Source organism: Hetaerina americana, unplaced genomic scaffold (assembly GCF_022747635.1).
Source record: "Hetaerina americana unplaced genomic scaffold, ioHetAmer1.1.p SCAF_6, whole genome shotgun sequence".
Lineage (NCBI taxonomy): Eukaryota > Metazoa > Arthropoda > Insecta > Odonata > Calopterygidae > Hetaerina > Hetaerina americana.
This window is the reverse complement of record NW_027287205.1, coordinates 25,534,260-25,822,617: the sequence shown is the minus strand read 5'-3', so window position 1 is coordinate 25,822,617 and position 288,358 is coordinate 25,534,260. Positions and strand designations below refer to the sequence as shown.

Sequence of the window (288,358 nt, the reverse complement as noted above, 5' to 3'; positions counted from 1 at the left end):
CTCAATAGTATATTAGAACCATAGTGATGTGTATTTTTATCGCATTGTTGTTCAGTAGTCTAATGTTTAAGGTAGATTTTTTGAAGACGCGAACTAAACACCCCTGCATTTGCTATCCGCGGCTAAAGCATAACTTCACCCCACACTAAATTGAAACCTTCTTTAATTTCATAAATTTTCCATAATTTTCCACCACATAAAAAAAAATATATATATACATATATATATACATATATATATACATATATATACATATATATATATATATATATATATATATATATATATGTGGTGTGTTAGTGTTCGCTGTACGCGTCCCTTCGCTGCATAAGTATTTATAGCTCGTAGGTTATTCTATTATGATTGGGCAGTGAATCATAACTAGCCGAATAGTGCAGCTTATGTTAAACAAATTGATGAAGCATAAAATTTCATTACTTGACATTACCTAACAAAAATACAAGACCTGAAATTTGTTCTGAAATTTTCTGAGGCCGGAAACTTTTCAAACCACCCTCGTAATATTCCATCTGCTAATTTATATTTTATACAGAGGTTCATATGGAATTTCAATATCATTTATTGAATTATATTTTGTTACTTTCCATTAAAAGATACGCGATCTTTCAATTATTTACAAAGTGACATGTTAATAAAGACAATGGCCCCCAATTTGTGTTGACTGAGGTCACAACGGCGGAAATAAAAAAGTCATCGAATGAACGTCCCGACATACTCATTAATTCAAATAAGAGTAAGCTGTCAAAGAAACTTGTGAGTCTATTTATAACGAAACGAACAAATGAGGGAACCAGTTTTATTGCGAGTCAATTAATTTAGGAACTCAATTAATTCTGTTAATGTTTGTCCACCTGCGGTTGACAGAACCGGGTTCATCCAATGATTTTGCAAGAGAAGTCCATCGGTTCAATCACTACAGACTGAAAAGGTAATTCTCCCTCACGCAAATCAATGAATTGTAGCAAAGAATAAATTAAAAGGTGTATCGTTACCTTACCTTATCCGATAGGATATGTTTCCTTTTCAATTTTTGCAAATTTTTCCTAGTAGTTATGTAAATGATAAAAGTATTGGTTTCATCTGCACCACAAATCAAGCCAAAGTTGGGTATAAATTATTTGATATTAGGATTGTGAAGGTTTGCAAATATTCAAAAGCATACTGTAATTCAGTAAATGATATAAAATATTTAAAAGCTTCTCCTCGTGGTGACTAGGTAGGTATCTTAAATCCCCCATTCCAAACCTGCACTAATTATTAGGTATTCCCTACAGTTTTCGCGTCGATAGGCACTCAACCTTAGGTTAGAGAAAAACAAATTATATAAAAATTTTATGCTATAAGATAATGAAGAAAGTATGGTTGGATGGGTAGAATAACAGAATTATTGAGGAGAAAATAATCCGAAAGAATATAATATTTTTTGAGAGACTAGCAACAGTTTCGAAGTTTTGGATGAGATATAGGCGCATATTTTAACAACTTTTAAGCAAAATTCATTCGTTTTTGTTTTCTCGTGATTTAATTTATTTCGCATTACAAACTTCTGATATTTTCAATATCGCCACCGGTATCTAGAAAGGATTTTGCGCTGCGTAAATATGACCTTAGGAAATGTTTCGCGACATAAATATTTTTACTTAGAATATTCATGAATAATGAATGCATCAGTTGAGAAAGTTTTGAATATTAATTTATTGAAATATTATATCAGTTTTAGACATGTGTGGATATCAAATATACACGTCGATCTGTGTTAAAAGTTGCATATATACATATATTTTTGCCTCTTTTATTTATATATGTAGTGGCGCTTGCCATAAAAATATTCGTTCATATTTTTATGGCACACATAATCAGTTGTGGAGGAGCATGGATTAAAGTAAACGATTGGAAAGGAATGCCAGCGATGAAGTTCTAGGTATTTTATGGGAAAAGAGACGAATTTGGGGAGCAATTCGAAGAAGGCAGGACTAGTGGGAGGAGGAGATAATGAGAGGAAACGGGATGATGAAGACTAATGGATGGGAGAATGTTGAGAAATCGAGGCAGCGGTAGGACAAGAAAAAGCACTATTGAATGGAATTAAAGAAAATATATGGTATATAGACCTAAGTATTGAGCTACTTTTATCATTAGTATGGAGTTTTAATATATTTTATGCCATGTTTGGATTTACGAGTGCAATTATGTGAAGTGTCAATGTCAATTAAACTTCTATTCTTATACAGTACTGCTTATAATGAAAATTCACAAAGCATGGTGATATTTTTTTCATTTCCACGATGCTATTATTTTGTTTTAAATTAAACACTCATTACTTGCTGGAGCAATGAATCAATTTTTGATTGCTAAAAACAATACTAATTAAAAAGTAATTAAGTTGTTTAAACCCTTAACCATGTATTAGCATGATTAAAATAAGACTTAATTGGTTCTCGAGTTATCCCTTTATTCTGAATCTAATTATTCGTCAAAATATACGAACATCGAGTTCGTTAAAACTACTCACCCTAAAGTATGTTTTCTTTGTGTATGCTTAGGCTTAAATTATTGAAAGAGGAAATGCTAATTTCGACGGAATAGATTTCAATTTACTCTGAATTCAAATATATGATTTGGAGGGCATAAATTGTATCTTCCATGATAGATTTGTCCCTGCCACATTGGAATAAGGCATTTAGTTCTATCAATCATTTAAAGACCTAAAAAAGCTGGAGACTGCGACATTGAACCCAGACGTGACGCGTATTTTCAATGTCATAGCCCTGAGGATTTAATAAGTTCATTATATTTGGGCACACCATCCGTGGTATTTTATATTTTTTAAAGTAAACGACCTCTTTCCAATTATTAGGGGTGATTTTCAATTAAAAATGCAATACTCATCACATTGGTTCATTAAACACGAGTGAAAATGTAAATTTCATCGCAATATCACAGATTTGTAAATAGTTATATTTTATGTAGTTATTTATTGAACAAGTTTTGAATTCTCTCTTGAAATTTGACTGGCGTGGTTTAGGAGTAAAATATTAGCATTTTTGAATGTATACCATAGTTTTTGGTATGGCTTTTTTCATCGCAACTTTTGCTAGACTTTTGACAAAACATTTCATCTTCATTTTTCCGCAAGCAACTGAGCCATACCACATTCTGTTATTAACCTCCTTCAAAGAAAACGGCACACTGTGAAAAGGATCGCTTTCTCCTCGTCGTCGCCATGCGATGTGAAATATCCAACCTCTTTTTATTCTCCGCTGGGAGGAAAGCGGACTCCCATAGCGCGCGCGGTTTTACTTATGTATGAAATGGCTCCGGACGCGGAGATCTTCCGAGATCATCCTCAGAGGGGCGTGAGGAGGCGTGGCATATGGACGCCTGATGGGTCTCTTACCGTGATGCACGGACGAGGTGCGCGCTGCGTGTATTCACGGGGCGCTCTCGTCGAATTGAGATTTCACCGAGAGTATTTTTTTCAATGGTATGAGGAAGGAGGGAAGGACGGAGTGCTTGTCCACATTCACCTTTTCCTTTTCGGAACATTATGTTCCCACGGACGATGTCATTGCAACCAAGAGCAGGAGTAATGAATTGTTGATTTTAATCTGTCTCTACCTGTCACATACGTGGGTGCTGTGGACACTAATGCGAAATAGAGAGGGTGGCAATTTAAAATAAAATAAAGCAGTAGAGTTAATATTAAAAATTACATAATTCCAATTGCCACTTGAATGAAGCTAAAATGAAGATAGAACCTTACGCATATCATACCATAACGGCCATATATCATCATCTACCATTTTCTACCATAGATCGGTGGTGTAATACCAATTTTACGCGCCCAGACCGTATGTAACCATCGCATTTTTTTTACCTTGAGCAAATTAATGAAAATAATTTCCAAGTTCAATTAGTCAGTTTAGAGTCACATTTAGGAAGGTAGAAGGTTTTAAGAGCTAAAAATCGAGTCATTGTAATATTTAGTATTGAGTTAAAGGATATTTTTTGCCATTTAATTCCGAAATTAAATTACTTATTAGATGGCCTGCCACCGCGGTCGCTAATTTTTAATCAATTGATATTTGAAATTTTGTCTAAGAATTTTTTTCTGGCACTCAAATAGTAAAACAAGCATAGTTTTTCTTTTAATGATAATGAATTTTAATATTGCTCTTTTTATCTTTAATACGCACTAACGAAATGAAATTATTCAAGTACACGAAATAAATTCCTATGTTCCTAGTTCAATTTTCTCCATGTGTAATTCTCGGAAAATATCTTTTGTGCGGTCCGATTGATAGGCAAAGTTTTGTGCTTCACTGAATTATGAACACTTTGGGAAGAAAAAGTTACGTTAAATTCATCACTTCATTGAGAAAAGAAAGATTTTCAAGTTTCAATCACATCATCTAATTGCTGAGGTAGAAAATGATGTCAATCGTGTTGAAGTATGTGCTGTGTGAATAATTGGATAAACCCAGGGGAAATTAATGCTTCGTAACCGAAGATAATGACTTGCTGAAGGCAATACTCGAAGTCAAAAATGTTTTTTGAACCTTTCGCAGCTCAACGAATGAACGCCGTTAGAGCGAAGGCACAGAGCATTAATAATTCGAAATTAAGTTTTTTTATGTACCATCTTACTGATATTAAAATTCGGAATTATTACAAAAGCCATTTATCATGTGCGTTTCCTACCCTCCCTTCTGCAGATGTTTTGAAGTGCCGTACCCAACGCAAATTGCGAGAAGATTAACCCCAGAGTAATGGGGCTCATTGAGCTACGTTCTTCCCTTAATCCGACCCTTATATTTTCAGGTACCAAATGATTTACGTTCCTTATCTTCTCACACATTGGGCATTAATCAAACCGGGTGATGAGGGTCAATTACGTACTAGATCTCGTTATTTGAGCCACTATTAATTCACAGCTTACGACGATGCTCGGTGAAATTTATTCATCTAAGCCTTTGCGTAAACAACTTATTTTTTACCCAAAGTGTCGGGTAGTCAAATTTTATCTTAAGATACCGCCGAAAATGTGATATAAATCTAAAATACTTTATCCTCACTATAATTTTGCAGACGAAGGTCGTTCAGAAAGAAATGCTGAATTTTTATAGAAAGGAAGACAACTTATTTTTCCGATTCCTCAATATTTATTATTACTTCATGTATTTAGTCAAGTTTAAACAGTATCGCCACTAATATTTAAACATTTGTCGTATCTTGTGACCCCGAGATTTTTATTACCTAACAGGTGTTACTTCCAGAACGAATTTCGTATTAATAAAAATATTTATCAAACTAATAACGCACAGCCTGATTTGCACGTCTTAATGGGAGAAAGATTTGTTTTACGAAAGTTTTTAATCTCATAAATGATATTTTCTCTGTTCCAAAATGATTGAAATGCAATACGCATAAGCCAATCCCATCGCATGTTTGTCAATTTTTAATGAGACTCGTCCAGAAAGTAATAATCATTTCTGTTTCGGTCTGCTCCAAGATAATGAAAAAATTGCAATTTCCTTTAGCGATCAGTTGCGTGCGACACATTTAAATGCTTATGTATTTTCTTCAGGTACAAAATACAGAATTTTACATGCGAAGTGGTGTACGCATCGAACAAAATGGAGGAGATTTTTGTGAGTAGGAATGGGGATTTTTTAGGAGGGGAAGAGGATGGTGTCGTGGATACAGAGACTTTTTCGTTACCTTGCGAGAGTTCCTATCGTAAAAATGGGGAGTTACGGACTGTTAACACAAAGACGGGAGACATAATGTTTAACAAATGCTATTCCATCCCTCTATCCTTATTTCATTGCTCCACTTCGTCCATAGATAAAGCTCACGCCGAGAAAAATGAGAGTTTTCCCCATGCTGGAATGCGTTTAATTCAATGCGCCACAAATTAGAGCCCGCCGCATTGCTCACTTATGCTATCCCCCGTTTAAAACTGCTGCTGTGATCACCGCGGAAACGGGAAGAGCGGAAGCCTGAACAAAACGCTATCACGGAGCAGGATCATCGGAAAACCCGACGCCACTTGCGCGCGTCGTATGCGAGTGGCCCCGCTGCCGTATCCTGGAGAGTGGAGGCAATAAACGAAGCACCCAACATGTTTCACGAGCGCTACAACGATCATTTTCACGGGATCTGCGTGCGGTGGAACGGCACCCTGGGTTTCGGATGCGGGAAGGGTAGTGGGGTGCGTCGTTCTATCCCCCTCATACCTCGCCTCTCCCCCTTCTCTCTCTCTCTCTCCTCCTCATCCATGGAAACTGTTGTGCCCCGCCGTCGGGAACCCCCGAGGAAAAAAAATCCATTCCAACGCCAAAATACCAATCTCCTCCGTTCTCCTTGCGCGTTACACCCCTTACTCATCTCCCCAACCCCCCCCCCCGCACCCTCCCACCCACGCACATATCCAACCCTCCCCTACGCGACCCATCCCATCCACTTCTATCCCGGAAAATCCAACTATGCCCCCTCCGACTTGAGTTTCGTTTAGGGGGAGAGGGGTTTCGGTGGGTGACCGGGGTTTTTGGAGGAAGGGGAGGTATGAAGGGATGTTTGGTGGAGCCGTTGTGTGGGGGAGTGAGTGGCGGGTGGTGCTTCTCATCGACACCTAACTCTCAACCAAACCATTCTTCCTACCGACCTCCCACCCTTCCCCCTCTACATCCCCCATTTTTTCATTTGGTCCCGCGCTCTCGCTCGCCACGCTCTCTTACGCCCAACACCCGAAGATCCCCCTCCACCCAATTCCCCTCAGGTCTTTTTCCTCCCCCTCCCTCCCTCTCCTAACCCCCCTTTTCCGAATCCATCTCACCCGAACACACTCTCCTCGCCATAAATCAGAACCCCGTCGGGCGTCGATGGGAACCCACCCACCCCGTCCTCCTCCTACCGACGCTACAGTTCTGGTAGAACCCTGGCCCACTTCGTCCCCCTTCACCCACCCTCCTTCACTTAAACCCCTGCCCTCCTCACCCCCAAAAACCGTCCGTCTGACGCGGGCATGAATAATGCAAGAAGTAGGTGGAGTAGGAGGATCCTTCTCCCATCTTTTCCGTCCCGACACTACCCCCCGCGACACGTATGTGTGTGTGTGTGTGTTTATACCATCTCGTACATGATCGTACCCCACCCCTATGTCCCACCAGCACGGGCGAGACCGCGGGACACGGGGTGCCCTCACCCTTACCCGACTCGACACATATTTTATCGATACATGCCATGCATGCATGAATACATGTACTTCGCCCTCACACGTTGGGGTGTGGGTTGGTGGTGAAGGGCGGGTGAGGAGGTGGGGGCGTGGAGGTGGGTCTCCCATTCATGCAAGGCTGGGGACACGAGCCGCTATCGACCCCTCCACCCACGATCCGTGTCCCGCGTAATGCAAGCTGGAGGTTGTAGGTACGACGCGCGGGCGGGGGGAGGAGTCAGTCTGCGGTGGTGTCGCCGGGGGATGGCGGCGGCTGACCCAGGAGGATCTTCTCCCGGATTACTCACGGGACGGACGGGGCACCCGGGAAATAATGCCGCGTAAGCCCTCGGCCTCTCCCCGGGAAGATATTAGGTCCGGAGGCCCGCGCGATGACGGGGGGACCGGCTGTACTTTTAGCGTTGATACAGTCAATGCCGTTTGCATATGTGGATCGTTCGATATCCGTCGGGGATTTGTATTTTTACTTTTCCCAGCTCAACCCGTCCTCCACCCCCTTTCCCCAGGTTCTCTTGTCGAACGCGCTAATTTGCCCCGCGATCGGTTTGCTGATATTTAGCCCGAAGTACTCATGTCCCATGCCAGGCAATCCTGCAACATGAACAATAGGGTGAGTGCCATTGAGCGCGCGGCCAAAACGGTGATCCGAAATACCCGGATTAATTCTGGCGGTTAGGGAAGTTTCTGGGTCCAGATGGGCGTTTCTTAACACTCCATACCATCAGAAAACTTATGAATATGCCAGTTCAGGAAAAAAGAGTTCTTTTAGCGTTATTTTTTTCTTTTTAATCTGTCAATCCTGCAGGGAGGAAGTATGGTGAAAATTTGTAGAGAATATGCCGTTGTCAATGATAGACTACCGGTTACGGTAGGTTTTAAACGGACGCTGAAACTAACCACGGCTATCTTTTCTGAGTCTCGCCTAACACGACCCTTGAACACTGTAGCATTCTGCGTTACAAAATTCGCTTGAATGCATGAATACATGTAGCGCGCTCTTACATTCATTCATTAAACCATTCTTCAACCCCGCCTCCCCTTATTTAGTCCAACATGATTTATCTTTTTCCTCTCCTCCTACTTCTCTTTCCCAAAATTCTCCGATCTTTTACAATCCATGATATTCCACTTACTCTTAGTTGAAACATTTTCAATCTATCGGCTATATTATGAAGAGTTTAGGATTTTGAGTTTAGGATTAGTAGTTTGAAAAAAAATATTGTTTCTATTGAAAATTTCTTGAAAATGTAATGAAAAAATGGATGGAATATTAAACAATATTTCCATGAATCGCTAAAAAGTAAGAAGGTTTAAAGTCTCACTCAGTCTCACTTGAAGAAGTGAGTCTCTCTTGAAGAAGGCCTCTGAGAGGGCCGAAAGCTCGAACAATTTACCGGGTGAGTGTCCTTTTAAATGTTGCTATTCTATTTGTGTTATATTGTGGGAGCCCATTATTGTGCCGCTCGTGTGAGTTTTTCCGTATAATCGTTATATACATATATATATATATATATATATATATATATATATATATATATATATATATATATATATATATATATATGTATATATATACCTAAAGATATCGATAATATAGAAACACTCATACGAGCAGTATAATATTTGGACGGCACAGTAGAACACAAATAATATAGTAACACTTAAAAGAACAGTCACATTTTAAATTTGAGTCTTACTTGAAGAAGGCCGGGGATCGAGATGGTGCGGGGGCTAGCGTACTGGCTTCCCACCCAGAGGGCCCGGGTTCAAATCCCGGCAGTGTTGAATATTTTTCAGAGGTATCTCGATCCCTACTTGAGGTGCTTTGTGGAGGGCACTTTGAGTGAGTACGCCGTCCGTCGGATGGGACGTTAAGCTGCGGACCCCTTGGCGTCTTTCGTTAAGAGTAGGCTAATGCCGACGCCGGGTTTCTCTCCACCCTTCATCCTTTCCTATCCATCCCCTATGGCGATGGATGGAAATGACCTTGGCTGTCGGTCGCCTCCCCTCAAAACTACTACTACTTGAAGAAGGCCGAAAGCTTAAACAATTTCCAATGTGAGTGTCCTTTCAAGTGTTACTATTTTATTTGTGTTCTATTGTGCCGTCCAAATATTATATATATATATATATATATATATATATATATATATATATATATATATATGTATATATATATACATATATATATATATATGTATATATATATATATATATATATATATATGTATATATATGCCTTAAAACTTGAAATATTACAGGACAGAAATAAATTCCGCGAAAAAATAATTTTGGCATTCAAGTGTGAATCCGAAAATATTTATTAGGAGTTTCTATGAAACTTTTCGTAGCCGCTTTATTCGATCGCAAATGGCACGAGAGTTTGGCTGAGCCGAACCTAAGGATAACATCCCAATCCTAAAAAAATAGAGTTTTTGCCCGGCGCATCCTTGGATTTTATCTAGAATGATTTGAAGTAAACTTCCACATGACAGGTCGGACTACTTCTATACATTTTGCTACCAACACACAACCTTTAATGGGGGAACGTTGAAAATAAAGAGAAGTAGTCTTCACTCGAAAATGATTCTAGGGTGAGAAAACTGGGTGAAAGAGAATCAGAAAAGAATTCAATTTGATGATTAAATTCCAGCTACTTCAGCTGTGTGAAACACTGATATTTTATTGAAATTAATGGCAGGTAATATTTCAGGATAGTCTCAATGGAACACCGTTCCCGGGCTCGCAAATAAATCAACAAATATAAATATTTAAATTTCGGCGGAGTAAGAAATAATTTCATTTTTGCATAGCTTATTTTTTAATTTCGCCACTTCACCAAGAACATTTTATAAAAATATTTCATTCAATTTCACCGTGTAACACCCGAGTGAAGAATACTGTGCTCCGTAATGTGCGTTTGAAATAAAATTATGGTAAAGAAATTAGTCGTAATATCATTTCTTATGTTTCAAGTTCTTTTCACATCATTTAGCGTTTTTGTGGCTCGAAATATTGTGAATGACTCTTGATGAAATTCAAGCCAAAGAAATATCAATAATTCCGCTGAGTCATAATATTTGAGCTCACCGTTCCGACATGTGGCTTCCCAATTCGAAACACTGCAAGTGAAATTACATTTAGGTTTTTCTTCCTCTTAATGGGTTTTGGCTTTATTGGAAAGTGTGCCATTAAGTTTCATTCCTTTTATCATTTTTTATAGGTCGTGTTCTTATACCATTTCACTGACTCTCATAAAAAAGTTTCACGCAATATGCCAACGCTTACTATCCATGAGACTAAATCTATGACATTACGTATATTAAGAAGTACTCTGCGCAGAGTGTTCTTGCCATAACTTAGCCCTTACTATCTCAATTCAGAAGACGGGATGCAAGAACGTTTTTGGCATATAAACGGGGGACATGAGGACTGTGCGCGCCACGTTAGAGAATATTTTTGGCTATAACAATTTGAATTAAAAATAAATGCTATCTCTACACTTGAAACTGATTTTGAATACGTAATGTTTTCCGAGGATAAAATTATCTAATGCAGGGTATATTTTATCCTCTTAAAATTTTTTCGATTATTTTAAAATAAAAAAAATTCAGTCTTTGTGGAAGGAAAAGAGGTTATGAAAATATGGCCCATTCGTATATAAAAAATTCCCCTATCTTCAAGGTTTTCTAGAAACGCTAGAGTTCTCAGATGGAATCGATGTGGATTAGGTGGTTTTCTCGTAAATGTACGTTTTCTTAAGACCGCAAAAATGTCCACGTGAGTTAAAGGAAATCTCATGTTGGTTTCCCGGAACTCGTTGCACTAGATTAAAGTCATGAAGGTCAGCTATGAATTGAGTATTGACCTTGCAATGCCATATACTGCTAATGTAAACTTTTGAAACTAATGATGTATTTCATAATCATCTGCCAATAAGCTATTTACCTATATAATTAAATGGAACGGTAACTACGGCCGTATGAATATTATGGGAACAATCAACCCCAGCCCTACTCTATGTAGTGAGAAAAGGATATATTGAGGGAAATTAGAGAGGAATTTTCCTCTTTCATTTCGATTACCATATTCTTTGCCCACTATTAAGAGTACGGCTGGGGTTGATTCCTTCCATAATTTTTACGTACAGTTTTTTTTAGTTCATTAGCTTAAATTGTTACCATTCAGTGAATTCGCCCTCGTACTTAAAATATCGATCAACTAGTTCAAACCTTTCGGACCAATTCATTCCAATTTTTACTGATAGTACCTCACATTTTCTGAGGAGATATTTTAATGTAAAATTAATTCTTTTCTCTTGCTCAGCTATCGAGAGAATACATCAGCCATTCAATAAAAGAATTACGAAAGTTATAAGGTGCTCCCATCAAATTAATTATTATCTGTGTGTGTATAACAACATCAAGAGGGAAACGATAAAGAGGAACTTTAATAAGTCCTGCGGCATCGTTATTAGTCAAGGGTTTCCCAAGTGGAATCTAATTGGGGGAACGTCGCAAAATGTCTGCCAAGGAGGAGAGAAACCTTTCTTTGTAATAAGAGTGGAAATCTTAATGCCAACTATAATCGTGGCGAAGAAAGCAAAGGAAATTTAACACCTTTAAGGCTCCTGAAAAGGAAACAATCTGCAAGATTATGAACACATTTCTAACATAGTCATCAGTGTGGAAAGGAAGAAACCGCCCGTTCGGTTGAAAAACTTGGGAAAATATGCATCCGAGATTAGTAAAAATGACATATTTTGAGTGATGTGGAGTAAATGAATTTTATTTAATGGAATATTTATCGCAATAGACATGGAGAACTGGTCGTGATCGATCGAAATCTATTCCGTGTCGTTCACTCATAGATTATTTATTGCTTAGTTTCGAAATTCTTAATTCACGTGTAGATATACATAGGTATTGAGTTCACGCGAGAAGTGATTCTGGCGAAGAGATAAATGACAGTCGATGCCAGACGGTCGGATAGTTTTATATCAATCAAGTTCTAGCATATGGAGGAAACTCGAATGCTGAATAGGGGATAATCAATCAATTTTCGCATCCCTGGCTTTTACCGGCGGTTCAAAAATAAATTCAATGAACATGAATGAGCTTCAATGTGTTTTGGTGTGCATTTTATGACCTCCTTACGGATCAACAAATAGACCACACATACTCCAAAATAGTCTCAAGCCCTTGTATGGGAGTTTCCCGATTACGAGTGTGTTGCAAGATTATTTTAGCCAGGATATTATTCTTTTTCAGAGAAATTAAAGAAAGAAAAGAGTTTTGGAGGGCAAGGGTGCTCAAACGTTGATCAAGCCGTATTACTTGAAATTCTGTCCGAAATTTTCTTTCCGCCTTTATCAGATTTTAATGCAACCCAATTATCGTGCACAGAAGGCTATACTTTTGCGCCTGACAGATTCCGCCTATCTAATCGTTGTACCGTGAGAGTTCCTAAGAACTTTCGCTGATAATGTATTTAGGCGCAGTATAACTAGCTTTAAAATGCAATGTTAAGATAAATAATCCCGTTATTTTTGTAGTTTATTTGTGAAAAAGGAATGATTGTTAATTTTCCGTGGTATTCTGTCTAAAATATGCATCTGGAAAGTTTTGTTTAATTCTTTATGGTTATTTGTACGTGTTATGTAGAAATATTTACTTAAACTAAAATTCTCTTTTGTTGGTATTATTCCACATTTTTGATGAAAATTTGTTTGTAGGGGAAATTCTTTTCCCAGAAGAATAAGTATAGTTATTATTCAACAGAATGTGAGGTAAAAATTTAAACACACAATAATATTTTGACATTTATTATGGTTTAGCCCATATACACAGCCCGCCCTGTTTACTTATACTCACCACTCCTCTTCACTCACCACTCCTCTTCTCTCACCACTCCTCTTCACTCACCACTCCTCTTCTCTCACCACTTCTAATTCTTCATCCATCTTCCTCCCCAGCAGTTTACACTACAAATCCTTCTGAAAATCTGCAATCTCAAAAGTCTCCAAAGTCTTTGGTAATCCTAATCGGTGGAACTTGGGGTTGCTGGAATTAACATGCTTCTCTCGCGCGCCCTCCTGTGGTGAAATTGTGTACTTTTCGTCCACAGGAAGAGACCAGAAGATTTTCGCCAATTTTCTTTCGTTGGTGCACTCAGGAAACAGTAATAGATAACTTATATTTATTTATTCCAGTTGGATCGGATTAAACTCTCTCTAATCCACTTTTACCTTGAATTAGGGTTCAGCGGCTACATAAGGAGTATCAGGCATAAAAAATATATTTGAGACACTCATTTTATAGAAAATTACGTTTTCTATTAATTCAATCATTTATATATATATATATATATATATATATATATATATATATATATATATATAAAACCGCAGATGTAGATTATCAGAATATAGAGACACAAAGAAAGGACACTCACAATTTGTTATTTGACGTTTCGACAGCTCGGCTGTCATCTTCAGATTCTGAAGACGATAGCCGAGCTGTCGAAACGTCAAATAACAAATTGTGAGTGTCCTTTCTTTGTGTCTCTATATTCTGATAATCTACTATATATATATATATATATATATATATATATATATATATATATATAAAATGTATATATATATATACATATATATATATGTATTGCAGCATATATATATACATATATATATATGCTGCAATTTCCTAAGTGATAATATTCGAACTATTTTCATTATTCTTTCTTTACACAAAGAATAAGTGTCAACACAGATAGTATAAACAATTGTAGATAGGTTTCTCATCTTCGTGATCCCTTGGGAAGATTGACGGATGGGGATTGGCCGTGCGGCGATTATGACGTCCCACAGGTTGCGAGACGCACGTCTAAAGCAATGATCGCTTGAGAGCACGGTTGTCGCACTTGAGACACGAGAGAAATAAAAAAACCCCAATCCCTTCATCGCAGTTCGGGTCGCCCTGAAAGAAACGGAACGAAGAGAGAAGGGAATAGAGTGGTTCCTTCTTAAAAGATGCCCCGAGAGAACGAAAAAGGCTCTCACTCGCTATTGTCGACGTCTTTATTTCGCGAGACGCTGTGCTGCGGGGATAAAGTCCCACACACGCGTAGTGCAACCAAAATCCGTCGGGAAATCTCCGAAATTGCGATTCTCTTGTGGACTTTTAAGGCATTCTCGCGGGGTAATCTTCCTACCTTCCTCCTTTCCCCTCACCATCTCACAGCCGGCGGGAGCCGCGTGAAATCCTTGGGAAAAGCCTTTGGAAGCAAGAAAGGACGCGGAAGAATGGAGGAGTTGCTTTAATGAGAGGGCCGTGGGGGTGGGGGTAAGGGGGGAAAGGAAGGAAGAGGGAGTTAGAGAAAGGGAGGTGTTAATGCGGGGATGGTGAGGAGGGTCCATTGTGTCCTCCTACTGCGAGGATGGGAGGATGAGAAAGAAGATGAGAGATGAAGAAAGAAGAGAGGGAGGAAAGTCTTCTTTCTTTCCGTTCGGAATGAAAGACGAGAGCGACAGTGGGGGGGGCGTAGATGGAAGGTGGATGAGTTGATAGAAGGGGCGCGGGAAAGAGAAAATTGGATTGCATTGCGCTTAAACCTCGGATTTAGCAAAAAACCCTCCATTTGAGACAGACAATGACCACGACGGTTTCGTTCTTCGTCATTTTTGTTTGTTTGCCGTGGAGACATATAATCCCCTTATGTTGCGACAAATTATTTGACGTATTTTCAGAGATTTATGAGAAAAAATATTAATCTGCTGCATTGGTAGAACACTGGGAGGCTTAATTAAAGGACATAATACTCATTTTTTGCTCCAAGAGAAAAAATAAGTTTGTATGGCGTAAAAATATTTTTAGCTCAAATTTAAATTAATATTTTTGCAAAAAAATGACATCAATTTAGAATGATTAAACTAGTACATTCTAAGATAAATTATATGAAAAAATGGAGCCTTTTCAAATGGTATCTTTGGAGATTAGTTTTCGTTCGGAAGATTTGCTTACACTTATATTCTGCAAATATTTTAAAAATGAGGGAAAAGGATTACCTGTGGATATATCGCTTAAGGTCGGAAAAGGGGATAAGTACGCGTGTTCCTATAGCAGCATTGGAGTCACCGATTAAAAATAATAGAGAATATGATCAAGATGTATTTTTTGGCCTAATGGATATCGAGAAGGCGTTTAACAGAGTAAATTGAGCACAATTAATGTACGTACTGTATATCAGTAGACTTGAGTGGACTGGTGTAGTAGGACATTTATCTTAAATCTGTTTAAACCTTAGACTGCATAATTTCTGGTAGGAAGTGAAGAACCAGAATGGGAGGAAGATGTGGGGTTTCTATTACCATCCGTGATTTTCGACGCGGAGTAAATTGTAATGTAGGCATGGAAAAGGCTGGAGGTGGGAGGGAAACTCGTCAAACCAGTTAAATTTACTGATGATGTAGTAAGTTAGTCCCGGGATTACATAGTCATTACTGATTGTACTACAAGAATCCTGCAATAAGTATGGAAGGAAAATTGAGGTTAACGAGGTTCTCAAGAAATAGGAAGGATAAGTGAATTTGCTGGATTAATAAGCTGATAGACGTAAACTAGATCAGGTAGAACAGTTCACATATTAAGGAAGTTTCGTCAGAGGAAATGGGAAAAGTATAATGATATTAAAATGTATATCACAATTGGTAAAGAAGCCTTTAGAGAGAGGAATGAGTTGAAGATTGAGACCTGAAGCACAGTAGATATAAAGGAATGATCAGTAAAACTTTGGTGTGTGGTAATCTATAGTTCCAAAACTTTGTCGTTGAGACAAGAGGAAAAGTATTTATTGGAGGCTTTAGAAATTTGGGTGTGGAGAAGAATAGAAATAATAAAATGAATAGAAAGGAGAACAAAGGAAGAAGTTCTAGATATGGTAGGGGAAGAGAGAGTTGTTGGGAGAATTTCCAAGGAGGCAAGAAAAGTTAGTGAAGGTAATATTGCGCATGGGGAGAATGTTAAGTAAGCAATGTAGGGGAGGGGAAAAGATTAGGTTTGCTGGATAGGGTTGCGGTAGTACGCATGAGTTGAATAATAGTTGATTACGACCTATGGTTTGAGAACCATGTCGGACAGGAAATTAAACAGTGCTTAGTTACAGGGTTAAAAAATCTACCTTTGATGGTGAACTACTGTTATTTAAATTGATTATCACGTTTCATTTTAAATTTAATTAAACTTAATTCATAATTACCCTACATTGGTATCCCAGCAAATCAAAATATTCCGTCGAAAAACGTACTATGAGAGACTGCTATATATCATTTATTAGACCCAAAATCAGTGGAAGCTGTGTTTTTATATATAATAAAGTCACATTTTGTAATAGTTTCTAAGGCAACCTACAGGTAATTTAATCCGAACTTGAAATCATTTGAACTCATTTTTTTAGCTTTTTACAAACCATGCAAGTTTACCATTTTGCAATCGCATTGCTTCGATAGAAATCGCTGAAAATGACCTCAATACTGTTGTGTAAAAACGATCGATTTATCGAAAGAAACTAAACTGATTTTAAAAAATCTATTTTAAATAGCTCAAAGTTTTCTACAATTATAGGTAGCCATTCAATTATCTTGTCCATGATATTTAACTTGTTTAATACCGTTCTACTTAGTCAAGTTCATTTCTAACATGTGTTAAGGGATAGGAATTTCAAGCTAGGGTAGTACATATCTTCGGCGAACTTTACAGAATGAGTCGACGGTGTTCGAGAATATATGCTCATTTATCTAATTGCGAATAAATTTCATCACAATCAATTATCCCATCCAGGTGAAAATATTTGCATTTTTATTCTTCGAGGGCACGCTGGAAATACAGTATACTTTCTCTGTCGCAGAATCGTAATCCCTTTTACACTTCGTGAACCATGATTCACGTTAACGAGAAACTGTATGGAAGAATGTTTTCCTTCTGCCCATGGTTACTCTCGCTATTACTTCCTTCTCTTTCTCCCTTACCACAGACCCACGCCCTCTGCCTTACATTTTGACGTCCTCTGATGCATATAATACTCGTCGTTTTGAAATCATCTCCTTGGAAACGGCATTACTTGAAGAGGTCATAATCGGTTTGCGTGAAAAGTAATCTGGTGAGTTCTATTTTGTTAGAGGGACGCCAAGAATTTTTACAAATCGACGCCCCCACTACGCTCGTTGATACTGTGAGAGAGCTTGGACTGCGGTATGCATTAATGCCTATTTTTATGGGTCCGTTTGGGGGAAAGGAGCCGCACCTTTCTTTCACATGTGTGCGTAAACGACCTTCCAGATGCCGACCTAATGTACTTATAACGATCGTCGCGAATCAGTCGAGCACGCTCTCACTACCTTTTGCCCTCCACAAAATTTGATGCGGATGGCACTCAAAGAGATGACTTTTGGTTAAATGACCGACACACTAGCCAGTCCAGTCATTCACTTATCAGCCAGATGTAACTCATAGATTACTTTTTTAACAGTTTGCCTATTTAGAAAGTGTGTTAGCAGAAAGTGGGTAAAGTACTAAAGATATTGAAATAAGACTATAATTACGTGCAGAAGCTTTTACAAACCCAGTGGAGTTGCTGACAGGCATGTTGAGGAACATATGAAGTACAGACCATTGAGAAATGTATTGTGACGCGTAGTTTTGCATGGCTCGGCAACTTAGTCCTTGAGGTAGGAGGATGAGCGTAGATTTAAGGGCTTTTGAGATGAGATGACAGGCACCTAAAGTAAAATATGAAGTACAGACTCATGCAAAATTTATTATAGTGCGTAGTTTTGCATAGTTTCGAAACTTGGTTGTTGAGGCAGGAGTATAAGCGTGGATTTTAGTCCATTTGAGATGTTGCTGTAGAGAAGTGAACTAGTGGTTGTAGGGACAAATTTGAAGATGACAAGAAAACTGGATACATGAGATGTTGACTGGTTATAGGATGTTAAAAGCTGTAATTCTGGAAAAGCGAGATGGAGTAAGGAAAATAATAAATATTTTAGATGGAATTAAGGCAGGTAGAACATATATAGGGAATAAGATAATGCCAATATGTGGTTTGGTGGTGGAGAATATTTTCGATCATGTCAGTTAGCCCAGAAGCATGTCAATCAAAATCTAACCCAGTAGACTACTGCTAATAATTATAAATAAGATAAAAATGCGAATTGACAGAACTGGATCAAACGGGTCTTTGAGGAGTTGTCGGAAGTTCAAATATTTTTGTTGAAATAAAAGATTTAAGGAGCCATTATTTCACAATTAACTACTTGAAATGGTGAGATTCGTTTTAAGCAGTCATTAGTATCATTGTCATTTCATTATAATTGAGATTCATTGATCAATCCTCTTCCTTATGACGAAGACGTATCCTAAAGAGCCATGCTGCACATGGCACCTCACAACAATGTCTTTTTGAGAAAAATCACAATTTGATGGAGGATTGTAAAAAGAATCACTCAAACGAGTACTCAATAAATATTTCACCACCTCAGAAGTGGAAAATAAAAATACCTCTTCAAAGAAGTGCGGGAGATACCGGTGCAGTAAACTTTTACGGAGTCATCCATCAATATGTATTAAAATGTAGAAAATTAAAAGTCCCAGAATTCCAGTCAAGGCGAATGATTTATGTACATTGAATTTTCTGAATTTTAAAAATTCACTTATCAAGGGGTGCATTTTTGAAATCATTACAGTATGTCAGTTAAGGTATTACAGCATGCTTGAAGATGGCTGTCCAAGAATTCTAATATAAATTAAATGTAAGCTACAGACGAACGGTAATGCAATTGCAAGTGATATAGTTAGCAAGTGTCCAGAATATTTTGCTTAATTTATTTCAAATACGTGCAATGTTTATGGTCATAGGAAAAGACAACTAATTGCGACAAATGCACGAAATTAAAGGTGCTCTACTTAGAAAGGGTATCTCTACGTATTTGAGATCAATCAAAATTAATCAACATCACTATTTGTAGAAAGTAAACGAAAATCACATTATTTAGTAATTAATATGCATTGTATTTCATCATAAAATATTTTCATGCATTGAATTTGGAGATCGATTTACGATCAGGTTAGTCTGTAGAATAAAATTCACAACGTAATTGAATCATGCAAAGCATTTATCGCGCATTACTGCATTGAATTTCGAAGTCATTGACCTTACTCCTCATTTTTCTTCTCCATGTGTGTAGCCAAGTAGGTAATTTTCAGAATAAAATAATTACGGCCTACCCTGTTAAGTTTATTTGTAGGTCTGTTTCCCTACACAGTTGTGTTTTTATTTCATGTTCTTACTTACCAGTATTTTTCACCAGTCTTAATTATACAAACCTTCAATTTCCTGTGACTTAAAATTATTGAAAAACGTCTTTTATTTTGCTTTAATTTCACACAGAAGCTGAATACTCTTCTTGATGTATTTCACATTTTTCTGTTATTAATAATCTTTCCTCTGTTGTCCGGAGACTATTTTTATTTGAATGAAAGTATTTCTAAGATATTTATTTTATTTGTACGCCAAACAATGAAGAAGAAGTAAATGAGTTTGCCGTATATTTTTGCTGTGAAGAAATTAAATTAACCAACAATTTTCAGAAAACTAATTTGCTTACCAAAATGAGTATTCGGACGAATAAATTTAAATGGGAGTCCGGAGAAATTGCGTTATTAAAATTATTTTTACCAAACTACATTGAAACCTGCGGTTAGCTAGGAACGAATGGGATTTGGAAAGAAAAAAATCATTCCTCTAACAACTTTGAAATGAAATCAATCTCGAGGAAATTTTGAGTTCATTGTTCTGTTTGTTTAATTTCAAAGCTTAGTGTTTCTGATGAATGTTGCACCTTCGTATACCAATAATATATATAATCATTCTAATGATTCTGGTGACATCGAACGGGATTCAAATATTTTCTGATGAATATTCCAGCAAAAATATACGTATATATATTTATTTACGTGCGATTTAATAGCAGGTGCTTTCAAGTTCTAAGGTTTCATAACTTTTTTCTGACCAACTACTTGCACCAAAAAGTCAAAACTTTTGTAACTTCTCAACACAATATCCCTTAAGATGTCCATTTTTCTCGACATCAACGCAATGATTCCATGGCCTCCGAGAGCGCCTTTAATGAGACCAATTTTCCCAGTGGAAAAACCGGCTGGTTCGTAGTTCAATACCACACGACGTTTAGCCGTCTTTGAACTGTTGCATCCAAAAACGCTCAATTTTCATTTCCAAACCTCCATCACTCCATGTTTCATTCAATTGAATATGGGTTTCGATTGGTTTTGAACTACGCAAGTGGATAAAAGGATGATTACATGCTTTTTCTTCTACACTAAGCAACGTTATTTTAAGTAGTAAAAACATTTCTCACTCTAGCGGCAGCTTTTCAGACATCGCAAGGTGTAGCCATATATTTCTTGTATTTTTAAGGTAAGACCGTATATTTGAAGATAAAACACATCTTTCTATCTACTCTCAGTCTCGAGGAATAAATAAGTCGCGTTAGATCTTTGAACGTACCTTGTTTGTTTATTTATTCAATCACCTGCCAATAAATTGGCTTGACTGTAGTTTTGGACACCTTTAGGAGCCCCCAAGCAGCATGTGTTTTCCGTTGTTGTACGTTCTTTTCCCAGTATTTTAGTACTTGAAACATGAATCCGCCACCCTGATGTTTAATGCCATTTGTATGTCTTGATTCTTCTTTATTTGTTCAATTTTTACCGTTTTGGATCTAACTTGGACCTTGATGATCAGTGTCATTTATGGGTATATCTTAATCTCTTTTCTTTGTCTAATTTCTATTTAAAAAAACGTCAGTGTTACTATTTGAATAGATGTATGCATTTTCTATTTTAGATCGGTATTTGAAAGAATGTTCGTCCCCAAGGCTGTTTAATGGATCATCCGTTATCTCCGATTCGGGAGTCACTCCCATTCCGTTTTGAATTTGACTAATGGCGCCAAAGAAGATTATGGAGAAGCGAGGAGAAGCAGTTCACTTCAATACACAGCCGATGTCTATCTGCTATACACTTGGAGATATAATGGTTTCCCACGTGCGAAGAATATCGGGACTCTGGAGCAAAGACCTTATTCAAACTCCGAATTCGGAGGAAGATGGCGCCGGTTTGCGGCTTTATGGCGCGGGTAACTCTGGCTGGCTTGGTAGGCCCTGGCTCTTCGGCAACGTTCCAGCAAAAAGCTTCCTCCTCTCCGTTACCTCCCCTCCTTCATCAATCAAATAGAAATTTCGCACCATTGGTTTTGTCAAGTTCAGGTAGTATTCTCAACCTTACGTCTTTTGCTCGTCCCCAAACGCACACTCTCTATCTTACCCCTCTCTCTCACTCTCTCTCTGTGGCCGGAAAGAATAAAAACAGGGTCGGATCTCGGAATTGCCCTCTCGGTTGCCAAATTTCCTCGAGAAAATGGAGGAGACGGGATGGGGTATGGGACAAAGGGCGATTGAAATTTTGGCGAGGGTCACAGGACGTTAGGTCTTCGTAGGGGACGCCCACGAGTGTGATCGCACAACGGAGTTCTTTCGTACTCCGAAGTGCTTAATACTCTCACGCTTCATGTCCGAAACCATAAGCCTATTCCTAGACTTGTTGCTTCGGGAGTTGGCGGCGTGCTCACAGCATGAGAGAAAGACTTGTCAAGGGTAGGTACTCGGTAAAAATTGAAGCAAATGTTCTCGCCCTCACTTCCTCTCTTCCCCTTGTGGGAGTGGAAGTGGAGTGAGCAGAGTGTTCGGCTACCATTCTGGTGACCATGGTTCCAAACCCGTTTATTTTAGGTACCAAAGTATTACTTAATCCGCGCGATACTTAACGCGATCGAGCGTGATTGACTGTGTGTATTGGTACGCGCGATGATCCCTATGTATCACCAGCGTTGATAGTGCACCAGAAATGTTTGTGTGCGTCATTTTTTATTGGTGCATGCATTTCATACGACAGAATCTTAGATTAGGTATGAAAATCTCCGCAGATCGCGCCGTAAGGCCCTATACACAGATATCAGAAAAGCACACTTGGTATTTTAAATATTTACGACTTTTGGAGTCGCCTTTTCCTGTCAAGGACATTTATTAAAAGTGGTTAACTCGTCGTGAAATGTTCCCCCTAATGTCGTAAATGTTACCCCTATCAATATGGGATATTTGCCGTGGAGGAATGAAATTTTCCCAGTAGATCAAACACAAAAATGTACTGCTTCCCGGTGGATCAGTCTCAGGTCACTAGGCAAAGTAAAATATTACCGTCAACTTCAAGTTACTCAGCTGAAATGTCTTATATAAACTCCAACTAACAGGCGGTTCATGGAGCAATCTCAAATCGTGGTGTTGAGTGCCTCACGTCCGACCCTACTTTCTCGTCCTGAGGCAGATTAGGTCACGTCAGTCTAAAGTCATCCTTTCTCAGAGCGGCATCGAATCGTCAAACTCAAAACGCTTACTCCCCGAGGCGGAACGTGAACCCGTGACATTTGTCGAGGTCATATCATCAGGGAAGGAAACCACCTTTTTACTTGAGGCCGGGACAGCAAGACCCGAACAACGGAGGAGGGAACAGAGGCGAAATCCAATTCAAGTGCCCTCCCTCTGTTCATTCATTGCGGCCCATTATTGATTTCGCACGAAAAGGTGTTATTCAATTGTCGGGGTCGAAGGGGGGGAGAAGGGAGTGGGGGAAGAGTAGAGAACGTAGGCGGGAGTGCGAAAATGAGGGTAAAACGGCAACTCATTCAAATTTCATCATTTTCATTTCTGCGAGCGCCCCTAAGGCAATCTCTTCCGAGGCTCCGCCCGCCGTGGGATTTAAATTCATTATCCGGGGAATGACAGGACGAAAGTAGTGCCGAGACTTAAATTAAATCGGTGGTTCCTCACTCAAGAGACGCGGAAAATATGGTTTCCTTGTTGGTTCTCTGGGACGACGTGTGACCACTTTGGATTCCCAATTTGGATGATCATATTGGCGTTATGAATCGTTGTGGGAGAGGGGAAACCGCCGAAGCATCTTAGTTCCTAATGGAAGGTGGCAGAGCTATTATTAGTAGCAGTCAACCAACTTAAGGAAGGTTTTTGATGGACCCTGGGAATTCTCACAACTCTACTCCTGAACCCTATATACCATGATACAACATATCCTTAAAATCCATTTTAAAATAACTCATACTTTAAGTCTGTATGCTTTCTACTTCCTTAATCCCATCCAAAATCCCCATTCTTTTCCTCCCTCTACCTCGTGATTCTAACATTCTCCCAACTATTACCATTCACAGCACCCCATTTCCCCTGCTTCCTATTTTTCCCAACAGCCTTCTCTCTCCCTTTACCATGCCTAGAACTTCGTTCGTATTTTACTTGTGTGCACGATGGCAGAATAAGCGGATAACAAATACATCGGCAAGGAACTCCGATGGACATTCAGAATGTTTCCGGTACTTACTATCGTCATAAGTCCTCGGTGGTAATTATTTTCATTCATTATTTAGACCCAGTTTATTTTTACTTTCTTTTCAATGCAAACGAAAATTCATTTTGATAATTCATGTCGAAAAACATCAGGAAAGTGTATTTTCTTGTTCCCTCTTACATATTGTTTTTCCGTCTCCGATCGCCTCTGCCTGGCCGTGTATCCCTGGGATCCCGATAAGCCTCTTAAGACTTATCATCAGAATTTCTCGGAGAAAACCACTATGATATTAATGGAAATATTAATATCAAATCGTAGGCTTAAAGTCATTTATTTCATTTAACGAGTTAATTGCTTGTTCCTGGAGGATAGTTTGAAATTCTTGTTGTTTCTACGAGAAATATTGCCTCAAAGGGGAAAAGTGGACAATTTCATGAACTGAAGCAGAAATTGTGTCTCGTTCTCATGAGAAATATCCAATGATCTCCTGAATGTTCATGACAATAATACAATCTTGATCTTGCATTCAAATCGGTAGACTGTTCATAGTTCTACCTCGCATCTTCCTCTCCATAACCTATTGCGTGAGGAAGACGTTTTTACTGCATTATTACGCTAGAAATATGATCACATAAAACGATTCTTTCCAAGATTTCGATTTTAATAACGTCATATTTCATTTGGGAGTAAACAATGCTTAAATCATTGAAAACTTCAATCCATTAAGTGGTAGAACAGAAAATTTCAAGCGAGCCATGATAATTAAAATAAACACGTCCTCTTGAATGAACTTTAATTAATTAGAATCCCAGCGGATCTGTTCTATTTGAAAAATAACCTCAATCAATTTTATGCATACTAAATTTTGCTTAATTAGAATAAAGGTGTTATATTTTGGTTAAAGAGTCTTGCGAATCTCACGGAGGTAATTCGATTCATGAATAGAACGGTGAAATCCGGATTGAAGGTAAAGATAACGTTGACATATAGAAATAACAATGGATACAAGTGTATTACGGAGAAAACACTTACAGTACGTGTGTTCTGCAATAATTTCATCACTCGCCTTCCATATTAAATAAGGGGAACACATAGATACATATCAGTAGTGTGTGGTTTAAGCTCGACGTAGAATTCTTCACGTGTCTTCACGATGTTTCCCGTTTACAACTGACCAACGTATTACTTCCCCATAAGTAGCGTATTGTTCAAAAGTGCCTTGCACAGACTTGAAGTAAAATCTATCTTTGTTTTCAACAAACCAGTGTTTATTTTATAATTAACCATTTAAAGTTAAAAGCGTTGGGGAGAATCGAAAAAGTTCCATAATTGAGATTGGCTTAAATATGCTAGTAAATATTATGACAATGAATGTACTACATATTGTTTCTCCTTATTAAATATATAATTATGTCAACATCATCAGTATTTCAATCCAAAGAATGTTTTGCTGCAACCATTCATCTTAATTTTAAATGTCGGTCATAGTGAGCTATGCGCTTCAAATTCGTGAAATGTAACTATTTGTGGAAATGTTTTCTCCTTCCACGTATTATACATTCAGAAAAGTATCTTAAAACAATAGTCATAAAAATACCAGCCGAGTAATCGCAAACGAAATCCAAATAATCGCTAGTAAGTATATTTACCGATGTTATTCTCTAGCTGTATTGCTATGCCCAAGAACGTATCCCACTTAGCCTTTACTCCCAATGCCTAATTTGTTAAATTTAAATCCTGACAACTTTGAGTTACTGACGCAAATTTCCATTCCATTCGGAGAAATATTGACTTTTAAATCTCATTGAAACGGATCACAACTTTCCTGAAACAACAGAAGTTTTTTCATGTAATTATACACGGTATGTGAATTTCACATATCCAGCGTAGGTACCTTTCTCTAGAAGATTGCAGAATGCGATTTCCTGGGATGATAGAAACCCCAGTAATTCGCACTGGCAAAAGTTTTGGCTTTGAATACCCGGCCATACACATACACCCGCGTCATAAATCACATCAAGATTAAGGTAATGAAACATGGGACACACGTAAAAAGGACGCCGTCACAGGGATGTAAACCTTTGAGCAGTCTTCTCTCCTTCCTCAGTGGAAGAAGAATCATTAACAAATTCGATTTGACTCCCACTGATTAAGGCGGGGGCACCGCTGAAGCGTTCGAATCCCTGTGCGAGTGCCCTTTTTGCGAGTTTTCTGGGTTTAAATATTTTTACTCCGATGCTATAGACTGCATATCACTCCTCAGCGTTTCTCCTAGCGTACGTGCGCACACGCACCCATGTGTATGTAAAATATCTATTATATTAGTCGTTTTCGACTCCTTAGCCGAACGAAGAAGAATCAAGATCCTAATTCCATTAACACAAAGTTTAAACGCATATTTTTATATTTTGGCTGTCATATTGTCATATCGCTTTCGTTTCTTTTCATATGTACCATATATATGTTGGGGTGCATGTGTCTGTATTCATATGTGCGAATAGGCTAAAAAGAAAAGGCTCGTTGAAACTTCAATATGGATCGTGGTTATGTACGGAGCGGAAACATGGCCATTGAAGTAAAATTATAGGTGCAGATGGAAGCATTTGAAATGTGGGTGTAGGAAAGGATAGAAAGGGGGAATTGGCCTAAATAAACAACGAAGCGCTGGGCATAGTTACGGAAGAGACACATTCAAGAGCTGGAAAGATGAATTCAGAGCATTTTGATTGGGAGTGTGATGTTGAAGATTGTAATAGACTGAAGAATTTTGGGCAATCGTAGTAGAGGAGGAACGAAATGAAGAGAGAAAGGTAGTATGCGGAATGGAGGAGGGGCTTATTACAGTATCCGATGTCGGGTTGTGCCTTTTTGTTGATAGAGGTATGTAAACGTTTTGTTGCATAACTTAATAGGCGGTTTCCATCTAAAACCTACCTTAATCGGTAGAATACCTATTATAACGATTTTATATATGTATATACGAGGGTCATCCGGAAAGTAGTACCCGTTCGTGCCGCATGAAGTGCTGACGACGCGAGTAGCCGCTGGACGAGGTCAGATAGCTTCAGTGGCTTGTCTGCCTTCTCTGAGCCAAGTTGCGTGACGCTAGCATTGCCTGTGTTGTTTCTGTGATTGTTTACAATGTTTAAAAAAATTGAGAACGCCGCCAGTTGTGAAGTGAGGGCAGTGATTAAATTCCTCAATGCAAGAAACGTTCGCCCATGTGATATTCATCGCCAATTAAAGGAGGTGTATGGAGACAATGTAATGGACGAGTCGTCTGTTCGGCGGTGGTGTCGCAACTTCAACATGGGGAGGGGGAACACACACGACGATGAGCGTTCGGGGAGACCGTCTGTCATTACAGACCAACTGGTGAGCTCAGTTGACGAATTCGTGAGGAACGATCGGCGCGTCACAATTGATGACATCTGTGAGCATTTTCCCAATGTTTCTCGAACAATTGTTCATGAAATTGTTAAACACCATCTGCATTATGCAAAAATTTGTGCAAGATGGGTCCCTCGCGTATCTCAATGAGCTGGCGGCGAAGGACTATGCAGCAGGAATACAGAAACTTGTCACACGTTATGACAAATGCCTTAATTTGCTTGGAGATTATGTTGAGAAGTAGTTTAAAGTATCCTCTTTCAAATAAATTTTTTTATGTTTGTTAATATTTACTTTTGTGTCTTTATTTCACGAACGGGTACTACTTTCCGGATGACCCTCGTATATATATACATTATATATATGTAATTATATATATAATCGTATATTATTATGCATAATATTATATATAATCATATATATACATATATATATATATATAAAAATATATATATGGTTGGTGTATAAATGTTGGGGAGAGATTTAAGGGGTGTATAAGGCAATTTGGGCGATGGCCAAACTTCAATGACGGCTTACCACTGGCTGTGGTCGCACTCCCCCGAGTGATTGGCCATCGACCAATCCGCGTCGAGAGAAAGAAAGTCGAGGTAAGAAACTAGTGGGGGAGGAGGGAGAAGGTGCGTTGATGAGGAACGGGTGGTGTGTGTGAGTGAGTGGAGGGGGAAGGGTATGTTGGGAAGGGGGGAGGGGTTTTTCTTGTGGGAGGGATTCTAATTTGTGGAAACAGCCGCGCTCGGTTCGTTGCGATCGAGACCGCTTCGATCACGCGACGGCCGAGGGAAGGCCCGTCCAATCGGGAGCGAGCACGCAGCGGGCAGCGATGCCAGTCGGGAGAAAATGAGAAAGGGATTAATGGCCGGTGGATAACTTTACTCCCGGATGGAGCAAAGTCTAGCGGCGAAATCCCTCGGAGTGGCGAGGGAAAGGGAGGGATGGAGAGAGAAAGAGTGGAGGGAAAAAGGCAATTACGTCGACGGACCATGCGACGTCATCGACATACTGGAAGAGCAGAGGAAAGCTCAGGTAGGGGCACCAGGAGATTCAGCAGTTGTGATGGTTATTAAGGTTGGAGGCGATGGACAGCTTAGGTCGATTGCCCCATTACGAATAGGTTTCGTAATTTGCTAGAAGTAGGGTATTCAGGGAATGGGCGGAAACCCTGAGTAGGTATTGGCCCTTTCTTAACTATAGACGCTAAGGGGTGCACACAATTTAACGTCCCTTCCTAAGTATGGCGTACTCCACTTGAAGTGCTCTCCACATATCACCCAAAAAGGGGTACTGAATCCTCTAAAAAAGACTGCCACCGCTGGGATTTGAACCTTGGAACTCCGGGTGGGAAGCCAGTACACCATTCATTCCCCATCAGGTGACTCGAGAGCGTTTTTCCTTGAAGTGGAAAAAAAACACAGGACCGAAAGAGTTAAACCTTGTTTTATATAACCTCTATACCTTTAGACGGATCTCTTCTAATTAAACTAAAATTGAAATCGTCCTCATTCAGGCCAAAAAAACACGTTGATTAGAGATGTGAGTCAAGTGTGGTGAGAAGCTGCTCGAAGCGTGGAAAAATGCCAGGAAAAGTCACAAGGTGTAATGCAATTAATCCTGGAACTGGAGTCCCATGTAAGCTTGAAGACTCAGCGCTAGATTAAACCTATCACAGACTCATCAATCGTGTGGTTTCACGTGCGACATCCAGGAAACGGCCGTCAATCGATCGAGGCCTGCTAAACGACGTCGGATCGGGCAAAGTTGACAAAATTGGGGCGATAGATTAACGGAGTCGTGTATCCGCTTCGCCCAATTCATTAACCATAGTCGAGGATTCTTTTTTTCCCTCAGACAAAATCCTTTTCCTACAGTAGAAAGGAAATAGTTATTATTAGTAGTCTACAGGATATTCATCCTGTGACTACAAACTACTTTATCCCTAAGCCTTAATATGGCACAAAATATCCTTAAACGTAATCTTAATAACTCAATAGTTCATTATTTAGCACTGGATTCTTTCTATCACATTTTTTGCCTCTGCCTCGATTTCCCTGCATTCTTACCTCAAAACTTGGTCGTTAAAGCAAGAGTATAACCGTATAGTGGAAGCTTTTGAGATGTAGTTGTGGAGATGGCTGAAGAAAATAAAATAAAGTGAAAGGAAAACGAACGATGAAGTTCTGGGCGTGGTGAGGGAAGAGAGATGATTGATGAGAGACATTTGATGTAGAAACAAGTGGATGCAGACGATAGGTACTGAGGTATAATATGATGTCAAAGACGATAATTGAGGAGAGAATGCTGGGAAATCGAGGTAGAAGAATATCAATTTTGACAGAAGAATATCAATTATGAATAAAATCAACTGATGTAGAAAGTATGTAAAATTATTGTAAAGTGTAGAGTTGGGTTTAAAGACGTGTTGCGTCGTGCTTGCACATAGTGTCAAGTTCCATGGTCCACCAAAAACTTACCCTTATCCTTGAGACTATTCTTAATAATTTATGAATGTTGCATGCAGGTACATAAATTATATATAAAGGGTGAAGCAGAATGGAATCCCTGATTAGAGAGGTGAATTGTAAAAAACCCAACCCAAATAATTAAAAATTATTATTATATCTGAAAACAACATTTAATATCATTTTATTTTCATTATTCTTTGGAAATTATCTCATCCAGGTGACGACCTTGGGGAGCGATACACACGTTGAGTCATTCAAAAAAGGTTTTCAAAAACTCTTCTCAGCATATCCTTCGGTTTGCTAGTGATTACATCTGTAAATGCCTCCTTAAGACCTTCCAAGGTCCTCGGTCGAACTTTGTGAACCTCAGCTTTGAGATATCATAAAGGAAAAAATAACGTGTGCTCAAATCTGGGGAGCGAAGGGACCATGAAACATCCCCTCGCCAGGAGATCAGGTGGCTGCGAATTTTTTCTTGCAGGATCTGGCGTGAACGAAGAACAGTATGAGCCGTGGCGCCATCCTGTTACAGCCAAAAGATTTCTGTGTCATATTCCTCTTCATACTCTTAAATTTTGGGGAGTAAAAATGTCTCCAGTATCTCACAATAGCGCACAGAGTTCACAGTAAACGTTTAACCTCGAGATTCAAAAAAGTAAGGCCTAATAATGCCTATGGAGGACACAGTGCACCAAACTGTCACTTTGGGGCTACGAATTTCTCCGCATTTTACAGACTTTCCGTCAGATAAATATCTAAATGACAGCGGCATGGTGGAGTGGTAGTTTCTTCCATCAAATTCTATTCACAATTAATGAATAGAAATGGTGCCATTTCAATAACTTCTTTGATGTTCCTTTTCTTCCAGAATTGAAATAAATTTACCATAAAGCGCAAGACTAAGTGCTGTTTTTATTCTATGCCTCGTAGCAGTCACTATATCAATGAATTATTAAGGATTGCAACACCAAAAATGACACTGTGAAGTATTTAATGAATTACTAGTTGTACAGCGTTAATTTATCTGATTTTCTAATTATCCAGGTTTTTCATTATTATAGCAACCATTCGTAAAATATTACAAACATAATCACTTTTTCAATGAGCAACATTTATTATTATCCAGCAAATACTGTCACACATGACAAAATAAAAATGACATCAACCCTTTCCCTCTTCGCATGTTTGTGTTTTGCTATAAATACTTCTGATATGGCATTCAGCCATACCATTTCGGCAATTAAAGCTGTTTATCTTAAATAACATCTATACTGGCTGGGCTAAAGTTTGTTCCAGTGTCCATGGCTACTTGTTTAGATTTACGTTCAAACAAACTGCTAGACGTAATGTTTCATGGACGGAATCTTCTATCTAACACATTTTCTACCCGAACATTCGATGGAAGTCTTTTACGTCTCCAAACATGCTAAAAGCCAAATTCCAAAGAAACTGCGGGAGATGCCGCAACAGTAACTTTTAACGGAGTCATCCGCTAATGTGCATTTCAATGCAACAATTTCAGAGCGTAAAAATCATTCGCCTTGACTGGGACTCGAACCCAGATCCCTCAATATCCATATTGAGGGATCTGGGTTCGAGTCCCAGTCAAGGCGAATGATTTTTACGCTCTGAAATTGTTGCATTGAAATGCTAAAAGCCATAATTATATCAATTAAAACACCAAAGCTTTCATTCTAAAGGCCATATGGTCTTGAAATTTCGACCATTGTGTACATATAATAAGGTGTGTCAAGTACGTCATGATTCATCAAAAAGGGGTTTTTTCAAGATATGACACGCGAACGCTCGAAAGCTTTTATGCGCATCAAAAACACAATAAACTATCCTCTTTCAACCCAAATAAAGACAGTGTAGTGAAAAAGGCGACGAAGGGCTGGTTAAACCATTTTGAGTGGTATCAGGGCACGTGGAATATCTAAAATATATCTCCATGTTGGTGAAATTTAGAATACAATTAGGTCCCTTTGCATCAACTTGAAAACACATCCAAATGTGTCATTTTAAATTTTATTAAAACCTATTTTGTAGAGAAGTCTACAAGAAAAGGTGTAACCCCGGTCTTGTCTTTTATCTGGTCAGAAGCTTCATTAGAAAAGCCTTCTTATTTTTTACCGCTTCATCATTGGCCATCACATCTATAGCAAGGCTGTCAACTACGAGTTAAATAAATACGAATATCTCAGAAGAAACGTAAATGGAACGTCACTTTATATCGTTGAGAAACTTACCGCATTTCACAAGAGAGTTTTACAAATTGGAATGAGATACAGGAGATACATGTATGAAGAGATCTTGAGTGAAGTTCGCGAGGGTTGTCAGTCGTCCAGTTATAAAAATATTGCTTATTTTCTGAGCAGGACAGGTGAAAATACGCTTCATCCCTAGACCATGGAATAGTTTCGGGTTTCAACAGAGCATCTGAACGTTTCACACAGTCTTCTGAACTCAATTCTTGAACAACCATCATCTTGTAGGGGTGTAAGTGAAGGTCAGAGTGTAAAATTCGCCATCTAATATTATATATCGCCTCTCCTGTAACTTCTGCCCTGCCTTCTACGTGGGCGAATGCACGACCGCACTTTCCCTCCGCATGAATAACCACCGATATTCCACCAAATCTCCCACCTTTCTTAATTATCCCATCCCTACTCACACCGCTTCCCACAACCAATCTTTTGACGACTGCTTCTCTGTTTCGGTGATTGAAATCCTTCCCAAATCTGCGAGTATAATAGAGGTGAGAACCCGCGAGATGGCGCATATCTGGGTGGCCCAATCATTCAAACCGCCCGGGCTGAACCAAGCCCACTGAATGCATCAATTGGCTGCTTACATATCCCCCCCACCCCCTTGTTCATTTCCTATTGGTCCCTTTACCTCTCCTTCCCACACCTCTCCCCCGCACATCCCCATCCGCTCTTCCCCGAGAACGCCATTCTGAAGACGACAGCCGTGCTGTCGAAACGTCAAATAACAAATTGTGAGTGTCCTTTCTTTGTGTCTCTATATTCTAAAAATCTACATCTGTGTTTATATATATATATATATATATATATATATATATATATATATATATATATATATATATATTTATATATATGTATATATATATGTATATATATATATATATTCTGATATATATCTATATATATATATATATATATATATATATATGCATACGTATAAATACTTGTATAAATACCAGCGTAAAAAATGTTTTTAAAAAAGAGAGTTACTTTTCGTATACCAACGAAGGCGGCTGGAACCGCCGAAATTTGAGTAATTTTTTAATATTTTTTCGTTGAATTAATACATACACGTGCATATTTGTTCACACACATGAACGCGTGCTTCTACATTACTGCCCTCCTTACCTGCCCCTGGGCCGCCCCACCATTCACCCTCCAGAGTTCGGTAAACCTCTCCTCTCCTCCCGTCCATCTGCTGCGAAAAGGCTTTGGTGATCACTCCCAACCCCGTTGCGATGGCCGTCCTTTCGTGCTTGCACTGCCATTTTCCGTTTTCAAGTCCCGCCAAATTAGTTTCTCCCTCGAATCACTCCCCCCTTTCCCTTGCCCTTAAACGACCTCCATTTCATGTCCGCCGCCCCTTCACGGAGCGCCGGCCGTACACTCAAGTCTTCCTTTTTTTTATTTCTTTCTTTTCTCGCTTTCGTCGCGGAGCGGAACACTGGTCGACCGTCATAATACACCGTTTTCACACCGCATGGCTCGGTGAAGGGTAGTCACAAAACACTATACCGAGCCTCCTATTCTGATCTATATGGCCATTTGATGTATGTGCGATTACTTCCAATTGTCTGTAGGCAATCACCAACGCGCCGAGACTTGGAAGGGAAAGGGAAAATCCCAAATGCCTGGCAGGCACTTGGAATGTGATGATTTTACATCGTTCTGGCAGGCTGGAGTGCCTGCCAGACAATGAGTGTCAACATAACGAATGTTTTTAGCCTCTCCCCGAGCCTACTGACTTTTGAAAGTGATAGTTCATACGCGTACAGTCAAACCTGTGCAAAACAGAACCTGCTTAATACTCAAATATGCCAAAACTGAGGGTATTGGTATCTTAAATTATGTATTGAATATTTTAATCTCAGAAAGACTATATTTTGTTTTCTGATAGACCGACTCCATTGAAAGCTTTCGGAACTCTTTTAACGTACCATTGTGTCTATGAATAATTTCAATCTTAATTGGATAGAGGTGGAAATACGTGACATTTTGGACGAATTTTTCCGTGCTAACGGTAACACCAAATGTGATCGGAAATATCTTTCAACTACATCTTTTCCGAAATTATTAATTGTCATGTTTTTAAGTGCATATTATATAACTGAAACAAATTAATTTCGTGTTTTTAACTATGATAATAGCGTCCATCCAATACTATGCTTCAACCCGTCCAAGCAAGGAAAGCCTGCTCATCCCAAAATGATCACATGGCATCCTAAGTTATCGCCTTTGGCTGGCTTTAGTTTATAAAGCACTGCAATCATTTTCACTGGTGCTGCACTCCTCGCCGCAATATCCGGCTTCAAATGACCCCGCGCAAATAAAATTAACCTATAATAGTTCAAATTAAATTTTATGATACCACAACATTCTTTTTATTGATACAATCGATTTCGTGTTATGTCGTTACCAATTTCTGCCATATGGTACCGACGATAAAATTAGGAGCCAGGTTATGTTTTCTTGGAAATGGGTGTTCTGTGAACCTCGGAGAGAAACTAATTACAGGGCAAGAGAGGTTTATCGGGGTCTTAAGGACAAGCGGGTCCCCAGGAGCTTCCGAAAAATACTCCATTTTAAACTCCACTGCTATTTTGAAAAATCATCTTTTGGAACCGCATTTAATTTTAATGTTCTAAATATGATACACGAGTTACATACCCAAGGTGACGTCTACATTTTTTTTATTTTCAAATTTTATCTGAAGAGAAATACATTTTAAATGTACATTGTTTCCATAGTCAAAGAAAAGTTATGATGCACTGGGATTAAGCTCCCGTAAGGGTGTAATTCTTATTAGAAAACTTCAGTTTACGTCATCCATCGTAAAATTTGTTTGTAGCAGCTCTCCAGTACAATCTTTTATCTACCGATTATCTTCATATCCTAATTGTTTTTTCCTAACATATTTTATTACCTACTTCTCCCGATCCACACTTTAGGTTTACTTTTCAGTTCTTCCTTTCTGCCATTACGCTCAGGGAGTACAATTCTGAAATAAAAACATAAAAGGTCCAAGGTCTAAGATTGCCTAATTTTGTACTCATGACTGGGGGTAAATTGAAATATGTGGTTGCACGTAAAATATATGGACTTTCTTCATAGACAAAAGACATACGTGGCTCTACCATGCAATGCGCAAGATAAATATAGCTTCCGCAACAGTGAGAGCCGTTTTCATTTCCCAAAAAAATTACCTTTTTGAGTCCAACAGCAGTGTATAATCATCCTTTTTCTAAGATTGAGTTCTTAAAAACACATTTAAATTAATTTTCAATTGAACTAGAGACATAGGGTGATGGATGGTGTAATGGACATGTATAAAATGTGTGCTTGTGGTTGCGACGGTTTAAAGAAGCCATGGAAAGAAGTTGTGTGACTAGCCTCGACTACGGACCAGCTGGTTTTTACAGTGGGCAAACAACTCTTGCATAAGCTCTGTCGGCGGCCTTTTAATCATGGCGCTAACGTTATGAAAAAATGTGCGACTACCTTTATATTATACGGCAGAAATTTAAAATTTCTGGTGCATGCATTTTTGTTGGAAAAATGGGATATCTAATGACTTAAACCGCATTATGTATTATGAAATAACTATATGCTCAAAAGAAGTTGAGTAATCATTCATATAACCTCATAACTAAATCCATTGTATGCTTAATTGCATATGTTCTCCCTGGTGAATAGAAATTTAAAAAGCTAACGCAGTAAGTTTTTTTTTGGAGTCGATAGTAGGTGCAAAATCGATTTTATCTTTATTTTTGCCCAAGTTTATGTAATTTAAAGCTAACTTACGCTTATTATATTTAAACCGTGCGTGCCAATTATATTTAAACCGTATCATAGTTGTGCCTTGTGAAATAAATATATCATCCAAAACCCACCCACATGTAAGACGTCGTTTGTAGGTCCTGCCATTTAAACCCTTGAGCAATACGTTTTTTTACGCAGTTGGTCAGTTAATTTTTTAGCTTTACTATATATCTGCATTGGTGCAGTTATATTTTTCACTGATAAACCCCATATATTGCATAAAAAGTTTTTTCATCCCTTGAAATATTCCCTGTCGTCTTTGAACTAGGTTTCTTTACTGCCTTTGACTTTGCTTGAGTGTTCTTTCGAGTGTCTTACGAAATTTTCAAACGTATTCTTTCAGAAATAAAAATCCGATCCGAAACCAAGAATTAAAAAACAAGTTCAAGAATATGGTCAAAGTAAATTGAAACCACCATATAGGCCCTCGTAGTTATCGACTGTCTACCTCATATGCGCTTAACTACAAATGGTTCTACGTCACTGATTACAAGTCTCGACTACTCATTCTTTTACGACAGATGCGGACATAAAGGACGACGGCATACTTAGTGTTTATCGGCGAAGGATCAGCTGTGATGAAAGTAATAAAGGGGATGGCTCGTTTTGCGGTAAACTGAGGTAGCATAAAGATTTATCGCTGTAACGCGTCGGCGTGATGTTCATTTCGAGACTCTTTACGGCATCCCTAGGAACATTGCGTCATTTTTTCATTTCTCTTATGTATGTAATAAAATCATTCATTCGGTCGGATATGCGGTTGAGCGTCCGGCTACTGACCGAAGGGTTACGGGTTTAATATCTTCGGCCATTCGTCCGGACATCTCAATCTTATAGAGATCTCAACTAAAGAAGTAGGAAAGCTAAGATAAATATTAAAGTAGGAGTGATAGAACAAAAGCGCTTTGGTGGAATTTTAGGTGAAAAGGGACATAGCAAGGTAGATTAGGTGAAGAACTACGAGAACTATACGAACTAAGAACTCGTACGTTAGCAAAAGGAGTGTTTGCTAGAAATAGAGACCTGATTAACGTTACGCTAACTAAATATAGGAAGAAAAGATTAGTAAAGATTTTAATATGAGGTGAAGTGTTTCATGCATGTGAAACCTGGCCTTTAAGGCGAAAGGATTACCGTATATTGGAGATTTGAGAGCTGTAGGAGATAATCGAGAAAGTAAATTGAAGGGAGAGGAAGGCCAAAGACGAATCTTTAAACATGGCGGGCGAAGAGAGGAGCTGGCTTCCGGAAGAGGCAGAAAAAGTGGATGGAGAATTGAAAGATAGTGGGATGTTGAAGGTGGTGATGGAAAGGAGAACGTTAGGAAAATGGGATAGAGGAAGGAAGAGAGTGAGCTTTTTAGATAGCATGAAGCCGGGGAAAATGCGCGAAGGGATACTGGAAGAAATAAGGCAGGGCAAACAAGAGGTATTTCCCACGTTACGTAGAAAATAGTTGATAGTAACCGTCCAAAATCTATTTTTTAAATGTATATTCAATGACTTGAAAGAAAATAAGTTATCTAAAAATATAAAATAGTATTATCTGGTTAATGGAACTTAATAGAATAATAAAGGCTATCCAAGGGGAGGAACTGGTTCCCCAACCTTAATATCTCAGTGTTAGTTTAAAGCGGAGCTCCATAGTACTCCCCCGTAATAACCAGCCTTCGCCTGAACAATTAGGCTTCTTGGGGCAACTACTTTTGAACCGAATGGCCTTATGTGTTGGCTAATTTTATTCATAGAAGTGTATTTTTAAGAGCTACGTTTTGATTTAATTTACTTTTGGCATGATTTTCCTTAAACTTTGGTCCAAATTTAATTTTTCGATTTAGTTTAAAACTTGTTAACATAATGGTTTATTTGTATAGAATTAATATTTTGATAATGGTTTATTGCTGAGAAATACATGCTATCGTTTTATAAGAAATCCGTATCAGCATTTACTCAGGAACATTCAAAATTACCGAGGGTATATTTTAAACTGTCTCATATTTGTTTCCTAGGAAATATTTTTGCCATCTAAGACCCGCCCACAGGCATAAGCGGATTTTTAGAGGTATTTACTATTAGATGTTTTCAGTTAGTACATTCTTTGCAGAAGTTTGCGAGTTTTTAAGGTAAATATTTCAGCTTTGGTGCAACAGTAATTTTTCATTAATAAATTCTAAATCCAGGATAAATTGACTATTTTTATTGCTGAGAAATAATGTCCCGTCGTCTTGAACTAGAGTTTGTGGGAGTTTTTAATAAATCGCAATGAAATGTGCTCAGATTACGATACCAATAACTTAGAAATCATGCACAGAATTAATTTAGATTTTAGTTATATAGAACGTTCACTGGATATGAGTTTAACTGTTGATATGTCGGTTATTAAGTGACCGCTGCTTACTCTGGTTTCATTTGTGGACGTAGCAGCTCAGGTTTATCTTTTATGACTGCCTGGAAATGAATCTGCCGCAGTGTTTGACTAATCCTCTTTCCCTCTTCCTCCTCTCTCGAAGGCTTCCCTCTGCGACGACTATTCCATCCCTGTGGACTTTGTGAACAAACGACCCCTCAGCATCGCCGTGGGATTGACCAACTGGACTACGCCAAGTCCCAGTGGGGAGCGGGTGAGTTGAATGGAGAGCGGATCATTTGACTGAGCCAATAAGGGGCGCTCCACTGTGGGATGACATTCATTTTGGGGGATTCATATTTCATATCAGTCGCTCCCGGGCATTCCTTTGAAATGGCTCCGGGAGACGGCCTTATTTCTACATATCATAAGCCGTGGAAGACTAGAATTCTCCATGCCCATAATGCACTACAGCATGTCCCAAGTACACGTTGTGAACATGAGTTAAAGAGATTAAATTTTTACCTTGTGGTCTGCTATATGGAAGGAACGTTATTTTCAAGCGTGCATTTCATTCGGATTGAATGAGATGCCGGCGGCAAAATCTCCCTTCAAGAATGCCCAAAGTTCACTTTTAAGCAAAGAACCCATTCAATTACGTTGTGTTGAATGAAACCATTGACCTGAAAGGATTTTCCTGTCCTTACCTACCCGAAGGATAACTAAATTGCAAGGGATTGGAAGCATTTGCGTCACCCATCAATTTTATTCCAATCGTTAAGATGAAAACGCAATTAAAATTCTGGCGCCCTACCTTAGTTCTCAGAGTTGGTTCATAATAAAATTCCGCCTTGCTCTCAGGGTTCATGGTTTTACTCGGCGCCTTTAATTAAAAATAACTGAGTAAAAACTGTTCCCCATAATTTGAAATGTTCTGGGTGAAAATAACAAAAATAGTGATTTGGATGAATTTGTATTTTTTTGAAGACAATTTTGCTAATAATTTCATGGCGAAAAAAATGGCAAGCCAATACTTTATGCACTGACGATGGGACGTTTCGATAGTCTCAATATAATTCCATTTATGAATGTCGTGACCCTCAAGTTTTATTTCGGCACATTGTATTTAGTTGTGTAGAAATATAGTTTGTAAAATCAACACCTGATAATCACTATAAAATAGGCAAAAATAAAGAAATAGCCAAAAATGTCTTGTTGATAAATTTTCAATCGAGATGGTGAATCTAGTTTGTGCATTGAATTCATTTTAAATTCAATAATACATTCTTAATATTATATAAACATGTCATTTAATTTTTGAATATTTCCTTCGCGGCATATTTGCTTCGATAAACAACCAATCTCTAGTTTATCTCTCATAAGTAATAAATCGACATCTCCGTCAGGATTTCTTTCATCATTGAATCAATACGTAAATAGTGATGAGAGGGAAAGCATAAAATAAAAGTTTATAGCGGATTCTGGTGATCGAGGGAATTGGGTTTAGAAACAAGATTTTTATCTTTTTCAAGTAAACATAGAGGTGAGAGAAACTTAGAACTTTCTGAAATATCACGCGGTTTCATGTAATACACTTTGGTGTGGGATAGCGTTGTCTTTTTTACAGAGCAGGGCGTACGTCTGTGCCTTTTATGAAATGTTAAAAACAACTCCTCTGGCTTTATCCCTGCATATTCAAATTCACTAAGTGCATCTCTGTGGTGCAGAGGGAGAGTTATTTTGGTTAGCGTGCACACGGTCTATGTATAATCCCGTATGCTGATTTAATTCCGACAGTTCTTTGCCATAGAGGGTATTAGAGTTTTGAGTTGTTGCCCCAGGGCGCGCAGTAAATCCTGTGAAACTAGACACCACTTTTACCGTCAGCTCACCTAGCATATCTAATTAATTATTTATCCCAAAGTTATTTAAAAAACACATAATTTACGGTGAATCCATAACCCATTTTTTTTTTGAACTTATTAAATTTATAGCCAACGTGACAGCTCACAGTCACATGTCGAAATTTTAAAAAAATTGCCAATGAAAACATTTTATCTGAACTTAAAATAAAAATATTAAAAAAATTAATTATTCTAAGTTCAGAAATGAAATAATGATTATCCACTATTTTTGCAATATTTATCCGAGGTTAAACTTTATTAACGCGAAATATTTTCATTCTCTGAAACTAGTTTGGGAATTCTCAGATGGCAAGTTTTTCCCCCAGGGCTTCATATGTATTATTAATTTTAAGGAGTGCATAATATGCTATTCTGTATTCAAGGGTAAATTAAGTTTTGGGAAAAGATTTTCACGATTTCGAATGTTGAAAAGATTTCGTTGCTCTGCGAAACTGTAAAAAAGAAGGCGTTTTTATTAACCTCCGAGAAATATTAGAATATCCATCGTGAATAGCTGTTGTGCGTAATCGAGAACATCTCACCTCCAAAATGGATTAGCAGAGATAGAAGTACTGGAACACAAAGGCGGATAAGTGATAAACCTTTCGCCATTAATAAATTGCGAAGAGCAGAATTGTGGCACTGCTTAAGTAGACTTCATTAAAATTTTCCCCACGCATAAAATGCTTCTAATCTACCAACCACGGTATGCTTGTAAATCCTCGTGCCCTGGTCTCTACAGAAATACCGCTCTCATAAACCATTATATGCATATGTCACACAGTTTTATTTATAATTTTTGGGCTTCCAAAGTTTTCCTTAATTGCAGAAATTAGTATAATATTTCTGTATAAGTACCTACTAATTCAATCTGCCTATATGTTATATTTTTCAAATCTCTATATTCTCTGCCTATATACTTTTTTTGTTTTAAATCTTTTCTTATTTAGTCAAATCATCAGAAGACGACAAATTTCTTTTTATCATTATTTTATGGGATACTTTGCAAAAGGTCAATTCTACATTTTTTCCGCAATGACTGTTTTTGGCTTCTTTTCCGTTTTTATTTAAATATCTAAGTGATAGATAATTGTACAGCAAACAATAAATGTGCATATAACAGTAATACATTTTGTGTGTGTGTATATGTGTGTATACGAGTATATTTTTAACTTATGTGAACGTCTCACGGACCTGGATAATAATGTATATGAAGTTAGCACTAGCGAACAAAAACAAAAATATCTTATGTATATATAATATATATATATATATATTTTATGCATATAAGTATATATATATATATATATATATACATGCATTTATAAATACACGCATACGCATATGCATATATATACACACACAATCGTATATAACAGTGTCTTTATTATTCTGTTCATGTTAAAAATTATTATATATAGAAATAATATATTATATGTATTTGTATATATGAGTAAATGGAGGGAAAAATAGTGAGAGAATGTGGGGTATACATATTTTAAGATCTTTTCAATTTGGCTACACTTTTCATTGTATTTTACCTATAATTCCATGTATTTTGGTTATGCTATGATAATGAATAGTAAGAGAGAAAAACATTGATACTCAAAAATATTTTACGTTAATGTATATTTCTCATTTTCTAGTTAAGGAGAAGCCATTCTCTTTTCTTAGTCTCGACAATACATGACTCGCTAGATAAAGAAGCATCAGAGACCAAATAAAAATTTTTCTATAATGGAAAAAGTTCCAATCAAGGACGACAAGCACATAAATGACCCTGTTGTTTTTTTATGATATTGTTGATGCTTGGTGTTTTTATTACAATCCTAATTCAAAGGAACTGTAGGAAAGTCCGCAACAGTATATAAAGTGTAGTAATTCCACGATGCGCAAAAGTATGCGAGAAATGTCTAATTTGAAATTATCATTTGCAACAAACCGGGATTTGAACACGGATTCCTCGATTTCCGAACTATTTATCCAAAACTTGTTTTCAAGTGCTGTCTCCTAAATTTTTTCTGATAAAATTTTTACGCCAGAAAAGTTGACATATCTGTTACTCCTCGATATGACCTCATTGTAAATGCGCACATTTTTCACAAAATCGGCACAACGATTACGTGGCGGCAAATAACGCTTCTGTTGTGGATTCTTATGCCCATAGAAAAAACTGATTTGGTTCGTGGTCATGACTTCTTGGGCTCATTGTCACGCGAAGTTTGGCCTTCTTTGAACTGTTGCAACCAATAACATATTTTTCTCATCCAAAACACCATCACCAAAATTGGCGAAGCATTTCGATGGGTTTTGAAACACACAAGTGGGAAAAACAGATAAGCCACTCGTTGTTTTTGTGCACTAAACGACTCCATTTTAACTATTGAAAACGCTTCTCACTCTATCGGAAGCTATACGAACCCTTTGCACAGTACGGTGCAGCCATACATGTCTTGTAACCACAAAGTGAGTCCGCATATTTTACGCTCAACCACATCTTGAAATTCACTCTCAGTTTCAGAAAAAAAATTGGGATACCTCATCACACGAAGTAACTTCATACGGAAGAACCCACTTTTATTATGAACTGCTTATATCTTTTGAATGGACAAAATTAACTAGTTACCTTCCATCCGCAAGAAATAATTGCAGTCGTGTGCACAGCCGCGAGGTCCACGGGTTTTCGAATTCATAATTCAAAACCATACTGTTTTGTATCGTTTGTAGCCAGGCTCCCGGTTATAATCTTTTCTCATCACAGTGGCCAGGACCATTTTTAAAACTTCCCTCTCTGTTTAATTCCATACACTCTTTAAATTCAACTGCTTATGATCATGTTAAAGAGGTAGTGCTTAACGTAAGGTAGATTCAGAAAAATTCAACTCAGAATTTAATCCTAATAGCACGACCGGTGTCGTCCGTTCATCATCAGGTACACAACATTCATTTTATGAGGATCATGGTATGAAAGGGGAGGATGTAATAATTTTTGTCTCCGCTCCACCGTTTTGCAGATTGAGGTTCTCGAGACATACTGTGATCCCCGGGATTCCAAGGCTTACCTCCGGCCAGGGGACGAGCCTAGCGGTGCCAAACTCTATACGAGCCCGGACCGGGATTATTCGCAGCCCTACCCTGTGGGACCACCGCTGCCGCTCCTACCGCACGAAGAGGCCGCGGTCGGTGGCCAGGCATCTCAGGGCTGCTCCCAAGTAGACGACCTCGCCGGTGAGTTGCTGCCTACGTTTCATTAGAACTCTTGGTGCCCGTGGACGAACGTTAGACTATTATTCGTGATAGCCGCGCTTCATTCACCATCCGTACCCAGTTAACCGTAACAATGGCAATATTATCAATGATTAGATTGAACAATGATAAATATTTATTCACAGCATGACTTCGATCCTTATTTCTATCAAACTGGAATCTTGATTTTTGTGACTTTTAACCCAAAGCAAAACGTATTTAAGAAAAATAGAGTTGAAATCTTCCCCGAAATTCAGTATATTGTTATTTTGTAAAGGTAAATATATTTTTATATATAACATTCGTAATTATTATCAATGATTTGAATCATCACATTATTTTGCGTCTTCGTCTTGCTAAATCATAAATCATATTTTCTTCTGTTCAATTATGGAACAACTCAATTATATTGTACGTATTATAATCGATTTTACGGAATTATATAAGCTTAAATGGGACTTTTCGCGTATTACCTTCGAGTGATATTATTATTATTATAATTTACATGTGCAGATAGACAGTGTCAGGTGGTACGAAAGTCCAAAGTAATCACAAAAGATAATAAATGAAATCAGTCAGTAAAAAAGGTACACTGAAAGGAAACTTCCAAACACAAATCTCTAACACAAAACGAGAAAATCTACATCTCATTAACATCAATCAATCAGCAAAAAAAAAGATTAAAATAAAAAATTAAACTGTTACATATAATTTTACACCACACGTCTATCAAATTATTACATAAATTGCTTACACCTTGTCTTAAATAAATAAATGAGCTCCAATAGAAGTAAGTAGAGTAAAATAGATCTTGCGTTTAAAACCCCCAAGCATTTTTCTTTCATTTAATATAATAGCTACAATGGCGACTAAAGTGAAATAACAACAAATGTATCCGGAAGCATTTGGCTAGGTGGAAACCAGTAGGTGGGCCATTGTTTGAGAAAATTAACTGTGTGCCTCCATATTTGTATGAAATTCCTTATACCTACACATTGCAATTTTTATGGTCGAAGTAGAGTCGTGAAAAATGTAGCTAAACTATATCTATAATGAAGTCGTCTTAAGTGAAGGAGCCTTCAGTCTTAAAACATGTATTTATATATGTACATATATTTATTTATATTGATATGTATAACTTTAGTATAAAAATAATTAAATTAGTATTAGGCCTCCCTTGTATTAAATAAGAGAGGCCAGCGTTCGCCTCTAATATACCATAATTCGTGGCTTAGCCGACAGCTAGTCGTCGCATATCGAACTTTAAACCTCTCCATCTATTTAATATCTCTCAACCCCACTCCCGTTTGGTTCATTTTTCCAGGCGTGAGCTTTGTAGTCTATCAGTGAGAAGCACATGGCTGTATGTGAAATCCATATTTGAGAAGTCGACTTTGAAAAGATATCTCAAACTTTTGACGCTATTTTTAGAATTTTAATTGGCGCTCGAAAGTGTATTTTTTTAAACTCAATTTCTCCATGAATGGAGATTAGAGACAAAGAAAAGTTGAAGTGTTCTCCATAATTAAGCAGTATGTACTTCGTTATTGTTGCGGTAGCTGTGCACCCTGAAGATCTTGGTTCAACCCGTGTCGGCGCCGACCGCATTTAGGTAGTTCCTATCCTTGGTCGGCCGTCGTGATGCGAGTACATAGATATGCAAGTCGTGTGAAATTGTCCGTCTGTCAAATGGAAGGAATTTTTAACGCATATCGTTCTTAGTACGCTAATGCCAGCCCAGGTATTTACCCCATTTTTATCCTGATACCCTATTTCCTAACCATGTAATAATAGTTCGTTTTCTTAGAAACTCGCCTCAGCTGTCGCACACCTCTACAAATGCTAGAGGGAACCAAATTAATAAGTAAAAGTAGGAACCAAATTAATCGCTGAAAACCTCTCAACCTTTAGAATCTAAAAGCATTCCCTAAGCATGAAAAATCACTTTCTCTGGACTGCGGCATTTCAATGTCCAGTGAATCACGCGCTCAGGACCATAGAAGGAGATAAATGAACGAAGTGGAGTTTAAAACGTGAGTATGGAGAGTGATAAATGAACTTAGTGGAGTATACCAAATGAGACTAAGAACCATTTTCTCGAAACTGCATGTCGAGTTACATGCCCTTGTACGATCTTGCATGGAAAATCACATTTCTTACGTAACATTAGTCCACATTAAGCAAGATACGATTCACAAAATTTTACATTAGACTTCCAGAGTACTTGCAAATATATGTACATGTAGCCCTAATGAATGGGTCCCAATTTTGACGGCCGTGGATATTTTCAGACTGCGGACTAAGCGAGGTGATATTTCATTTGGCGTTTACGGTTCCCTTTTATAGCTGTCACGGGTGGTTTTTACGTTTATTCGCCTTCGCCATGCAGGGAATCCCTAACGCGAGGGAATCGAAACCACGACCCCCCGTTTGACCCCGGCACATCTCATTCAACACGCCCGCCAGCCCTTGCTGACGGGCGGCAGGGATGAAAAATGAAGGAGGTCGGGTCGGGGAGCAAGGCTTGCGTTAAGAATGAGACGCATTCAAGACCGATATCGGAAAGGCGTGAATCCGAGAAATTAGGGGTGGAGAGGGAACGATTCCACTCCGGGGAGGGCGTCGGATGTAAGACCCGCCGGACTCAAGAGAGAACCAATCCGAAGACTGATGGTCCTTGATGACGCCGCCGCCGAAAGAAGAGAAAGAGTGGGATGGGAGAAGAAAGACGAAGAAGTGAGAAAAAAAATGAGAGAAAAAAATTGAAACTCCACCCTTGCGGAAAAGGGACGTGAAGTATTGCGATGGATAGCGAAAAACGAGATGGAATGCAGGGAGGCGAGATCTTTCTCGCTTTGTGTTTGCTATGTCCTCGCGGCGGTGGGGAACATATAGATCTCTCTCCGATAAAAAACGGTATATGTACAGGGAAGAGGGGGGGAGTTATAGGGTGTGCGTAGGGGAGAGAGAGGAGTGTTGGATAAGAGAGGGAGGTGTCTGGTGGGGAGGAGGGGTCGGATGAGGAATGCTCCCACATGCGGCTAAGCATTTACTGCACAGTAGGTGTGAGGTGCTGAAGTAGAGAAGGGGTCGGATAGCGGCTCGCCGCCTTCCATTCTCCCCTCAACAATCACCGCGCAACCCAACGATGGTTGCCATGACGACGCCGCCTCCCTCCCCTATCACCCTCCGTCCAAAACCCCTCTCCTAACTCTCTCTCGCAAGATCATGTGGCGAGAGGGTAGGACGACGGGAAATGGTTCCCAGAATGGCCACTTGGGGCGCCACTCTCTAACGGACCTCCTCTCTTGTCCCTCGCCCCACCATCTTCTTTCTCTTTCTCTATCTGTCTCTCTCTCTCTCTCTCCCTAAGCAGGTGTTCTCTTCTCGAATGGGGAGAGTGAGTGAGAGAGAGAGTTATTACGAAGTGGTCCAAAATCGATCGCCCAGAGAGTCCCGTCAAAGGAAGGGATGCTTAGGAGAGCATGTGCTCGGATGTGCGGAAAACAACCGACTTGAGAGGCGGGGGAGGAAAGGGAGGCAATCCCAGCGCTTCTCTTTATTTCAGCTTTGCCGTTTGTAGCTCGTCGGGGGAGTAATATATTCCCCGAGATGAACGAAATGACGACGTCCTGCGGCACTGAGAGGGATGAAATCGGGCCTGAAACAGTATCTCATGCCCCCCCTCTCCAACGCCACCTTTGTAGTTACGGCCATAGGCCCCTGGCAGTTGTCATGGATCTTTGTAGATGTATAAATAAATATAAATATACTATGCATATTTGTATACAATGTTCAAAGAGACTACCAAAATGACGTTATACGCATATGTATGTGTGTGTATATATATACATATATACACACGCACACGCATATATATATATATATATACATACACATACACGCGAGCGCGCACAAATGAGCCCTCTGGCGAAAAAGGTGGTTGTGCCACCGAAATATTCAAAAAGCAAAATCGTGAGTCTTTTTTGTGTTTTTAACGTTTAATACCATTGTTACGCTGTGACCATACTTATATTCCCCTTCGTGAACATTTTCCTTGGGCGTTATATATTTATATGTTGTTATTACAAGTAGCGTACTGTCTTCGGTTAGGTTTTTGATATGCCCTGGCAGTACACGCTATTATAATCGTATACCCTAAATGAAGCTTAAAGGAAATATTCAATTGACACAGACGAAACCCCCACATTTTTTGTGATCGCCAAACAAGACAACCTGACACCCCACACTGCAATAAACCCTTCATCAATTTCGCCTACTTACTTCCTTCCTTCATTTTATATGTGTACATATACTTTTCGTATCCCTACCTCACTTACCTAACGTCCTACCCGTCCTCCGTCAGTCAAAATGCTCTGCATCCATCTTTCCTACCTTCTTTTGATTTCTCTCACTTTCCCTCCCCCTATGCATAGTGTGGAGTACCTTTTCGCTTGTTTTCTTTGTCTATTTTACCTATTTTATCCTTCCCCAACTCTACATTTCAAAAACATCTTAACTGCGTCTATTATTTTGCTTCAACAATCAAGTTTCTAAGCCATGCAAGACGACGCTCCCAACCATAATATTTATACTATAATATTATTAATATTATATATGGTACTTATTTATATGTGCACAAAGATCCGTGTCGTTAACTGTCAAAGGTTCTATGACCGTAACTAAAGGTGGCGTTGAAGAGGGGAACGTGAGATACTATTTCAGGCTCGGCTTCATGATTTTTCAGGCCCGGGTGTGTGATTTTTATCCCGGTACAGGGAACTGTCTCATGCGATGCGAAAGAAATGAAAATATACGATCTTGTTTGCCGTACGCGGGCAATTTCATCAACGTCACCAGGATCATTAATGATTATTTCTTTACGTCATTAATCCTGGAAATCGTTTGACGTAGATCTATAATTAATATTCGTATCCGCTAACCTCTTAATGTCAACATGTTCCTTTCCTTTGGCGTATATTGACAGGCGTCAAAGCGAGTTAGTAAGTATGAAGAGAACTTAGAGAGTGGAAATTTGGTTTGATTATCATATTTAAAGAAATATTTTTGGCGTTCAAACTTTCCCAGTTTAGGTTTCCCTGATACTCAAGTTTGGTGTTCAGGACAAGCAAAATTTAAGGCTCCACCTGTTTATGTAGTTATTACTTAAATGAATATATACATACACGTCCGGAAATTAAGCTGAAATTTCGCTGAAAAGTGCTTAAAAATTGCCTTCAATTTGAAATGTTATTAAGCTTTGATTATTACATTGAAATTTCTAAGAAATTATTTACAAAAAATTTAAAATTTTAAAGAGGCCCTCAAAGAAAATAACCTCTCGTTAATTTTTCTTGTTGTTGCTGCGATAGGTTCGCAGCCCTCATCATCTTCTGTTAATAAATTATCACTTTTAATTGTTTCATTGATAGTTGTCTAAGTAGGTTTTTGACGAATTCAGAAGAACAAGATTTGCCATTTCAAATAAAATTGCTCCCTCACCCATTATATTGAGTGACTTTTTGGCATAAAATAATGACGGAAAAATTATTTTTGAAAAATTATGAAAATATATATCAAGTAAGATAATATGCTGAGACCGTAGTTTCATTTAATATTGTATTGGTAGCTCAAACTATTAGAGTCAACACTAATTTGACTGCCTTATATTTCCTAAAGAAATCGGTCAAATTTTAGAAATAACCAAAATCAAATATCAGAAGATTTGTCTCTTTATTAATTTCTCTTTTTCCGCTTTTCCTCCCCACTCTTTCCTGAATTTTTATGAAGCCGCTATTCTGTGTACTTTTTATGCATGGTACACGTGTGTTTTCAGGGCCAACATTGGCCCATTACTGACGTGATATGATCCCTATCTTTTGCTCAGTTTGTGCTTTTTGTACGGAATGTGCCGTGATGTGCTCTTCTCTCCTTGAATTAAGTGAATGCTTAATGCAAAATTGCGCTAATGTACCTGTCTCGTATGTTTTTACAAAGTAGCCGAGCAACATTTTTCAGACACACATTATACTAACTTTACAGGCCAAGGCAATGGTACCTCTTAACTCGATTAAGAATATCCTTTTTTTAATTTTAAAAACTTAAATGACACGATTCTGTTTTTTTAAAACTACCCTGCCAATAGCGTTGTTGTACTTTTCTTGCCCACTCATTTGTGGCACCCAGTTACCTCCAGCTCCTTTAATATTTTATGAAATTTGACTACTGTGGGTATTATAAATTATGTGGCATTTTTCTTTAATTTTATTTTCTCTTTCGTAAATATAAGTTACGATTCTTGCATATCTCATTTCAATTTGTAAAACTCTCTAATTAAACGTGGTGAATTTCTCAAAGATGTAAAGTAACATACTATTTAAGTTTCTTCTAAGATATTTTTTTAACTAAGCGCTGACGGCCTACCTATAGATGTTATGGCCAATGATGAAACGGTAAAAAATGAAAAGGATTTTCTAATGAAGCTTTTGACCAGATAAAAGCGGTGTTACACCTCTACTCGTGGACTACACTACAAGATAGGTTTTAATAAAATTTAAAATGACACATTTGGATGTGTTTTCAAGTTAATGTAAGGGCACAGATGCTCAGGAACGTAATTGTATTCTAAATTTCACCAACATGGAGATATATTTTAGATATTCAACGTCGCCAGATACCACTTGTAATTATTTAACCAGCCACTCGTCGAGTTTTTCTCTACGTTGTCTTTAGAAGGCTTAAAAGTGGGAAGTTGATTGTGTTTTTGATACGCATAAAAGCTTTAGGGCGTGCGTGTGTCATTTCTTGAAAAAACTCTTTTTGATGAATCATGACGTGCTTGACACACCTTATTATATGTACACAATGGTCGAAATTTCAAGACCATATGGCCTTCAGAATGAAAGCTTTGATGTTTTAATTAATATAATTATGGCTTTTAGCATGTTTGGAGACGTAAAAGACTCCCATCGAATGTTCGGGTAAAAAATGTATTAGATAGAAGATTCCGTTCCTGAAACATTACATCTTGCAGTTTGTTTGAATGTAAGTCTAAACAAGTTGCCATGGATACTGGAACAAACTTCAGCCCAGCCAGTATAGATGTTATTTAAAATAAATGGCTCTAATTGCCAAAATTGTATGGCTGAATGCTATATCAGAAGTATTTATAGCAAAACACAAAAATGCGAAGAGGGAAAGGGTTGATGTCATTTTTATATTGTTATGCGTGACAGGATTTGCTGGATTATAATAAATATTGTTCATTGAAAAAGTATTTTTATGTATATAATATTTTACGAATGGTTGCTGAAGTTATGAAAAACATGGATGGTTATATAGTTGTATAAATTAACGCCGTACAACTAATAATTCATTAAAATACTTCACATTCGCATATTTTGGTGTTACGATCCTTAATAATTCATTGATATAGTGACTGCTACGAGGCATTAAATAAAAGCAGCACCTAGTCCTGGGCTTAATAGTAAATTTATTTCAATTCTAGCAGAAAAGAAGAATCATTGAAATGGTGCCATTTCTATTCATTAATCGTGAATAGAATTTGATGGAAGAAACTACCACTCTGCTATATCGCTGTCACTTAGATATTCATCTAATGGTAAATCTGTGTACTCCGGAAAAATTCCTTAATTCAAAAGGTTACGTGACTTTGTCACGACAACTTTTATGGATTGTATTTTTTTGATCTCTCGGCCAAAATCAAGCAAAGCGCAATGTTCGCTAATATTTAATCTGCAAATTTTTATTTAGCTTCTTTCCCGGCGATTCCACTTTTTTAAATTTTGCGAATGGAAGGAAAAGCGTCAAGATTAGCAATTCCGAACGTGTAGGCGGCCCGCGGAAGGGTCTCATTAATATCCAACGAGCGGAAGGTCCGTGCGAAAGACGATCTGCGTCTAACCTCTGTGCAAATGGGAATCGATCGATGTATTTTTTTCCCGCTTCCACCCCGAAAATGTTTAAACCCCACCGACAAAGGGAGCGGCGGGTCACTTGGACCCTCCCTGTCCATTTTGCTGAGTTGCGAATTGTTGCCGAGAACAGGGTTCGTATGCTCCGATTCGAGGGCCCCCTAATAGGGGCGATGTGCTGGGTTTCTGGACCCATAGGGTGTGCCGAGCGCCCCTCCTAATGGGGTTCCGGTGCGTCCAAATTCGGTGAGATCCCTCAAAATAGACACGCGCCATTTTCTCCCCCCCTCACCTCGTACTCAAAGCTTAATGCTACTGTATTCAGCCTTTCCCTAATCTCCAGGGCCTATTCAGTCCGCTTGAATGCAGGTAACCGCATAATTTTTTTCAATTTACGACGTGCATTGTTCACCGTGCGGACATTTGTCGAGGAAATCATGACGCAGACTTGCGGAGCTCGAGTACGAACTGATGTCTCCAGTGTATTGCCGCTAAACTATTCGCCAGGACTTGCTTTAGCCTCGCTGTCATTCAGCTTAATTATCAATAGGCAGAAAAATATTTCTGTCTTGGGCATCAGAGCCAACAATGAGAGACCCGAAATTCGCGCAAAAGAATACTCTTAGCTATTCTCAGTGTAGGAAAGTCGCTTAAATTATGTCTTTACTATCCATTTTAAGCTTATAATGTTGCTGAAGTAAAAGTATGCATAATGTAATAGATGCATTGTTTAAATTGATGCATGATTCATCCGGCTAATATGAGTTAAGTCTAATTGATATATCTCAACGTTATGCAATAATAAATAGCCCGTACTGCAGTACTTTAGGTCAGATGGTAGGTAGAAGGCTAAAATATATGCAATGGAATCTTTCCCCCCTTGCATATCTCCGTGCTATCGACGGGAATCTTCCAAAAAAACTATTTGTTTTAAGTTTTCAGGAGAAAGCTTGCACCAAGCATTAAAGATAACACCAAAGGTGAAATATTAAGAAATGATTTAATATAAGGGAACTGGTAGTGAATTTTTTTAAGAACAAAGTAAACGTATATAAAATGACCCTAGCTTTCACCAACAATGTATGTTAATAATTTCTAATGCTTAAATATAATTGATAATTTCTTTTTGTAACTTTCGAAGTGAGGGCTTCATGCCAACCAAAAGCAATGGGCTTGGTTTTTTACTGCCACGCGAGCTCTTTGTCTCAATTTACCCTCTGCAGTTTGAAAAAAAATCTAACTTTCTCTTATCCCTTCTTATACCGCTATAAATTGACGCATTGTGTGCTTTAATACGTTCTCTCCTAAAACAAAATTCTTTTCGGGCCTTCTTTTGCTTTCGGCAGTAATATCTTCCCATAAAATGTATGTGGGAGCAGTCTTCTGGGATAAGAGGCGGTAACAATGCTATAATACTGCTTTCTTGGGCTACCGCAAGCATCCGGCCTTAAAACTTATTCTCTGCTTTTCGCCACTCAGCCACTCTTAATATAAAGGACTCACTTTTTTTTAAGTTTCATCTCTATTTATGTCTAATATGTTTTTGATATTTAAAAATTATAGGTGGAGAATTGACGTATCGATTTATTTATTTTCCATGCGTAATTCATTCCTTCTGAGTTTAAGGGAGATCGTGATGATATGATGGCTAATGTGCTGGCTTCCGACCCCGAGGGTTCGAGCTCAAATCCCGGTGGTGGGAAAATGTTTGCTAGTGGAATCCCGATCCCAACTTCGGGTGCCATTCAGAGAGTACTTCAAGTGAAGTACGCCGTTCGTCGAACGAGATATTAAATCACGTGACTCCTTGGCGTCTTTTTTTGAGAGCGGGCAAATGATGGATTCCGGGTTTCCCTCCACCCTTCCCCATCTCGTGAACGAGGGACACGAAGTGACCATGGTGTGAGGGAAACATACCAATCGTCAAGTGAGCGCTGTGCTGTCAAAAAAATGTTAGCTGTACTAAAAACGGTTTTTATTGGCCGTTTTCTTTACAAAACCAGCCCTTTTAAAGTGTTTCTATACAAAAAAGGCCAAAGTTATCATTAGAAAATTGATAATAAAATAAAATACATAAACAATAAATAGGAATTTTGGGAACAATAATATGTTAATTTTCGGGGATAATTATTGATTACACATTTTTATCAATATAATTGTATTTGCCGTTTTCTTCTCAGCAAATAAATTGGTTTTTACCTAAATATCCTCGGTGTTCTTATGATTCAAAATTTTTGCTCGCCTCATATTGGTTGTTATGAACCTGAAGTCCTGGTGAATGAGGCAAGCAGTTGATATAAGATCCTTTTGAGATGTGGGCGTAACGAAGGATGGAGAAAAAGGTTGGATAGAGAGAAAGACGAACGACAAATCCTTAAATACAGTAAGTGAAGATAGCCTAGGGAAATCCGAAAATGGAGAAAATATTGAAAGGTGGGATTTTGTTAAGGCGGTGATTGAGGGAAGGACGCTGGGTAAGCGGGGTAGAGGAAGGAAGAATAATAATGTAGGACAACTTAGAGGATGTCCACGCGATACAAAGAATTTAGTAAATAGTGACCGTCCAAAACCTTTAATCTGTACATACAATTCCTTGTAAAAGAAGAAGTTATCCGAAAACCGTTACACAGTATTTTCTGGTTAATGGAACTTCGTAGGAAACCAAATTCTATACGAGGGAAGGGATGCTATAAGAACGTCTCCCCAAGCTGTATTTATCACGGCTTAGTCCAAGGTTGAGCTCCTGAGAAACCAACCTTCGACAGGAAAATTATGGTTTCTAGAGTCAAATACCCTTGGTCCGAGTAAACTTGTGCATTGGCAAATTTTATTTATATATTTTCAAGTGTTCATATTGCTCGCGGTGAGCAAAACAATGAGCAATATTTTTTAACTTTAATTTGCTTTTGACATGCATTTTGATAAATGTGCCCTTGGTTTAATTTTCAAATTTATCAACTTGTTATAAAAACGTTGTCTTCGTAGCGAGTAACTAGTATAAGTAGTTTTTAATCGTGGGGAATGCATTTTGTGATGATTTGAAGAATTTCTTGTCAGCATTTTCATGATTTGCTTAACTATTTCCATGATTTTAATGTTTAATCACATTCAAAATTGTACACTGATGATTTTCCATAATATAACTGCAATTTTGAGAATATACTATATATTGTATTCATTTAGATGGTGTTCGTAGGGCATTCATAGAATATGGGTTATATATATATATATATATATATATATATATATATATATATATATATTCTGAAGACGACAGCCGAGCTGTCGAAACGTCAAATAACATATTGTGAGTGTCCTTTCTTTGTATCTCTATATTCTAAAAATCTACATCTGTGTTTTTATATATTTGTGCGTCGCCGAAGATCGTTCCATTTCGAAGATATATATATATATATATATATATATATATATATATATATATATATATATATATATATATATATATATATATATATATATATATATTTGTATTTATGTATATTGTGTTGGGTTGACTATTGGGTGTTAACGTCTAACGTCACAAGATCACGAACCATATAAAAATCCTGGCTCTAACTTGAATTTAACCTGAATCTTGAGTTGTAAGTGATTTCCTATACACATGTTACTTCTCTCCTCCACTCACGCAGCGTCTTTGGCGGCGGCTTGGGCGAGGAAATTTGCGGCGCCTGCGAGCACCTCGACGCCATACGAATCCCTCGGGGGTTCTGCGTCCTCTTCGCCGGGCGAGCGGAGCGAGGGGGAGCCGGGAGAGGGGGACGAGAGGGTCGGTGGCGAGGGCAGGGGGTCGTCGGGAGGGGAGGCAGGAAGGAGCCGGGTCGCCCCAAGGGTCCCCAGGGTCCTCCCCCCGGTAGGACTCTCGCCAACGCGAGGCGCGTGCCCGCCGGCGCAAGGTCCACGCCACCCCTCGCCCTACTACTACGCCGATCTCTTCAAGGAGAGGCAGGAGAGGACCGAAGAGCAGGTGAGGTTGCGCCGGAGGGAGACCTCCCAACCTCCCGGCGCCTCCGTAGACAAACACCGGGCTAACGAAATGAAAGAGAAAATCTTGACCGATAAGAGACCGAATTCAAAAACATGTCTGAATATTTTTCTCTCAGTTATACCCACTGCTTCCATTAGTGTACTTTACATGAAGGGCTATTGCATGCAATTTTTTTCTTAACTTCATTTAAGTTTAAAATCATCCATCGTTTAACTTAACTCTATTGCACAGTTTTATGTCTTTTTTGGGCATGCTTTGGTATACATATTTATTTTGTTCCTTTACTTGGTAATGTGATCGGGAAAGAAATACTTAGCTCTTCCACATACATTTTAGTCTGCACGACCTAGGTTTCGACTTACAAAGTCATCATCAGGTGAAGTACAGAGGAAGCATAGCATTGTACATATACCAGACAGAGAAGAGGAGGGTGCTGGTAAAGTGGGAGGAGTGGAAAGAGAAGTGAAACTGATGTGTGTGTGTATTGGGGGAGGGGGAAAGGGCGGTTGGGTATGGCATCAGGGGGGAAGAGGGGCTGTGGAACAGAGGGAGGTCCAGGAGGGGGGAGCGGGAGGAATGCATCAGGTCATTAACCAACATACCCTTATAATGAGTGTTCTTGGAAATTTCCAAACGTTCCAAGGCATCTAATCTTAAACCCTTCTTCTCCAAATGTAAAATCTCAGGAACAAAGTCACTTTTGTGGTTATTGTCCAGCAGGTGCTAGGCAAAATGGGAAGAAGAATTTCTGTTTCTGAAAGAGGCGTAATGTTCTTTCACACATTCACGGAATTTCCTCCGGGTTTCTCCTATGCAAATAGCAGAGTACTCACAACGCAATTTATACACTCCATTCTTTTCCATGTTGGAAAGTTTGTCCTTGCTGTTAGATATAAGGTTCCTTAAGTTGCCTTTATCATAGAAGGCTGGTTTTATTCTGTTCTCTGGAAAGATTCTGGTCACTTTACGATATTAATTCCCCAGAAAGAAAATACTTTTCCATTTCGATGTGTCTTTCTTGGGGATGATTTGAAAATGGATGTGACCGCAATTTTTTCTAATTTTTTCTCATACAATTTTTCAACTAGTTGGGAGCATAAACCGTTATTTTCAGCTGTTTTTTTATAATTTGGAGTTCCTTTTGGGTACTTTGTGGGGACAGGGGAATACTGGTCAAACAGTGAACGCTTGAGTTGAACACAGCTAATTTTTGTGTCTTAATGTCTTAACGTCAATGTGAATGATCTGTACAAGTAACCTTTCGGAAAATGGAGAGTACAGTTGCCGATTATTTTTGAGATAGTAATGTCTAAAAAATTAATAGACTCGTTAAGTTCTTTCTCCGTTGAGAACCTAATGTTTTTGTCTAAGGAATTTAGAAACATCAAGAAGCTGTCGAGTTGTCTTTGTGAACTATCCTCTCGTCTCCCCCACTATGCCTTGACTTCCTTATTTGTTTTCATCACCGTCCACTTAACTTTTTCCATCATCGTGTATTGTATAGCTATTTGTGAATTTTGTGTCTTATACAAATAGCAAATATGTATACGACTCCTTCTCTCTCCGAAAATTCGGAATATGTGTGTTTCATTTGTGTTTGTTTTTGTGTCTTCGTTCGGTATAGATCTCTTATATATATATAAAATTTTGACGGTACAACAGAACACAAAAATAAAATAGATAACACGTAAAAGGTCTGACCTGAAGAAGGCCTTAGAGAAGGCCGAAAGCTCAAACTGTCTAAAATGTTAGTGTCCTTTTACGTATCATCTAATTTATTTTTGTGTTCTATTGTGCCGTCCAAATGTTATATTTATTTTTATTTATGTGCTCTGTAAGCCACCGCTAGGGTGTGTGGCAGGGGGTGAATACACATCAGATTAATTTTTACCTGAAGATGATAATACCGCGGTCAGGCAATGTTATCATGATCCCCTATTTTTCGTGGAAAAATGGCATTTTAAATCTATCTGTTCTATACTTAATCTCTCTAATTTTACTAACATTATTTCTCCTGCCATAGTACGATGGGGGTAATAAGACATTTTCAACATCACTGCTAAAGAGACTACCTTCCAATTTAATTCAAGAGGTTCAATCTGTAATTTAACCTTCGCTTCGTGAGCGAGTGCCCAGCTGCTCTAATATTTTGGATACGCTACTAAGTTTATCGTAACAACGTTTTACAAATTTAGCTCCTCTACGCTGCACGCGATCCAATTCGGTAATTAATCCAACTTCGTGAGGATCCCATATACTAGCAGCATATTCTAAATGAGGCCTAACCAACGACAGATAACATTTCTCTTAGAACTTTTCATCACATTTACCAAGTACTCTTCTAATAAATCCTAATTTTTTGTTAGCTTGTCCACGTATGTGTTTTACCCAGCAGAGATCGTGAGTGAGGGTAACGCCTAGGTATTAAATTGAGTCTACACATTCCATTTCGGTGTTCCCAATGCAGTAGGCGTTCGAATGGGAAATGCTCTTTTTCCCAAAATGTATGACTGCGCATTTTTTAAAGTTTAATTCTAATTGCCAAGTGTCGCACCAGCGTTATATAGCATTAAGGTCATCTGATAAACCTGCTGTGTCCTCTGGATTACGGATATCACGGTAAACCACTGCATCATCGGCAAATAAACGTATCTTACTAGTGACTATGGAGTAAATGTCGTTAACGTAAAGTAGGAATAATAGAGGTCCGATAACACATGAAGTAACCATGACACATAACCCATGAAGATCCTGGGGAACTCATGAAGTAACTTCCACTGCATTTGAGCTAACCTTATCTATGACTGCTCTTTGAACACGACCATTCAAAAGGTCTTTCATCCAACCCCGGATATTTTAATATATTTAATAGGCCTCTAGCTGCATGGGTAGTTTACTATGAGGTTCTTTGTCGAAAGCTTTTTTAAAATCTAGAAAAACTTTATCCACTGGAATATTGATATCTCTCGAAATAAGGATATCATGAACAAGAAGCGCAAGTTGTGTCTCACAAGGTCTGCCCTTTCGAAAACCGTGCTGATTTTTCATTAATAACTCGTGATTAGCGAGGTGTCTCACCTTCGAACTAGCAACTGTGTGTTCCATGAAATTGCATGAAATGGATGAACTCTTTACTTAATTTAGTTTTAATGTCTTTAACCTATATAATACCTCTCACCTATTGGGTGTATTATTCATTGCGGTTATCTTGTTATAAGTGTGTTACTTGAAAACCAAAGGACGTCATGCATTCAGGGAAATGGTGACTTGGATTAAGGGATGCGTTTCGGAAAGCATGATAATACTCGGGAAAAGACCGGATCTTTCACTTCAAACTCGGTAGACAGCAATAAAATAATTTACTTTTGCACTCATTCGCGTGGAAGACTCCATACTTCGTTTTGATGGATATCCTCGGTAAGTTGGTACCCTAGTCCATCAGTGACTGGATTTCAATGAAACATTAAACTTTGCACAGACATCGTCTAACCATTATTGAAGTTTATCATTGCTTGTGTAAGGAAAACACTCCAATCATCGGTAAATTATTGATAAAACTATTTATTTTCCTCCTGCCTGATCATTAAGTCGTCAACAAAAACAATGGAAGGAAAGTTGCAAGTATTATTAAGATAACGTGGAGTTTACACACACTATAAGTGGTGAGCAGACGATGAAACCCATCAGTATCAAATGTTCAGTTTATTACATTGTGTTTCAAAAAACGCAGTGTGCAAATAGATAATTTGTTAAAAATGCAGCGAAAATTGGTTTTATTGTTTTGCACGTAATATTTCTTTATCAGTTCGGAAAGAGTTGGATTCCATAATACCTAGGGGAACCATTGAACTATCACAGGGCGCCTCCGATCATTATGATTCACATTTCAAAGGCGTGATTTGATAAATTAATAGCGCTTTCAAGCCATTTCACTGAGCCCGTAAAAGTCATAAATAAAGGAAATCAGAGATAATAATTTTGTGGTTACCCATTTCCTTCCAAATTGCCGCGAATCGGATTAAATTTATTTCACCACATGCGCAGTGAAATTAACGTTGGAGAACCGACCACTTCTACTGCTGTCTCCTCTGCTGACCTATTGGTTAGTGATATCTCCTCTCCAAGACGTGAAACACCCATGTATATAGGATCATATTTTAAGCCATCTGACCATTTCATTTCGCGCATAACCCCTACTACGTCTTTAGCAAGTCCCACCGTCCGCAACCCAGGATGAATTCGATGACAATGCAACAATAAATATCCCCCTTACTAAGCGGACCAAAAAATTAAATTTTGCGGACTGGGGTTTGGCAAACTTGTCTCATTTTGATTATCAATGCAAGGTACCTATTTTACCATTACCCTCCTGTTGTCACGTTGACAATTAAACTTAACAATTCCTTTGCTGATGTCTGTCTGGAAGAATGAAATTTGAAAACGCGAGTTAATTTACGTATTTCGTACAGATGTGATGCGAATACACAGTTTTTAAGCTCTCCGAGGTCCTTATTAATTTTTAAACATACTCTAAAATGTTTTATACCAGTTTTAATTTGCCAACTTTGGAAACTATTTGATTTCGAATCTTTTTTCACAGAAATTAATAAATTGAAATGAAGAGGTTCAGTTACTGTTATATCAACACTATTACAACTCTTGCATATCATTTTTCCTTGAGAATAGCATACATTTCAGCACCAATAAGCTTGCATTATTATAATAAAAGCCCTCCGCTACTGTTAAAGTATGTATAAAAATCCTGTGTTTTCACTGTCAATTTCAATGGAAACTAACATGGTAAGAACCTATTTTAACATCGTCATTTGAAAGAGTGCACTCAGGGCTAAAATATTATGATATTATGAACATTATGATAAATCATTTATCAACCATAGAAACAATAAGTGTCAGTAAAGCATTCTTGGGCCTTTATTATTTGTACTATATATCAATGGTTTGCGTAGATATATTGGGAATAACTACATAGTTCTGTATGCAGATAATACAACTCTGGCAATGAGCCATAAGGACCTTAACTTGTTGCAAGCTAAGCTTGATAGCTCATGATTGCTCTTGGAAAAATGGTTTAACATTAATAAACTGTTTGTAAATGTAATAAAAACGAATTTTGTTCACTTTAAAAAAAGAAGGGAAGTGCCTTAGTTATATTTCTGCTTGAAAGGCCAACCAATAGAAAGGGTACACAGCACCAAGTTTTTAGGTTTGCCTGTTGATGAGTCCTTAAACTGGGGTATCCATACCAATGGCTTATGTTCCACTGTGGAAAAAAGTGGAGTTATTCTATGTTAGGATCTTAGCAATATTGTAAATTTAAATATACTAAAAATGGTTTACAATGGCAACTTTCAGTCACATATGAGCCATGGAATTATTTTCTGGGGAGCATCAACTGGCTTCGAGAGTTTTTATAATGAAAAAAATATGTAATAGATATTTAGCAAAAATATCCCACTTGCAAACCTTATTTAAAAGAATTGTAAATTCTAAATTTACCTTATCTGTATATTTTTATTTATGTATGTATATCAAGGATAATATGAAACCACAAATCACCAATGCTCAAGTACATGGGCATAATACATGACAGAGTATTGATGTACATTTTACCTACCACTCTTCTGCTATGTATTGTGAGAGTCCCTTTCATATGGCCATCAAAATTTTCAACTATCTGCCACCAGGTGTAAAATTGGCCCCTTCTTGGGGTACATTTAAGAAATGTCTCAAGCATTTTCTGATAGATAAATGCTTTTATAGTATGGAAGAGTTTATGGAGTCTTTGGAACACTGATACAGCTGATTGTTCTCTGACTTGTCCTATATTTTACTTTGTAAAGTCCTGGGTCCAAAACATATTATTTTATTGTATAATACAGGAAATTTTATCAAAATGATATTTTCTCCACATCTGGATGCAATATCCTTAATAGAAACAAGGTTTGCCAAATGAAGAAGTTCCAGGCATACTGAGCGAGGGGAAAAGATTTTTGGGTAGAATTTGAAGAAGCCCGGAATCATGGATGCAAGTCATATTTGATGGAAATAGGCTGTTGAAAACAGTGGTAGAGGGTAAAATATGGGGTAAACGATTAGTAGTAGTTTTTAGGGGAGGCGACCAACAGCTGAGGTAATTTGCATCATTGAGGATGGACAGGAATAGATGAAGAGTGGAGAGAAATCTGGTGCCGGCATTAGCCTGCTCTTAATGAAAGGCATTAAGGGGTCCGGAGTTTAATGTCCCATCCAATAGATGGTGCACTCACTCCAAGTGCCCTCCACAAAGCATCTCAAGTAGGGATCAAGATACCACTGAAAAATATCTGCCGCCACCAGGATTGGAACCCGGGTCCTCAGGGTGGGAAGCCAGTGCGTTAGCCACCACATCATCTTGTTTTCCTCAAAATTAAAGTAGTGATTTGCAGGTAGATAGACTAGAAAATACATTTTATGGAGTCTTGTAAGATTACTCTTCAATGTGTTTGACACCCTATACTGGCATTACTCATTCCGGTTGAATGACCTGAGCAGTCACCCAGCTGGAAAATTAAAAGACAGGAGCTGCAGGTCACTTAGCAATTATGTATCCTGGTACATCTATTCATTTCTATGCCAGTTGCTGAACATGTTGGGTCACACCAGTCGTAAAACATAATTAGTAACTGATTTTAATGCATAAAGATTGCACATGCAAACACTATTAGTTTAGCTAATTATTTATGCAAAAAATAGGAAAATATTAATGTTATGAATACATCTATAAAAACTGAGGCCTACATTTAGATAATCTTTAGTTACAATAATTGCTGAACACATCAAAATATCCATGTGATATACGAGGGTCATCCGGAAAGTAGTACCCGTTCGTGCCGCATGAAGTGCTGACGACGCGAGTAGCCGCTGGACGAGGTCAGATAGCTTCAGTGGCTTGTCTGCCTTCTCTGAGCCAAGTTGCGTGACGCTAGCATTGCCTGTGTTGTTTCTGTGATTGTTTACAATGTTTAAAAAAATTGAGAACGCCGCCAGTTGTGAAGTGAGGGCAGTGATTAAATTCCTCAATGCAAGAAACGTTCGCCCATGTGATATTCATCGCCAATTAAAGGAGGTGTATGGAGACAATGTAATGGACGAGTCGTCTGTTCGGCGGTGGTGTCGCAACTTCAACATGGGGAGGGGGAACACACACGACGATGAGCGTTCGGGGAGACCGTCTGTCATTACAGACCAACTGGTGAGCTCAGTTGACGAATTCGTGAGGAACGATCGGCGCGTCACAATTGATGACATCTGTGAGCATTTTCCCAATGTTTCTCGAACAATTGTTCATGAAATTGTTAAACACCATCTGCATTATGCAAAAATTTGTGCAAGATGGGTCCCTCGCGTATCTCAATGAGCTGGCGGCGAAGGACTATGCAGCAGGAATACAGAAACTTGTCACACGTTATGACAAATGCCTTAATTTGCTTGGAGATTATGTTGAGAAGTAGTTTAAAGTATCCTCTTTCAAATAAAATTTTTTATGTTTGTTAATATTTACTTTTGTGTCTTTATTTCACGAACGGGTACTACTTTCCGGATGACCCTCGTATATGTGATGAGAATCTATTTAAAAAGAAAAAGGTTGTGAGGTTTTTGAGAAAGAACAAGTCTAAATTAAATGATGAATAGGAGATCATAAACTAGAGCAATTGGAGCAGTTAATCTATCTTGGAAGTGTTTTGGACCAAGAAGGTAAAAATGATAGGAATATAAGAAGAAATTCTTGGAGTAAAGAAGATTTCACAAAGAGGATGGAATTGATGGCAAGAACATTGAGTAGGGATGTTAAGAAAAGGCTTGTTTAAATTTTGATGTGGAGTGTTGTTGTTTACTGCACAGAAACGTGGTTTGTTTAGGCTAGACAATAGGCATAGATTGGAAGTTTTTGAAATATGGGTGTGTAGAAGAATGGAAAAGGTGAAATGAACAGAAGAGAAAGCAAGCAAGAAAGTACTAAGCATGGCGTAAAGGGAGGAGAGAGTGTTGCTCTGAGAAATTCAAAGGAGGTAGAAAAGGTGGATGCAGAGCATTTGATTGGCAATAGAATGTTGAAGATGGTTAAAAAGGAAAGATGTTAGGCAAGTGAAGAAGCATGAGGAAAATGATATGAATGTTGGGCAGAATGTAGTGAGATAGAATATATGTGGAATTGAAGAAGAGTTAATTGTGGCATGTGGTGTCAGATGGAGACTAGTTGGGTGAGGCTTGGAAGTGTAGCTCATGTCCAACCAAAACCTACCTTAAATGGTAGACTACCTCATTATAATAATACTTCTTCCTTTCAGAGATTATTTCAGGGTATGATCGCCTGTATTTTGACTCAATATCTCAAACTATTCTTATCTACACTCACTTACCTGCTCCGAAATTGCTAACCTCATCTCTAATTTACCACACACTGTGATAATAAACTCTGACATTTATTCCCTCCAATGTAATGCACTGTTGACTGTTGCTCATGGAATTATCACAGTCTTTCTAGCCCACCACGTATGGTCCTAATTCATTTAATTCTTCCCCATATCTTATTTTATGTTTCCCTTATTTTCCTGTCCCCATCATCCACTTAGCATTCCTTGTACCTGTACCAACAGTTCAGAAGTCTTCTTCTGTATATTTGCTGCTATTGTCCATTTGTTTGTGTAAAGATTAAATGTGATCACAACTGTGAGGGAAATGTATCTCTCTGGCCCAGTGCATGACAACTGCACATAGGTATTCAGCCCCATAATTGTCAAGATGCATTGTCAATTTTCATCAAATATGATTTTATTGGAAAAATAAGTGACTTCTTATTGCCTTTCTCAAATTTTGTTCAATTTCCACTGCTTAGTGGCTACCCTACAGAAGGACATCCAAATTTGTAAGCCCATCCTCAAATGCTAAGACTGAAGTTCATGGGCTGGACTAGGGCTGGGTTCAGACTGGGGTCATGGGCTGGAGCATACAAATTGGATGCTTAATCCTGAAAAAAATTGCAGGCCTACATGGGAGTCCCCATATCCATTCCTGAATAATAGGCATGGAAATAATAGGCATATCTTATATACTTCTACAGTACCCTTCAGTAGTAGTAGTAATTTAATGTTTAGGTGCCTCATTGACTTAGGCTATTTGCACCTCAGGTATCTGAAGATGTCACATTAGTGACAAAACCGGTGATACCACAATTAAGCTTGGTAAAATTTACAAAGTTTTTCTTATTCCTCAGTTGATGTTTCATCAATGATGGTAGCTAAATATTGTCATCATACGAGTATTTAATCAGCCATTCACTCCATCATAACCTAGTACCACATGGATATCAGTCAAAGCTACTCAGGAAAAATGCTAATTGCAGAACTCAATATGAGGTGAACCTTCGTCTATTAAGTTAAATTGGTCATGTTCCATTAAGCTGGTTTTGTCTTTTTCTATTTTACCTCATGAGTTTCATCTTTTGCCTTTTGTTCCAAAGCAATTAGAGTTATCTGTTGCTCAACAAGTCATTGTTCATTCTCCATGATTACTACTACCCACTATGGTGTACATACAATCGATTGCGCTTCTCGTAGGAATTTCAACCCAGCCCTTCCCGAGAGGAGGCGGAGGAAGGAGAACGAGAGGGCAGAGAGGAACGGAAGGGAGAAAAGGAGGGGCACCAGCATCATCACCACCAGCACCACCACCACCATCATCACCACCACCACAAGCACTCACGACATCACCACCACCACCACAGGCAGCACCGGCACCATCACCACCGACCAAAGCACCACCGCCGGAAGGCAAAGGAGGGTGAGGGCTGTCAGAGGAGGTTCACCTGTGGCCCAGAGTGCACCAGTCACCACCGTGGGCAGTGCTCACACCATCATTCAACTGGTGCTGACCCTGATCTCGGGGAAGCAGGCTTCGAGTGAGTCCAATCTTGAAAATTAGAAGAAAGTTTGCTTTCGTCTATCTAACCTATTGATACCTAACCCCAGCCTATCATGGTAATGCTTTTTGTTGCTATGACCCACAAAATATTCAAACTCTATCAAAAGAATGTTGTTGATTTACTGGCAAAGAAAATGGTTGCCATGGGAACAGCTGGTTTTTGACTCATTTTCCACATGCTCCAAATACAATTTGTTGATTTAGTAAATGGCTAGATATAGGTAATATAATAGGTTTACCTGTATCATTGCAACCAGGACATTGAATATATCTCAATTTTCATGATCAGGTGGCAATGTTAGCAGCAATTTATGTTATAACTAATGGTAGAGACGCTTTATCCAGTATTGGGAAATATTGTTGATGATTTTGGTAAAAATCCTTCATACCTAAGCTGGGCATTATGTGTGTCACTTCAAAACACATACAGATCTCTCAGGTAAGTAGGCTCACAGGTATTTAGCACTTTCTCCACCAAGTATGCAGTGTTCGGCAATCTTCTATTTTCCATTTCGATGATGCATTCGAAGGATCTTGCCTCTAACCCTCTCCCTGCTTCGTCCCTTCGCAGGGGTGCAAGGGAAGCGTCGTCGGAGGAAGAGGGCGTCGCGGATGAAGGGTCGAGGGACGCTGAGGACGCGCCTCGCGACTTCCTGAGTGGCTCCCGAGCGGCGGGTGGCGGCGGGGCCGCTGCCTTGGGACCCTCCTCGCCGGGCGCTGAGGTGGCCCACGGCGTCTGCACGTGCCTGCGGGGCAGTGTGGCCCCGGAGGTCCCGGGCGGCCAGGGGGGCCCTGAGGGAGGAGGGGGGGCCGTGGGCGGGGGTCCGGCGCCCCCCGCCTTCCTGGCCGCCTGCATCCTGCGCCACTGGGACCTCGTGTTCGCGACGCCGGCGGAGGCGGCGGCCCGCCACTCTGCAGCGGCCCCGGGCGGGCCCAGAGGCGTGGCTAAAGGCCTGAGGGCCTCGTGCTCCTGCCGGCCCGGAGGTGGGAGCTGCATCGGGAGGGGGGGCGCGGGGGAGGAGGAGGAGGAAGCGGAGGAGGCAGAGGAGGAGGGAGGGGAGCCAGGCGGAGGGGAAGGCGGCGGTGGAGGAGGAGGGGCGGTGCCCGAGGAGGATGGGTGGGTAGCCGCGGCTGCTCGCCAGGGGACACCCTCGTCTTTGGGGGAGGAGTTGGAAGAGGGGGCGGAAGGGGAGGAAGAGGAGGACGGGGAGGAGATGAGCGGACGGCAGAGGCACCTCTATGAGACGGCCTTCGACTGCAAGGTGAGTCAACTATTGAAAAATACTCTTTTTAACCTTTTCCATGCTAACTTAATGCAAAACTAGCTTCACGCAATTTCCTAACGGGAGTATACACGGCCCTCAGCAGTATTTTTGTTATTTTCTTGGTATAACGTTTAAGATAGGTTTTGGATGGACACAAACTGAGCAGTGATACATTCCTTTACCTCTCCTAACGAAACAAAACCCGAGACTTTTTCAACTCTTCTTCAATTCCGCATACTTTCTACACCCAATCATTCCGTCCAACACATCTTTCCCATTTCTACCCCTTCCTCGCTTTCTTAACGTCCTCCCTCCATCATAATCTTCAACCCGCTTTCGCCATTCAAAACTGTCTGTATCCGCATTTCATGCCTCCTGTTTTCTCCAACAATATACTTTCCTCCAAAGTATAAAGAATATTTCTTGGTTGGTTTTTGTTTCCATCCTTCCCAACGCCATCCTCTCAAAAGTCTTCCATCTACGCCTACCTTCTTGTTTCAACAACCAATTTTCCGTGTTGAAAAAAACCACGCTTCCTACTATGGTTTTCACTAAATCTTTTATGTCCTTACTCAACGTCCCTACCATCCACTTCATTGTCTATGCGAAAGCTTCTTTGCCTAACGCAAGTCTTCTTCTGAAGCACATTTACTTGGATCATCTTTGTCAAGAGCACTTCCAAGATATGTAGGTAAATTACTCGACCTGCCCCAGTTTTTGCCCGCTAGTTTTAATTTTTATTTGACATGGGTCGCGCTATCAGGAGTAAATATAATTGCTCCCACCAGCACAGCTCTAGGGGCAATCGGAACACTCAAGCCCTTCCACCTCGTCAAGGTTTAAATCCACAGGCAGGGTTTTCAGTGCTGTTTTATTGAAAAAATGTCTAAATTTTTTTTATCAATCAATACCAATATTGTCAAGAATTCAACGCGTTATATAATTAAATTTTAATCCATTATTTATGGCATTTGTAGCAATATTTTAAAAACTATTTATCTTAGGATGCCAAGTTGTCAAACGTTCAATGGATAATATACATATAATATACTTCTCTCTCTTCGCGAATCACTTGGGACCTCGCAGAATTGACTTTTAGCTTTTCTTTTCGTCCTATATTGCAAATTACAAAATTTTTAAATTTTCATTGAGGCTATTTGATGTGCAATCACGTTTTAATTTTATCACAAAATATAAGCAGTATTATGACAATACATAAATCGTCAAACATGCTACATAACATGAAATACTCGCTGACTGATTTGTGCCATTTTCCTTGCTAATTATGAGCTAGAGATACCACTCTGGGAGTATTTAATGGAGAATTATATGCGTTGTTTACCTATGGGTGTTTAGATCATAGGGTAAATGGTGGTTCCGGAAGGAAACCAATCTAATCACGGCGGTTGTAAATGGGCATGCAAATTTGTTTCATACGATTTTCACTGTAGTTATATCCTATTGACTGGGGCTTATGATAATTGAAATTTCGATTTTTTTAAAATGTATTTCCCTATCTCTATCTTTACGCCACAAAAGTGCAGATTGTAACTCTTACGAACAAATTATAAAAATTCGGTAAACGGCCCCTTAAACTTCGCAATCAAAGGGTAGCGGGAAAGGTGCAATGGATAGTTAAATAAAACATCAATCAGATGGAATTATATAAGTTTCCTCTGGCAAGATGGGCAGGCACCTCTGACAGCCATACACCCTGAAGGACATTTCAATTTTAATAATATTAAATTTATATGATTTTGCTTCAATTTTTCCACCCTTTTCTTGACTCTGCTGATATTATCTCGGGAACTGGAGACGATAGAAACGTGGGGACAAATTTACAAATGATGGAACTTTGTAATAGATTGGAAATAAATTAGCAATTTTTTATTTCACAAATTAATTTCATATGCTCGACCTGGGTTTCGTTACGCCGTGAAATCTTTAAGCCATACCAATGACATCTCAAAATCTTTCAGGCGACTTGAAGATGTCACAACGTGCCCCAACCCGGGTCGTAAATCTAAAAAAAATATGGGTAACACAAAGGTGTTAATTTGATTTCAATTAAGAAAAGGAAACACCGGACGCCATTAAGTTTTTATTTCATCATCTACATACTTATGCTGTTTCAAAATTTAAATATCTTTGATACTATGAGTTAATTGGTGGAACCGATACTTACGTAACATTTATGGAAAACATAAAACACCTCCCATTAAGGATTCGTCATGATTAGTCATGAGGACGCTAGCCAAGAATAGAATTAACCAGAGATAATTCGTAGTTATTTCACCGTATGAAATATAAATCCTGAAAATGCGGTGATTAATTTTGCCCTGAACAGTGCCGCCCTAAATATGCGCCTCTATTCAAATAATCATTTAGGTATTTAAAATTAGGTATTCAAAATGTTAGCTAACCAATGCAAAAAAATAATTGAAAGAATTTTTGATTGCCCGACCCTGACTAACAATTTCAAATACTCACTGCTGGCCCCTTGAAATTTTCTGTCATGACATAGATATTCCTACACTAAAAGTGAGAGAAAGGTCCTATTTCAAATAGAATTGTCTACAATACTATTATGACATATTTCATCAAGTTAATTTGCGTATCCAATTAGAAATTGAATGCAAAATGTCTCATCCTTATTTCAAAATGTGTACTTCAATTAATCTTGCACAGAGAGTGTTCAGTAAATTGAAATAAATGCCGAATGCTGAAAATTTACCTGCCACAGGTCCGCCGTTCCCAAGATGATCTCGACGAGGTCGACCGGGTCTCCAACCATCCCGTCCTGCGGATGCTGCCAGCGACATTGTCGCGGGCAACGTCTACTTCGAGCCCAAAGTCGATCAGGTCATCGGTGCCTGCGAGGGAGGTCTCGACCCCGCCTCCATCCTCCTCACGGGAGAAGAGGAGGTCGGGGAAAGGGGTCCTGGATGTGGGAGAGTCACCCGTAAGGAGGCCGTCACCCGCCCCATCGACCACCGCTCTCGACCCCACCAATTTCCCCCATGGGCCGGATGACCCTAAGCTTAAGGACAGGCACCCTGTCTTCCAGACACCTCCGTCCGCGAAGGGTCCTCTGGGAGTGGGCGGCGCACCCTCACCTCCACCCCTGAGGGGATACGCTCCCTCACCACCGTCCACGGCTCCCCTGCCTGCCAAATTCCACAACACTCGGGAGCTGCTGCAGATGAACAGCGCTCCGGACCTGCCGGCCAAGGGCATGCTCCAGGGCGCCTCACCCGAACGGTCCAGGGACCCCAGACTACCAATTAAAGCCTGCTCGTCTTCCCGGCGAGGTCCGGACGGGCCCATTCTTGAGTTCAAGGGAAGGCCAGGAGCGGAGGATGAGAGCGGGAGGTATGAGGCAGACGTCATTGCTGCCGGAGAAGGGACTGTGATCAATGTGGGACGCGGCCACAAGCACCGTGAAGTGGTGGTCCGGTCTTCGGGGGCACGCCCAAAGTACTCTAGCACTGAGAGCATGGCTACGAGCAGCAGCGCCATGTCCAGCCTTGAGTCCCTTCGCAGCAGCACTAGCGAGGGGAACCGGAGTACCAGTAGCTCTGGAAGCCGACGGAGTAGTTCTCTCAGCTCGCACAGCTCCGATTCGGGGTCCGCGCGCCTACTGGACCTCCACCGCCTCCACCTACACCACTATCACCACCACCACTTGTACCACCACCATCAGCTGGCATCCCAGTCGGCGGGCCTCCAGTCTGGGCAGCTCCACATCCTCTCCCCCATATCAGACAAGTCCCAGGAGCCTGCATCCGAGACCTCTGATAACAACCGCAACAACAATTCCTCCCAGGGTGCCTCTCCAGAGGAGAGGCTGTGCTCTGAGGGCGTCGTAGCTGTCGACAACATTCCTGCCAACACCGTCACGTCCACCACTTCTGAAGCTTCCGTCCAACAGGCGACGGTGGCAGCGTCATCAGCCAAGGCAAACACTACCCCTCCCGACCCCGTCCACCTTAGGCAGTCGCCAACGAGGCAGGAGCCACCGACATCGTCCTCAGTGCAGACTCTCCTGGCACCCACACCGTGGGAATCTGCACCCAAGCTGAAGCGACGGGTCCTCGTGCTGCAGAACAAAAACCTGCTTAACCGTGCACTAGTTCAGGCTGCAGCAGCGGCTGCAGCGGCTGCCACCTCTTCCTCTGGGGAGGCAGAGGTCCAGGGATCAGACAGTGGGATATCTGTTGAGTCCTCCTCACGAGGAGGTCAGTCAATAGGTCAGAGTGGTGGGAGCGAGAGTACTGTCCCCACAACAGGACAGCTGGACCTCAGAGGGCTCCCCTTTGATATGCCAAAACTGAGGAGGAGGTTGACAGCAGATGCTTCTGGTAGTAGTTCCACCTCTGTGGCAAGCAGTTCGCGGCCTGAGGACTTACGGGCTCTGCCCTTTGACATGCCCAAGCTGAGGCGCAGGCTAAGGTTGCAACAATCAGGGGATGATGGACCTGAGCCTGATGCCTCTAGTGGGGTGTCACAGGCATCTTCCAGCCAGAGTGTCCTGGAGCTGGATGCACATCCCCGGAATGCTGTTGGTCAGTATTAATATGTTTATCTTGAAGGTTCTAGAAGATCCTGTTAAGTTCCTCTGACAGTATTATTATTTGTAGTGGTGTACCTTATATACCCAACACCACTATAATTTTTGTAATGCATTCATCATCATTTCTTATAATAGATCATTGAGGTGGTTTCATATTGCCTTCCTCATTAGTATTTTAAATATGATCCCACCAAAAGGCTATCTCATGGAGTCAGGTCCCATCTGGCTGGGGTACTGAAAGTAAAAGGGTTTCATAATACACAATTATTGAAAACACGTAAACTGTCAAATCTAATGACTTTCATTCCACTTAATTCAAAATATAAAGTAATTATAAGCTAAGTGCAAGCACCGGCCATAATCATATGATTTTTCATAGTTTTGAAAATAACTGATCTGGGAGTCTCCCCTCCCAGAATGACTAGGGTGAGAAAAAGCTATGTGTAATCCATTAAGAATAAGAAAACTTATCTCTATTTGAGAAGCCTGTACTCATAGTCATGGTATTTGGGTTTTTAGGGTTCTGCCACAAATAAAGGGATCGTATGATTTATATTCATTTCACAAAACTCCGCAGAAATCATTTCAAAAACTTCCATGCCCAAAATGAGATTACACTGGACCAACAGCGTTTGGTGAAATAACCGTAATAATATAAGTTGTCATTAAAGTATGCCTCAAATGACCTTAATATAGCAGTAATGAACAAAGTTGCTTTATGAACTTGTGATAGTGTACATAATGTGTGATTTTTGTATTGAGTATCTCATTCTCTCACAAAATCATTTAAATGGTAATGCAACTGATTCACATAAAATTACCATGAATGTAAAAAACGTTATTTTATTATCCAAAGAGGAAATCATGATTTTGATTTGGAATTCTATTTCGATCAAACAATTTTATTCTAAATGCAAGCGGATTTCAATACATAATTGTCAGCTGCAGGTGCAAATCTTACAAGTCTGGATAGTGTGTTTTTGTCCTCCTATTTGGCTAGTAAAAATGCTCTAATGTAGTCATTTATCCAAGAAATATTTGTTAATTGCATCCTAAAATGAGTGCACTTTACAGCAATTATATTCATGAAATTTAAAAAAGCACAAAGAAAGAATCAAAGACTTTGCGTTTCCACAGGAAAGAATTAATTACTGTGGACTAGTTTCTCTACAGTGTAGCATCATCTGGACTTTGGCTGTTTCTTCATGATTTAAAAATGGATTTCCACAAAATATCAGCCTCAAATATCTCTCAATTCAAGAAATTTAGTTTATTAGATTACTAGTTTCTTTGAATATTGTCTAATCAGTTGCACTTGTATCTTTGAATTTGAAGGGTATATGATAGGTTGATATTTTGTTGCAATCCATTAATTGAGTCCAAAATTTCCTTGATGTAGTTCATTGATTGCCAAAATCTGGTATTATTTAATAGTTTCAATCTGAACTATGCGAAAGTATATGTTCATGAAAAGAGGAACACAGTGTACTCTTCCACTGAAATTGTACATAGTTATGACTGGTTTTGACACATAGACATACCCTATTAGCTCTGGTTTTCAATTACCTGAAGTTGATGCCTTTGTATTGATTCTAATTGTACCTTAATAAAACTGTAGTGGAGGAATACATAAGTGTTCCTCATTTCATGATTTGGAATTCTCATTATGAGAAAATTTGACTTATTTTCTCTGCTGCTCCTTAACTTTAGTGATAAATTTTTTTAATGCTGAAAATCTCTCATATTCTGTGAATTCACAAAAATAACCCTTTGGTACTTGACTGTATCCCATTTTTTCCTTTGTAATTATAGGACAAACTCTGTTGCTTGGGCCACCTGTCATACAACAGCCTCAAATAGTTCGGCCAAAGCTGACTTTGGATCTCTGTGATCCTAACCCTTGGGGGTCCTCTTTGGGACCACCCTCCTCATCCGCCCACCTTTCGAGGAAGAAGAGACCAGGCCTCAGCCTGGAGCTTGGATGCTCAGCTTTATCTGCAAGTGGTGAGCCCGTGGATGTGACAATTCCTCTGGAGAGGCAGGGGTGAGTTATTTGTGATTTGCTCAATGCAAATAAAGGTAGCATGTCATAGTTATTAATTGTAAAACTATTATATTGGGAGATAGTGAGGACAGTTGATTTTTTCAGAGAAAATAACATGGGTGTGTAGGTCGTCCAAAAAGTAGCCTTCGTTGTGCCATAATAAATACACTGGAATAGATTCAGAAAATTTATTATTATCATCTCAAAACTAGTCATCTCTACTATTTTATATACGTATATTCACCAAACAGATTTAAACATTTCTCATTTCTCTAAAATAATTTTCAAAGTCCTACAGCTTAGAATTCTGCCGCCTATGATCACAGCCGCAAGATGATGGTATCTTGAAATTCCTCATCAAGACGAGGGCAAAACATGTATGAGTACCTTGTGGTAGCCTAACTTTTCCATTGTGTTCCCATGCAACAGAGTCATAGAAATCTGTGGAAAACTTTCTAAAGATTTAAAATATCATAAAAATCCAGTTTTCACAAACTTTTCGTCAATTTTCAGGTGTGGTTCATTATTCACCATAGATGGGCAACCACTTCTGTCATCATCATGGATATTTATGTTCATTCTTAAATGAAAGACAACACTGATGCACAACTCTTGTCACTCAACACATTTTGTCCATACAGAGCACAAATCTCCTGATGAATGTCAGCAGCATTGACGTTTTTTATCCGTAAAAAACTTTATCACTGAACGAACTTCACATTTTGCAGGATTTTCAATTATATTTTTGATTTTGACTTGCTATCATAAACAAACAACTAGTGGTGTGATCTTCCAAAACTGCAGCTTGAGGCATGCTGACATATACAGTGTGTGACAATACTGAGACCATTTGGCTCCCTTCACTAATTCTCATGCTTAACGAAAATGGAGGTTACTTTCTGGACAGCCCTCGTATCATCCAACTATGTCATTCTGTCTCCTTCCAAATTATTCTAGCTTTTTACCACACCTGTCTACCTGATTGCTCTTGTAATTGAGTTATATTATTAATTCTGTAGGTGCTATAGGTAATCTTAATTGTTTAACTATTGTTATTTTATTTAGAAGAATTCATGCTTCAGTAATTACATATGTAGCTTGCATTCTTCATGAACATTATGAAAAGCTACCTTAAAGTCCCATGAATAAGTCATAATGACTGATACCAATGTTTTCTAATGGCCTCTGCTGGCTTTAATTTGATGTGTGTAAGTGTTTTGCTACTCATTTATTTATTTAGTATGATATATGTTGTTTTATATAAAAAAATTGAAAAACATAAAAGTTAAAGTTTCAAATCAGGAGATTCCAGACCTTAAACTGAAGCATAATTGTTGAACTGAGTAGTTTAGCATGTGCCATATAGGTTGGTGCTGGCTAATAATAGATTCCTTAAAGATTTGATTGAAATATATGAACACCAGCCTGATGTGGATTACGCAGATCCATTCAGTTCAATTTTAGGCCATGTTAACTGATGCCAGGGGAGGAAACATCCTGATGGTTTTGGTATATGCTTCTCATACTGCCAGTCAATAGTTTGATCTCAGTCCAATTTATATTTTTTTAAATATTTATTTCTTGTATTTTAATACTGTTTTCCTTCAGTGCATGATTTAAACAATATGATATTATCCATCTTCTCCTTCTCCATCAGCCACCCTATGTTACCTGAGTTTTTTCGATTTTGTCGAGGTTATTAATTTTGAATGTGAATGAAGATATGTGATGTTCTCTGGATTTTAAGAAGGCAGTTTCCAGGTATTCCTGTTAAGCAGGGTTTTAATTCAAGAGCACCATATGTTAGCTTTATACATTTTTGCTTTGCTTTTAGCTAACAGAAATTTTATTTAGATTCACTTGAAATATATTTGTCTCAACTTTCAACTATTTATGAATTAGGTTGAAATAACTGGAATTTGATCATATGGTTAACCCAATTATGAATCTAGCTCTATGAAAATAGTGTTCCATGCATACAAATTGCAAGTTAGAAAATTCAAATACAAATTATTATATACCATACTTCTATTTTCATTTCTAAAGAATTTCCTTAACTTTAATGGCTGTGGAAAATACCTTGAAAATGAGTTGTCATAATATTTTGCTAATTATGTTTATTTTTGTTTGTGGTGTACCACAGGTGGTATCATGGAGCCATTACAAGGGTGGAAGCTGAGAGCATACTTAGGCTAAGAAAAGAGGGTAGCTATCTCGTTCGGAACAGTGAGTCTACTCGCCAGGACTATTCTTTGTCTCTCAAGTAAGTTATTGCAAAAACCTTTAGTTTTAAGTAACACATAAGCATTCAGGCAAGCCATATCTATAAATTTTGGAACTATGGTACACTTAACATATACAAAAATATGGTACACTTCTTACCATATTTCACAACAAATAATATAAGGGCATAACATGGACTTTTTTCCAAAATAATGTCTTTAACAACACCCCTTGATTTACGATAATATGTGAAGGTGAAGCCTTCTGCAGGTTAATATTATTGCCAGCCCTCACTACTCTAGACTAATTTTGACCCCAGATAGTCAACATGTACTACTTAGACTGGCTCCAAAATGTCATTATTTATATAAATCATGCTGTTTATTGAATAATAATAATTTGTGACAGCAGTGATGTAAAAGGTTAGGTGAATTCATAGACCGTAAATATTCATATTTCCTAAATATCCTTCTGAAATGGTGGTGCATCTTACATGCCATTAAATATGGTAGATATTTGATGTTTTGGAAGCTGGTAATAGAATCTAGCAGATATTAGTAGATGGTGAATCATTTGCCTCTATTTTCCCTGACTAGCTCATAGTTAATAAATGAAAACTCACCCACAGTGTATTTCACTATCATCCCATGGACAGTTTGCAAATTTAGAACTTAACAATGAGGGTGGGAGATTTTTGACACTTCAAAGGGGATATGATCTTACCAAGGTATCATAATATTGTATGAACAGGTTTCATAATGAGGAATTTATAAGCTAATATTCACCCTAAGAGCAAAATCCTTGAAAAGTTTTGATTGAAATATACATATGAACACCAGCCAGATGTGGATGGTCCAGGACTTCATTATTGCTAGTATTGCCAGTTTGTGTGAGTGTGTACACATAGGCATGTTCAAACATGAAAACCAGCCAAATGGTGAGCCCATATTCATTGACATGGAAATATATATTAGGAAGAGGGATAGGAATACATAAAATTAGAACACAGCAATGGTGAGGAAGTTGGAATCGAGCAGATCACATGCTCAAAAAAGACTGTCCAAGACTTGAACCACAGATCTTTCAACTCGGTAGGCTGATGCTCTTAATTACTTAAGCTATCTAGGAAACATAAATTAAACTGGAATCTGCAGGGGGTTTATGCAACCAAGTGCCCTGATTTTCCAGCTAGGAGATGGCATTCGGTAGCTGTTTCACTCACCGAAGGAGAAATAGATGAGGGCATAAGAGGAAAGGATAGTAGAGAAAGTAATCATACAATGTTATAAAGGATAGAAACAGTTAATTTCAAGGCATACAAGTACATATGAGAGAGGTAGCAGAAGTACCTAACCCAACAAAGAAAACACAAACATTTTAGAAAAAAATGTATTTATTTTTCAACATAATCTCCTTTCAGCTGTATACACTTTTCCCCATGATGTTCAGTAAGTTTGATACCCTTTTTATAATAAGAACTGTCTTGCTCCTCAAAATAGCCTTTAACTGCCGTCATCACTTCTTCACAGTTGGAAAATATTTGACCACCGAGGCATTTTTTCAAGTTTGCAACAAACAGAAAATAATCTGAGGGGGCTAAATCTGATGAATAGGGTAGGGCATGAGGTAGCAATTCAAACTTTAATTCATGAATTTTGACCTTGTAATAATGGATTTGTGAGCTGGTGCACTTTCTTGATGAAACAACACTTTCTTCTTAGACAAATGCGGCCGCTTTTGTTTGATTTCTTTGCTCAAACATTGCAATAAGTTTGCATAATACTTGCCATTGATAGTTTTTCCTTTTTCAAGATAGTCAATGAAAATTATCCTGCAGGCATCCCGAAAAACCGACTCCATGACCTTGCCTGCAGATGAAACGGTATTCGCCTTCTTTGGAGGCAGTTCTCCCTTTTGAATCCATTGTTTTGGTTGTCCTTTTGCCTTGGGTGTGAAGTAATGGACCCATGTTTCATCTATGGTTATGAAACAGTGCAAAAATTGTGCTTTGTTGCTGTGAAACTTTGCTAAACACTCAATTGAAACAAATTGAAACATCTTCACGACACTGACTTTGCTCAAGTGTGAGCAAACGTGGCACCCATCTTGCACACAGCTTTCTTACGTCCAAATTTTCAGTTAAAATGCAATGTACTGCACTTTTTGAAATACCAACTATGTCTGCCAGCTCCCACACTTTGTCAATGATCATCCAATATCACTTTTTCTGGAGTCATCACCTCATTTGGTTGACCAATACAATGCTCGTCTTGACAGCTCGTGCGGCGTCATTTAAACTCTGCTACCCAATATTTTACCATTGTAAACAAAGAAGCAGACTCACCCAGAGTAGAATTCAGTTCAGCTTTCACATTGGTAGGGCTAAGGCTTTAGAAATAAAAGTATTGTATCACATAACGATGACCAATTTTCTCCATTTTCACAAATTCACTGAAAACGTTCACTATTGATGGCTGCCAAACAAATGCTAAACAACGTAGCGTCTTTAAACTTGAAAAATATGCTTTATAGATTGCATACTTTCTAATATAGTGATATTTTTTGAACAACTACTGCCATCTCTAGGTCAGGCCGGGTACTTTGGGACCACCCTTGTATGTGCATATCTAAACATGCAAATGCATGCCCACATGCACACACACGCACATATTTTTAAACCATAAACACAGTAATCAACCCAAAGGTCGGTTTGGTAGGTGATGGTAGAGTTCACCCAGTACTAAGCCCTATACGGCGTGTGAAATTCGCACATCAGGGTAGGGGGGCCAGTTCCTTTCCCTGTGCCGGTTATGGTTTCCCAGGAAGATCTGGTACCCGAAAAATCACATAGCTTGGGTGGAGCTGCAGGTGCCCAGAGTGTCTTGCCTGGGAAGTGAACCTGGGACCCTCTGGTCTACCCCCTGGACTACCGCGACCCTGAGGATAATAATGCTATAAATAAGAAGACGTCTGCTACCAACCTTCAGAGTGTTCTCACAATGGTGGTTATTTTATTTTCCCACTGAAATTTCCATCTGGCATATGGAAGTAAACAATACTTAGACCTCATATATTAAGTAAATCACTTGGGTAGGAATTACCAAAAAACGGCATCCTCATTTTTGGTAGAAACAGCCCTTAACTTTGACTTGCAAAAAATTCCCTTCCCAACATTATGTTTCTTTCTGCATCCTAATTCGATATACTAATAATATGCCCAAACAAGAGCTTTGAAGAGTCAAATTTAGCATGGTTTTTTATCAGTACACATGGCTAAAATACTTTTTAAAAAGTATCCTGAAAAAATTAAGTTTGCCTTAATGGTAGGCATGCTGCAACACTCTTAATAGTTCAAATTGTTTCAAATGAAGGTACTCAATGCTTACTTAGTCTTGCCAAGTAATTTTTGTGTAGGTACTGAAAAATATTTTCAAGAGCAGATAAACAAGGTAGATAAGGAGGAATTTGATGAAAAAACAAAAGGCATTTAAGATCATTTCAAGGAGCAATGGAAGGACCAGACTCATCTCTCATTCAGACAGATCTCATGCCTCTTTTTTCTAGTCCATATTTATTTTTAGTGTAGATATTGACTGCAATGTGAATAATGGATCCTTCCTTTTCTTTCTCTCACTCTCCCCACCTCAACTCACTTCTTGAACGGGAATGATTCACTGTTGCGATGACCTCCAAAGGAGTGCACGAGGATTCATGCACATGAGAATCCAGCAGGACAAAGAGAGCGGGAGATTTGTGCTCGGACAGTTCAGTCAACCCTTCTGCAGCATCCCAGATATGATACAGTTCTACTCAGCCAACAGGCTTCCCATCAAGGGAGCTGAGCACATGTGCCTACTCCATCCAGTCATTGAGCAGCTGCTCTAATGACATTTTAAAATGCTCCCACCCCAATCTTGTCCTCTTCCTCCCACTCCCATTCCTCAAAGACACAATCAATGTCTTTTCTTATGCCAACCTAAAAAAATTATGTATGCACCAAGCTGTGTGCTGAATATTATTCCATTATGAAAAGAGAACTACTTTTCTGTTTTTAAGCCAAAGAAAAGCTGTGAAATATTGTAAATATATATATATAAATGTATACATATATATTAATGTATGCGCAAAAATAGTATTCATGCCTCCTTTCGGAGGCTGGTGGTATTGATTGGCCAAAGACTCATTTGTAGCATTGAATATAAATTCAAGGCTTAAATAAAGTGCATGTGAATAACTTTGAACTTTAATAACTCTGAGTGCATATTTTCTACTAGGTAGAAGAAAACTGTCAATGTCGTGATAAAGTAAGTTTAAATATAACTGAACCCCTTGACTGATGAAAAAAATTGCAAAATAAATTTCTAGGTATATTCATATTTATTATCTGACACTATGACTTTTGCATTCCTGATTGGATAGTCTTTCAGACAAAACTTAAGTTTGACAAGTCATTACATTAATCTAACCTAATTTCTTTCCCAGGCCAATTTACATTGGGAAAGATACCTCACTCTTATACCCTTGCACTGAATCAAATGCCAGGGTTAATGGCACATTTATATGAACCTTTATACATGGATAAAGTGAATACATGAAGCTTTTATCATTGACTAAGTCCTGGTCAAGGTATTTGCATACAATTGGATTGGCTTCTCATAATTATAAAGCCTCCCAGTATAACTATTGTCACACCATCCGTTTCCAAGATTACTTTGTTTATTTTCTTAAATATTTAATAAGAAAATTAAGATTCCTTTTTAAATTCATCTTTATGAGAAAGAGCCAATGTTTTGAGAGCATCAGTGGGTTAAGAGAGCTCTTTACACAAGTCATTTTAATCTTCTGTAACAATTCATAAACAGTTTACCTCTACATATTCAGTACACATGAAGGGTTATTAAAGTTTCAGAGTGCACAAAGACTTTATAATCAGATTGTCTGATGTGATGTGTACATTATATAAAAGCCTTCCATGTTCCACATAAATTTACATGGAAGTAACTATTCATCAATTTTTATGGACTAGAGTATTTATTTAGATTTCTTTTTTTAACCAAAAGCCAAAGTGGTTGGCATGAACAGGAAAATTTGGATTTAATACAAAGGATTGAGCATAACCTGATTACCTCACTTTTTTCCACATTTTCACATACCTACTATAACATATTTTATCACAATTACTTGTTGGAATCTTTTGTTAAAATGCATGTTAAAGCTCTTCTCTTCGGTGAACTTATGACTTATAGGGAAAAAGGAAAGATCAATTCTGTTCATTGATGCATACATTTTATTACAATTGTTATTATGCTTAGGAAATTGTTTGACTTTCATCTTGTGTTTTTAGCATGCTCCATCCTTTTTCTGTGTCTGTAATGACAATGAACACATAGCCATGAATGTAAGGCGACAAGAAGATAAATGTTGACTATTTGAAGAATTAAGAGTGGTCGAATTGTTCGACTGTATAACTCCTAAGTGAACAGAAGTTTTTGTTATTCGAGTGAAAGGAAAGTTAAATGGAATTTATTTTTTCTATATTCATATTTGATTTTTTTGGCGCTCATTAACCTTTATTTTCTCAAGAAACCTCATTAGTTCATCATTGGAAGCTTCATCATCATGATGAACAACCCTTTGTAGCCTAAAAGAGGCCAAGGTGCTTGGGTTAGAGTTGACAAATATTTTCAGTGAATGGACCATCTATTCAACCTTGCTGACTGTCTATGGATCCAATAGGTCTTAAACAAAATAATGGCACATTGATCCTTTTAACAGTTCCACAGTGTTGGAATGGCTAGGGATTTCTGCTGAACTGACTGAATATTTGAAAACATTAACCAGATGGATCTTTCATTTGGTGCATGTTTTTGCTGCAGAAAAACCAAACATTGAGACCACCTCAAAGGCCACACCTCTGATTCATCATGACACCACTGAATGGTCTTCCATATATTACAGCTTTTAAGTTGGCCCCAGCACATAAAGTGGAATCAGCTTCTGATGAATATATTCCAAATAAAACATACACATTCTCAAGGTGCATGTTATATCCCTACTTTCACGAAGCACAACTTATCATTTATTCAACATTTATAAATTGTTCAAATGATAATTTATAAGTATGAGCATCTGCTAAATTACAAATGTACTTTTTGGAGGCATAAATCATGTTTATTGATGACCCTAGTAATGATTTCATTTTATGCCAAGCAGTTGACCCTGGATATGTTTAGATATATTCTTTTCATTGAGTGACCTATACAGTGTACATACTAGTACATGGCATTATTTAGAAAGAAAACATATTTCTACCGAGTTTCCATGACATGCAACTGAGTGGCATGATATGGAAATCAGTTATGGCTCATAAAATTAGGTTTTTATTACTTGGTGATTTATTACTACACCTTTGTTACCAGGCATAGTCATTTGATTGGTTCAAAGTTGTATAAAAATTTGGATTAGGCTCTTTTACATTTTTGTGGGGTGATTACAATATCTGCTATCCAATTTTTTGATGCGGAAGAGTCTGAAATATTTGTTCATAATTAATTTTGAACGTTTCTGTTAGAGTAACTTGGAATTTCACTAACTTAGAATGATGAGCTGTATTTTTGTTCGTCTAGCTTTACATTTCTTATTACTATTTAATTCCTACCTTTCCCTTAGAATCATAGAAGTTGTATAAATTGTCTATTCATGTCTTCCAATTTAAACTAATGAGGTTTTAGCAGTTTGAATCATCATATGTTTATTGTTTCTCTTGAGGTTAGTTGACTGTGTACTTTGCATGGGTATACTATATTTCTCTTTAAAATATGTTAGATTAAATTGATAGATTGAGATTGTTTAGCATCACAGTTTTGGTTAACTTTTCATCAAAAGATACATTTTTAAATCCAAAAGTAATGCAACATTTTGGTATACTAAGGGTACTGCCTATTAGCCACCAATAGGGAGAGGAGTACCCACTTCATGTTCATATGGATATTATTGTTAAGCCATGACTGCAATGCATAACAACTAATGAGAAGAATAAGTTCATGAGAATCAAAATAAAATTATGCATAATTCTTTGGGATCTAGGATTTGTGGTTGATTGATTCAAGACTTTACTTTCCCAAATACCTATAGGTATGTTAAGTATAATTGAAGGCACTGTGAGATGGTTGGAAAGAATAAATATTCCTCTTTTTTGGAAGTAGGTAGGTACCTAGTAAAAATGCTTCTTTATTCTTTAATAATTGAAAACGCTAATTTCATAACAACTATTATAAATAAATTATTTAAAGGCTTTCTAAATATTGCTGTTGGGTGCCAATATTTTAATTTAACACAAATTGTAGTTGTTACATGGAGCATTATGATAGTAAATCCTATACCCTAAATTTTAACAGCTTAGATATTTTTAATGGAGGAAAGAAATATTCAAATAAGTAACACCATATACGTACCTATCTCAAACATAAATAACAACAGTGATATTTCAGCCGAATCACAGTGCTTAAAATTTTTGTAAGTTTTGAAGGTATTGGGCAAAAATCATTATTTGCATGCTCTAGCAACATTCTTTTTATTTTTGCATAAGTTAGTAATCTTCAAAGTAATTTTTAGTAACCGTGATCCTTTGATCTCTGTACAATAGAAATCCCTGTTGATTCAGGTAATTTAGTATTGAAAATTTCTCTTATTGCAAAACTTAAACTTTAGTCAATCAACTTCTTTGGCAAGTTGTAAGTTCAATGTACATTTTTCTGTCTTCACATACCTACATCTATCATTCTAAACTTGGGTGATATCACAAGCAAGCATGGTATTGTTTGAGTGAAAAGTTGTTCGTTTTTCAAGGAAAGTGATAGGTTTCAGTTGAACTACCAAATCTCTGTATTTTATATGTTGAATGGTGCTTGTAAATATAATTTTGATAAATTTTCTTGAGTATTTATAATGTTGATTATTACATTGTTTCATCTGAATACAACTTTGCAATTGGTATCTTTTAATTTATCATTGTCTCTGTGCCAAATTTTAAACATTAAATACAAAGCAATATTTATGAAAATGTCTTATTTCAGTGGCTACCTTACCCCAAAGACTAAGGTTTAACCTAAGTTGCCAATTTAAAATGAAAATGTATGTATACACATTTATGTACCTGTGTGTGTTTAATGTTGCTACTTCACATAGTAAATGATTGAAATGATATTTCATGCGAATTGAAAGAAAATTCCTGAAGTACAAATTAGAAGTTCCTGGACTTCTCAGGGCCCATGTGAAGTTTGGTATTCAAAGGAGTGTAATTGTAGTTAGTTATACAATTGTGGATGGTACAAATAAAAGGATGAATGATGATTCCTGAGAACTCTAAGGAGAAAATATTTGCATACTGAGTATTACCTTGGAGTGAGAATTATAGGTTAGTCAACATCAATGTTCTATTCAGCATGAGAAGTGATGCTGCTCAGAATGGCGTTTGAATAGCCCCCAAATGAAATGTATAGAAGTAAAATTATGGAGGATATGCAGAAAAATTATTTGTCCATCACATTAACTTTTAAATATTGATTTCCCTGAATATTTTTATATTCATTATGGGACACAATTATTGGGCCAAATACATAATAATTGCATTGGGGGTTTGTTCCTTATAGTGTACCTCTCCACTTAAAAGTTTTAATTGATGACGGCGATTCACAATTTTCATATGCCGCCACTAATTGCCCAACTGCACATTGCTCGTCATGTTTGTCTCACTTCACCCTTATCCCTGGCTGATTACATTAGCCATTTACGCATATTACTCGTGTAGGTATTAATCCTCCTCCCACATTTTACCCCACTCCTATTATTTGCAAGGACACACGCAGCTCCACCTCCGGCCTGACAAAAGAAACTCTCATTCGCTCAGCCAGTTCCCTAGGGGATGGAGAATGTGGGAGAAAGAGGTTTTATGGTGTAATTCATAGTATTTAGGACGGAAGAATTTGACCAGAAGATTTCGTCGGATCAGTGATAGTTCCTATTTCAAAAAAGGGAAAGGCAGCCATATGTGAGGACTATGCAGCTCTAGTAGATCTGAGGACTATTAATAATATGATGACTTAAGGGATAATCAGGAGTGGAGGGATGCGTGATGCCATGCATGTAGCAGTATTTTCCGGTCCTGGTCTATTTCGTAGATTTCAAAAAGGCGTTTGAAAGAGTAAATCAGGCGGAATGAATTGATTTGTCACAGAAAATAGGATTACATTGAAGGAATAGAAGGATCATCCACAATCTCTACATAGTCTTGACTGACTGCTCAGGTGCAAGTATAGTTCCAAGTGGGGTAAAATAAATTAAGGAAGCCATTATGCCCCGTGTGTGGTGCAATGCTCGTGGAGCAGAACGGGCCACATGGTGAGAGCGCGGGACTGCAAGTATCTTACTTCTTGGGAAGCAAAGCACTTTCTTCGGAGGAGGGCACACAAGTGCAAGCCTGAACACCAAAAGCTGTTGGCAGACTCAGCTCACTTCGGTGACTTTTTTCTTATTTCTTTCATTCGAGTGTCCCCCGTACGCCAGTCCATTTACTTTACCCATGAGGCACATACCATTTATCATATCCCAAAAGACTCCCTCGATCGGACACTACATAAGAGGTCGCATGTTTTCAAATATATTACAAAAGATTTTAATTATTCTGAGGTTCATCATCATCAGCATTTCAGTCCTAGGATTCGCACATGCCTCGAACCATAGAGCGCCATATTCCACACGCAAGTCTTGATAAATTGTTTCCTTGTTTCCAGCTTTAGGTTCTTTGAACATAACAGTTGCCTCTTCTCAAGGAACGCCTTCTTTGCTTGGGCTATTCTTCGCTTGATGTCGGTCAAGCTTCTTCCATCCCATGTCATGCTACTGCCCAGGTAAATGAAGGATTCCACTTGCTCTAGTTTCACTCCTCAAATTGTGATATCTGCATTCAGCTTCTATCTTCCGCACACAAGGATTTTAGTTTTCTTCTTGTTGATGTTCATATTATATTCCCCTAGTACTTGATCCATAGCACTTAGAGTTGCTTGCAGGTCCTCTTGCGTTTTTGCCACTACTCCGATGTCATTGGCAAACTGGAGCACGTTGATTTCTTCTCCATTTACCTTGACTCTTTTGATACCCAATTCATGTGTTTCTTTTATTGCCCCTTCCAGGTATACGTTGAATATTGCTGGCAAGAGGTTGCATCCTTGTCTTATTCCTTTGTTTATTTTGGCTTCTATTTTTCTTCCATTTTCCGTTTGCATTGTTTTGACCTGATTCTTGTAGAGGTTATGGATAAGTCTTCTGTCGTTGTAGTTCAATCCAAGCACTTCTAGTATCTTGAACATTTTGTTCCATTCGGCGTTGTCAAAGGCCTTCTCCAATTCCACGATTGCCACATATAATGGTTAACTTACATGTCTCATTTTTTCGGCCAGAACTCTAAAACTGGGAATTGCCTCACTTTTTCGGGAATCTGAATGGGTTTTCTGAGAGTTTTCCTTCTTTCTATTCTTCAGCTAATTATCCGAGTAAGGATTTTTGATGCTTGAGTCACCAGGCTCAATGTTGAAATTTAATTTAAGGAAACCTGAACCAAAGAACTTGATCAACATTCAGGGCTAGATGACGGCAATAAGCATCGGGAGGAATAAATATGGTATATTATCAATTAGAGGAAATAATTGTGGATGTTCCAGGAAGGAAATATATGATACTGTGCGATTGATACGCAATGGTGAGCGAATAGATAGATGGTAGTGAGGTTGGAAACATCAACAATCAAGAAGATAAACAGGGAAATTGTATGAAGAAATGCAATGAATGTAGGATGATTATCCAGAATGAAAAGTAATGAGTACTGGGAGGTGGTGAAAACATTTGAGCAAGGACAAGGAAACGGGTTCTGTTGAGGAAGGGTAAAAACTATCTCAAAAGGGAAATTTGAAGTACAATAAAGTGCAAAGAGATACATAAATAACTGAAAAGAGATACTGACAGGGCAAAAGAAGTGTGGCTGAAGGTGCAATGTAATGATATGGAGAGTTTACAAGGGAAAGATGAAATTAGGGCGCTGTTTAGGGTAGTAAGAGTAGTATCGAGTAGAAGGGGAAATCCATGTGCATTTTAAAATTGCTAATTGTACCGTGAAAGATCTGAGGGAAAAGGAAAGAATATACAGAGGACCTTTTTGATCGAGAAATCAAACAAGGAAGCTTAAATATAAAAAAAGTAATATGCTGTGAATGGGGAGAGATTTTGTCTACACATATTTAAAGGCGAGATAGAGTCATTAAAGGTATTGAAACCAGACCTTGGAGACAGATAACATCCTCGCGGAACCACTAAGGGTTTAGAAAAACTTGGAAGGAAGAGTTTTTTACATTCGGCATTTATGGAACAGGAGTTTGGCGAGAAGAATTTGTCAGATATGTCAGTTCCCATTGTTAATATTGGAAAGGGGATTACTCAAAAAAATCCCAAAGAGGCAGAAAATGTGGATGTCATCATCTTGATTGGTGATGGAATGTTAAGGGTACTTGAAAGTATTTGAGATAGATGGGAGACCGTTAGGCAAGTAGGTAGGAACAGAAAATGGACTCGTATGAAGGGATGGGGGAAGTATGCAGAATTGAGTAATTTTTTATGGCTGTGTTCTACCAAATTTAAATGCGTTAGGAGAGGTAAAAAAATACATATGTTACATCGAAAATCTACCTTAAACGCTAGATTATTTAATAATGGTAATGGAAAAAGGTAGTCTATATCAGCGACAGGATTTAAATCAGAACTTAACATAGTGTTGGTTGACAATTTTTGTTGGAAGCAAAATATGAATATTTAAGGGATCTGAAGTAAGAACTAAGCAATCTATATTGTATTGCTTTCTTAAAAAGGAAAAATATTTGCTCAAGCGCGCAAATGGGAAAGGGGCGGAAAGAAAAGAATACTTAATTCAAGTAAAATTCGTGAAACCATTTTTAAAAATTTTTAAAGCAATATTGCAGTAAAATTACGTCCGGAACCTATTCAGTTTTGAGGTATACATGTACAACTGCGCCTACGCATCCGCGAGAACGAAATAATGTTACGACTCCAGTCATTGGCACAAATCATAGCAGCTGTAGTAGTAGTTTTATGGGAGGCGACCGAGATCATTTGGGCCATCAGGGATGGACAGGAAAGGATGAAGGGCGGAGAGAACCCCGGCGTCGGCATTAGCCTACTCTTGACGAAGGGCCCAATGAGTCCGCAGCTTAACGTCCCCTCCGACGGACGGCGTGCTAACTCAAAGTGCCCTCCACAAAGTACCTCAAGTAGATTTGCGGATACCATTGAAAAATATCTGCCGCGATTCGAACCCGGGCCCTCTGGGTGAGAAGCCAGTATGTTAACTACCGCACCATCCCGATCCCCTCATAACAGCAATAAACGAGTCATTAGTGGATTTTGTTCACCAGGGCAAAGCGTAAATCCATATTAAAAATAAAGTTTTTGGTTAGGGCACACTGGCACCCATTCAACCGTAAATTAGGCTAAAAGACAGAATGTAACCGTACTGATTTTTTCAGTGCAGATTGAGGTGGATAAGAATGGAATGGTTAAGTATGTCTTAGATGGAGAACGATGAGGGCGCGGCATCTGCTGGTGTGCTGGGTAAGGTAATTGAAGAAAGTGCAACGGTTGACTAAAATGCTCAAAGATGTGCGGTATAAGCATCATTCTCAATCGGTAGGGGTAAATAATATTTATTGTGCAGAGAGAAGGAGAGCTCTTCTGATAGGAGTGGTGAGACAATTTGTAACATATTTTCTTCGATAAATTTGTATGAAAATTAATTCCAAATGTTTCGGGTGTCTATAATCACCCCCTAAGTTTTTCTACGGGATGACTGGCTCAAATCATAGGAACTACTGAGTCTTTGATTCGCGATGGGTCTTTCCATTCCAAATCTGGAATCATAAAATTTAGTTCTTCAATCTTTTTACCGGGAACTGCAATATCCTCAATGTAGGAAGAGTGATTTTTATTCCTAGGGAACTTGAATAAATTATTTGGAAACCCGGTTAAATAATATATCTAATACCTAATCCGCCACGATGTTCCGCTTTCAAATCCTGATCCTAAAAACTTAAGAATCGCCAAAATGGCTTGGAGAGCACTTGGCTAGGAGGGTTCTATTCTACATAATACAAGGCTGCGGCTGTATCATATCCGTCAGAGCGAAATTGGAAATTAAATGTTAATAGATCACCGGAGTCGAGGAAAATTATTAGTACTGCAAAATGAGTACATACCGTGTAGCAATGAGAATGGAATTATTCAGATCTTCGAAGCCTTCACATACCTATAATATATTTTGTGCATCGTAGATTTTAAGAATCTGACGTAATCAAATTGGACGATAAGGGGCTAAATTCAAGGGGAACTAGAAATTTCTGAAAAATTGAGTTTTTTTCAATCAGTAGTTAGCGAGGAAAATCTGGAATGAAATGTGCGTCAAAAGACGGTCTTCGCACATTACATTAGCGATAATAAAAGTAACAACATTACGGACCCGCACGCCTACGGGATGGGTTTCGACTTGCGCCCAAGGTACTCAACTTTACAATGAAAGACGCAACGGGAAAATTATTGAATGGCCCAGAAAAGATGGATAAAAGTATATATTAGGCTAGAGTCAAAAAATTTCTATGATGTCGATGAGGATTGCTGGGGTACATGCATGATTACAGATAGAAAGGCATTTAAGGAAATGATATCAAGCAATACTGTAGGGGTAAAGATACTGTACCTATCTCTAGAACCTAGATAAGGGTTTAAGAAAATTTGGATGGAATATTTTTTATGGTCTCATTCGTGCCATCAGTATTAAATCCATCCCATAAAAAGGGAAAGGCATCACTATGCACGATTAAAACCATAAATTTGATTTCACTCACAACTAATGTAGAAAATGAAGCACGACCTTAGAATTGTCTACAAAAGGATGTAGAAAAAGGAATAAGATAACTTAGGACAAGAACAAACAGGTAATGAAAATGGAGAGGTATGCATGATCTATAGCAGTAATGAGGTCACTGATAAAAAGGTATGAAGACTACTACTAGTACGTTTTCGTTTGTTTCGGGAAATAGAAGAGGGCTTTCGAAAGAGTAAATTGGATAGTTTAATGAATGTATTACAAAAGATATGAGGGGACTGGATGGGTTGGCGACTTATTCGAAATCTTTAATGTTTGAAACTGCCTGGAGTGTATGCTGAATTGTGATTATTTGTTTTATATGGGTCCAAATAGACGCTGGCGTCCATTCCTCCTCCTCGTCTTGGCCTTGGGCTCAACATAAGCGGTATCAGGTATACGAAATATGTTGAATACACACTTCATATGTAATTTTACACATTTTCTCTTGATGAGATGAATTATAAGAATAATTTTCGAGATCACATGTCTAAAGAAGAATGAAAAGCTAAAATACTTTTAGCTTTGAAAAATGGAAAATGATCATGTGGTTTCTAATAAGTTAACTGTTTATTGTATAGTCCACCAACAGCAACCGGCTCGCGCCAATTCTACCATAAAACAGATTGTTGTGCTTGAATATGATTACGTTAGGTGTATATTTAAAAAAAAAACGCACGCTTGAAAACTAGTTAAATGTTACACGCATTAAAATCTATAAAAATTATATGATAGAAAAACCGGCCAAAGTACATCTAGCAGATAATTTATTACGAATATCTGATGTGTTAATTTCCTCGGGCGTGACATCCGGCTGAGCAATCTAAAAAGCTAAAAATATATACTTTAATTAGTTCATGACTTTTTAAGCAATGCTTTTATGACAGAGAATTAAGATATTATGAGTCTGCATGTTTTCAATGTTCGGGTAAAATTATTATGGTGTGTATTCACTCCCTGCCACACACCCTAACGGTGGTTTGCAGGGTATATAAATAAATTAAGAAAATAATAAAAACGGTACACTACCTAATAATAAAATATTACGGATTTAAATAAATCAACAGGCAAAATAATTTTGCAATAGTAAACCTATTCAGATTGTATTTCAATAAAAAGATTTAATGCCACCTTTTTCGCTTCTGTATTACGTGCGCACGCCACGCCTACTATCAGAGGACGGGGTCACGCTTCGCGGGGTCTACCAACGAACGCACAGTGGTCCAAAGTCCCCAAAATATGGCCAAAATGATCCAAATGAAATCTCTATATAGGGTGTTTTGGCAATATAATCGGCAAGAGTAAAGGCTCCTGGACATGAAACCGCCGCAGGTAGGTATGAGCTAGCGCACCTGCCGTTCTACTCAAATCGCAAGTGATATCCACGCAGGTAGCAAGTGCGTATAGGTGCAGAAGTGCAACGTTCACTAAAAATCGCTTGCAATTCCTTCCTAAACGGCGGAATTTAATGTTTAAAAATAGAATACCCAGACGGCGGTAAGTAATTTTAGTTTCTTATATTCGAATTTAAACTTTTAACCAATTTTTATATCAAATTAACAGTAGTGAATGTATATATATATATATATATATATATATATATATATATATATATATATATATATATATATATATATATATATATATATATATATATATATATATATATATATATACTCATATATACAGAAACAGATATAAGGAAAAGGGATAGGAACACATATAAAGGACGAACACAATAGAGGTGGGGAAGGCGGAATCGAACGGATCACAAGAGTAAAAATATTTCCTCAACCGGGACTCGAACACCGGATCTTTCCACTTGCCGGGCGGATGCTCTTAACCACTTGAGCTATCGAGGATATGTAATTTACCCTGAGATCCGTGGGTCTTATATGACGCCAAGCGCCCCGATTCTTTCAGCCAAGAGATGGCGTCAGGGGGCAGTTTCACCCACCAAAGGAGAAATAGACAATACACAAGGAAAGGAAAGGACAGTGGGTTAGAATTCATACAACATCATACAGGAAAGGAACAGTGCGTTTCGTGGCACGCATAGCCAGAAGAAATCGCCGTTTGGCGGGATTTCGTGTTTGAATGTGTATTTGGCCAATGTGGCTCATCTCTTTCTTCTGGCTATGCGTGCCACGAAACGCACTGTTCCTTTCCTGTATGATGTTGTATGAATTCTAACCCACTGTCCTTTCCTTTCCTTGTGTATTGTCTATTTCTCCTTTGGTGGGTGAAACTGCCCCCTGACGCCATCTCTTGGCTGAAAGAATCGGGGCGCTTGGCGACATATAAGACCCACGGATCTCAGGGTAAATTACATATCCTCGATAGCTCAAGTGGTTAAGAGCATCCGCCCGGCAAGTGGAAAGATCCGGTGTTCGAGTCCCGGTTGAGGAAATATTTTTACTCTTGTGATCCGTTCGATTCCGCCTTCCCCACCTCTATTGTGTTCGTCCTTTATATGTGTTCCTATCCCTTTTCCTTATATCTGTTTCTGTATATATGAGTATTTATTCGCCGTTTGGCGGGATTTCGTGTTTGAATATATATATATATATATATATATATATATATATATATATATATATATATATATATATATATATATATATATATATATATATATATATATATATATATATATATATATATATATATATATATATATATATATAACACTTTTTTAAAATCTCACGGACGTGAATAATAATCCATAACATTTAGCACTAGTGGACGCAGACAAAAACACAGAAACACACAAAAAAGAGACTCACAAAGTTTCCAATTTTCGTTGGTCGCAGCCACCTTCATCAAGGAAGAGAGGGACAACTCTGCCGGCAGGTCTGTCTCTCTCTTCCATGATTTACACAATAAAGATTTAATATTTCACGACCATGGTTTCGATGCTGCGCATCATCATCAGGTAACATACAGTACATCAGCATGTTTCCAACTTATATAGTCTGGCTCCAAGAGGGGAGTAAGGGAGGCATTCGCTTTAAGGATCAAAGAACACCGTTCATGCTTCACAAAGAGAGACAACAGATCAAAATTTTCGAGAGCATATGGAGGGAGGGAATAGGGGTAGAGAAACGAAAGTCTGGGGGTCTGAAATTTACTCTAATTAAGGCTTCCTATGGCAAAAAAAGGGCATGCATTATTTTGTTGGCAAACCTTTCCCCTGATTTTTCTGTGTCACCCATTACAATACATTCGTTTTTTATTGAATAAAAAATGTTCGGTAATTCTGTCAAAAAATTGCAAAAAAAATACGAATAAATTGGCAATTATTTTTTTTTGCAATTTTCACAAAGGATTCATGTTCAACAACTTAAAATTCAAGAGTGTACAAAATGTCATGAACCTCGTGAAATTATTTTATTATATGACCAACTTTTAGGCGATATTGACCACTGTGCGACGGTGCCGTGAACGACTGTTTTCCCGATCCCAAAGTGTCAGCAGCGACAATATCAGGTTGTGGAGTGCAGCGTTCCTGATCAAGACATCCGCACTTGTATGGGTGGGGATCTAAGATTTGAGTCAGGCTTTCCATAACGTAAGCCATGGAATCCTCTCGACAAAATTAGCTTAAAGTTATCAAGTAATTAACCTGACAGTCGGTTGATGGGTGAGGGTAGGTAGACCTCACTTAGTACCAAGCCCAAATGCGTGTGAAATTCACATATCAGAGTAATTTTCTCTTCCTCTACCGTTTATAATTTCCTAGGTAGATTTGTTACTTGAAAAATCACCTAGCTTGGATGAAGCTGAGGGTGCCCGGAGGCGTTCCCGGGAATCGAACCCGTGCCCTGACATCAGGACTGTCACGTCCAAATGAATATATTTGCCCATTCAAATGAACGGTTTTTGTCAGTTAGCAGGGAGTTATTCGTAAGTAACCACGTAAAAAGCGTCAACGGAAAGGAATATTTATGCCAAACGTAGCTTGGGGAGTGTATTTTTTGATCCTCCCAGTCGACGCATCGTACTTCAAAGATAAGATATAGAACTTTTTGGAGTATCTGGAATAATTGACCCTAAGATCGGAGCCACTGGAATGTGTAGTAATCACGGCAATAGTCCATCATAGGGGAAGTACCAGTTCCCAGGGTAATCTAAGCGTATAAGACACGAGATTTGGGGAAGGTGGCGACACTAAGGGCTATGGTGATAACTGCTGGACAGCCGCAGTGTATACGAGTAATTACAGAGGTGATGGAGTGAGAAGTGTGACGTTCGGTTGGAATATCAGAAGAGGTGAGGGCAGGCAGAGAGGTGGAGAAGGCAAAGGAGGCGATGGCCACGTGGCTTGAGACGTGACGACGGAAGGCAACCCCGTTTTATTCGCGGTCCGTCTTACGAGAGTTGCTGGGGGCGGGCTGGCGATCGCCCCTTCAAGCGCTGGGAGGCAGTAGGGACAGAATCGACCGCTTTCGTGACGCGACATTCGGCAATCGCGCCTTTGAGAGGACTACCAATACCAACGATGGGGGAGGAGCCAGAAGAGTTGTCCAAATGCATCATTTTTTTACCCTAACGCTCCGCATTGTAAATATTACTAAATTGGCACTAGGCCAGAGTTAATTTCGAAGAAAATCTTTTATCGCTCGACCCTAATATATGGGGTATCAAGGTCTACCAAGAAAATTGTTTCTTATTGATTTAAAGCTGAAAGAATGCGCATAAGGGGGCCAATGAGTAGGGTTCCTGTCGACGACGTAGTTCAGATGAAAACATCGCGGCCATCATGGCACCAAAGGAAAGAGACGGAAGACATTCTCGCATCAAACCCCGACGAAGAGCTTTTTTTATTTCTTTATTATTTTTTAAATTTATATATACCCTGCAAGCCACCGCCAGGGTGTGTGGCAGGGGGTGAATGCATACCAGAATAATTTTACCCCAACATGATCCTACCGCGGTCGAACAAAGTTATTATGGTCCCCTATCGTTCTCGGAAAAAATGACATCTTCAATTTATCTGTTCTACAATTAGTCTCTCTAATTTTGTTAGCATGATATCTCCTGCCGTAGTACGATGGGGGTAATAATACATATTCAACATCACTGCTAAAAAGACCTCCTTCCAATGAATGCAAGAGCTTCAATCTAAAATTTAACCTTTGCTCCGTGAGTGATCCCAGCCTAGCTGCTCAATTTTGGATACGCTTCTAAGTTTATAATAACAACGTTTTACAATTTTTATTGAGCGTATGCATATAGAAAAGAGAATTTATGAAACACGCCAACTTGTTTACTTGGAATTCTATAACAATTGCTACTGTTGCCATGCATACAACTATGAGAAACTGTAAACAAATCGCTAAGCATTTTATTTAGAGTATTGATTATCACAGAGCAATTAATTGTGCTGGGAGGAGAGTCAACATGGAGTGGCCGTAGTGCTGAATAGGAAACTAGAGAGAAATGTTGTGAATATAGAGTAGGTAGAAGAATTAAAATGGAATACAAATAGCAAGTGAATGATAGAATTATGTTGGTAGGGATAAAAGCAGACCTGACAATATAACTGTGATCCAGGTGTGTGATATGACAAGTAATCACCAATAGGAAGATATGGATAATTTGGAATGTACCAGAAAAGTATCACCTAATAGTGATATGGATTTGGAACCCAGTGGCAGGTAAAGGGAGAGCTGGGAGGTAGAAATGATTGAGTGATCATGGATAGAAAGTAGTTGAGTTCTACAGGAAAAAGTTTGATGACAACAAACATCTGGCACAAACATTATCAAGGCATAGCATGAGTAAGAGAATGATTAGAAGGGGTAGGAGAGTGTCACATGCTGAACCTATAACGGGAGTTGAAAGGAATGAGTAACCAGAAAAATTTAATAAATATTTAAATGAAGATGAGGGAATTACAAGAGGTCGGGAAAGAGTATCAAGGCAAGCAATTATTAATATCATGATTTTCTACCATTTAAGGTAGACTTTGGATGGACACAAAGATTAACCACCACTCATTACTAAGCTTTGCCTGGCATAAGACAGTCTGACAGCCTGTACTACTATAAACCCTCGTGCAATTCTGCAAACTTGCTTCCTACTTTTATTTCATCCAAGATATATTCCCTTCCTCCCATTTCTTTGTCCTGACATCCCCCATCTATCACAGCCTTCAAAATGCATCTCTGGTCAAAATACTCTAAATCCACTTTTCTTGCCTTCTTCGGATTTCTCATAACAGCCCTCTCTCCTCGCCTAACATCCTACTTCGTTTTCCATCCATTTTACTTTTTTCAAGAAAATGATATTTTAATATAATGATAGAACATTTTTTTTGGAGTACATGATCAGCTAGCTAAGATACCAATAACTCATATTGATATACAAGCTCCAAGAAAATTATGTAAGCCGTAAATATCCTAAGCATTACTTAAACTTTGATTCAAATTAAATGATTCAAAAGTGTCATGCGAATTCAAATTCAAGGATCTCAAAATCAATATGGTGATCGATGGTTTGACTTCAACATTCGCGGGAGCACCCGAAGGTGACGCAGAACCACTCTGCGCAGGACATCCTCGATACAAATGTTCGATTGTAAATGCCACGATATTGGCATCGCAAATATAGATCGATGTATAGAGTATATCGAACCAATCAGAAAATCAAAACAAGTATCCTACAAGCTGAACAAAGGAAAACAATTATTTTGCTTGTTTTCAGATTGATTGCAACATTTACGGACAATTCATTTGGCTAATATTTTCGTAAGCTATTGTTAATAATTATAATTCCTGGGCTGTTAGGTTGGGTAACTTTGGGAATTTTGGTATTTAATGAATGTTTACATGATTAAAGAAGAGATTTTATGTAGAGAGATGTTTTACCAAACGTTTAAATTCCGCTTAACCGTTATAATTCTGAAAAATTAACTCGGATGTGTAAAAGTGCATGAATTACGTTGTAACTCATTGTAGTTTTCTCTCATCCTTGAATTGTGTCAATGTTTTAGGAAGTGTCAACATTTACTAGCAGTATATCAACATTTATTTAGCCATTTTTAGACATATGTAAATATTTTAATGTGTACTTTTTGTTTTTTTTCCAGGTGAGCTCCCTAGCGAAGAAAAATGGTAATTATATATGTTTTTATTATTAGTTGATATCAAAGTTATGAGATTTCCTTTATTAATTCGTTTATGTCTCGCTGCATACTTCTTTTTTATAGGGAGAGAGAAAAGGAACGAACAAGTACTACCCCCCAGACTATGATCCTAAAGTGGGTGGGCTAAATAAGTTTAAAGGCACTCATGCTCTGCGTGAAAGAGCTAGAAAACTACATATGGGAATTCTCATCATCCGTTTTGAATTGCCATACAATATCTGGTGTAATGGCTGTGGAAATCACATTGGAATGGGAGTTAGGTAAGTTACCTCAACTACACAACATTAGGCACCTAACAGGTTTATCAATAAGCTGCGTTAACATCCTTTTGGCAATAAGATCAGCCAGAATTAATATCATTATTTTTAATATGAATAGTATGCAATAGTGTTGATGGTAGGTTCCTTTATCTTTGGTTTGGCCGTTGAATCTGATTCAAGGGGTCATAATCTCTGAAATGGTCTGCTTTCACAAGTCATGTGTAATAAGGAAGATTTTGTACTCTCAAGAAGTATATCCCTAACTCGGCCCAATAATGAATTGCATTAAGTAAATACTTGTAAGGAGCGATGCGATTCCTGGCTGATTGAAAAAGTTGAGCAATGTCCGTCACTTTTGGAGAGCAAAAGTGTTTTTGGTGGACCCTTGCAGTTCTCACTACTGCACTCGTAATCTCTGTTATGACATGGCAAATCATGTCATTAACATGGCAAAACATATCTTTAAACCCACACTACCTTTAGCAATAACCCATTCTTTAGTTCTGTAAAATTTTTACCTCCCTTAATTCCATCCAAAATTAATATTCTTTTCTACCCTTTGCGTATCTTTCCCAGCATTCCCCCCTCGGTATGAAAACAGTCAGAATGCCCTAGCCTCTTGGTATTTGGCGGAAGGTGGGTTATTACAAAACCATTATAAATTATCAAATGCAGTGGAGGATAATTTTTTAAATAAAAGGCCTAACATTGTTTCATGAGGTTATATCGGGGGGGGGGGGGGTGTCGCAAAACCAGTGCCATAAATTGTCTACATATTAGTATTTACCATTTAAAGTATGTTTTGGATAGATACAGACTATATAATGGTACAATGATACATGTCTTTGCCTCTTCTAACAAAACGTCTGTTATCAGACGCTACCATAAACTCTTCTTCAATTCCAGGTACTTCCTTCTTTCCTGCAGTTCGTCCAACATGCTTACCCTATTTCTATCCCTTTCTTGTTTACTTCATGCTCTCCCGTGCATCAATCTTTGACATCTCATTGGCATTATAAATACTCTGCATTTGCTTTTCATGCCTACTTTGGATATCTACTCATATCCAAATGTTTATGAATAATAGCTGTTGAAATGACCATTTAAAGGCAATTGAGGATATTATAATGAACAGAGTTAATGGAAATAATTAACAATCATTAAAATACGAAGACCTAAAATTTCTTCTATGGTATGGTACTTATGTAGTGGGACAGAATGTTTAATTTTTCTATATCCAAAGGAGGCAGGGTTGACGGAAGTGTTGTTTTAGGACTTTTAATGGGTTAACTCATAGCCTTTTTGAGGGAGGAATTAGGCCAGAAGATTTCATCATGTCAGTGTTAGTTCCTATTCCAAAAAATAGAAGGGCAGCTATATGTGAGGAATATAGAACAGCATTTGATTTCATGCACAGCTGAAGTGGTACTTGGGATTATCAACAAGGGGATTGAGAGGAGGGCAAGTGATTACTAAAGGGATGATTAGTTTAGGTTTAGGAAGGAGAGAGGCATTCATGATGCCACAGTAGTAGAGAGGTGACTAATAAAGAGGAGCATGGAATACAATCAGAATGTATTTTCTCGTTTCATAGATTTTCAGAAGGATGTGTGTACATTTGTTTCTTTGCATCTGATGCATTGGAATGAGTCGACTCAATTAAATGTTGTGAATAAAATAGGAAGAGATCAGAGGGATTGTAGTTTTATCCACAGCTTGTACTCTTCAGGTGCAAGTGGTGAATGGAGAATCAAGATAGGCAGTGTAAGGAAGAGGAGTAAGGAATGAAACTTGGAGGAGAATTCATAAAATCAATTAGGTTTGCGTATCATCTAGCTGTATTTTGCACGTCAGCCATGGGTTTGTAAGTGTTGCTGAGTACTTTGGGAAGTCACTTCAATAGGTGTAAGAAGAGAATAAATGATAATAAAATAAAGGTTGTTGTTTTTGAGAAAGAGAAAAGTTAATTTAAATATTAAAATAGGCCATTAACTTGAATAATTGGAAGATCTCACCTAGCTTGGAAGTGTTTTGGAACAATAGTAATAAAAGTAGCTGGGCATAAGATTAAGAATTGCATAAGGCAAAAAGAATTCCATGAACTGTGGGGAGTTAATAACAGGTACGCAGCACATTCATAAAGTAAGGGCCGCTTGCTTACTTTTAAATATTGGCGCCTCAGAACACAGTTTTGTTTCAGAAGTCGTTTGCATGTCATGCATGCAAACAACAATGTCCGCGACAATCGTTGATCCCACCAGCTGTGAAGTGCGTTCTGCCATGATTCTTGTATACAAAAGGATTGTCAGCTGCTGAAATTCGTCGGGAGTGGCTTGGTGGACAATGTTTCAAAACCAAAGAGGAACTCAAGAACGGCATTGTCAATTGGTTCAACTCTCAGGCGGTGAGCTTCTATGCAGAGGGGTTAAAGAAGCTGATACAGTGGTACGAAAAATGCTTAGAAGTGAATGGCGATAATGTAAAGAAGGGAAGTAGGTTTGTAGCTAACTAAAAGTGCCGATAAAATGTGTTTCATATGAATATGTTTTTTCCTGTGACCAAAGAGACCTTACTTCATGAGCATGCCTTGTACACCGAGTAAGAATGTTTAGAAAAGGCTTATAATAACATTAATGTGAGGCATTTTCTTATACATTGTGGAAGCATGGTCGTTGAAGCAAGATGATGGACATCTTCCTTCAACCACCATGCTTAATAAAGGGGCTTTTGAAATGTGGGTTTATAGTAGGATGGACAAGGTGAAATGAACAGAAAGGAAGGCAGATGAGGAGGGAGGACGATTTTGGGGGAGAAGAGAGAATTGTTGGTAGAAATCTAAAGGAGGCAGGAAAAATGGATGCAGGGCATTTTAATTGGATGTATTGTAACCATTGAATAGGCTGTGTGTATCGAAAACCTACCTTAACTAGTTAAATACCAATAATAATAAAATTGTGGAAAATCATAAAATTAGAGCGGGCATAAGGTATAGAACCTGTAATAGTTTCAAGTATTTTCAAGTTCTTTATTGCTTCCACCTGGAAAATATCAATCAGAAAGGTCTTAATCTTGATTCTTAGGAAAGGCTCCATTTGTTGTGCTCATTGCCTATTACAGAAAGTAAAATTATATTATTTATTTTGTTTAACAAATACTTAGTGTTCTACTGCATCCAGTAATTTGTATGATCAACTCAAATCATTATGTCTGATTGGATCCATTTTGCTTTTCCAGGTATAATGCTGAGAAGAAGAAGGTGGGAATGTATTATTCGACACCAATCTACCTATTCAGGATGAAGTGTCACCTTTGTGATAATCACTTTGAAATACAAACAGATCCTGCTGTAAGTTTCTTTTCCTTATTTGAGACACATCAATAGTAAGTATTGTAGTGCTAAAGAATTTACTACCATTTTATTATTATTTGTAGAAATTCACAGTTTCAAACCAAACCTTACCCTTAAAATGTCAAATTTGAGTCATTATCTTTCAACATGAATCCTCATGCATGCAGAATGTTGTTTTATATTTCATTATTATGACCTTGGTGTATGTTTCATTTAGAAGTTCATTTCATGGTAACTTGGTTCCCATTCTGCAAATTAATTGAAAGGCATATCAGAACAATTCACAGGCTAGTGTATTAAATTCATACACAAAGACCCTAGTAAACATTTCCATGCAATAAATTATCTAATGGATAGCTCATTAGACTCTAGGCATGTTGGTGTCTTTGTTTGAGATATGGGCATATGCTAATCTCTTTCTATCCTAAACTTCTATTTGTTGCTCAAATCCTTTCCCCAATCTCTAATTCAACCCTTAAAAAATATATAATATACGTAGTCTGTGCAATAAATGCACAAACTTGTGCAATCTGGAGGCCATGATGCGAGCCCCGCCCACTAGCGGGCTAGTTGCCTGAGACCCAATGAGCCATCTGTACTTGGCAGATTGTCGAGCTGTGTGTATGGTGCCAGTTATGTTAGTTTCTGTTGTCCTTGTTTTTACTGTTTGTTGAAAATGGTAATGGACGAAATCACCATCAAGGTTTTTGGTAAAGTCCTTTAAAAGTGACCAAGAAATTACTGAAATGTTGACAGCTGTTTACGGTGATCAGGCTCTGAAGAAAACATCCATTTTCTAGTGGATTATGCATTTTAAAGATGGCCGACTAGACGCCACAGATCATGCAAAGCCGGGATGACCTTCAACCACCTGTGTTGTCTACAACATTGATCGTGTACTGTCCCTTGTCCTTGCTGATCGTCAAAAAGCTGTCCGAATGATAGCTGATGAACTGACTTTAGGAAAATCAACAGTGGACACTGTTTTCACCGAACGTGATGGATGGATCCTTCACCATGACAATGCACCTACACATTCAGCATTGATTGTCCGCCAGTTTCTGGCAAAAAATTCAATAACTATCCTTTATCATCCTCCTTATTTGCCAGATCTGGCCCCCTGTGACTGTTTTCTATTCCCAAAATGCAAAAATGTGATGAGGGGACTTCACTGGGAAGATGTTGACACAATAAACAAGAAACAACGAGGAAACTATAAAGCCTAACTGTCGAGGACTTCCTAGAGTGCTTTAAACAGTGAGAAAGAAGATAGATTAAGTGCATAGCAATGAATGGAGAATACTTTGATGGGGGAAAAATCGATGTAGACTAAATTTTGCAAAATAAAGTTTTTATGGCCTCAGTTCTCATATTTATTGGACAGAGTAGTACAGTCAGCATGGGCTGTCCACGCATTGTCACGTCCAAAGTGGGTGAAGATATTTGAAATATTGTGAATTGGGTGAATTAACTCTAAAGGTTGCACCTAGTGTAACATCAGCAGCAAAATGGCTAAATTTTTTGTGATAAGCAGATGTACCATTAAAGTAAGTTACCTGCAAATTATGGTGTGTTATAAAACTTACAGATTAAAATTTAACGTCAAAATATTTGATGGTATAAATAATGAACTGCGAAACAAATGAGGAAGTACTAGGCATTGTAGGAAAGTGGAGGGGGTTGTTAAAAGCAATTCAAGTATCAAAAGAAAAATGAATACAGGGCAATTTGAATGGCGATGAAATAATGAAGCCAGGAAAAGAGGGGCAAGTGAGGTAAACAGAATGAATGAATGTGTTAGATGGAATGAAGGGTGGCAGAAAGTATGTAGAATATAAATAGGGTTTATTGTAATGAAGGGTGCCACGTTTTGTTGTATGGGCATGTAGCAGTGGTGCTACATGCCCATCTAAAACCTGCCTTAAACAGTAGAAAATTTAAATGATAATATATGACCTGTCCCCTGGTATTTAGTAGCTCTCATTGTATTATCAATGATGTTTCTACCTTGTTTTTGAAATGATGTTTATTTCTAAATCCTTTACAGAACTTGGACTATGTGATAATGAGTGGGGCAAGAAGGCAGGAAGGGCGGTGGGATCCTGCTGAAAATGAGCAAGTTGTTGCCACTGATAAGGTTGTCGGCCGTAAGCTTGCAACTGATGCAATGTTCTCACTTGAACACACTGAGGCTGACCAGCACAAAGGCAAGGCCAGCGTTCCATTTCTGAGGCAGATACAGTTGCTGAGGGAGACATGTTGGGAGGATGACTATTCTGCTAACTGTGCACTAAGGCAAAAATTTAGAGTAAGTCTATGAATCCAATGAAATTGTATGCTCTTTAAACTTGGTCTAGTATGAATATGGATTGATTACTTAACCTAATTTGGAGAATGAACTCTGTTTAGAATCTGTGATTGGCACTTGTCAGCCATGTTTGACTGATAGGCCTGCCGCCATCGAAGGAGTAAGGATTCAAGTGATACCTTGGGCATAGATATTATATAAAGTTGAGTGGTATTGACCCAATGGAACCTAATAAAAGACAAATTCTGATAGGGGAACACAAGGACTGTCAGAAGTGTTGGCAAGCCAAAAAAAACATTTTAATTTCATGAAAAACTTTTTTTCTTATCCCTAACTCTTAATTGATAGATGAATTATATAAAAAATAGGTTAATTATTGCATTATATTTTCATATGCATTGCAGGTAATCCATTAGTTTTACTGAATTATTCTAATATGCATGTACTTTTCTGTATACCATCACACATCCTTCACAAAAGGGGCTCTTTGATGATATCTTTAAAATTCTGCTGGAATTTTAGTTCAGTAATAAATCAAGGAATTTGAGTTTCTCTGCAAATAATTTTAATTTACCCCAGCACTTGGTGGTAGTCTTTTTCTTGCATCAGTGTGTTGATTAAAAGCATTAATGATAGTGATTTACGTACCGTCTTCTATTCTAAACCATGTTTGAAAAAATAATAATCCTGCTCTTCTAAATGGCAAGTAAAGGAGTATCTAGCCAGAGCTATTGTCCCCACATTTTATTTTTTGTTCTCATGTAAAACTTTTCTAGCTCTGAAATTGTAATAAAATGTTGGCCGCTGAAAACCGAAAAATAAATAGATGAATTCAATAGATAACATTTCAAGTTGGTAAAACTGTAGTAATAATGTTTTCAGAAAACCAATGCTGTAGATAAGGACATTCTGGATAAAAAATATATCATGGTGGGTGTTTATTTGTTGTTTATGAATGATCTGTTTGAGGAGTGTGGGGGCTCATCTCAAAATCTTTTCATGGTGCTCTCAAATTAATCCTTAAGGTCTTTCAGAGCCTATTTAATGAAGTAAGGGGAGCAGTGTTCCCACTTAAATCTGGAAAGTAGTCATATGCCCATGGTATATTTACACTTGGTTAATTTTTCAAAATTTAACTTTCATGTAACTGCCATTTATGGAGTTCTCAACTATCATTTAAAGTGAAGTATGATCTTTTGCTCTCTTGGCAAATCGCCTTGAAAAAGGCTATTCAGGTCTTCCACTGGGTCAGTTCCTCCATCGACAACGCCTATGTCTCGGAAAACAGGTCATTTTCCATCCTCAGGGCTTTCACAGTGTCTATATCATCAGCCCTGAGGATGGAAAATGACTTGTTTTCCGAGACATAGGCATCGTCGATGGAGGAACTGACCCGGTGGAAGACCTGAATAGCCTTTTTCATATCCTTTCAAGTACTGTAAAGTTTTCATTGATCAAATCCCTGTTGGATATTCATCTCTTATGAAGAAAACATTTGCCTTTCATTTAATGTTTTCATATTTTGACATCAGCTAAAAGTACTGGTTCTAACATCCCTTCTATCTTAGATCTTCCTCTTAGTCTGAGAATGATTGCATTCCATCACATGCCATTATGTTCTGAATGATTAATGTCATGTTTAAGTACCTATCTCCTGAATGATGATACCTAACTACGTCAGTGCAAATTACAGGTATTCGCTTAAATAAGTTGGTATCCATTTACAAATTAACTCTGCTAAATTTTCAAACATATCATGCATAATAATCATTCATTGGCAGAGGCAAACCATCCATTAGAAGGCAGTGAGGCTTAGCCTACTTTTTAAAAAATAGTAAAATTCTGCCGAAAGTTAACTCTCAGTTAGTTGATGCCCACAATACACCATTGTATTAGTTATGAGCCCAATTTCACAGGGTGGTTTTATTTCCTAGATGCCAGCCATGGTGCACATAAATAGCATTATGTAAACTGATCCAACTACACGTATTTCCTCTTTTCTGCCCCACCCCTAATTGTGCATCTTTTCTAATTCTGTGTGATGTTCAAGGCATAACTGCATTTGATGACAATTCTTCACAAATGTGTAGTGTTTAAATTGATAAAGCCATATGAATTTAAAACATAGGATTTTAATATGTACATTACAGGTCATCCAGTCAACTAACATGACATTTTTTTTATTGTGTCACATATTGTTTGCATTCATTTCTTCCTTACCTGTAGTATTAGCTTCTTTCCCTGCTTGGTTGCCTGTAACTCCATTTTTCATTAAATGAACTTTAGAAAGTTCAGGTTTCATTAGACTAGTTAAATATGTAACTGATGAATGTTTTTGTCCAAATTAAATAATAATCATCAGTAATAGTAGTAGATTTAGGGGAGGTGACTGACAGCTGAGGTCATTTGCACCATTAGGGATGGATGGGAAAGGAGGAAGGCTGGAGAGAAACCCGGAGGCAGCATTAGCCTACTCTTAACGACAGGGGCCAAGGGGTCCATAGCTTAATGTCCCCTGGTGGCCAGCGGGCTTGCTAAAGGTGCTCTCCACAAAGCACCTCAAGTAGGGATACCACTGAAAAATATCAGCTTTCTTCAGGATTCGAACCTGGGCTCTCTCGGTGTGAAGCCAGTACATTAGCCACCACACCATCCAAATCCCTCATGGCACTAAAACATTAAGAGAACAGCCAACAGGTATGGAGATAGAGGGCGGGGAAGGAAATATATTGAAGGAAGAAAATGAAGTAATAGAAAGATGGTAGGAGTCCTTTTGAGATCTGTACCATACAAGTGAAAAACCTGAACAAAACAGTGTGGAGGAGGAGTACGAGGGTAATCCCAGAAGTACCCGACCCAACAAAGAAAACTCAAGAATTTTGGTAAAAAATGTTTTTATTTTTCAACATAATCTCTTTTTAGCTCTATACACTTTTCCCAGCAATGATCAATAAGTTTGACACCCTTTTTATCCTAAGAAATGTCTTGCTCCTCAAAATAGCCATTAACTGCCGACATCACTTCTTCACAGTTGGAAAATCTTTAACCACCGAGTCATTTTTTTCAAGTTTGCAAACCGAAAATAATCCAAGGGGGCTGAATCTGGCAAATAGGGTGCATGAGGTAGCAATCCAAACTTTAATTCATGAATTTTGGCCATTGCAACAACGGATTTGTGAGCGGGTGTATTGTCTTGATGAACCAACAATTTCTTCTTAGCCAAATGCGGCTGCTTTTGCTTGATTTCTTCGCTCAAACGTTGCAATAATTTTGCATAATACTTGCTGTTGATAGTTTTTCCTTTTTCAAAATAGTCAATGAAAATTATCCCACGTGCATCCCATAAAACTGACACCATGACCTTGCCTGCAGATGAAACGGTTTTTGCCTTCTTTGGAGCCAGTTCTCCCTTTTGAATCTATTGTTTTGATTGTTTTTTTGCCTCGGGTGTGAAGTAATGGGCCTATGTTTCATCCAGGGTTATGAAACTGCACAAAAATTCTGCTTTACTGCTGTGAAACTTTGCAAAACACTCAATTGATACATCTTCAAAACACTGGTTTTGCTTGCAAATGCGGCACCCATCCACCACGCAGCTTTCTCATGTCCAAATTTTCAGTTAATATGCAATGATCCGCACTTTTTGAAATGCCTGCTAGCTTGTGAACTTTCAGTCGATGATCATCCAGTATCACTTTGTGGATTTTCTTCACCGTTTCTGGAGTCGTCACCTCATTTGGTCGAGGGGATCGAGATGGTGCGGGGGCTAACGTACTGGCTTCCCACCCTGAGGGCGCGGGTTCAAATCCCGGCGGTGTTGAATATTTTTCAGAGGTATCTCGATCCCTACTTGAGGTGCTTTGTGGAGGGCACTTTGAGTGAGTACGCCGTCCGTCGGATGGGACGTTAAGCCGCGGACCCCTTGGCGCCTTTCGTAAAGAGTAGGCTAATGCCGACGCCGGGTTTCTCTCCACCCTTCATCCTTTCCTGTCCTTCCCCTATGGCGCAAATGACCTTAGCTGTCGGTCGCCTCCCCTCAAAACTACTACTACTCATTTGGTCGACCCATGCGATGCTCGTCTGGACAGCTCGTATAGCCTCGTTTTAACTCTGCTACTCAATATTTTGCTGTTGTAAACAAAGGAGCAGACTCATCCAGAGTAGAATCCAGTTCAGCTTTTATATTGGTTGGGCCGAGGCCTTTCAAATAAAAGTATTGTATCACATAATGATGACCGATTTTCTCCATTTTCCTTGAAAATGTTCATCATTGATGGCTGCCAAACAAATACTAAATAACGTGGCATCTTCAAACTTGAAACATATGCTTTATAGAGTGCAATTTATAATGCAGTGGTATTTTTCAAGCAACTACTGCCATCTCTAGGTCAGGCCGGGTACTTCTGGTCCTTCCCATGTACAAGATGGACAAAGACTGCATCGGAGAGGAACAGTATGTCCTCTGGGTAGGAAGCCAGCATGTTAGCCGCCACACCATCTTGATCCTTAACAATCATCATTCCATATTTTGATATATTTAAGTATTTTGCATAACAAAGTACAGGGACTCATTAGAAATTTCATAATAGGTTATTGAAGTCAAAGGACAAATTTACATGTATGTAATCATTCTCGTGAGTTCTTGTGTGCCCAGCAGAAAAATCAGAATGAGTAATTACTTTTTTCATAATTTAACAAATTTGATCAGATGTGTTTTGAAATAAGCAATGGTGTGCCCATGAGAGATAGAGGTCTTTATTTTGGCCAAATCGAGTGGAATGGAAGTGGACTGTATCGTGGGGAATTATTGTTGGTTGTGTATTGCAATTAAAAAGTAGAAACTCAATGCCACCATTTTAATTAGCAATTGTTTAAATGACTGTCAATATTGCTGTATGATGTTTAAATCTTGTAATATGTACTACTATTTTAATGTATATTTGACAAGGCCTATATATGTACTAACATATCAACAGGACCAATAAATTTATTATTATTATTATTGTAAGGGTAGGTAGATCCAGGAGTAAGGTACAGTAGGTACATCATGCATGCACCAATAGAAGAAAAATTAACTCAAAGTCTTTCACTTCAGGTAATGATCATGCATAAATTTTGTCCTTGATGTGAATTTCCTTGAATTCATTGTGTATTCTGTTTAACTCAACCTCATGATGCCATGGATAAAGAAGTTAAAAAAAAGACCATTTTATTAGTTCCAAACCAAACAGGGTGCATTGCATTTTGATTAAAAGTAAATATTTATTGTGAAGATTATTACTTGGCATTTTGGTGAAGATATATCAGTTCTCTTTTATACATTTTAACAAATGGCAAATTCTAAAGCTGTGGAAAAATAAGAAAATTTAACATGATAATATGATTGAAGTCGTTGAAGTGGCTCTTTCAATTACTATTAATGTATCACAATCTTTAACTCTCCAACCCATTAACTAACTATTGATTTTATATAACTTTTAAAGATGTTTTTTATTTATGATTTTAATCTTGCAGAAATGATAAAGCATTAATCATTATTTACCATAGAAATTGAGTAGCTTCAGGCGTGATGTGGTGGAAGTCAAACATAATGAATAACTGATCGAAGCACTTTTCCACTTGATGTCAAGCGGAAGTGCTTCGATCATTTTTTCATTACCATAGAAATGACTTGACATACAGACAAATTCAATGAATGTTAGCCGCAAGTATACATGTAATGGCAATTGATGAGCATTTGCCATACTTGGTGATGGGGAATACTTTAACATACTAATCTAAAGATTTCCTCTATATTTATATGCATGCTTATTCTGTCCAAAATATCACTGTGAAATAGCAGTGCTTCATGCGAATATGTATCGACCAAATAAAATGAAAAGATGTCTTCATGAAGAATTTGATAATAACTGATTATCTGTTCATAAATTGTCAGAACAATTGTTTCTTGTGCCTTTTTGAGTGCATAATGTTTAAATGGAGTTCAATCATGAAAGAATATTAGATTCATTTGTCCTCAAATTTTCTGTGAAGGTCACTGGTATCCCTTTAATGTACTTAGCTGGTATACTTAAAAGCCCCACAAAAACCCAGCCATGAGGAGCATTTGTTTTCAGTCACCAAAAGAGGTGAATAATAAAGAGAGAAGGTCAAAGTAACAAGTTTCTCCAAAATTCTACTCAGTAACTTTCTTAATTTATTTCAAGAAAGCATTCGACAGATTAAATTGGGTACATTTAATGAATTTATTAGCAGAAGTAGTGTGGAAAAATAGGAAATTATCCAATGTCTGAACACATTTCAGACTGCAAGTGTTGGATGTGCATTGATAGGCCTGGGCATATGACAGGGTTGTTCATTGTCACCTGTGCCTTAGGAGGTACTTGTATCCAGAAGAAATGCGAGGATAAGCATGAGAAGAACTAGAGGTAAGAAGGTAAATGGTTATGGAAATCAAGTCATATTTGTGGATGGTCAAGTTTCTATTATCCTTTCAGCCAAGCGATTACCAAGTAATTGCTAAGTGCCATAGAGAATCTATGTAATAGGTATGGAATGAGAATCAACCATTTGACAAATAAAGTAATATGGGTGTTATCAAATAGGAATGTTGAACATTATACCTAGAGGGCATAAACTGGAGAATATGGTACAGTCCACCTGAATAAGAAGTGTTTTAGATGAAGATGGGCAAAATAGTGAAGAAAATAAAATAAGAATTGCATTGAGTAAAGTGATTTTTACAAGAAGGCTGAGGGATTCGATAAGAATCATAAAAATAAAAGACTAGGAAAAACTTCTGCATGGAGCTTAGTTTTGTATGATACCAATACTTATTCATTAAGGATAGCCATGGATTCGACATTTTTGAGATGTGGGTGTGGAAAAGAACATAAAAGATAAAATTGACAGAAAATAAAACAAATGAAAAAGCACTAGATAGGAGGAAGAGAATTGGTTTTTGGAAAAATTCCAGCAAGCCAGTGAAAGTGGTGTGGCGTATTATAATGGCTTCTTGGAGACTCTAATTGAAGGGAATATGTTGAGCAAGCAAGTTTTAGGGAGGAAATGATAAGGCATGGTCAACAGAATGGATAGAAGAGAGAAAGCATGTGGTGTTGAGAAATGGTTGATTGTATTGTAGGGTACATAGTGATATGTTAGAACACATTTCATAAGTATTCTAGGAACTAATAAAAACTTATCCTTGGCTAGTAGACTTTTGTTAATAAAAATAAATATGAGGAAAGGAAGTAGTTTGCATTGGGTGTGCCTAAATGTGCATCACCCCCTTAATGTGATAATCCTGTGACTGTGTGTAAAAGTTCTAAGCAGTGATAACCTTTTAAGGGAACACCAGTTTCTAAAGTGTCTAGAGGTTGTGCATTACTGTTACCAGGAAATCCTAATATTGAACATCTAAGTAAATGAATGTCATATTGAAAGAACTGGAAACCTTGGGAATGTGAGCTGAGTGTGAAAGTAGGAATGTAATCATTATGGAGGAATTGATGGTGGTAAAATGTATCAGGATATGAAGTAGGCATTTGTGGAGGAAAGCTAAAGCTGTTTATTGTCAGAATTTTTTAATGAATTGCATTAACTTACAGTGATAATTCAAAGCCTACCTTTGATTGGTAGATTTATACACAATGTAAAAGTACTATCTCATTTTTGCAGAGCTAATCCAAGTATAAAGTGTTTTTAGTTCCCTGAAGTCATATCCCTAAACTTCTTTTGCTAAAAAGAAGCCGATCAAGGTCAGTTGTGAAACTACTGACTAACCATGAAGGGGGTTACAGACATCTTCATCTACTGGGTGTTGTAGATGCAACAAGATGTAGAGGTTTGACCTGTCTTATATCCAATTCAAGGTGTCTCTTGTAGAAAGACTCTTGTAAAATATCCTTGTAGCCACAGCTTTAAAAACCAAGGGATTCAGATGCATCGTCAAAAGAAAAACCTTGACTTTCAACAAGGATATGGGTAATCGCATTGAACGTAGAAACCACCCTCAACAAATATCTTCCATCTCTTTGCAGGAGAAGAAAAAAGAGATGAAGTCTGAAGCTGAAATTGATGAAGCTCTTCTTACCAAGTCATCTCTGGCAATAAAACTGCTCCCTGAATCAGAAGAAGACAAGCAATTGGCATCCCTCTTCACTCTCAAGCCATCTCAGAGTAAAGTATCTCACTAACTAAATGGCATGCTCTACACAATAATAAGCTGTGGGCTATAGAACCCAAAGTCTTGCCTTGCACATCTTCCATCAGAAGATGCCAGTGAGGGAAGTCATCACCTGAGGATAAGGCACTATTCCCTAACTCACACATATCTCTTCACAGAAGAGAAAGTCAAACCCTCATGCGCGGTCTGTGATTTTCTTCAGCCTTTTCGCCACCTGCTGACAATATGTAAAAAATATGAGGCAGTACATATATGTGAATCTCTAAACATTAGGGTAGACCTTAACCATATCCTTGGTGATAACCCTGAATGTCCAGATTAATTTTGTTTTTAAAGGAAGTTGATGCAATCTGGCTCATATAATACCTTTTACTGAAGAGTTAGTTGTAAATTATTAACTAACTTGATAAATCGTCAAAAGTTATAATGATACTTTGTCAAGTACATATTCTGGACTCAGTTCCTTTCGTGTTCTTAATATATCCCAATCAGGTGCAAATAACCTAGTACCTAGAAATTAAGCTACTACTTCTATAGATATTACTGTTATAAAATAGATTTGCAACAAATGGAGGTCTTCCACGTGTCATAACTTTTTAAGATTTACAGATAATAATGTCAAATTGTTTACACTGCTGTGATAATCATATATATCTTATCAATATTGTGCAATGCATCATACAATAGCAATAGACTTATTATTAGTAAAAATAAATGCACACTGGAAACTCATATTATATGTTTGCCAGTGACAGGTAAAACAAGGACATGTCAGAGAAATTGATACAGCTGGGGATAACAAGGGGTGATCAGGGATTTTTTTCTTTATCTACCCCAAAATTGTTTTTAAGTTCTTTAAAATTCTGTATTTATTTGAATATAGTCTCTCCCCATTTCTGAAACCTCATTGTTGTTTTTCGATAGAAAAGAAAAATTTTCTATGCTGTACAGCGTGAGTACATTCTTCAAGCTTGCTATTTTTTTAGGGTTAAGGCTTCCTGAAATATATTAACAACTAAAATTTAATCATTTAATTTCTTAATAAACATCTGACTAGGCCTTGTGAAAAATGTTACGGTCCAAATAATTTGGATCTTGAGTGTATATATGATGACTAAAAAAATCACAATTTTTGCATTGATATGCATATACATACATTTATAAGGAGAAGGGAAACGAAAAAAATAGTAACTATGTGATTCTACTGGAAATTTATTTTGATATGATCTGGGTTTTAACGTTCAGCATCATCTTCAGGAATAAATTTTCTGTGGAATTACAAAGTTACTATTTTTTCATTTTAAATATGAATCGATTCCTTAAAGTTGAGCCTGAAACCATCAATTATATAAAGAGGTTATATTTTACAATTTACAGGTAGTTAAAAGACTTTAACAAACTGCCGTGAGGAACATATTATTCATAGCATGGAATAAAATAATCTTAAAACTTGTAAAGTGTTTTTTTCCAAAAATTTACTAAATTATGTATCCCTGAGATATCCATATAAACAGCTACAAAACATAATATTAATGAGAATTCCTTTAATCTATAAGAACTTAGTCAAATAGGGTAAAATAAAATGTTGAATATTGTCAAAATATGAAAGAAAAATTGCTTTATATATATATTGTTTCTAAAAAAAACATTTCATTCTGAGCTAATATTTATGTATAAGCGTATTTATTAGTTATTTTATTGGAAATTATCCTTTAAACATTGAAATCAGGTCATGACTTCATTATCATCTGTACTTGATATTGGTGTTAATGTCTTCGGTTTTGGAGAATTATTATCTTTTCCTTCCCCCCCTCAGAGTTACTTTTCATGCTAGTATATTAAAGAAAATATTTTTTGAAAATTATATTTTTAAAGTTAAAATTGAAAAAAAAACATTCAATTAGCATAAAGCAGCTGATACACTTTTAACTGGTAGTGCTTCTGAAACTCATGGCATTTTTCTAATTTGTAAATTATTATAGGGTGGCAAAAAAAATTCAAAGTTGTGCTTTTTATGAACCATGCCCACATGGTTGGTGACAATTCTATTCCAAAAGCCTCTTGCAAGTGAATCGCCTTCAAGGGATGCAGAAACAAGCATGGAGACCGATCAATTTGTAAAAATCCATTTGATAGTTTTTTATGATTGGCACAGCATGATGCACCTGCTGCATAAGAGTTAAATTACGTATCTGTTTGGGAGGATATTTTTTTTTGGCTTGGTTTTTTTTGTTTTTTTTTTGCGATTTTTTCCCTTTGAGAACAAAACTACTTTCCCCAGGTAGCACTTGGTTGATGCTGAATTGCTAAGACTGGGAAGTGTTGCCCATTTAATTATTTCAAAAATTTAATAAGTTTGCCCTATTCAATAAGAATTTAAAACTGTTCATTTTATAAGGTAAACATTGATTGGGGTTAGGGACTTGTTATCTATTTAAGTTCTACTTTCGATTTTATGGTACTGTGTCATGTCCCAAGTATACATAACTGAAAAACTATTGCTGAAATCAATAAAACATAAACTTTTTGTCATAAACTGACGCATGATCATTGAGAACGGAGACATTATAGCCTTCAACCTTTAGAAACCAGGGTTTGTCAATGGGCCAATTGAGGAAGAATTAAGAGTCTCTAAGTAGATGATAAGTAAAGTGAAGGAATATAAAGAGTTGTACATTAATAATTCCTTAATCCTTGACAAATGAGCCCTGTTGAAAGTAAAACGTACTAAAAAATGGGATTGAAAGAACCATGGCCCCAACTAAAGCATAGCTGATGTATTATATGTTAAAGTAGAATATTTTGCAGGAGTTAAATGGCCCAGTATGTAGGACTTCTGAAACTTGCACAAGATTCCTTCACCTCTCTAATTTTGAACCATCAAACACTTGCATAAACTTAGGTTTCTTCTTAACAATCAAACCCCTACCTCATCCTCCATACTAATTGCACTTATTCAGTCTGTCTCCAACTCAATCCAAAAAACAGAGTTCATTCCAGAATTTAATGAAGAATTGAGTCAGTACATCAATAAGCAAAAGTTTCTATGATCTGTGTATATACTGCAGATAAGGTGGCAAATGTTAAGTCTTTGACAGCAAGCAAATACCATTGATCTTTTACATAGAAGTAACTTTGATATAATATTTATCTAGTTAGATACCTCTAGTTTTGTTTTATGAAACATATGAAATTTTACATACATGGTAGCTAGTTAAACCTGTCCCCAGGAATACCATCTACCATCCAACAATCATCAGCAATAGAGAAATGTAAAAACTATAGGCAAGTGATTATATTTTGTGTCTCTGTTATTTTTAATCCAGAATATCCATAATTTTATTCACTAAGTATAAAAAATAATAATTGGAAATAACTTTTGCATTAGCAAGTTAAGTTCTGAGACGTGTAACTGTGTGCTTTTTTTAATTATTTTTTCATTTAATGGGCTCGAGCAGTAGAATTTGTACAATAGTCCTTTAACCAAACAACTGAAAGTACCAATCACTTAGCATATATGTGCTTAAAGTGTTGCCCTACCCTGAATATAATGAACTATAATTGTAGCTGTTCGATTTATTTTATTTCAGGTGTGTCCGAAAGACAGTCGCAGACTTGGCAAGAAATTTGTGATCAACCCGTACTCCCCAGCGTGGCGTCTTCTTTGATAAATTATTCGAAGAAATCTCAAGGACCATCGCTCAGTCGTTCTTCTTTAGGAATATCAATCAAAGGGGAAAATAAGAATGAACCATCAGCAAATGGAGTTTCTTCGAAAGAGAATGACGAAGCCAGCCAGAAATCTTGTTCTGAAAACGAACTCGCCGGCGAAAAAAAAATTTCGCTCGTATCATACGATTACGGGTCGAGCTCCGGAGAAGAGAAGGATTGACATAAATTTTGTATTGTTCCGTAGTGTATCTCAAATGTACCTGTTGATTGCATCTATTATATATATTGTAAATAAATTGATATTTTTGTTATGGTGAATTTCACTCAACCTTCAAGACCACCGCCGAATGTGTAATCTTGGCCGTTTGGGTTTTCGTTGAAAAATCGATGAATGTTTTACTTCACTAAAAAAACGGTTAACAAGAAATTTTGTTATTTCGTGTAATTTTCATAACTAATAAGCTACAGCACAATGAACTATTGAAGCAGGACCTCCGCGTACTACGGCTCGAGCATTTTTGAGCATGCGTACTTTAAATTTAAGTTTCGATTTATGTTTCATGTAGCTGCTGCATTGTGCTGCCATCTTGAATGGAACTCCAATTCAGGGGAGATGTTGATTTGGTCGCTGCTAATCTGTGACCGACTTTAATTGACGTAATTATTTATATTTGCTGATCCCTTTAAAATGGATAAGCGTAAATTATCGTGAGTGGCATTTTTATCTCTTTAAAATTTAGTGTTCTGTAAATACTACAATTCTGCAATGTGAACGTATGTTTGACAAAATGGTTTTTTCCAGAATATTTTTGTTTTTAACGGTTGTTGAACTATTCTAGATAGTCAAGAGCTGCAAAAGTTGATGGTTTATGAAATCATCATGTACTAATTTCATAGCTAGAAGCTGAAGTCTTGTTGCATTTGTCTCTTATTGATGCGAGTTCAGTTCTGAATACGTGTTTCATTGCGGTGACAACGAATATTTCTTTATATTTTTTAAATTACCGGCCATGTGTTATTCCACAAATTAACGAAAATTAATGTTCAGCTTTCTTCGGTTTTTCAATATATCATTTAGATCGATAACAAACGTAAGGGCTTATTGAGAAAGTTTCTTTGTTTAAATTTTTAGTTTGTTCAGTGGGTTCATGGGAGATTTTAAAATGAGTTACAGTGATGAATTATTTCATATACATTTCAAATCATGAAATATTATTTTGGACAATCATTACAGGACTTCCGGCGATACCCTATACCAGATATTAGGTCTACCAAAGACAGCAACAGCGGATGATGTTAAGAAAACCTATCGAAAATTAGCATTAAAATATCACCCAGATAAAAATCCTAATAATCCAGATGCAGCTGAAAAGGTATGTATGTAGTGGCATTTTTCAGATTCTGACATATCGCGTGTGGTAATTCATCTACAAGGCCGTCGCCAGTACCTCTTAAATGTCACCAATTTAAAGTCATATTTTTCATACAAAATGTACTCTTTGATTGCGATCGCTGTGTCGTGAAGTATGTGTTAAGCAACGAGGTTGGTCCGTGTGTTATCATTTCCATTTAATGCGCAAAATACCGCATCGTAAAAGAACCTGCCTTCACCGTCTTTTGTGGCCGCCTGCACAAACTCTGACCACAGTGTTCTAGAGTTGCTATCCATTATACAAATGAATTTGAAAATGAGAAATTCCCTCTACTCGGACCGGGGTTATTCCTCCAAATTTGGTGTTTCCAGGATCGAAATTACACGTTTAGGAGGGTTAAATATTATACTATATTCCTAAAAAGCTATCAGGGGCCAATGAGTGGGTACTAGTGACAACCGATGTGGCGTAAAATGAGTATTCGTTGGTTGTCACATTTATACGAGTTGAAATTCCTGAATAGTTTCCATTACCCAATAACGCGTTAAGAAATAAGAGAAATTGTGCATTTATTGCACGTCTTGCGGCGAAAAGTGTCGATTTTGATTTATTGAAAATATGCAAATGGTATAGGTCCTTTTTGAAAATATTTTCTTGTGATTCCTGTTTTTTTAATCTTATATGAAAAATAGCAATGTTAGGTGCTTCACATTTATCTACCCATCTCATGGGAGAAAGATAAGTCTGGAAATGTACAGTTATTCCAGATAAATAGTAGTATCCGACAACATTTGTGCTTTAAACACCTGTTTATTGTTCTTATTTTGACATCTACTTTCCTGTGTACCCCTCCCATTTATGAACCAGAATCGGTCGATCGTATTAATTCTGCTTCATCCTAACTGAGAACTACCTCCGATTCTATAGCATTTTCGTTCTTCTATGTTGTGAATGAAATATTAAAACATGCAATAAAAATAACTCACTCCTTCAACTAACTTGTTCCCCAAAAAACTCTAAGATAGTAACTTTTCATGTTTTCTTGTGCACACGAGTAAATATTTGGGCTTTATTCCTACTAACCAGTACATCTTCATCAAACATTTTACTAGAATACCATTATCCTGGTCTCAAAATGCTGTATTTACGAAACTGGAAAATAAGGTAATACATTACACAAAAGAAATAAAAGATGATGGAAACTATATGTTTAAAGAAATAATATTTGTCAAAAATTCAAGTCCAAAAAATGACCCAGTATTATCTATCATATGATTTATTGCTTCTTGGTATTTAATTGCCACAAATACATCCCCTTTTATCATTAATTCCAATGTTTCTTTTGATTCAAAATGAATAAAAATTATCTGCATCATGAACGAGTCAAGCAAGTTTACTGCAGTTACCAAATTATTTTGATCATTTGAAAAATGTTGGCTCCTTTTCCATTTCTTCGTAAACGGCAAATTGGGAAAGAGGAAATAGAATGATAGTTTAGTTCAAAAGTTCCTCATTTAAACCAAATATAACCAACATCATGAGAAGTAGCTCTTTATGAAGGATTAAGGCAAAAATAAATGTTGGCGAATGGTTCATTAAATCAATGGCTAACTCCTAGTAAGAATGCTTGTGAAGGTTAAGGATTTCAAATAAATGGAAGCTGTAACTGCCACTCAATCGGTTGGAAAATTATTTATGTATTAACATCCACATCTTAAATTCTCAAGTACAGTCATGAGGTAAATTGTTTGAAATATATCCCTTTAGTACCACTGATAGTCTTCACATAATAATTGAAAAACTCATCTATTTGGTAAGTAAACCTCAAATTTCCAACATTAACTTAAAAAGTTTTATTTAAGACCAATAAAACTTAATTTCAAAGTACTTATATTGAATTATTTGCACACCATTTGAAATGTGATATTACAATAAAAATTTTGATGACTGGCAACTTGTGTATTGTTAGGACTTGACAGCCCGTGAAATGGAGTGAGTGATACATAGTTAGTTCTAACAGGAGAATGCCATTGACCTGCTAATTTTTATTCAAATAATAGATTTTTATTTCCTGTGAAAGCTGAAATCTAATATCCCCTTTACTGTTGAATAACCGTGAACACAGTAATCAACCCGAAGGTCGGTTTGGTAGGTGATGGTAGAGTTCACCCAGTACTAAGCCCGATGGCAGGTGAAATTCACACATCAGGGTAGGGGGGGCAGTTCCTTTCCTTGTACCCACTATGGTTTCCCAGGAAGACCTGGTACCTGAAAAATCACATAGTTAGGATGGGGCTGCAGGTGTGCAGAGAGGCTTGCCCGGGAATCAAACCCGGGCCCTCCGGTCAGTAGTCAAACTCTCTACCACTGGACTACCGCGACCCACTACTTGTAGAGCAATGAGAATAAAATTATCACAAGTGTTATTAGTATTTATGTCTAGAATTTTATTACTGAAAGTTATTAAACGGTTATGTAATTCATGAATGATTTAAACACATATGATCAAGTTAGGAGACAATTTAAATGTAACCACGCATTAATGAGTAGCCATCAAAACTTTGCTCCATTTTTAGTAATGATATTGAGTCTTATCTCTTAATTGGAGGAATAGCGTTTTACTGGAGCCTGTATGATATACTTTGGTTGTTTAGATCCCACTTGGAAGTAATACCCGTTATGTTCTATGAAGTCTCTGAGTACAAGCACCAGTATGTATCTTAGCTTGGAAATAATTTTTGTAATGAACTTTTTAGCAATGGAATGATCCTGATCTTGTGACACATTAAGATTTTTCAGAAATCGTTCTACATAGTTGAGTATTGAAATCTTTTAATCTACAACTGACCCATTTGCCTGTGGAGAAGGTGGAAGTGGAGAGAGAATTTATATGGTGCATAATATTATCAGATGCAGCAGATGACATTCAGTATTGATAACTGAATAATTTAGGTCCTGTGCTCTTCTAATTATAATCTATTGATATTGGTCACCATGTCATTTCAAGGTTAGATATAACGTTTGCCCGAAAGTATTATATATTGGCGGGGGAGAATGGGGGAAGATTTGAGATTGAGGGATAGTCAGTTTACACCAATTTAAGTGGTGTTGGTGATAAAAGTTTGGGGAGTCTGTGGAAAAATTAGTTACGTCAGATAGCTGGGATTTGGAATTGCATGTGTTTGAGTATAATGAAATTGTATGTATTAAAAATAAATCATATATCTGTATAGCTCAATGGATAAAAAAATTAATATATCAACAAAGATCAAATCATAAAATCTGAGATACAATTGTTTGGTAGAAGTATTTCGAACAATGTAGCATTTTACATGTCCAGGACAAAGGCCTCAAGCAAGATTATTTGGAAACTTAAAAAAATTTTACGGCAATAATTTAGAATGAACATGTTAATCAAAGGGATATGATAGAGTATTAATGTTCATCACTGGCATAAAATGTTTCACATTTTGATATTCTGATATAACCAAACCCTCCCCATGCCAGATCACACGCCGTTGTAATTTACCTTGAGAGCAACCCTTTAACTGGCAGGGAGTCTCAGAATTTAAAGTAGGACCTTCCCCTATCCCTTGATTTATTCTCTCTGACTGTTTAGTGCAGTGCATATATATCATTTACATTACCATAGGAACAAATTGTTTTGAAAATATTTAAAGCAATAACTTGGCACTTAGTTGTGCAAGAGAGTAGGGAAAGAGGTGGAAGGAGTAGATAGGAGGGCATTCAGGAAAGTTAGGCCTAAGAACCAGAAGATTATCCTTTGGAATAGAGAGACCCTTGCCGAGTGATGAAGAATTCACTTATCACGTCTGTTTTTTTTGTCTATGTAATACTCTCATGATGGTCAGTTCTCCCAGGCCATACGAGGCTGACCAACTACCCTCCAACCCATTTCAGGGATTTGGGATTCCCCTTTGGCAATGGGCGTACAGCAGGGTGCCATGGTATCTGGTTCAATCTCTAGTACAATCTAAGCAAAGTTAGAGCTCTCTCAGCGAAGCAGAGAATCGAAAATGTCAAGATGCTCTATTGAGTATATGTCCATGAAATATGGCCTAAGTTTTCGAGGGAGTAACTGAATGGTAGGAATTATCTATGGTAGAATTTCAATGGGCGTACTAGGTAATTATCAAAGTTTTTAATGTGAAATAATTAGCGAAGCACATGTCAAAGGGAGTAAGGGGAGATTCCCTCTACTAGAAACGTCATATTGAGGGATTAGGAGGGATGATGTCGTACAAACAAAGATTGTTGAAAATGATGGATGAATACCATCTACTACGGCTGCCTCATCAGGAAAACCTGAAATAGCCTAGGATTTTATTTGGTAATGGGTTTATAAAAAGATCCAGGGTATATGAGAAAAGTCACTGGAAAACATTGTGCTACGTTCTTTTATTCTTTCCCCTCTTTGACAGGAAATGGTTAAAAAATTGTCTGGTAATTTATAAAGGCAGGCTTCATCAGTATGTTATCAGAAATGAAAAATTTATTTCTTGTTTTCCAAAGTAATTGCACTAAACAACAGATTATCTGTGTGCAGATTACATATCTGTTTTGTGGATTATCCATGCCATTCTCCTCGTAGTTACTCATAATTTAAACAAAATTACAATCGTGAAGATAATTAAATGCTTTGAAATTTTGATATTTTTTTTAACAAACAAGTTGATAATATCTGGTTTTTCAAAAAAGTTATAAATTTCACAAAATCAAAAGTTGTTAATTGTAGTTAATATTTTAATTTAAACATTTTTGTGCTATCCATACTTCTCCATTATCATTTCTTTCGCATTCTCTAGCCTCAAGAATTCCTTATTCTCCTTTAAGGTGAAGAAAAAACAGTTTTACTATGCAAAAAATAAATCATTTAAACTCCACACTTAGTTATAGATAAATTTAATACACTTCATTAAATATTAAATAAATTTAATAAATATGTAATTGTATAAAATTTGTTGTCTCAGGCGTAACTTTGTGGAATTTGCATAACATATTGAAATGTAATGAAATAATTGACTTTGTAATTTAGCAGTAAACAATGGGTATTCAGAAGATCTAATAAATAAACTTTACCGGAATAAACTTACAAAAATAGCCTTAAGCCACATTTACAACCCCGAACATGTAAAAGATCCCACTGCCAAATGGCGGAGAATACTATATCTTGGGACTATTTCTCAAAAAGTAATTAAAAGTTTACCTAAAGAAAAAATTAAATGTGCCTTTTACAGTCGTTCATGCCTTAAGAACCTGATCTCTCACACTAAAGACAAAGTCCCCGAAAACGAGAGGAGTGGAGTGTATGAGTTAAAGTGCTCGGATTGTAGCACAAAGTATATTGGACAAACAGGACGGAAATTTAAAGAAAGGATTAAAGAACACCAAACATGTGTAAAAAATAAGAACATAACATCCCTCTTTGCAAAACACCTCATCGAAAGTGATCACAAAAGTGACTTTGTGACAAAAATTATTCATTTTGAAGAAAAAGGTCAAAGGCTCGATGCTTTGGAGCAGTTAGAAATTTTGAAATGTGTCCGTTGGAAAGATGATCTTGCCAACGAAATTTTGTATCCCTCCCACTCCCCACTCCTAGACCTACCACTCTTCTAAATCAAAAATGTAATTCTCTTTTCTTCCCAGCTACATTGTAACCTTTTTACCCCTCCGACCTCCCTCTCTGACCAACCCCCCCCTCCTATGATCAGAAGGTATATATAGCCAGCGTGCTTCTATGAGGACCACCTGATGATGACGTTCAACGTCGAAACCTGGGTCGTGTGTTTTTTAAATAAAGTGTGTGGAATTACAAAGTCAATTATTTCATTACATTTCAATATGTAATTGTATACTTAACTTCATTAAATTTTAATCATTATCATATAATAAATTTGAAACCATATCAGCAATCCCTTTGTAAAATTCGTCCTTCACCAGTCATCTGTGTTTTCCTGGCTATTTGATTGGTTTATCTTTCAGAGGAAAATACCTTCTGCTATTCCTTACATCATAGCTCTGTGTTCTTGTGAAGCTATATTTTTTAACAGAAAGTGTACTTTCCATATCTAAAAAAGCATGAATTTAACACAAAGAATGAAAGAGATGTTTCTGTCAAACAAAAAAGCCAAGGTCATAAACTTGTTATAGGCTATCTATTTAAAAATTTAACGAAATAATACATGGAAACAGTGCTAAAATGGTGGTTTCAAGTTGAATTTTTCACAAAAGTAAAGTCAGAAATAAGTGGCAGACCTGTATACCGACATGCCAATAGCACATTTTGGAATATGAGGGTAATTTGATGTATTAGAAGGAAAAAATTTGTAATTATGGAAAATCATGGATTTCATTTGTTTCAAAGAAGGTACCCAGGATTAATGTCTCTAATTATCTTGTTCTCTTTCAAAGGGCAGATTTGTATCAAATATTTGGTACAAATTTGTCCCGGTCCCAAATGTGAACTGAATGATATGAAAATCAATGAGTTTCATATGATCCTGTTCACAAGTTTAAATTTTATCTTTCATTTTCTCAGTTCAAGGAGGTGAACAGAGCCCATAGCATCCTCTCTGACTTGACAAAGCGTAACATTTATGACAATTATGGGTCTCTTGGTTTGTACATAGCAGAGCAGTTTGGAGAAGAGAATGTAAATGCCTATTTCCTTGTTACTTCTGGATGGTGTAAGGTGAGTTACATTTCTTGGATGGGTATTTCAATCTAAACTAATTGGATAAACTCAAATTCTTCAGGCTTCATATTTTTGGAAGTTTTAAATATTCACCTTTAAACACAAGTACATTACTTATTTTTCATAGTTTTTTATTGGTATGTACTTGCAACATTTACCAAATTTATCTTCCAGGATATATTCTTCCCAATATTTCTTAAATTTGATTTTCTAATTATTTTTTGTGTGTTTAAATGGTAATTTGCACTTTAAAGGTAAACTTGTAATAAGAGTGGATCTGATTTATTTTGGGGTGGAGTGGCTTTATTTGCTGATAGGGGGGTGAGCACTCTGCTAAAATTACATATTTTCGTTTTGGCTACTCCAATTCAATTCTATTGCATTTTTTAGCAGAATAGAACTGTCCGATAAACTTTTCATGGTTCACCCCAAGCGGAAATTTCATTAGAATTTAATAATGCTCAAATTCTGTTATTTCATTTTATTCGTCCAATGGATGTATTCTTTCGACAGGAAGTAAATTTGGGAAATTGGAAATGGAAATCAGAAGCAAGAACTTCAATTTGACGTGTCTAATATTTTATCATTGGAGCTATAAAAAATGCCAAGTCATATTGCGAGTTTCCTATAGACTAGATTTGCATCACAGTGCTAAGTCCACTCCAAATAGGTAGAATTAGGCAACTAAACTTTCTACCTTTTGTTGACAGGCGCTTATCATTTTCTGTGGCATTATCACTGGCTGTTATTTCTGCTGCTGTTTCTGTTGCTGCTGCAACTTCTGCTGCGGAAAGTGCAAACCGCGGCCACCTGAAGAATCAGGAGATTACCATACCCTTCATGTGAGTGTTACTTATAAAGAGGACCTTAGCTCAGATATCATTATGAGGTAATAATAAATTATCTAGTGATAGCATGATATAGCACGAGCTAGGGAATGTTAATAGCATTTTCACCTAAAAGGATTTTTTTCCAATGCCATTTCACAAAATTAAATTAATAATGGTAAATATTGAGCTTTTATTGTATTTTGATTGCTCATTGAGATAATAATTCTTGTGGATGACTGCAATGATACATTTAATTCATATTATGCTCAGTTAATTCAAACTGTTGAGTGTTTTAATGACTTAACATTGATATTTCAGTTTTGTAGGGTTTGATAGCAATAGGATAATAGTAAAATGAAGCATTGCTAAATGGTATTTGGTTAGTAGCATAGTATATGTTTTTTACCCTTCAGCATCTGAAATTTAAGAAACTGTTGCTGATGTGTTGCTCTTGTTAAAAAAATATTGAAGTGTGTTCTTCCAATACCTGCTGATTGAGATCATATGAATGCATTGCATATAAATTGGGTATGTATGATGGAAAAATGTCTTGCATAATTTATTTCCCATGATAGATTGCTTGCAAGTTTAAGGCTTATCTAGTTCATTGTATATGCCTGAATATCCTCGTTAATAATTGAAAACTACAATAATTTTTGCTCAACTGGAAAAATATATGCTTTTTATATAGCATTATCCTGACTATTTGCTTACAAGTTCATTTCTAAGATACTTAAATTAGAAAATTTCAACCCAACGAAGTAAATTACCTAACAGTGATACTAAGTAGCCTTAATTTGTTGTGTAGTGAGGGTTACTTATATCTTTCATTATGATAATTTTGGATGGCATTTTGAATTAAGTAGCAGAAATTAAAAATAAATATATTTTAATCAGTGTGTCAGTCTCATAAAGTTTTCACTCTGTGGGGCAAAGTGATGTCGCATCTATGATGATTAGGAAAGGTTTAAGTTTTGGAAAATTAAAGTGCCTTTTTATGCAATAAATTTGACAGTAGTGAACCTATTAATAAGTACTTATTATTTTCATGGTAATGAGCATATATGTGCACATATATGTTTATTTTCTTAGGCTATTTTGCCCTCTTAGCACTTCTAGGTATCCTTGATTATGCTAGAATGTTAAATACTTCTGTTTAGAAAAATAGCACACATCTTCCTAAAGACGAAATAACTAAAGCTGTTTGATTAATTGAATTATATCCCTAAATATTACCACATTAAAAGGGTTGAAAGGCTAGAACCAGTGAAGTAAACATGACGTATAGTGCATCCAAGGCTTGCATTATTCCCATTATTGTTAATATACTCGATTATGTCTTGTGAAAGTCCTTTGGGTTTACTTTGAGAACTCACTGTGATCGTGTGTCCTTGGAAATTATGAGTAGTATTGAAATAAAAGTCTGGCAAAGTTGGCTTATTCAAAAGTGCATGGCAGCCAACACTCCTCAATGCAGCCCATCCAAGTGCACAATATTCTAACCCAAGGATGTAATCTGTGCGTCTCCATTACAAAATAGCCATTCAAACCACTCCCAATGCCTGCCAGGTGTTGAATATCTACCAGATGATTATAAATCTGACATAAACCAGAGTTAATATCAGTCAAAAAAAAAACAGAATCTTGTGAAAGTGGAGAGCATTTTGCACAAAAAAGACTGCCATAAATAATACCAAAAGATGTGATATTGTGTAGATACCAACAATTATCTATGGCAAAAGAAAAATAGCACAATAAGGAGACAATTTCCTAGGTAAAACGTTCTCTTCATTATTCCAGAATCTCCTCAAATGATCATACTACAACTATTTTAATATTTCTTATTGGGCAATGGTTAATATCTCTTGTCGCTAAAGACCATAGTGAAAAAACAAGTAAACCCTGTAAAACATGACATTATTTGCAATTTTGAAGTTTCGCTTGATTTTTCTATAGCCATACTACAGCTATTTCAATATTTCACATTGGGCAATTATTAATATCCAACTTGCTAAAGACTTAAGTGAAAAAACAAGGAAACCACATAAAATATGACATCATTTGCTATTGGTTTGTCTTCAAATCTCTTCAAAAAACCCATAAAATGTTGAATTTAAACTAATGGTTTGGTCAAATCTTCCCCAAAAACAAAAACAAACCCACAATTGTGTTGAAGAGGAAAGATCTAGAATGTTGACCTCGGCAATGCCAATCTCACACCACCAACGCCCTCCTGTACACCCCTCTGGGAGCTATTGAAGGGGTGGTCTTAATGCAAGTGAAATTAATACAGGATGGAAACCTTGGAAAGTTGTCCAGTGAATGAAGTATCCAGTCAAACGGGTCCAACTAAACAACCTGTAGTATACTGATGTACATACTGCGTGATATGAATTATGAAGATAAAAAACTTTGAGTTAAAGAGTTAGTGAGGGTGGTCTTTTCTCTCAAGATGGCATGAATACCAGGTTGAGAAAATTTTGAAGTGAAGGGGTTGCAGTCAGACAATAGATTATATTGTTAAGTTGGGTTATCCTCTGTCTTAAATTACGAACGAATTTTATTGGACGTTACCTAGTGACAACTCACCTGATTTCTTACTTCTTAACGTATTAACTCATTATCACACATGTCAAATTGCATCAATTTGGAGAATGTTAAATGGCAGTTAGGTGTGGCTGAGATTTCCATTCTGTCAATAAGTGTAGAAAATCTTCTTTATCTAGGTTTAAGAGGTGAGGAGGAAGACATTATTCCTCCTATCACACCAACAAAAGAAGTAGAGCTCGCAATGAGAGAGATCTTGGAGAAGTCAGGAGGCGTAGGCATTAGATGAAAGTTGGCAAGGGTCAAGTTAATGTAAAGTTTAAAAATTGTTCCTTCCTCATTGTTCCTTCTGGTTCACATGAAAGTGTTTGGAAATTTTTCATAGAACTATGATGATGCTCGTTGAAAAGCAATTTGTGATGAAGTATCTCACACTGCAATGGATACCTACCTGATGGATGATCTCTCCAGTTTCAAGGAGTATACATCATCCATTGACATCCGAATTGTAAACAAAAATATGAATTGTACCCCACTTGGAGTGTATCCTTTCTTGATTTGTTCACTCAAATTCTTTCATCATTCACAAAATTGATCCAGTATCATGTAAATCATTATATGCTAGGTGCATCCTAAATATTTTAGCTTTTCCTGAGCAAATGAAAAAGAAAACATTCATGGTCTTAAGTCTAAAACTTCCACTGCAGGTGGTTTAAATAGTATCATTGAATATGTTAGTGACAGTTGCATAATGAACAAGGCTTAAAGGAAAGAGGCACATGGAGTACAAGCCTATGAATATAGTATATGTTTACATGCATATAATGAACCTCATTTTGTGGGTGACTCTCTGAGCCGATGTTTGCACATTGTGAAAATGAGAAATGGTACTCATCAAGTATCAGTCTGATTTATTATTTCCCCATGCAAAGGAATGATACTCAAAAGAAGAATGTTCTCTTGGACGAAAAACTAGGTAATCAGAGCAGGCTAGTTAGACTAGTGCAGGCTGGCTAGGCAGAGTTTCATATTATCAAGTCATATTTTATAAAAACTTAAATATTGCGCATGGGTTTCATTACTAATTGAGTCTGTCAGAAAGGATAGTTATATAAATTATTAGACTAATCAGATGGTAGGGGGAATAGGGCCATTTTTTCACGAGTCATTTTATACGCAGAGTTAGAGGGATTGGAAATTTTCGAGATTATTATCGAGAGGCTCGCATTATGTGACACCTATGATTTTTATTTGGTTAAAGACGGTCAGAAAGGAAGCTGTTGGTGCAGAAGTGACAGCTTTGGGGGATTTAGGAACTGCCGCCCATTAGGGCAATTCTTTATAGATGGTTAAGGGAGGCCATGATGAATTTGAAATTTATAGCATAGGATAAATAGGAAGGTCATGATTTCCTCCTCTTTTGCATGGCTCTGTTTTTTTTCCTTGGACTGATATTCAACAAGAATTTTGCTTTTATTTTGGATTTATTAGTGTCTGACGTACGTGCCCTTGACAAGCATAGGGAGGGGTCAGGAACGTAAAATTGCAATGTTGTTGAGGCATGAGGATTGCATCCTTGATGAATTCTATGCATATATGTGGGTTGCATTATAGGGGGTGTCAGCTGTCATGCATGATTAATGAATTTTGCTTAAATTAACTCTTTGAGTGCCAAGTTTATTTCCTTAATTGTGTGCAAAATTTGCCTGACTATTTTATTAAAAAAATGCATAATTTAGGAAATGTTTCGAAAACATTATGAATAATAGTTTTTAAGAGTTAGTAAAGCTTTTCGATTAAGTCCAAAAAAAAGAGAATGAAGCTATAAAATAAGAGTTGTTCACTTTTTATTTACATGTACAGTCAATGAAAAAAGATAAAAATAGAGTGACTCTGGCATTTTTGAGAAAGTAATTGACATCGCTTGCACTACTTTAGCACTTAAAGGGTTAACTGTGCCAAAACAGCATTCCAATACTTCTTTTTTTGCATCTAATGGGTTTTGAGTGCCCCTGTCATTTTTTCCTGAATTTAAATAAAGTAAACAAATGACTATTTATTGTATCAACTCCCATAATTTTATCTACTGGTGTAATTTACACTGTTGTTAAAAATATGTTTTAGTCTAGTCATGTATTTCAGCTTACCTGTTGATGTTGTTTACTGTCTCCAGTCTCATTACTGTGCATGACATAGGATTCTTGAGTGAATCACAAGACTCCCCTCATGTTAGGGAGTACATTTAATTTGTGCCACCCGAACCACCACTTATAGAAGTGTTTTATATTCTTTCAAAAAATAGTAAAGTGTGGATACTTGTTTGATGAAGTCAAGCAAGTGATGAGTAACCCCATAGTCATAAAAATACCACTTTAAGAGAGAGTTTAATCAGCTGTCTGCAAGAGAAAAGAAGTAGTCTGAGAAGAGTAGGATTGCTGCTTGTACTTATTATTCTACCCTATTATAAGTCAGGTATTCTTGAGTCCACACCTTGAGCAGGGTTGTAAGCTGAGGAGAGGGTTTCAGAAACTGGACTAACAGAAAAGAATATAGCTTATGTTAAGTTCGATCCACAAGAAAAATTGTCCATTTTTCGTCAACCAGTCTTGATGTTCAATTCTCTTAATTTTTACTTGCCCTTCAGAAAATACTCAATTTTTAGCTGATTTGCCAACTTGGCAAATGGCTGATGGTCAATCTTCCAGTAACAGAGCTTCTGCGAAGTCTTTTCTGTACTTCATAAGCAGTTTTATCCTAAAACAAGTTGTGGTTATAGGTTTGGAAGAAAGGGTGTCTTTTCGTAAATGTGCTTGGGGGGGAAGAGAAATTTTTGTAGAACCAGCATGAAAAATGCCATATCATGAGCCATGTCAAGAATTGTTATTAGTGTAATTCATAGCTTTGAGTTTCATTCTTATTAATGTGTTATTTGCCCCTCTTTACTGCTGCATTATGAATCCATTCCAACTTACTGAACATTGAGCTGTAATTTTCAAAGATCTCAAGTTGGAATCGGTAACCTATGGCTCTTGGGCCAGAGTTGGCTCGAAATGGATTTATATTCTGGCCTGCAGGGTTTTAATGATGCCACTTGAATTTATTTTCCAATTATGCTTTATTTTACCCGTAAAAGGGTAACAACTGAAGTAAGGACAAATAATGGTTTTCAACCTTAGTTAATTGATGGAACCTAAAAATTTAGAATGATGATGTAGCATCATCGTATAGCAGCCATTTTTTCTGTATTGAATTATTAGGAACATTAATTTTAATTGGTAGTGCAGATTAAAATTGCTATTACAGCGTATTCCTGGGGCGGGTGGTGGGAAAAAATTGAGTTAATTATAATTTTTCTAGCTATTCGGAAAAGAGAGGGAGAGTTAAAATGTGTGAAGTTAAATAAAATAGTAGTTCAGCTGCTGAAAAATTATAATCAATGTAAGAATAACATAAGTTGAAGTTGCTTAAATACCAGCAGTATGTGAATCTTGTGGGGGCTGAGTAAATGTTGCAATTCAGGGGTGAAGATTTTCACTGGATTCAAGAACACACGGTAATGATATAATCTGAAATGCTGAATATTTTGTCTATTAACCATTTTCACCAAGATAGAAAATTAGGTTCTGCAATCCTTAATTCAGATGTTCACCCATACAATGCACTTCAAAATTTGGCAAATTTGAAATTTCAACTTAAGGAAAACAATCATAGCTGTCAACTCCATACAATACCTCTTGCAAATCAATGGGTAAAGATAACACAGTGGGTCTCTCAGGGTTCCTACAAATTTGGATAAAGCCAGGCATATTTTTCAAAGTTGCAAGTCTATTTAAAAGCTCTTTAGATTATCCTTGCAACTTTCAATGGAAATAGAATTATTACACTACTTATAATAAGTTTTGCTTTCACATAATGTAATTTGGAAATTCTCGTGGAATAGTTAAGGTTGAGTTGAGAACTACTGGTAACCTGAATTAGCTTAGGGAAATGATTCTTTGAAAGCTGGGGGAATGCTTCATTAGTCCTCTACCAACTTAAAAGTTGGGGAAATTCATCAAAATGTCAGGAAATGTTCAAACTCTTGAAGTAAAAACACATTAAAAATATGTAATTGATGTAATTTTTCCAAAGCCCTTGAAAGATTAAAATCATTTCATAGAAATAAATAAGAATATAGCCGATCAATTTATAGCATAAGAGTGTTGATGTATTCTACTCATATCATTAAACTGTGGTGTTTTATGTACTAGTAATTGCAGTATTTTGGAGTACCAATTAAAACTTGCTATTGATAATCATACAAATATTGATATGGAAAAATTAATTTTATGAAAAGGGAATTTACAAATCCAGTAGTGCTGCCACAGAAAGTCAGTATTAACTTCAGTAAATTTTTATGGCTGTAGATTTTTATCCCCAGGTTTATTGTTATGTATATGATATACATCTCTGGCTCTCAAATAATTATTGTAGCATATGTTTGATAAGTTAGGCCTTGCAAATAGTTAGTTTGTATTGAATCAATAACTGGTAATTTGATAGAATATATTCAGTAAACCAAATGACTGAGAAGGTTTAGTTAAAGGATTATAAATTTTATGAATTGGAGTTTTTTTTTAAATGTGCATACATTTTCATGTTGTATTATACCTGTGTATTTCCAAAGAAATGCTTTCCATGTATGTGCATGTTCATGTCAAATCAAAAAGTGGGCTTACCCTGCAAATCACCTTTCTTATTTTTTTTCACATCCTAATCTTTCATGAGAAAATAACCCAGAAATAAAATGTGTATATGAATATTCATTAAACATATAGTAAATCATTGCAAGCCTTCTTATTTTTCTGAGTAAGTTATCATTTGCATCTCTTGTCACTCGTGGATGTTAACTTGTTCGATCTCGTGCTTACATGCAGGCTGTAAATCTCTTCATTTGGAGGCTTTATATTCTTGGTTGCTCAACCCATAATTATGAGTGTGACTAGGAAGTTGTAGCTTTAGAGAGGCTATAGCATTATTCACGCATTGTTTTTGGTGCACATCTTTGCTGTTTGCACACTTGTGAGTTTGTCAATTTTAGATTTAGGGCTCTGTTTCATCATTCCGGATGGGTGAGGTTTTGTGCCCTGTGGTATTGGTCCCAAAGGTGAGTTGAGCAGCATGGTTGGACCAGTCCCTAGAGGCGTTCTGGAAGGTGCGTGGGTTGATTTTGTCTAGCATTCGTTCTCTTTCTCTCTACCCTTCTCTATTTAATCTTTTAAATGAATAGTTCATTCAATCTTGGCAGCAGAGGGTGAATAAGGTATGTCGTTGTGTTTATTTCCACTGGCATGTTCCCCTAAACTTCATCACTTCAATATGATTTCCTCCTAAAGGTGTTCTGATATCTCAAAAAAGGTCACATCATTAAAGTTTCCCTAACACATTCTTTACCATAATCGCAGTGTCATTCAGTTTAATTGTTATGAACACTTGATAATAGTTGGTATGACTCCACTCTCTTCGACAGTTTTTAGAGAAATATATCCCTAACATGATTAAAATCAGCATTTTTTCATTTTATGTTATCCATGGCATAAAATTTTTTTAGAAGCATTAATCAAGTGATATTAGTTTTTACCATTCGAAGAATAACTCGCTTTAAGAGACTTTCATCCACACAGCGAGATGATAATTTATCAGATATTAGAGATATCTCTTTCACATTTCATTGTTTTATGTAGTGTTTATGTATGTAAAGTAATATTCAATGATCATTGCTATCATAACGGTTGCTCATTCAATATGGATGCGATATTATTTTTAAATTTGGTTAACGTTAAATATGGAAAACCTGAAATTCTCAACTTTGAATAGTCCTCTTAAAATACTAAAACTGTATAAATTTACAGTAGCGTTCAATATCACATTTGGTGTTATCATGGTAAGAATTTGCAGCATGTTTTCACAGTTGCTTGTATTATATTGTTGGCATTTTTTGTACTGCTTTTAAAAATCATATTTGGTCCATACTCACCTGCAACTACTAAAAAAAAAGGTCAATCTTCCTGTAAATAATGTCACAATTTCAAGCTGGGGTTTTTGTTTGCATGTCATTTTGGGTGTTCCTTTGATTTTTTTGTGATATGGGCATTTAAGGTCACCGATGTGGATAAACTGTCAAAGCAAAGTGAACTTCTCCAGGCATAATAATAACTAACTAGTATGATTACTTCCAATAGTTTCATTAACTGAGTGAATGATAAATGCAACCTAGTTGGAACTAAATCATCTTTTGATACAAGTTGCAACTTTAAAATCACCTGTGAATTGTAAGAGGCAGTGGGAATTGTATCTTCCTGTTGAGGAAATGGATTGTGGCCTGCGCACATTGAATGTGAAGCCTTTCTCTAGTAATAATCTAAATGAGTTCTTAAATTGAAACTCCATGAAAATGTAGCATGTTGAAAATAAAAGTTCTCTACATGCATTTTTGATCAAGGTTTACTCTAGTACTTATTAATTGACTATGGAATCGTCCATAATGGGTACATAATTAATTGTCCTTTTCAGATTGTTTTACCCATTTACTGTTGGTACACCCAGTGATTTGTGCAAAGAATGATAACACCTTTTTGCAGGATAGTAAATGTTCATGTAAAAGCAATAGTGTTGATGTCCTTGGGTAGGTGTTCATTCATTAGTCCTTCATAAATCTGCAGGGCAGAGGAAATTAGCAAAACTTCTCTTGCCTTATTTCAAAAAGTAAAAAATTGACTACTTATTTAGTCTTCTCTCCATTTGTTGGTACACCACTAAAATTGTCTCTATGCAGTGAACTTATGATTTTCTAGTCTGACCAAGAAGAAAATATGCATACATGCATAATTGGAAAGCTCAAATAATCCAAATTGCTGCTTCATTTTCTTGAAATTACATCTATGTATAGAGAAAGTCAACAATTTTATATCTCTTTTCTATGGAGTCCATTACATTATACTGTTTCATATGCTAATAAGACTTTCTCTTTACCATGCAATCGATGCATTGATTGCATTATTCTATTTGTAGCACTACATTTCTGTACATTGGACGGTAACTTAAGCATATTTGAGCACCTTGGCAGGCCTGATAATTGATAATATCTCCTCTGCCAGGCCCTACAATTACAGGCATATTACAATGACAGAAGTCCTATATGGGAGTACTCCTTAACCATTAATAAATCATGTGTCATAATATCTATTGCAGTAGGCTGTAACTGCTGAATTTGCTAACTTATTTTTGCTACCATTCATACCATGCCCAACCCTATCCATTCTCTACCCTATCTTCTTGGTGGATTGACATTTAAGCTGGATGCCCCTCAAGCTTAAGATGAAAATTTGATCCCCACTCATACCGTCAAATTTTAGTCTGTGTTGTCTATGGTGGGCTGCGTAAGGTTCTTTTGATGATGTATGTGAAGATTATATATTTGGCCAAACACCACCATTTTTTTATTTTTTTAAATTAATACATTGATATATACAGCGATAACATTCTTGAATGCTTCTAAATGGGCGCATGACACTTGTACTGCCAAGAAACAGCCAACATATCTTAGCACTCAGGGCTCAATTCTCAGGCATTCTGCTGCCTTCACTCAGCAGACAGGAGTTTCTGTATCTCCAAGTCATGAACACTTATTTTAGCTGCTAAGTGATTAGCAATAGTTTGATGTGTGTCAGTAATGTTTGTGTATACCCCTAATTGTAAAATAGTGGTTTTTATAAATCAAATTCAAATTAGCTCGGGTAACTATCCAAGAGCGTCATAAAGTGTCAAACTTCCTCCCTGCAGTGCAAGTTACATGTTACTCATGACCTAGGTAATACACTTACTAAAATTATCAATTTGTGTTTCTGTTCTAATGAAATAATCACAAGTGTACGTTTAAAAACATCTCATTCAATACATTCAATATAGTTTTACATTCCCATGCTAATAATTCTGTTATTTATAACCACAATAGACATTTTTTGTTACTTTGTACTAGTTTGGTTTCATTGGTTACAATTAATCTTTCCAGGTGTAACTTTGTAGAATTGTTCAATGATTATTAATCCACATAAAAAATGATGCTGCTGCCTGTTACTGCTGTTCTGCAGTGAAACCTGGGTGGCATTAGATGTTTATGTTCCATATGGATTTACGAAGTTTTATTTTGGAATTTACTAATTCCATCAAAATCATATTCCTTTCGAAGTTAGTCTGACTACCCCACAGATATTATGATAATTATCTTTCTGTCATCTCCTTTGATGCAAAGTAGTGTTTTTTAAACTCCCAACTTCATTTATTTGAATATTATTTAAAAATAAAGTAAATAAGTTGAGAGAGAGAGTAAGAGTGGTGAAAAATTAAGATTCAAGGTAATGGGATATGAAATTATATCAACCCTGATGGCCCTTTTGTTGAATATATTATTATGGAATAGAAACCATGTGTATTGTAATGTCATAACACTCGCAATCTCATGCAGAATAGCTACCTACATTTCATGGCACATCGGTAAGTGTCCCAGCATGTTATCTCCTGGCATTCTTGCCAACACACATTTTTCATTGTTAAAATGGTATCAATTTATGTTCACTTTATCTTGAATCTTCTATGTCTTGTTGAGGTATCTCATGCATTTTTGTCAGTTACATACAGGATTTTTTTTTACTGAGAAATTAAAACAAATACTTTTAAAAGTTGAATTTAAATTTGAAGTATACATAAAATTGTCTGAGGCGTCACTTTGTGGAAGCGATTCATATCGGAAAAGAAAGAAATACTTAGTTGTTCCACATATATTTTATTAACACGACCTAGGTTTCGACTTACAAAGTCATCATCAGGTAAAGAACAGAAGACACAGGGCTTTATATAGTGGATAGAGAGCTGGAGAGGGGAGGTGTTTGAGAAGAGGGAGGAGGGGAAAGAGAAAGGGAAATGGTGTGTAAGTTTGGGGGGAGGGGGAGAAGACGGTTGTGTATGGCGTCGGGGTGGGAGATTACGGTTGGGTACTGCTTCAGGGGGGGAGAGGGGCTGTGGAACAGAGGGAGGTCCAGGAGGGGGGAACGGGAGGAATAAGTTAGGTCATTAACTAGAATACCCTTAAGGTGACTATTCTTCGAAATTTCCAACCGTTCCAAGGCATCTAATCTTAAGCCTTTTTTCTCTACATGCAGAATTTTGGGGACAAAATCACTGGAGTGGTTGTTGTGTGCGAAAATTCCCGCAATGGAAAGGAGTGGAGTTTATCAATTGTGTTGTGAGTGCTCTGCCTTCTACATTGGGCAAACCGGGAGAAAATTCAGTGATCGTGTCAAGGAACATTACGCTTGTTTTAAAAACGGAAATATGTCATCCAATTTTGCCCAGCACCTTTTAGGAAACAACCACTCCAGTGATTTTGTCCCCAAAATTCTGCATGTAGAGAAAAAAGGCTTAAGATTAGATGCCTTGGAACGGTTGGAAATTTCGAAGAATAGTCACCTTAAGGGTATTCTAGTTAATGACCTAACTTATTCCTCCCGTTCCCCCCTCCTGGACCTCCCTCTGTTCCACAGCCCCTCTCCCCCCCTGAAGCAGTACCCAACCGTAATCTCCCACCCCGACGCCATACACAACCGTCTTCTCCCCCTCCCCCCAAACTTACACACCATTTCCCTTTCTCTTTCCCCTCCTCCCTCTTCTCAAACACCTCCCCTCTCCAGCTCTCTATCCACTATATAAAGCCCTGTGTCTTCTGTTCTTTACCTGATGATGACTTTGTAAGTCGAAACCTAGGTCGTGTTAATAAAATATATGTGGAACAACTAAGTATTTCTTTCTTTTCCGATTGAAGTATACATATTAAAGAGCTCCAATTTTCATAAGAGCTCAGACAACATTTCATGACTTTTTTTTTTAAGACTTGTGAACATTGTCTTTGCATAATCAATATTCTGTTTTAATTTGGAGCTTGTTATGGTAGATGCCATTGAAATAAGCGGTGATTGATTTCCTCCGAGAACCCAAGATCATGTTATGCTAAACATAATAAAAGAAAATCTATTCCTTTTACTCAACATACCTAAGTCAGGTGAGACATTCGAGGGCTAAGGTAGGTTTTATGCAAATTACTTGTAGCGGGCTGCTCAAAAACTAATAGGTTTGCAGAAATGGGAAAGAGTTACCTATTCTTTTTTTTTCATTTTCTCAAAGGCATTTTTTTCCAAGAACTTAGTCTGGTGTGTGTTTGGCTATGTTGTTATTTCCAGGTATACTTTCATGCAAAAATATAACCCTTTCAGAATTTATGGCAAACTTGATCATCCGCATAGGGACCATTATATGGTTCATGAAGTCTAGAAAAGGATCAATTTTGCTCTAGAATTTTCAGATCCTACAGTAATTGAAAGTATGACTGTATGAAAGATCGTCTGTCACAATTACTCTTATATGGAGCATCAGCTAGTTAATGTTTTCATCCACACAACAAGATCGCGTTTTTTTAGTATCTCTTGATTTAAATTTGTACACTTTCTTAAAAATTGTACATTCCTATTAAATTTTTACATTCTCGCGAACACATTGAGCCAAGGAAGTATAATTTTTGGTGGGAAATATGTTCAACCAAAATTTAAAATCAACTGCTACGTTAAAATTTGGAGTTTTGAAATCTTATTATAACACAGACAATTGCATATATTGCTTCCAAGTCCTCCATAAAATTAATTTTCAATTTTCCAAAAATTGTGTTAGGTATTTTACTGAGCTAGCCATCAATTTAAGCAGCATCCTGGGCACTCATTTTTCTTTAGATATCATTGATATGTCATTAGCATAATAATATAGAGTTGTACATATCAGCCAAAGCATTGACAATGATTCATCAAATATAAGTGAACTTGGATAGTTTATGCATTGAGCCAGAGCTAAGTCAAACAGTTCCTAGAAGTGTAAATGTTTTTCATGTTTTGTTTTTCACTTATGTTGGTGAAGGATCATCCAATTATATTTTGGATCAATCATATGACTTGTGCCACTAGTCTTTACCACTTGCATTTTTTTGCTAATAATTTCTTATTCATATACAGTTTGTAGCTATGAATCCACTTTCATTTGGTATTTCACTCTTTCCCTCTGTAATGGTGTTTTATTTATTAATATATTTTTATACTTTTGGACATTGCAGTATAAAAAAATCCTTTTGGGTAGTTTGCATTTTATGTTTTACAGTGATCAAAGTATTTATTTTTAGTTATGTCAGGCTTTGTTTATAAGTTAGCTCATTTAAAGTTTTACGACATAAGTTAAATCCAGCAAAAGTCTGCCATGGTTTGGAATAAGAAAAGGTGAAGACCTCTCGTAAACCAAGATATAATTTATAACAGCAAATGCATTTCCATTTTAAATGAGTTTGGTCTATGAAATTAGAACTGTCTTTTCATGAAAAATTTTCCTTTTCTGTAAGTATAATTAAAGAGAATGTTGCTTGTTACACCAAATATTCTTGCACTTTTGGGCATGATAATAAAACCATCTCTTATTACATAGATAAGAAAAGAATTATCATTGGGTATTACGTGAATATTTGTGACTCTTGGAAATGTTGCATAATCAGTTATTCTTCATATCCATAATAGAGTTGCTTTAGGTATTCCTATTCATAGTGTCATCATAATCACTTTTGGATAAGTTTGCCATTTTGAATTGTATTCTTTGTAATCCATAAACATGTTACAGTTATAATCTGTAATGTTTTAGTTTTGCTGAAAATTTAATTTTTCATGATTAGAAAGACCAATGATAAATTGTTATTCTTGCGGCCTCTTAAATGGATCAACATTAACAATGTTGAATGAATAATACCGCAGTTAATCATGAAATTTACATCTCCCATTATTTTAAAAAACAATGTTGCCTTTAATATTTATATAGCATTATCAAACTTGCAGAAAACGCTTTCTTAAATATTTGGGCTTAGGATTTTCTTTTAGGGCCCTATAAATATAAATGATTGACATTCATCTTGAGCATCAAGTACCTCTTTACTTAACTCCTTTTTCTTTGCTCTTGTAGAATATCTTGTTCGCTGTAGGGGCACCATTTGCGGTGATCAAATCCATGGTAGACGTTTGCTGCATTTTTCATCACATTGATATATAAAGGATAATCAATTGTAATCGATTTTGAGCATTGCTTTTCTCATTTGATGCCATTGACACCTCTCCTGCTCCACTCCGTGCTCACCTTGCTCCTTCCAAATCCCAGAACTCCTTTGCCAAATAGTCTGTTTGCCTGACAGCAGGTGCTTGTGGCTCCAAAACAATGTTGCATATTTTATTGTTCTGGCATCGATTATTACCATACCTCCTCCTCAATCTTCCCATCATGCTCTCTGGTTGTAGAGGAACGCGAGGCAGGGTGAGCCAGGAGTAATCACTGAACAACCACATGGGACCGAACAGCAAAACAAGGTGCGTAAGATCATTCTAGTCACTACCATTATTTATCCTTTCATGTGGTTGAGCATCATGTCTTTTCTTGTCTTGGTAATTTAACCACCCTGCCTGCTCCTTAGCTGTTAGCCATGTTGTGTGCAATCATTTGCTCCAAATACAATTGGGAAATATACGGGCATGAAATTAATCCACATTCATTTGTACCATTTAGGAGTGAGTTCATGTTACTCCAGTTGTGAGTTCAGTTTATCATGATGTGAGTTCAGTTTATCATGATGACTGTATTCTCTTTTTATAAATCACTTAAAAATGATATTGAATATTTTTAAATTTTGTTCATGCATGGTGAATCTTGAAATTCATAGCTTAATTAGTGCTCTTTTCAGCTACTCATAAGTATTAATAGTTCCATGTTGACTAGAGCTAATGTCTCTTCATAAGTGAAATTTTGTTGTATTTTTAAAATGACATTTCAAGCAGTTCGCTCATATGCCTTTAGATGCGCTCAATACTTTGGCATTTGAGTTGATTATAGTTTTTTCATAATTGGACTGTTGTGATCTATTTGTTATTACAAGTATTCAATATGCAAGACTTATTGAATAATTTTATTATGTATTTTTTCAAGCATATTTTTTGCAGTTAGAGCCCCTACTCTCCTGTATACATTTAGTTATTGCTTCGATTTGTGCAGAACACACATTTTTCAAGCCATAAGTTAAGAATCGTAGGTTAAGGTTCATAATTGAAAATGGCTTCAAAAGGGTAAACGTATCCTTCATTACATAATTGTGCTTTCATACATTAACCCTTTTAGCGCGCATCAGCTAGATTTGCTCTTCACGTCATTCATTGCCTCTAACCTGTATTAAAGAACTTAAATTTTTCAGATAGGTATTTGGGCAGTTTATATTTTACTTGTCCAATTTTATTGTCACTAAACCCATTATATGATGTACATGGTGTCTCCATTGATTAAATTACAGTAACAAATTTACAACATTTTGTGTAAATCATGAAAAAAGTATTGATATTAATTGATAGGTCTTTGAAATAGCCTGTATGCAAATATTGTGGTGATTGTATCAAATTGAAATTGTTATCATTATTGATTATATTCTGTGAATCCCTACTTTCTTCCAACAAAATGCTCGTGGCTATTTTAGCTAAAAGTTACAAAAGAATTTTAATCATGTGGAAAAGGATACTTTAGTGAGCGCAATGCGGTCATGAATACAATAGGCATTTATTCTTACTTCACTCTTATCATCCGTCATCATGGATAACTTTCAAAATTTTTATTTGGGATGCTGAAATGTATTTTGTGGTGCTTATTTTTGAAGTTATAATTACTAGTGAGCATAGATTTATTGTTGCAAAGAATTCATTAGCATCTTTCCCATTGATTATGGTGACAAAGGAGTTCTTCGGCTGGAGGGTAATATTCTTGTATTCGTGAAAGCAATGCTTATTTAAGATTTCACTACAATTCTCTTCAACTCTGGTTCTTAATTTGTTAAAGAATATTTATGCATGTATTATCAATGCATAAATAGTTAAGTGTCAGTCCAGCTCTTGTTTTCAACTACCATATTTGATGCTATATGAGACAAACCTTTTGCTCCAAAATCACTTTAAAAAATCTCCGGTCTTATATGTAAAGGTTAGAACTCCAGGGGCAACATTCAATACTGAATGTTATTTTCTAACCAGATGGTAGGTAATATTGAATTTGACTCCATTATGTTTAGATCATCATTCATAGTTACTTGTATATAATATTTATTATTCAATTGAAGAATGTTGTAGTTGGGATTGTTATTATTAAGATCATTTTTATCATTGATGTGACTGTCATGTTGCTGGCTTCTGCAATGTCGTAGAGGTGTGAGTCCGATATCGAATGATGATATTTTATCAAAAATAAGCAGTGTGGAACTAATAACCTAAATTGGTGGGGTGTCAAGCTTTTGTTCAGATTACTAAAATTTTTTTGCGTGTGCCATGCTAAAATGAGGGTTCATTTAAATGGCATCAAATATAGTAGATGCTAATCAAAAATTATACCAATTTATTGTATTTTCCCTTTCGTTGCTCTTTTGAATAGTGTATGTAGTAGTTGACATTCACCGCTTTCATTATACTAAAGCAATTATGTACAGATTGATTAATAGTGGTTTGTGCAGTATGAATCTCACCATCCCTAAATTTAAACCGATTATGCCTTTGTAGGAGTTATCATAAAAACTTAATTTTTATTTTGTATTATTGACAGTAGACAGAGCATGTCAGAAAATGGAGGACTCTTCGTCCTCTTGATGGTGAGCCAGAAGTTCACAGCACTATACATATAATACAAAATGTTACGAATACAATTATTTGAATTATGGTGTTCATATTTAATTCACTCTAGCCTACGGGTTTGGTTTCGGTGGTAGTTGATCTTCCACAAAGTAATAGTTGAGAATGAGCCTTTAAAATTGTTTTTTTCCAACTCCCTGGCACCTAAATGTGTTACCCATTTTGTATGAGTTAGCTGATATCCTATTATTCACAGTATTGCATTTGGTGATGAAAGACTTTGGTAACACCCTCCTTTCTCAATTCTTATTGCTGTCTCTGATAAGAATGAGCTTATTAGTGTAGTTTTTTGCTGTGATCTATGCATGCATTAAAGTTGATTTTAAACCCGTATTGTCTCCTCATAGTTCTTGCCTAAGCACTCTTTGAGCTACTTATCAGTCTGTAGTAATGTTTTCCCTTAAGTGATGCAGGCATTAAAAAATGGAATACATAACGTAGGTAATATATACCATGTGTGATTTCTTTGAAGAACTGTCTCAATGTAATTAACCATCTAAGAGCCCTGTTTTTGTAACAGGTAAGGTTAAGCATGTTGAAAAAATGCGGTTTACATTTTCTGTTTCTGCTAGGTTCTGATAATTTTTGTTTTTGAGCATGTGATAGGTGGTATAAGTTCGATTTGATAGAAGTAGATTGATGATAGCCATGCATAATTCATTCCATTACCATGGTCAACTTTTGAATTACATAACATACCACTAATATAAAATATTTTCTGCAAATAGCTCAGGGCACATAATTCTGTTCTTCAGATATTCTGGGCATATTTTTGTTTTACTGTCACTGGCCATCTACGGACCATGTGTGTTTACTTTTATTGATTTATGAGCTGAAAATGAAGATATTTTACATAATTTTATGTGAGATTGTTATACACAATTGAGATGATTGCCCATGGCTACTTGGTCTACTTGTCTCACGCGTGTTATTTTTAGACTCTATGGAATATTTAAATAATCTTTTTATTATTATATGGGTTTACTACTAAATTTTCATTATATTTCCACGACATAATCCCAGAAACATACACACTTTCTTCTCAGCTTAGAGCTGAAGAAAATGGTAAGTTTGTGATAATGTTTGGTGGCAGAAATAATGAAACTGAAATACTTCTTCCTCAACTTTCTCTTCTTTCCTCAACATAATGTATTTTATTACTTAAGGATTTGGTACACTTGCTTCCAGTCTCCTAGCACTTTTTTATTTCTGGTACCTGTACTCAGTTTTCATTTTATTTATTTTTATTATACAAATTTACTGGTGCAAGATTGAGTTTTTATTGACCCTTCTTCGAGCTAACTCTTGTACGGTATAATAAAGACAATCCAAGCATCCATGAGATAGGTGAAGGAAAGCCCGCCTAGGCGGGACTTGAACCTGTGACCTCTGGATCGGCAGGCAAGGATGTTATCCTGCCAGGGGTGCAATTTTAAGGCCAAATAATATATTTTTGTGTGTTTCCACATGTTCTTCAAGATAATAACATTGTTGTTAATGTCATATTAATGTTAATGAAATTGAAAATCACCAAAAAAAATGCTTATTGATTATTATGAAGCACCCCCAAGTAGATTTAGTTTTCATTGCAATTCGTCTGCCACAAAATTTTCTTTCAAGCTATGGCAGTTATGCTTGAGTGAAAGTATTTGAGTTCACCCCTGTGTTTATTTTTCATAAAATCTCATGGTAAAATACTGCAAGGTTTTTGCCTGCTAGTATCGCCCACCTAAAGGAACCATATCTTAAATGATTTTGCAATAATACTGAAAATAATTAAAGTAATAATAAACAATAATGATGGCAATGGCTAAATCAAGCACAGAGATGGGGAGTGCATAGTGTATTTGTTAGTTGATTGTGATTATCTCTTCTCTCCATTATTATATGAGTTTAGCTTAATGATTTCCCCTTCTTGATTTTCAGTTCTGCATGAAATATCTTAGTATGGTGGCGGCGTTTCATAAAAGTGGTTAATGTTTAATTTTATCCTCCTATTTAATGTGCTAAAATATGTTTGCAGTGAGTAAAATTAACACTTGTTTAAACTTAAGTTTGGTGCTAATGCATTGGTGTGGGTTCTCCCTCCGATTATCACCTTGCACACCCTTTCAGGAATTTTCAGTGGGTGCTTTTTTTTATTTCCTATACCCATGAAACACCTTCCTTTTCCTCATACATTTCCACCTGATGCTTGCAACCCCTGTCACCTAATTTTTTGGTGGTCACAGGGTATTTTTGTAGGTGTAGATGAAGGCTGGAAATCCACTGGAACAATCCAATGTGAAGTTGATCAGACTCAAGTTATACTTTGATTTTTCTCAGTTTATCACATAATTTTCTCTTATCTATGGCATTGTATTTTCTGCGTTCAGCATTGTTGTATTTCTCAGACTATTGCTGCAAGGAATGCCAATAGTCTCTGTAAGCTATCTGAATTTCCAGTTTCAAACAACCTTCAGTTCCGTTAAGTCCCTGGTTCCGGAGCTGTGCCAGGGGCTGTTGACTGTTACCTTGGATTTCCTCAGTGGTCATTTCTAGGCACTTGCCCAGAGGCCAACCCAGAAAAATCATGCCAAATTATCAAAATTTGGATAACCCCCAAGGCCCTGTGCACATCTCTAACACTATATTATTTACACTTATTTTTTGTTTCAGTGTAGTTATTAAAATAATTTTTATATCATAAGTGTTAAGAATTACAACTTGGAGGGGCTTCTCAAATTAATAAGGCTTATGAAAATTCTTGCAACTTATCCGGAAATTGACCATTAACCCTCTTAGTGCAGCGGGGCGATATATCGGCTCTTGCGTAGGCTATTGTTTAAATCGCTGTAACTAATGGTTTTTGTGCTATCGATAGGGTGAATTCCATACAATTATATTACACATTTTTTAATTTTTTATTGGCAATTTTAAATGCTTTTCAAGTCCAAATTTGACTCAGTGAGATCAGCCTTTTCAACAAAATCAAACTATGCAGAGGCTGACAAAAAAATTTGCAATTCACTGGTTTTTCTTTATTTATTTATAATTTTTTCTACATGTCTTTTTGATTCTTTCTTATATTTGAATATGGTAGTTTTATTGAAAAATGTTTTAAAAAAATGTTAGTATTGTGTCTAAAAATCGAAATATTATTGCTAAACAAATATTCTTCAAATTTATAATGCTGGAATAATTACATTTATTTTTCAGATGATGTAAATGTATAACATCATTATTAACTACAATATTTTATTTTAAAATAAAAAAACTGCATATGGATATCTAAAGGAATAACTTCATAATGTTTTTTTTCCTAAGGTGATACATTTTCTTAAATTACCCTTCGCACTTCTCACTAGTACCCCTGGAATCCCCACCGCACAAAGAGGGTTAACAAGATAATAATTTAAAAAAATGTATTCTCACACAATTTTGCCATCACCTTCATTCACTTTCTGTTTATACTAGTGTTGCCATTCATGGATAAATATTTTCATATATTGTGTGAATTAAAATATTTATTTCAAGTATTTTAATTTTCTGTGGTATTTTAGTGCATATAAACTTATATATCATCACAATCTTTGACTAAATTCCTCATAATTGAATTTTTATAACAGTTTAAAAAGTTCAAGACCACAATTTTGGTATTTTTGTAACATTTGAGAATTGCAAATGAAATTTAGCTGCAATGGATTATTTACTATCTTATATTTAAAGTGTAATCTTAAAAAATAATTTCCTTTGCTGAATTATATCATGGTATGCATCATAATGAATTATATCATCACTAATGTTATATAATTAATTATAGATATATTTTTAATCAGTTCATAATAAGTGTAAAAACATGAAAAATATTTTTTGGATTAAAAACAAATTTGGTTCTGCTAATGCACTTCATGCCTTTTCTTACCATTTTACATCTGTGATCATGTTAAAAGTTTTTTAGATTTTCAGTTTTTCAGCACATATTACAGTTATTTTTTGTAAAAAAAGATACAACTATTTTTGCATAACCTTGTGATAAAGTTAAGCTTTTTTCAAAATTAGATTTAAGATAATATTTTCTACTTTAAGATAATATGTATGTTCATTTTATTTTCCTTAGTTTCTGTGCATTATATTGAGGTGTTTAAATTTTAAGCAAAAATATGTATCTAGCATTTCATAAATAGTTCATTCAGTTTTCAATTTAAACCCATCAGGTTTCCTCGGATGGAACAAAATAAAGTGATTAGAGTACAGAAATCAGAATAAACTTGAACTTTATTCAAGAAAGACAAGAGGAATTTAGACTTGGATGCACCACAATAAGAACAAATCAGCCATAATCCAATGAAAAAGATGAGTTTGAGCTATATTTGAATAAAACTTTGGTATTGTTCAATCATTCCTCATGTCCATGGGAAAAAAATTGGCTGAATTATCAGCTATTTTTATTTTCAAACATCATTGTTAAAATTGAAATAAATGAGTAAGCAAGACTACTTTTTTACATGTTTAACAATTCTCTAGTCCATAGGTAAATATAATTTATTTCATTTACAGTTTGATTATCTCCATTAAAAATTAATTTCTGTACCAATTAATACCATAAATTGATTAATGATGTTGGCATTTAAATATCTCAATGTTTGTCTGTGTGTAGATAATGGCCTCAATTACAAAATCCTTGTGAAATGTGAAGTCTTCAATGAAAATTGTCTTGAGTTAGATTTTCTTGAGTAGTTACTTTTCATATAGAGAGGGAAAATGTGAACTCCATAGCATTCTTAATTTATCTCTTCCTACTCTTAGTTAATGGAATTTCCTTTTGGAAAATAAATTTTTATTTCACTTTTTCATGTACTAAGCTAGTAATTTGAAGTAATATTTAGTGTAGGTTTAGATTCTTATAAATGTCTGATGCGTACTGGTCTTCTGAGTGTTGAAAACATCCCCCTTCTGTTACAGATCCTTTCAACATTTTCCTCTTGTACTGTTTTCCATTGGAATATCATCCACCTCACAGGTTTATTAATAAAAAATAAGTTTCGGATAATTTTTCATTTGTCTTTTGTATTGATGTAATTTTTAAAGATGCAATTACTGCTGAAAATTGTTGTCATACATTGTCAAATGCATGCTTTAACCCTCCTGAGCAGTCGGGAGTCATGGAAAAGTTGCAAAATTTTCAAGAGTTCCCAAAAACAGCTGCACATCTCTTAGGATTAACATTTTGTACTGAAAGGTATATTCACGTCTTGGCTAGTCCTCCCATAATTATACCTGGGGTTGGATCAAGAATTTCCTCTCCTTATGATTTTTCTATGCCTTGGAATCAATTCTCTACTCCAAAAAAGGAGGACATGAGCGATGACGAGGGGCATCTAGGCGAGAGTGCTACTGTGGATGACCCAGCTGTGACAAGCCAGCCAACCTCATCAGGCAACCAGGGGACAAACCCCTTTGCCATGCCTCCACCCCCATCCGAGGCACCTTCTACCAATGAGACAACGTCTCTCAATCCAGCTGACAAAGTCACTTACACTCCAGGTATGACCGTGAGCTTATTGTCTCAGGAATTTAATTCAGCCTAATTCAGCAATTGTTTGTCCAAAAATAAATTCTTCATCCTTAAATAATTCAAATTTATTGATACTATGTAATCCCTAAAACGGAGTGATAGCTAGTTTTTGTAATTTCATTCCAAAGTAAAGCCTACCATAGGACTAAGTGAAATTTCATCTTAATATGTTAAGAGGAAAAATCTGAATTAGGTAATTTTATTATCGGTTCATCTTTCTTAGATATGAAACTAGTGTTTCACATTCCCCTAAGAGCACTAAAAGAAACTCAGATTGTTATTTGAATAGATATTTTCTAATTTGTATTTGACCAATTTCAAGTTAGGAAGTTGTAGCATCAAAACCTGCTATTTCCATATTATCAACAAAATTATACATATTTGCTGTATCATTTGGGAGGGGGAATACACTGCTTTGTACAGCGCATGTTTTCATAAGGTTAAATGTTATGTTCTTCCCACTGAGAACATCATCTGCTTCTAACAAGAAAGATGTGATATAATCCAAATTTGTCCATATATTATCTGGTCTGATTTGAGAAACAATTAAGATAGCCAAATAGTTATCCAATTGTAACAAGATTGTTATCATCTCAGTACTGTGTGGGAAAGAAACCTGACCACCAATGAATAAAAATGGACCACTGAATACTTTTAAATATGGTCACATCATCAAAATACATGAGGACAACAAATAAAATGAACTCAAGAGGTGAGCTCCTCTGATGGCATCCTTATTAGGTAAAATGAAATGTTTGGTCTTTATGAAAGATTCTTAATACACAGCAGACCTGCATTCCATTTCCCATTGATGGAAAAATTATATAGCATAAATACTAGTTGCTGCAAAAACCTTTAAACAAAGATAATTTAATGTGGGAAGAAATAAAAATGCTAAGTAAAAACTCCACAATTTATTTTACTTTTTAGTGTGTGGTTTATTTACCTATTTCTATTGAAAGAAATTTTTAAAGTTGTCAATCCACCATCAAAGATTACATTTTTTATTCATAATTTTGTTTTTCATCGATGGATCTCAATCTAACTAGCCAGAGAAGAAATACTTGATGTATACAGTGTCAGTACAGTAAGTATTGGGACTGGTTCCAAAAATCAAACTTTATTGCAGTTATCATTACAATTACTTAATATTCTTCAAATACATTCCTCCTGCATCGATACACTTAGTTCGGCGCGTCTGCCACTCATCAAAAGCCGGCTGGAAGTCGGTTTCTGGAATACTGCTGAGAGCCTAAGTCGTCGCCGCTTGAACCACCACGATGGATTCGAACCGATATCCTTTGAGCTCCTTTTGAGCTATCCTTTGAGGTAATAACGTTGTCGAGAAAATCTTCATCTTCCTGGACGCGGTCCTAAATTTCTTTTCTTCAAAAAAGTTATTGTTCCTCGCTCAAGACATGTGGCACCAGCTTCGCGCACATTCCTCATCGCAAGATCCTCTGTTACAATCGTGTAGACAGTCCCGACTGAAAGGCCGGTCTCCTCACTGATAAGGGCAATGGTTAAACGCCTGTCAGAGTCCAAAACTTTTTTCACTTTGGCCACCTGAGCATTGGTTTGAGCAGTCGTCGGATATCCGATGTGGTGCTCGTCCTTCACGAGCTCCCGGCCTTCCTTAAACATTTTGTTCCACTCAAAAACTCCTGTGCGGCTTGAGGCATCATCCCCATAAGCCTGTTAAATGAGTTCAAGGGTCTCCAATGTGGATTTCCCGAGTTTAATGCACAACTTCACCGCGTAGCATTGCTCGACGGTGCGCTCCAAGCTGGTGCGACGACACCACAAACAATCACACGTCACAAAAATTCACCTCCTGTCCCAACCCATGTCCATCGGCGACTGAACTTAAGTGCGCCTGAGTGGTGGGGGACCCTTCTACCGAGCCGACCGGTTGGGCCATCATCCACGGCTCCGTTGAGGCTAGAGCAAACCAGTCACGATACTTATTGTAAGGACCCTGATATCTATATGTAGCTTTTCTTAATATTTGTCATATAGCACCTTTTAGACTGTTGATTGATAAGTAAAAATATAAATAAACATCAATTTAGACTGTTGATATAAAATGGAAAAGTGATCACTGTTTTGTTTGTTGAAATATATGTAATGTATGACCTTTGTGATATCACTAAAAATTATCATGTACAATGATAAGGTTAAAGGTCCCCTTGCCTGACCCGGAGATGGCATTCCAAACAGCAAAAATTTATGATTCCTGCCTGGGTGCACGTATCATCAGTTTGTAAAAATAGAAAAATGTGGAGCTATTGGCTGTTGAAGAAATTGTCACAAGAAGAGAATCCTATAGCCAATAAAAAATAATTAAGAAGAACTCCAATACCGGTATTTCGGTCACCAGGTGACCTTTAGTGTGACACCTCTTGTGACAATCAGTTTGTAAGACAAGTTTCAACTTGTTCTCTCTAGTAGTTGGTTTACATGTATTGTTGCAGTAGACGTCATTCATGTTTTCCGTTAAAATGGAAAAACTTGAATTTCGTGCAGTCATAGAATTCTTTGTTTTGGATAGATTAACCCCTGAGGGAATTCATTCGGAGTTGACTGAAGTGTACAGGGACTCTGCTTCTGGGAACTGTTAAAAAGTGGGCAGCTGAATTTAAATGTGGTTGCTCATCCCTCGAAGATGAGCCATGTGAAGGACGGCCAAAAACTGCAAGGCTGTGGGGTTATTGGAAGAAAGTGTGCAAAACATGTTGCAAAAAGAATTTGGGATGTGTAAGGTAGGTCGGTAGTTAGTAGGTAGTTAGTCATCGAGTTGTCACCATGGATGAGGCATGGGTCTACCACTACATGCCAGAAACGAAACAGCAGTTGAAGCAGTGGGTGGAAGAAGTTGGTTCAGCGCCAAACAAAGCAAAGTTGTTCGCATCTGCCAGAAATGTCACGCCCAGTGTGTTTTGGGATGTGAAAGGCATCCTGTTAATTGATTTCCTTGAAAAAGGCAGAAAAATTACCGGCAAATATTACTCCATTCTTCTTGACCTACTGGATGCCAAAATTTGTAAGAAGAGGCGTGGTTTGAAGAAGAAAAGTATTATCTTTCACTAGGACAACCTGCTGTCACCTGCTCTCAAAGGTGCATTGGTGATGGGAAAACTATGGGATTTGGGGTACGATTTGCTCGGCCATCCCCCCTATTCTCCTGATTTAGCACCCTCAGACATCCATCTGTTCCCTAATTTGAAGAAATTTATTTCTGGGAAACTCTTCGCGTTCTATGAAGTTGAGAGAGTTGTACATGGATAGCTTCACAGCCTTCCAGACTCTCACTTCTGGGAAGGAATATTGATGTTGAAGAAATGCTGGATCAAGTGCGTTGAAGTCAAGGAAGGTTACATAGAAAAACAAAATCATTTTTTAACTGAAAATCGCAGTCTTTCATTGTCAGGCTGAGAACTTTTCACCTTATCCTCATAAAAAGATTTGCAAGAGTTACACTAACGGTGTTTTTATGGGAGAAAAGGGCAATTTTCGAAAGACTAGTGGAGTTCAAAGGACAGTAAGAATGTGCAAAAAAAATACTTAAACTCACATCCTACACGGTTCATCAGTTTTACGCCTGCATTCTCTTTTGGTAGAATAATTTTTGTAATGCTGTGGGTAATTACAATTTTGATATACTTGTTTGTGTGTTTTTCAGAGTTCCCTGTTGAAAACAAGGTTGATGCCTAGTAATGTAAAACACATTCATGAAAAAAATTAACATTCAGTAAATATAAGTCCCAGTTGAATAATGTGAAATTCGTGGAAAAATGTGATCACTATAGCAGTCAAAAGCATTGATTTTTTGAAAAAAGCCAAGTAGCATTTCTTCCTATTGAGTTCAAAATCATGTTGCAATTAACAACATGAAATTTCCTTCATGCCTGAAAATGAATATATGGAATCAGTAAAAAATAATTTTTTTCCTACATCCCAAAAGCCTATGGGTTAAATTTAGTTATTGTTTGCACTGAATCATTTCAACCTTCATCTGATATTATTTATTTTATTTTGCCGACCAAAATGGGATATATGCTGTATAAGTATAAAATAATGCAGTCAGCATCTTATGCAAAGTAAATTTGTAGTTATTTTGAAAAGTTGAAGAAATGCACTGAGTTGTGTATAAAAACATTATGACCTACAATTCTAAATGAATTATTTTCATCAAAAAGATATTTGGCCAGTGATTTTAGAATTCCTAAGTAATGTATAATTTGTATTAGGAGCTACACAGAACTATCTTTTGGTAGTTTTGTTGATCTAATTAAGTTGAATGAGATTGAAATTCGTAGCTGATCAAGGAAAACTTGATTAAAAAATTAATTTGAGAAATATTTAGCACTATAAAGAAATTTAAATAAGACCTTTAACAATGTCTCTTCTCCACAATCCTTGTCTGCAAGTACTTTCTTGAAGAATGTGCCCTTACATTGTTCTTGTGACCAAAACTACTGTGGCAAACTTACAAAAGTCCCATCACTATTTTTTATATCAAAGAAACAATATTATTCAACTTTTTGTAAATATTTTTTCTAGTAAACATTACTGTTTATTATCATGGTTTTTAGTTTTGTTTTCCATCTCCACCATTAACATCGTTTGAAGATGCTCATGCATTGAAACCTGTCAAAGGTGGAAGCGAGAGAATATAGAAACCTTTGATGGCCAAAAATATTATTCATGATGTATCATACAAGTTTTATTAAATCAGCCTCTGAAAGATGTGAGCCATGTAGCATCATTAAAGGTAGATTAATTGATTAAAACACTTCAGATATGACTCCATGTTTCCAATTTTTCAAAAAATGGCCATGCCCTTCCAACTCTATATATGGAAATGGAAAACCTCCCAGAAGCATCACTCTGCAAGTCTACATTTGATGGATTTACTATAAAAACATAAAATAGATTTCATGCTCTCTGTCATCGATGCTCTTGCTTTTTACCATTTTTTTCAAATCTTGACATGTTTGCCAATAAGTATTCAGCAGGGAATGGGCTTGGTAACTTTGAATCAGTCTAAGTTGAATTTGAATCTTTGGCTGTTTGAAAAAGTGATCATTTTTTTATTTGCTTAATTTATTGTGAGAAAATGTTGTTATATTGTTATCCTAGTGAGTAATGTATAAGTGGTGCAAGTTTCATTGATTTGACTCTGGTTCAGTATCACTAGCAACCATTTCAAGTAGCAATATGTGCAGTTCAACTACAGCAATGGTGGAGGTACTGCATAACCCTGCATTTAAAATGTGCTTTTGCCTGAACAAATCATCAACTGAAGCCTATGTGGTATTACAGGAGGCTTATGGGCAGTTTCCTTTTTCCCCACAGTACAGCTTAAAGTTGGTTTTAAATGTTCAAAGAGAGGAGACAATTTCGAAGGAAGATAGACGAGGAACTCGAGTCAGTGCTGCCATTTTGAGAGATGGTTCTCGAAAGCTTTCTGATAGCACTCTCAACATTGATTAATGTCGAGAGTGCTATCAGAAATGTTGAAAATTTCTTGAGAGTGCCTCCTACACGCTGGTAAGAGAAAAATTGTATATTAGGGATGTTTTCGTGTGTAGTGGGATCAGTGAAGTTATGATTATCTCGTAAAATTCAATGGGAAATGTGTTCGTAATTCTTCCTGTAGTCCAGAGTTACTTTTTCTTGTTACTCAATGTGAAGAAACACCCCGTGGAAAGCGGTTTTCATCATCAAAAGCAGGTATGGGTGATTTAACTTTCAGAGGCTGCCAATTATATAATACTGGGGGCAAATTAATGAAACTTGCACCACATGGACATAACACATGCAACTAAAGATATAATATGAAATAAAATTTTTGTGCAATTATTTTAATTTGAATACAAAATTTAATGGTCATTCTTCATTGGACAGCTCTCAGGATACATACTAGCCTACCCCTTATGCATTGAACTGTGTGATGTTGTCTTGTAAGGGTAGTCTGCCTCATGTGTCCCCACTGACTGCAGTCCCCCCCTCCTCCACTTTTTGATTCTTTGCCCAGTTCACGCATCCTCTCAGCTATCGCCCTACTGATCAGTCCTCTCTCCTCTCTGCCTACCCTATGGTGCAGGCATGTCGGAGCGGGGGTCACCCAGCCATGTCCCAATGGCCTCGGCTGCCCAGCAGCCCAAGTGGTAGGGTCAAAGTGTGAGAATGTATTCCCGAGGACGACTTGGAAGAGTGCTAGTGCTGCCAATCCCAACGACGAATCAAGTCTGTCAAGTAATCACCGTACCACGTGCCATCGACAATTTTTCGAGGATAGGTTCGTTACAATCTCCTCTTATCAGTGTGCCCTAAAAAAAAAGAAACTATTATATATCTGTCTTACTACTGATTGTAAATGAGTGTAAAGTATTGTTAATTATGAAGAAAACTAAACTAGTGATTTAGAGGTTATTTATTTACCAAATCATTCCTTGGAAAAAGAGATAGCATGTTGTATAGGTTGGGAATTGGTTGGAGTGAGCCGATTTGGAAGCCTGATGCTGATTTGTTTCGTTATGATTAGCAGATTGGTGAGCCGGGTGTCTTGTAAAGAGGAGTGTGATGAATGGATGCAAACATAGGGTTCAACAATTTGTCTGCCACATAGATGTGAAATCAAAGGTGAATGTGTGTTGGCGGAGGCCTGGTCAATTTACTTGATGTGCACACTGGTTATATGAATTGTGTGACACCCTCTATGTACTTAAATTACTGGGGTGAAACAATTTTCCCTCCATGTTGTGCTTTATTGATTAATTTAAGTGAGTATCCATGTACAGGCATTTTGGGTTAAAATTAGGCACAAAATGGTTGATGGATTGCTGTAACCATCATTTTACACCATTGATGTATGTTTGTTTTTTTGCAAGGCACCCTGTGTTTGTGGAATGTGTGTGGAATTTTCCCTTGACAGTGTATAGTATTATATTGTTATTACGAAATGGCATTCTATTTCTAATCAAATACATATATAATTATTCATATATCCCTCTCTATTGAATGTACAAGTTTTTGATGCATGCGAGGGAACAGGTGAGCTATAATGTGGGTACCTCCTTTTCCATATAATCTCTGCCGTCTCAAAAAAATAACGCCCAATTTAAAGTACTATGAAGAAATGCACCATTTACAACTAGATTAATTAATGAGTGACATTCCATCATGACTGCAAATAAAAAAATTTTAAAGGTCTAAATGGGCAAGTTACTTGTTAAAACAGTAGATTTGCTGGTCTGCATAAATTAATACTCATCCGGTAATAAGATATGACCTTGTAAAAATATTCAATTTTGTCATCGCCTCTTAACTGGTGTTCAGACTTTCCACAATATTTAATCATAAAAAAATCAACAGCACATTATCAAATGAATTGAACACCACATGGTTACTATGTAATGAAACTTATAAAAAATATGTTAGACTTATTCATTGTTCATTCATTAATTGCCTTAATGTTCAATTGTCATGTAGAATATGTTGATGATTGCTTTTAATATGGTGAGGACTGCTATCTGCTTACAGGCCCATCAATTTATTGTAAATAAATAAGTATTTGCCTGTATACTTTGTTTTGTTACGGTTAAACATTTTCCTACCAAAGAGCTAATTATAAACTGTTCCAAAATTTGTTATTGAAAGTTACTCAGCAGTTTGCTCACCTGCTGCTTGGGGTGTGAAATATTTTTAAAATAATACTTTTTGAAGTAGCTGCTGGTTCAGAGTTAAATTGTATCAATAAGGTATTTGTTTTACTTAATTTTTGAAACATTTTGTCAGGATTAATTTGTTAAGTGTACTGTGATGATCTTGTATATAACTTGGTCAATTTAACATGAAAGGGATATTCCCAGAATTATTTCTCATGAATGATGAAAATGGTCACAGTTGCCTCTGTTCATTAGTTTTTTTGTGTTAGCGTAGTCATTATTTTTAGTTATTGTTTTTCTATTCCATGTACACGGTTTCATTCAGTTTGTCAGTTCAGAAAAGATAACTCTTTTTGTTCAATGTTCTGCATTTGGATAGAATGCTGAGTGAGGAGATGAGATGATGATTGTTGAGAAGGATCTGTTTATGCATGTATGTATAGTAAATTTTATGAAATGTGAGATTTTAAATCATTAGTAATGATTCTGATCCATTAACGTTTAGATATATGGCCTGCATCATAAATACCAAAAAAGGTTATATGTCCATTCTAATTTATTTTTGGGTTTCTGAAACAACCACGCAACTGTAAAACTTCAATTAGCCACACACTGCTCTGAATTGTTACTTGAGTACATCCAATGGCTTCACATTGTGATGATTTGCTAAATTGGAAAAAAATAATGAACACCAATTAGTTCTGGCATATTGTGAGTCCTGGTTATGTATAATAGAAGCATGTAAGGAGTTAAGGAAATGATGACCTTGGTACTAAATGTGTGTTATCTATTTTTAAATTTTGAGTAAACTTGGTGTAATGACACTCCGTTGAATTTTGGAAGCCATCACTTCCAAGAAAATTAATGAATTATTTTGGTGTAATTTCCTCAAAGACTGTTACACTCAATTTTTCTGCTGCATTGTGGATTTATTTGATTCTCATATTATGTAGCTGGCTGGCTAATCAAGGTTCTGCTATTATTTCACTCAAATGGATAACTGTTATCCTTGTAAATTAAATCAGTTTAAGGACTAGGAGGAGAATTCATAGATGTGTATAAAACTATATAAAATGATCTATTCTTGCCATCTATCTGTCATTAAAAAGTTTGATAGGTTGGCAGATTAGCATGTCTCACATTATATCAAGTTGGATACTCATAAGATAAATCATCTGCCAAATGACCACGCTGCTGTAATTGAAGAGAAAAATTAGTTATTTGAATGTATTGAGGTGACTCCTCAATCACAAGGAAGAGCTAAAATATTTTACTTTGCCTTCATTCTGCTATTGGGGACTGTGTGGTGGAATGATTAGTGTTTATTATTATTAAAACTTGCATGTACAGATAGACAATGTCAGGTGGCACACAAGTCCCAAGTATTGCAATCAAACTTGTCTTGGAAAAATAACAAGACATCTAAAATCCAATCAATATCACAAAAGATAACAAACAAAATCCGTCAGAAAAGAATATACTTAAAGGAAAATTCCAAACACCAATCTCTAGCACAAAGAAAAGTTAATCCCCACCTCGTCAACATCAGTTTCCCAATCAACAAGAAATATATCAAAACAAAGCTGTTACATACAATTTTACCCAACCCATCAATTAAATTATTATATAAATTGTACATCGTGAGAGTATTTACCCTGTAAATAACTGTCCATACTAAAAAAACATGCTCCATTCCTGCTGATAGCAAGTGCTGCATTGGGTTATTCCAGTCTCTCCTAAAAGTGTTGAGCTAAATATGTGTCGTGCAGCAGCCATTAATGAAGAAAAATTTCTTCATATTCATGATGAATTTTCTCTCATATTTAATTTCTTTTTGCCCAAGTCTCTGCTTCATGTAAAAATATTGATCCTTTGTTGAAGTTCATTTTTAAATTTTCTGGAAGCTGAGGATTGTCATTTAAGAATGTTATATTTGTGGAAGGCATCAGTGTTATTAGATTAAAACTATTCTTTTTAACCATTGCATGCAAAGATGCCTAGTCATTGGCCAAATGACCTGGTTGATTATTGTGGAACTTCTCGATCAATTCAATTTAAGTGGCGAACAATCTATTGTTTTCAAATTGCACACATCAAATCTAATTGGCTTAGAGAGCAGATCATTGTTTACAGTAGTGATGAGATGACACTGAAAGTCTTTTCTTGTTGTGCATGTTCACCAAGGAGTTTTGTAAATAGGCTCCCTGCTTTTATAATCCAAAGATATATTCAGTAAATAGAAGTGGAAAATATAGTGAAAGTTGGATCTGTCTTTCCTGTCTATGCCAATATTCCATAAATCATTTCTTCCTCTTCTTACAGAAGAAGTAAAAAAATTGTACATTACATGATTCTTAATTCAAAATAATACATTCAGAAACATTTTAAATTAGAGCAAAATATTATAATAGTGTAATCCTTTACTTAAATGATTATTTTTAAATTTTTGTTTTGTTTTAATTATTTTTTATATTGCATTATTAGTTTAATGTTCAGATGTGATATTTGTTTGAGATTCATGTGACCAACACTTCACAGGTGTGCATATAATGGACAGTCTGACTCTTAACTTCAATCATATAATGTCTCCTAGTCATTTTATTTCATTGCCAGCTGGTGTGAACCAAAGTTATGCCATGAATCAGTTTCAAATTTGGCATTCAGTATTCATTTTTAGTTTAACTGTTTAAAATTTTGCTTGTATAGTGGCAATTCCAACAGTTTAATGTGACAATTATTTTCATATGCCGCACACACATACTTGCATGAATGTACTGCACATTAAATGACATGCATGGGTTTCCAATTCTTAATCAAAAGACTCCTCCCTTTTTTATGAAAGAAGACACTTTGCATTTCCAAAAATAATTTTTTTATTGCAGTTTTGTTACAGCGTAATATCTTCAGGTTGTATCAGTCGTTAGAGCATAGCATCTTCATACCTGATGATGTTACGCTGTAACGGAACCTAGGTTGTTACAAAAAAAATCTATGTGAAAAAGCAGTGTCTTCTTTCATCAGAAAGGATTTCCACCATGTTATGCCTGAAACTGTGTCATTTATTGTGTCACTCCTGCCTTTTGTTACAAATTGAAAAGTTTCAATTCTCAGAAATAGTTTTTACCTCAGGCTAGTACAACCAATGTAGGTTTGATAATGCACTTAAAAAATGTCTTGATCATAATTTGTCAGGTAATTATTGACTTGATAAAGCAATAATTCTAATTAATTTAAAGGAAGCGGGAATGAAATCATTATTTATTCACCACAAACTGTTTCCTTATATAATTGAGCAATTAATTACTTATATCCTTGTGTTGGATATTTTTTAGTATTTCGGAGCAGTAATACTATGTCATATCATTGGCTGTTCTGTAATAGAATCATTACTTGGAAATAATACAAATCTCTCTAATATGTATGTATGTTAATGGTGTCGTGCAACCAGTTCAAAATATATCACATCTACTACAAGAATATTGTCTGTTTTGAGTAGGTAAACTCTTAGATTGTGTTAAATCTTCCCTTATCTCTTTGTCATGTAATGTCGTGTATAAAGTTTTTTGAGTTATTTTTAGGGCGTAAGGTAGTTGTGGAGTTTGTGCTGCTTTCTGACAGCAGTTAAGTTCAAATTCTCTCCCGAGAAACTCTTTTTTGCATAAATCTTTTCATCACTTATTCCAATCACTCTGTATAAATGAAATTGGTACCTTTCAAAATTTAAAATACAGATGATGATAGCACTACTATTTACTCCCCAATGGTTACAACATGCCTTTTGAGGGGCATGGACTACAGCCAGTCTATAATCTGCTTCAGTGCTGACTATAAAACACAGCTTTAGATGGCAGTATGTCTGGACATAAGCTGGTTGCCGAGTGGTTGGTGATCACACCTCAGAAGACATTTAATAATGGTGTTGTAAATTGCAGTGTGTTTCTGTATAGTAGTTCATGAAGTATCATATTGACCAGAAAGGAAGCAAATGATATAAATTTTTAAAGTCCTGAAATTCTGTTATCTATAAATAATGAGTGAATGTGATTTCACTGAGGTGAGATTGAGCACAAGGGTACATTATGTACACACAAGGATATATGAAAAGAATGCATTCACTTCTTTTGGTGTTTGAGAGCTCTATTAGCCCCGCTTGCAGACATGGGTCGTTGCCTGAGTTAGGAAATGCTCCCAAATCCACCTCTGAATTCCAAGAAGCTAAGGCATTCCAGATTAGGTGTTGCATGTGAACAAAAATTTTAATCATACTCAAAAAATTTTTATTATAAATTTGTCTCAGCCTATTCCTAAGAATTTCATTTTTTGGCTGTTGTGTTTTTTCTTTACAAATCAAGTCTCTCTGCACGACTACCTCTCATCACAATAAGATGTGTGCCATGAGGAATCTTAGTTGTTATTAGAAAAAACTAAAATAATTTTGGGTAGCAAAACATTTTGTTGAAGGTGGTGCAATCCTTTCGCTGGGATGCACAAAGCGATCACAGGAAGATGAATAGCTTGTACATCTCTGAGCTGGAGAAAAATGTGGACTTTCCACCTCTCCCCCCTTGAGCTCATTCAATGTTTTTAAGTGCCCTTGTGAATGTTCTGCAGACCGTTATCCCTGCAAACTATCAACCAAATAAGTGTCAGGTGGTCCGTTTTCCTGTCTTCCAAAATATTTATATGCACAGGTAGCTTGGTGGCTCGTATGTTTCAAGGGTGGAAAGGTATCTCACAGGGTCCAAGTGACCCGTTGTGCATCCTCTCAGCTCTTTGAGTCTTTCACAGTCACATTATGTGTTAGTTGAATCTTGGGAAGTAATAGCTGCAATAGGCAAGTGTTGGTATTTGTAAAAATTTACACTTATCACTTGATGTTTGAAATGATGACACGATAAACTAAAACTGTGTTTAGACTTTTTCACGCTACAAGCTTCATTAGTTTTAACCTGGCAGCTTAGGACACATGCTCATTTTGTATTTTCTGGTAATATCATGGCTGCTAAGTAAAAGCCATAATAATTCTTGCTGCCCATAAAGTTTTGAAGGGATAGGCATCAGTGCTATGTATTGTGTATCTACAACTGCAGCTAGTTTTTTTCACGAGTTTATTTCATGTTGTTTATACTCTGCTGATGCTTTAATGGAGAGTTGTGGCTTCTGTGTAATCATTCATAGAACACAACAACTGCTATTCAAAAGTCCTCTGGTGTAATAATGATTTCATGTCACTATTGTAGATGATGTAAATCAAGCTTGGAAAGTTATGATGTTGGGGTCCAGGAGCAAGTAAGCATGTCAGAATTGTGGTTAAGAAATTTGATTACAAGAATGGTAAAATAAGTGTCTTATGCATGATAATATTGAGAAAATGAATAATGAGTAATGTCACACTCAAGATGCTACTCATTATGATTTGGATTATAAACTGGATAACAGATAAGTATTGGAAAACTGAATGAATGTAGTGTTTCCCATATTTTTGTTCACAATACATTCCCTATCGAGATTTCAATGTAAAATGACATTTTTCACAGCTGTGTGAAAATTTTATCGAATAAATAATTATTTTTTCTGCTATCCAAATTTGTCTCTCCCTTTTTCATTTGGGAAGCCATATCCTACATCCTGTTAAGATATTCCATCAGGCAACAGCCTGGTTTGAGGTATACTCAGCACTGTGGTTATTCATATTAAATATATTTTTCATTTATGTGTAATTGAAGCAATAGCTTTCAGTAACCTTATTTTTTGTTGTTTTTATGTCAATACTCTTCCATACCAATTTTAGTTATTTGCATCAATTGTTAGAACTGGCAGTCCAGATAGAATTGCCATGTTAATGTAATGTGCAATTACCATCTTGGCCATGAATCCATGGGCCAAGATGGCTAATATGGAAAGTGATCCATTCATATATGGTATTTTTTTAAGTTATCCCTCCTATTTGAATCATTAAAGATGCATGAATCAGAATTAATGGCTTAAGTTTAAACGGTGGTTTAAATCAGTTGGTATTTAATTTACTCATTCATGATGGCCATCAATAGAATCTTTTTAAAACTGAGTGTGAAAAAATCCTCAAGGTAAACATGGTTGGCCAACAAACTGGAATCTTAGTGAAATAAAATTTTGAAGATTATCAGGAAAAATGTATTGGTGTTACATTCATTCTGACCACTAGAAATTCACAAAGAATGTCAGCACTTTTACCACTTCTTTATTCTCAGTGAGGATATGTATGGTAGTCCAGGGGTTACCTGTTAGATTTCTCCGTCCAAGATCTGGTAAAATTTTGTTTTTGTATGTAGTTTTTTATTATCATTGCTACCCTTATCTTCTGGCATAACAAGTAGGTTGTTTTACCATAGTTTCATTGTTACCTCCCTCTCCCCTGGTGATAGTGATCTGTGGATGTCTCATATAAAGTAGGGTTTGGCCCACTTCTTCCCAGATTTCCCCACATTTGCTGAGTTTACTATTGGTAAGATAAAACAGACTATTCAGAGCACTATAAATTGATGGAAAGGTCTATGTAAGGTGGACAGATTTGTGAAAACGGTACTCCTAACATGTAGAAGCTGGTTGGAATGGCTGTGAAACAGTCATCTGACAGGATGAGCTAATGTGGCGGATATCCTGGAAGACCATCTTCAAATGTACTCCACAGAAACCTTCACTACTGACAGGAGATTGGATTGAAGGAATGGGATATCACTGGAGAACATGGGGAGGAGGTAGAGTACTTAAAGGAAAGGGAGGGCTGATTTCTATCCATATTACAAATTTGTGACAGAAATGAAGAATTACATTATTTATTAATGGTATCCTACCATTTAAGGTATGTTTTGGATGGAGCCAGCCTTTTTTAATGGGTAATCTACCAGTTAAGGTTAGTTATGGTTGGATGCTGCTTATAGTTAAGTTAATCTAGAAACTTACCAATTAAGATCCAACCTCCATAACTATTCCACAAGAGGTAAATCGAATCTAAATACTACTTATTGTAGATTGTCATCAACTTACAACACATTTCACAATATGAACATACGACTGTATAACTATCTGCCTACTCAGTTGAAATCAGATGGTATCCAGAGTTTCAAGAATAGGGTATATACCTGGTTACTTGCTCACCCACTATACTCATTGGATGAATTCTTTTGTGACAATTTTCATCACATTTAAGAAAGTATGTTTATATGTTAAATAATACTTATATGGACGACATTTAATATGGTTGTACCATTTTTAAAATGAATTAAGTATTATTATTATACAGTGATACATTTACATTTGCCTTCTTCAAAAAAACAACCTGACATTTGACACTACAATAAGCCCCTCTTCAATTCCAAATATTTCCTTCCTCCATTCCATCCAATTTCTATATCCTAATCCTTCTTTGCTTGTCTAAGGTTCTCTCCTATATCACAGGATATTCCTGGATCTCCAAGCATTTTCCATGTGTACCTATGCCTTTTGTGGTTTCTAAACTACATTTTAGTTATGATTAGCCCCTATCTCCTGCGGAAACCTATTGCTTTCTCCCTACAGACAGTTCTTGTCCCCAACCTCTAATCCCCTATCGCTATCAACTTTTTATGACAGGATCACCTGCAATTATGTCCTCTATATGATCGTATAATCTGTCACCTTCTTCCTATCTATGACTGCTTGGTGGCAAGCAGACCTGACCAATGGCAAAGTTCATTTGTCAACTTTTATTTCTACTCATAATATTCAATCATTTGCTTGCTCCTTGTTTCTTCCTACCTTTTTGTTCAATATTATTGCCCCCCGTAGCTCTTCCCTACTGCCGTGTAGTACTCATTTACTATTACTCCAGTTCATGGGAAGGCCCAGAAGTACCCAGCCTGACCTAGAGATGGTGGTAGTTGTTTGAAAAATATCACTGTATTAGAAAGGATGCAATCTATAAAGCATATGCTTCCAGTTTGAAGGTGCCACGTTGTTTAGTATTTGTTTGGTAGCAATCAATAGTGAACGTTTTCAGTGAAAATGGAGAAAATTGGTCATCGTTATGTGATACAATACTTTTATTTGAAAGGCCTCAGCCCAACCAATATTTCAAAGCTGAACTGGATTCTACTCTGGGTGAGTCTGCTCCTTGGTTTACAACAGTAAAATATTGGGCAGCAGGGTTAAAAACGAGACCGTACAAGCTATCAAGATTAGCATTGCATTGGTCGATCAAATGAGGTGATGACTCCAGAAATGGTAAAGAAAATCCACAAAGTGATACTGGATGATCATCGACTGAAAGTTCACAAGCTATCAGGCATTTCAAAAAGTGCGGATCATTACATATTAACTGAAAATTTGGGCATGAGAAAGCTGTGTGGTGGATGGGTGCTGTGTTTACTCGAGCAAAACCATTGTCGTAAAGATGTTTCAATTGAGTGTTTAGTAAAGTTTCACAGCAGTAAAGCAGAATTTTTATGCAGTTTCATAACCATGGATGAAATTGGGGCCGTTACTTCACACCTGAGACAAAAGAACAATCAAAACAATGGATTCATAAGGGAGAACCACCTCCAAAGAAGGCGAAGACCATTTCATATACAGGCATGGTCATGGCGTCGGTTTTTGGATGCATCTGGGATAATTTTCATTGGCTATCTTGAAAAGGAAAAAACTATCAATGGCGAGTATTATGCGAACTTATTGCAATGTTTGAGCGAAGAAATCAAGCAAAAGTGGCTGCATTTGGCTAAGAAGAAAGTGTTGTTTCATCAAGACAATGCACCAGCTCACAAATCTGTCATTGCAATGGCCAAAATTCATGAATTAAAGTTTGAATTGCTACCTCATGCATGCTATTTGCCATATTTAGCCCCCTCGGATTATTTTCTGTTCATAAACTTGAAAAAATGGCTTGGCGGTCAAAGGCTTTCCTACCGTGAAGAAGTGATGTCGGCAGTTAATGGCTATTTTGAGGAGCAAGAGAATTCTTATTATGAAAAGAGTATCGATCTTTTTGAACATCACTGTGAAAAGTGTATAGAGCTGAAAGGAGATTATGCTGAAAAATAAATACATTTTTTCAAAATTTGTGTTTTCTTTGTTTGGTCAGGTAGTCCTCGGATTATCCTCATAATCCCTGCCATCCTTCTATCTCACCTCGCACAACCCAAAAATTTCTAAATTTCCTCTCTCCATCTCTCTCATTATATTTCCAATTTCTCTATCCTCAACATCACCTGAACATTCCAAGTCCCTGTTCAAACTAGTTTGGACTGCTGTTGTCTCTTCTGCTTTGCAAAGGATTTCTTGAGATGAAGATCATGGGAGCATTTCCTCTCCTGCTGCCGGGCAGATCATACGGCCGATTGGACCAAATACCAGAATTGCCAGGACTCATCTCAATAGTGCTCATCATAACATTTCTCAGATAAATAATTGAGTTGGTGTCCGATCCCCTCCACAGTAATGTTTTTAATGTGACACTATCACTCAAATGTTCATCCTACTTCCTGACTGAGGAACTGATGCTGCCAGACTACCTTTCATCTGGCGTATACTCTTTGATCCGTCAGGAATAATTGACCCTACCAGGAGTAACTGTCATTGCTCCTACCAGCACAGCTCTAGGCATCATCAGAATGCCCAAGCCCTGCCACCACATCAAGGCTGCAGTCCAATGGGAACAAGATGTTACAAGAATATAAGTTCAATATTTGAGTATAATAGGCTGTTTTAATTTAAATATATGGGTCACTGAAGAAAGTTGAATTATAGATTTTAAAGGGACAAGTATTTCCCTTTTAGCAGAATGATAAGAACAAATTATGTATGATTTAATTTATCAAAAGTTCAAATAAAAAGAGTTACCATGTATCACATGTGTACAAATCAAAATAGTGTTTTGAGCAACTCTTGACTTTTTGTCTAATAATGCACACTAAACCGTTCTTTCGTTAAAAGTTGATTTTTCACTTTCACAAGTCAAAGACTATCTATCATGATGATATTTTTTTTAAGTTTGAATTGGGTATTTGGGAAAATTTTGTGTAACTAATAAGGTTCTGCCATGGTGTGTAATTCCTTACATAGATTTTGGGATAAAACTTAGCATGATGTATTGCAATGTTAATTTGTCAATTCAAGTGGATTTAACATCTTGCAGTCAAACTATAGGTCATGGGTTCTAGTTCTGCTTTGACATGGATACTAAAGTACTACAAAGATAGTATTTTCTGGAATTGAATTAATGGTTTGAAATGATCTCATCTTCCAAAGTTGCTGGAGAGATTTAATGCATCTGATACCACTGTGTGCATTAAATACAGTAGATCCTCTAATCCCTTTTCTTCAGCATACATGTACATGTCAATTTCCTGTTTCTCCCCACTCAAAATATTCACCATATTTACCCTTAATTATGGGGCTCCAGCATCTCTCCCATTTGTCTCCAAAATAGGGCCTTGAGTTCTCCTAAGAAGTGCATCCCCTGTCGAAATTGATCCTTAATGCTTCCTGTGCGAAGGAAGTCCATCACGTGTCATATAAAACTCCTAAAAACAGGTATGTACTTGCATAGTAATAATATATTTGCCTCTGTTTTATAGATAACATGATAGAGGGCAAGTCAGTTTATATATCTACAACTTGCAAAGGTGCAGTAATAAAGTTTATTAATTCTTTGTATTAATAGATTCCTCAATTAATATTAGCAGTAGTCTACCAGCTTAGGGTAGGCTTGGATGAATTCTAGCACTCCAGACTACTTTACTCTAAAGCCTTAACCAACATGACAGAAATACATCCTCAGACTCTATTGTGCATGCTACAATAATTCATTATTTAGGCTCTGAATACTTTCTACTTCCCATAATCCCTTATGAAATGCCTCCCTTTACCTTACTTTCCCAGCATTTTCCCTCTTTTACTGCTATCAGGAAGCCATCACCCTTTTGTATTTCTTACATCCATTGACCCTGCATTTGTTAGCTTTCTCCCAAACACAATCTCTCTTCCCTTACCATGCTTGGCATTTATTTGTTGTACCTCTTCAATGTGGCAATAGAATTTATCAAGCAGAAGGTGTTGATTCTCAACTTAAAATCAGTAGTACTGTTAACACAATACAGTTTTTGAGGCAAAGCATTGAACCATTGAATTTCCATTACATAGGGCCAAGTAATGAGGTTATGTTATAACCAAGGGGCATTTGCAACCCTTATTGTGGCCTCAGGTGAAGTAGCAGTGAACAAAATTATTTTATGTCAAAATTGTTACCGCTTTATAGGAATATAACAGGATAATCATACTATAAATGGTGGGAAAAATTAAAACATTTTTTTAAGAATAGGATGACAATGTGCCAGAAAATACTCATTTGCAATCATTCTGATAGCTTTTTCTGCAAAACATAGAGTGAGGATCCCCAGAATAGAACAACTTAAAATAAATGTAAGTTAAACTCGCCATAATACAGAATATCCCAAGATGAAGAAGCTCTTACCAAAAAGCATATACCACTCCACTTGGAAACCAAGGAATTTATGTGAGCCCTCCAATTTAGTGATATTTTTAAATACAATTGTAGAAATTGTATTCTGGGTGCCTATGGGAATAGCTTGTCATCAATATATTGATGATAAGTTAATTCCACAGGCAAGTTAATATTTTTATAGGTATTAACTGGCACATCATTACAGTATCTAGTCTTATTTTTTAAAACAAATGGTCTGGGACTTAATAACATTCAGGCTTAAAAGGCATAATGACATTAGACTATATTGAATTCCTGGGAGAGAAAATCACCCAAGAACTGTACACTCTTTCTTTCTGCATCTACAACTCTTTAGGAAAACGCATTGGAGAAAAGAGGGGAGGCTGACTACCCCATTTCAGTTAAGTTGTGGACTAAGACGAGAACCAAATATTGCCGAGCTTTGAGGGCTGATTGAAAATAAAATGGCAGTTGTTTAATGTTAAAAACCTTACGTTAAACAGAACTGATTTTCTTCATGGGTTTGTGGAGTTTGCACATTTATCAATGCAGGCTGCCATCAACCTCGTTGAAAAACTACCAAACTTTTTGGGAAAAGATTATGCACTACCATCGATATCCGACTAATGGGAGAGTGAAGTTATTTGGTTTTCATGCTAATACTAGGTATTGAAATATCTATGTGATGGTTTACAATTAGCCATCCAGTAATGAATGGGTTTCAAACAAGCTGCATAAAAAATATGGTAAACAAGATCACGGGCAATGGCTCCGTGCTGTAAACCTGGATATTACACCCTTGTGAAAGTTTCCGTATTTTTTATGTTGGGAGTTAATTTGTTTAAATTTTAATTAGACTATTACGTTAATTATCTCAGTAGATTTAAATTAAACTTATTGAAATGGAAGAACATTTAAATGCCTATAGCCAGAGGAATCCTATTTCCCTGATTCAAAGTCTATTTCATATGGGTTGATAGCTCATGGAACGTAGTGATTTTATTTTTCTTAATGTCCCGCCAAAATATCCTCTACAAGTGGGATCAAAATATCGAACAGTCGATATATCTCATTGAAGTCAACTTCACTGGCTTCAAAAGTAATCCTGTGTTTAGAGGCGCGTTCATGTCACGTTATGAAATTTTTGTATTTTATAGGCATTATTCACTCGTAAAGAGATGAATCCCAAACCGGATAGACTTTCACATCGTAAAAAGGAGGAAAAGAAAGCATATGATGGAAGAAGATACGCTCAAATATCATCGGATTCTGTTAATGCTGCAGCTGATTCTGTAGGAATAAGTAGTTTATCCGAGGAATCATCTAAGCGTTTGGCTGATGATGTTTCCTATAGGCTGCGTGAAATAATTCATGTGAGGTTCTTGAATTACTTAATTGAAAAGTGTTCTGTTTCATGGACGGTTGGTAAGAGTCTTTTCTAATTCATCATTTTCAGAAATGCGGAGTGTACGTCAGACATTCAAATAGAACTAAACTAACAGCTAGCGACTTAAACTGTGTTCTTCAACTTTCGGATGCACCCCGTTGTTATGGATCCAGTGACAGCCTGAAATACATACCCATTAAAGAAGCGCGCGTGTTTGTGCCCGAAGATGAAGAAGTGGATTTAATTACTGTCACACTACAGAGTGAAGTATATCTTCAGAAGGATGAATGTTATATAAAAGGTTTGTAAGCAATTATGTTGATGATAGAAAATGACCGTGAAAATGTTACCCGCATGTGATAGTAATTGACTTTAATGAGTATTTCACCATTCATAATTATTAACTCATATTCGGAAAGTTAAGCACCTGTTTATAGTTGATTTTGGCGTTTCATTGTATAATTCAATTTTCGGGAACATGTACCTTTTCTTTGCAAACATAATGTAAATGTTTACCTTCAGTCTCCAATAACGTATGAATTTTCTGTTATAAACTATTCAATATTCATACCTTTCAGAAAAGGTATCCACTAGTCCACTGATCTATAAAATCATCTATTTCAGCCTTCCATTTTCTAGTTGGCTAGTTTTTCCTCTCTGGGTAACAGGATTTATTACGTTGTGGGTTTGCTCATAAATTTGCCTGTCAAATTAGAATTAGCCATATTTAGAATCTTTAATTACATTGTATTTTGGTAAATTAGTTTACGTGATTAATTATTTTTAATAGTTAATGTTACATATTCGTGCGTGGAAATAGCAAGAATGTACTTGTTTTTCACGCAAGAGGCAAAGTAACTGGTTTGCTTTTATTTGCAATTAATTTACGTTCAGTTGCTCTCAAATGTTTTTTTTAACTAATCCTGATTTTTTCATCTGTTAGGCACTTGGGTCTTCCCAGACAGGGTCTTAAATGAAAGCAGTCCGGCCAAGCCGGATGAAGTAGCCGAAGAGAATCCTAATGAATGCATCCAGATCAGTCCCCACCACCTTGAGTATTACAAACAGATTGGTAAAAGCCTTCTGGGGAAATCTAGGAAGTTGTATCAGGTAATATTTTTCATTTAAACTATAATTTTCTAGATTTGAGAGCTGTTTAGTAATGGCAGAGATAAGAAAAATACTTCCGAAAATTATCATGTATATTTCATCACCATAGAATGTTGAAAATTGTTTTAAAGCAATGACTGGTTCCCTAAAATCTGTTTGAATGAAACCTACTCTTTCGTATGCTTATATATTAATATATTGCAGATTTGGTTTTTATATTGGTGTATATAATAATAATATTGTGTTTTACCACAAATGAGACATCCCCAGGAAATGTACCACAGAATCACCCATGTAGTTCATGGGAATATTCCATCAAGTGTCATTTATTTTTACTGAGGAAGGAAACATCAGTGAAATAATCATAATTCTAAATATGTAAATATCTGGTAATATAGTTATTGTGAAACAGAAAAGTCTCATTGAATCGAATTGACTTCAAGGGCTTAAACCCTGCATCCAAATGAAACCTTATAATATAATGTGTATGAAACTAACAGGATGTATAGTATTACAGATGAGTGGAGATATCACCTTCCATTCAGTTCTTTTTGTATCTGGACTCATGCTATATCCCTCCTCCATTCTCCAACCCCATCTCTCTACTTTTCTGACCAGCAGAGAGAGAGAGAATACACCAATGAAAAGGTCATTTGTTGTAATCTCTGTCACTGGAATGAGTGGGGTAGTGCACTCATATACTCGTACTTCTTTTCCTTGTTCTTAATCTGTTCATCTTTATTTAAAGACAAACAGTTCTTTTATTACCATTGAAGGCATTTTATAGGGCATTTGCTTGAACACAATTGAAACTCCAGATGCATTCCTGCCGTGCTGATTTGTAAAACTTATGTCATTTTATGTTACAAAATGATCTTGATCTCTCGTTTAGCGTCTCATGATAATTGTCTTAAATTATCTTGCCTTAATAAGGATAGTCTTGAAATTATAAAGGCCGTTATCTGCTGTTTTACACCCCTCTCTCTCTATCCATCAAATGTAAGAGAGAGCCTCTTTTTAATGATCAATAAGATATATAGGATGTACCCTGTAGATTTACCCTGGGGATACTCACTCTCTGTTTGCTGAAGATTCACGTTTTGAGTCAGTCATCAAAGAACTCATTCACACTGTAATACAACTTGCTTTGTAACGGTTTGCACAATTTTGTTTTAAAAGTAGTCTGGGGAATAATAGGTTAAATTGATTTTGGAAGTTTATTGGAAATTTGGGAAGTAGAATGGTTCAAACCTTACTTTGAAGAGGTTAGGTTTTGATCATTTAGATGGATATTCTCTCTGCTGTGGGGCATGTAATTATGAAAATTAGTATTTGCCGGGAACAGAGGAGGATTATTTTGCACAAACGGCTGTGTAGGATATAAATACAATGGAGAGGAAGGATTTTTAGATATTCAAATAATAGCCTACCTGGAGATCTAATGATACTCCAAAAATGACTTAAATTGATTTTATAGCAAATTGGGGTGAAGATTAAAAATCACTTGTACAAAGTTTACTTATGTGACCATTGATGCGTTTTTAACACACAAAAATATAACTTTCACTTTGGATGCTGTGTGCACTAAGATACATCGTTTCCATATTGAGTGTACTGAATGGTTAAAGACATATGTGGACCATTTATGGGAAAGCTGATGTAAGTTTTAATTTACAAGGGGAAAACCAGGTCCATGAAAATCAAATTTGCTAATGGTAATAGATGGCTAAGTGTTCATAAGAGAATCACATTTAAATAATGCAAGCAAATGTGGTGCTGATGATTAGTCATCTTCTTGAAAACAAGTAGGCATTTGATGTAGTTGTAATTTTCTTGGCTACCATTGCAAAGGATCAACATTGAATGTTGCATAATGCATATTTTTTTTGCATTAGTACTTTTTACTTTTTCTGTTTTTATAAAGCCTCAATGATTGCAGTTTTACTTCTTTTCTGGTGTAAATTTTGAGCTTTCATATCTTTTGTTTTTTTTCATTTTTGAACACTTTTATCATTTCATTCGATATCTATTTTATCTATGTTTTAGAGTGTTTCATTTTCATTCTTGCAATTGCTAAGGTATCTCATTGCTACCTCTGAAATGCAAATTCATATCTCTATATTGCCAACCAGGTGGACATGATTAAAATGCATGTCTTGATCCACATCCAGTATCTATGTTGGTATTCCAAAAAGTGCTTTATAATGCCTGGTTTATTTCATGTTTTGCATAATGTGTAACAGGTTGATTGATTGATGTTTATTGGTCGTGAAAAGACATATATGAAACATGTCACATTACTTGCAAATATTCCTAACTGACACAATACAGTTACAATTGGAGTTCGAATACAAATGATTATCACTTATAAAAAAGAAAATAGTAAACAGGAGCAGTAACAGCATACATGAGAATAAAATTATTTATCAAAAGAGAGAAACATAAATTCATCCAAAGCATAGAATTGATGTTAATCCTTAGGCTTCCACGGCGTCTATTTGATAAATTCATGCTGCTTCCGGGAATTACCGTCGTTTAGGTGAGTTGATAGACAACTGTTTCGCCCTAAGTCCTGGACATCTTCAGGTCGAAATGATTTGCGTAGCAATATGGCCGCTATATATATAGGAGACGCTGGCTGGCCGGGAGCTCTACGATTGGCTCTCTCGGCGGCCAGTGGGAATCAACCTTTTCCATGTGGGGGCCAGGGTGTAGCCATCCTCACGGTTGAAATTGTTTGGATTCTTCATTATTTCAACTGCTTCTCTTATCAGTCTCGGGAAATCATGCCCTTCTCTTGCCAGCACTCTTGCTTGATCGAACTTGATTGAGTGTCCGTGTTCCGACCATGCATGTTCGGTAATTGCTGAGAGTTGGAACTGTTTTTAATCTGTGGCCCTTTGGTGGTCTTTGGTCCTGCATCTGATGGACTGTCCTGTTTTGGCGATATAGGACTTCCCACACGTGCACTTTTATCTCATGTATGCCTTTGTGCATGAGATCGGGGATGTGGTCCTTCAGCTTAGGTATTATGTCGCTGATATTTCTTGCCGTGGAGAACCTAGTTGTTATATTATGCTTTCCTAGTAGCTTACTTATCTTTTCAGCCGTTCCGGCGACATATGGGATGGTAGCATATGTCGTTGGTTTTTCTTTTTCAGGGTTCTCCTTGCTCTGTTTCTTGGGCAGAATCCTGTCTTGCGTCAACTCCATCTCTTTTTTGGCGGTCCTTTTTAGGACCAATTGTTCAGGGTATCCATTTTTCCCTGGTGCTGAGGTGAGGTATCTCTTTTCTAATGGGAGCGATTCGGCATTTGGGATGTTGTAGTTGTGATAAACTAGTGCATTTACTAGCAAACACTACTGGGTGGGATGGTGGTGTGATTGCGCATCTAAATACTGGTCGGTGTGGGTTTTTTTGCAGTATACTGCATGGCCAAGGCTGCCATTAGGTTTTCTGGTCACTAACACATCTAAAAAGGGCAGGACACCATTCTACTCAATTTCCATGGTGCATGAATGTGCATTTCAGAGGTAGCAATGAGATACCTTATGTGCTGTGTGTATACGATTCAAGATATAGCAAAAAAGTAAATCTAGCAGTGGGGAGATGATTTTTGCAATTCGCTCCAAATAAAAAAAGTCTTATGTTATTGTTACTATTAATTATGTATCCCCATAGCAAAAGCTATGATGGAAATTAAATGAGGTAATTTAATCCACATGAGCAATCAAGTGTAAAAATTTGACATCAAGCCAAAGATTACCATCCAACTTAAGGAAAAATTACAAGAACACTAAAACTGATAATGGTAAAGTTCTACAATAACATTAACAAAAATGATAACATATTACAACTGAAAAAAATTAGGCATAGATTGGAATTTAACAAGCGTCCTCAGAGCTGACATTCAAGAATGCTACCATGGTGGCCGTGGGTAGACCCTCTACAATATTCAAACCAATTATCATCGAAGTTGTTGGCTATCTATGATTAAAAGGGGTTAATTTTGTGTTTGAGGAGTTAAAGGAGCCTATTGACCACATATTAGTGAAATCTGTTGTCCATGGATGTGGTCATGATTCAGCACGATTATTGGGGATGAGCCATTTGGCTCACCATAGATTTCCTAGTTTATGATTTTAAGGCTTATTACAGAAATAAAATTTGATTTACAGCCAAGGTCAAAAGATTTGATTGGAAGTCTTGGTTAAGGTGATATGCATCATCATTATTTTTGGTATGATATTTAATTTCTGGGTTCAGGAAGGGGAGAGGTACTTGTGATGCCGATGCAGTAATGAGGTCACTAAAAGAGATGAAGATCAAAGGAGCAATCATTACATATTTGCCTGTTTTGTAGATTTTGAAAAGGCATTTGATATAGTGGATTGGTAACCTGTACATGTCTCATGTCTCAGGCTGCCCGGGTGTGAGTGGGGGACGGAGAGTCCAAATGGGCAGCGTATGGAAGAGGAGAAAGGTAGGGTTGTTCATTATAGCCTTTGCCATTCAACATATATGTGGAGGAAGTAAATAAAGTGGCATGGGAAGAACTGGAGGCTGGAATGAAAGTTGGTGAGGAATTCATAAAATCAGTCAGGTTTGTCAATGACTAAGCATTGCTGAATGAATGGGAAATTCAGTCCGATAGACATGGGACAAGAATAAATACAAAATAAAACAGGTTATGCCGTTTTCTAGAAAGAGAAGGGCCAATTTAAACGTTAAAATAGGGGGTGGAAACCAGAACATGTAGAGCAGTTTATGTATCTCAGAAGTGCTTTGGACCAAAATGGTCAAAGTATTCGGGACATATGGAGAACAATTTCATTAGGCAAAGAAGCTTCCACAAGGAGGAGGGAATTGATGACAGAGAAATTAAGTGAAGCTGTTAAGAAAAGGCTTGTTAAAACTTTGAAATAGAGCATAGTTATGTACAGCATGGAAACATGGTCATGGGAAAGCAGAATGATAGGCGTAGATTAGAGGCTTTTGAAATATGAGTGTGGATAAGGATGGAGAAGGTTCTGTGGACTTAAAAGAAAACAAATGAGGAGGTGCTGGGTTTGTATGGGAGATGAGAGTATGGCAGGGAGAAATCCTAAGAAGAGAGGAAAAATGGATGGAAAGCCTATTGTTTGGCAGTGGGATGTTGAAGGTTGTAATAGAAAGGATAATGTTAGGCTAACAAGGAAGAGGCAGGAATTGAATAGGGATGTTGGGTGGAGTGAAGGGAGGAAGGAAGTACACGGAGATGAAGAGGGGCTTTTTTTAGCGTGGGATGTTGGGTTCTGTTTTTGTAGTAGAGACAAGATATTTATTTGGTATTGTATCCATCCAAAATCTACCTTAACGAGTAATTTACCTAAATAACAATAATTTATTTTGTGGCAATATCTGCATGGTATTGATAAAATGGATCAGGGACAAGTTTTTCCTTATGTGACTGTGCTTTGCAGCATGCTCGCACCATGCGGGCTTGGTGGTGGGGGTTCTGACTTTCTACATGTGCCAAGTGCCAATCTCCTACAAACATTGGTTCAGGCTAGATTGTGTTTTTAGTGACCCCTGTTCAGTGACTTGGTGATAGCACAAAATGTAGTGAACAACTGAACAGCATAAAACCATCAAATTTTGTTTGGACTATGGAAATCTGGCACAGAGATGATGGACATGGTTTGCCAAGTGTTTGAGAATGAAAGCATGTCACAACCTGCAGTTTTTAAGGGGTACTAGCTCTTCAGTGATGGTTGTGAGTGTGTGGAGGACAAGCCCCCCACTGGATGGCTATTGACATCAAGATCCAACAACAACGTTCATCGCGTGCGTGAAGTGCTGAATTCAGCTAATTCGGTTAAGCGTGTGCAAAATGCAGATTGTATTGACATTGATAAGATTACAGTGCACACCATTATTATTGAAAATTTGGCGAAGTAAAAGATCTGTACTAAACTTGTCCCGAAGGCACCCAGCAAAACCTACTCCAAGGTTACCGACTACATGATGAAAAGCGACATTGCAAGGATTTCTAAACCCCCTCGAAGTCCCGACGTGGCACCAGCAGACTATCCTATTCCCTAAAGAGAAATCCTCCCTCTAATGACACCTACTTAGGACCATAACGGCCATCAAAGAAGCTTGCACATGTACCCTTAAGGACCTTCCAGAATCTGCCTACCAGGGAACCTTTCAGTTCTGGAAAAGTTGCTGGCAAAAGTATGTCCACGCTCAAGCGATGTGCTTTGAAGAATTTTTAGGCATTGTAGCAATACCTGAAATGAATCTATTTCCTGAAACCTTTCCCAAACTTTTTATGCAAACCTTGTACATGATTGTGGTGTAAAATCGATAAAAATGACCTAAAAATTCTTAAGGCCAATAACCTTTTTTTCCGGGCACCATTCCTTTTTTTTTGTGTTTTAACCTGGTGCTTTTCAGATCTGTGCTTCTTTTAAATGATGAGGGGTAAATTTCTTTCATCAACTCCTAGTATATAACTTTTCATCACAGTGGATTATAAAGCTTGTTAATTATAATCTTAAGCCATGATGTAAATGTATGAGTACCATAATGGCTTTTCATGACATTATGGTATTAATACAGATTAACATATAGTTGCATCTACATATATGTAAATATTTATTTACTAAAAAATAAGAGAGACTCTCCACAATAATTTAAGTTTCATGAAATGCTGCTAATATTCAATTTCTTTATAACTACATTTTATTAGAGGAAAAATTGAATGGATTAATGGAAAATTTCCTGGTAAACTTACTAGATATCCATAAAGCCCTAAACAAATGAAAAAATGATGTCCTGGTAATTATTCACCTAAAATGTGAGTTAAACCAGAAGTACACTCATTCGCACACTTTACAGTATTAATTCTATATGAATCCTGCACTAAGGTCCATAGCTCCTTGTTGTAGGAGCTTGTATCCTTAATGGGAAAACAGATTTTGCAAAACTGCCACCTGGAAATCTGTTGTAAGAAATAAGTAATGTGGTCACTTGCATATAAAAGTGTAGTGGTGCTTAGTGTGTGATATTTTCTTAACTATTGAAAAATGAACTCTTATATTTCAGATGGCTGTCAATGATTTGAAGACGAACCGGAAAATTAGCCCAGTGGTACCAATGATTGTGAATTTTACAGCAGCATACATTCACCATCATAAATGCAATGGAATTCGAATATTTAACCTGCTGCAAGCAATTGATGCATTGTTAGAAAATAAGAATGTAGACATGAGAGCATCAGATGCGGTAAGAATTGTTTCATTTTGGCAAAAGTTTTCACTCCAAGTTAAAATAAATTGCCCTAACCTATATTGTCATTGTTCCCTAGTTGTTGTATGCATGTAATATCCAATGAATTAATGTAAAAAAATGTAAAAGGTGATTTATTGATATAGGTACAAAGTTTAAACTTTTTGATGGATGGCTGGCATAAATAATTTATAAAAATGATTGTTAACTAATGCCCTCAATGATCCTGATTTGCACATTTGAAATTATTATTATTTGATTGCATTTGGTGGGAAATAAATTGTGGCCTGTGAAATTTTGGGTAGTAGGACCTAATATTCTGATGTCAGGAAAGAAAAAAAAATTCCAGGAGAAATATTTAAAATTCTTGTTTGGTCAAGTGTTACCTAAGTAAAACTTTATATGCCATAGTAAAGGTGCAATGCCTTGCAGTACTGGTTAGATTTAAGTTACATTAATTGCTGTTCCTTGATTCCTAGACTGTGAACTTAGAAAAAATTACCTTGGTGGAAAATCTTCAGCCTGAATACCTTGAATATTGTTTTTCCATCAAATTCATGCATGAAAAAACTAGTAACATTAAAAGAATTATTAGCATTGATTACCAATATATTTTCCTGTTTTATAAAAATAGTACCATTATAGGGGTGACTTATATATACATGTGTTCAATGAGCATTCAAATGGCATGGATTCAAAGTACATAAGAACTTAGTATATTATTAGCAGAAAGCAGTGAGCATGATATATTTTTAAAACGCCATAAAATCGCATACTTTTTCTCCCAACTTTTCTTTGAAATAGAAGCAATAGAAAACATAATATGCCAGAACAAGCTAATGTTTTCATTAAACTACTTTAAAGTATTATTTTTTGAACTCATTTGTTTGTGACCAAAGATAGCTACCTTAAATCTCCTCAACCTGAGTTGAATTTTTAAAAGTTGAGTCATGATGAAAATGGAGATGCTATAAAAAAATTCTTATGCATTATCCTTGTTATTTGTTGGATCGTTACTTGTGTTTATATTCCCTGGCAAGCATCAGGTTTCCTTGTAGTCACAATATACATACCTAGCAGGTTAGGATTTGAGTAACTATTGGTGACATCACCAAACAAGTAGTCACCATGCATATGTTTTTATCCTTTGGAAAGACGAATGTACTCACTAATCTAGGTCGGGATAGTATATCTGTTCAATAATTTATCTATAACATGAGGTAGGTAGATATAAAACATGAAGGGGCTCAAGCTGTTTCTTATATAGAAATCTGAGTAATACATAAACATTGGATTAATCTGCCTTTGGATGGAAGGACAGTGTTTTTTTAATTACCATATCCCATTCTGTGTTGCTGACCTTCATGCCTCAGGATGGGGCAAGAAGCTGATGCTAAGTGGTTTTAAATATCTGGTAGTTCATCCAGACCATTAATAGGGTATGAACTGTTATACTGGGAAGCATACTGGCATTTACATCTATCAACAAAGTTTACATGTATTGTGCAATACCTCACTTTTGTGTCTCTCTGTACATTTCTTTCATATTTCTTTCTCACTTCTGTTGGTTGTATTGCATGTTATTCCATTAGATTGGTCACAGTATGTACAATAGTTCTTCCTGTATGTCAATTGTTCCATGTTATGAAATTATGTCAAACACCAATGTTTGTGTGAACCTTCAATTTTCATCCATCAGATTTGTATTCGTGCTCCTTTTTTAACCATATTAAGAATCATGCATTGGTAAATGAATGCTTGGGATTAGCAGTATTAAAGTGATATATTTTCTTTTCAGTCCAACACATTGGTGACCTCACTTCTTCTGTTTGCCATAAATCCCTTGCCAATTCATGGGAAGTCTTCCCTTGATGATGAGTACCTGAGAAAAGTTGCCTCAAGGATGATATTCAAGGTGATCATCGTTCTATTTGTCACAGTCATAGTTGACCTAACATTGATTTGCTTCCTGAAAAAGAAAAAAAGTCTTCCAACATACTTATTTAGATTTGTCATATTTAAATCAAAATCATTCTTTCTGTGAGCATACTTATTCCTATTTGACCTAACTGACAATACATATTTATTTATTATTATTCAATCTTGTTATTTTAAAATGGTTTTCAAAATAGTCTGTAAAATCATTAATGTAAAAATAAGAACATTGCAGACTTCCTTGTGGTATACCTAAGTTTGTTTCTGTAGTGGATAAGTAACTGCTGACATAGGTGGATCCCTCTGTACTTTTGACGTCTACTTAATATTTATGCTTCTGAAAATGGATTTACCAGTTCAGTATTAGAGATATTCTTGTGCATAGTATCTAACTTATATTTGTCATATTTAAATTGAAATCATTCTTTCTACTGTTTCTCTTTGACAGAATTGAAAGAATACATAGGTCTATGTACCTTATGGCGTCTATTTAATATATATGATACTGGGATTTACCTGTTTATTTTGCGACATTCTTGTGTATTCATTTTCTTAATCTTCTTCATTATCATAAATGAACATTACCTTATGCTAAATGATTTAGCTTGTAAAACGTCTCTTGCAAATCATTTGTGTTAGAATGTTAGTGATAGTGTATTCTCCATATACTTCTTCTGGTGACTATTGACATAAGGGAGACAAGGATTTTTCAGGAAACTACAAAAAAAAGTAATGGTTGTGGCACTCGTACATAAATCAAGGTGATGCCTTTGAAGTCCCCCAGCATCGACGAGAACAACAGGAGAGGTGGGGACGGAGGAATTGAGGAGATCACAAGCGCAAAAATATTTCCTTGACTGGGACTTGAACACTGGATCTTTCGATGTGTTTCTTTCCTGTGTTAGTCCTTTATATGCGTTTTTATCCCTTTTCCTTATATCTATCTCTATGTGAATAAATATTTGTGCGACATATGGTGGCATTTCATGTTTGAATGTATATTTGGTCAATGTGGCTCGTCTCTTTCTTCTGGCTATGCATGCCACGAAATGCACTGTTCCTCTCCTTCATGATATTGTATGATTAACTACACACCTTTCCTCTTGTGTGTTATTTATTTCTCCTTTGGTGGGTGAAACAGCCCCGTGACGCCATCTCTTGGTCAAAGAATCGGGGCACTTGGCTGCATAAGCCCCTGCAGATCTCATTGTAAATTACATTTCCTCGATAGCTCAAGTGGTTAGAGCATCGGCCCAGCAAGTTGAAAGATCTGGTGTTAAAGTCCCTGTCAAGGAAATATTTTTGCACTTGTGATCTGCTTAATTCCACCTTCTCACCTCTCCGGTGTTCGTCCTTTGTGTATTCCTATCCCTTTTCCTTATATTTATTTCCATGTGAATGACTATATATATATTTATATATATACACTATATATATACATACGTATTCATACACACACATATATACATGTATTTTTTTTAAGGAATCTACTAGTTAAGGTAGGTTTTGGATGGACACAACTATCAAATAAATATCTTGTGACTCCTAACAAAACACAATCCAGTGACCTACTGTACATCAAGTCCCTCTTCATCTCTGTGTAATTTCTTCATCCCATCCAACATCCCCATCCTATTCCTGCCCTTTCTTCGTTTGCCTAACATTCTCCCCTATAATAGTCTTCAACAACGACTGCTGATCAATATTCCCTTCATCCACTTTTCTTGCCTTCTTAGGTCTCCTCCCATCTCTATCACATATCCTTAGACTTAAAATGGCCAATGTTAAATTTTAAAAGACTTATCTCAGCGAAAAATTAGATCCCCTACTGTTATTTTGGATATCTCAGAGCATTTGGTATGATCCAGTTCATTAATATGTTCGTGCCTGATATTTGAATTACTTTCTTAGAATATTTTTGTTAAATGAAATTTATTTTCAGTAGCTTTCCTTTAATGTTTGAACTTTCAATGGAATGTTCATACGATCTATCATCATGATGATCATACTTTTCCTTCTTTCTGTGTGTAATGCTTGACACTAACCCTTAATTCTTTGTCTTACCATAGGTCCTCAAGCACTGGCATCCTCTTGAGGTGGTATTATATGTTGAAATATATTACAATCTTGCTGGAACCTTGATGAATCCACAGAATGCATTACAAAGCCATTTGGGAGCTTTGCATGCAATGATTAACTTTGGCAGTGAGGCCCTTGATAAGTGCTTGTGGCCAAACTTGTCAGAGTATTTCACAATATTAGAAGAAGCAGAGAAGTCGGACCTCATTGGTGATATTAAGGGAGCTATTCTGGTATGATAATGCCATTTCATTGGAAATAATTGTTTTTTCCTCATAGTGTTAAGTACTTACTTTTATGCCATGGCATGGTTATATGCTCGTGGCATTAACCACTTTATAACAGCTCATTGCCTGTCAGTAGATTGAAAATATGATCTCACCTAGTTGATAATGAGGAAAAAGTAAAGACTGGAGATAAATAAGTTTCATAGATGTGTATGAACGTTTTTCCAGTAATTAATTGTTTGCCTACTTTTTTTCTAATGTGCTGTAGTTTCTTTTATATCAGCTGAGGCATTTTGGTTGGGTTAATTCTTATCTGAACTCACCCAAAATCTTAGCAGAACTGTTTAAGTGTAAAGTTCTTTTTTTAATGATATATGCATGTTTTTACATTTCAAGCTTTGACTTATGTTATGCTTACTTAAAAATAGATTTTAAAATACTAATTCTTGTAGCACGAAACAAACTAAGGAAAGTCGTTTCAGGTGTCAAATGACAGAAGTGATCCACAGTGTAAATAATGAACAATGGTTTTCAATGGAAAAGTTTTTACTTTTCTATCTTGGTTTTCATATGCATGTCAAAGATTTACTCTGAATATCCATTCTCTAAAGAATTTGACAAGTATCTACTAGGGAGTGGAGAACAGGAGTACTTTTAGTAGATTTAGAAGATACCAAGTGCCATGAAAAGCTCTCTCCTTAAATTAGTTTTTGATATGATACAAACATTAACCAATATTGGTGATTTTCTTTGATTTGGAGGCTTTTGAATATTTTTTCATTCTTTTAGTGTTATGAATTAAGCCTGTTATGATGTCCAATCTAGGCCTTTCACATCTTACATGGATGTTCCCGAGATCTTTTGCCTCTTGCTCTATATTTATGTTTTTGTGGTCTTTCTTCATCCAATTTTCCTATTAATTCTCTCTATATTTATGTAATCTTATATCATTTCATTCGTGCATTCCACATTTCTTTTTATGCCCATTTGTGTCCAGCAGCCCTAGTGAAGAATTTCCTGTATGATTTTTGCAATCTTTGTTTCATTTGTTTTATAAAAACGCAGTTCTTACTTCCATCTCTATATTATTACATAAGGAAGTGTCTTCATTTTACTAAAATTTTTGTGTCCTTTCTGACCATATTTATAAAAGTTTGCTGTAGTGTACTGTTAATATTTTGTACTTGTAATTGTACCACTTATGACTACTTTTGGCGGTGAACAAATTCCATGTATTCTATTAGGAAATGGAACAATTTAAAATGACATAATGATACTCACTGCATAGAACAAGTGCTGGTGATTAGATAGAGTGAAAGCAAAGGAATTAAAATAAGCATTGCTCATTATTACGATTGTTTTTCAATATGAATGTGAAGAGGCAACTAATGGAAATATTTTTAAAAAATTTCATTGGCTTCCTCTTCAGTACAGAATAGCATGAACATGTTTAGATCAGTGAAAGAGTTGAAATGTTAAGCATCCAAAATTGTACACGAGTTATGGAAGATAAGCATTTTTGTTATCAGCTGATAATTCTGGTTTGATGGATATTGAATTTGAGCGGTTAAGATTTGATCTCATTAAAAACAGGTGCAGTATAGGGTATTTAGTACCTAGTTGACAGTGACAATGCACATGAATTGACGCTGAAAATTCAGCGTAATATACTATATATGTGATAAAAATTGAAATTTAGAGTTATTTACTCTTTACTATGCTTTAATGTATACATTTCTGGTGGATACTGCAATGTTACTGAAATTGAACAATGTGCTGTCCGCAGTATAGTGTACAAAGAAAATACTTTAACATGATTTATTTTGTTGCAACTTGCATGCTTCCTTAAAATGTTGGGTTTACTAATTGGTTGTCAATTTTATACTCTCAGGCTGCTGCAGAGAAGCTGTTCATGAAGAATATGCATAGTGATAATATAAGGGAAGCAACAGTGTTCAAATGTGACTTAGTGCTGCAGACTCAGTTGTATAATTATTTTGGAGATGCCATTTGTGCCCGTCGCAGATGGTGTGGAACGCCAGGGAACATAGTTGATATATTCAAGGAAAACAATTGTGTTTCTAACAGAATTGTGAACCCTGTCATTAGTGAGTTAACTCTGCATCATCCTTTCCATACATTCAGGTGTTTGCCAGTGCTTGCAAAGAACTGTGTAAGATACTCTGTTGATGATTTTTTTGGCTGTGTTGATGAAGAGGCGGGTCATCATGAAGAAGTAGGAAAACGAGCTACAAAACATTTTAGTGCGTGTAAACTTCGGTTTCCTAGAAAGCTCTTTGAATTTCACAGTATTTACTCAAAATTAAGGTGTATCGGAAAAACAAGGAGAAAGAGAGTTCGGCAATGCGTAAACAATATCACCGGAAACATACTCGTGTCGTTGTGATCTTAGCTGTATCTTTTTAATAAAAAAGTTTTTTACGTGCATTTATGTACATTTTTAAATTACTGATACTAACAAACAATTTTATGAAAACAATGACATCAAAATACGCAGGAGGTGGGGTTAATGAGCAACACGGTAAGATTCACTGCTCCCGCGAGGCCATGTGCCGCATGAGTACGTTGATAAATTTTTCTATCCTCCTCATATCTTGCATAATTTCAGTCTTAAACTGCAAACACTAAAATAGAAAATAAAATAATAAGTTCGTGGCAAGTTGAGGTATCGTCAAAAGGAATTGCCTAGCGACAAAAACACTGGGCAGGTACTTACAACGATGTCATCCGTCATCTTCAAACACAATGATCCTTTGCCGTGATTATATTTCATGGTATATCTGATCTGTAAGTTTAAAGGCGATTCAGACAATGCCATACATCAGGGGTAATCGTACAAATTCACCATTTTCTCACCTTCATAGGATCTTTCAAATATAGCATCTCTGCTTCCTTCTCAAATTCCTCCCACGATTTCAAGTAAGTCATTGTCAATACAATAAATTTTTGCCCAAGCGCTGATACCCAAGTATTTTTGTCAATACTTTTTTCGTGGTTGATTTCGAATAACTTATGGTATCACACTGCCAAAGAGCAAATCAAGCATACTGGAGAAGCAGATTCAAGTATACACGTAAACCATTGCGCTTGGATGACTTCAAAGCGAAATACAAACGGCTGAAACGAACACAGCGCCGCTGCATTGCGCTCTCTGACCAGAATATATTATCTATCGATGATTACGATCATAACGTATTGAACTGAAGAACTATGTCGAAGTAAGTTTTATGCCAAGTGCTATTAGGCATTAATCCGTCAAGGATTTGTGGTTTGTTTATCACTAAACGCTGGGGTTGACGTTTTTAATTTCTTTAATGGCAATACATGCTTATTCACTTTTTGACAGGTGTATCATCTGCTAGTGTAATTCATTAGCAAACATCGTATTGTTCGATTATTGAATGACTAAGCTTAATATTTATTGGTAGCTACAATAGTTTTAATGCTAAAATACGTTAATTTTTGTTTACCAACACGTTACGTAATCTACGCCACTTCATCATTCTAACATACTGTTCTTTTCAGTTCAAGTGATCATCCGGGAACGTGTTCATATTTGAATGCTACAAACCACCCTTTTAAATTTTCTGCGTATGAAGGAATACCTGAAAATATATTGATAAATGTCTTCGGATGGCTTGTAAGTAAAGATGTTGAAATACACTCGTATCTGAAGATATCCAGTTTTCATTTAAGTTAGTCTTTTTAAGTAGCCATCACGTACAAGATAAAGTATTTGAATGTTCTAAAGTAGTTTCGATAGGAGGAAAATATAAAAATGTATGGGAAGTCAAAATATTTTTACATAAGAAAAACTACTGATATATGTGGTTGATAATAAATTAGATTGACAGATTTATTCACCATAACAATACATAATTGTATGGACGTTGTTAAAGATTCAATCATTTTTACAGGTGTATTTGATTCACACATACGCACATTCATACACATATGGATGAATTTGAATTACATAATAACAGGCATTAAAGATTCAAAAACAGATTTCCTAGCATTGGCTCTTCAATGTATTATACTATAGATAGATCTATCTACCTGTCACCTTATTCTACCTAACCTTTTTCTTTGGCGAGCTGCTTCTTCATTTGTTACGTGAAATGTACCCTAGGATAGCTCTTTCTATCTATAAATGTATACTTTTCAATGCATCATATCATTGTATACCCCATGCACCAAATTCAGCCAGTGTGGCCCAATACACCATTTTCCCCTAGGTCTCAGTCGTTATTACATTATCTAGTGGCAAAGATATAGCACAGATCTCCAAAAGATGTAACATATGTGACCATTATACGATTATTAACATTGTTATAAGTAGTGTCTGTAGCATTCCTCTTTAACAGTCTTATTAATTTGTATTTTTCTGATTAATCGTCATCCCATGTGTCATGAAATTGGTACTCCTAGGGCAATAAACCCTGATGACTGGTTAACTTAATATTTTATTGGGTAAATATGGCCTAGTATTTCTTCTCCTGTGAACATATTGTTTCTGTCTGTCCATTCCGCATTTCATCATTAAAAAGCCGTGTAAATTTAGGAGATATCAAATGAGAGTTAAGTAGAAGTGTTCGGATTCATTAAATGTTAGGGTAAGTTCCTAGTAAAGTTTAATCCTTTTTTAAAAAGGAAAAAGAGGTAAACCTACTGATTCTGAGTCATATAAATACCACTTGTGATTGTCATGACCATTAATTGATATGAACCCATGTCAAAGGTAAAAATGAGCGAGTTATAATGGTAATTAAATTGTATCGTACATACCCTTCATGCCAATAGTTACCTTTCATTGTAGGTAAAACCAGATGACCCTATCTCGGATAATTTCCACAAGTTTTCCACATTTACTAATTTAATCATATAAGTACAGTATTGACTGTAGTTCTTTGATATTTTACCGAAGTTCAGTTGTCCATCAAAAAAATTATTTGTCTCCCATGAAAATTCATTCAATTCTTTCATAACTCGATACTCAATTCGTGTCCCTTTGGGAGTTCATTAGTTATTTGGGGCATAGATAATTTTGACTGAAGTTGTAAAATAATTAGATAAATGAATTTATCTTCTGCTATCTGGAATGATCAACTTTCACATGCCATGTCAACAGTTTCTTCTGTTCTCTTGTTTTTTGTCAATTCCATTAAATTTTATATTACCATGTAAATAGTTTTGATTGCATTGGTAGGTGATGGTAGTTGGAATTTGTTTTTCACTGAATTAGTGCATTCTACTAGCTGCCATAGATACTAATTGGGGATGGCTTGACAAAATCTATGTATGTTTTGTGTATCACCTATTTTTATCTTGAGTGGCATTACTTCTGGGTTAATTAATGCTTAATGAAACTGGTTTGTCTTGTTGCTAAAATTTGTTTCCTAATTGCTTATTAATCGTAGGGTGTGCATTCAGCTGTGACTGGATGGCCTGAATTTAATCTTGGTTGACTTTGGGCATGAGTCAGTTAAATTTGTGTCATTTATTGGGTATCAAATTTTCTGGGGAAACCACAGGTGGTACAGGGAAAAGAACAAGCCCCTCCTAATAGCTGTTGCATGAATGTCACTGGTCATAGGCTAAGTATGATTTCAGCTCTGCCCTGACCTTTCAAATCACCTTTCAGGTTAATTACCTTAATTTTGGTCCATGGTAATCTTATGCACTAAGTGAAATTTGGAACTATAATTTTGATGCATTTTTTTATTTAAATGTGTCACTTATATCAGGGATTTTATCATAATCTTTCTTATCCCTCCATCTGTAATAGTTGATCATTCTTTTCACTGCAGTTTCAATTTAAAAAGTATTTCAGACTCCCTAACCTGGCATTAGAGTTAAGGAAAAAAAGGTACAGCATAGTTTTTATGGGCTAATTTGTTGCATTTATGAGGGAGGTAATTTGGCCAGACACTTTCATTGAATCAGCATTAATTTGCATCCCAAAAAAGGAAAGGTAACTATATTTGAGAACTATAGAACAATAAGTTTGATTTCACTTAAAGTTAGGGCGGTACTAAGGAGCATGCATAAAATCAGTTAGGCTTGCAGATGATCTAGCTCTAGTTAATCAGTCAGCCAAGGGATTACAATCATTGCTGCACTCTTAAGAAAATCAGCCTGATAGGTCTAGGCTAAGAATCAATACACACAAAACAAAGGTAATTTGGTTTATGAAAAAGAGATAGGCTAAGATAAATATTAAAATGGAAATTTATAAACTAAAGCGGGTGGAACAGTTAACCTATCTCAGAAGTGTTCTAGACCAAAATGGTTTTAAGTAGTAGGGACATGAAGAAGAATTGCTTAAGCAAAGAAGATTTGACCTGGAAGAGGGAATTGAGAATAGAGACACGGAGTAAGGAGCAATGAAAGGAGAATACTATGATGTATTTTCCACAAAACTCAAACATTGTTTTATGGAAAAGAATAGTATTCTTCTTTCATTTGAAACAGAAATGTTCGCATATTCAAGCCTGATACCATTGAGTGTATTGAGTATGGACATTATGAAATGGTTCAGTAAGAAAATCAATAAGTAACTCATATTCTGAGGAGTAAAATTGAAGCTATCCTTTGCTTAAGGAAAGACTCATTAGAACCTTTGTTTGAAGCATAACTTTGTAAGACACAGAAATGTGGTCATTGAAACAAGGCAATAAGCAAAGATAGGAATATTTTGAAATGTGGGTTTTTGAGGATGGAAAAGAGAAAATGAATGGAAAGGAAAACTATGAAGAAGTGCGTGGCATGGTGGAAGAGAAGTTTGTTGGGAGAAGTCCAAAGGATGCAGGAGTAGTTATAAGAGGAGGTGACTGACTGCAGAGATGCACCAGAAGGAATAGGTGGGTAATAAATATTAGTAGGATAATCAGGGAATGGTGGAGAGAAATCCGGCATCAGCATTAGTCTACTCATACTGAAAGATGCCTACAGTTCCCAAGATGCCCAAGGGGTCCACAATTTAATGTCCTATCTGACATACAGTGTACTTACTTCAAATTTTTTTCACATAGCACCCCAATTAGGGATCGGGATACCACTGAAAAAAAACGGCCACCACCACATTCATATGGCTTAGTTGAAATAGGGTTGCCTTAACAGTTTATTTCATTTGTAAATTATTCCATGCTATATAGATAAATTTTTTGCCTGACATTACACTTTATTTTTGAAAAATTAATTTTAAAACATAAACAAGAATTGTCTACTTTGTACCAGGCTGCAGGAAAGGTGGCTGCAAAGTATTTTGGTTGGGATGGAATACTGAAGACTGTGATATATGGGAGAACATTAGGCAGTCAAGGGAGTGGTAGGAAAAGGATAAGCATGTTGGATATAAATAAGGGAGATAGAAGGTATATGGAGTTGAAGAAAAGGTTAATGTGCTGTGAGGTCGTCAGGTGGTATCATGTTGAATGAAGCTGAGAAATGTCACAATGATCAATCATGTTATCATCCAAAACTTACCTGAATTAGTAGTTTACTACTAACCAACTAATGAATTACCTGCCGCCTACACTTTTCATGAATGTAGATCAATAATAATTTGGATAAAATATGAACTCAATAGTTAAATGAAGACTAAAATGGAGTACATTTTGGAAAGATGATGGCCAAGGAAGAATTATATTAGACAATTGAAAGAGAGAAATATATCAGTTGGAGAAACTATGAGGGAATGAAATTATTTTCCAGGAGGACTTAGCATGGAGGACTGTCACTAACCAGTCCCAGGTTATTAGTGATGCTGGTAAGGTGATAATACCAGTTATGTCTGTTATTGATATACTGTGAGGCAGTTTACCAAACTGAAATGTTAAAAATCTCTCACAAGGCAATACTGATTTGTTAGGCAACCAGGGAATGTTCTTTACTGAGGAGGGAGGGTGTTAACGGAATAGGTAGTAGACGTATAGGAGGCAACCACCAGATGAGGTAATTTGCACCCTAAGGGATGGATGGGAAAGGAGGAAGGGTGGATAGCAGCCCGGGATGGGCATTAGCCAACTCGTATTGAAAAGCACCAAGGAGTCAGCAGTATAACATCCTATCTGATGGACAGCACACTCAATCAAAGGGCTTTTCACGCTAAAGAGAAAGACCTGCTGCTGATGTCAGGGAATGCCTTCTATCCTAAAGACCTAACCAATTTTATTACCTATCCATTAAGGAGCAAATGGCCTTGCTTTAAGCTTACTTCCATGACTATTAAATATTACCGACTTGCTGAGCTAGGATGTAGTTAATATTCTTATCTGCTAATCCATGGGTTTCGGATAAGGTTATGATTATTTTGTAATATATATTTTGTTTAATCAAGAAAAATTAAGTTTTAAAACATTAAAACCTAAATTTTACCATTATAAACTCATAACAAAAATATTGCCATAGTTACTTAATCTTAGCATTATATGTGCTATGATGAATCAAGATTATTAATGATGATAAAAATGATTAAACATATGCATTTCAATATTTAAAAAAAATTCAGCCCACTAAAGACTGTAGTCCACCCCAAAACAACATTAATATTTTATATCACTGAACTAAAGCAAATAATATAGCTCTCAGGTGTACATGTATGATAATGAGATCCTTTCATTGCATTCCCCATTTATGTTATACTACTCAATGTCATGTTACTCCCTTGTAAATGTAGGTTCATTTAAAGATTTCAATATTCATTATAACAGTATTTTTTATTTCCATCTTCATATTGAAACTATTACGAGGGTCATCCGGAAGGTAGTACCCGTTCGTGAAATAAAGACACAAAAGTAAATATTAACAAACATAAAAAATTTTATTTGAAAGAGGATACTTTAAACTACTTCTCAACATAATCTCCAAGCAAATTAAGGCATTTGTCATAACGTGTGACAAGTTTCTGTATTCCTGCTGCATAGTCCTTCGCCGCCAGCTCATTGAGATACGCGAGGGACCCATCTTGCACAAATTTTTGCATAATGCAGATGGTGTTTAACAATTTCATGAACAATTGTTCGAGAAACATTGGGAAAATGCTCACAGATGTCATCAATTGTGACGCGCCGATCGTTCCTCACGAATTCGTCAACTGAGCTCACCAGTTGGTCTGTAATGACAGACGGTCTCCCCGAACGCTCATCGTCGTGTGTGTTCCCCCTCCCCATGTTGAAGTTGCGACACCACCGCCGAACAGACGACTCGTCCATTACATTGTCTCCATACACCTCCTTTAATTGGCGATGAATATCACATGGGCGAACGTTTCTTGCATTGAGGAATTTAATCACTGCCCTCACTTCACAACTGGCGGCGTTCTCAATTTTTTTAAACATTGTAAACAATCACAGAAACAACACAGGCAATGCTAGCGTCACGCAACTTGGCTCAGAGAAGGCAGACAAGCCACTGAAGCTATCTGACCTCGTCCAGCGGCTACTCGCGTCGTCAGCACTTCATGCGGCACGAACGGGTACTACTTTCCGGATGACCCTCGAATAATAAGAGCTCATAAAACTGTCTATTTTTATTTTAAAATTCTCCAAAATGCTGTATGGTGGCTAGTTGGATCTGTTATTCAATTCAATTGTTTTGTATGGGACTGTCAAATAAAAATTGATATTGTGAACAGAAAAGAAACAAAGAAGAATCATTGAATTAAAGACTGAAGTTATTGTTTGCATGTTGAAATGTAATGAAATAATTGACTTTGTAATTCCGCACACTTTATTTTTAAAACACGACCCAGGTTTCGACGTTGAACGTCATCATCAGGTGGTCCTCATAGAAGCATGCTGGCTATATATACCTTCTGATCATAGGAGGGGGATGGTCAGAGAGGGAGGTTGGAGGGGTAAAAAGGTTACAATGTAGCTGGGAAGAAAAGAGAATTACATTTTTGATTTAGAAAAGTGGTAGGTCTAGGAGTGGGGAGCGGGAGGGATACAAAATTTCGTTGGCAAGATCATCTTTCCAACGGACACATTTCAAAATTTCTAACTGCTCCAAAGCATCGAGCCTTTGACCTTTTTCTTCAAAATGAATAATTTTTGTCACAAAGTCACTGTTGTGGTCACTTTCGATGAGGTGCTTTGCAAAGAGGGATGTTATGTTCTTATTTTTTACACATGTTTGGTGTTCGTTAATCCTTTCTTTAAATTTCCATCCTGAAATTTGAAATGTGTCCATTGGAAAGATGATCTTTCCAACGAAATTTTGTATCCCTCCCACTCCCCTCTACTAGACCTACCACTCTTCTAAGTCAAAAATGTAATTCTCTTTTATTCCCAGCTACATTATAACCTTTTTACCCCTCCAACCTCCCTCTCTGACCAACCCCCCTCCTATGATGAGAAGGTATATATAGCCAGCGTGCTTCTATGAGGACCTCCTGATGATGACGTTCAACGTCGAAACCTTGGTCGTGTTTTTAAAATAAGGTGTGTTGAATTACAAAGTCAATTATTTCATTACATTTCAATATGTTTTGCGAATTCCATGAAGTTACGCCTGAGACAACAAATTTTATTGTTTGCAATGCAGAATATTATTTTATGAATCATCACTAAACTTAGTATCACTTGAAAAGTGCAGAGTTAAGGTTGATATTCTCTTCTATTCAGCCTTGTTAACAATAGCATAGTCTGCCCATTTATTTTAGAAATCATTAGTTTTATTGTTCCCATTTAACATACCCAGACTCTTACTTTTTCAGTCACCTTTCATAGCAGTAACTGTGATAAAAACCTCCAAATTGGGTCATGAGGTTTGCTAAATTATAGCTTCATTAGACTTTTTTAGCTTCTCAAAAATGAATGTAAATGCAGTTGAAAGCCTTATTTTTTCAAGTAATATTTATTTATGTAAGAAGGGACTTTTTAATAAAGCCTTAGGATTTTAATCCACAGAAGGTAAAATTCATAATTATTTGTATTTTTGTTTTAGAACTATAATGGTTTCAGTTATGTAAGTCGCCTTTACAATGGCATGAGTAACTTTTTGAAGGTCATATATTCATAATTGGAGAGTATTTCCACTTCATACTTTTTGTTATAGAATAACTGTGAGAAATTCCAATAGGTAATGTTGTAGTCTTATTTTAAACTTCAGTTTAAAGTTCGTGTGCAGTCCACATTCAATGGAAACATACCCTTGAGAGTTCTTGGGGGCTATTACTCTTCAGTGACAATGAGTCACCCAGAGTTGCTAATTCCCATGAGTATGCATTCGCAATCCCATACCACTCCCCTGCTATAGCCTTCTTGTTTACACTTGGGTGACTCATTGTTTACAGAGTTCTAGTATGTTGACATATTGTCATTGCAAACATCATCCTGAGTATACCACAGAGAATGAAGAGCTGAGAAAATTGGCTGATTAAATATACACAATTGCAAAAGGTGACTTATATAAATATTATTTAAAATATATACTAAAGAGTCAAAGACAAGTTATTAAAATAGCTTGGTTACAGGGCACCTAGATATCACCAAGACCACGATAATGATGTAATTACGAGTTTTTAAAAGTTTTTGCTGAAAATATTTTCCAAAGAACTTGAATGGCTTGAATATCATGGTTTAACACCAAATTATGAATGCAAAATTTATCATTTTATGTAGTCACAGATAAACCATTATTTCAGCAAAAACCTAAAATAGGACTTAAAGATTCCATTAACCATGTAGTTATTGTCATCAGGACACTCATTGTTCATGTGGAACATTTTTTTCCAAGTATATTGCTATTATTTAGGAGTATATCTTGTAATAGTTGGCATAGGTGCTGGAGAAAGTGTGTGTTTACATTAGCAATGCATTCCTGACACTGGCCAAGTCACCTGAAAAATCGTCAATGCATGAACCTAAATGTAATTTAAATTCTATTTTATTTTTAATTGAATGAAACGCTAAATTTTTTCTCAAAGATTTTTAGTGTATTATCAGTTTGTTTTGTTTACTTCACATTATTTGTATTAATTATTCCATAAGTTTTCAGTAACCAATCATTGTTCAAATATAAATCTCAAGCCTGTTTAAATTGTGCCACTCCTGTTAACGCACACCTATTTTGATAAAGGAGTACAGAAATTTGATGAAATGCTGTTTTAATGCCTTCTATTTGTGTGAACATGTTTTTTTAACTATAATATTTGCCATTTAAGGCTGATACTCACATAATGTTCGGTTTGTTTGCTGTTTTCAGAGCATGCACAAATTGTGTTATCTGCACCTCAATCATAAGTGGGTTAGTGAGTTCAACTTATGATAGAGGTGCTGATGGTACAGTTTGTGCATCTCCAAAAACAACCAACTGTCGTGGTTTTCTTTTCTCCTTTGAATTTCTTCTATTACCCCCATCTCCTCCACTGCCATTCCTAAAACTTCTTTGTTTTTTTCATTTCTGACCTCTTTAACTTTTTTTAGTCCTCAAATCTCAAGTGGGAAGAAATTTAAAAAATATAAAAAGAGATTTGATTTCAGCAATAGAGAGAGAAGGGACTAATAAAAATCATTTCTTGGAATAACCTGTTTGAAGAACTATTGAATATGAAGAGCATACTGAGCTTACTTCACTGTACGTTTTTTTTTAGTAGAATTGTCAATGGAAATTAAACAGAATATCAGTGGTGGGACTGAAATTCAAATGCGGAGCCTTCCAGTCTTTAGCCAAATACTCTGGTCCAGCTGTAGATAATTGGGACAGCATCTGGAAGGCCTCTGGTTAACATCCTGCTTATATTTAAAATTGGAGCTTTTTTCTACCATGTACCCTGCAAGCCCCTGCTAGGGTTTGCGACAGGGTTGATTATACATACACCAGGCATGCAAAATTAAAAATCAACTTGTTCTCAGTTACCTTGTAGGTCCATTCAATTGTTAGCAAAGGATATCACGCTGTCTATAATCATAATTTCACTGTCCAAAGAAGCTTAAAGTGATACTAACTTAGTGCAAATATAGGTCTCGCGTTGACACTTGGGTGCTCATGGAAATGAGCCACCTTGGTGTAATTCTTTTGTAATGTAGAATCTTACTCCACAGATACTACTGTTGATGTTTGCCATGCTGAGGAAGAGAGCTTGGGATTATGGTAGGATTGCTCTGGTACAGAAGAATGAGGAAAGATGGACACAGTTATTTTATGGCCGAACTGATGAACTTGTTGGCCTTGCTGCAGAAAGTGCCTCAGTGTCTTCCACGGAATCAAACAGTGTTTATGTTGATAAAGGGTTTTTTTCGTGGATAATAGCAACTTTTAAAATTAAGTAAGTGTAGCAATTGGAATTATTTTCAGTTTGGTCGGTATTCCCATTTTTCATAAACCAATATGTGTTCTCCGAATTCATTTTTATCTGCTACATTAAACATTCTGGACCATGGGTCCCAATCTAAAGTAGAAGTAATTAGATTTGGAACTGATTTAATTTTTGTAATGACAAGGCTTTTGTGTGAACAAATTGCAAGGACTTGTAAATTGATTTAATGGGCATTGGAAGGTAGAAGTGTTTGTTAATTAATCTTTACCATTATTATAACTATAATGCTTGAATAAATATTTGAAGTATAAGCACTCAGAAAGTAGGGGTAGTTATGAAAAGTTATGTTTCAAACAAATTGTCTTTTCCAGTTTGAAAAAAGTTGAATTTTAAGCACAATGGACTTATTCAAGACCTTATTTAAATTTAAAAAAATACTTTTTGCAGTATAAATTACAGATTCAGTTGTGATGTGGTAGAACTGTTCCATAATAGCAGAGACAAAAACTCTTGCAATTTTCCACTTAAGTGGAAATAGCAAGATTTTTTGTGTCTGTTATTTTTTGTGAAAAGTTGAGCTAGAAGCAACTGCTTATTGAAAAATAGTTGCATGGTTAATATATTATATTCAGATCCTTAAATTGAAAACATCATATATATTTTCCTGTTCCCTTTGTTTTGCATAAGGAATGAGAATATCCTGCATAAATGTGGTGCTGATGCAGTCCAGTATTTATCCTTTCAAAAGCACATAATCGTGTACGTGATGATTGTGATGGTGATTTCTTTGTGCATCATACTCCCAATTAATTTCCAAGGGGACTTGGAAGGTGATGAGACTTCATTTGGGCACACCACACTTCACAATTTGGATCCCAGGTATAACTTAATTTATTCATTTATTCAATGTGTACTAACATGTATCTATCCAACTGGACTTTATGGAAACTCAGTGAAATGGCAAACTTGGCAAATGATTTGAATTTTGGGGATCATAAAGTGAAAACCATTTTGAAATTTTTGAGACAATTTGGAAACTAGATCTAAGAGATAATTAATGATGTGTCTCAGTTAATTTTTTAATGAGTTAATAATCCAAATTATTTGAAAGGAAAAAGAGTGGTAAATGTTTTTATTTAAAAGGAGTTCATAACATTTCGTACATGCTGATTAATTTCATTTTTTCTGTTTGCTTTTCTACATAATTCAACTTGTTAACCTGGTAAAAACTTCTCCATCTGAATGAACTGCACTAATAAGTTTCTTTTGGTCATGTTACTTGTTACCAGAGTTAACATCAGTTAAGTTTCATGGAAACAAAACTAATGGTCTCATCAGTATATTACTTATGAATATCCCTGAATTTTTTGTTACAGGATGAGTGTTCTTTAAAAATTTATTTATTTTACTTTTTGTACAGCTCTCCATATCTGTGGGCCCATGTGACCCTAGCAATTCTTTTCCTGCCTCTGGGTATAATTATCATGAGAAGATTCTCCACATCGATGAAATTTGAAGACAATGACACTAATGTCTCAAGGACTATAATGATAACGAATATTCCAAGAGTCATGTGTGATAAGAATGACTTACAGAGGCACTTTCAGTAAGTTTTATCCACACAAATTTGTGTGTCAGAAATTTTACCCTAAATGCCAATCAAACCTGAATTTTCTACAAATATTGTCATTTCTTTAATGCTTTAAATTTCAGGTAAATTTTAAGGAGTTAAAAAATGTGCAGCATTAGATGGAAGATTTCCCCTTTTATCCAAAATTGAATTGATATTCAAAATTAACAATAAGTTTGTTGATTGTAACTCCTGCCTTTATTGTGCATGCGATATCCCATGACTTGAAGGTCCTAGAAACATTATTTTGAGACTTTTGTGAGTCCGAGCATGAAATCCCTTGATTTAGATGAAACCCAAACAAATGTAGCAGAATCATTATTTAAGCAATATATTACATTGAAAGAATTAAATTTGTGAATCCACAGTATCCTATTTATATATAACTATGATATCAATGTTTAACTTCACTGTCATGTGGAGATGATATTAAGCATCAAAACCCAGGTCGTATCTAAATGAAATAATGTGGAATAAAGTTATATATTTTCATTCTAAAAAGAATCAACTCTGTAAAGTTACACTTAAAACCACCAATTATAGGTAATATTTGTTATTGCAGAGAGGCATATCCAGAAATGGAGGTCCAAGATGTGCAGTTGGCATTTAATATTACCAAAGTTAGTGCCATTGATAAAGAAAGGTATGTGAAATCAATAGAACATAATCCAGAGTATCTAGGTATCGGAAAAACAGAAATTTGAATTTGTAGAAATAAATTTTAGTTGTATTTGGTAGGCTGCTTAAAATCACAATGATATCACAAAAATTGCGGATTTTGTTAAGAGTACTATCAGAAATATTTAAAATTTGATTAGAAAGTGCCACCCACTTATTTGTAAGAAAAAAATCAAAGATGGGGAATGTTTGTTCGAGGTTACATGGGTTACATTGCAAAATTAACTCGCAAAAATCAATGTGAAGTGTGTTCCTCATTGTCTCTAGTTTCCAGATCACCCCATGTTACTTTTTCCTTAATATGAAGAAACACCTCTATGGAAAGCATTTTTCACCATCAGTAGCATTGTAAGAAAACTGAACATGCTCAGCTTGTAACGGTTGCCACTGAGGCAATATTGGTGTCAGATCAATGAAACTTGTACCACATAGACATTACACATTAGGCTAACAATATAAGATAAAGTTGATTTTCTTCACAATTAATAATGCAAATAAAGTATGTTATGATAGTTCTTTGTATAAAAGCTCTTATTTTAGATATTTTCTGTACAAGGAAAAATGCAAGGCATTTTCTGTTGTACTTCAGTTACTTTCATAAGTGTTTTTGGTTCAGTTAAGATTTTTCTTTTATTTCAATATTACTCATGTTAAAGCTTTCATTTTTTATGACTGCTAAAGCTTATGTTGGCATTTTTACAAATTTAAAAAATATTTATTCAGTGAAAATATTTAAAATAAGGAAGTCATTTTGGATATGAATACAAAAGATAGTTTTAGCTATAGTAGTTTTCAGCCTCTGTTTTTTTTTGACTCTCCAGGGAAAAGGCATACCAAGCAAAGCTGTACTGTGAGAACCACCTGAGGAATACAGGAGTGCGATTGGATATGCGACCTTATGCATGTGGAAACATTTGCTTCTGCTGTGATATGTTTGGGTGCCCTAAAGTAAGTTTTGCAAAAATGCATTGCCGTAAATAGTGTGAATGACTTTCGTTCCTTGCACGAAGTTTTGTTCTCATCTCCTTCACCTGTAATGTAAGAATCTAACTTGAGAAGCATAAATTAATTTGTAGTTAAATTCATAACTTTGGGATCAGGAGTGTTCATATTTTGTTGTTGATCTTTTAATTCAAATCCATCATGTTATGACTTAGAATTAGTTCTTAGGTTATTTGATCATTGATGATTATTTGTTTGATATACCTGCAACAGCAGTAAGGAAATAAAACTATATCTAGAGAACTGACCAACTTGAATGCATGTACCATACAGTGGAACCTCGCTTAGGGAGCTCCTATCAAAGCGAGTAATTTGTGTATGGCAAGCAAAAATATTGGTCTCGAAAATGACTTGCTTAACAAGTGATTTTTCACATATTGAGTGACAAGGATAGAGGAATTCCTGAATTAATTGCATGCCTGCTACTGCAGTTTGCCTCTAGCACTCGTTCCACTAACATCATAGCATCGCTTGTGATTACACATGTTTCCAAACTTGTGTTCAAATATATTATTAATTATTTCTTCATGCAAACTTTGATAATATTTTGTACATTGTTTTAAAATTGACCCTGAAGAAAAATTTGCAAGAAGAAAGCCATAAGATAATAAAAATAAAAAATAACTGTAGAAATGAATTGTAAAATAAATAAAAGTTAGGAACAAGGTGTTCGCATGGCTGATCTAGTATGCACATCAAAAATTGGTTAGCATCAACGATTGGCCCTTTCTTCAAGAACACAGACAAGAAGAAGGAGATAGATACTTCAAATAGCATGACAGGAGTATCTACGCAACGGATGCGTATTCTGAACGATGTTGAAAGCGTGCGAGGCGGTTCAAGCGGCAATGATAAAGGCTTTCAACAGTATTCCGGAAACCGACTTCCAGTGGGCTTTTGACGAGTGGCAGACGTGCCGAACTAAGTGTATCGATGGAGGAGTAATGTATTTTGAAGATTATTAAGTAATTGTAATGATAACTGCAAAAAATTTTGATTTTTGGAACCAGGCCCGATACTTATTGTATGGGCCCTCTACATTGTGTAAATGTTTATAATATATCTCATCAAGTGCATGGTAAATTCAATAGAGAGTCTTTTTAATTATCTGGTGAAAGAAAACAATGCTACAGGGTCATGCAAGTTAAAATACTAATAGAAGGCAAATCCAAGACTAACATAGGGTCATTCTGATGAATAGTAATTTGGTGTTAAATCGGAGTACGGAGAAGAGTTAGTTGATAGAGGAGTGAGGAAAGAATGAATAGGGACAACAAATGGTATTACTTAAAATCAGTTGCATGATCCAGTATGGAAATCTCCAGGGTGTTAAGTTCACATAAAATTTCTTGTTGTTCTAAAAGTCCATTTAATGGTCTTGAGTTGCATTTATCTAGAAGGTTTTAAATCTTTGCAATGGCCTTGTGAATGTGTAAAAAGAATGATTTTTTCACCTAAGATTTGGTTTTATGATAATAGGAGGTAAACTTGCAGCATAGAGATATTATTTAGAAAATCTCACTTATTTGCATTTTACATGAAATAGTTCAGTATGTATTTTCATTATTAAAGTTTTATTCCCTTTGATTTAACTTTATAAATTGAAGCAGTTTTAACATTTTATGAGGCAAATTTTCATCAATGGGGAAAACATCCATTGAGACTTTGCCATCATGTCTATTGAAGGATTAAGCCAGGAAAATACCTTACCTTGAGATATACAATCCATTGAGGGGTGGAAGAAGGGGGGTTTTTAAGTTGTTGATGATAAAATATGCTAAAATATAATCATGAAATTAATTAAGTGCTGTAATGTTGAAGGTTGATGCCATTGACTACTACACAGAAGAGGAACAGAAGCTCAGACTTGCCGTTGATGAGGAGAGGAGTTATGCTCTGCAACGCCCCCTGGGCATTGCATTTGTGACTCTCTCGTCTGTGGATGAGGCCAGTAGAATTCGGGAGGACCATAACATACGGTGTCAGTGTGCAGGCAGTCCACCATCCTCCTCAGTGAGCCACCAGTTGGAGCCGCATGAATGGAGGGTGGACTTTGCCCCTCCTCCTTCAGACATTTACTGGTGACTGTCATTAATTTTTTAATGGTCTGACTAGTCATTACATGCCCCAGAGAAATATCGATTTTACATTTTTCAGGGCTGATTTAGTGTATAATTTGATTTCCACTAGAATCCAGGAACTCTCAGTCAACTTTTGATGTGTTCTAATGGCTTGGGAGCAAGCCATGAGGACATCATGTCTATAAAAAGGCACGTATAGTTGTTCATAAGGAGTTTTGATGTGTTCTAATGGCTTGGGAGCAAGCCATGAGGACATGTCTATAAAAAGGCATGCATAGTTGTTCATAAGGAGTTGAAATTTATTTGGAATGCATTATTTTTTGGTTCAATTCACCATTTTTGCAGTAGGATTGATACGGTGGAAAAGATAAATTTTAAAAAAATTAAAGAACAACAGGTAATACTGTGAGTGACATCAGCAGAGTCACCTGCTGATGTACACCAAGATGTGAGAATTTCAATGTAAAAATCATTCTTGGTTACCAAGATTCCAACCTGGATCCATTGGTATCTGGTCAAGTGCTATAGCCTGTTAAACTACCAAGGTGTCCTCTTACACTTACAATTTCTAAGTGCCTAAATGTAAAGTAAAAAATGTGTATGTGAGTTCTGTGAACATATCAATATTCAAAGCCATAATATATGGCTTTGAAAATTTACATCATGCTTTTATTTTGTCATACAAAAAAGTATGCCAAATCCTATACTTTTTTTATGCTCTTAGCTTTAAATTGTAAATGGTATTAAAGTAATGATGTTGTGCTGTATACAGTTATGGTCTTACTCATCAGTTCCCTTGTATTATACCTTGTTTCAACTTTCTTTCTTTTCACCGGCCATTAATTGAGGGAAGCTTAACCATTGGTAATTGTAAAGTGGAAGGAAAACTTTAGAATGCTATGACAGATATTTTATGTAGGTAAAGAAAATGTCCTAAATCTCATGGCAATGCATATTCTTGGGGTATTAAAATTATGAGTTTTCGTGTAATTTTAAGTAAAATTTTCGTTGTTTTCTAATTTGAAAATGTTTTGATCTGCCCAGGGAGAATCTGTCTGTTGAGCCCAAGCTGTGGTATTTGAAGGCCTTTGCAATCAACTTATTCTTGTTTATCATCCTGTTCTTCTTAACAACTCCAGTGATTGTGGTCAACTTGCTGGATCACTTCAACTTCTCAAAGGAAATAGTACAAGTGGTAAGCTATGATTGAAAGATTTGATTGTTTTATTATATAATTTATATTATTCATAGAAATATTCATTTTCACTGTAGCTGGTCTGTATATGATGAAGTATGAGTGATGAATGATTACAAATTATTTAAATATTGATGGCTCCCTATATTTTAGGTTAAAATGTCACTGTACATGTTTTTTAATTTTTTTCTCAAGTCAAGGATTTTTAATATTAATTATCTTGTTGTCTTTCATCACACAAATTTTAATTGCTCCTAAATTTCAATGCAATCATTTCAGAGTATAAATGATTCGACTTGACCGAGATACGAACCCAGATCCCTCAATGTCCGGTCTAGTGCTTTAGCCAGTTAAGCTATCGAGGCGTCCTCTTAAGCTTTAAAATTTACAAACACTCTGAATTATTTCATTGAAATGCGTATTAGCAGATGCCTCCATTAAAAGTTACTGTTGTGGCATCTCCTGCAGTTTCTTTGGAATTTGTTCCAAAGTTTTCAAAGTATTTAGTACAATAAGGAAAGGTTTTAATGCACTCAACATCACATAAATATTTTGTATTACTTGTGTTGTACTATAAGTCCATAGGAAAAAAATGGAAATACAAATATTTTTGGGTAGACATTTTTCTTATTTATCAGCGTAATCATTGCTTGCTACACTTTTTTCTACATTATAAAAACTTTTTTAAGCTGTCCTTAAAGTAGGATTTTGGAAGGTCCTCAAATTAGGCATGTGTTGACAATGACCGCATCATTTGATGTGAATCGTTTTCCTCAGTCATTTTTTCAAGACAGGAAATAAGAAAAGTCCCTGGGGGCCAAAGCTGGTGAATTCAGTAGTTGATATTATACTTTGAACTTTAATTCCATGATTTTTGCAATCAAAACTGTGCAGGTTGGCACCTGTGCACTGTCTTTATGGAAGAGAATTTTTTTTCTTTGCCAACTAAGGGTGGTTTTTATTGATTATTTCTGTCAAGTGGCTCATTAAAAATGCATAATACTCTCCATTTATAGTTTATCATTTTTGCAAGTAATCAATGAAGATGATTCTGCATGCATCCAAAAAAAAAACACCTTGTCGGCCATTTTCACCATCTTTGCCTTCTTTGCAGCCACATTACCTTCAGAAACCCACTGTTTCAACCGCTCTTTTGTCAACATGGCACCTATTTTGCTGAGATTTTTTTCACATCCAATTTTGCATGCAATTGAAAACACTGTACCTTCTGATATGCCCTTGGACTAAAAAATTCGGCAAACTTTGATGCATCAATCACTCAAAACAATATTGTGGAATCTGTAAATCATTTCAGAGGAAGTCATTTCCACTGAATTTATTGAAGGATGTTCATCATTCGTTAATGTTCAGCCATGTTTGTTTACCATATTTTAAACAGTCACAAACAAAGGAACAAATGTGCCATGAACTTCATCCAACTCGGCTTTGATCTCTTTTGGTGCTAAGTGTTTGGAGTAGAAGTGCTTAATCGCCATGTGAAACTCATTTTTTCCATTTTTCTGAATAAGCAAACATTAGTTGCTTAAATTGGCTGTGAAAAGGAAACCACAATTGAAAAGACAATAGAAAAAGGTAGCTGCGGCAACATTGGTTACACTGATTTTATGGATTAGTTCAACCCAGTCTTCATTGTTTCATGCCCATGTTCAGACATTTATTTTCCTTTTTTTACTGAATGCTCCTGGCCACTAGTGCTTCTTTACTAGACTCAGATTTAGAAATATAATTACAAATTCGCCAGGTTAGTTTGCTTAATATTTTGTTGGCAAATAAAATGGCCTTGAATTTTTACTGACCAGTTATTGAACCTTATGATTTTTTTAAAGGTCATTATTTCAGTCTTATCATTTTTGTTTCCTTGTATTTCAAAATAATGATGTGTTACTGTTATTTTATGTTACCATGGCTGCTTAGATCATGTAAAAAAATGCTGAGATATTTGCATCTGTATTAATTATTTTATTTTTTACTTCATCCTTTGTAACATATTCAGTTTCCAAGTCACTTGCGAGAGCATAATAAATATGTACCACTGTTTTTTCATAAGTAAAAAATGTACTTCATCTCAATCATCCATGAGTAATTAGTGTACTGCAATTTCAAGAAGACTTCCTAATTGTAAAAAGTTCAGTCAAATGGAAAACTGGATCCATTAAAATTCAGTGCACAATATGTAGGCTTTTTGCTGCAATTTGTGGCAAACGATTAATTTTATATTAGCTTGTATGTTATGAACATATATTTTCCACTCACAATACTAATGTTTGCACTTTTTTGTGAGAAAATATTTAAAACATTTGTCACATTATCGGGCATAAAGAAAACCACATTCCCCTTTCCAATTACTAGAGAAGATGTTGTCAGTGATGTGGACACAGTTATTGATACTTAATTATCTTCAGTTAAATTCTCTATTTATCCTAAAATGATGTTCGTTTATTCATAATAAAAGGGTTTGGAATTCAGCATAGTTGATAATGCGATTCCTAACTTCACTGCCTAACAACCCTCCATCAACTATTCTAAGCTCCACTTTCCATGCTGCAAAAAGTGTATACGTTCATCCTCTGTATGGTTATCCTAAAGTGTATGCTTCCCACATGCATGAAGTGTATTGAGTGTAGCAGCCTTCACATAGAAAAGAGCTTTTGCATCTCCTGTTCCTAAGTGTTAGCTTTAACAAACTAAGTACGAGGTCTGTTCAAAGAGTATCGTGAATTTTGAATTTTCGCGGGTTGCGTGTATTTGATTTTCGATTTTTTTGTGGCGTTACGTTGGTACTTCCGTCTCTCACTTCTGCCGAAAAGTTCGGTCATTTTGAATGTTCAGTTAATTGTTGACGGCTGTTTTGCTTGGACGTGTTTTGGCTTGTCTTCAATTTTTGCCTGTTCCAAAAAATGGATCAAAGAATGAGTATCAAATTTTGTGGGAAAACAAAATTAAGTGCACAGATGCATTTGGAATGTTGACTGTGGCAAATGGAGAAGCTACCTTGGATCTAAGCAATGTTTATTGGTGGTACAAAATGTTCTCAGAGGGCCGAGAAGATGTGAACGACGAAGAGCGTGCCGAATGCCCGAGCACATCAACAACAGACGGAAACATTAAATGAAGTGGAGAAAATAGTATTGGCCAATCATCGAATCACTATAAGAGAAATTGCTGAGGACCTAAACATATCGATTGGCTTGTTCCATTCGATGTTTACCATGATTTGGGCATGACACAGGTCGCCGCAAAATTTGTACCAAAATTGCTCAATTTTTACCAAAAACAGCAACGTATGAACATTGCTGATAAGGTGTTAGACTCTGTCCACCACTACCCAAATTTGCTCCAGAGGGTCATAACTGGTGACAAATCATGGGTTTATGGTTATGACGTGGAAACTAAAGCTCATTCATCCCAATGGAAGCTGCAGCACGAGCCAAGACCGAAAAAAGCTCGCCAAGTTCGGTCGAATGGGAAAGTTTTGCTTACAGTTTTCTTCGATTGCAGGGACATGGTGCATTATGAGTTCTTGTCACAGGTAGAATGGTAAATAAGAAATATTACCTGCAAGTTTTGCGAAGTTTGCTCGAAGCAAGCCAACACAAACGCCCAGATTTGTGGAAGAACAAAAATTGGCTTTTGCACCATGACAACGCCCCTGCTTACACATCATTACTTGTGCATGAATTTTTGGCCAAAAACAACTCACTAATGATGCCACAACCACGGTATTTCCCAGATCTGGCCCCAAGTGACATTTTCTTATTCCCGAAACTGAAGAGGCCCATGAAAGGACAACGCTATGGAATGATTGATGAGATAAAAACTGCATCGAAGGAGGAGCTGAACAAGATTACAAAAATTATTTTTTGAAGTGCTTCGAGGATTGGAAAAAATGTTGGCAATAGTGTATAATATCTAATGATGGTTACTTTGTAGGGGACAAAATAGATATTCATGAATAAATAAATAATTTTTGAAAAAACACACAAGTCACAATACTTCTTGAACAGACCTCTTGAAACTTGGATATTTTTCTCCTTGAGAGCCACTACTTAAGTATTGTGATCCACAGAACTAGTTATATTATATAAGATCCTCATCATTCTTTCCTTGAAAAAGGTAAGTAGTGAACAGGCACTCCACAATCTGCAATCTCGTAACTTTGCGTAACTAGTTTATTTGCCAAAATTATAAATATTTTTTATTTTAATTTTTTAATTAATAGAATATATTAAATTAAAATTTATTCCAATATTACCCATCAATCACAAAAATTGATACTAAACTTGTAGTCTCTTACAAGCTAAGTGTTACTGTAATGTGATTTAAGTTTCTTTTGCACTTGGCATAAGCTACAGAATGTTGCACATATCTAGTGGAAATGGTTTCTCTGTTGTTTTGAAAAATGGTCTCTCAGACGTTAATCTCATTTTAAGCAAAAAGTTATTTTTTTATATGGTCAAGTCATACCATATAAAGCATGTTGGCAGGCTCCATTGTTTCAAAAGCAATATGAGGTTATAGTGTGTCATAATCTTACTTCTTTTTTATATGAATATTGAGTAAATATTCTACTAATTTCATGCAATACTGCTCTAAGAGGAAAGTACATTATTCAAAGTGACGGTATTAATAATAGAAACTCCAATTTAAGTGATACATTTTCCTGCATATTCCTTTAGCCTTAGAAGAATCATTCTTTTGAGATACTTGACATCTGCAATTTCCCCTTACCTCTCCCCAATATTTATTCGCTGGAAAATGATCCAATAATATTGAGGTGTCAAAACCATATCTCAAAGGATAAAATGAAAGCAATAGGTCTAATCAATTAATATTGTCTCCATTAAATTTACGCTGTAGTTATGTTCTCAGCTGAATAATTTGATGTAGATTCTCACAAGTCATTGATGCTTTTTTAATGAAATAGTGTTGTTAAAAATAAGGCTATAATAAAATGAGCCATGTATTAAATCAAAACAAATATTAGATGAATAAGTGATAGTATTTAATGTTAAAACTATTAGTGCATTAATATTTCAAGACAAAATAAATGTTTTCATAGGTGTGAATAAATATTTATGATTTACAGAATCTCTAGCATTCTAAATGAAAAGATTGCCATGATGATTATTAAAAAATATTTTTATTGAATTATGTGAATGGTGCAGTGTTCAATCCTGTGGAAATCCCATGCTCATTTGTAATTCATGATGCTAATTGGTGGAAAGTACACTATTTGTTCTAATTTGTCATTCTTTTTGGTGTACAATACTCTATTGTGCACGTATCATAATTTTTATAGGGAATTGATTGGGATTGATCTATCTAGTAATACTTTGTTGCATTAAATGGATTGTGAAGTAAGTGCCCTCTTCTTAAGGTCACATTGAGAAAGCAATTAATTATGTGTGTATCAAAGATATATTTAGATTAATTTCACCTCAGAATTATCATCATTGCTTATAAATTTTTCTATGCTAGATCCTTTTTATCTTTAAAAAAAATAAGAGAATTTTTATTCTCTAGTTCATGTAAGTTATTTCTGTAAAATATTTCTCCACAAGGGAATAATTAAATACAAATCATGTCATAAATGACCCCCATCTTTTTTTAAGAGACTATATCAAGTAAATATTGTTTGTTTTTATCAATAAGAGAGTTATAATTATCATCGCTTGGTCAATAAAATGCATATATATCACTCATTATGTACATGTATTTCACTTGGCCATACCCCTTAACTACTGAAATAATACATATCAGTAATTTAAGAGGTGTTTAAATTGTGTACCATCTTAGTCATTCCTGAGGTTGTAATGCAATGTGCATTAATGTATTGTAGAAATTGATGAACTTCACTTTTTTTACATCCTAGAATCCAATCCTGTCTGAGTCTCTGCCAACCCTGCTGCTTTGGACTGTGGCTGCCCTCCTCCCTGCTCTTGTCTCATACTCTGACCAGTGGATGTCTCACTGGACACGCTCAAGGCAGAACCACACCATCATGAGGAAATGTTTCATTTTTCTCCTCTTCATGGTTCTCATCCTGCCATCTCTTGGACTTACCAGGTGAGTGCTGCTAGCTTTCTTTGTCTCTCACAAGTTAGCCATCTTTTGCTTCATTGTCTTCCGAGAAAGAGTTCCTCAGAAACCCAAGTCCTAGGATGTTTATGTAACAGCATGTTCAAGAGGTTTTCAATGCTCAAAATTTTCTCATAATCACAAGTGTTAAAACTGCTACTCCATTTTTAAATCATGGAATTGTTGTTTATTTCTTGTTTGATATCCTCTGTAATATTTTTACTGATTATATCATAGAGCATTTGCCCCAAAAATTAGGAGAATGAATCTGGATTTTAAAAATTTGTTGCAGGCACCTTGTCATGGTCTCTTTGATGATATCTAGAATTCCAAAATGGTTGCCTTTCAAGCTCCTTTTTTATTCTTGGGAATGAAAAGAAGTCTGGCAGTGCCTCATCAGGGTTGTGGGTGGCTGGGGTAGTGATCCAAGAGATCAGGCGAGATAGTCTCATGAGCAGCCATCTGAGCTTCAGACAGCACCTTGGGGACCATCTTGACACACATCTTTCTCAAGGCTGAATCTTCTGTAAGAATGCAATGTATTGTGGTTTTCGGAATATTGCACTCTTCTACTAACATTCTTACACCCTGGAGTCGATCTTACTTGAGCATGTCTCTCACTTTTTGCACATTTTTGTTGCACAGTGTTGTTTACGAACATCAAGGATGTTGCTCATCAACAATCTCCTCTCTATCCTCTCAGATCATCTTGTGCAGTGAAAAACCATTTGTTGAGACATTGCTTTGATTCCTTAAGCAGCCTTTACCATGGTGATGATCTCCAGGCTGATTTTCCAGGCTTAACAAAATGTTATTGCTTATCATTGCTAAATGGAATGTGGCATTGTGAATTTGTGAGGTGACCCTCGAATGGGTTCAATATAACAGTGATCCGCACATTGTAAAAGGCCCACAGACAACTTATGCCAGTTGTGTTGGTCTTCCATGACCTTTCGTGCCACAAAATGCCCCACTCCAGCCATGCACATCGACGGCGAAAAAATTATTCTACTTATTTTTGGGATAGACCCAGTATAACAAATGGCATTTGGGATAATATTATCAACAAGATATAAATTTGTCAAATACTTGATACATGATTAAGCACTATTTTATGATAGTTTGATCTGAAATGATCTTTAGAGTTGGTCAATATTATTTTTTTCAATTCTTCTGATTGAAAGAGTTGCCTCTTTTGATTTTAATTATGAATAAGTTCATCAAAATCGAAAATTCCCCTAACTTGCGGAAATGCATGAGTGATGTGTCGCATTTGTTGGTAACCAGATGAAATCAGTAATATCCTCTCAAGGCTTTATAAAATTACTTTTAACTTTCTATTTATCTTGGAATGTTAACTGGTAATGGATGACTAGTTTTATTAAGTTATTATAAAAATCTCCATCTGCAGACATCCAAATGAACGTTAAAACTTTCTTGACAACAAGGTGGAATCTGTAATGCCCTGCCTATTGGAACCTATGAGGCATATTCGAAAAGGAAGGGCTGTTTTCTTATACAAGGTGTGTTCAAAAAGTAAGGTGACTTTATATTTTTAAGTTTTTATTTATATATTCTTCAATATTCAAGGTGGCCCCTTCAAATTAATCCCGCCCAGGTATAATACACTTGTGCCAATGCCTTTTCTAATCCTCGAAGCAATTCATGCAAGCACTTTTTGGTAGAACCCAGAGCTCTTCCAGCAATGCAGTCTTTATCTTCTCAATTGTTGAAAATCTCCGTCCTTTCGTAGGTCTCTTCAGTTTGGAGAACAGGAAAAAGTTGCAGGGGGTCAAATCCGGTGAATATGATGGCTGAGGCATTATTATGGTGTTGTTTTTGGCCAAAAAATCTCTCACAAGTAATAATGAGTGAGCAGGTGCATTATTGTTTTGCAAAAGCCGCACAATTTCGGATGGTTTTTTTGTATTCCTTCTCGCAAACGGCACATAACTTCAAGGTTTAACCGTATGACCTTGTGGTAAGAACTCCTGATGCACTATGCCATGGTAATTGAAGAAAGTAGTGAGCAAAACATTGACATTTGATCGAACTTGGCATGCTTTTTTCTTGGCATGCCTTGGTTCTCTTGGGTTCTTCCATTGGGCCGATTGGGCTTTGGTTTTGACGTGATAACCATGTACCCATGATTCGTCACCAGTTATGATGCTTTTCAGCAAATCAGGATCATCGTTGACGTCATTCAGCTGCCCCTAAGTGATGCTCATGCGACAGTTCTTCTGGTCAAAAATAAGCAGTTTCGGAACGTTGGAACTTTGCTGACACACGTCTTATGGCCAAAACACCCAAAAAAATTGCATGGCACAAGCCAGCCACTATGTCAACATCATCAGCAACTTCTCTAATAGTGATTCAACGATTTTTCAAAACTATTTTCTTCACTCGTTCAAGGTTTTCATTTGTTGTTGATGTGTTGGGGCGTCGAGAGTTAGGTTCAGCACACACTCATTCAAAAACGAAAACCCACCATATGGCGAAAAAATGTTCATTCACATGGATATAGTCGTCAGGGAAAGGGATAGGAACACACATAAAAGACAAACTCAGGAAAGGTGGGGAAGGTGCAATCGAGCAGATCACAAATTCGAAAATATTTCCTTGACCGGGGCTTGAACCATGGATCTTTTGAATGGCTGAGCCAATGGATATATTGTTACTTTATATGTCAGTGTATCAGAACTCATTTTACTTGAATACTCCATCTTTTGGAGTAAACCATTAAAGTTATATTAGAACCTGTTATTTTTCTGAACAAGAAAATTATGAAACAATTTATTCGAAACTACTGTTTACCAAAAATACCCATTTCGATAGAATATTTAAAGCTGTATATAATATTAATCAGAAGTTTGAGACATAAATTTCAATGCTTATAAGATGCACCCCATATTGTAGCACTATTTTTCAGAGGAAAAAGTTCATTCTATATACTGGCAGATACAGGAACTGACTTCCTAAAAGGTAAAATGGAAAACTTGGTTTTAGGATACAAATGTTTTGAGAGGCAAACAGTAGGCAAGAATGAGTTAATTGTGTAAGAAAGTACCAATGTGAATAAATGTTGATGCATACAAAAAGGGTGAATACAAAAAAATTATATTTGTACCTTATATATTTACTTGTCCTCCTTCGACTAGTCCTTACTCGCTAACCCTTTCTTGCTCACTCCCCTTGTTTCCTTATTCTTGTCACACCTTTAAGTGCCACAAGCTTTGGTTCTGTCTGTTCATTCCCACCTCTGCAGAATATGGAGAAGTTGATAAAATCACTTGCAAACAACCTGCACAAATCTATGCTACTCTATTGTGGGACTCCTAAAAATTAATTTTTACCTTGTTTTGATTTGTTTTACTTTAAATTTCTGTGGTTTTTAGGGTAGTAATGCGTTGTTTTCTAAACTTTTTGTGGTATGAATGGTTATTTTGTGGTAGAAAAAATTCTTTTTATCTTTGAAGATACTTATTCTGGCATCATAATTAGTTGTTTACTTGGGGTTTTTATATTTGTGTTAGTTATACATTATCATCATAAAAAGATATTAATGTGGCATTACCATGTGGAAAACTGGAAAAATGTTGTAAATGAAATATAATGATAAAGGAATGATTTTTTAAATCTGTAATTTAAAAAAAACTGGATTTTTTTAAACCTGTCAGATCCAATTGAGTAGTGTCAGGTATGATGTGGTGGAAGTCAAACATAATGAATAACTGATCGTAGCACTTTCCCCGCTTGATTAAATTTTATTTTACGACCGTGTTTTTATGTATTACATTTGACCTGATAATGATGTAATACATCGAAACCCAGTCGTAAAATAAAATTTTATCAAGGGGAAAAGTGCTACAATCAGTTATTCAACCTGTCAGATCATTTTCATTATTTCTAAAACCAACTTGATTTATGTATGACTTGTCTCAAATTTCAAAAAATCACAAATGTTCTTTTTTTTACAATTTTTATTATAGCACTCATGCATTTTTGATATGGGCAGTTCATCCCACCAGCCAAGCAGATCGCTGGAAGTGTCTTTTCCTTCCAGACAAAGGTGCTTTCTTTGTTAACTATGTCATCACCTCTTCCTTAATTGGGACTGGTCTTGAGTTGATACGCTTCCCGGAACTGTTTGTCTATGCTGTTCGACTCTCTCTTTCCAGGTATGGGCTTTTTTTATAATTGTTTACTCGTAAGGCATACTTGGGCTTGAAAGAAGTATCCAGGACAGGAAAACTAATGAATTAATTTGTTTGTTTGAAGGTCTAAAGCTGAAACTGCTAGTGTGAAGAAGGAGATTCTCTGGGGATTTCCATATGGAGTCCAGTATGCATGGATGCTCCTAATATTTGCCATGACCATCATGTATAGTCTTTCATGTCCTCTTATTACTCCATTTGGTAAGTTTTCCTTTACCAAGAATCATTTCACCCTTTTAATGCGTGTGCCTTGTATTCATTACTGTGAAATTGCATCTCTGAGGTGGAGTTTTTTTCTATGATTTAGCCTCATCCTTCATGGCTGCGGTATAACTTTGGTTTACTAGCACCTTTGTCCAAGAAGTACTTCATCTCTCTTCTGTGCCAACTCGCCTTTAAGGAAAGGTGTCTATTCAGTATTTTTTTATGGAGCCAAAATTTAATTGACAAAACTCAGAAGAATGCTAAACAATGGAGGTTTTCTTAGGGGATAGTTTTCATTAAATAATGTGGGCACAAACTTGGGGTGGGTGCATCACCAACTTTTATTTAATATATGTGTGTATTTAAGTCTTCATTCATCCCATTTTCCCCTGTGCTTGAATGATCAGGTATCCATCCCTTCTGTCAAACACAGCCTTTCCTCGGAATATTACTGAATGGATAAAGAGATAACTTTGTGGTAAACCTACATCATGCTATATGGTAGATAGATGAAAATCAAAATTCCTGTTTATTTATAGTATTTATGTAATTTATTTTGTCATCATTGATCATTCAATAATAAGACTGCAGCCCTTCATCCTATCCCATCTGATGCTAAATGGCTTACTTCCTGGTATTTTTTGCAATGTACTTTCTTTGTTATCTGTCCCATATATTTATCCTTTAGTCTTCCTATTTGGACTTTTCCCTCTCTTTTTCCTTCTGTTATATTCTTCACAAATCCATTGTGCCTCAGGGTGTGGCCAATCCATCTGGTTCTTCTCTTCTCTATGGTGTTCCATGAAGTTTGTTCTTCGTATATTCTTCTGTACACTTCTTCATTTCTTATTTTATCCATCCATTTGATCTTAAGCATTCTCCTCCAGCACCAGGTTTTGAAGGCTTCTAGTCTTTTCTGGTCTACTTTTCCGATGGTCCATGCTTCTGATCCATGAAGTGCCACGCTCCATATGAATTTTTTCACGTATTGTTTCCTCGTCTGTAGTCCTATCTCCTTTGAATACAGCAGATGTCTTTTCATTGTTGATACTCTTTTAGCTTGAGCTATTCTTTGCTTGATGTCTGTAGTACTTCTTCTGTTCCATGTGATGGTACTTCTGAGATAGGTGAAGGAATCCACTTGCTCTAATTTTTGTCCTTTCAGTGTGACTCCTGTATTCCGCTTCTCTCTTCCACATACTATGATTTTAGTCTTCGTCTTGTTTATGTGTACCATGTGAAATGCACATTAGTGGAATACTGTTAAAAGTTACTGTTGTGGCATCTCCCGCAGTTTCTTTGAAATTTGTCAAGGTATAAACAGCCTAAGTGTTTAAAAGTTGGCTTTAACCTAGCTGACTGTGGTGTGTCCCACACGACTGCGAATGCCTGTGACATTGTATTTACGGTATTTCGTCACATCTTGTTCCTTTAATGCCCCCAAAATTTCAGAGTTTTAGAGGACGCCTTGATAGCTTAACTGACTAAAGCACTCGACCGCACATTGAGGGATCCAGGTTTGAATCCCAGTCAACATGAATGATTTTACACTCTGAAATTGTTGCATATTGGAAGAGATTATGATGTAGATGAGGATAGCTGAGGTCCAGGCTAACATGATTGCTACATAGGAAGGGCACTAAGAGAATTGAAATCAAACAAAGCCATGGGGTATACAAAATTCCTATCCAACTATTTATGGCAATAGGATGTTAAAGACTGATAGAGTGGAGAAGTCGGGCATACAAGGAAGGGGAAGGAATATGATTGGGTTACAGGATGGAATGAAGGGATGAAGAAAGTGTGCAGAAATGATGAGGGACTTACTTCAGTGTCAGATGCCAAGTTGTGTATTTGTTTGGAGAGGCAAATAAATGTGTTGTTGTACAATTGTACATATAGGCCTTGTCCATCTTAAACCTACCTTAACTGGTAGGATACCAATAGTAATGATAATAATTGAAAACTTCCATTTCCTGAACATTTTCTTTTAATGAAATTAATGTAGTAAACCAGAATTTTATCAATTAGAAATGATACTGTAAATAGCTCAGTGCATACAATGACTATGACTTCATTCAGAACATTATCTGTTGTAACAGTTATAGACAAATGGGGATACTTATTGCCTCACAGGAAGTGGTATTCAAAAGTTTTTTCTTAAATATTTCATGTGCCCATTAAAAATTTAAATGCTGTGTTAGGCAATAAGTATCCCTACATTAGTGTCTTCTCTTGCATGTGTGATATGTTTTATTTATAAAATTTATGTTCAAATTCTCAATGAAATCATTGCTTATGTAATTATTTCTTCTTTTTCCTACAGGCCTACTGTACATGGTGATGAAGCATTTTGTTGATAAGCATAACATCTATTTTGTGTATGGGCCTTCAAAAATCAACAAACAAATTCATGCTTCTGCAATAAATGCTGTAATTATCTCGATTGTAATGCTTCAAATAAGCTTCACCACATTATCAGCTCTAAGAGGTCTCAATGACATAACTATATTTGCCCTGGCTGGTCTTATGCTGACCATCATCACTCTGTTAGCCCATATCTTCTTAAACTGTTGCAAAGGCATCAGTCCAATATCATATCAGGTATGTATCTTTATTTAATTCCAATTTTATCCGTGTTATATCATGGAGTATAGTAAAATAATGTATATTAGGAATTTGCTGTTCCTGATCAGGCTGTTGATTTTGTATTATTAGTTCAGGGTGATTGGGGTAACCACAGTTATCTCTAGTGCTAAAATAAGATTCCTGCACAGTACAGAAGACATTAGTTTTTTGTTGTTTTCTGTATTTAATCAGAATCCACTTTCATGGAAATCTGAGGGGTATGGTGCATGGGTAGAATAAATGCCACCAATCATCATAGAGCATTACAATACAACACTTTCAGAGTATAAAAATCATTTGCTTTGACCGGACGGATGACTCGGTTAAAACTACTGTCATGGCATCTCCCACAGTTTTTTGGGATATCTAAGGTCATATTTGCTCTAATGAGGTATAAGCAAAGCTGTGCAGCAAATTTTTTTATTTTTCTGCCTTCACAATTTGGCTACATTTGGTTGATTCTAGGATGGCTCATTTAACTTGAGGGCAGTATATTTGGCTGATAAGGTAGGGGGAGAAAAAGAATAGGCATGTTGGATGAAATGAAGGGAGATGGAATGCTTGCGGAATAGGGTTTATTTTCATGTATGGTTTTTGGTTGTGTCTTGCGAGGCTAGACTGTGGTCATGTAGTGGTAATTAGTCAGTATTCATCCAAAACCTACCTTTAAACAGTTACCAAACCAGAGTTATCAACCTAAACGTCAGTTTGATATATGAGGATAGGGCTCACCTAGTACGTAGCTCAATGGCATATGAAATTCATACAGCGTCGTAAAGGAGCCACTTCCTTTTATTGTGTTACTTTTGGTTTCTCAGAAAAATGTTGTACCCAAAAAATCACACGGCTTGGGTGAAGCTGAGGTTGACCAGAGGTATCACCTGGAATAAAACCTGGGCACTCTGGTCAGTAGTCCAGCTCTATCCACTGGTCTATCTTGTGACCCTTTAAAGAAAGGCAATATCAGTGCATTTTAAATGGTTGACTATTATATACCGATCTAAAATTAATGGACTGACTGGAGGTAACATGAAGTATTACACATGCCTTGTGCACCTGTATATTCTTGAGCGTTTACTGTAGTGTAGGGTGTTTTTTCATGTTATTTAAGGCTTAGGATTGTAGTGATGGATAATCTGTGTATCCATCCAGTATCTACCGTGATCGGTAGAATACCAATAATAATAATAATTTGTTTGTTTATTGAATCTGTTTTGGAGCAGTCCCGGACATCACACACCGATTCAGAATTGGCTTCCCCCAGGCGAGAAATGCCTAAGTCCCCGACTAATGGCACCGCAAGTCGTTCAACGAGCCAACAGTTTGTTCCTGATGTCCTCCTTCCACCATCTCCTTCACATTCTGCTGGTCACCCTGACTCTCCATCCATGGCTACCAATGTTGGTGACTATGGAACTGGTGGATTAAGAAATGGTGTGCAAACTACTTCAACGGGTGATGCTGTCGTGACAGGACAACCTGGGAAATTGTTATACCAGGGCTATGATGCTGGGAGTTCAGAAGCATAGTCTGGTAAGGTAATGATTATCTACATTATGAGTTCAACCAAATATGCATTTGTGTTGCCTATTATGATCCATTTGGAGTTGAATTTAAATTAAGTAGTTAATTTCATAATTTTTGGCATGATCGTGTGGAATTGAAACATATTGATGACCAAATTATTTAAATTTTGCCTTGAATAAATAATCAATTTTTGATCATGTTTTTGATGTTCCACGCCATCTTAAAATAAATCTAGAAAAATTATTCAAGGTTCAAGCTGAAAATGATGTAATAAGCACGAAATACCTGAATGTGATATAGTGCATTGAATCCTTGTAATCAATAAAATTGTTAAACAGTGGAAAATTGAGATCATGTGGTCTGAATAAAACTAATGAAGGCTTGAGAAAAGCAAAAACAAAGACAGTTAGAGCTTGTTTTTTAACATAAACTTAATGGATATAATCCTCCAATTTCATTTTTGAATCCAGAAATTATAATGTAAGATCTTACTGTCCCAGATATTGCCCACCTTTGGTATATTTTCCAGGTTTCATTTAAATTTAGGCTATATGTTGAATACATTAAAACCTCCCAACAGTGAACAGTCTCTTGAGGGTGATAATTGTCTTCTCTTTGGAGGTGCCTTCTGTTGATAGAGAGACTATTGCCTATGCCCCAAACATTTCTAAGCAGTGAAAATTTAAAGACTGATTTTTTATATAAGTTTTTATTGTGTATTTTCATGCATATTTCTAAAGTGAATATGTTGTTTTTCAATAATTGCTATTGTCACCGTTAAACTTTCTATCATCACCACTTACTTCCTGTAATCAGGGTCAGCATTTAAAGGAGTCTTCATCATTCATACAAATATCACTTATTCCTTTTTAGATCATTCCAATCACTTAATAACTGTAGGCCCACTGAAATTGTTAATCAAAAATAATTTTGTAATATAATCATGTAACTAGGTCAAATGAAAACCGAACGCCTACCGTAACATACAGTTCGCTAAAAGCTAGAATTTTATGTATCGATACTACCATCGCTGTGGCAGGAGAACTGAATATTGACAATTCACAGGCACACACAGTTGTTGGGTTATGTCCTTGTTGGTGCGCAGACTGGTTGTTGTAGAGCAGTGGTTCCCTAAGTGGGCGCTATCACCCCCCATGGGGTGATGCTCTAGTCTTTGGGGGCAAAAAGAGTCATGGAAGTGGCAGGGGCTGCCGGAGGGTCCTGACAATGTAACATTTGCAAAGGCTCGGTAACCTTCGTTTTGTCTCCGTTTCAAAGCTTTGTTTTTTAAGTTTACATTGTTTCCCGCTTATGGAAGTAATTTAAACCATGTGTTTACTTACATTTTATAGTAGGAATGGTTGAAAAATATTTCCAAGCCTTTCTCTTACAACTTTTGAAGGGGTTTAATCTCATTTGGTCTATCGTTCGCAAAACTTCACTACACTGAGTACTTAGGCAGTAAAGTTCAGTGTGAATTAAATGGGTGTGAATCCGGAGAGGAATCAGCTCTTCTGATAATTAGATTTGGTGTTTTTATATTAAATATTTACCTGGATAATCATTTTCCAAACAATTCGGTTCCAATGATATTATCAAGGCTGTATTGGTAAGTTATTTTTCATTCATCGCATGATATCATTCTTGAAAAAGAACTATTATATGATTTTTTGTATCATTTTATAATGGCAAAGTATATTACCAAAATAAATGGCCAGTATATTGTTTATGTTTTCATGAAATGGTAAAAGATAGGTGATTTCCACATTTTTTGGGCTGTGTCCACAGATGTTGTTTAAATTCACAACAGTTTCGCCAGCTATCCTGCTGGCATCTTCAGGTCAAGGATGGAAAGAAGCTCGTTGTCCCGTCTTATATAGGGAAAATCCGGCACCAAGATAGTTCAAAAAAAGGACCTTTTCTCTCGTACCTCATATGCATATATACAATTGAACTTTCCCTTTGTCGGCTAGATATCAATTAAATGAATTCCTGGTTCACTGATCTAAGTCACGGTTTTGCTGCCATTGTGCATTTCCTTGAAGCATATCTTTTTACAAACAATGGGTAATATTCACAATAATTCCTTGGATAAAAAGAAAACTCTGGAAATATTTTGCGCGTACCAGTAAATTGAGTAGTAAACATACTTATTCACAAAATTCCTCTTAATAATATATCATCAAATGAAAAGGTGGCCTTGCTATGAAATAAATGTTAGTTGAACCAACGCACACACAAGTATTCAAAAATTGAACCAAAGCCAATTTCACTGCAACAATCCCTTGAACTGCCTTTATTATGAATACAATTTAGGGAATTGCATGGACTAATATGATTCATAACGAGAGAATAGGAGCCAAAGAAATATCATTTCACCCTCAACTGACTAGATTATAGGGTGAATTCGAGAGGAGCTTACTTTGCAGCCGAGTGTTTGGTTTCTCTATGAAAGATGGCAAAGGTGCATTTGAAGACCTCTGGCACAAACTTCCTATGCACCATTTTTTAATTCACTCTCGCATGATAAATGTCTCGCATTTGTATATGAAATGTATAATATTCATATGAAATAAATTAACTATATTAATATTTTCAGTTTACTGAAGTCCGTTCATGAGTAAAATAACGTTTAAATAAATCCTGTTTTATACCAGGTATTCAGAACAAATACATACAGGTATATATTCAGCGTTGCTTATATGTTTGAAATTATGCCACTAGCACATAAATATTTTGTTTTGATGTTTTACATATGATTATAAGTAATTTTATTTTAAAAAGCAGCCACTTAAAGATTGAATCCAAGTCTTATCATTAGCCATACGTGGGGGACCCAAATAATAACAGGAATGTTGTAATAGATTCTCTAGTTCTCAATATATTTACATTAAATTTTGTTCACCTTCAAAGTATTCCCCATTGACCACAATGCACTTCTCCAAACGATGCTTCCATTGTTCGTAACATTTCTGAAATTCATTTATTGGGATGTCCTTTAGGCCTCCTAGCGATTTTTGTTTTACCTCCTCTACAGTGTCAAAATGCTTTCCTTTCATGTCCCTTTTGAGTCTGGGGAACCAAAAGAAGTCACAGGGAGCTAAATCCGGTGAGTGGGGGTGGTGGACAATTGATGTCATGCTGTTTTTTGTTAAAAGCTGCATCACGGACAGGGCTGTATGAGCCATGTTGTCATGATGGAAGAACCAGTCGCCTGTGTACCAAAGATCTGCTCTAGAATCCTCTGAATTGAACTCAGTGACACTCCAGACATCTCACAGAGTTGATCAATGGTTCTGCGATGGTCGTCACGAATGAGGGCATTGATTTTGTCGACGTTTTCGTTAGTTCTTGATGTTGAAGGGCGGCCTGAACGGGGTTGGTCTTCAATGGAAATTTCACCATTTTTAAAACGTGTAAACCATTTGTAGACTCTGGTTTTGCTTAGGGCAGCTTCCCCATAAGCAGTCTTGAGCATTACAACAGTTCCGCGGCCAATTTCCCCAACAGGAAACAAAATTCCACTGCAGCCGCTATTCTTGATGCTCCACTATCACGGTTTTCACCAAAATGAAAAAAGTTGTTTCACTGAAACAGCTCTCACAGACAAACCGATCCAGTCAGAGCAACGGCACTGCACATACTGATGCAGGTGGTGTGAGCCTGACGTACGACCGGCCGAACAAAGGCTTCCCCCTCTCTCATTCCCTACCACAGCCCAATTTCCATTTATTTTGGGTCCCCCCTTGTGTGTGTATTCTATTTAGTTAATATATATTAAATTTTATTTTAACAAAGTTATTATTTAAACCTTTATTGTAGAAACAATGGCAGGAAATGAATCATCAAAGAAGAAATGTAGACAATAAAATGCGGCTTGTCATAAGTATAGATTTATAGAGTCTCTTATAAACAAGCACAACACTATGTGCTTACTATGCAAAAGGGTGTTTTCAAATGAGGTGGTGAAACCTTCCACACTAGTTGGCCATTTTAGGAAGGCACATCCTAACTAGACAGAAAAGTCTTAAACATTTTTTGAGTCATTTAGTGAAAAATCGCCCAACACTTTCAAATATGTTGTGTAATGCTTCAAAACATATCACTGATGGTTGGTGTGTAGCATACAATACTTGAGGATTTCACTATTAATTGCCAAATCCATAAAGTCACATAGAATTGGTGAAGAACTCATCTTAGTGGCAGTAAGTGAAGTCCTGAGTACTGTTCTGCATAAGCCATCATATGATACAATAAAAATTATTCCCCTAAGCAACTCTTCAGTTCAACGAGGAATAGATGTAATGGCTGAAAACGTGGAAGATATATTGTGCAACATCCTGAGAACAACAGAATTTGCATTACAGTGGGACGAGTCAACTTTGCCAGGTAATGAATCTTATTTCTGGCTTAAGTATGATTTATGAAAGATGAAAATCTATCTCAAGAATTTTTGTTTGCAAGACAATTAGAAATTGACACTGGGGGGGAGTCAATATTTAGTATTGTCAAGCAGGTCTTCAGGGACAAAAAAAATCCACTTTCTAACATACTTGCTGTTGCGAGAGAGTTTATTTCCAAGTTGATTTTATTTAAGTGCAACATAGGTGGCCGCGGTTGTCACTATCTTCTGTGCTTAAGCTAGAAAACCTTTGGGTAATGATGATTTGAGTCTTTTGTGACCATTTAGCCACCTTGCATAAAAATATGATGCAGCGATTTGAGGATCTTCTTATCTTGGAAATTCCAGACTGGGTGATAAATCTGTTTGTAGATATCGAGGAAGTTGTAGTATTATTGGAAGAATTATTTGGACTACAAAATGATGTTGAATTGAAACCAAAGTTTAAGATAAATTATTCAAGAGTTTTGATTACAGAAGGAGGTTTCCGATCTTTATCCTGCGTATTGGATAATGGTTAAAAAAACTCCTTGCGTTTCCGACATCATATTTGGTGGAACATGGTTTTAGTGCAGTCATTCAGCTTATTTCCAAAGAGTGAAACAGACATTAGGTTTGTGAGCGCAGTGATTTAAGACTCCTGCTAAGTGACATTAAAGCGGACATTGGAAAACTGATATCAGCTCTTCAAGCCCATCCATCCCAATCAATTTTTTTTTATGGAAATATGTTAAAAAATTAGGCAATAATTTCCTTCAATGACTTCTAGACCATAAAAAACTTTAATCAATAGTCACTTAATTGTTTAACTAATTTTAACAAAACATGATTCATTATTCCATTTTAATAAATTGAAAATTTTCATGTTGTATAATTGCTTAATTTAAGTAAAAAAAATGACAGGTAAACTTATAAAAGAAGCTTTTTAAAAATATTTGTTTTGATAGTTCATTTTTATGTAAAAAGTATGTTCTCACTATAAGTTAAGTCCTCAATGGAAGCTCTTTTAGAGTGTATGTACACTGGCAGAAAATCTGAATTTTTCGTTGCTATATAGCCGGATGGCCATGAGCCTGATTCACGTGCCTAATCAGAATCATCACATTTGCACATCAACAAAAACGTAGAAACATCAAGGTGTTACTTCATTTTCAAATACTGGATTGTGTATGTAAATGAAAGATTTCTTTAAAAATCATCAAAGTTATTTTTGTGTTGAGATTTTTTGGAAAATCATGGCTCAAAAACAATGCAGATTATGCTATGATATTGCATTCAAGCTAAGATAGATTACATATGTTAAAGAACAGGGAAATGGCAGCAGAAAAGAAATTTAGATTGCTGCCAACTGAAAAGGCGAAAAGAAATTGGTGGAGACAGGAAGAGGAACAAAAAAAAGCTAAGTATTAAACAAAACCTGTGACATGAATTTGCAAAATAGATGGAACTAGAAGGAGAATTTAAAAACTTGGATAATAGAGCACATAAGATCAGGATTGTCAGTTTCTACAAAAATGACTACTAGGCAAGTGAGTGATTGTTAGTAACCGAGACATAGCTGCTTTTACAGGATTAACATCATGGTGTTCCAAATTCATGAAGAGAAATGACCAACGCATGAGGGTTAAAACTAAAATAGCATAAAAAACATCAACAGAATATGAAGACATGTTTATTGTATCAGAAATTTGTCATTATTACAAGAAAAAGAGAAACTTTAGAACTTCCACAAATAGGAAACATAGATGAGGTCCCACTGACGATGGCTGTACCCTCTCAGAGAACATAGATCCCAAAGGTGCAAAGATTACTTTGGTTAAAACTTTGTGGATATGAGAGAAAACATTGCACAGTTCTGGTTTGCTGTGCTGATGGAATAAATTGTTCGTCCTTTGGATTTTCCAAAGAAAACCCCCCAAGTAAAAACTACCTACCAGTGCATTTCTTTATGTGCATTCTTTGAGGGCTAAATGGATACATGGGGATTAAGATGTAGATAGACAAAGCATGATCTAGGCATCTTGAAACCTGCCATGCTAGCCTGGTTTAAGTTTTGAAATCACAGAACAGAATCTGTGAAAAATGAAATCAACCAACTTAAAACTCAAAAGAGCTGTAATTCTAGGCAGGTTAACAAGCCAGGCTCAAAGTTTGTGTTTGCTTTGATAAAATATTTTCAGTATTAATGAAGGTGAAATAGAACAGTTGGATGCAGTCTACAGATTTTGAAGTGACGCCATTTTGAAGGAGGAAAAGGCGTAGGCTTCTCAAGATTCACTTTAGATTTGTGAATGTGTCAAAACTTAATGGAATACTGTGGGATGTGGAAATATTAATGTGCTTGATGGCGCAGAGGATGATTTGTTGTACAAAGACTGAAATGCCTGAAGAAGTTTCAAGTGATTCTTCATTCAGCTTTGGAGATTTGAGTTTTGAGATTGGAAATGAAAAGGTGGCTCCTAGCTATAATGTTTCCTAGTTGTATTTTTATACGTTTTGACATAATTAACTATAAAATTAAATAATGTGATGATATCAGCTCCTGGGTAATGCATAGTTGTTTAGGATGGCTTGTAATTTGATTAATGTTGGAAGTTTCACTGAACCTGAAGCCAACATATTTTTGTAACCATCAAGTTCAGAATGCAATGAAGTTTCCAGAAAGTTACTTAGAAATTTGTTTTCTTTCAGGTGTTTGGTGTGATGGAATATATTCTCCTCTATCTTCATGTGGTGTGCCATGTTGTCAAAGAATGGTCAGTGTATCCAGTTGGCAACTTCTTTTATCACTTCAAGGTTGCTAGCGGTGTGTCATTATGCTTAATGGTTATGTGCTACAAAATGACCTGCGCACAAGTAAGCAATTATTTAAATGGGACTTATCTAGTCATTTGGCTGTTATTATCTGTTGATTGTGCAGGTTCCTACTCTGAATGCCAGCCTCTAAAATACTTTTCATTCCAGTCTTTCACATTTCCTGAACATTTTTAGCTTATTATAGGAATGGAGAATTAAAAGGGCAATGAGTCAAATTGTCTCCGAAGCTAATTAAAACAGCATTCTCCAGAGAGGGAATATTTTGTTAGCATGAGATTTTCATCAAAATTAGTGTTTCTTATCTGTAAAGAGCACTTGGAAATCAGTTACTGTTAAATGTAGGTTTATTGCTATACTAGGTCTTTTATCATTTAAATATGTATTTTATTTATCTAGCTCACTTATTGATAACTATATCTCGATTGTTTTTATTGAAAATTGAGCATAATCCAATGAACTTTGTGATTCATGCTATAAAGTGAAAGTAATCAAGACAATTTATTGGAAAATATATACTTATGGTGGTGTTCAGGTAACTGAATTGTCAAAGATACAGAAAACTTTTCTACTAATGTAATTGCAGTATTTTGTTTATGAAGAACTGATTGTATATAAGTAAGAAGTGGTTGTTATTCCTTGGGTATTAAGTACATCCAGGGAAAGAAAGATAAATACCAGAATACCTGTATTAGTTGCAGAAGTTCATGTCTTGCAATTTTAAATACTTTTAACATGCCAGAAAATAATTTTTAATGTTATATTTATACTGCTCTTTGGCTTATGGGAAACAGTAAGGATAATTGTACAAAATTTAAGCCAAATATCTTTTGCTAATTTTTACATTTTGTATCGTAAATTAATCCAAAAGCAGAAATGCAGTCCACTCTACATTGAATATTATAAGTTCTTGTTCTCCTTTGTTGTCAAGTTTTATATCTTTGTGATATTTTATAAATATTTTCTAATGTACTCTGTATCAATAATTACATAAATTATGCCTTGTTGAATTCTTTTTAATAGATTTTTGGATAGAGAGACATTTTTTATTAGGGTACATTTTTTATAAGTACGCTTTCTAAATTGATATCTTTTTATTGAAAATTATGAACCATATATATGAGGTTGAGTGGACAATCAAATTGTGATGCACTCTGAACAAAATGGTGTGCTATTTGATCAAAAAGCATAAGTCTTTCACCATATTATATAATTTGCCAAGATTTTGCTTAAATTTTGTAAAAACTTGATTGAAAGTCAATGAAATACACTGAGAAAAAATTCTCTAAGGGCCAAAAAAGGTTCGGGATAACCTAAGGGAATGATAAATTTGGTGGGTTAAATGTCAACGAAATTGGTGCTTTGTCGAAGGCTCATTGCCCATGGGACAAAGAATGTGATGAAATTTGTTATGCTATTATTTTAGATCAGTATGATTAATGTGTGTTAGTGATTTTTGTAGATGTTCATAAAGCTATTAAAAGAACAAAAATCTAAATGCTGATATCTAGAGCTAATATTAAATGCAGTTATTGAGATTTGGTGTCCATTACTGTCCAGGTTAAAAAAGTGTAATCATATTTTCTTCCTCTGCAATGAGAGACATAATATAGATTTGTACTCATATAAATATTAAGAATAAATTCCATTTTATAAATTTCTACAATAAAATATCTACATCTGTGGACATATACAATGAGCAGCACTGAATTCAAGGGTGAAATTAAACACTTGATTAATTGTTTCAGACATCTGTGGAACATAGTATCCTTATTCTTGTCCTTTTTTGTTTTTTTTACTACATAAGATGTCACTGATGATATATTTTCAATTGAAAGGTGCTTTGCAATGAATGAACTATTTTTGGTGTCATGATAAATACAAATGGGATATGAATGGTAGCAGTATGAATATGAATTTGTAGCATATATTAGAAAGCTTACTACCATTATTTTATATAACAGTCAATATTTTAAGTAAGTTATTGGATTGCTTGACATTAGCTTGCTATTTAGTGATCATTAAATTATATTAATATGCTGTATAGGTTGAATAATTTATTGTCTTCATTATATTGAAATCCTTTCACTGAGGGTTACACCGTGACCTGCCTCCATTTTTAATTAAGGTCGCTATAATTACAACAATCATATTACTCTCAGGTCAGCCTATTCACCAAGGTATTTTAATTTATTTTCCCTTTATTTTAAGATGATTCCAGTCACTTTTAATTTATGTTGAATGACATTTTGAAAGTTAGCATATCTTTTGGGGTTTCAACCACAAAATAGTTCATGATAAATATTTGTACAGGATTATAATATAATGAGATGTTTGTGATATTATTTGCATTGGTCATGTTTTTGAAAACTCATTGTATGCCTATGTTAACCTTAATTACATAAATTGTATCAGGAGTCTATTTCAGCTCATTTGAATGATTATATTTTTTTATGAGTTATTTCCCTTGAAAAGTGGTGATTAAGTGTGTTATTTATGGTCAAATAAATTATATAATCTATGGTGTCAAAAAGGTACATGTATTGTTAATCATGTTTTCTACTTCAGGATTATGTACAATGTTGAAAACATTCATTGATATATTTTACTGCTCTTGATGTAATTGCTTGTGAAAAATCTTTATGTAAAACTAGTTGCCATTAAAACATAAAAATGATGGAATGGGATCATGAAATCCTTGTATCTTATAAAAAATCTAAGAAGTTTGTAGAGGATGAAACGATTGCAATTACTGTTTTCTTCTATTTAGTACACTTGCGTTATTTTAAGATTCGTACATATGTTTTTCAAAGTCAGGCATGTAAAATGGTAGTCAAAATTAGTGGCAAAGCATAATAAGTAATAGGTATATTCTATCAATTCAAGTCTATAATTTTATTACTCCTACTAATCAAAGTAAACTGCAATACTGCACGAGTTTTGTATCTGAAACTTTAATAAGGATGTTTGGCGGAAGCTGTCAATTTTGAATTCATTAGCAACTGACTGTTATGTAGCATTCAGAAGCTGCCTGTATCTTGATTAGTAATTAGCTATATCTTGATAAAAGTAATCTCTCAATCTTAGACCCAAAGTGTTAGGAAAAAAATCATGGCTCAAAATTATTACAAAGTGATAAGAGGGCCTTTCGTTGCTGCCACATTTTCACTGAGTTTCATTTAAAATGGTACCATATTCAAACATAAGAACCATGAAAATAAAGACTATCTTTCCAAACTTCCTTCTTAAAACTGGGGATGTAAGCATTAACTGCCATATCTCTTCGGTACCGCCATTATGATAACCCATATGCCCTACTCGTCACTATTGTGTTCTGTGTATGCACTGAAGGTTTACTGAGGGAAGTATATTTACTCTTTAATTACTTTTTTTTGTGCTGACAGAGAACCAGTTTAGAGGCCAAAAAGTAACCGTTGTTTTATGAAGACTCTGTACTGGATGCTTTATCACATTTACTTAGCCTAGGAGAGAGATTAGTTCAATAGTTTCAGCCTCAACTTTGTGGAAGTTCATTTTAATAAATGAAAAAGAAACACTTTGTTCCAATCCACCACTTTATTACAGGTACAACTAGTTTCGACGCTACGGCGTCATCCTCAGGTACCTGAGGATGACGCCGTAGCGTCGAAACTAGTCGTACCTGTAATAAAGTGGTGGATTGGAACAAAGTGTTTCTTTTTCATTTATTAGGAGAGAGATGTTCAGATGCATTTTGGAAGCATGAAGGAGAATCTGCGGTTGTGGCAGTCCAGGGTTAGAGTATTGGACTACTGATCAGAGGACCTGGGTTCAATTCCCAGGCAAGCCCCTCTGGGCACCATCAGCTCCACCCATGCTGTGATTTTTTGGGTCCCAGATCTTCCTGGGACCCAAAACCATAACAAAGACAGGGAAAGGAACTGGCCCCACTACACTGATGTGTGAATTTCACTCACGAAATAGGGCTTAGTACTTGGTGAACTCTACCATCACCTACCAAGCTGACCTTCGGGTTGATTACTGTATTTATGGTTTTTTTCATGGAAGGAGAATATCATTGCTGGCCATTGTTGGAAAAATTTAACAGAACTACATTTAGAGTGTCACATGACCTGGCTTTCAATGCATTAGCATCATTATGTGAGGTGAAGGAAATGGCAACTCTCTTACATAGCATAAAGGAGGGGAAGATGAGAGAGGAAGGGCTCCACTATGTAGCTGTTGCGAGGATGGGGGAAAAATACTGTTTGTAGGATTCCTAGAAGATAAGCAGAATTTATGCACTTCAATGTGGTTTATGACAGGGTATTATCTCAGACAGCATACCCTAAGTTTTAATAATAAGGAGAAGTATATTTTAGTGATTGTAGAATTAATGGTTAACTTAATAGCAATTGCGCCAAACGCCTTATAAACTTTGAACAAACATTTTGCCCTCACTTAACAACCAAAATGAGCTTGGCACTCCAGATCAAGTAGAAATATAAGAAAGAATTGGTGATCCTGAAGTGACTGTGGTCAGTGAATCCTTGTATTTTGGCTTTTCCCCCCATCCTTGTAGCAGCTACACAGTTTAGCCCTTCCTCCGATGAGTTTGTAAAGGAGTGACTGTTTCCTTTGCCTCTACCTAATAATGATACATGAACATTGGTACGAATAGAGTAAATATTTTGTTATTATTTGAAAGGCCTATTGAAGTTCTGAAAGGCTACACTGCTGTTTGGATAGTTGTGTACCTAATGTCCAGGCAACTATATCTGGATTATCCACTAATCCAATTTTCAGATTCAAGCCACCAAAAGTTCCATCGGTTGCAGCAAGTTTGCTCAGTAATAATGTGGACATTCATGATGAGAATTACTTTTCTGGTTTCTGATTACTTTAAGGTAGAAGGTGAATAATCAGTGATAATGCATGCAGGGCAAATATGTGATGTTTTCTTGTGTTACAGTAGGGACTAATGCCCCATTATCAAATGGTCAGACTACCATTTGGCGAGAGGTATTCCCTCTCCTGCCATACATTTCCATAACCAACTGAATGCTCACAGTAAAATTTTAGCAGCTGAAATTTTTTTATACCTTACAAGTAATCGATTTATACGAAATATAGGTTTAAAATGCATTCAAGTATCAATGGTAAATATTGATGCTTATTAATGACAAGAGTGATTCTGATATGTGAAAGTATGAAACATGGCTAAAATTTGTGCAGTTCATGATCATCAAAAAGTTAAACTTTGCCACTTTGAATCACCAGCTGGTGGTGAATGGATGGCTATCAAACAACCACCACATTCCTTGTAATGAAATGAACAATTTACAGGCTGGATTCCAGAAGTAAATAATAATAATAATTTTTATTTGTCAATATATGGTGTATACAATCCACACTAGACATCACCAAGTTCAAGTAGAATAGACTGCATGAATTTCTTACTATCAAATATAGACACACATAAAACAGATACTGTATTTAGGTAATAATTGGTTGCACATCAGAATCAAAGAATTTTTGCATTGAATTAACGGTTTGATTAGTAGGCCATTAATGAAAGACATTTTTGAATGTATGCATACCCATATTTCAATTTATCCCTGGTAAATTGTTGAACAGCTTATTTCCCAGGTAGGTGCAACATTCAGTCTCTATGTCAGCTTCATTTTTGCTCTACTTAGTGTACCATAGTTATGCACATCTGATTTCAGAAATGGGAGAAAAACAGCTAAATCTTGTATCTCTTTGGATAGCAATGGAATTCATTTAGCAAAAATTGCAACTACACCAATGGATGGATGGCACTTGATACTACTACACATTTGAGTTTTGAAAATCGGAAAAGAAAGAAATACTTGGTTGTTCCACATATATTTTATTAACACGACCTAGGTTTCGACTTACAAAGTCATCATCAGGTAAAGAACAGAAGACACAGGGCTTTATATAGTGGATAGAGAACTGGAGAGGGGAGGTGTTTGAGAAGAGGGAGGAGGGGAAAGAGAAAGGGAAATGGTGTGTAAGTTTGGGGGGAGGGGGAGAAGAAGGTTGTGTATGGCGTCGGGGTGGGAGATTACGGTTGGGTACTGCTTCAGGGGGGGAGAGGGGCTGAGGAACAGAGGGAGGTCCAGGAGGGGGGAACGGGAGGAATAAGTTAGGTCATTAACTAGAATACCCTTAAGGTGACTATTCTTTGAAATTTCCAACCGTTCCAAGGCATCTAATCTTAAGCCTTTTTTCTCTACATGCAGAATTTTGGGGACAAAGTCACTGGAGTGGTTGTTTTCTATAAGGTGCTGGGCAAAATTGGATGACATATTTCCGTTTTTAAAACAAGCGTAATGTTCCTTGACACGATCACTGAATTTCCTTCCGGTTTGTCCAATGTAGAAGGCAGAGCACTCACAACACAATTGATAAACTCCACTCCTTTCCAATGCGGGAATTTTGTCCTTGCAGTTTGATAAAAGGTTCCCTAAGTTGGCTCTATTATAGAAGGCAGGTTTAATATTGTTTCCTGCAAGGGATCTGGTGACTTTACGGGAAATATTCCCCAGGAAGAGAATTCTTCTCCACTTCGAAACGTCTTCCTTGGGGATGGATCCGAATATTGATTTGACGGCTATTTTCTCTAGTTTTTTCCGATACAAGTTATCGACTAATTGGGAGCAGAAACCGTTGTTTTCAGCTATTGTTTTAATGATTTTAAGTTCGTTTTGGGTATTTTGTGGCGATAGAGGGATGCTAGTCAGACGGTGGACCATAGAGTTGAAGGCCGCTAATTTTTGTGGGAAATGATGTCTTGACGTAGAATGAATGATATGATCCGTACAAGTGTCCTTCCGGAAAATGGAGAAGTCCAGCTGCCGATTATTTTTAGTGATTGTTATATCTAAAAAGTTAATGGAGTTGTTGAGCTCTTTCTCCATAGTGAACTTAATGTTTTTATCCAAGGAGTTAAGGGTTATCAAGAAGCTATCCAGTTGTCTTTGTGAACCAGCCCATACACAAAAAATATCATCTACGTAACGGTGCCAAGAGATTATGTTTTTCACCAAGTTGTTGGAAGAGGAGAACAGAGTACTTTCCACCTGGTCCATATAGATGTCTGCTAGTAGAGGGGAAACAGGAGATCCCATGGCCAGACCATGGGTTTGTAGGAAATATTTTCCGTTGAACTTGAAATAGTTCTGCGATACACATGTTTTTAACACCAAACACAACTCACTGATTACTGGGAACGGGACCCCCTTCCGAAAAAGGATTTCTTCGGCTAACTGGAGGGCTTCCTGCGTGGGAACACTCGGGAAAAGGCTGCACACGTCGAAGGAGACAAGGATGCACTTGGGAGGGAGGACTAACTCTGCAAGGCGGCGGGTCATATCGGAGGAGTTTTTGATACCAAATTTTGGGACGAACTTGGTGTGCTCCTTGAAGATGGCGTTTGCTCTTCTTGCCAGGTGGTGATTAGGGGCTGAAATATTGGAAACCACCGGCCTGATGGGAATATCTGGTTTGTGAGTTTTTGGGAGACCAAAAAACCGGGGCGCTGAGGGATTCATTTGCACTAACCGATGCACTTCGGGTGGTTGGAAAATAACTGAGCAGGATTTTATTACTTGTTTGACCTCTTTATGGAATTTTGGAGTTGGATCACCATGGACTTCAAAAATGTTATTGTCCTTTAGGAACACTTCACACTTATTGATATAGTCGTCTTTTCCTAGTATCACCACCGAATTTCCTTTATCAGCCTTAAGAATTAATAGATTTTTGGAAGCCATGGACTTCTTAATTGATTTCAAAGCGGCTAATTCCTGACGATTGTCCTTGGGATCGAGGGTTGGCTTAAACTGATACTTTCCAAGTTCTCGTGCGATGAGCTCCTTGGAACCATTATTCTCTCGGATGAGGGCCACCTCACAGTCCACTGCCAAGTTCTTTAAGTCGTTGATGGTAATCGGGACATTTGGGATATATTTAAAACCTTTCTCCAAAAGAGATAATTCATTTGGAAGAAATTCGTGGTCAGTTAAATTCAAAATTCTAACACCAAAGGAATGGGGTGCTGGGACTGAAGAGGGTTTCTGCTTTTCGGGGAGAGATTCACGTTTTTTACTTGACAAAACCTTTAACTTCCGGGAAATAGTTGATCTTTTTTTTTCGTTTTTTCGAGTTTTGAAAACATTTATCTCCGCAGTTAATGACTACGATGCTTCTCCGAAAACTAATTTTAGAGGTCGGAATAATTGAAAATTTAGATGAAATTGCCTGATATGTCATGCACAGCCTTTTTCTCTGGGGCATTGCCATAAAATAGACCGTATGTCAATAATTTGGCGCGAGTCGAAGTATTTATTTACATATTTACCTCTTATTTCAACATGGGCACTTGTTGAGGTAAAGGTTGGCAACGCTTTGTATCGGAAAACCCCATGCTGAAATAGCCTGTGAGAACGGCGTACCAACGTCATAAAAGTTGGGTTCAATATGACAAATTGATTAGGGTAGCTTATACCTACGCACGGACATCAAATTCTGGGGCTAAAATTATTTGATCAGCTGTGAACGAGATTTTACGTCGCTACTAATTAACGGGCATTGTTGCGATAATAGGTTAAATAATACATTTCTTCTTCATACCCCATTGAATAGCGATTTTTTGTCATGGAAGCATGATTGTGGACAACACTGTCACTTATAACTAATTAATTAAACGAGTTAATTTCCGTAATTTGAATGACTGACAGGATTCAAGGGTTATGAGCATAATTATAACAAGAACGCATGTTTAAAACGCATTTTTTTCTACTTAAAAAACTTGAAGAACACAATCCGTTTTCACAGCGAACGGAAGATGTCACTGCGGTAGTCAAACTGTAAACGCATATTTTCGTAAATCAAGTTTTGTTTGCTGTCTCGTTTGAGGAGGAAAAATAAGAAATGGTGAAGAGGAAGAACCAAGTCTTGATAGACAGCGATAGTGACGGCAGTGCGGACAGCGGATCGGATCTAGATTCAGTGAGTAAAATCCTATACGAAGATTTTGGAATGCAGTAGTGAAAATGACAAGATGCATTCGGTCTTGACTTAAGGCCAACTCTCTTAAATGCCGACGCGTAATAAAGAATCAAATAACTTCTGTTGTCTCAGGAACTACTATCTCTTGCCAAGAAGAAAAAGAAGCAGGAGGTACCGGTTCCAGAAAAAAAGAAGGAAGAAAGTGGATTCTCAGATTCGGATACATCGGATTCAGACGATGACTGGGACGCTAGAGGCAAAGCGAAGAAGAAAAAGAAACCCAAACCAGCAAAGAAGGCCGGGAAAAGAACAGTGACCAAGTCTTCAGGTAGCAGTGATAGCGAAAGTGAAGATGATCAGCATTCGGAACCTGAAGAAGGTATGCTTTGATTTTTTTCGTTTGAAATCGTTGGGGCATAGGCAGTATTTAACCGCTGAATTCGAAATGTTATAGAACATTATATACCTGGGCATCTCACCCACCGTCGATCATTTCACCAAAAATGGAAGTATTTCCTGAATTATCTTTAGAAATTGATTTAAGTTTTGATCCAATGACAGAGCATGGAGCAAGCAGATGAATTGGAAAGGCAGTTTAGCACTGTTATTCCAACTCGAGGAGATGGGTTATAATCGATTCGATTTTAAGATTATAGTTTTGCTCTTGAATAGCTATTATTGTGAGTAAATTATAGCCTCATGGCTGGGTAGCCAAATTGCTCATAATGAAATTAAAGCCCACATGTGATATCTTTTAACTCAAAAAAATGAATTCTCATCGATTTTGCAGGCAAAGTTTCACGTATGGAATGTGGAAAATGTTAAATTTTTGCAATTACATAAACTAATTATTGATATTGGCGATTGTTTTAGACTTGGTAATTCTCTTAATTAAATTGTCAGGTAATTGGTATGTTTTCTCTAATGCCGTCAATCTTAGGAGTGTTCGAATTATTCATTCTTCATATGAACCGTGCTGTAGATGATTGATCGAGACAATCGCTTTGAAAATAATCATTGAAGTCAATGAAAAATAAGAATGTATTTTGCAATGTTTTATTATTCTTGATTTATTCATCAAAATCGTCGTATTATTTATTTTTTATTTGTAATATTGTGTAATTGGGGATGGTTTATTGAGCATATTTACGCCAACAATATACATCTAGAAATCCATACTTTTAAATTGTTTAATTCGATTTTTTCATTTGATTTGATTGGCTTATTGTGCTATATATTGTGTTTGGAAATTACTATTTGAGAAATATTTCTGTGTCCCATTCAATTTTGATGTCAGAAATAATTGTGAATGAACATAGTTTTACCTGTACATTTATGGTGTGTTTGTAACGTTGCAATGTATTTCTCTTAACTTTATTTGGGATTGACTGCAATAGTGAATGGAAGAGTGTATTTGTATATTTTGGTAATTGTTTAAAATTCTATTTTCTGTATATTTTTATGACCATGTGCAATATCGCATGCCTGACCAACAGAACAATAAAACAAAATACAATAAAATTAAAATGCTTATTAGTTATTTATATATAGCAACACTTGGTGCATTTATCATTTTTTGGGGCCTGTTTTTGGATATTAATAAAATGAATGTAGATTGTAATAATATTGGAAGAAGGATCTGATGCTCTCCCAGTGTATTTTCATTATGAATTCTTCTTGGGGTTTCCACTGGGTTAGCCCTGGGATTCAGCCTTGAAGACAATGAACGAGTCGTCCATTGAAACATCAGCAGAAATGCAGGACCCAACCTGGTGGTAATCACGAGAAGAATTCACCATAATTATATTTTGTTGAAAGGCGATCACCCCTTTGCAAAATTACTGGGATGCACAAATAAGTGCATGGTACACTGGAATATTAATTGAAAAACCTCTCTATGGGTGGCATATTAGGAGACCACATCAGCAATATGATTTTTCTGATAAATTTAAGCCAATAATTTAATATATATTCCGACTCCAATTCCTTATGACTCTCATCGTTAATCAATATGCTATCCCCCTATAAATATTTGACAATCTTTGAAAATACTCTGCGACCATGTTCATGAAGAAGCAAAAATATGAGTTCAATGTTATGTAATAATTAGATCCAAAAACAGCGCAAGGCCAACACAAATGGGACCAATAACAAAATATATAGGGTCGGTAAAAGTGAGGTCGATTCTTGAGATGGTAGATTTTGCAATTTTAAGCACTTTTTCACCCTAGTTGATATGTTCCAAACTCTGTGGTTACTGAATTATGGCGTGAATTGGATGAAAAGCATTAGTTAGTTTCAGAAATTTGTTTGTTCCATAAAAATCAATATTTGATGGTTGAATGCTTTTATCCCCAAAGTAAATTCACATGATTCAATGAAATATCACCCTTTGTTGGGAATGGCCTCAGTCTCTTTGGATTTAATTTCATCAAAAATCATTTTCCATCGTATCTTTTTTTAATTTAAAGATATGAACAGATTTCGTAAAAATCTGTTAGTAAATTGAATTTCTGTTACAAAAATTCCAATTTTCTTGTTGTGATATGAAACTTAAATGAGAAAGCAAAATTTCTGACTGATGTGTACTAGCGCACCCCAGTGGATGGTTTCAGAAGTAAAAATGCAACAGTATTAGAGAAAAATAAATTTCCAATCAAACAAATGTGAACACAGAATATGACACGTAATTTGACCAAAGGTGTATTTCAGGAACAGTGATGGAAATTCTGTGTCTGCAGCTGTAATGGAGTTACTTACCAACGTGCATTACAGTGCAACAATTTCAAATTGTAAAAATTATTTGCATTGATCAGAACTTGAACTCGGGTCCATCAATAAACAGCCGGGTGCTTTAATCTATGCCTTAGAATAGGTGGCGTCTTGTCTTAAGTTTGAATCCTGGTAAAGGCATATGATTTTAACACTTTGAAGTTGTTGCATTGTAATTTCTATTTGATGGAAAAATGAAAAATCTTATTTTATAGTCATTAAATCAAAAATGCAAGAGAGAAGAGATAAATTCTTGAATAACGGTTAATGATATAGAGTTTCAAATTCCACGCTGTGATAAACAGCTACACCATGGAATAAATGACTGATAATTGATATTATAATTCTGCTTTTTTAAATATTCAATCATGTTAAAATATATCTTATGTGATATACACTACTCAGCAAAAAGTTTTATGCAACTTCATTTTTGAATAGTTGAAATTAAACCTTAATATCAATTACATACATAGTAAATACAGATAAATTTTAGTGTAATAAAATGTCCACTATTGTATTGAAGTCCAAATCCAAAAGTGGAGGTTAAGCCTACATTAGTCAAAAACATCTCTTTCTCATGGATTGTAAATGTTACAGCAATGCCATTGGCATCGTTGGGAAGGATATTTAATTTTTTGACAAAGCTTTTAAGGAAATAAGTTTTTTGTATCCCTGTAATTGGACAAATAATTTTTGCTTGAAGGAATTACTAAGAATTCCACATTTTACCTGCCCCTGTGATTGCAGAATTGTGCCACCTATTGGAAGGGTGTGTTAGCAACAATTATCTCCAATTTAACTATGTAATATATGGGCCGTCTGATGGCCTTGCAATCCCTGCTGTCTTTTGGAATTATATTGAAGAATTTTAGCTTCAAAGTGTCCCCTTGTTAAAGATGTGTTCTGGTATTATAGATACAAAGATAAAACAATTTTATCTTTGTTAAAATGTTTCCATACATGGGAAGGCCCAGAAGTACCCAGCCTGACCTAGATATGGCGGTAGTTGTTTGAAAAATATCGCTATATTAGAAAGTATGCTATCTATAAAGCATATATTTCTAGTTTGAAGATGCTACGTTGTTTAGTATTTGTTTGGCAGCCATCAATATTGAACGTTTTCAGTGAATTTGTGAAAATGGAAAAAATTGGTCATCGTTTTGTGATACAATACTTTTATTTGAAAGGCCTCAGCCCAACCAATATAAAAGCTGAACTTGTTTCTGTTCTGGGTGAGTCTACTCCTTCCTTTACAACAGTAAAACATTAGGTAGCAGGGCTGAAACGAGGCCGTACGAGCTGTCAAGATGAGCATCGCATTGGTCGACCAAATGAGGTGACGACTCCAGAAACGGTGAAGAAAATCCACAAAGTGATACTGGATGATCATCGACTGAAAGTTCACAAGCTAGTGGGCATTTCAAAAAGTGCGGATCATTGCATAAAAACTGAAAATTTGGACATGAGAAAGCTGTGTGGTGGATGGGTGCTGCATTTGCGGGAAAACCAGTGTCATGAAGATGTTTCAATTGAGTATTTTGCAAAATTTCACAGCAGTAAAGCAGAATTTTTGTGCAATATCATAACCCTGGATGAAACATGGGTCCATAACTTCACGCCCAAGACAAAAGAACAATCAAAACAATAGATTCAAAAGGGAGAACCGACTCCAAAGAAGGTGAAGACCGTTTCATCTGGAGGCAAGGTCATGGCGTCAGTTTTTTGGGATGCATGTTGGATAATTTTCATTGACGATTTTGAAAAAGGAAAAACTGTCAACAGCAAGTATCATGCAAACTTATTGCAACGTTTGAACGAAGAAATCAAGCAAAAGCGCCTGCATTTGGCTGAGAAGAAAGTTTTGATTCATCAAGACAATGCACCAGCTCACAAATCTATTATTGCAAAAGTCAAAATTCATGAATTAAAGTTTGAATTGCTACCTCATGCACCCTATTTGCCAGATTTAGCCCCCTCGTGTTATTTTCTGTTCACAAACTTGAAAAAATGGCTCGGTGGTCGAAGATATTCCAACTGTGAAGAAGTGATGTTGGCAGTTAATGGCTCTTTTGAGGAGCAAGACAGTTCTTATTAAAAAAGGGTATCAAACTTATTGAGCATCGCTGGGAAAAGTGTATAGAGCTGAAAGGAGATTATGTTGAAAAATAAGTACATTTTTTCTCTAAATATTGGTGTTTTCTTTGTTGGGTCTTGTACTTCTGGGACTACCCTCATATTTAGTCTGCCAAATCGCAGCAAATCACCCAATTTTATGTGAACTTTATATACTAGGCAAAAAGATCTGGCAAGTTTGTAATTTAATATATTTTTTGCTGTAACTAGTAATGCAGCCCTTGCTGCTGTGAATTAAAATAAGAAAATGTAAACTTGTCTCAGTGTTGAAATGTTGTTCAGTGAGCTTTCATGCCCTGGCCATATCCCACAGAATCGGTGAAGTTTTTGGAGCAGATTTTGGAAGGGAATTTGCCGAGGCATAGTTTCTTCTGCTATTCATGCTTCCTGTGAAGTGGCATTAATGAATCTTTCTATCCCTCAACTTCAACAAGATTCTCCTTTGTCATCAATCAGAGAATGGAATCCTTTATTGAATCAGCCCTGTGCAAAGGTTTTCATAACATTTTCCTGTTGTAAGTGTACATCTTATATTTGTCCAATTCAATATTATTGGTTCTCGTTTTGAACTTTGCGATAAGGTAACACTGTTTCATCAAAACTTTCATATCCCTTCTAGGGTATGAAAGTTTTAATGAAATGATATGGATTTTAATGGAATGAGGTCATTGCAATATAACTTGTCAAATTAAATTTATATATAGTGCCTTTCTTGTGCTACAAAAACCAAAGCTTGATAACTATGGGTATGCAGTGCTTGCAATTCTTCTAATGAAGCAACTTATATTTTACAATTTATTGTCAGGCAAGAGAGTAGGGTGGTCTTTGAGCGCCCAATGAAAACCTTTTTGCCCCTTTCTTTTCCTTTGCTTTGTAATATTTTCAGGGAAGAGCACTCAGGGAACCACATTAAAAAAATTGTTGAAATATGCTAGTTAAGTCATATTTTGTGGGAGACCATGATCCATCCTATCTGAAAAGAGGAACAATTCAGCCTCCTCCACCCACCATACACGTTGATAGCTGCTGTGCATTGTAAATGCTGTTTAGAAATAATGAGGAATAACTTTATACATAACAGCACAAATATGCTACATCATATTTTCTTCATTTCCTGTAAATTTTCTGACCTTTCCTGGATGATGTTTTCACTCCATTGCATTAAATTTGTTTATAATGGTGCCAAATTAGGATGCTGTTCTTCATTGTTGTCTCTTGCTCCATCAAGGACTCCGTTGCTATTGGTGAGATTGAGATCAGTAAACTATAAATCATCAATGTTATCAACCGAATATTTTTAGTGTGCCTTTATAGGAGGTGAGAAAATTGTGATTCATAATTTTAACCATTGATAATATTGGTTTTGTGAAAAAACTTGATCAAAAGTGCCTGAAAATTATAGAAGTTCTTTCCTTGAATTATATGAATTAAAAATCAAAAATTAATTTGTGCTCGGTTTAATGTTGCCTGCTATGATTATTTGATTTACAAAACTGTCCATTTATTCCATAGTTAATGGTATGCTATTTTTTGTTGTTTTGAATGAAATCCAAAGTAAAAGGTGTCCACTTTTTTTTTTGCTGCATTAACATTTCACCAAGTTGCATTTTCTCATATTTTTTAGACATCACAATGCCATTTATGTAACGATATGTCAAGGTGAATGCAGTACTGTTTCCTCTTGTTCATTACTCCTATCCAAATACTCACCCACCTTTTTTCGCTTCTCCTCAATCTTGCCAAATCCTTTAACTCATTGAACTACCAATATAGGAGATCTCACTTATAAACTTAATTAAAATCAAGGCATGATAATAATAATAATATTTCATTATTTAGGTGAGGTGTCAGATTCAGATCACAGTGGTGGAGGGTCTGGTGATGAACAAAAAGATGCCACTGGTGATCCTAAGCCTGAAACAAAAGCAGCAAAGTCCTCCTCGTCGTCTTCCTCGTCGTCTTCGTCTTCATCATCGTCATCGTCGGAGGAGGACAGTCTCAGTCAGGAAGAGTTCAACGATGGCTATGATGAGAACCTGATGGGGGATGAGGAGGATCAGGCAAGGCTGGCTTGCATGACTGAGAAGGAGCGGGAGCAGGAGATATTCAAGAGAATTGAACAACGGGAAGTGATGAAGACAAGGTCAGTCCCCCATATGGTGCTAGTTTGGCAATAATAATCATCATAATTGGTACTCCACCATTTAAGGTTTTTAACCCATTCGCATGCTCTCTCTCAGGGATTTAAAGTGACCCCCATATACCTCTGACTTTTAAGATATTTAATCACAAATGTAGCACATTTGAGAAAAGAATATTTTTTATGGTAAATTTTGGCCAATTTTTATGGAATTTTGCAATGGTATTAATATTAATCTGCTCTTAAAAAAGGTATAAATTAAAATAAAAGAGAAAGTATTATGTTTACCATAGTAAAGATTTATTTTCAAGTATTCGCATCTCTAGAGATAATTTATTTGGATATGAAATGGCTTGAAATGATCTATGCATAATGGCTCTTTGCAGGCATTACACTGCCATGTAGGCTGTCTTGTTAACTTTTTCTCCAGGCACACGACATAACATTTAACCGTTCATTTACCTTTTGCCACACTTGCCTCATCTTTATCTGGGAAATGACGACCAGTTAGTCTCAATGGCAGGTTCGGTACATGATAAGTGCATTTTTTCACTCCTTCGGATAAAATTTTTCCGACAACTCTTCTGCTACTATGTTTATATATTCTTATTTACAAGTTTATTCACAACGTATGTATTTAGGAGCATAATATCTAGTAGGAAAAAAAAATTTTTTTAAAAGCTAAGTTATATCATCGCATGAAATGTAATTTACTCAATAACTGATCTCTAACATCTATTCCCCCCATATTCTGAATGTAATCAATCACAGCAGTGGGTTTGATTATCACCTTCTTACTCTTCCACTCCACTTTTTTGGTATTTGGGTGGATAGTACTGAGTGTTAGAACATCCCTTTTGTCACTCCATTTGATTGCAGTCATGTTATTACTACAGTATGACATAGCTTCACCTTTTTTATGTGTTTTCCTTTTTCTTTTGGCATATTATTCCATTGGGCTCTCATGGTACCTCACGCATTAGTTCCTAAATTACGTAATTTCTAAAATAAATCAGGTGAACTTTTCCAATTATCAATGTACAAGGAGTACCCCTTGTTTAGTAGATTAGACTTGGTCATCAAAGCTAGCACAACCCTTTTAAATAGAAGTGTTAATCACCTCACAAAACTCATTTTCCAATTTTCTATATAAACAGGTTTGTTTCTCAATCACTATGAAAATAAAACCACATGATGGATATAGCTAAAACTTTACTGCAGTCTAGTGAGGGATGAGGTCTCCTGAAAGCAAATCTTTTCTGATACTTCAAGTGCGATCTGTAGGATTTTCCTGGGAATCTTTGAAGGACCCACTGACTCTCTCAAAGAATGTCTGAATAGTTATAGAATAAACACGTCCTGTCCTCATTCCTTAATATACCATTTCCTTCTCCTATCTGCCTTCACCTCCCACTCTACTCTTTTGCCCTATGCTCTCTGGTTATGAAATGCCCAGTGAACTTTTTTACTTCTTGCTTTTTTGTATTCCCATTTTAAAGCTTTTAGATAAGTTTCAATTTGATGATCATCCATTTCTCATCTCCTTTAAAATAAGGTTTGAAATCGAGAAGAAGCTGCGTTTGGCCAAGAAGCAAGAAATTAAGAAGAAGCGAGAGACTGAAAAGATGAAATCTGATGCCAAAGAAAGGAGCAAGGAGCGGAAGAAGACAGTTGAAGAGAATCGGGGTCGAGTCGACAAAAAGGCCCTTGCTATGAATGCATTGAAGGCACGTCGGGAAGAGAGAAGGGAAAGAGGTAAGGGCTTACTTTTGTAATTTTACCTACTCATTGCATTATTATTATTAAAAATGGTTTTGTGTCCACCTGTGGCATCTGTAATTCATCCCTGCATGAAATAAAGAGCTTCACAATTTGACAGCCATTTCAGGCTAATCATATCAGTGCTATAGTAAATATCTGTTCACCTAATTGAACTACATAGAAGAGCTATTTCATTTTAAATCAGCTAATATTAAAAATTGATGCTTGCTCTCATTTGTACCATAAATATTATTTTCAGCACTATGTCAATCATTACCCTTATAATCCAATTGCTTTCTTAATATGGAGTCAAGTTGATGCACTGTCGTTTAACTTATAAGTTAATCCTAAAACATATTCAGCCTTAACCTTCTGTTTTAATATTTTGAATGTACAATTATGCTGAATAGTAAAAACATAGGATTTGAAGTCCCATGTTCATTTTTGTGGAAAAATGGGGACAATTAGAATTGGATTAGAGTGGAATTGCTTTCCTATCCTTCTGCCACACCTACTTTCTTCCAGTCCAGACTTTCCCTCATACCCTCTATTTCATTTTTTATGCAAACAGCTCCCTGTAAAAATTTTTTGACACCATCTCATGACAAATATAAAATATTTCCATACATTGAAGCCTGAATGTGGTCAAAAGATAAGTTCTGTGGTCAGAAAGCCCAGAAGAAGAAATATTCACCGAAGTCATGTCGTGGGAACCAAGAGAATAATTGCTTCAAGGCATGTGTGCAATGTACATATGTGTGACCTATTAACATTCTGATACATTTAGGAGAGATTAAGTTGGTTGGCTGGCTGGCTTCTCACCATGAGGAATTGGGTTCCTGGTCCCTCCCAGTGGCGGCAGAATTTTTTAGGGTTTTATTAATCCCCTTGTGGTTGCTGTGTAAAGAGCACTTCAGGTGTCGTACGTGGTGTGTTCAAAAGGTTTGCAAACTTTTTCAATAATGCCCCTTCAGTTGGTTATATTTTAATCTGCATGGAGGCATTGTGTCCATGGAATTTTCCCAAATAACTGTAGTTGACTACTTTGTTGATGTTTTGTTGATTAGTCATGGTTGGCTATTAATGTGAAGGGTGTTTGTGGCATGGGACAAAAAATCAGCCCCGCAGAACTGAAAACTCTGCAAATCCTTTACTGAAACTTGAGGTTATTACCAAGACCAGAAACAACATCAAGGTTTAGTCTGTCAGGTACTGTTTGATTAAGTTGAAGAGGATGAAACCTTCTTGTCAAGGATCATAGCAGGTGATAGTCAAGGGCTTATGGATATGACATGGAAAAAAAGTTTAATCTTCATAATGGATTGGTGAAACATCCAACCACCTCAAAGAAGCTTGACAAGTTCTCTTAAATGTTAAGGTATTTCAATGCAAAGGGGGTTGTGCATCACAAGTATCTATCCAAAGTTTACACAGTCAACATGGAGTGCTACCTGGGGGTTGGGAAATGCCTAAGAGAGAATCAGGCGAAAACAGCTTGAACTTTGGAGGAGGGATGAGTGGTTTTTTCACCACGACAATGTGCCAGCTCATTCGTATCTCAAAACTCATGAGTTTTTAGCCAAAAACAAGATCGCTCTGCTTCCCCGCCCATCCTACTCACCAGACTGGGCCCCATATAACTTCATAAATTTTCGACAGACCATTATATCATTCTGTCAGATGGGACATTAAACTGTTGATGCCTGCAGTACCTTTTGTTAAGAGCAGGGAATTTGTAATGATGATGCCAGATTTCTCTGTACCCCTTTCGCACTCTAAACAACCAAATGATTGCGATTTTCTACTACGCTATACATTTATGTATTGACCATGCTAAAATGCCCTGCATCATATTCATGTGAAGATGATATAGTACATTAAAACCTCATCAGTATTAAATCCTTTAAATAGAAGAAAATTAAAATTTTTTATAATTATAAGGAGCAGACTAAGGTGGAACTGCAGTACCCTTGAAATGAAAAAACTTAGTATATTTTCCACAATCTAAAAAAATAGTGTGTTGGCTGGTTTTGATGCTTTCACATCATCACCTGGATAATGGGATTATTATCTTGATAATGATGTGGTAGTGTCAAAACTATGGTTGGCTTAGTAAATTTTAATATTAACATGTCTAATACCATCAAATGATGCCTGAAAATATGCAATTCCGTCCTCCATTCCTTGGATATCTTACTCTTAACAAATTGCCAACCTATCATTTGTAATGTCTGTAATTCCTCAGCTGTCAGTCCATAATATCTATGCACTATTACACTCATACTTCGGATCCTAAAATCCCCTTGCCCCTCTTGCTTTTCCAGAGGAGAAGGAGAAGCAGCAGCAACAGAAGATAGAGCAGGAGAAGCGCAAGGAGGAGGAGGGGGAGGAGGATGAGAAGGAGCTGGGGGAGGATATGGAGGAAGAGGAGGAGGAGCGTGGAGGGGCTGCAGGAAGGGGTGGGGAGGGTGCAGAGGAGGGGGAGGAGGGTCTGGCTGGCAAGGGGGAGGATGAGGAGGGAGGCACCAAGGCTTCTTCAGCACAGGAGGACCGGCGGGAGAAGGACCATGAGTCAGAGAAGAAGAGAAGGACAAAGCTGAAGGCATCAGACATTTACTCGGATGACAGTGGGTCAGAAAGTTCTGACGGTGGCAAGAAGTCAAGTGGTAGAGAGGTGACAAAGAGTGGTTCCGGTGACTCAAGTTCCAACCGAAGGCGGCACAGGAGTAGCAGTAGCAGCAGCAGTAGTGGGAATTCCCGGAGTTCAAGTGACTCAGAATCAGATAAAAGGTGTAGGAGACTTTTCATCTTTATCTTATCTGTCTGCCAAAGCTTAGAATCATGCTTATTTAATTATTATATTTAAAAGTAATCTACCAGTCATGGTAGCATTTTGATAGATCCAATACCCATAATCTGCTACATTTTTAAGCCCCATCTAGTGTAACATCAAGAGTATATTCTGAAATCTTCATTACAATAAGCCATCCTTTTAAATCCATGTACTTTATGCCCTCCTTCATTAGCAACCAGGCTATTCTCTTCCTACCTGAACATTCTTTACCCTTCATTCTCTCTTCTCCCACAATCTTCAAATGTCCTTTGCTACTCAATATGCCGTGCATTCATATATTCTGCTATCTTTGAATTTCTCCAAACAGCTTTCCCCCCCCTGAATCAAGGATTTAGTTTTTCTTTCTCCATCAACTTTTTCATCCTCCTCCACACCCGCATCTCAAAAGCCTCCAATCCTTTTGCCTCAATGACCAAGTTTCCACATCACACAATCCTATGCACAATCAAAGTTTCCGCTTGCCTTTTCTTGAAATTTTCACTAGTGGTCTCTGTCATCAACCATTTCCTCTTTGTAAAAGATTCTTTACTTCAGGTAGTTCTTTAAATGCCCTTTTCTCCCTGGCGTATTCTTCTAAAACATTTCATAAAGAGGGCTCAAGTCTCTGTTTCAATTCATGTTGCTAAAGTGTAACTATGTTTACTATTTGTTGCTATCAGTCACTTTTTTCTCCTTTTCTTGCTGGTTATTTGCACAACATAAACATATTATGTTTTATCATGTCTCCAAATGTAATTATTGTTACTGTTTGTCTCCCATCAATCCCTTGCTTGCCATCGCTACTCCTACTAAATATCTTCCCCTCTACTTGCCCTAAAACTGCCAGTCGTTCTATTACTCTCAGGCACTGGGCATGTAAGCAGATGGTGTGTTTTGTTTTACAGCAGAGCTTATTTTTTAATTTGCTAATGGTGTAGGTTGTAGTTTGATTGATTCATTTGAGTTTGAGAAAATTTCATGATAAAAGTTTAAAAAATAAGTTGATTTTTAAAAATTATTTGTTGTAATCTCTTGCACTTAATTATCAATGGCACTGTTGATATCTTTAATTTCTTTAATTTCTTTAATTTCTAGACACAGCACCTCTAATTTGAGATTGATGGTATGGTGGCCTATCAGTATTGTACAGTTTAAATTGCACAAAGGCATTTAATGAGTGAATGAATAAAATGGTGTGTGGCTATAGTTTTATATTAAATTTATGTCAAGTAGAAACCATGAACTTAGTGTAAAAGGTCCCTAAGTGAAATCTTTTTTTAAGTTTGATAGTCATAAAGTTAATAAAATTGACCTCTTTAAAAGATTTTATACTATCATTTTATTATTGATAGTTTCTAACATGACTTTAAAATGCAATAATCAATTTATTAGCTTCTAATATTGGACTAAAATATCCATATAATGGTTTGATAATGAGCAATTTAGTCAAAATTTGGGATGAAAATGCCGCTATTTAGTCACTTTTTTCGTTAGGAAGTGTCATATTATCACGTTTATGATAATCAGATCTGTTTTTACCCCTGAAAGAGGTGAGCTAAATTAATTATATGAATGTTTAATATAGCGTAGGTCCCCACTTTTTGCTTTGAATTTGGTTAATTTAGGTTGAATTTTACTCTGTAAATAGGCTTTTGTTTTATTTAAAATTTGGGAATCCCTCATTTTATGATTGTACTCATCCTTTTAAATTTCTCATATTTTTTTTAATGAGGTGTTCTGGTGGATTAGTGGGCAGACCAATCAGCTTTTGAAATTGAAAGCCTGGTTCAAATCCAGGTGATGCTTCTGGGCAATTCAAACTCAACCAAAGGTGTTTGTTTATTTGGATGTTGTGATCTGGGATACCTCAGTCGACAAATGCCGTAGAACTTAGTACAAAGTGAACTGTGCCTTCAAAATCAAACAAATCAAAAATGCTGCTTATTTTTTCTGGTGTAGTAATCCAGCATGTCAGAATCAGCCCTAATTTCAGTAAATATATATTTTACTGAACTAATGTTTTGTGAAGTTTGAGCACTCATGTTCTCTCTTGTTCTACTTTTATTAGCATACATCTATGACCAAGCTATTGGAGACTTGAGTTGCTTGTTTTCTTTTGAACTCATTCTTAACATCTTCATTTACAGTGTTGTGTTTCTCTGCATAGATGAGTGTCATCAAATCATATCATTTCATTCCAGTAGCCCTTTATAAAAAATTCGAAAATCAAAACCACTTAAGTCTTATCTTCTTCTCAGAACATATCATTGTCTCATCGGTTTCTCACATAATTGCCTTACATCATATCATCTAGGACCCATTCACAATTATATTGTCTCACAAAATATGGTGCAGACTATGTTGCCCCCAGAAAATGGATAAAGAAAGGTTCTGTTTGTTTAAGGAAAGCAAAAATGTATTCATTGCACCCTAAATTGATTCTTTAAGTATTAATAAACTATTTCCAAATTCCAAAGAAACTGCGGGAGATGCCGCAACAGTAACTTTTAACGGAGTCATCCGCTAATGTGCATTTCAATGCAACAATTTCAGAGCGTAAAAATCATTCGCCTTGACTGGGACTCGAACCCAGATCCCTCAATATCCGGTCGAGTGCTTTAGCCACTTAAGCTACCGAGGCGTCCTCTTAAACTCTGAAATTTTGGGGCTTTTAAAGGAACTAGATGTTATGACGAAATACCGTACATACAATGTCACATGCATTCGTAGTCGTGCGGGAGGCGCCACTGTCCACGAGGTTAAAGCCAACTTTAAACACTTATGGTGTTTTCCCTTTGACAAATTCCAAAGAAACTGCGGGAGATGCCGCAACAGTAACTTTTAACGGAGTCATCCGCTAATGTGCATTTCAATGCAATGCGGAGTTTCAATGCAAATTGTTGCATTGAAATGCACATTAGCAGATGACTCCGTTAAAAGTTACTGTTGCGGCATCTCCCGCAGTTTCTTTGGAATTTGTCAAAGGGAAAACACCATAAGTGTTTAAAGTTGGCTTTAACCTCGTGGACAGTGGCGCCTCGCGCACGACTACGAATGCATGTGACATTGTATGTACGGTATTTCGTCATAACATCTAGTTCCTTTAAAAGCCCCAAAATTTCAGAGTTTAAGAGGATGCCTCGGTAGCTTAAGTGGCTAAAGCACTCGACCGGATATTGTGGGATCTGGGTTCGAGTCCCAGTCAAGGCGAATGATTTTTACGCTCTGAAATTGTTGCATTGGAACTATTTCCAATGTTGCAACGGATTGTGAAAAAGATAAATTGGAATCCACATCAGCTTGTAGTGACTTTCGAAGACTCTATCACGAATTTTACCATTGGAATACATATAAAATGATCATTCATTAATGAAAGTGCAGTGAACAATACATTTTCAATTAATACAACCTCTTGTGAAGTGAGATATGCTTGTATTTAATTGCATTCTGTTGACATTTCTTGAAACAGCTTCAGAAGGGAAGTTCTTATTATGTATTTTATTTACATTCCTAAAGGTCTGTTGCTAGTGTAAAGAAGAAGGTGCAGTATGTGACAAAGAAAGAAGACTTGAACAAGATTCGTCTCTCCCGACACAAATTGGAAAGATTTGTGCATCTCCCTTTCTTCTCAAGAGTCGTGGTTGGTTGCTTTGTGAGGATTGGAATCGGGAACAACACAAATGGAAAGCCAGTGTACAGGGTGAGCTGTAATTTCAGTGCTCCAATTAATATATTCCATTAATGTTCACTGGAATAGCATGCATAGATACCTGATCAGACTGTTAGATTAAGACCTAGGATTGAAAATGTGTAAACTAAGAAAATTGGGTTTTCCATATTTATCATACTTTCTAACAGTGTTCTCCAAAAATAATATTAAATTTTTACTCAATATTGCAACCCTGAATCAATTATTATTTTTAACTGTGGTAATTGGCAATAACTATACTAAAATTAGATTTAACAGTTTCACCGAGCATATTTTGATAGGACAGGTGCAGTTACTTGTCAGTTGTCTCACTACTGTCAGAATGTTAGATTTGAATGCAAAAAATGGAGTTCACCAACTCTCTGTAACCATTATTTACTCTGCATAGTCAACCTCACAGCTCCACAACCCCGTCTCAGTGGCTTATCATGAATCAGATGATGATGGGCTAATCATGAATCAGTTTTCACTGGAGGACCTATAACAAGATAGCCTTATGAAAATGAAATATTTTGGATTGATAAACTAGTTTTTTCACCTCTAAACATTGGTTAACTATTTTAGGAGTTGATTACTATAAGTAAATTGAATGTATAATTGCTATCGGGCCTGTGTATCAAAATAGATAACATTTAAACACTGAAGGCATATCCAATGCCAATTTGTTTAAAGATAATTGTTGCAATAAAATATACAAACTCTTTTAATATATACCAGTTATGACAAGTTATAGATGATATGGTAAATCGAGTTAATTCTCAGTTATCCATGTCAATGGAATCATGGTGAAGCATGAATAATGGAAATATAATAAAAATATATTTGTGATGTAAATGGGTGTGAAATTCTCCATTTTTATTCCATGATTTTGATTTCAAATTTGAGCAATGAAAAGTACATTTTTCTGTTTTTCAGCCATTTTATAAAGGTAGAATCATAGATTCACAAGAATATGGAACTTTTATGAAATTAATACAGGAATGTATTTATCATGGATAGCTATATCAATCATGTAGCCAGGAAAAAAAATGACCGGCAAAGGATGACTATGATAAAGATTCATATTCGACCCATAATACAGATTAAAATAATGCATTGTAGATAGTTAATGACTAATTTGTTGCATAGTAAAACTATTAGTATGAATTTCTTCATCTTAAAGGAGAATATGGAATTCTCAGGGATAATGAATGCAAGGGAAACAACAATTGGAAAGTGTGAATAGTCAAAAAATGATTGAATTAAAACATTAAATACTATTGACCACTTCTGATTTTGTGAATTTATAAAGATATAAGTAAGCCAATGTATTTCAAACTTGCATTTTTCATCGAGTATATCAATCAAAGTTCCAAAGCATTTAACTATCTTTACGACTGTTATTTTATTTAACATTCTAGGTGCTGAGAGGAGAGTATCACAGATATTCCGCAAAACGGATTTTTCCCACTTATATAATTGAGAGTTTACTGTGTGTATTAATTTTGCTGTGCAAATTGCGGAATCTTTTATAGACCCAGTGGATGACATTATAGCTAGTACACATTGTATATTATTTAGGAGATAATAGTTTTTTTTTAGATTTTGATACATTCACTGTATTTAAAGCTTGAAATTGGTAATCTTTGTGGAAGTCTATGACAAAATAAGACTGTGAAATAAGCATATAAAAGATGAAAAAATTGTAATTTTGGTGGCAGATGTCCTGAAAAAATGAAAAAATTATGGCTGAAAGTATCAGTTGGGGATATGAAAAGAATACTGTACCTTCTTTAATGGGTTATAACTAAGTGAATTACCTTATTGAAGGATTTTGCATGCATTAGACAAAGTTTGTCCATGAATTTTCATCAAATTCATTAATATCAAGGAATTACATCAATGATTTGGTTAAATAGTGAAACTTTTCTTGTTGTTGAATGCAATTTAGTGTGAACATTGACTGAAAGGTTGTGAATGGGAATTCGAATTGATGCCGCAAAGCATGCTACTTTTAGTAAAGCACGCGGTGGGTGCAGGTGTCAGGTATATTTTTCATGGCATGTTGAGGAGTTTTGACCAGTTCCCACCCTCCAAAATCACTTTTACCCTTAGGCTATTTGTGTGTAACATTCCATGGTTCATCATTGCATCCTGAAGTCACCAACCTCATAATTTCAAACCTACTTAATTATGATCCTTAATTGAATTTTCTAATGCTTCATCCTTCTCCAGACATTTTTTGGTGATAACTTGATGGATTTCCTTTCTTTGTCTCCATCTTTCCCCAGGTTGCTGAAATATCTGATGTTTGTGAAACAGCTAAGATATATCAGCTTGGCACCACAAGAACAAACAAAGGATTGAGATTAAGGTAACGGGTTAATGCTTTTGAGCTTTCATTTGTAGCCTCTGCTTCCAAAATAAGGAATGGCATCCATATTGTCATGGCATTGTAATAAATCTCAGTCTTAAATCTTTTGTACAATTCCACAGGCATGGGTTGCAAGAAAGAGTGTTCAGGTTAGAATATGTGAGTAATCAAGAGTTCACTGACAGTGAGTTCCTGAAGTGGCGGGAGGCATGTGCACTTCAAGGTATTTCGTTGCCCACACATGATGAACTCGATCAAAAAATGAAGGACATTGAGGAAGCAATGCATTATGAATTTAAGGAAGAAGACATAGAGAAGGTAAGTCATTTAATTATATATTTACAGTGGCAAATTGAATTATTTGCAAAATCATTGCTGCAGAAAATATTAGACTTAATGAGATTTATTTAGTATAAAATGTTCCAGTGAAAAAGATGAAAGTAATTTTTTTATTTAGCTAAAAAAATAAAATAATGAGTATGAAGAGAGATAAACATTGTATGCAGTAGTTTTGAACATTGATTATAGGGTTCATAGAAATGAACTCTGCAGTTACATCCTAATGATGTCAGTTCAGGTATTAACTACGTTCGTCAGTAGTGTAGCATTGGTCATTATTTCAGGGATAAGATGGAACAGTATATCACATGTAATGAGTTAATGCTCCTTTAATAATGTAAATAACACAGTACTTTAGGTTTTCAGTATAATCATCTAAAAAATTTAATTTGTAAAATATGAGGTGTCAGTTATTACTTTCATTTTAAAAAATTCAGAATCGCTAATGGCCACGTAGTTGCATTGCAAAGATCAGGTGGGAAAAATGAATATATATTCTATATCAAGTTAGAAAAATATATCTTTTATTTCATGCACACATTTGTGAAAATTCGACTTAAATACAATCATTTGATTTGGCCAGAACTTAAATGTATAATATCTGTATTGCTTGACCGGTGTGTTAACTTATTACTCCTCTGAACCTAGCTAATTCAGGATAAATTTGCCCTAGGGTTGATGTAAATTCATTTTCCTATAAACTTTTGAATCCTCATGTTCATATTACCTTAAGAGTTTTACGTGTATCCACATTTATTTATAGATTTATGTAAGACATTAAATCCAAAAGTATTTCATTTTCTTACAAAGCAAATTTACAGTTTAAGTAATTAAATAATTAGTGGCTTGTGATTTCAATTTTTAAAAATTGTCTTGACAGGTCTGACATAATGTGCTCTAGATTGAGAAAATCATCGATTTACCTTTCATAATTGACCGGACCCACCCCATGGACTTCAACCTTGATGTGTTGGCAGGGCTTGTACATTCTGATGACCCCTAGAGCTCTGCTGGTGGGATCAATCATAATTGCACCTGGTAGGGTCATCCATGACTGATAGGCCGAAGGGTAGGAGCCAGACAAAAGGTCTGTGCAGCGTCTGTTCCTCAGTGAGGCTACTGTGAAGGTGGATGATCCCAGTGAGGTGGCCATTTGAGTGACGTAATGTTAAAAACATTATTAAGAAAGGCAATGAGAAACCAACTCAGTTATTTATCCTATCAAATAATGATGGATGCAGATATGAGTACAAGTCTTGGCAACTATGGGATTCAACTGGGCTGTCTGTTGTGCCTGGCAGTGGGAGAGGCAAGGCTTCTGTGGTCATCATCTCTCACAATCCTTGCAAAACAACAGCAGCAGCACAGGAAACAAGAGGACTGAACTAGTTGGAATAGGGACTTGGAACGTAGGGTGCTAAGGCCAAAGATATTAGAAAATATGAAGCAAGAGTTGGTGAGAGGGTATATAGATATTTTAGGGCTTTGCAAGGTGAGATGGAAGGATAGCGGGGATTATTCGAGCTAGGTTTCTGAGTAATACACACTGGAGGGAAAGAGAGCCAGCCAGAGGTGGCAAGATTATTGAACAAAAAGGTAGGAAGAAGGGTAGTAAGCATAGAGCAAGCGATAGAATATTATTAGTAGAATATAAATCTGAGTTAATAAACTTGGTCATTTTTCATATGGTCATGCCATCAAGCAAAGGAGAGGAAGTCGACAGGTTATATGATCAGTTAGTGGACATTAGTGTGGATGTTCCTGGAGGGAAACTGTGATCGTGATGGGGGATTGGAATGCAACATTAGGCAAAGGAAGAGATGGTAGTACGGTAGGGGACTATTCTTTAGGAAAAAGAATTGACCATGGAAAGAAAGCAGTATAGTTCTGCTGGAGATAGGTCGTGATCATAACTACACTTGGATTAAACCCCACATTAGGGCTAGATAAAATGGAAAATCTGTGGGATTCGGCAAGATATTAGTAAGACTATGTTGTGGTAAGGCATAGATTTAGGAAGAGCGTGATCAATTCATATAGTTTCTCTGGAGTGGATGTGGATTCAGATAATAATTTAGTGTAAGGTCCAATTCAAAAACATAAATAAGGAAGAGAGTTAAGGAAATGGAATGTATAAGCATTAACTGGGCCAAAGGAAGGAGCACGTGAAGATATTTGAAAAATGTCTTAGGACAAGGAGACTCGATAAGTCGAAGAAAAAGTGGGTACTCTCAGAAAAGGGATATCTAAAGCAAAAAATGAAACTAGGAATAGAAACAGTAACTAGGAAAAGTACAAGAAAACCATGGACTATCGACAAGATGATTGGAATGATAGACCAGAGAAGGAAATGGAAGAATGTAAACACAGAGTCTGATGGAAGGATTCATAAAGAGCTAAATAACACACTGAGGTGGGAAACAAATAGAGCAAAAGAAGCATGATGGAAGATGCAGTGTGAGAACATGGAAAGTTTACAAAAGCAGGGTGAAATTGGTCATCTGTATGGGAAAGTAAAAAAGCTTTTAGAAATTAAGAAGAGAAAATCCATGCAAACAGTCAAATATAAGTCAGGTAAATTATTAATTGAACCAGTAAAGATTCAAGGAAGATAGAAGAATACAGTGGAACTCTATGGCAAAGACATTAGGCCAGCAATCTTATACAAAGAAAGAGAATATGACATAGATGAGGGTAGTTAGGTGTAAGCATACTTGATGGTGAGATGAAGGGACTTGAAGTCAAATAAGGCTGTGTGGGTTGGCAACATTCCTATGGAACTACTTAAACGTTAGGGAAAATGTGGGAAGAAAATTATTTTGGACTAATTCGTAGCATTTATGACTGTGAGGAATTTGGCCAGAAGACTGTCACATTAGTGTTAGTTCCTATCACAGTTAAAGGAAAGGCAACCATATGGAAAGTATTCATAGAAAACAATAGCTTTCATTTTTCAATCATCTATAGTAGTTCTCAGGATAATCAATGATTTGATGCAGAGCACATCATGAATACTTAGGGGATGATCAGTTTGGATTCAGGATGGGGAAGGGAATTCATAATGCTATCACAATAATGAGGTAAATAAGGGAGGAACATGGAATATAATGTGGCTGTATTTGTCTGTTTATGTAGTGAATTGGTCAATGATGGTGAATGGCTGAATTGATTGGTGAATTAATCAGTTTATTACGGAAAATAGGTGGAATAGGAGGATTATCCACATCCTGTACATGTTCCAGATCACTCAGTTGAATGAGAGGTCGGAAAGGACTTAGAGAGAGGGACAAGAAGTTGGTGTCCGTTATCACCTCTGGTTTTCATATATGTAGAGGAAATGGTTGGAGAGGCATGGAAAGACCTGGTGATAGGTATGAAAACCAGTGAACAATTCATAAAATCAGTTTGATTTGCGGATGGTCAAACTTAGTTTGCCTGGGATTAAAAGCATTGATGAGCACATTGGAATGTTAGTGCAATAGGTATCGAATGAAAATCAATGTAAAAATAACAAAAGTTGTGCAGTTTTCAAGAAAGACAAAGGCTAAGTTAAGTATTAAATTAGGAGTTCATAAACTATAACAAGTGGAACAGTTTACCTATCTCGGAAGAGAGAGTGGTTGAGAGAAATCTCTAGCAGGCAGGAAACCTGGATACAGAGAGTTTTGAGTGCACAACATCCCGTAACCATTAGAATACCGATAAAATAATTATTGGCCAACAATAATATTTAGTTAAGAGCAGAAATTTATATCACATAGTCAGCTGTAAATCCTTACGCAGTCTCCTGTGTGCACAACACGATCAAATGAATATACAACATAATCTGATGTTTTGAATGCTAAATCCTAAATTACCCTAGTTTTCCATGATCCATCGCCAACCACCATAAGAAGCAGCATATTATAAATGAGCTTGCTGAAGTTACTTAATTCATAATAATATTCTAATGGTGAAGCACTTACTTTCCATGCCCTATTTCTTGGGCAAATTCCACAATGCATTGAGATGCACAAACTTACGTGAGAAATATCATGGAATGGTAAATGTTCATCACCAATTAAGTCACTAATGCTCTTTCAGGCTTTCATTTGGTTCTGTGGGCTGTAAATGCTCAGGTAGAAGACTTGGTTAACTGTTTGATGCTCAGGGATGTACTTTGAGTGAAAAATATTGCGAATGTTCAATGCCTGGCCATTGAATATTTTTGATTGATATGTTCCCACATTTGAATTGCGAATTCCACTCACACTTTAGTTCTTTTCAAGGTGTCTGCTTTATAAGCTGTAGAAATCATATCAACTACATCGGATGCATTCGACCAAGCAACAAACAAAATTTCACTGCCACATGCTGTTCTTGAATATCAGTTATTTCAAAAACTCAAAGAGGTCAAAAAACTAATCACATGAAAACTGTCTTTCTACAGCCATCTGAGTCACTATGCCACTGGCATACTTACTCAGGAGGGGTTACTTAGCACCCACAGAGTGGAAGAAGCCTGAACTACAAGAGTGACGCGGGCAGCAAATTCCGTCTGGTTATTTTTGGGACCCCCTTTTATGCATCTGTAGTATTAAAAAAACTGGTCGTCTAAAAATCCAGTGTGATCGCTTGATGCCATTCCACTTGGCCTAAAGTGATTGATGCTAAATGAGTGTGTATTAAATGGCTCATTAATATTTCACCTAGGTTTCAGTGGAAGAGTTTAATTGATAAATTTCCTTGTTATATTTCTGGATGAGATGACAGATTCAACTGTGGCATTTAATAGCTTTGGGGAATTTTACCTGTATTCCATCTCAATAGTGTGTGCTCACCTATTTTTTCCATATTCTCTTCCATTTACACCCACTTTTCATCTTCATTTTCTCCATTGGAGGAAAGTTGATTGCTTGTTTATCTGGTTAAAATTTTACTAGCATTCAAGAATGTGAAATATGCAAAATGATACTATTGTATGTGTACATTAAGAGGTTTTTCAAAAAAAATTAGTATTTTCCTTAGCAAATTGAAAAACATTAAATGTGCCTTAAGAATGAAAATTGGAATCAACCATTCACCCTTAGAGTAAAATTTTGTGAGTGGAATGGAGGATATACCCAATCGGTCCTCCCTAACCTTAGGGTCAAAACTATGTAACGCATTTCCTTCTCCTGTTGTAGATAATAAGGGAGAAAGAAAGATTTAAGACAAACCCATACAACTATGCAATGAAGAAGACCCAACTTATGAAGGACAGGGATATGGCTGCTCAAAGGTATGGCTCACATTTTCTTAATTTTAGAAGGTGAATGCTAGATAAACTAGGAACATTTAATGGAAATTCTTGATGCTTGCATTTTTTTATGAAATGAGAAATTAGTTTGTTGGTGGCTCTACCTTCTTGTTGAAGGAATATATTCGTGTCTACATCTATGTCAGTAGTGGTAGAATTGACTGTAGCCTTTTTAATGTGTAAGCATCAAAGGGCTGTTAAAATATGCTTGCCAAAGATTGATTAATCAGTCATTATTTCATTTATGTTGGAACTTTCCTTTAGGCTTATGTCATAAAGATCTGAAATTTATGTATTTAATTATTGGTACTATCACTCTTTGCAATAGTCTCTTTCAGATGGCGATCGTTAATTGATTTATTAGGCTTTTTCATGCCATTTTGTTTGCCCTGTTCACAAAATTAGACCTGTAAATTTTTATTTACAATATTGTTTTTTGACTGTAACCATGATGTAGTTATTTCTTCCCAAGTAGTAATAAGTGTAAAAATAATTTGCCTTTACCATCCCGGTCAAGGCAAATGATTTTTACTCTCTGAAATTTTTGCATTTTAATGCACATCGGCAGATGACTCCATTTAGGTTACAGTTGTGGCATCTCCTGAACTTCTTTGTAATTGTCAATTTCCTAATTATTTTTTCTTTCTATATTAAATATGAAAATATTTTTCTTGAAATTAGGAATTATTGTTGATTGAGAAGTGCTTTTTCATGTACTGTTTTAATGCAACAACTAGGTCCATCATTTTATATTATTTTCAGATTTTATGAAATGGAAAATGAATGTGGATGAATATTTATGTTTTTAAGGTTTTCTATGAAACATATGCGAGCCACCTTTTTTTCATATAGTATGCGTGCCCTACATTTTGAAGTTAGTGTCAGAGACACTGTATTGGTTGAGGCATTTAGATTGTATTAAATGACTCTGATTAGTTTAAAAAACTTAGGACTTCCAATTATGTGTGAGTACATGTATACTCCAGAAGAACAAATAAAATGCAATGTGCTTTTTTAAAAGACAAATGGAGTGCCTGTGAAAAAAGTGGCCAATCACATGGTTTCCATGTTATGGTTTCATGGTTTCCGTTAGCTTTCCCCTAAAATAAATATTCCTACCAAAAAAAAAATACAACCATTTCACATGGTTCAGATTAACTTAAGGGATAAATTGATGGAATGAAATCATTGAAACATTTCTAAAATTTATTCCTCATCGTAAATATATTGTTACAAAAATTAGTAAAGAAGTATACGTGATGATACTCATAAAAGCTCTCAGAATAATACAAATTAACCAAACTATGAAATATATGTGATGGGTAGCATACAGATTGCAGTGTCTGAGGGGCAGTGAAATATTGTGTAAATTCAAGATTGTAAAATATTAATTGGTATTTTTTTCTGCCATCATTTATGTGTGAACCAGTCTAGATTCTGAATTAGTTATTTTATAAGTATTAAGATATTTCGGATGTGTGAGGTTTCATTTTATTGAGATGTTTAAAGCCCGGCTTTATTATCTTTTTGTTGATGTATTCCTTGTTTAAAGTCCTGTTGGCTGTTGTGTGTGCTTGTTTGAAATGCTGTAAATGGGATGCTATGGGGATCAGAAAGAGTCTTTGTGAAGATTAAAAAAATGGAAGATTATGAGGAAGATATAAAATTAGGTGTGTGTGTTAGGACATCACTTCATCCATCCATGTGATCTCCTTACTTTCATGTGATAGTACAGTGAATATTTGACTGTATAAAATGTCAACTTCCTCTACTTTCTTGAAATTTACCATATTTCTATTGAATTCATTTTCAGTAGTATGGGTATGTTTTGATTCAAAGGTTTGCTGCTGGATATGTTTCTCATCCTTTGATTATGTCTTTTCTCTGTGATATCATTTGTTGTGGAGGTATTTCTTATTTCACTTTAGACATTGACATTTTTTCAAATATATTTTAGAGGGGATGAAGAGGAGGCCACCAGAATTGCACAGAAGCTGCTGGAATTGGAAGAGAGGGCTGAGGAACTTGACAAAATGCGTACTTCCACAATCTCCAGTATTAGCTACATAAACAACCGAAATCGAAAGAAAAATGTGGAAGAGGCAGAAAAAGCAATTATGGTGAGATTATTTCTTTTTCATTACTATTTTCTTAATAAATGCTTAGTAATAATATTTATTTTTTTAAAAGAGCCATATGCAGTCTAAGATCTCTTCAGTTCATGCATAGATGCATTATTCATCTATATAAATTCATATAGAAATTATGTCAAAATAGTTTTGTCCTCCAGGAAATACTTCACTGAGTAAAATGGCTTTTGAAGTATCCATGAGTAAAGATGATTGTAATTTTAACAATTACATGTTTTGAAGATTCTCATATTTCTTTTTCTTCTATCTTAAATACCTGTTGGGGTTCACTGTTGCATTCACTCCAGAGGCCTGCAATCTAAGATGTTTAGCCAGATGAATATAGATTCTATCATGAGAATCTACTTGCTCCAAAATTTTTAGTTTGCTGTATTTTGAAAATGTCTTTTTTCTCCTCAGCTTTGTATTGACTACCAGGGTAAAATGTATATTCCTGAGTGATTGAGGGAAGCTAAATGCTTGAGAATCTGAGCTAAAACTTCAAAATTTTTTTAAGAAAATAAAATTATTTTTGATTCAGTGTAATTTCGATGCAATAAAGAAAGTTATAATCCTTTTTATTAATTCAGGAGCACCCCTCTGTAATATTTATTGCATTGAGGTAATACAAATGATCCCAGTTATCAGTCACCAGTTCTTGCATTTGTCACACTTCAACTTGTTTGGGTCAAAGTGATTTTTCGTACCTCAAAGATTTAACTTATGCGCAATATGAATAGTCTCCCTAAGATTTTCTAACAATGTATGAATTACGTAACTAACTCCTAGTTGTACAAGGTATTCATTTCATAGCATGAATCATTTTCCCAGCAGATGGAGATTACGAGTTTAAGTAGTTCACATTTCCATCACTAGTAGTTCATCTATACTGCCTACCATATTCAAATACCTTGCTAAAACTGATTGCATTACTACTCTCTCTCATCTTTTTTAGGTGTTTACCGTTGAAACAAATAAGAAAAAGTTTTTTATAAAGGCTGATGTGTGCGAGTGACTGTTTTAAAATATGAAATTTTTTTAATACAGCACCGTGATGCAAATAGCAGGAAAACTGAAGGTGTAATCATTCAAGTATGAGGTTCCACATGTGTTGTGAAAATGGGACATTGTATGGGATGTGATAAAAATGTTGTAAATTGTGGTAAAATGTAATTACCGACAGTGCATATACTGAGTTTCACTGAATTTCGATTGGCTGGACAATATTAAAATGTCAGAAAATTTAGGGTGGATGGGCTCATGGGGGTAACATCGGAATGCAACATTTGAGTTGCCTAGTCATGTGAATATATGAGAAAGGCATCTCGCTCAGCGGTGTGATCAAATGTGTTGATTTCTTGTGCCTTTTATTTTTTCCCAGTAATATTTTGCATTGATGATCTTTATCATCTCATGGAATCACAAATTTGCACATAGAGGATTCATCAATTTGATTTACCTTGCCATTCAATATTTTAATTCAAGGTCATAATATGTTACTCAATGTCACATTACAAAATTTGATCGCAATCAAAACCATAACATTGAACTAGACAAAAGTAAGACTTAGCTATTGTCAAGTGGAATCTCATTTACATTGTAATGCTGCTTGAGTACCCAACATTTTTTCAACGCTTACTCAAATTTGTTGACTGATTTTACTTCTTCCTTTAGGAAAAATGGGATCATATAGTTAACTTATTCTGAACATAATCCTTGAAGCATTGTTTTGTGGTGATGTAGAAATTGGAAGACAGGTTAGTCTATTGGCAAAAGTTGATTGCAAAAAAGTAGGCTATTGCAATGAACATCAAGCTGGAGTATATTTATAATGAACTTCTGAATTCTCTCATACAAGTCTCTTGTAGTGCACTTTAAACCTTCACATTCCAAGAAAGAATGCCATTCTAACTTTAATATTATTTTCCTGTCCTCATTAATCAGGAGTGTGATTTCCTTCTCATGTTGATTGGCTTCATTACCTGTCAAATGTGACATTTGTCATCTTAAGTACTTAAGTTATTATTCCTTAACTCCATTGAACAGGAGGAAGTAAGGGCAAATAAAGGAAAGAAGATCGATGATCCATTCACAAGGAGAAGTACGAAGCCTCGTATGGTATTTAAGGTCCATGAACAGGAAAACGAAGATGCTTCAAATGCTGTTCCTGCAATTAACAACTCCACTGGAAATGTTGGATCACATGTAAGCCTATTGGATACAGAATATTTGAAGATTTTTTGGATTTTTTTATGAATTTGTAATCTAAAATTATATGTAGACTTTCTAAATTATATTATTTCTACATGTCCTCATTATTTTAAACCTAAATCATATAATTTATGAATCAAATTTTAGAGTAATTATTCCAATGAGGGTAAAAAAGAAATTTTACACTTCCAATATAAAATTTTTTATAGTGGAAGTATAAAGTTTCTTTTTTACCCTCATCATGAAGGAATTCCACCAAGTTAAACCTGAAACTGTTATGTCTATCAATTATTCAAAGTTCAGTGCACATATATTTATTTGCCTCTCTTAAAATTTGTTGTCTCAGGCGTAACTTTGTGGAATTTGCATAACATATTGAAATGTAATGAAATAATTGACTTAGTAATTCCACACACTTTATTTAAAAAAAATTATTTTATACTTTGAAGAAAAAGGTCAAAGGCTCGATGCTTTGGAGCAGTTAGAAATTTTGAAATGTGTCCGTTGGAAAGATGATCTTGCCAACGAAATTTTGTATCCCTCCCACTCCCCATTCCTAGACCTACCACTCTTCTAAATCAAAAATGTAATTCTCTTTTCTTCCCAGCTACATTGTAACCTTTTTACCCCTCCAACCTCCCTCTCTGACCAACCCCACCCTCCTATGATCAGAAGGTATATATAGCCAGCGTGCTTCTATGAGGACCACCTGATGATGACGTTCAACGTCGAAACCTGGGTCGTGTTTTTAAATAAAGTGTGTGGAATTACAAAGTCAATTATTTCATTACATTTGAATTGCCTCTCTTAGTTTAAAATTCAATTCAGCTGAGCATTCAAATTAGATTCTAGTAAGTTGTACATAACAGGACTGATTTCACTATCCATAATTCAAGGTGGTTGTGATTCTGAGATTAATTATTCCAAATAATAGCATTCTGTGGAAAAGTAGCAGCTCAATTGATTTATTTCCATACATTTTTATGTATTTCAGGGAGAGGGTGATGCAAAGGCATCAAATGCCTCACCAGCTCTTGGTGACATGTCACTTGAAAGCAATGGTGATAGGAGTAAAGACAAGAGGGATTCCTCTGGTGGAAGCAATGTCAAGATGAAAACAGATGATCTCTTCTCAGCCCATGACTTTGACATAAAAATTGACTTAGAAGTACCCTTGCCAAGTAAGTATGCTCTTTTCCTATCGTCATTACTTCCCTTAAATTTGGAAATTTTTCAGAAACTGCAATTTGAGTCAGTTATTTAGTCATTTAGTTTTAATACGAATACCATCAGGATATTAATGAGCTCAGTTGACTGACATGATGCCAAATAAAATGATTGATCCACAGAAAACCTGATGATCCCAAATTCAGGTGAAGTAGTTTCATGAGTGTTCATTCCCCATGTTAAGACACTTCCTACTTCTTTAGTTTTTTAATGAAAGGCAACCGACCGACAGCTCAGGTTATTTGCACCTTTAGGGATGGATGGGAAAGGATGAAGGGTGGAGAAAAACCAGGCATCGGCATTAGCCTGCTCTTAATGAAATGGACTACCGCGACCCACACTAACAATTCTCGGACAAATTCCATTATATATAGCTAAAATATTATTTTGGCTGAGTATCTGCCACAAATATTTGAAACATTGTCCACTCCCATGTAAACTCATTTGTCCTTATCACATCGTTCATCTCTTATAAAGAATGTTTCATCTAAACTTGTCGAAGGAGTCCTCCATGAATTGAACAACATTCAAATTCAAAGAAACAGGGGTAAATACGAAAATAGTAACTTTGGCTGAGCCTCCACCTGCTGTGCTCAGATATGTGAATATTTCACATGGTAAAAATGGTTCATCTTAACAGGTTTGCAAACCTAGATATCTCGAGTTCCTGCCAAATGTTTTTATCAGTTAAGACCCTGGCACATCCTCTTACATTTTGAAATTCAAATTAGCTGGTGACTACTATTAAAGATGCTTAAAAAATTGAAACTAAAATTTCAACAGCTTAGTTCTCCTAAAGCTTAGTTGAAAATGTTACATAAACTGTGCAGAGGTGGAAGAATTTATGTTAGCTAATTAGTCCTAAGTATGAAAACATTCAACCAATCAATTTGCCTGTACATCAAGGAGGACATTGTTATCAGTCTAATTGGGTGGTACCATTTCATGTTTCTTAGTTATTAGCTAGATGACTACTTTTTTAATGATGTATCTTATGAAGTATAAAAAATAAAATGGTTGATATTTTTTCATTCTTTGACCTTTAGTCTAGTTTCTCAATTAGACATGGAAAAATATCAAAATTTGTACCCCTTCTACAGACAGGAGAAAAATGTGCCATAGCTTCATTTCATCACTTAGCTGCTTTTATTGTGCTGTGGTTTCTTTGGCCTCAACACCGTCATTTCAATCCAGCCCCTGCCAATGGTGATAGACTGGGAAACTACAGATGATGTCATGATCATCTCCAGTTGAATGTTAATTTATTGTTACATGCTTTCATTTGGTTTATTTGAGAAAATAATGAATTTGAGTTTAGAAGGTGACTCTTGTTGACCTATTTGAGAATAAAATAGTTCCTGTCATATTGACCATCAAAAAGAGATCATGACTTGATTGAAGGTGCATGTCCTGTAAGTATTACAGAGGATGTCTTGGAAAAATGAAGCAAATCATAGCAAGTTTAGTAATTGGCATGGATTCGAGGTTGGAGGTTTTTGGGTGTGACAAGGAGGAAGAGAAAATAATATTGAAGGAGAGGAACACAAATGATGAAGTTTTAAATATGGAGGGGAAAGAGGGTTGTTAGGGGAATAATTAGGGTAGCAGAAAAAGTGATCGGAGGAAATACGTGGAATTTGAAAAGTTTCCCACCTAACAAATAAACGAGACACATTTTCTTCATATTCATTTTTCAACATAGTCTCCTAAGTCGATTCACTTTTTACGGCAATGCTCTTATCTTTTTTAATGCTTCCAAATGGTAGTTGACATCTTTCTCCACGAAATAGGCGTTCACATATGGAGTTACCTCCTTGTCCTATGAAAATCTGTTCTTCAAGCAAAACAGTAGGGTTAAGAAACAAGAAAAGTCACTGGGGGCCAGATCTGGTGAATACAATGAGTGATCAACCAATTCAAAATGCAATTTGTGAAATTTAGCCTTGAAGACAGCCAAAATGTGAGCAGATGTGTTGTCCTGATAGAAAAGTGCTTACTTCTTCTTCAAATTGAGTTTTTTGAAATTTATGCTGTAAGCTTCTCATGTAGTGCTGTATAATACTCTCCCATTGTTTTACCTTTTTGCAGATAGTCGATGAACACAATTCTGTGACTATCCCAAAAAACAGTCACTGTCTCCTTCCCCGCAGATGGAAGTCTTCATTTTTTTCAGATCAGGTTCACCCTAATCTGTTTTGACTTTTTTCATCTCAGGAGTCTAGTGATAGATCAAAGTTTCATCTACAGCTATGAATTGATGCAAAAAGTCCGACTCACTGCTCCTTGAAAATGTTAATTCGAATGCATTTTTTGGCCCAAGCGAGCAAATGCAGCACTCAATACATGGATAGCTGAAGCATGACCAATTCTTCAGTCAGTATATGAGAAACTCATTTTTTTATAGGCCCATAGGCTATGCTATCTCTCTAAACTTAATTTCACGATAGTCCAGCGCCATTTGGTAAACTTTTTTTGATGTTATCGATGGTCCCAGTTTTTAGCTGTCCCGAATGGTCATTATCAGCCCAGCTGGTATGGCCAAATTCCAATTCAGCTGCCCAAAATTTCACGGTTGTAATGATGCTGAGTCCCAATACACAGCATCCACCTCACTTAGATTTGAGTAGTCATATTGCCTTTCAAAAACAAATATTCAATGACAGCTTGATACTTAATTTTCATAAAAACTCTCACAATGATTTGAGAGAGTTTTTATTTAGTTAAGTTTAGTTGAGTTATTAATAGAGATTTATGAGAATATGATTATTACCTTCTTAAATCATAGAAATGTAATAAAAGTGAATTTACAACCAGAAAATTAGTTGTTGCTTATTGTTTTATCAGCTCTTAACAAGGTTTCTAATTCTAGTCTGAGAAAGTGTTTCGATTTATCATAATATGGCAGAAGTAGGCAAAGCTGTCTTATATTATTAAATTCCTACATGTTCTACCATCATAAAATTGAATTTATCTAAGGGCTGTAAATTAAAAATAATTACATTGGGTAGTATGCTAGAATTATTCTATACACAAACACTGTTGAACATTGAAGCACATTTGTCACTGAAAAGGGGGAAAGGTAGGAATTACATGAAGTGCTGTATGTGTATTATTGTACTGTAAATGTTTTTATAATCAGGGAGTGAATCTCGACTTTTTTGCAGATAACCCAGTCAGTGTGACTCCAAAACCTATGAATCCTGTGAAAGACACCGGTCCTAGAAGATCCCTGAATTTGGAAGATTATAAAAAGAAGAGAGGTCTTATTTGATTTTCCAATTTATTATAATGAATTGCAACTTAAGGTTCATCGGCATGGTGTATTTATATACATCTTCATTTCATATGAAATTTCGCATCTGTGAATTTTCTTCCACTTCATTTACTGTACAGTCATTTATCACCTGCTTAATCTTATGAAATACTCACATTTCGAGTTTCTTGTGGAGTGCAGGAAGTGTGTATTCCATGTTTTCTATTGATTGTGTGATTTTTTTAAAATAAATGCTCTAGGCAATGTATAGCTGCCCACGGGCTCTCGGATATGTTTTATTGATCCTCCAATTTTGATATTACTCGTCATCTATTTGACATATTCCACAATGGTTAGTTCCATTAAAATTATGCCTAATAAAGCTGGTATTAAAGAGCGGGCAATGGTATTTGAAAAATGTCTTGAACGTGGCAACCTTATTCTAAAAAAACTAATGGAAAGCTAAGGCCGCATGGCTTTTTGAATACCATTTTCCCGCTAAGAACTTCACATTTTTCAGGAAAAAAGAAACGCGGCTGAAAATCACTACGCATAAAACATTCTGTAACATGCCACTTCAAAACTTGCCGAGCGCTGGGCAGGATTTTTTGAAACCCGTTGGCTGACTGGTCACTATTCTCTATAAAGGTAGACGATGAAAATTTACTTCAGAAGACACGTGTCTTATTATCAGTAATGTCGCGAAAAGTTCCAAAAGTCATTCACCATCTGCGATGATACGTTATTTTGCTGATACTACAATGGAATAAAGGAACACGATATGACAGTATTCCGAGAATTACTGCTCGTTGAAAGGAGTCACTGCCATGATTCACAAAAATTATTTACGCAAAAATAAGATCCATCACTACTGCATACCATAAAAGGCAATATCCCTCGGGGCTTGGAGTTGATTGGCTCTTGGATTGCTCATCGGGCAGGGAAATTAAAACAGGAAAACTTACTTTAACTTTTCTCCCCAGACATAAACATTTTTAATATTAAGTACTTGATGCTCAGAATTCAATTTTTACCTTAAATACCGGGTATAAGAAATAATAATAATTTGTCGCATCACGACATCGAGTCGAAATGATCAAGAAATAGTTCCACATGATGTTTCAAAAACTTAATATACTCCTGCTCATTTGTGTAAATAAAGAATAAATACTTTTGAGAGATGAAAATATCCTAACGTCCAATCAATAATATCGAGTCAATTCAAAATTTACAGGAAGTTTGTAAAAACCAACTTTGAAGGAAATTCATATCTCATTGGGAAATTGGGTGCCGGCACTGTCATCTGTTCGCCGAGTCTCCACCAATGGCAGAATAGCTTACAACGTCCTCAGACCGTGCGCATTAGTACAAAAATCTCTGACCACCCCTTCACAGTAGTGAAACACCCTACTCTACCACTGGATTAAGTGCTGTTTGTGAAGGAAAGTGGTATAAGGAAACCAACAAAGGCACTAAGCTCAGGGGATATGGTTAGTGTAATTCATATATATCTCACCTTATAACTCTTCTTGTTCTCATTTACCGTACTGATAAAATTTATGTAGGTCTTTATGAGTGTTTTGTGCTACCTCCGGCAATGAACGTTACCGGCAGCCGCCATTTTATCAAACCTTATAAATTGTGCTAAATGTAAACATGCATTTTGCTAATTCTTAAGTTTGTTAAACGACCTCCGCCATTCAGTGCTTCGTCATCATACATGTGAAGTAGTGGTGTGTGGAATACTTGGAATAATTGTGGTTATCTTTTGTACTTCCGAAGGTTGAATAGCATCCGGTACGGTTAAATCAGTGCTTGCGGTAAAAGTCATGTAACCCCCCAAGTTGGGAGTACGCATGCAATGAAGCGTTATTCGAAGAAGTGGTGTTAGAAGTTAAGTGGGGTGTTTTATTCATCAAGAAAATTAAGTTCGTTGTGGGAGTTTGAAAATAGTTATTATGAGTGTATGATAATCTTCGTGATCTAGCCTCTAGTACGGCGACATAAGTTAGGTTTATTCAGAGTAAGAAATGTCAACGTATTGCTATCTGTTCTACTATGTGAAGTCCTCGTCAGGTGACTCCGCGAAGTTGAGTAGGGGTGGGGCAGGCAGGATATGACGTCATATTAGTTTTCATCCATGGAGTTTTTCAAAAATTGAGATCTCTGTGAACCCGAATTTTAGCGCAGGAAGTAAATTGTATTGTATGTATAAGTCTTTCAAGGTTTTCATTGAATTTCTTGCGTTGACTTCGGAGAGAACTCTGCCCAAATATCCTGGTAGCCGCCTGAAAACATGAATAACGTACTCTTGTTACTAAGGTTTTCTAATTATCTCACGATGTTTATTTTTCTGCCCTGGTGGAAAGGAAGGTTTCATAGTCGAAAGAATCATTTTTGCCTGAATGTCCAATGATCGCAAGTCATTTCGGGTTGCATGAGGTTTGGATTGGGCGTTCTGTTTCAGTTGACGTGCCTGAAAATTAATAGCCTATTAACTGTCAAAGCGAGTTTCCGTAGTATGCAATGTGTTTAAGAGTTTGCTTTTCATGCTTAAATTTTGAGGAAAAGAAGGATCAACAGCCGCCTTTAATTTCGCGCATTCAATCCGAGTTTTTGACTAATGGGATGCTCAGGATCAATACGGCGTCCAATACCGTCATCCCTATTCAGTAACGTTGATGTGTATTGCTTGAGATATTCGCGATTTGTAATTTATTTTTTAGTTTGTAAAGACTAAGGTATTTGGTTCCTTGAATGGTTGTATAGGGACACCGTTTTAGTGGGGAGTGGACTGTACCAAAATAGCATTAGGTGGTCTTCTCCAACCCGCGTCACTTTCCCCGTCCCACGGAATACGCTAAAAGCGCTCCCGTCTAGAATGACTGCCCGCATTGCCTATATGGCGGACTTGTCCACGGCGTCATCCCAGAATCGAAATTTATGAAATGGAACTCCATATGACTGGAGTATTCTGAAGTACATGCTTCGCGATGAAATTGTGTTGAGGGGTATCTATCACGAGCGGTGAAATGAGTCTATGTATTCAGTTTCGCCGTTGAAATCGCTTCCTTTTATGGCTCATCAACCTAGTAACGCCCAGCTCCTAAAATGGCAAATGCAGTTGTAAATGCGTCGGTTCATGGTTTTCTGTGCTGTGTTAGCAAAGCTTTACGGCGATTAATTGCTAATTTCGAATCTAATTTAATATAATTTTGAGCCGCAGAAGAAATGAATGCACTGTGTGTCATAGATTATCTTGTCAAATTTCGGTTGATTTTCCTTGCAGCTGGCAGCAAATGTCTGGAAGACTCGTTTTATATGATGAAGTTTGGATGTGTCCTACTTGAGGATAAAACCGCTTCTTTATTAAGTTGCTTCAGGACGCTTTGAGCTATGCCGGTAACTGGCAAAACTTGCATGCATTGTTGTTTGTTGGTTTACGTGCTCGGCTGTATCCCCCCTGTGAATTTTTATTGAGGTAGCTGTGTGCAAATATAACAGACGTCAATTTTACCGGAAGACCCGAAGTCCCCCTTTTTTATTTTTTTGGCTGCAGAATGGAGCGTTTAGAGTAAACCAGAAAATTATTCTCCGATCTTGCATTTGTCAATTTGATTGCAGTTTGTTGAATTTAACGGGGCATGCGTGACAGTGAGGTATGCAGTTTCGAATATAATAAGGGTTGTTGACTTCGAGGTAGGTTGTCGCGCATGCTCCGAGAGAGTGAGATTCAACCAACCCCCCTCATAACGCTATCGTCGGAGGACTAGGGGAGGGGGTGGTGAGTGAGCGTATTTCAATGAGCCGGCAGTGTGTGTTAGGAGTGAAAGTGACTTGGGGGTTTTCTCACTCCTTTGACTATATTTGGTAATGTCTTGTCTGCCATAATGCGGTGTCAAGGTGGTCGTAAAAACCTGTGGCAATTTTATTAACGAAAGTAGAATTCTACTCGTATGCATCAGAGTTCGACTCGCAAATTTCATATAATCCCAGTAAGGTCAATACATATTGTTTTCCTAAGTAGTTAATTTGTTCTAGGACTTATTTATAAATATTTATAATTTCTCCACTGAACCATTGTAATCTTTGTCGCTTTTTTTTACATACTCCGATAAAAGGAGGAAATTTTCTTTATATTACGAGCTGATGAATCGTTGATAACAATATCCTCCATAAGGTGATCACCCGAAGTCACGCAACCCAAAGTATAGGCTCCATTTGAAATCCGCCTGTTGGTATTACTCAAGCGTGCCACACCTCTTATAAACAAAAAATGAACTCTTAGACGTAAGTTCATGCAGTTCAGAGAGCTGATTGGAATTTTTTCTTTGGGAAAAGTAAACCTGTGAGCCTGCTAGAGGATGTTATGTCCCGATTCAGTGTTCCCCTTGGCAGTTATCCAATGAATAGTGTGTGGGCTTTGGGGGTTTAAAATGACTCTGGTAATAGTGAAGATATAAGAGCTCTGGCGTCGCTTCCTATCTATTAGATTCTATTTATTCATTCGTGCCTGTGAAACTGAATACCTGAACTGCCTTCTAAATTTTACGATCGCCTTAGATATTGCGAAAAGGCCGGAACCGACGTCCAAACGGCGTGAAAATGCTAGTTTTGATTATTGGTGTAAAACTTTAACCATTTTAATATAACAGCCGTGAATTAATTGAAAACCCTTGGTTAATTTAATAAAATTGTACATTTTGGGCGTGAAGTCTTTTGACAGGACATTACCTATAATATGTCCGTGCGGTGAACAATTAATCTACATAGTTTAGTAGCTCAAACTCTGCCTGGCAAGCCATGCATAGTTTTTCAGTAATAACTAGCTGTAGTCTGTGACACATCTGCAAATGTTTTGTTCACATCTTGGTTGGCCGCCCTTAGGTGTTGCATACGAATTGATTGTCCGCGTTTTTCATTCTTCTGACTTTGCCCTTGAGGACCTGTGCTAATACAATTAGAGCTTCGTCTTCAACATCCTTGTCGCAATTTTTTACTGTACCGTTGTGAGAAAACGTCTATACTGCCCTCATGGGATTCTCAAGTTGCCTTCTATTAGTTTCCAGGAATGATTTTCAAATTCGGGTAGTACGAAGGTGGACTTCACGATTTATGACCGCTAAATTCCGGTCTGGATTTATAAAATTTTTGTTTAATCGATAATACTCATTCAGGAACATCAACACGGTACAATTTTCTAATAATTTCTGTGCTTACCCTTCCTTTGTTCATTTTACCTTATTTACGTGGAACTTTCCGGTCGAACGCTGTTCAGGCGACATGCACCACGAAATACGTCGAAGATACGCACGCATATGCTTAAAAAACCATTTTGGTTGGAGGAAATCACCGAAACAACTGTACTAAAGTTGATTTCGCGTATTCGGTTGAAATATAATCATTTGTTAACCATATTTCTCTTGGTCTATTCTCTCCAAATAAATGCTATTTTAATTTGAACATTTTCCCCTGCGAGCCATAATTATGGGGCTGCCCAACACAGAGGTTAATTGGCGGTATACTATGTTTATTGGGGGATTTATTTAAATGCTGCTCGAATGTTTTCTGGTTGCTGAAAATATTCTGAAATTTATTGCTTATTCGCACCATATCGACATCAGCGGGAACGGGCCAGCAATTGCCGAGGAAAAATTAAATTTGAAAGTTGCTATGTCCTTAAAATTATTTTTTCGGGTTTTACACCGTAGAAAGAGTTCTTTTTTAAATTCATTATACATTATAATGCTCATGTGTTTAATTTCCCAAAATTGGAACCTGCTGCTACTGATACTTAATTGACCCTTGTTAATTTAGTATTTGTAGCGGCAATAGTACACATTAAGGTTTCTGCCTTAATGCATGGGGCGTTCATTTTCTCGTAGATTTTGAGGTACGTGATGTGGTTATCCCATGGCTAAAATATCCCAATGGATACGAGGCAAGACATGTTTCTTGAAGCTGAAGTTGAGGTGCGCATTCAAAGTTGGCCAAAACTTGAAGAAAGGGAACCTGCTGCTACTGATACTTAATTGACCCTTGTTAATTTAGTATTTGTAGCGGCAATAGTACACATTAAGGTTTCTGCCTTAATGCATGGGGCGTTCATTTTCTCGTAGATTTTGAGGTACGTGATGTGGTTATCCCATGGCTAAAATATCCCAATGGATACGAGGCAAGACATGTTTCTTGAAGCTGAAGTTGAGGTGCGCATTCAAAGTTGGCCAAAACTTGAAGAAAGATGACCTCATTAAATCAAGCCATGGCGGGCGTCGGTTTTCGTGCCCTAGAAGGAATTCTCACTGGGGGGATGGAGAGTGAATAGCGCCTTCCATCTCCACGTGGCTACCGCCCAATTTCTCACCTCCCGCAGTGAATTTTAGGCTCATATCTCTTATAATTGTTGGTTTATATCTAATCAGGTAACAGTTCCCCAGGGGCGCAATTTGTATTTTCTATGATATAAATCATGGTCTGGCCTTTTTAGGGTCTGAAATAGTAACGTAACTACGACATTAGGCATTTTTTACGAGTACTCTGTGGTTTTTCTTCGATTGGCCGTAAAACATTTCCCTTAGTGGCATGTGATCTTTTAACCTGGATTATTGTCTTCCTTATTACATAATACCTGCATTATTAAAATCGTTACCACTGTTAAAAACTAAGATCACACTTCTTCGTTTTAATCACATATTCACATCACGTTGTACATAGGAAATCGTATTTTCGAAAATGCGATATTCTCGTAGAGGAACTTATTAATACATCAAATTGTCGCGGTGTGGATAATTCCGAGTTTCATACTCTTAGCACTTCGGCTCGGTCGCCCATTCTCTAAACTGAAGAGATGGGACTTCGTTAATGCAGTTAATGTTTTAAAGGAATTCCTATTTTAAGGAGGACATTTCTCATCATTTTTCTACTCTTACGGAACCCCCCGAATGGCAAGTTCTTTTATAACCTAAAATGTGGTGATCGTAGATAGCAAAAGAGCAGCAGTACTGGAAGATGGGCGATCTTGAATATTTTTTTAATCTTTTTTAGTGTTTTTCTTGAGTCACCATTGCGTTATCGCTCTGCGTCCAAAGTTACCACGGTGAATGTTGACCGCATCCTTGTTGCTCAAATGCCCCACAATTTCCTTCCGTGAACCTCCTATAGGGCAAGGAGTGCGTTTATTGGCCACTTTCTTATGATGCTTATGCTTCTCCATAAATGGACTCGCCCTTAGTTAGCTAGTTTAACCTTTAAGTTACCTTGTACGAGATTCGTCGAGTAAATGTTCATAACTGAACTTTTAATTTTTTAAAATTGAGGATAGCGACATCAAGATACTCGAGGCAGTTTTTAAGAGCCCATGTCCCAACTAGGGAGTTCCTCCCGTGTTTAATGTGAGGGAATAGTTATGGGACTTCGCAAACCGTATTTGCAATTTCTTAGCAGCCTAAAGACTGCTTTCAGTCGCTCATAATTCAGAGGCTGTTCCGGTGAATTTAGGAGTAAATGAACCGCGCCCGCACTGGCCTCCGGAAGCTGGTAACATTCGTCACTAGTGGAAGTTCCGTTATCGATATTCCTGATAGGCGTTCGGACATGACGCATACATGACCTCCACTCGTTGCCTTTCTACCGTTTGCCGGTGCATGCCAGCGGAACGCAAGAATGTTCACATTTTTTTCTCATTAGCGCAATTGTAAGCGAAATTATTTCTATCGGACAGCTTTAGGGGTGTTAAACCTTTCGTGTTAATGTGGCGGAGTTAGAAATGCCGAACACAAGATTTCAATTCTCTCTAGCTTTGTGAGTTTAATGTAGAATTTATTCCTTGCGTTCATTTTTTAATTTTCATCGTTCTTATTACGGTATGATCCGTTCGATATGTTTCTATGCCTAATGCCTGTATTTTCCTCTTGGACTGTGTAAATCCTAGTTGTATACGCTACACGATTCTTTGGTTGCGAGGGAAGTTAAATTAGTATCATTGAAATAATTCGCAAGACATTTTTTGGGTGTTATTGAACCTTAAAATTTTGAGTTGCCATTTTTTCCGCTTCACAGCCTGAGATGACTTTGCGACGTGTACGCGTAAAAGTAGAACGTCTTAATTTTATCTGTCTTAATTTTAATTGTGACCCAGTATCTTGTTCACAATAGGTCCTGACTCGAGCTTTCGAGCGTACAATTAACTCGTCGTCTTTATTTTCAGTTTACTGCGAGATTTTATTGCAGGGGAATGTATTTCTCCCCCAGATGCAATTGCCATGTCACAGCCTTGTGTTCCCTCACAGCTTTATTCTTAAACTATGTCCAAATGAATTTTTATGTTGTGATGTAATCCAGTAGGTTCTACCGCAGTCAAGTCTTAACGCATCTAAGTTAAATTAATCGCCGTTATCTTGCTTAGAGGTGATAATATTAGATTTTGTCACAGAGTAGTCGTCAAGAACGTGGAGTCTGAACATGTCGCAAGAGAATGCAGTTATGTGATGCTTTGTCTCCTGTAGCCTTTGCTACAGTGTTCTATCAGTTGCGTTGCCCAACCAATCAGTAATTTTCGGACATAATTGGCATTGAATGCAACCCAACATCCGTGAGTAGGATGTTGGGTTGTTTTTTGGGAGATACAGGAGAATTTTTTGGTAGCTCGTGTCAATCCAAAACCTACGTTAACCGGTAGATTACCTAAAATAATGCCTTTTAGACATTGAGAGTTGACGGGTCACCCTACTGAGAGCTGCTACCGCAGTGGTCAGCGTAACATTTATGCGAGGTTACTTCTCTTTTCGTAAAGCTTAGAAAAAGCGACAGTACTTATTCCCCGTAATATCAGACTTAGTAAGGATTCACGTGGCCCTGCAAGAAGTGAGCGCTGGTATTTACATTTTTCAGCAGTTAATTTTCTCGATTAAAGTTATATATTGGGGCTGATCTAGATCCCAGAAATTGGTCACAGCCATGAATATTTTAGATGGTAACTCCGCTCAACTTTTGATGATTTCGAAGTTGTCTCCTACTCTAGTCCCCATGTAAAAATAATTGTGTGGTATGAGTTAAGAATGAAGTATAATTCCCAAACCAAAAACCGAAACTTAGTAAAAGTGACTTTAAATTTCCTATTCTAACGGAAATGATCATTGGTCTGTATGTCAAGTATTGTGATACGTAGCCTAGAGAACAAATTGAACAGCCTGTGATGTAAAACGAGGTATGTAATGCTTAGGGCGTTGGGAAATTCTGAAGTAATTCTTTAAAATGGGTAATGAAGTGAGAGTTAAAAGAAATAAGATTCGCTTATGTTAAACGTAGTAAATGTATTCGACATAATACGTAGCAACTGTAAACATCGTGGTATGGTAAAATGCATTGAAACCGGAAAACCAAATTCACTCAGCGGCTTTGTTCCGTCTTTTTCTGGGGAAGGTTGATTTATATGAAGATTTGGATGTATTTTCTTAATTGATTGCCGCGAAACGGGACACCGCCATCGAAGGAAAAAGCTGCGGGTGTAAATCGGTAACATATCCCGACCGGGGGGGGGGGGGGCGGGGGGCGAATAGGGATGATCTCAGGACGAGTTCTGCGCGAGGTTCGTTGGCGTGGTAACGGAGGTTTTCGACGGGGTATCACGACTAAGTCAACCACCCTAACAGCCGGTACGGGCATGGAGAGAGACCCCTCATAACATGTCGGTAACCCTGGGATGGGATGTGGGTGGAATGGAAGCAGCCAGGCGACGTTCTTTTATGTACGTGAGCATCCTGTTCCGTGGGTTGCGAGGTCAGCCCCGTCATGCAATCGCAAGTTCGTACTCTTTCGTTCATTCGGGTAGCCTACTGCACTATCAATTCGTCACCATTAATTACTTGATAATTTGAAAAAATCATTCTCGTAATTACAGGTTTGCAGTTTTTCAATGCATTTCATTTCCCTGGCCTGTTACAATTGATTATTTGGCCTATTTATCATCGATGGGATTCTCTGGGCTTCATGAATTATACAGATCCGTACGAATATTCAAAATACGTTCACTTAATTAGTATTTTAAGCTATTTAGCCTTTCACAAAAATTTCAGGATATTTAGTTCATTTAATGTGGGTATCCTCTTGTGAAATCTTTAGTGAAACTCTTGAATTTACCCTAATGAATGCTACCAAACCCAATTTCGATTGAGTCGTGGAATGTTCCTCCACCTAATGCATGTAACAAAGATTTTTATCATTTTATCCATTAGGATAGTTTTCAAGGTTTGCTGCATGCAGGGCATTCTGTGACTTTCTCTTGTCCCATGCCATGGTGCTTCAGCTTGGGAGATGTTAGAGCCACAATCTGCTCCACTTGCAGAAAATCTCAAGAATTCAATCCAGTAACAATGAACCTTATAATTCCAAGATTCCAAACATCTCTCTTTGTAGGGTTAATCGTATCTTGTTATTTTAGGCCATTGGAAGTTGAGATCATTTAGGTAAAGTGAAAAGCCCTCTTCACAGATGCAAAAGTAAATATAATATTACCAAAATTGTCATTTTATATGCTGTTAAATCTGTAATGCTTCACTCCTACAGCAAGGGGTACTATTATCGGATTGAATTCACCCTGGAATTTAGGGACCACATTGTATGTTTGCATTATGAATCAACTATGATGCAACAGAGGGATTCATTTAAGTCTTGGTGGATTGCTTGAAAAATGATTGAAAGAAATTTAAATGATTGATTAGTGGTTGAAATGATATTTCAAGTATTGCATTGTGTAATGCCTGGAGACCTGACTGAAATTGACCTTGTGTTGCCTGAGGCGTGTACCTTGTATTGATTTATTTTGAACACCCATGGAATATGTGAGAAATCCTCATCATTGGCATTGGACTAGTATTCTCAAGTAATCCTAATTTTTCATCCTAATTACCTTCTCTGTAACTTTTCACAATTAAGGCATGACATTTTTGAAATGATTTGCATTCCCTGTTCCTCAAACTATAGGGTGCGGCAACATAATTTCCTTTTTTGAAAGCGTTTTGCATTTGCAAAGAGAAATTTCTGTTGCCACACCCTGTATTTGTCTCTTTAAGGGATTGAGGTAAAAAAGTTGTTTGCTAAATTTTTAGTTGAAATCCTTGTTATTACTCAATTTAATCCCCAAATTTTCATTAATAGATAAATGGTCTTCTCAGTATCTTGAATACTTGATAAATTTGTTTGCTGAATGTGTTGCAATTGAGCCTAGTTATATTTAAGCCATCATTTTCTCACTTCAGTATTAATAATTCAAATTGGAATCAACTGCTCATCTGATTTTTATAGGAGTGCAGGCTTAGTCATATTACAGTTAATTGAGTTATACTTGCAGATTGTGGATCCATAGATAATCAGAATGATGTCTTAATTGGCATAATTCTATCAAAGTCATTTCCTCATTTTTGGTTTCTTGTAAATTGCATATTCCATTATTTATTTGCCTGACTAAAAATTAGTGTACTTGCTCCTTGGATTCCTCAAGAGTTCTTTGTTGATCATGATATTTTAGAATCAACTTCATTTAATATTAGTCACATTGGATAAAGATGAAGTTTAGGCTCTTAATAGTTTTTTTAAATGTGCCACTTATTTGTCCATTTGACTGGTTTTCAAAGTTAATAGTGACCTATTTTTGACTATGACTTGTTACCTCACTAAACCTGTTTTTTTATGAGTCTTCATTCAAAGTGCTACTGCCTTGGCATTCAAGGCAGTGGTACTACCTTGTATGGTATAGCCATGAGGGAATGGAATGATTCATTCGAGAAATTGAAAGGTTATTATTTTAGGGATTCGCATGTTGAGTCTAAGTGTTCTGATCAAGTTCAATGACCAGTGTAAGTACAAATTGTCAATGAAATTTTGAATTTTTGACCCGATGAATTGTTTATTTCACATAACCTCCCTGATTGGAATGAAAAATATTTATTGTGTGTGTTATGGAGTTTTATGTTATGTGAAATGTCTCTCTCTTGACTGCATTGTCTCCCTACAAAAGTACCATGCATTGACCTTCAGATCAAGGTTTTGTTACCCATTTGAGTCATGCTGAATTAATCCACCCTGTGTGCATCCATTACCAGTGTTCCTTGGTGGAAAAGAAAGTTTTGGGGAGCAAAAAAGTGAAACAATTCAGATCTATACACACAAATTGACAATGTATATTGCGAGTTACTGATGTAATCCTTTCTTTCCTCAGGCTTCGGGAGTAACAGTGTCTGATGTGTGCAAGACCACATATGAAGAGATAAAGAAGGACAAGAAGCATCGATATGTGATATTCTTCATTAGGGATGAGAAACAGATTGATGTTGAAGTTATAGGTGAGGTTCTGGTTTCAGAATTTTTATTGAGAAGGCAACCATTTGGTGATTGATAGTGGTGTGTGAGATGAGTGGCTGATGCAAATGAAATGTTCATTAATCTGGAGGTTATTTCCTGATTTTTCAAGTTTGGATTTAATATAATGTACTACTTCTGCTACATTAGTATATGCTGGGAAAAGTAAATAATGATTTTAGGTATCATGCACACGCTCAAACATTGTCATTAACATTTTATGGTCTGAAACAGGGCTGTAATGCAAATAAGACTTCTGCCACGTGCTATATGCTGTAATTGTAAGGTTTTAATGCTCATTACTCAGTTCAAAATGTCACTAACTGTGTATTAACCTTCAAATCCGGGTAGAGATAGAAAGAGAGAAAGAAACCACTGACTGACTGGAAACACTTCAGTTTAGTACAAATATTGTTGTTTTAAGCTGAAAGGGAAATATGTAGCCAAACTCTAATGCAAGCTTTTATTTGTTATAACATAGTGAGCCATTCTGGCTTCATAATGATGAATTTTGTATTTGGTATTTATCTATAAATATTTTAGAAGAGCAATCTTCATTCCATTCCAAGAAATTTATTGCCTTACATTTTGTAATTTACTGGCTTCCACTTGGGATAGTTTCTGTATAGTTGTCAGTATAACTATATTTTATTGGCTTTTAAAGATAGTTTACTGTATGAATTTGAAAATAACTGTGTTCAGCTAAGATAGTGCTAATACTTCTTTTTGCATGTCAAGACACAGAGGGAAGGATTTTAGATCAGCGAGAATGACTGATCAAAATTAGTTGACCAAGATCCCTTTTGCATGTTTGTCCACCTAATTTTAGCTCTCTGCAGTTAGTATATTCTTTCCTAGAGTTATCCTTAATAATAAATAATGAAATAAAATAATTTTTTATGATAAAGGTAAGTGGTTAACAGTTAAAGAATGAAAATTGAAAAATGAATTCATCTGAATGCTATTCATTTGCTTTTTTAGTTTCTTTGAAACATCTAGTATTAAATTCAGTACTATAATGGGAACAACATACAAAAATCGATCGATCGAAAAACTGTTTAAGGTCCTGTAGGAGTAGCTTGCTGGTTGAGGAGCTAAGCCTAGAAACATTTTAGGTTTAAAATAAATTGCTAGGATTAATTTCTAGAAGTGCAATGCCGCATGACCTATGACTTTAAAAACTTGTTGTTGTAACTAATGGGGCTAACAATGGTGTATTGTCTTCAATGGTTTTGTTATCTAATTAATATAGTTGACTTGTTTCAAACAAATTTGGTGTTTGAACAAACAAACAATGGCTGTTTCATTATATTGATAATTCCAAGGTGAAGAGGTGATGTGCATAAAAGACCTATATGAAAATCAATGTCAAACAAGTCAATGTGACTTTTGCTTACTCAGGATGCTGGTTACTTAATGGTCAAGACTAATAATCCCTTAACTTGAGTGTTATAATCATTGAAACGAATTTTTGAATTGCATTTATTTTTTGGTTACAAGATATTCCTGGGAAATTACTCGAAACCCAGGGAAAGGGAATGTTCAATTAATGCATGAATTTCACACCTAGGAAGCCTTGGTAATAGTAGAGCTCCATTCCCACATATCAAACAACCTTAAGAGTTTGTTATTGTGATTGTACTGTGGTATTACAATGGACTGTGAAGAATGGTATCCTTTGTAATAGGTGATTCATTTGTTAATCTACAAAACAGACTTATGCGTTCATAGACAAGCTCTATTTCAATTCATGGAAAATCTTATCCTTTGATCTTGTGTGAGACTTCATTTTCTGTTGCCATGATGATCCTCCTCCTAATCTCTTTAAATCAAGGCATCTTTCAGAAATAAATTTCCTTGAGTTACTTGATGCACTCAAATGCAGCCAACAAATGTATTTTCAAGGAAATATTGATAGCTTTTTGTGTAAAAATAGTGCCGTTTGCAAAACGGCATTCTCTGAACTTTTTATGCACTTTATATGCAATAATAATATTCTAATTAAATCAAGGCTAGCCTCGATTTGATTAGAAAATGCAAAATGCTTTTAGGATGAAGTGGGGCCAATGTTTAACTTGCAACAAAATTTTTAAGGTGTAAGATTAATACCATTTTCAGTGAAATAACTTAAAAGTAGGCGATGAAGTGCTTTTAGCTCACCATGGTATAGTATTTAGTAGGTTAAAAGTGATTGAAGTTTATTTCATTTTAAATCTGGTATTACCAGACTGGGGTTAGATTTGTATTAATTAAATGTTCTTCTAATAAATAAAGTCCAGTTGAATATGATTTTTACATAACTCTCTTGCTTGTAACTTACCAGAAGCCATGGTTATATGGTGGAGTTGAAGAGAGAATTGACAATTAAGTGAAGAATTGTATCCAATAATCTTGAGATTGATGAGTGGTGATGATGTTTTTATTATGTTTCCAGCTGTGAACTAAGGCTGATAATAGTATTAAAATATTAATAAAAGATTCAGTTTTGCAAATCTTAGTTTTTCATGAGTGTGATCTGTGGACATAATAAACCTTTAATCCACTTAAGTGTAATTGTGACCAAGTGACTCACCAAGACTTGACCAAGGCAAAAATGTTGTATGTGCCACCTCAGGTAGACAGCATTGCCAACCTAAAAAGCTTCTATTTTGTAGCTTTCGTATAATGTGACAAGTTATCCATTTCTTTCAAGTCAAGCATCTGCTTAATATCTTACACATGTTGCCTTGCAATTTTTATCACATTTCATTACTAATTGTATTTTCGTTTGTTTGAAAATGTTTTCTAATGATTTGTAAGATTTTGAATACAGTTTAGGTAGCGGAGCATTAGTTTAGAAAAAGTAGTTAGCTGTAAATATTGCACATCGTTAATTTCTTTATCATTTTCATAACTTTTTCATTAAATGGCATACATGATTATTTTAGGAAATAGTATGTATTTCAGTAGCGATGGGCAAATCAATAATAGGCTTGTGTTCATAAAGTCATTTATATTTGTTTTATAACTGTTTTTGTTAGTTTATTAATATGATTTTAGCCTATTCAATGTACATAGCCGGTTGTATTATCATTTTTACCTATCTCCATATTCGGTTGATGCTTTGGACCCTGGATTATGATCCAACGCTCATATCTAGAGATAACACAGGTATCTTATCATTCTTCGCAGTTTTATTCTCAGACTTTTTTAGTCTCAGTGAAATGAATGTTCCCAGATTAAATGTGAAACAACTTATAAACTTTCTAGAGGAGTTTTTATCTGAAAATTTTTTTTATCTTGCTGCCACTCACAATTACATGAATTGAAGAAGTATTAAACAGTAAGACTAATTTATTGTCTTGTTTTGCTTTTAATCCAAATTCCTCATGATAACATTCCTGGGTGTATAGGGTAAAAAATATGGCACTGCAGTGATCATATAAAAAATCTTTTCTATTGAATGTTTAAGAAATTCACCTTAGAATCATTTAGTCCATTTATTGCATTGCAAAGTTAAAAATTGCTCAACCATCTTTATGAACATGAATTTATTTGTCTACGTAAATTGAAATTAATTTAAATAAGTGCGTATGAACTACAGTTTTAGTTGATTTTACATTTTCAAGTGAAAAACGTAGTCTTGTAACCATAATGGTGTTATGTAATATGTCTGGCTATCTCATCTCCCAGGGTTTGGAAGTGTAGAAGGCTATAGATTGTGGGCGTTGGTTTCTTGGAATTGTGGAAGGTTGTTTTGAAACCTTCAATAATCTCTATTATAAAATGGAATCCAGTGTGTGAGGTTATGACTTGAAATGGAGGTGTAATTTTTCATGTGCATTTAATTATTATTGTTTTTAATTTTTTGCAACTATGGGTGTTTCCAGTGCTGTGTTTGGTACATGGTTTGTTGCATATCACACTCAATCCTTGGAAATACCTGTCAGATGTCAGTTTTCTCATATCTATGTTGCTATATACTTCAGATTTAAAGGCAAAAATTTTCTTAACTTGTCCAACTTATAGACTGGAAGTCTGGAGTAGTAGGTCAGGTTAAAATTTTCTTGTATGAAATCAGTATGCGATTAATAAAATGCCCCAAGCCAAAAATGTAAAGCTAAGTCCTTATTTCCCTTTAGAAAAGCAATAATTTTACAATTAAGATCATTTTTTTTATTTTTTAGGTAAGGAGGGATAAATTTTTTATGGTATTGTTTTTTTCTGTACCTCTGAAATTATTATCTATCACCCCCAAGAATGAATAGAGATAATCGCATGCATTAGAAACATATCTTTGGAGCCTAAAGACTAGTAGGCATTGGCTACTGTTAAACTTGTTAAATAAATTGGAATTTGTTTCGTAATGGTGGTGTAGTTAATAACTTAATTAATAGTTGTACTATAAAACAAACAGGCAAACAAATCCTCTGTTAAGGCAAAGGATTAATTTTGTTTTCTCGGATAAAATTATTTGTTAGATTTGTTGAAGGCCTTTGATGAACTCATACTTGAGACACTTTAGTTAGTAAATGAGTGTTATCTTCTTGGCCTACAATGAGTCTTTAAAAACATTTAAATCAAGCAAGGATATCTTGTCATCATTTTTTTAACTTTTTAGACCTACAAAGATGTCTTAAAGAATGTTGTTGAATGTGAAAGTATAATTAAAATATTGTCCTCAAATAAAATCTATCATACGACAGTAGCAGAGTTCTAACGCAAGATGATTCTCTCTTGAACAGGAGACCGAAATGCATCCTATGACCAGTTCTTAGAAGACCTCCAAAAAGGTGGTACTGGTGAATGTCGATATGGCCTTTTTGACTTTGAGTACACTCACCAGTGTCAAGGAACATCTGAGGTGAGATACATGGACAAAATTTGGAAAAACCAAAGTACATCATGACATGAAAAATTACTGTATTTGACAGGCAGATAAGATGCACTTTTTCTAAATAATGGCTTTTTTAATCATCCTCGAAGTCTTTAATCCTAGGACAAAGCCTACCACAGGCTGAATCCCCAAAACTCAGTACTGCAACCTAATTTTGCCTTGGATAGTCAATAATAATTAGCGCTAGCTTTAAATATTATTAACTATTTGAGTGATGTCATTATTGTAAATATTATTGCCATTGGATAGAAATTAACAGTAAATAGACAATTGAGTAAAGAAAAGTGTCGCATGGACTGTGGGAACTATTTTTTCTGAATGTGCACTACTGAAATGGAGATGTCTTATATGCCATCAAATATGGTTAGTGGCAAATGTCTAAACATACTTAATTGTGACTTAATTCTTTTAATGTGGCGGTCTGTTTTAGCATTAGTTAACTTTTATTGATGGTTTGTAGTGCTAAATGTGAAATATAGTGTTATTTTATAATACTATAGTCTGTTGAGGGTAATTCTCTACACAAAAAACTTACGTTAATCTAGATTAAAGTGGTGTATGTTGATTTGTGAGAATTTTAGAGTTCAGTACTGTGGTCAAATTAACTTAAAAATTAAATATGGCGTAAATGACTTACCTAATACATCAGTTAAATTTGTTTCTACTAGTTTCAAACTTGGCATTTTGTCTCATATTTGACTTCATGATAACCATCTGTTATCACGCCATTCCCTCCCCTGAATATTTGTCTCAAAACAAAGTTTCCCAAGGTGTGGGGTAGTAGCCTTCAACAATTCTGTCTTTATTTTCTTGTTCTATCTCTATCAAATTTTGAGTTCCCTTGTAGATTATAATCATTACCCTCAATTCTCACCAATTATCCCCAACCAACCCTGATGAAAAAACTTAATCATCTGATATTGAACATATATGAAACTACCTTGACTAGCATGTGTGTTTAGAATAAGGGAGCATTTAATTATCAATTAAGATGTTTTTGGGATTGCTGCATTGTAAAACACCTTGATTGTATCCTTTGTTTTAAAGATTTTTGTTGGATGTATCAAAATGAGAATGCCTAAGCTATAGTAATGACCATTCTTGAGTAAAATTCTATCCTGGTTGGGGGCTATGTTCTAATGCTGTATATGATTGTGTAAACAAAATACACAGCTTCGATTTGTATTCTGTATCAACGAAGTCAAGTCTTTAAAACTGGTAAATTTGTAGACTCTTACTCCATGGGCACCAAGTTGGCACTAAGCTAATATGTATAGTTTAATTTCCTGTCATGACTCCCTCCTGGTGAAAGCTGTCTCATTGTGATGTATTAAAAAAATGCTGTATGAACTCCATCAATGCCTAATTTGTCAAACTATTTTGCTCAACCAACCACTGCATGGCATTACCATTATTTTGGAATTTGGCAGAATAAAGGAAGTAGAAAGAGTAAGGGCTTTGGAAGGGAGAGGATAAGCCCTGCCTGGAAGCTATCATGTCTCTTAAGTAATTGGTTGAAACAAATATTTGTTGGTCTGAAAACACTATTAATATGAATAATAGCCATTAGAAGCTTATGAAATATTTATGTATCTCGATGCAAATGACATTTATGAAAAAATCCATGTATTCTTCTGATGTTAATAATTGAAAGGTAAGTATCTAATGTCATTGATACAGATTTTTTTCTTGGGATTTCTTGTAGTAACACAATTTTCCGTGCGATTCAAGTGGGGAAGGATGAGTTAATTGTCTCTTGTTTTTATCACTTGCACTATCATTTCCAAAAGTGTATAAGCAATCATTGGCAGTAGTGTGTTGGTCTTGGGCCTTCCAGCCATTGAATTTCAATATGATGAATTTTCTATGTGTGACCAGAAATAAAGGAGCTTACATCAGTATCATTGATTGACTTCCACAGTTATTTTTAAGTCTTACCACCTCAAGTTTTCAGTGGTGCCCTAGATGCTAATCTTCGTTAATTATTGCTGTTGAATTTGAAACAGGCTTCTAAGAAGCAGAAACTGTTCTTGATGTCCTGGTGCCCAGATACTGCCAAAGTTAAGAAGAAGATGCTTTACTCATCCAGCTTTGACGCCTTGAAGAAGTCCTTGGTTGGTGTTCAGAAATATATCCAGGTAATTACATTTTGCTTCCTTATGTTCCAGAAGATGAATAGTATATTTTTGGTTGCAGTGTAAAACAGACAAACATATGTTAGTGAATGAGCTTTCTTAATTGATATCTTTCTGAGAAACATTTGCTGTTCAAACATTTGTTTTACTTTTCATTATTTCAGTCTGGGAGTACCACCTTTTCAGTTCTGTTTATTGAAAGAACATTTTCTAGTGCAGGGTGACCACTCATTTAGGAAAAAGTCTGGAATTAAACCAGTTCTTCAAATATACAGAAAAAAATGGAGGAAAGAGCCATTTTTTGTCTGGAACATTATTTCAAGGATATGTAATGGGGGTGGGAATTATGGTCCTTTTTGATGTGAAGACAGGTCATATTTTCTGTGGACTATGGTGTGTCCAGGCCCAAGAAAAACCTGTAACTAATAGTAGAACCAATTTCCATAGTATGAATGGTTAGGGATAAAAGTGATGATCTAATTCATAAAGAATATATCATCCGATTTCAGATACTTGCGGTGAAAAAATTAGGAGAAAGGTATATTTTTTGGAAAGTCAGGAATGAGAATGTGGAGAATGAGTGACCACAATGCTGTGGCAAATTTTAAATTGCAATTTTCTTTGCTTTTGTTTGCTCTATCTGTCAGCAATTGCAATCAAGTATTATCTTTCATTCATGATGGCCTCCTAAACAAAATTTCCCGATGTCTTATCTTTAAATCACCACAGTATCAAAAGATAACTGCTAAATTAAGTAACTATACCAGGGCAAATATACATTTAAGGTAAAGTGCTTGACTGTAATAAAACATTCCTGGATATGCCCTTTCAAAATGGATGTGTATTGTATGTAGGCAAATACAGGATATATGGTAGTTTTTCATAGCAATTTGGTGATGCTGAGATGACCTTTGAGATCAGCTATATGTGAAGTATTTATTGCCTTATGTTTCTAGTTAGTAGCAAGCATCTGCAGAAATGAGCCACAAAATATCCAGTGTGTGAGCTGACATGAAAATTCAACCCATGGCTTTTTCAATGATGTACATTTGTCACCATGAAAGTTTTATGATCAATGGAGTGTTGATGCGTCGATGCAAAAGTGTTTGAATTAATTCATGTCACTCTTTCAACAGGCTACAGACTTGTCAGAAGCATCTCAAGAGGCAGTGGAAGAAAAGCTGAGGGCAACTGATCGACAGTAATCAGAGAGAGAGGCTTATAATAAAATTAACATTAAATAAATAAAAAAGCCAAAAAAATCCTGCTTCAGCCTTGATGCATCATAGTGTGTGTGTCATCTACTTGTCTAAGTTGGAATGGTGAGGAGCTGGGTGGGGGACTTGACGGACGAACAAACTCCACAGCATTCTCTCTCATACTCTATATTATCCCTCTCTCTCTCTCTTATACTCCACTGTGAAGAGGTGAAGCTGTGCGACGACTCATTAAAGGAAAAAGAAAGCCATTCTTCCTTGGCTTTGTCTCCCACCCCTGAATGCACCCCTGTTCGACTGGGAAGTGAATCGTGTTTTTCAGAAGTCTGATCATAGATGGCTATAATTGTTCAGGAGTTGAATTTTTTTGATTCTTGTGTCATAATGTAAATGAGAGGCGGAATTTTTTTGCATTATTAATGATTGGATGGGATGCTCTGGTAAAATCATTTTAAAAAAATGTTTGTTCATCCTGATGTGAAAATTTTTGTATTTTGTTCTGTAGAAGTATTGTCACAGGCTGGATATGTATTAAATTCATTTCTATGAAAGTATCTGAATTCTTCATGATGTTATTATATATTCATTTATGTTTAAGCTCCTTTCATGAGTAATGCATCACTATTGTTTTTTTTTGATCATACAGCCCAAGGTATTGGAATTAGCTAGTTCCATACTCATCTAATTCTTGCCCCTACATAATTTACGCACAAGTCATTAGTTGTCATTTATAATGAATATATATCCTGCTTGTTCAATAAAACTTTTTCATCGGGAGTGTTATGTGATCGCATATTTAACTACGTACATATTTCTTAAATTATAGATGCATTGAGTTCCTGTATGTAGTCATCTTATTGCTTTTGGAAATGATTATGTGGCCCTAGTTTATTTTAAATTCAGTGCTTAAATCCATTTATTACGATCTTAACAAACTTTTAATATTTTATTAATTACTGCTGACCGTCAAAGAACCTTGAAAGAATGCTACAACAAACTTGAGTGGGTACATGAAATAATTAACAATTTATAGTGCATTTATCTACCAAATAAATGAAGGTGCCCATTTAAAATGATCAATCACATTTGCTCGCTTTTAAATTCAATTACTTCTACTTTGTAATTTTGTTGGCAAAGTTTTCACAGTGTATTTACATCTCATCATAATCAACAAATGCTTGGAGCAAAGCGTTCAAAATTTCTTGAATAAGACATTTAATTGTATTCAAATGACTCATAACTTGTGTTACCCAGCTCATTATTTTTCACAATTTTTAATAAACAGTAGTGAATATATACATGCTGTTTTTAATTTGACTTGTAGCACTGTTATGGCATAATCCCATTTTTCAAACTCTTCAATATGAATTGCTTGTGGAAGGGTTATTCTTGAAGGTCTAAATGAACTTAACACAAAAGGAGAATTTAGCAAGACATTTTTCAAAGGTTTTACTTCAAATATTTTTAATAGTTGGAATTGTTTTAGTAAAGATGAATTGTATTTTCTCGAACCAGCTAGTCAGGTAGCCTGTTGTGGATAGACTTCATCTGAAGGATTTTAGCTGTTAATATCTGATACAATGAATTTATGTATCCCAATTAATGACATTGCTGCCGAAAGGGGAAAATAAGAACCTTAGAAATGGCACCACTTTACAATAATGATAAAACATTTTGTATATTTGCTCCTAATAATCAAATAGTAAATTCTAGCCAGTTGACAGCAAATATTTACATAGAAAAAGAAATATCAAATGTGATTGCATTACTTCAGCATGCATTATGCTTAAAAATGGTCAAATTTGTGGTACATGGGAGGTTGAGATGGTGAAGTAGCTTATGTACTGGCTTCCCACTGAGAGTGCCTGGGTTCAAATCCTGGGGATGACTAATATTTTTCAGTGGTATCCCTATCCTTTGTGGCGGTGAGTGAGTACCTCATCCTTTGGATGGGATGTTGAACTTACGGGCCCCTCGGTGCCTTTCATTAAGAGCAGACTAATGCTGATGCCAAGGTCTCTCTCCACCCTTCCTCCTTTCCCATCCATCCCTAATGGTGCAAATAACCTTAGCTTTTGGTTGCCTCCCCTAAAAACTAGTACTAAATGTGATGCATACTGCTATAATATATGATCATCAATGTCTGGGGGTTTTTTTATGACTAATGGAGCTCTTAACGTGGTGAATATATTTTTCTCTGAATAAAAATTAGTATTTATATTGAAGCTATCCCTCCTCAATCATAAGGGTGCACAAGTGTCTTTCATGTGGGTCCCATGGCACATGGGAATTGCTTGAAATGAGAACGAATAATGTCAATAAAACTGCAAATCAACTTGAAAAATATTTAATGCAACCAAGACTTAACTGCAGTCCAGCATCATCAGGACATGGTGATGCACCATAGTAAAACCTGGGTTGCATTTAAGTTTATTTTTCATGTGGATTTACTAAGTTTACTTTTGACATTATTCATCTAGGACCAATGTTATGCTTGAAACAGTTAATCAGGGAATCAAGATGGTGCAGGGCCTAACGTACTGGCTTCCCACCCAGAGGGCCCGGGTTCAAATCCGGGTGGTGTTGAATATGTTTCCTGAGGTATCTCGATCCCTACTTGAGGTGCTTTGTGGAGGGCACTTTGAGTGAGTATGCCGTCCGTCGGATGGGACGTTAAGCTGCGGACCCCTTGGTGCCTTTCGTAAAGAGTAGGCTAATGCCGACGCCGGGTTTCTCTCCACCCTTCATCCTTTCCTGTCCATCCCCTTTGGTGCAAATGACCTCGGCTCGCCTCCCCTAAATACTACTACAGTTAAACAAAATGAAAAGGCTGATTCAGTAGCTAAGAAGGCCTTGAATATTACTAACCTAGTATCTTCAATGGTCCTGGCTGAGGATCTGAAAGTGGCATTAAGGAGTATTCGCAAAGCAGTAAAGTTACCAATGACCCTAATCAGGAACAGCTTTGCATTGTGAAACCCATGACTTAAGTGTGGTCACCTCTCAGTTGGACTCCCAGGTCATCACCGTCATGCAGTTGAGAATAGAGCCCTGTGATCTGGTACACAATCTTCACTGAAGATAAAACCACCTTTTGAAGATTGCAATCCCCCAAATGACCATATATCGTGTACTGATGTTATGTGAGAAATATCGGACAGTGCAGAGTAGGCTAAACATCAATAGAGGCCTTGTTTCTGTGCTATGTGATAACCCAACGTCTTAGCCAAGCAATAGTCTATTTAAAGGAATTTGATCTACAGCTCTTATGGAAGTAATGCCGTGCTAAAACCATTTCTTGCAGAGTTAATTAGTATTACACTTGCATTGGTATGGTTTCAAATATTTCTTATGAACATACTATTTGTGAGAGGCATTATATGACCTCAGTAGTCGACACACCCAGGTAAATCACTGCTCCTACGACTTTCTAAAAATATTAACTTCCTACTTCTTTTCTCTCCATTTTATGCGGGAGACATGTTTCCACGTGTAATTTTATATTAGTGCTGTTTTCATAGATGTTGTGAGGCATCTTCACTCTGCAAATAATATTGTTTCCAAATTTTTATCTTAAATTTCTAACTATTCACATTAGGAGTGTGGTAAGCAGGTTTTTCTTAGTAGATGAAGATTTAGCTCTCAGATGTGGTTGGTAGCAGTTATAGAACTGAAACTAACAGGAAAGAGGGAATACTAAAGTCAACCATGTCAAAAATAATAAAAATGCACTGAAAAATTAGCGAATACCTTAGAGCATTGCAGTCCAGAGGGTAGAAATCATTCCCCCTGACTGGAATTTGAACCTGGATGTCTGGCCGAGTGCTTTAGCCAGTTCCGCTATTGAGGCATCCCCTTACACCCCAAGATTTGGTTTGATTTGTGTCTGAGAAATTCAAGATCAGAACAAGACATCTACATATGGCAAAGCAAGGCTTTGTATGTGGAGGAGCTGATCACCTGATTAGATCAGGCCCAAAGATCCCTAATGGTCCGACTTTAGGGAATAGCTTATTTATGGTTTATGTGGCCTTCATTTGAACATGTATTTTCCCCGCCACACGCCCTTGCGGGGTATTATGTAGATGTATTTCAAATTATGTACAGCATGGTTATTATTATTGAGTTATTCGACTTGAGGAATATAACTGTAAATGTGTTTTGGAGGGCCTGGAATATTTCCTGACGCAAGAGTTTGGATAATTTCTATCTTGCCGCAATTACTTCAGGTTTTTTCAGCTAAGGAAATTTTTAAATGGTGATGAAGTCAGCATTTTATTTTGTTAATTACTGCTTACTCCTTTGAAATTGAGCTGCATGTTGATTGGAAAAAATGGAGACTATATTATAAGGTTTTATGATTTTTTTTTAGTTGTTCAAATCACATAGTGAGTAAATTAGGTAGGCTCAGTTGTTTATTTAAATAACTTGGCATTAATAAGAATCACAAATAAAGTGGCTGATACAATCATCAACAAGAGAATGGGGAGCAGGGCCAGTGATTACTTGGTGGCCGATGAATTTGCTTCAGAATGGGGGAATGCACACATGATGCATAGTAGTTATAAAATCATTAATGGGAGGAAAAGAGTAAAATCAGGTACTATTTGCATGTCTTGCAGATTTCAAGAAGGCATTTAGGAGAGTGAATTGGATAGAATTAATGAGTGTTTTGCAGAAAAGGAGTAGATTGGAGAGATAGGAGACAAATCCAAAACCTGTACATGTCTCAGATTGCCTAGGTGCAAGTGGTGGATGGGAAGTATTAGAGATAGGGATGAGATGGTTGTCCATTATCACTTGTTCTACCTGCATGAAGAGTAAAGGAGATATTGAAAAAACGATAGATAGAAATGAAAGTCAGGGAAATTCATAAAATCAGGACGATGCAGTACAGTTTTAGGATGAGAATAAATTTAACAAAACAAAGATTATGCAGTTTTCAAGAAAGAGAAAGGCTAAGTTGAATATTAAAATAGGAGAGCAAAACCTGGAGCAGTCTTACCTTCCTTGGAAGTGTTTTGGAACAAGATGAAAACTTTATTTTGTGATAATCATTAGTTTTCTATTTAATGTCATGATGTTTGATTGAGTGGACTCCAGGACTGCATCAGTGGTAGCCTTTCAAGTTGAAATATTGTGAACCTACAGCAATATTGGTAGTAACATGAGACAATGCATTGTAATTCTGCTTTGGCCTAAAATGTCATCGGCTGAGGCGTATGTATTGCTACTAGAGGTTTTGTAGAGTCATTTCATGTATCATAGTTATAAGATGGTGTAAAATTGTTTAAAGAGGGTAAAATTTCAAACGGAGGGTGGAACCAAAGCTCTAGTTGCTGTTCTTATGGAAGTGAAAATGATCACCGCCGCTGCTACTTTTGTGAGAGAAGATAGTTGAATTGCATTAAGAGCAATGTCAGAGGTATTGAAAATTTCACTGGGTGCTCCCAACACATGGGTAACAGAAAAATCACACGAGACGTTTGTGCAGGGCAAAACCCACCATAAAATGGCAATTATCTCGTAAAAATCAATGTGAAGTATGTTCCTTATACTCTATATGGTCTAGATGTAGTCCTATGTGACTTTTTCCTACACCCCAATGGGGAGAAACAACTTCAACCAAAGTGTTCTTAGTTATCAGCAGGCATTGGCAAACTGTAGCATGCAAAAGCTGCCACAATACTGGAGTCAAATCAATGAAACTTGTCTCATAT

At 36.4% G+C, this 288,358-nt stretch overlaps 8 protein-coding genes across 11 annotated transcripts in view; 7 read left to right on the top strand and 1 right to left on the bottom strand.

The window, feature by feature from the left end:
• The window catches only part of hwt (SH2 domain-containing adapter heavyweight), a gene marked incomplete at its 5' end in the record, with an annotated part of 129,148 nt that extends 45,844 nt beyond the window's left edge, over positions 1 to 83,304 (top strand). The window contains 10 exons of the mRNA XM_071593980.1: positions 38,214 to 38,324; positions 42,969 to 43,182; positions 54,785 to 55,119; positions 64,758 to 65,098; positions 65,693 to 66,105; positions 66,247 to 66,383; positions 69,130 to 70,951; positions 72,772 to 73,003; positions 75,147 to 75,266; positions 78,922 to 83,304. Of these exons, the coding sequence (XP_071450081.1) occupies positions 38,214 to 38,324; positions 42,969 to 43,182; positions 54,785 to 55,119; positions 64,758 to 65,098; positions 65,693 to 66,105; positions 66,247 to 66,383; positions 69,130 to 70,951; positions 72,772 to 73,003; positions 75,147 to 75,266; positions 78,922 to 79,111 (3,915 nt within the window). The remainder of the gene's footprint in view (positions 1 to 38,213; positions 38,325 to 42,968; positions 43,183 to 54,784; positions 55,120 to 64,757; positions 65,099 to 65,692; positions 66,106 to 66,246; positions 66,384 to 69,129; positions 70,952 to 72,771; positions 73,004 to 75,146; positions 75,267 to 78,921) is intronic.
• Positions 83,305 to 95,844: 12,540 nt separating this feature from the next.
• Positions 95,845 to 114,445, top strand: LOC139695086 (coiled-coil domain-containing protein 130 homolog). The gene is made up of 7 exons (XM_071593712.1): positions 95,845 to 95,959; positions 96,301 to 96,325; positions 96,421 to 96,617; positions 99,852 to 99,963; positions 102,014 to 102,274; positions 110,317 to 110,455; positions 114,053 to 114,445. The coding sequence occupies exons 2-7, from the start codon at positions 96,323 to 96,325 to the stop codon at positions 114,352 to 114,354; spliced, it is 1,014 nt and encodes a 337-aa protein (XP_071449813.1). The 5' UTR covers positions 95,845 to 95,959; positions 96,301 to 96,322; the 3' UTR covers positions 114,355 to 114,445.
• A 255-nt stretch (positions 114,446 to 114,700) lies between these two features.
• On the top strand, positions 114,701 to 154,113 carry Csp (Cysteine string protein). 2 transcript variants are annotated; one of them, XM_071594149.1, is made up of 7 exons: positions 114,701 to 114,842; positions 115,369 to 115,507; positions 122,070 to 122,222; positions 122,936 to 123,067; positions 138,007 to 138,075; positions 145,755 to 145,947; positions 152,088 to 154,113. In XM_071594149.1, exons 1-7 carry the CDS (start codon positions 114,823 to 114,825, stop codon positions 152,153 to 152,155), a joined length of 774 nt encoding a protein of 257 aa, XP_071450250.1. In that variant the 5' UTR covers positions 114,701 to 114,822; the 3' UTR covers positions 152,156 to 154,113. The 2 variants fall into 2 exon arrangements, with proteins under 2 accessions (XP_071450250.1, XP_071450251.1); XM_071594150.1 differs by lacking the exon at positions 138,007 to 138,075.
• A 12,122-nt stretch (positions 154,114 to 166,235) lies between these two features.
• LOC139695497 (TAF6-like RNA polymerase II p300/CBP-associated factor-associated factor 65 kDa subunit 6L) lies at positions 166,236 to 181,551 on the top strand. The gene is made up of 7 exons (XM_071594291.1): positions 166,236 to 166,503; positions 166,587 to 166,818; positions 167,461 to 167,627; positions 174,721 to 174,900; positions 176,702 to 176,818; positions 178,908 to 179,150; positions 181,036 to 181,551. Exons 1-7 carry the CDS (start codon positions 166,309 to 166,311, stop codon positions 181,549 to 181,551), a joined length of 1,650 nt encoding a protein of 549 aa, XP_071450392.1. The 5' UTR covers positions 166,236 to 166,308.
• On the bottom strand, positions 181,546 to 182,276 carry Srp9 (signal recognition particle 9). Its single transcript, XM_071594292.1, has 3 exons — positions 182,022 to 182,276; positions 181,882 to 181,950; positions 181,546 to 181,789 (listed from the first exon to the last, which is right to left on the bottom strand). The coding sequence occupies exons 1-3, from the start codon at positions 182,091 to 182,093 to the stop codon at positions 181,694 to 181,696; spliced, it is 237 nt and encodes a 78-aa protein (XP_071450393.1). The 5' UTR covers positions 182,094 to 182,276; the 3' UTR covers positions 181,546 to 181,693.
• A 14-nt stretch (positions 182,277 to 182,290) lies between these two features.
• On the top strand, positions 182,291 to 223,595 carry Tmem63 (transmembrane protein 63). 2 transcript variants are annotated; one of them, XM_071594288.1, is made up of 15 exons: positions 182,291 to 182,383; positions 182,691 to 182,805; positions 192,212 to 192,435; positions 193,114 to 193,305; positions 193,847 to 194,032; positions 194,619 to 194,699; positions 195,556 to 195,682; positions 197,558 to 197,817; positions 198,862 to 199,012; positions 204,906 to 205,099; positions 209,101 to 209,289; positions 209,390 to 209,526; positions 211,856 to 212,133; positions 213,381 to 213,690; positions 220,778 to 223,595. In XM_071594288.1, the coding sequence occupies exons 1-14, from the start codon at positions 182,376 to 182,378 to the stop codon at positions 213,684 to 213,686; spliced, it is 2,448 nt and encodes an 815-aa protein (XP_071450389.1). In that variant the 5' UTR covers positions 182,291 to 182,375; the 3' UTR covers positions 213,687 to 213,690; positions 220,778 to 223,595. The 2 variants fall into 2 exon arrangements, with proteins under 2 accessions (XP_071450389.1, XP_071450391.1); XM_071594290.1 differs by having other exon boundaries at positions 213,381 to 213,695.
• A 6,123-nt stretch (positions 223,596 to 229,718) lies between these two features.
• Positions 229,719 to 262,324, top strand: LOC139694953 (RNA polymerase-associated protein RTF1 homolog). Its single transcript, XM_071593485.1, has 14 exons — positions 229,719 to 229,918; positions 230,051 to 230,297; positions 236,663 to 236,966; positions 238,519 to 238,718; positions 241,049 to 241,173; positions 241,309 to 241,514; positions 245,074 to 245,257; positions 247,537 to 247,619; positions 247,742 to 247,937; positions 253,124 to 253,218; positions 255,194 to 255,356; positions 257,412 to 257,570; positions 258,571 to 258,757; positions 261,968 to 262,324. Exons 1-14 carry the CDS (start codon positions 229,841 to 229,843, stop codon positions 262,072 to 262,074), a joined length of 2,334 nt encoding a protein of 777 aa, XP_071449586.1. The 5' UTR covers positions 229,719 to 229,840; the 3' UTR covers positions 262,075 to 262,324.
• A 1,090-nt stretch (positions 262,325 to 263,414) lies between these two features.
• Positions 263,415 to 283,192, top strand: tsr (Cofilin/actin-depolymerizing factor homolog tsr). 2 transcript variants are annotated; one of them, XM_071593528.1, is made up of 6 exons: positions 263,435 to 263,546; positions 265,346 to 265,458; positions 274,271 to 274,394; positions 279,135 to 279,253; positions 281,293 to 281,424; positions 282,558 to 283,192. In XM_071593528.1, the coding sequence occupies exons 2-6, from the start codon at positions 265,453 to 265,455 to the stop codon at positions 282,624 to 282,626; spliced, it is 450 nt and encodes a 149-aa protein (XP_071449629.1). In that variant the 5' UTR covers positions 263,435 to 263,546; positions 265,346 to 265,452; the 3' UTR covers positions 282,627 to 283,192. The 2 variants fall into 2 exon arrangements, with proteins under 2 accessions (XP_071449631.1, XP_071449629.1); XM_071593530.1 differs by lacking the exon at positions 265,346 to 265,458 and having other exon boundaries at positions 263,415 to 263,546.
• The last annotated feature ends 5,166 nt before the right edge of the window (positions 283,193 to 288,358 follow it).

Excerpts from the sequence above, each read along its gene's own strand:
- Csp (XM_071594149.1), top strand. The coding sequence starts at position 114,823 with ATGGATAAGCGTAAATTATC. Across the intron at positions 138,076-145,754 it reads GGACCGAACAGCAAAACAAG|GAGGACATGAGCGATGACGA; the intron begins GTGCGTAAGATC and ends ACTCCAAAAAAG. Across the intron at positions 145,948-152,087 it reads CAAAGTCACTTACACTCCAG|GCATGTCGGAGCGGGGGTCA; the intron begins GTATGACCGTGA and ends CCTATGGTGCAG.
- tsr (XM_071593528.1), top strand. Across the intron at positions 279,254-281,292 it reads AGTGTCAAGGAACATCTGAG|GCTTCTAAGAAGCAGAAACT; the intron begins GTGAGATACATG and ends AATTTGAAACAG. Across the intron at positions 281,425-282,557 it reads GTGTTCAGAAATATATCCAG|GCTACAGACTTGTCAGAAGC; the intron begins GTAATTACATTT and ends CTCTTTCAACAG.
- LOC139694953 (XM_071593485.1), top strand. The coding sequence starts at position 229,841 with ATGGTGAAGAGGAAGAACCAAGTCTTGATAGACAGCGATAGTGACGGC. Across the intron at positions 238,719-241,048 it reads GGAAGAGAGAAGGGAAAGAG|AGGAGAAGGAGAAGCAGCAG; the intron begins GTAAGGGCTTAC and ends TTGCTTTTCCAG. Across the intron at positions 253,219-255,193 it reads AGGGATATGGCTGCTCAAAG|AGGGGATGAAGAGGAGGCCA; the intron begins GTATGGCTCACA and ends AATATATTTTAG.
- Tmem63 (XM_071594288.1), top strand. Across the intron at positions 194,033-194,618 it reads GACTTACAGAGGCACTTTCA|AGAGGCATATCCAGAAATGG; the intron begins GTAAGTTTTATC and ends TTGTTATTGCAG. Across the intron at positions 209,527-211,855 it reads TCCTCTTATTACTCCATTTG|GCCTACTGTACATGGTGATG; the intron begins GTAAGTTTTCCT and ends TTTTTCCTACAG.
- LOC139695497 (XM_071594291.1), top strand. The coding sequence starts at position 166,309 with ATGAATCCCAAACCGGATAGACTTTCACATCGTAAAAAGGAGGAAAAG. Across the intron at positions 166,504-166,586 it reads GGCTGCGTGAAATAATTCAT|AAATGCGGAGTGTACGTCAG; the intron begins GTGAGGTTCTTG and ends CATCATTTTCAG. Across the intron at positions 167,628-174,720 it reads AATCTAGGAAGTTGTATCAG|ATGGCTGTCAATGATTTGAA; the intron begins GTAATATTTTTC and ends CTTATATTTCAG.
- Srp9 (XM_071594292.1), bottom strand. The coding sequence starts at position 182,093 with ATGACTTACTTGAAATCGTGGGAGGAATTTGAGAAGGAAGCAGAGATG. Across the intron at positions 181,951-182,021 it reads ATTTGAAAGATCCTATGAAG|ATCAGATATACCATGAAATA; the intron begins GTGAGAAAATGG and ends TTAAACTTACAG. Across the intron at positions 181,790-181,881 it reads AGATGACGGATGACATCGTT|TGTTTGCAGTTTAAGACTGA; the intron begins GTAAGTACCTGC and ends TTTCTATTTTAG.
- LOC139695086 (XM_071593712.1), top strand. Across the intron at positions 96,618-99,851 it reads CACATTGGAATGGGAGTTAG|GTATAATGCTGAGAAGAAGA; the intron begins GTAAGTTACCTC and ends TTGCTTTTCCAG. Across the intron at positions 110,456-114,052 it reads CACTCTCAAGCCATCTCAGA|GTGTGTCCGAAAGACAGTCG; the intron begins GTAAAGTATCTC and ends ATTTTATTTCAG.